Source organism: Tamandua tetradactyla, chromosome X (genome assembly GCF_023851605.1).
Source record: "Tamandua tetradactyla isolate mTamTet1 chromosome X, mTamTet1.pri, whole genome shotgun sequence".
Taxonomy (NCBI): Eukaryota; Metazoa; Chordata; class Mammalia; order Pilosa; family Myrmecophagidae; genus Tamandua; species Tamandua tetradactyla.
Genome location: NC_135353.1, coordinates 13,798,646 through 14,087,003, shown reverse-complemented (window position 1 = coordinate 14,087,003; position 288,358 = coordinate 13,798,646).

Sequence of the window (288,358 nt, the reverse complement as noted above, 5' to 3'; positions counted from 1 at the left end):
CCTAAGATTCCACTTTGATCTCTAGTTCTCAGTCAGAAACACTACTGAAGGCCCCAGATTTGAGACTGTTCCCCTTTTATAAATAAAAGCCTTCGAAAATAGGTGGAGGTTCTGGCTCTATTACTTCCTTGCTGTGTGACATGGCTAACCTTTCTGATTCTTAGTTGCTGAGAAATGGAGATCTTAGTGCTTCGTACGGTTACTAAGTCCTCTTGAATGTAAAGGTTTTGGAATAGAACTAAAGCACAGGAAGTATACAATAAATGTGATGTTAAAAAAAAAAATGGACAGTGTTCTAGTTTGCTAGCTGCCGGAATGCAATATACCAGAAATGGAATGGCTTTTAAAAATGGGAATTTAATAAGTTGCTAGTTTATAGTTCTAAGGCCTAGAAAATGTCCCAATCAAACAAGTCTATAGAAATGTCCAATTTAAGGCATCCAGGGAAAGATACCTTGTTTCAAGAAGGCCAATGAAGTTCAGGGTTTCTCTCAGGTGGAAGGGCACATGGCAAACAAGGCATCATCTGCTAGCTTCTTCTCCTGGCTTCCTATTTCATGAAGCTCCCTGGGAGACATTTTCCTTCTTCATCTCCAAAGGTAAGTGACTGGTGAACTCTACTTCTCGTAGCTATGTCATTCTGCTATGCTCTCTGAATCTCTCATTCTCTAAAATATTTCCTCTTTTATAGGACTTCAGAAACTGATCAAGACCCACCCAAATGGGTGGGGACATGTCATCACCTAATCCAGTTTAATAACCACTCTTGACTAAATCACACCATCCAGGGAGATGATCTGATTACAGTTTCAAACATATAGTATTGAATAGGGATTATTCTGCCTTTATGAAATGGGATTTAGAATAAAACATGGCTTTTCTAGGTGACATACATCCTTTCAAACCAGCACAGACAGAGACAGGAAAGGAGGTGCTTCCTGGTGCCTTCTCCTATTCTAAATCAGATTTTCAAGGAGCTTCAAGAAAGTAAGAAATGAGAATCAAAGAATGGGTTCATCATGATGACTTCAGCTGGGGTGATTAGAAACAGTTCCAACTACTTAGTTGGGGAACTGGACCTACTCAACAGCAGGCTATAGAGAGGGAACTGTGAGTGCTTTGCGAGGCCTAACCACTCTCTAACGTGTGGGTGAAATTTTAATCTAGTCATCTCTTTGGTAAGCTTACACAAACATCATCAGTAAACTTCCGAATTGGATATGGAGCCCCAGAGGCCACTAGTTCAGCTCCCCTACCCCTGACCTCCAATTACCTCCAATACCTAGAAAGGTTAGGTCTCAGAGAAAGGAAAAGCTCCATTTTTGATGTTGATGTTTTCAAGGTTCAACCCATAGTACCAGTTCCCCAAGGCCTTCAGTTACTAGAGCCCAAACAATCCCCTCTTTGCTAGAGATAGGGAATCTCTATCTTGACTTGATGCTTACTGTGTGGCCAACAATGTGCTCAGTATTTGTATATCTCCTTACTTAATTTTCATCCCACTCCCAGTCCTTATGTGCAGGGTGAACATTTCCCCTTCTCTCTTTACCTACCTGACAGCAAGCTATAAAATAATTTCTGTTGGTAGATCTACCTTTTCCTCCTCCTGAGATGAGCTTCTCCCAAGGTAAAGAGAAATAATTCTTCAGATGGGTGAGATCACAAAAAATCTGAATGTGACAACCATTGGGTAGGTGCTTTCCCCAGTGGTGGGGGTTTGAATGATACACTGATGTGCACCTGGGCTCTTGATCTGGAGCTTCCCCAATAGTCAAGGAAGCTATGAACCTCCATGATAGTTGAACTGCAATCCCAGGATCTAGAGGGACCAAGATCTAGAGTTCTGGGAAAGGGGCAGGAAGCCTTCTTCACCTTGGGTCCATGATGCAGTCTCTAATCCAACTCGTTCAGTAAATAGAGCTGATATTTTGATTCCCTGACTTTGTTGTATATTTCTCAGTTGGTTCAAACTAGGGAAACAAAGCATGTGGTGACCTATTCTTTTTAAGCCTGGAAGCCTGTCATTTTGACTGATTTTATAAGAGGAAATCAAGGTCCAAGTAGCTTTCATAACTTCCCAAGGTCATCTGGCTAGTAATTAATCTGTCTGACTCTAAGGACTGTGGTGTTAGCCACTCATTATATCATTACAACAAAATTTAACATCAATAATTACCAAATTGTTTCATAAATCACTTTCCTTTATTAGATTTAAGCTGTCTGAAGGCAGGAACTGTGTTAATTTTTTATCAAGACATAAATAAGGCTGAAAGAGTTTGGTAACATATGCAGGTTAGGTACACTAATTAATTAATTAAAATTTTCTAAAGAAAATTCCTATAAGGCAGACACTGCAGTGGGCACTTTCATTATATTTTCAACACTCTTAGGTAGGTATTCCCATCCCTATTGTATAGGCACGAAAACAGGATTGGAGAGATCAAGAGGCTTGCTATAGGTCATACAACTAACAAGGTGACCAAGCTTTAGTTTGAATAAAGTTGCATCTAATTCTAAGCCCATGTTTTGCATTCACACATTTGCCTCAAACAGGTTGGAAAGTTTCCCACTGAGAACTGACCTTTCTAATTAGGAAGATCAAATTCTTAGGTCCTTGGATGGCAGCACCACTCTATGAGGAACGATAAGGGCAAAGGACCTTCTAATCCCGAAAGCCCCACAATGCATAGTGCAGCATTCAACACAGAGTGGGTTATTTAGTAAATATTTGCGGACTGAACGGACATGACAAATTACACAAAAAGAAACATAAAAACAGCATGACTCCATAACATCTATAAAATAGTGAATGGCATTGTAGTGGAGAGGACTGACTGTCCTAAAGAAAAAGTATTTCTTTAAAGAGTTTTAAAAAATTGTCTAAAATTATCTAGTTCTGGTTTGGCCTCCTACCGTGCTTGCGACTGTAATTGCTGTGGTCTACAGAGCCTTCCGCTATACAATGTGGATATTAATAATACCTGGCTCATCTCGTACCGTTGTCGGGAGAATGAAAGAGAGAAAATTATTCTAGGGCATACATCCATCATAGCGCTTGGCATATTTTACAGTCATTACTTGTTTTTGTGACTGCCTCCCACACCAGACTATGAAATCCTTAAAGGAAAGACAGTTTTACCGTAATTTGTATTTTCTATAGTGAGAACACCATTCTTGTCAAACACTATCATGACAGTACATCATAAATATAAATATAATGTGTATAAATATAAAAACATATATGCATATATATATGATGAAAATATTCTGAAACTGAGTTACTTTTGTCAACTTTTCTGCCCACCCTTTGCCATCAAGGCAATTAATGGTTGCCCAAATCTTCCGTGAATTTCCTAAAAGCCATTGAACTGTGCACTTCAATTGTAAACTTTATGGTATATACATTATACCTCACCTAGCTGTTATTTCCAAAGAATAATGCCATTTTAAGCAAGTCAGAAACAAGTTTTGACTTTGGGGTTTGGTCATTTGTTCCAAACTCAAAGTTCAAATTCCCTATTAGGATTCTTATCCCCCTTCTCTCACAGACTCTGTCTTACCCTCTTTATTCAAAGTTTGTGTCTAGTTCACACATTCTATGGTACTAGGGAGGGGTCCATGAACCCTCAAGCTCCCCTCTGAACCCTTGCTGGTTCCCAGTTCAAGGTGGCATCTCTGGTCCCATTTCTTAATCTCCTGTGATGGTGCCCACCGAAACATGGCAGTGCTCTTCACAGGTGCTTGGAGCTGTCCTTGTGGTGGCCCATGCCGGGAAGCCCTGCTTTGATGTATGTTTCCTCCCCCACCAGGACAAGATGGACTTGGTTCCCCAGTTCTCTCAGTGCCTGGGGGCCTGAGAAATAATGGCTACTTTCACTATAGCATTCTGGAATGATTGGGGCTGAGTCCGCCTTTCAGTCCAGTTCCAGGCCATCTTTCTCAACCATTTCTAATCTAATACTTATGGGGTACCCAGCTGCTCTAGCATCCAGATGTGGCTTCTGGCAGATGCTTTAAATTTCCCCAGGCTATTCTCTGATCTGTCCTTTACTAGAAATCCTCTAAACTCTCTCTCCTCTGTGGTGTTTCAGTACAGAGGAAGAAGCTAATATACCCACATCTGATCACTGTGTCCTATTTGGAAACCAAAATCTGAATATTGATCCTTTGCTTTCTTGCTATGATAATCTTAATCCACCACCCTTTACTTCCCTCCAGACAATGAGTGGCTTTGGAGGATGGTTCAAGGGCAAATGTAAGGAAGAATGTAAGGAAAAGCACACTGACATGAGAAAAATATGATCTGCATTACACAGGATGATTTTTCAAATTAAATTCTCATTTAGACCATAAGTGATATGAATTGTAGATGAGATATTCAATTAAATAAGAATGCAAATGACAATGCAGCAAGAATCTATTTGGGGTATCAGATCTAAATTATTAATTTCAAAAAAATAATATTGTTTAAAAAAGAGTATAGAAGCAGAGTTAAACAACAATTCCTACATATCACTGGAGGCAGTAACCAAAAGGGCCACATTTGCAAGGCCAAGACAAATATTTCTGTACACCCATATTTAAGATTGTCTGATTTTAGACTATGGATCTAACTGCTGGGAAAAAGCTTCGTCTCTGTGAAGTATGTGTTCAAAGAAAATTGTCATGACTCAGCTTGTTTTCAGCTAAACTTAGGTAAAAGTGGCTTGCAACTGTTATATTGGTCTCAGTTGTTGAAGGTCTTATGGTATCCTCTGGCTATCCAAAGGATTGCATGGCAGCACGGCATTTGAATCATTCTGGGGTTTCTGGAAGACTGTTGGATGACACTCTCCTAGGTATAACAGAGGCAAAATTAATTAACCTAAGATTTGAAATTTGACTAAATTTACTCATTAATAGATTCTAAACTTTAATGATCTCTATTTGTAAAATAATTTTATTAAAGTGTTTTTAACCATCACCAGATATTCTATAATTTAAATATTTTATTTTTTCACTAGCCATGTTCCATAACTCATACTAGGTAATAATAATTCTCAAAGATATTCTTTCTTACTATTTTCTACTCAGACATTTGTAGAAAATAAAGGTTAAAAGGGGAAATGCTATTTAAAAGCCTGAAAGCCATTTAAGCTTTGTTGTCAAACTAAAGACGAGCAATATTTTATCCTGTTCTACCTTTGAATGCCATTTAATTGCTGTATTTATTTCAGTGTAAAGGAATAGATGAAAAATAAAAATATTTCAGATGATAAAAGACAATTATTTCCACTTCAACATTTAAAACCATGCTTTACAAAAAGTGCAGTATTAAGTACAATGTTTTATTAAGAGCAATTTTCATAATTACCCCTCAACTTACATTCCAATTTTTAATTAGAATCTTCTACTCTTCTGCAAGGTTTCTACAAAGTCATCATTCCAAATGAGCTTCCAACTTCCTTAACAACATAACCAAACTTCAGAACAACTGATGGTCTTCAAGAGGTACAAGAATTTTTGGACATTTTAAGTCGCATTTTTTTCGCTCATTGAGAAAGTAAATGCTACCTTCTCAATGAGGAGAAACATAATCTAATTCAATTAATATCAATGTGTATATTTGATTTCAATTTTAAGATCCCCAAATTCTTTGCAATTCCCCACGCAGCGACACTTACTCTAGTGCCATTTCTTTTAGTTAATGAGGATGGCCACTTGAGAAATAATTATAGATTAAAGCAGAATACTGTGAAAGAACGAAAAAACACTGCAAAAGAAGTGAATGCTGGAAGGATCCTATTATTGAAGGGAATGCTCTTTACATTTCCTTCATTTAGCCAAAGCAGACTCTTGCTTTGGCCATCAAGATTCATTCTTATGTTAACCAACCTGAAGAGAACTAGGTGAGGCAGGGGTCCTGGCTTTGGTCAGTTTCCTTTGACTGTTAAACTTAATTTCCTTGATGGCTTCCTGAGAAGATGATTTTAAACATTGATGACCCAGCACATCTTATCCCCATGCATTTTAATTCTCTTTAGAGAATGGCAATTCCTTTTCCAGGACAATTAGAGTTCTAATGTCTTAGAGCTTCAGCCAAGCTCTATTTGCATTCATAAAACACTTTCTAGAATTCTTGTTTCTGAAGTTACATTTTTAAACAGAAGCATATAGTTCTTTCCTTACCCACTGATAATTAGGGTCAATAACTTGTACAGAAATCTACTGCCAATTACTCAATGGTTTAAATATTCCAATAGTTATTAAAAGATACAGACTACAGGCCTCAATAGGGCATTTGAGCTTCCACGGAATTGTAAAAAGGTGTAACTGGAGTATGCTTTTGGATTTCTTCACCTCCAAGTTACCTAGGAGTCCTGGAATTACCCAAAGTCCCTTCTTGCCTACCACAATGCTTCACCCAAATCTCTTAAATCCATATTCCTAAAGCATGTTCTTCTTTCCCATCTCATTATTACATTTTTGGAATTAGTTTTTTGGAAAGAAAGAAATGAGATTGCATTGATTCTCATTACAATATGAATAGGTAATATCTTCCCACTAGCCCTCATTTATTCATCCAACAAATGTTATATTGAATGCCTACAATACACCAGGCACTGAGCTTGACAATGGAGATAGAATGTTGAGCTAAAATAGACCCAGCTGCTGACATTACAGCTTAAAGTTTACTAAAGAGGGATTGCTATTAATAAAAGAATCACAAAGAGAAGATCATGATGTTATGAGTAGATTTGACTTAGCCTTGGAACCTAGAGCAAGTGTGCTTCTAAAAAAGTGATGATGGAATGATATCTAAAGAAATGAATACAAATTTGCTAAGTAAAAAAGGAGGGGTAGAGTGCTCCAGACCCCATAGTAAGATGGGCCCCAGCAAACAAGACCAAGAGAAGGCTAGTATGGTTAGCATAGAAAATATGGGGAAGCACAGTTAACAGTGAAGCTCAAAAAGGTAAGCAGAAGCCAAAGGTATCAGGTACTTGGAGGTTGTGGTAAAGATTTATTTTTCTTTTAGCCAAAGAGTGATATGACTTAAGTGGAGGATTTTAATTCTAGAAAGTTGTAGATGGTGATGGGGTATGCTTAGATTTTTAATTTGGAAAATTCAGTACTGCTGCTGTATAAAAACAAAATTAGAAAGCAGAGCTAGAGCAGTTAATCTCTGACTAGGATGTGATGCATCAGGAGCCTTTGATATATCTAAGTGGATACCGTGATTCAGCTATTAAGACATGCATTTGGTGTTCAGAGCACATGCCTGGGATAGAGATATAATCCACCTCATTGGGACAGTTAAATTTTAGATGAGGATGTTTGTTAATTTATCTAGCAATGAGGGAAACATACAGCTACAAAGTTACCTCTACCACTGCCTATCCCTTCTTATAAGTACACCCTCTATCTCAGTGGCATGAATAACTTTTTGAAGATATTTCTTTGATTATAACCAAATAGAAGAACAATGACATTGTGCAATTTCATTTTCCCGCTTTTCTACTGCCCTTCTAGGAATCACAAATTGAAAGCCGAGAAAGCAAATTCCAGTCTGAAAATTAAAATAGAAAGCATGAATACTATCAGAGTACATAGGCTCAATTAAACTGGTCAATATAGGGAAAAAAGAGGTAAAAAAATACTAGAAAGAATTCTGGAATTTATTTATTCGTGTGTTTATTTATGATGATGCCCTATTATCTTTCAACAAACAATCTGTACCTTACACGGTTGCACATAATGAAAAACAGGATTGACTGAAAATATAAGCAGGATGAAACCAATTAAATGGAATCATAACTTTGATATTATCAGTCATCTGAAATGATTAAATACCATAACTGGGCTCTGAATTAAGTACTCTGCATTTCTCACCTGTTACAAGATGAGAAAGGAAGAATGCTGCGCTATATCAGTTACATATTTTGAATAATAAATTGGGTCATATTATCTAATAATGTGGTAAATTGTAAATTGAAATTTACCAATTTACCAATTGGGATGTCTGGACCATGAGGCCCTTGTATAATTCTCATGGTTAGATAAAAGACAGCATGCATACTTTTCTCTGGAGATAAATTTCCTTGCATTAAATTCAAGAGGGAAGTAATGGTGTCTCTAGAATCTGATACAGAGTTTGCCATACAAAAAACACAGTTGATTGGAAAAAGGATTGCTGAATCCTCTGCATTGCTCAGCACTGTCAATGGCTGCTCAGAGCTCCATTTTCTCCTCTTGTACAGACATTTAGTCATTATATCATGTCATAGTAATGTAATTTTAACAGGGTTTGGCTCACAAGCCCAGGAACAGAGAGCAGGAGTTTGAGTTTTTCATAGGTCTCTTCCCTTCACTCGTGAGCTACTCTTCCTTCCAAGTCAAATAATAATTGCTTTCTCTCTCTTTTTCTAAATTTAGTTTGAAAATGGTTAAGCTTTTTTAGGTATAAGGGAGACAAGCAATTCCTGATACACATTTCTAAAAATAAGCTACTTTAAATGTACTTTATTCAGAGGACTAAATTAACAATGTTATACTTTGTAAATGTGCAGAAGCAACAGTGCATAAGTATGAATTTTGTTTGTAAATATACTTATAAATCCTTAAGTGGTTTTCATCTCATATTTAATTTTAACTGCCATAGAAAAATGAGAGTTGCCCATTGCTTTTTATTCTAAGGAGATCTATTGAACGTTATGGTACAAATTATATAAAAGCTCAGTTACATTCCACAGCTCTGATGAAGTCTTGAAACTGGGGGTACCCCTCCTTAAGTACTGAGAATTGCTAATACATACTTTATTGAAAACTTTGTTACATGAACACAAAAACTTAAATTACCAGGCTAACCCTGCTGTTTGCCATCACTTGAAATGGATATTTCTGTAACCCTTTTCCTGAGGGTATCGCTAATTGCCTCTTTGGGGCCCCATGTCCAAGAAACAGATTTACCGTTTGGCGCTGGTAAGAAGCTGAGATTTCCAGAGAAAATCGTCTCTCTTGGGGCTGCTGGCTGAGATGTCAGAGAGAGATGTTTACAAAGCCAGTTTTTCTTTTTTTGGTGAAGTAAAATAATAGTGTTAGATTTCCTTTGCATGGAACTTCAGGATTTCACAAAGCTTGTTACATATTCTACTATTAAATATGAATAACATTCTAGTAAGAAACAAAGTACCAATTTAAAGCAATAATTTCGGGAGATATAAAATTCTAGGTGTTTTAAATATTTTGTTTATATGTTTATCTTCTGTTTGTATGTTTATTTTTATTGGGTTTAATTTAGCACTGATGGCCATTCTCTTTTGTCTATATTTAGCACATTACTGTATAAGGAACATTCCTAATATTTTTCCTTTATCCACCTCGAGTCATTTAAGGAAGTAAATGGCCCTCAGTGCAGGTAGACTAATTGTTAACTCTACTTGAAGGATGACAGGGACTGTTTTTTGTTACATTCAATTCACCAGGCATCTACGGAATCCCCACTACATAAGTCTTGTATGAGGCTTCTGGATATGGCTGATGCATAATCTCTACTTTCAAGGAACTTGTACTCTGGCAGGGTGGAGGAAAATGCACACTATTAAAAAGAAGACAAGGCAGAAGAAAGTATTTGCTCAATAGAAGTTTTAAGCAAAGTACTGTGGGGTGTAAAAGAAAGAGCAGAAGTTATAAGGTTTCATCAATGAGCTTTTAAAAAAAAAATCCTTAGCCTCGAGTATTAGCAATCTTTATATATAAAAGTTGATTCTAGATGGAAAGAATATGCCTTTTGGTATAGGGTGTTTGGGAAATCCTGAAGAGTTGACCATGACTAATTAAAAATATCCTTTTGAACATATCAAGTATAATATGACTACAATGAAACCATAGGCATATTATTATAGCTTTCCTCTCTCTGATAACCACCATAACCACCACTCTCAATTTCTTTTGCATGCAGCTGGGTTTATCTTGAGACAAGCAAGAACTAGCACAGATTGGTCCTCAGGAAGTCCCTGGAACAATGCATGCATACATACTCCTTACAAATTATAACCATAAATAACCCATTCCAATTAAATCCCTCCCACTAAACATACTAAAGAGTTATTTTTGTTAACATGTCATACATGATTTAACATCTAAAGTTCCTGCACATGCCCTGTACCATCCCATCTGCACAGTGTATCTTTCCCTACCCATCCAAACCATCTACAAACCTGTCAAACCTCACATCTGGGAGATGGATTTAAACTTGCTTCCTGCCTCCTTGCCAGTCTACCTCACAATAAAAGTATTTTTCTAAAAATCCTGATGTCATGGAATTGGCTTCTGTGCACATCAGGCAGCAAGTCCCTTGCTCAGGAATGACAGTATCTTCTGGAACAATTGTGTTTATCTCAGAAACACTCTTCCAAAGTTTGCATTTTCAAAGCTATGTTTTCATGCTTTATAATAGCCCCAAAAGATAGCATCTATAGACATTTTAACAAACATCTAATGTAAGTTTCCTTTTAACTGCTGATCTCAAGTCCTTTTGCCTGAAAATGAATTATCAGCTGCCTTTCTGGGAGTACCTTCATGGTCCCTATGTACTCTACTGTAGTTTGGGTTGCATGGAAAGATCAGCAAGCACCCCATCATGCAACATTTCTGGGTTGTCCAAATTTGGATACAGTATATATTTGGGGGTTGCTGGGAAACCCATCTTTATAAATTGAAATAGTTGTACTATGATGTATCCTGCTTCTTTCCATTAATGGATAGAAAATAGCCTCGATTATAGATATTGTTCTATTCAAGCAAAGCTGAATTGCATACTGCCTGTGTAGTAGACAGATGGATTTTATTAGGACAGAATCAAGAAAAGTATTAGCCTTCTGTTCGATTATATATCTGGGACTACATAAACAAACTCTCATACATTAAAACATGCATTACCATTCATGCAGTGGAGCTGCAGGCATGTGGAATATATAAAAGTGATTTTACATCTCCATTTAGAGTAATGGGAGTCTGAGAAGTCTCACATTTGTTGATCGGATACCACTTCAAACTTTAATTTTCACAAACGTGTCTGTTCTGTTTATTTTCAAAATGTCTATTAAAGTTTTCTGAGATTGACTTATTTAAGGGTCTAATGATGTTTGTCATTAATTTCCATAGAAACAGAAACCACAACGTGACAACTGCTAAGTTTCACCAATGAAGTCAACAAGAAGTAAAAAATTCCATAATTTTTTAACATCATAGAGATAAAGCAATGTTAGTTGATTAATTTTTTCACTACTCAACTACTTGCAAGAAGGGTATGTGTACCCAACCCATTCTAATTCCTCAATGAATGTTGGGAATTGTTGTAAAAAGAGATTGCTACCACTAGAGTCCACACTAAGCCTTGTGTCCCCAAAACACATAGCATGCTGTATGAAGCCTAATGGGTACTTTATACGTGTTGATGGAAATTATTTATATTATGCAAAAATTACACCATGATTCTACCAGAATTCTTTCCTGGATTTAATTTTTGGCACATTGAGAGCATCTAATCTTTCATTGAATCAACACTGTGTAGGCACCATACCTTTTTAGGGCATTAAAAAGGAAATCATACAGGGGGTGTGAGGGTAGTTCAGTGGTAGAATTCTTGCTGCAATGCGGGAGACCTGAATCCTGGCCCATGCATTTCCCCAAACAAACAAACAAGCAAACAACAAACAAGCAAAAATTCAACAAATGGTGCTGCAATAACAGGAAAGTCACATGGAAAAAGAATGAAATGTGACCCCACCATGCAGCATACAAAAAAAATTAAATCATATACACCTGACAAATTCATTTAAAACATAAATATGAGAGGTACTCTGATATTCAAGTATGGAATTTGTCAACAAATAAAAGATATCAATCCCATTTTCAAACAGTAAAGAAATTGCAAACTTTCTCAGGAAATGCATGAAGGACATTGTATTAGCTTTCTATTGCTGCATATTAAACCACCACATACATAGTGAATTAAAGCAACTTCCACCTACCTCAAAGTTCTGTAGGGCTGGGGTGACCTGGGTTCTCTGCTTAGAGTGTCACATGGCTGAAATCAAGATGCCAGCCAGGCTGGGCGCTTCTTTTCAGGCTCGAGGGGGGTAAATCCAATTCCAAGCTCCTTGAGGTAGTTGACAGCAATCAGTAGTTTTTGCACTTGCAGTTCTGAATGGCCCCCTTTTCATGCTGGTTGCTGCCAGGAGCACTTTGGTAAAGGTAACTCGCATTCCTTGGTACTTGGCTCCTTCCATCTTGAAGCCAACAACAGCTAATGGAATCCTTCTTATGCTTCAAATCTCTCGTGCTCTCTCTTGCGATCAGCTGGAAAAAAAAAAAAAAAAACACTTCCTTTAAAGAACTCTAGTAATTAGGTCTGGCCCACCCAGATTATCTCCATATTTTAGATTCAACTGATTTGGGGCTTTAATTACATCTGCAAAATTTCTTCAGAGCAGAACCTAGATTAGCATTTGATTGAGTAACTGGAACATGGTGTGTGTACACCTGGGGCCTGGAACCTTGGGAACCATAAGATTATTTTGCTGACCACATATATTCTCCACAATTAGGAAGTAAACTAACAAAAAAGGAGGGTAGGTGATCAAGAAAAAAAAAAACCAGGGGCTTAACACAAGAAAGAAGCAAAAGTAAATCATATTGAAAGCTCTGATTCCATCTTAGAGAACTGCAGGTTCAGCCTGGATCTGGAAGACAAGGAATTACAGGAGAGAAAGCCCTTATGAGAAAATAATAAAAGAAACTGATTGGTTATTTCATATGTTTGAATATTTGAAAAATAGTATTAAAAACCTTTTTTCAGATCTGGTATATTTAATATTTAAATTAAATCTAATTAAGCCCCCCAAAATGAAATATAAATGCTAGGAAAAAATGAAAGGTTGTACAGAAATCGAATGTAATTATATCACCTTATTGGCTCATTAGTGGACAACATTTATTGATAAACACAACCACTGAATATTAATTTAACTAAATTGAAATTGAGTTATTTTGAGAAGATTAAAATAGAAATGAAAGAGAGGAAGAGAACCAAATCCTAATCTACCATAAAAATAAATCAATAAATGATGTGTGTATGTGTGAAAAATACAAACATAGCAATTAGAAATATTATTTAGAAATGTAGAGGCAAATGCAAGAATCAAGAAGTGAAAGAATAGAAAATGGTTGCGTTTGGAGAGGTGGTGCTCTGAACTGATATTTTTTTTCTTACAGATGGTTTAGTGTTTTCTTGACTTTTTAATCTATGCTTGTAAATTACATTTATAAATATTAAAATAATTCAAAGCACATATTTTATATGTATATATTTTTGTCAGTGAGGATTCATAAGGCTATATTTCAAACCTCAGGAATTTCTACCTGCCGGACCGGCTCGGGGCGCTTTTGCCGGAGCTCCCGCTTGGGGTCTACCTCGTAGCGAACGGGGGAACCGAAACAGTCGCGATCTGCCTTCGGTTCCAGGGGCTCGAATGTGTGGAGGGCGTGCGAGACGAAGGACGACTCACGGGAACTGGCGGAGCTGGCAAGACCTGCGCACCAGAACGTTTATTAGAGGAAGTACAGAGGTTTATATAGTGGTGAGGCGGGAATGGGGGGGGCCAGGGGAGGCGCGCTGCGTGATTGGTGAGGAGGCTAAGGGTGGCAGCGAGGGATTGGGTGTGCTGAGAGCAGAAAGGTCCAATGGAATGGCTTGAATATGATGTTGCCAGGCCGAGGAATATGATGTTGCCAGGCAGAGAGCGAGAGGACGAAGGTTGGGCCAATCGGAGAGTGAGAAGACAGTGGTGCGATGTGAGGTCAGAAGTTGCTAGGTGGAGGGCCTGAGAGATGAGGCCGATATTACATCCGGCATCTACCCTCAAATTTGCCACTACTAAATGCTAGTAAATCCCTAGAATGCATATGTCCAACTGAAGACTCTAACACTACTTGCATTAGTTAATATAATATATTAGCAACTGGCTAATATCTAACTTTATTCATTTTCCCAAAAGCAGCATCAATATATGCATATATAACATTACTCCAGTCTGGTGGAAGTTAGCTAATACCAAATAATCTTTTACCAAGCTCAAAAACACCATTTTGCTAAGCTGTCCTAATGATAATGCCACCCAAAGTCAATTAACAAGTCTTTACATTTGGAGATGAGCAGTCAAAAGTGGCATCATCCATAATATGCTAATGGTTAACCTTGCCAAGAAACTACAAGTCCCAGCACACGTTGTACTAAACTTCTCTTGCTAAGTGTATTAGTCAAAGTTCTCTAGAGAAACAGAATAAACAGGAGATATCTATAAATATGAGATTTATAAAGGTGTCTCACACAACTGTGGGAATGGAAGAGTCCAAAATTCACAGGCAGGCTGTGAAGCTGGCAGCTCTGACGAAGGGTCTGGATGAACTCCACAGGGGACTGAAGAAACAGTGAAAAGGTCCCTCTTCTCCCTTAAGAAGTCTTCAGCCAAATGGATTATCTCATTGGTGGAAGATAAGCCTTAGTTGATTGCAGATGTAATCAGCCACAGATGTAAGCAACTGACTGATGATTTAATACACCAATCTTCTGGCTTATCAACCAGCCATGAAATATCCTTGCAGCAACGGTCAAGCCAGTGCTTGCCTGACCAAACCACTGGGCATCATCACTTGGCCAAGTTCACAGGAGAACCTAACCATCACCCTAAGCAAGCAGGGAGTATTTTAGAGCTACACTTTAATACATAAATTGCCTCTCTTCCAAGACAACTGTAAAAATTTATGGATGATTTCAGAAGATGCCTTAAAGGAGATCAATACATCAAGTGCTATGAAAAGTGTCACAGAAAGAATTGTCTGTGTTGTAATATTAACATGGCTAAGGTGATCAAGGCTAAGAAAGAAAGTTGTTCAATTCTTAGTGTCAAGACTGTTGCCTGTGCAGAATATTGAGACACCATTTTGCTGCAATAGCTTCACAATACACTCACTGAAAGTCAATTAACAGGCTATTAGATGGGAGAGTAGAGAAGTCAGTGAGACAGAATCTTGCATTTGCAGAATCACAGGCACCTTCTTGCATTTCACTTTGTACTCTCAGTATATTTTCTGTTCTTGACTTAAATTGAATTTAGGGCATTATTGCTTTGCACAGTATGTATAATTGTAAATTTGACTTGAGGGTTAATATTATTTTAAAAGATGGTATTAAAATTCAAATGACTCTACTGCCTAGAAACTCAGAGATACTATATATATATGTACAGCAGAGCCATTGATTCATTATCAAAAAGCTTTAATTTTGCATCTAAGTGCAACCATCAAAAAATTAGGAGTCAATAGAGATTTGTTTTATAACCAGCAGAATACATCTTTAATTTCCTATTGGAAGTCCATTGGAAAAGAGGATTCATTTAATATAAATTCATTTTGCATAAAGTTTGGCTGGAATATATACCTTGTTATGGAAATCACAAACACCTGTTAAGTGGCCATCTCTCAGACCTCACCTGTGCCCACGTCCTTCTCTGGAGAAGTCACAAATATACACTACTGGGTGCTGTTCCACAGCCTGAGGGAGATGTTAAGTCTAGTGAAGAGGCCTGGGCAAACCTTAAACCTGGAAACCGGGAACCAGCAGCCCCAGATGCTTATCAACACAGGAATCCTCAGTGGCAGGGACCCTCCTCCCAGGGTGGACATAAACCACACTTAAACAATATAGATTGTATTCTCTTCTCCACTGGAAGTGGAGTATGTGGAGATACAATCTACAGACCCCCATCCAGAGCAGTGTCAGTTTTCAGCCACCCAGGAAACTAGCAATGATGGGACTTCTTCCCCTGGTCTTTTGGACTCTTTCTGCTAAGTAAGTGACAAGAAGATTGTTTTCCCTTTCTGGTCTCTTTTATTCTGTGCAGGTAATAAAGGGATCATGTGTTTCTGTTGCATCCTGAACCTGTGTTCCCACGACACACCATGGTAGCAACTTGCTCCACACTTTGCCTAAGGAAAGGATATCTAACACCAAAAGAAAAATCACCATATCCTGCGTCTATTTCGGTCCCTAACTATCAACTTTGGCTTAGCTAGTATCTTCTATTAAAAATGCATGAGCTATTGATTTTACATTGAGATTGCTCTATCTCCTTAAAAGTTTAAGTGAATCAATTTCTATAGTCAGCAAATATGAATATCCAGTAAGCAGGCATACTATCTTTCATAATTCTTCTTGAAAAATTCTAAGGAATCATAGTAAAAAGATCTTTAAGCATATTGTGTGAGAGTATAGGCAAAGCATAGTAATAATGCGCTGTGGAGTCTTTACATGCTAAGAATACGTACATAATTTAATGAGTGAAAGGAAAAGGGCAATAGATGGATTTTAGTGAAATCCAGTGTTAGAAGGCATTTTTCACAGACTCAGTCACACAAATAAGTTCCTTTCTGACTTAAGGGGATTTTTCCTTGCAGGAAATCCAATAAATACTAACTGAGTTTCTACACAGTTAAAAAAATCATGTGAATTTTAATGTCTTCAATATTAATGCTACTTTTTCTCTCTCCATCTTTTTTCTTTCATATCATGCATAAGATGCCAGAGAGGTAAAGAAATGATTTTGTCACTAATCATAAACATAGTTTTCATTTTATCAAATGTTTCTATCATGTGTCCTATATTTGAAGGGCATACTATTCCCATATTTTCTAATTCCCACAGCCCTTGTGTAAAGGAGATGGAAAATGCCAAATTTTATTCTTTTTTTAAGTTAGAGAAACTTAGGCAGAGAGAATGAAAATATTTTTTTCTTCCTTATAAAATGTTTCCAAAGGAGAATTTTGATTCAAATTTAAATCATCCTGGCTCTTGTTTATTCTGAATGATTAGGTCTACTCTATTCTTCAATGGGAGTAGAAAGGCATAGTTCTTGGTAGACAGGTTTTCTATTTTCTAGCCTGGGAAATGTGCCAACTTCTGACAAAAATCATCACTGTCATATGTCAGGTTTTTGTCCCATAATTAAAAGTTTACAATGAATTCTGGCTGGAAAATACATGGATGAGGTTTGTTTTAATGACTTTAATGAATAGCAATTCATTTTTCTCTTATCCATATTAAAGGTCAAATCAGGGCCTCATAACTCATTACAGATTGTCTTTAGAATGTCGAGGGACACTAATGCTCAGCCTTATCCTAAAACTATCTTTTGTTTTTCTGTCGAATGTACTCCATAGGACATTACTTTACTTCCTTGACCTTAAAAACCAACACTGCATGGCCAAGTTCTATCAGAAATTTTACATACTATGCTGCCAAAGGACCGTCATTGCTTTTGTATTAACAGTTTTCTTTATTGGTGTGGCCCCAAAATGCCATTGCCAGGAAAAGCAGATCAATGAACTTCTTTTCTGGCTGTAGATTACACCACACATAGCATATCCTTCGGCCTGTTCCTCTAAATTTAAACTATGTAAACAACAAATTGCAAAAAGACATGATCTGGTACCCTGATTGACCTTGTGTTTGCACAAGTTCTGATCCATTATTAGTCAAAGTAACTAAACATGCTTCAGAGTCACTATAGTTGCTGAGAATTTGGGTTACAGCTCAGCCCTCTACATTTCTGTAGACTTGAATTGAATTTTAAAGGCAGCCTCGTGTTATGTTTTTAAAATACCTTTAAGCAAAAATGAGTTTTCCATGCTCCAATTTTTCCATTTTTTGTTTCTTTTAATGCACCTTTTATGTTCAATATTTTTAATTTAATGTTTGTTTGCATAACACTTTTTCCTTTCTACAAAAATTCTTCCTACTAAAATCATGTTGTAACTCCATTTATAATTAATTCCAAGAAAGAGAGAAAACGTGTGCATATATATGTGTATATATGTACATATATGTCTATACATTTCTCCAGTTGAAACAATGAAATTAACTTATGTGAAAGAAAAAGACTCTATTGTAGTAATAGCAGCATCTACTCCTTGAATCTCAAATTTGGTGGACTTTGCCAATGGGTATTGATTCATTAAGTCTGAGGTGTGGCTGGAAATCTATTTTGAAGCACATTGTTTTTGTTGCAGCTGGTTCACTAGACCAAACCTCTGTAAGAAAGCTTAAGATAACTGAATTTTTATAACAGCAATAGACTATAGTTCAAAATTATTCCACAGCTGCAAGTTATAATAGTTAATATTCCATATTTTATTGTTCCATTTTAATAATTGATTTCAATATTCCAAACATTGTTTCATTTTGAATGCCATGGGTTGAACAGATGGTGTCCAGAAATCCATACTCATCTGAAAATAAAATTTGGAAACTCTAATTCTTCTTCACAATGCTTTCTTTCAATTTCCAAAGGTTAATATCCAAAATAATGCAATAATCACTCGCTAAACTCTGCAGTACTGAGTTTGATTTGTTTAGATTTAAACCAATTTGGTACACAGCTACCATAAATACATTCCTTTTATACATAATATGCACAGTAAGTAAGTGTTGCTGCTCACTGCTTCATGATGTAAGAATAAAGGTCAAAAATGCATTAAATGTTCCTTCTAATTAATCTTCTATGATAATCACAATCTATTTTCAGCTCCTGAGGCAGTAGAACAAATTTATCTAATCCATATAACTGTCATGGTTTTCCTAGATGAATTGTTAGTAAGGACTTCTAAACAAGTTAAATTAATGGTATTAAAAGAAATACTGCATCCTAATGAGAGTCATTGATTTGGTGGCTGATTGTAATGACTATACAATGTACAAACCGTGTAGTACCTAACAGAACCACTGCATTCTAACTCAGGATTATTGCACCTCTGAAAAATAGAAATACACTGTGCTAGGTATCTTATCTTTAAGAAAATACGAAGCAGGTGGATCTACATCTTTTTATCTCCAGTTCAATGAGATTCTGAATCCATAAAGGAATTCCACTGAGATAATACAAGAAAGAAAACACAAATATGTTTGCTCCTACCTGTAGTTCATATCAATGGAGATCAAACTGGTCTTGAGCATTCTGACTGGATCCGGCCAACAAATTGGGGTTGTTCTTAATTGAATAAGGATTTTCAGTGGTCTGAAGAGAAGCCTGAACCAATGCATGGAGCTCTATGCTTGGGAAACTGACCTATTGTTTTTAAAGATTAAACTTTTAAAATTATATACAGATTATTGTCCAACACTTGAAAAATATGCTATAAGAGATGTGCTGGTTTGAAAGGATTATGCACCCTAGAAAAGCCATGTTTCAATCCTGATCCAGTTTTGTGGGACAGATAAAACATTTCTTTTTAATTCTTGTTCGATAATGTAAGTTGGAATCATTAGATTAGATTTTCTCCATGGAGATATGACTCACCCAATTGTAGATATTAACCTTGGATTGGAGAGAGATGTGACTCCACCCATTCCGGGTGGGTCTTGATTAGTTTAGTGGAATCCTTTAAAAGAGGAAGCATTTTGGAGAAGGTTTCAAAATGACGAAAGAAATACAGGAACCACAGAGCCCAGGCAGCCAGATACCTTTGGAGATGAAGAAGGAAAACACCCCCAGGGAAGTTTCATGAAACAAGAAGCCTGGAGAGAAAGCCAGCAGACATCCCATGTTGGCCACATGCCTTTTCAGTTGAGAGAGAAACCCTGAACTTCATTGGCCTTTCTTGAGTGAAGATAACCTTTTGTTGGTGCCTTAATCTGGAAAGTTTTATAAACTTGCTTTAATTGAGACGTTTTCATGGCCTTCAAACTGTAAACTTCCAATTTATTGAATTCTCCTTTTTAAAAGCCATTTCGTTTCTGGTATTTTGCATTCCGGCAACTAGCAAACTTAGACAGGTGGTTATAATTTTCTTCACTTTTTATCTTATTTCAGGTAATTTATCAAAGGCCTGCAGTGCAATCAAATGATTCTATATAGTCTCTGGAGTCAATCTTCAGACATAGCCCAGCTAGATCACTTTCCAGCCATATGAACTTGAGGGCATGCTTAACCTCTCTGTATTGCACTTTTCACATCTGACAGAAGGCCAACATAATAATACCCATCTCCTATCATGATTGAGTACTTTAAATAAATTGGTCCAATGGTTTGCTATAGACAGCTCACACCAGCTTGTGAAAGGTGATCATGTGCATTTCATCCAACCTTGTGTTCACAGTGGGAGTATTTCCAACATGGAATTCAGCAAATGCTATTAATCAGGGCTTTTTATCCTCCCAGAAAGCTTGTGATTAAGCATTTTCCAGCACACCGCTGGCTAATACAATTAAAATCATGCAGAAGAGCATGGACCCATCAAGAAGATAATCATGCATATTATTATTAGCCGGCCCCCCATAAAATATCAGAACTGGCGAGGACCATGGTGATTTATTCATTCAATAGAAAATTGTCTACTATATACAGGTCACTTATCTAGGTATACTGAGCACAAGGGGCAAGAAGTATTGGCCTGAATTTTCATGGAGCTTATGTAGTATTAATACAGAAAAGAAAGAAAGAAATATTTAGTGCGTTAGATGACAATGAAGTAGGAAAGTAAGCTAAGAAGTATGTGTGTGTGTGGGGGGGGGGCAGAGTTTTTAATAGAATGGCCAGGAAAGTTCTCAATGAAAATGTGGTATTTGAGTAAAGATGAAAAGTTGGTAGGGGAACAAGTCATGAAGAGATCAGGAAGATCATTCCAGGCAGAAGGAACAGCAAGGGCAAACTCTGGTAGAAGCATTCCAGGAATATTCAACAAATAATAAAAACACCAGTGCGGTGGAGGAAGAATGAAAGTAGTATGAAATGTGTTCAGATAGGAAAGATCGTGAAGGTTTTTGCTTGCTTTTGCTTGTTTGTTTTCATTTTTTAAGTAAAGTAGGAAGGCACTGAAAATGTTCAAACAAGGAAAGTTATTTTCTGACCTATAATTTTAAGAGGATATTTGGGCTGCTGTGTTGAAAACAATCTGTTATGGTAACAAGGGGAAATGCAGGGATACAGTTTAGAATGCATAATGCAATAATTTAGATGAGAGGTGTTCTAGTTTGCTAGCTGCCAAAATGCAATATACCAGAAATGGAAGGCTTTTAAAAAAGGGAATTTAATAAGTTGCAAGTTCACAGTTTATAGGCCATGGAAATGTCCCAATTAAAGCAAGTCTATAGAAATGTCCAATATAAGGCATCAAGGGAAAGATACCTTGGTTCAAGAAGGCCGATGAAGTTTAGGGTTTCTCTCTCATCTAGAAAGGCACATGGTGAACACAGTCAGAGTTCCTCTCATCTGGAACGGCACATGGCAAACACGGCGTCATCTGCTAGCTTCCTCTCTTGGCTTCCTGTTTCATGAAGCTCCCTGGAAGGCATTTTCCTTCTTCATCTCCAAAGGTCGCTGACTGGTGGACTCTGCTTCTTCTGGCTATGTCATTCTGCTCTCTCTGAATCTCCCACTTTCTCCAAAATGTTTCCTCTTTTATAGGATTTCCATAAACTAATTAAGACTCACCTGAATGGGTGGAGACATGTCCCCACCTAATCCAGTTTAACAACAACTCTTGATTGAGTTACATCTCCAGGGAGGTGATCTAATTATAGTCTCAAACATACAGTACTGAATAGGGATAAGAAGAAATGGCTGCCTTTACAATATGGGGTCAGGATTAAAAGATGGCTTTTCTAGGGTCTTTCAAACGAGTACAAGAGGTAATGGCTCCTTGAACAAGAGTGTGAGAAGTGGAAGTGGGGAAAATGGATGGATTTAGATAATTCTATTCCTTAACCATTATGAAAAAAAATATGGCACTGAGTTTTATTTTCATTTTATTAATTTTATCTCATGAATTCCTGTTAAGTCCTGGAAAAACATGATGAACAACTGCTTGGTTTCCTTGATTTTGTTGTACTTGAAAGGAGCTTGATATTTGGATTATTACTGACATTTAAAATCATGTCATTGCCTGAAATTAAAACAGTGTGTTTGGCTCAGGAATATATTATATATTTAATACTGCTTCCAAAACCAAATGCCATTTCCTTAATAATCATTTTCCCTGGTAAAATATCTCCAAGTTATCTGCATCATCTTGATGTTGTAAAGTACACTGTCTTAAATACCTTTTGATCAAATCTGAGAACAATCTTCCCAGCAGTGTTCAGTGTTCATATTAAGCATCAGTGTAGGACTGAGTTTTATTGTTTGATGTTTTTAATTTTTCCCAAACTTAGTATTTGTTTTCTCAACTTACCCAAAGGGATTTTCCCAGAGATAGTCAATAGATTAATGAAAGAGAGAGAGAGAGAGGGAGAGAGAGAGAGAAGAAAGAGAAGGAAGTTCTTATAACATTTTATTAAAATTAAAAAAAAGTAGAGCATCTATAGGGAAAGGTGAAATGTTGGGGGTAGACAATGCTACTTCCTTTTGCTTTCCAAATATACCATAACTGTCACTAATGTTTTGGGTAGTAGGTGCCAAACACATAGTACTATTTGTGAGCTTTCTGAATATTGGAGTTGTTCCTCATTTACTCGATCTTCTGGCTCTAGCACAGTGTACCTGGTCCTTAATTGATTTGAGAGAATTTTAAAAGCAAACAGAGAGGGAGGGAGTCGAAGTAACCACTAAGGCAACTGTTTATCTGTTATCTTTCTAGTACGATGCACTCTGTTAAAATGGTACAAAAGCCATGAATCATTTCACCATAAAAAATGGATATAAAGTCCTGAAATGCAGAGGGGCCAGCCTCACCATAGCATCAACTAGTTCTATTCCCCCTCCCATACTATCGGCAGCCCCTCCTAACATAAAAAAGCTAGAATGGGCATAGTCCAAATACTCACACAGAGTGGGAAAAAGATCAAAGGAGAAAGAGGAGTTATAACAGAAAAGATGGGATTTAACAAGTAAGTATGAGTGCTGAATCATTATATTGATATTTGTTTTAGTCTCCAGTATCTTAGAGAAGCTAGAAGTAAAAACCTAAAATTGTGAAGTTGTAACCCATACCAAACTTGGAAATTTGTTCTGCAACTAACTGTAGTGATGTGGTTTGAAATTTGTTGCTTTTTTCTATATATGTTATTTTTCACAAAAAAGAAAAAAATCTATTGTGATGATAAATGCATAGCTATATAATGACATTGTGAACCATTGATTGTACACTTTGATGATTACATGGTATGTGAATATATAATATCTATCAAAAAAGAAACATTTTTTAAAAAATGGATACATACAAACAATTCTACATACATTTTCAGAGTTCCTAAGCATTGAGGATTTTATTTACTGAGTAATCTATTCAGAATATATTTATGGAAACATTTTCCAGAAACTGAAACATACACTGAAATAAAATAAATGCATAGCCAAAAGTTGCAATAAGTGTAATTGAAAATTTACAGATTAAGAGAGACGAAAATAGGAGGAACTAATTTAGACTGAAGGTGGTCAGGGAAGATGTGTTGAAGTGGAATATATTTATTAAAAGAAAGAATGAGTAGGAGTTAGCTGGGAAAAGTTAAGGGGTAAGATGTAGAGGGTAGGAAGATGTAGAAAGCATTAGGGAGAAGCTGAAGCAGGAAATAATTTGATATACTATGGCAATACCCCAAACCTGACTGCAGGTGACCACTACTCTTCTTTCTGTCACTATAGATTAGTTTTGCATTTTCTAGACTGTATATAAAAGGACTTCTATAGTAGTTGCTCTATTGTACCTGTCTTCTTTCATTTAGTAAGTTTCTGAGACTGATGCATGTTGCTGTGCGTCAGCAGTTAGGTGTTTTTATGGTGCTATGATTTGGTATGTTTATTTTTTGCATAGATTCTTACTTGGTGTTCTCTGAGATTCCTAGATTTCCAGTTTTGTGTCTAATTTTGAAAAGGTCTTGTCAATTATTACTTCAAATATTTCTTCTGGTCCATTCTCTCTTCTCCTTCTGGTGTTCCAATTATGTGCATATTACAGCTTTTGAAATTTTCCCGTGGTTATTGGATGTCTTTTTATTTTTATTTGATCTTTCTCTTTGCATTTCATTTTGAGAAGTTTTTACTGACACACCCTCAGACTTTCCATTTCTTTCCACGGTCACATACAGTGTACTGATGAGCCCATCCAAAGTGTTACTTCTGTTGTAGAATTTTTTGTTTCTAGCATTTCAGTTGAAATCATTCTTAGAGTTTCCATCTCTTTGCTAACATTATCCAACGTTCTTGCATGTTGTCTAATTTCTCCATTAGAGCCCGTAAGATATTAGTCATAATTATTTAAAATTCTCTATCTGATAATTCTAGTATCTGTACCATGTTGTTAGTTTCTGGTGATTGTTTTGTCTTGTTACATTGCTTTCTCTTGCCTTTTGACATGTCTTGTAATTCTGATTTGAAGCTGGGCATGTTGTATTAGGTGATAGGAACTGAAGGAAATAGTTGTTCAGTGTGACATTTCTTATTAACCTGGCTAGGAGTTACGCTGTGTTCAATGTTTTTTTTAATCTACAGGTACAAGAAGATTCAATTCCTTTAGTGCCCTTGTTTTTATTTCCCATTTTGACTTTGGGACTTTCCTAGTACTGGCAGTCAGAGAGATCTGTGTCTTGTAATCTCTTCAACTGTAATTCACTGATATTATGCTAGAGCCACGCTGGTGAATTGGTAGGGTTTGTAGGAGGAAGAGAGCTCTATAATCTTCCAAATAAATCCCAGTATTATTGCTCCTGCATCCCAAGGCTGCAGTCTTCACAAGTTTTTCTGTACCTGACTAAGTGGTAGAATTCTTTTTTTTTTCTTTATAGTCCCTGAGTCTTACTCCCTTCCTAGGCTACAATATCCTCAATCTATTTCCTTGAAGTCCTGACTCCTATTGATTCTTTTTTCCTCAGTTAGGTGAGCCAAGAAGGCTGAAGGCAGGGTACAGAGGATTTCCTTTCCCTCAACTGGAAATCTACTTTCCCTGGAGGGTAGGCCCTTTGTTATGGAGAAGGCTCTGGGTGTTTTTCTTTTGTTTAGAAGGAGACAGTTAAAGAGATGTCAGCCCACTTTACTACAGGAGTGTCAGAGTCAAAACAAAAGCCCAGCTCACAAAGGGTCTGTTGGAAAGAGGTTTTACTCAAATAGAGAAGAGAGAGGGCAAGTTCAGCTTTGCTTACTGGTCACTTCCCCAGAGCTAGTAGGTCGCAATCCATGGCCAGCACAAGGAGATGTTCTATGTGTAGCACCCTTCTCTTGTGTGTGCCTGCCAGAGTGGAGGAACCCTGCTCTCTCATTGGCATGGACAGATATACCACCAGGGAGTAAGCTGGATATCTTAAAACATGCCAAACAAAATCAGACTGTCTCCAATAAATGTTTCCATATGCTCAGGAAAAAGGGAAGGAATGTATCGCATCGGCAGTCCCCTTATCTTCTGCAGGATTATGTTTTATCCCCCAAGGCTAACACGCCTGGTCCTCAGCACAGGATGTATTTGTGGGGCCCAGGGAAAGGTGGCAGGCGGTGCTAGGACTGTCCCCCACCACAGTTTCCCAATCTTTGAATCTTTGCTCTTCTCTTCCTCCTGTCAAGGCCAAAAGAATGTCTGTCACAGATCCTTAACGTGAAAACCTGGTAAGGTTCATGGAAGGAAATTCCAAAATTGGGGAGAGGGGGATCCATTAAATAGTGGTCTCCAGGAGATTCTCACTCTCAGGCTATTGAACACAGAGCCTTCAGCAATTACTCAAAACTACCAATTAAATATCCTTTCCTGTTTATGGCTCTAGAAATTGATGTTCTACATAAGCAGATCTTGTTCTCTGTATCTCTCTGAGTGTGCCTGTCTCTCCAGATGGAGGTGGCAGTTTGCCTAAGACCTCAGTTCTCTGAGAGCTTCAAGAAAAGGCACTCATTTTTCTATTTGTCTAGGCTTTTCTTGTTTTAAGGATTGTAGTGATGACTTCCAAGGTCTTTATACTTTATACTGAGGATCTGAAATCAGAATTCCATTGATTGATTTTTGCATCTTAATACAACCATACATTCCTGGTATAACCACCACTTGGTCAGGATGTGGTGCCCTTTTTATAAACCATTGGATTCGATTTGTTAATATTTTAAAAGTATTTTTATTTGCATCTATGTTCATAAAGGATAGTGGTTTTTCATTTTATTTTCTCGTAAATCTTTTCCTGATGTTAGAATCAGCGTAAGTGTTTTACCGTTCTATTGCTATTGAACAAATCACTACAAAATTAATGGATCAAGTTAACAAAACGTATTATCTCACAATTCTGTAGGTTAGAAGTCGGGGCATGGCATAGCTGGATTGTCTGTTCAGGGACTCACATAGAAGAAATGGCATTGTCAGTTGAGACTGCCATCTCATCTGAGGCTCAGGATCCTCTTTCCACCACATTGTGGTTGTTAGTAGAATTCAACTTGGACTGAGTTCGCTGCTTCCTTGATGCCTAGTGCCCTGAGACCAGTCTCTGTTCTTACAGGCCACCAATTATTCTTTTCCACAACAACTTAACAGTTTCCTTTATCAACACTAGCAGGAGAATGTCCCTGCTGCTTCAAATCTCTGACTTCTGTTTCTGATCTCTAGACCCAGATTTAAAGGTCTCATGTTATTAAATCAGTCCCAAGGGGATAATCTTCCTTTTGATTAATTCAACATCAACTGAACATTAACTTTAATTGCATCTCCCAAAATCCCTTCTGCCATGTAAGGTAATATATTCATGGGAGAGACTTCCTGTCCTATTCATAGGTTCCACCCACACTCAAGAGAAGGTATTTATACCAGTTATACACACCAGGGAGAGAGAATCTTGGGATTATCTTAAAATTTGCTTACCTTGGTAAAGCTGGCCTCATAAAATGAATTGGTATAATGATCTTTGATTTTCTGAAACAGCATTATTATTTCTTTTAAACATTTCAAAAGAACTCACTGGTGAAACCATTTAGGCCTGAGGTTTTCTTTGAGGGTTTTTAAATTAAGAATTCAATTTTAAAAGTAAATACGAGGTTATTTAGATTTTTTGTTAGTTTTGCTAATTTATGTAGTTCAAACACTATTTCAATTTCCTGTGGTTACTGGAATTTATTGGTGCAATATTGTTCCTAATTTTCCCTTTTAAATTCTTTAAATTTCAATATGAACTACAGTGATGTCTGTTCTTTCAATAAATTTCATTTTAATTTGTTTGAATCATTTTTAATTAATCAAGCCAAGGATTTATTAATTTTATTGCTATTTACAGGGAACCAGTTTTTCAGTTTTATTGATTTTCTCTATTGTTTGTCAGATATTAATCTCATATATTTCTCCATTTATCTTTTTATTTCCTTAATTCTACTTACAGTGTACTTATTTTCTTTTTTTTACTAGTTTATTAAGGTCAAATCTAAGATAACTAATTTTACACCTTTCCTCTTTTTTTAGTGCAACCATTGAAAGCATAAATATCCCTATATACATTCCTTTAATTGCATACATCAATTTTGCATATTTTGTGATTTTATGATTTTCAGTAACAATATAACTTCCTTTTTCATTCTTTTATGATAAATAAGTTACTTAGAATGTTATTTATTACCAAATATTTATTTTCCAAATAAATTATTTTTAGTTATATAATTTAACTATAATGTTTATTTAATTATATAATTTTACTGTTTACATGGATTTCATTACATTCACAGAATACCTCTGCCATTTATTAAGACTTATTTCCTTTCCAGCATATAGATAATATTTACTTTGTTCCATGTAGAACTGAAAAAGAAAGAAAGAATGCACATTTTAGTGGTTATTGTACATATACTGTCTTCTCATTGTCAATTAGGCTAAACTGATTGATAGTGTTGCTCTAGTCTTCTGTGTACTTATTGGTTTTTCATCTACTTGCATCATCAATTACTATTAAAAGTATCTTCACATACCCATTTATAATTGTGGAATTGCCTATTTCTAATCCCAGTAGTGTTGATTTTGTTTTATATATTTTTAAACACTATTAGTAGAAGCATATATATTTAGGATTGGCATTTCTTTTGCATTGTGTTGACACTTTAATCTTTGTGAAAAATCCAACTTTATCCTTGGTCAATATTCTTTGTCCTAAAATCTACTTTGTTGAATATTGTTCTAGTTTGCTACCTGCCAGAATGCAATATACCAGAAATAGAATAGCTTTTAAAAGGGGGAATTTAATAAGTTGCTAGTTTACAGTTCTAAGGCTGAGAAAATGTCCCACATTATTTGACAAATGTGTCCTTTACAGATCTTTCATAGATCATCACATTTCTTTTCTGGATTCTTGCTGAGATGGTTGAGTGGATCTATGAATTACATGACAAAAGCTTTCAGCTCTAGCAAAAGTTTGTCCAGCACATACACAGTTCTCTCTCCAGAGCAATATTTCCTAATAGTGACTCTTCTAACAGCAAATCTTCGAATTTTAGCATCTTTTTCAATCTATATAGGCAGATATTTTCCCAAATCATCAATTGTTGATTCGTTTTGCTTAACAGTTCATGCCTCACTTTATCTCTTTGTCTGATATTCTACTTTTTAATTCTTTGCTCATATTTTATTTTACTATAAGCAGCAAGAACAAGCCAGACCACACCTTAGACACTTTGCTTGGAAATCTCCTTAGGCAAACATCCCAAGTTCATTTCTTACTTACAAATTCTGTTTTCCACAAAACACAATTCAGTCAAATTTTCTACCAATATATAAAAAAAGATCACCTTTCCTCTCATTTTCAATAGCTGTTCCCCATTTCCCACTGAGCTCTCACCAGAAGCAACTTTAGCATTAATATTTCTACCAACATTCTGTTTATGATGATATATTTATTCTCCAAGATCAAACAAACCTTCTCTGCCATGCTCCTCATTTCCTCTTGAGTCCTCACTCCCAGAATGTTTAGCAAGCATATTTCTACCAACAGTCTGTTCAAAGCAAGATAAGCTTTTTCTATCATACATCTCAAAACTTTTCCAGGCTCTAATTCCAAAATCTCTTCCACATTTGTTATAGCAAGATCCCACTCCCTGGTACCAAAATCTATATTATTTTCCTGCAGCTGGTGTAACAAATTCACACCAGTGTGGTAGCTTGCTATAACAGAAACTTATTTCCTCACAGTCCTGGAGGCCAGAATTATAAAATCAGTACCTCTGGGCCAAAGTTAAGGTATGAGCAGGGCCTCACTCCCTTCAGAGGCTCTAGGAAAAAGTGTGGTTCTTGCCACCTCCAGCTTTTGTTGGATGTCAGCATTCCTTGGTTTGTGGTTGTATCCTCGAAGCTAGCATCTTAAAATCCCCTATTGTCTCATCTTCATATCACCGTAGCCCCTTTGTATATGTCTGTGTATCTATGTGTGTACATGTGCATGTATGTGTGAAATTTCTCTCTGACTCGCTCTTATAAGAATACTTATGATGGCATTTAGGGCCCATCTAAATAATTGAGGATAATCTCTTTTCAAGATCCATAATTCAAACATGTTTGCAAAAGACATTGTCACAAATAAGGTAACATTTACAGATTTCAGGGATTAAGAAGCTGATATTTGGGGGGGGGGTGTTTCAGCCTACCACGTGTATTTTCACTTTCCATAAAACTTTGAAAATGCATAATGATTCATTTTTCAAATATTTTCCCATCCCTCATCATACATCCACTGATTTTTCATTGGTTGCTGGGCAGGGTAATGTAATATTGTTGAATGTCTGGGTTTTGCTTTGTTCCTTCATGCACTGTTGATATTTTATTTTTCTGGCAGACAGTTAAACTACTTGTATATCAGCCTGATCCTGTGAGTTTTGTTTTTTAAATGTTTTTAAAACAGGTAAAGATAGCCTTTATTTTATGGCTACTTTAGGTCTATTCCTAGGACCTGACCGTTCCAGTGTCTCTACTGAATGACCTGGGTGTTTAATAAGTTCTTTCAACTCTGGCTGTTGAAAATGTCTCTCAGCCCTATGTGAGTTTTGGGAATTGTTCAGAATGCAGCTCCCTGGCAGTTGTACTATATCAGACATTGAATTTCACCCTATACAGTTTCACAGAGCATTCAGTCAATGACTCAGTAGGATCCATATGTACATATCCAGACCTCTTTTTCTGTGTAGCCCTCTTCTCTATATTACTTTTCCCTGCAAATTCTAGTTAGTGACATTTCAATATTCAGCATCTTTGAATCAACAAGATTACCATAATCTGCCTTGATTTGCTTTCCTTACATCATAGTCCTAAAAGTACCTACAGGGAGAAATCCTGTGTTATTATAGGACTCACCTCAGAATTTCTCCTTTGTCAGTGATCATAATCCTTAACTGCCTGTTGTCCAATGTCTGAAAACTTGCCTTATATGCTTTTTAAATTAAAAAAAAATATTTTGTACAGAAGAAAAAAAAAATCAACCAGTTACTCTGTTGCAGCCCAATAAAATAGTTAATGAATATCAAGTAGTTGACAACATATATTGTGCAAACAGTTTCAATTTAAAGTAGAGGAAAAGGTAATAACATAAGATAGATGAAAATTAGATATGCCCCAGGATTTTAATACATACATATACATTTTCTGGTTGCTAAAACAAATACCGTACAATGGGTTGGCTTAATAATAGGGATTTATTGGCTCGCAGTTTCAGAGGCATGAAAGCTTGCTTCCTCCCAGGGTCAGTATCTTCTAACTGCCTATCTTTGGTGATCTTTGGCTTTTTCATCACATAGCAAGCAGCATTTTCTCCTTTTTCTTCCGGGTTCCATTGTTTTCCAGGTTCTGACTTCTCTCCATGGTGCGCTCTCTGTATTCCTCTGTCTGAAATACATTCTGCTTATAAAGCACTCCAGTAATCTGGATTAAAGCTCAACCTGATTCAGATGGATCATGCCTTAACTGAGGTAACATCTCGAGATCTTATTTGCAATAGGTCCACACTCACCAGAATGTGGACCAAGACCAAGACCAAGAACATGTCCAAACTGGGGTAAACAATGCATTCCAGTATACCAGGGTTACTGATAGATTGGATGAAAAAAAGGAGCTACCGAAGCATGACTTTAAAGTTTACCAATTATGGATACTGGAAGAACATGATCCCATTCACAGACTTGGGGAATACTTGCAGAGGAAAAAAGTTTAGAGGGAAAATTTGGACACATTTAACTAGATATGGTTGTGAGGCATTAGAGTATGTTATAAAGATATCGATGTTTGAATATCTGAAGAGAGATCTGGAATTCATATAAATATTGAGTCAATGGCTTCTATCTTGCAAATGAAGCCATGGAATGAATATGAGATGACTTAGGAAGGGTATTTAAATGTAGAAAGCATGAGTGCTCAGGATATATCCTAAAAGAACTCGAATATTTAAGAATTACCAAGAGAAAGAAGACAACAAAGGAGGCAGAAAAGTAAAACATCAAAGAAATAGGAAAAAATCATGAATGTGCTGTCATGAAAGCCAAAGGAAGAGAATGTTTTGAAAAGAATGAAATAGTAAACTTCATCAAATGTTGCTGAAGAATATAAGAAGAATATATAAGAGGATGCATTAGTCAAAAAAAGAAAGAAAAAAAAAACAGGATGCATTAAGGGTGCATGGGTGATTCAGTGGTAGAATGCTCACCTTTCATGTTGGAGATCCGGATTGGATTCCTGGACCATGCACACAACCTCCCCCACCCCCAAAAAAGGATGCATTAGATTTTGAATCATGGAGTTCTTCAGTTATCATAGTGGAGAAAGGCTGAGTGCAGTGACAAGGCAGCAGTCAGATTTGAGTGAGTTAAGAGAATAGCAACTGAGGTAGCTGATAGAGAAAGCCTAACTCTTTCAGGAATTTAGGGGTGGGCAGTAAGTATAGAAGATGATAGGGATTGACCAAATAATACTTTTTTCTGTTGGAAAATACTATTGCATATTTAAATGCTGATAGAAAGGATCAAGTACACAGGGAAAGATTGAACATGTATTAGAGAGGTGATTAAATAGCAATGTTATTCCTAAAAAGCAGTAGGAGATGAGATCAAGAACACATGGGGAGTAGTACATTTTTGACAGTGTAGGATGCTTCTTTGTTGTAGAGGCATCATATCATCATAAATTTTACTAGAGCTTAAGCTATGAAGGCAAGGTGCATTTTCAACTCAGGGGTCCAAGCATTTTCTACACAACTTCAGGGAAGTTAACTAATTTATCTGTGCCTCAATGTCCTTACTGGTAAAAGGGGTGTTCTAGTTTGCTAGCTGCCAGAATGCAACACACCAGAGACAGACTGGCTCTTAATAAAAGGGGATTTATTTTGTTAGTTCTTCAGCAGAAAGGCAGCTAACTTTCCACTGAGGTTCTTTCTTACATGGGAAGGCATAGGATGGCCTCTGCTGGCCTTCTCTCCAGGCCTCTGGGTTCCAACATCTTTTCCCAGGGTGATTCTTTTCTGCATCTCCTAAGACCTGGGCTGAGCTGTGAGTACTGAGATGAGGTGTGCCGAGCTGCTTAGGCTGTGCTATGTTGTGCTCTCTCATTTAAGCATCATCCAATTAAGTTAAACGTCATTCATTGCAGTAGGCACACCTCCTAGCCAACTGCAGATGTAATCAGCAACAGATGAGGTTCACGTACCATTGGCTCATGTCCACAGCAACAGAACTAGATACCTTCACCTGGCCAAGTTGACACCTGAATCTAACTACCACATGTCCACCCCTTGTCAACTTGGCAACTACACACATCACCTTAAACAGGTACAAAAAATTCTCTTCTGCCTGTGGACCTCTGAATCTCAAAACAAGTTATCTGATGCCAATATGCAAAGGAGAAGACAGTCACAGGATCCATAGGGAGAAACTGGAAGGAAAACCTGCAGGGCAAACACCATTGGATTTCAAAGTCTGAAAGTCATTTATCCTTCGGCTTTAGAAAGTGGCAGTCCCACCCTTTCCAAGGGCCTACACAGAGGCCTGCCTCTGTTCGAATGCAACCTTGAGGGACATTGGGGAGACCACCTTTCACTAGGCTCCACCCTCTCCAAACATCAGGGTAGCACCCGGGCTCTCTGCCATCTCCGGGGCACATGCTCAACCCCTCCATGTGGTGGCAGCCAGGCTCTCCCCAAACCCCAAGGAATGTGTGCTTCACCATCTCCAAGGCCTGAGGTGACATGACTCTTCCACTGCAATGAGGTGGAAGACCCATTCTCTACCCTTGGGGCAAACTCACCCTCTCCATGGGCTTGGGTGGGCCCACTCTCCTGGCCCGAGGCTTCTTGACTTCAGACCTCAGCCTTCATTGTTTTGCCTCTGAAGTTATTTTTCCTCCAATGTGTCCCTTCTCAGAACCCCTAGTCCAGACTGGCAGCGGCTCTGTTTATACAGGTCCCACAGCACTCTTGTTGGCTTTCTATGCAGTAACCTTGGATCATGCCCATCAGACATAAAGAGTTTCCACAAATCCTTCCTGGATAACTCATGTCCGGTCCTGGCTTTCTCTGAAATGGCTGGCTAGTTCCACATTTTTTTAAATCCTCACACAGGGCACTATTCTCTGGGGTCTCCATTTCTGGAGACCCAGAATTTTCCAGAGCATCTATTTCTGGTTTCTTTGTACCCAAGAGTTCAGTTTTCAGCTTATCTCTCTCCTGTCACATTTCAGTATAAGCTGTGAGGAGAAACCAGGTTGAACTTTCCACATTTAATTTGGAGATCTCTTCTGCTAAATATCCAAGTTCATGGTTTTAAAATCTGCCTTCCAGCCAAAGCCATTAGTCAACTTTGCTAGATTATCTGCCATTTTAAAACAAGGATTGCCTTCCTTCCAGTCTGTAATGGCACATATCTCATTTCTGTCCAAGACTTTATCAGAAGTGTCTTTAGAGTCCACACTTCTACCAACAATCTCTTCAAAGCATTCTAGGCCTTTCCTATCAAGCTTTTCATAATTCTTCCAGATTCTTCCCCTTATCCACTTAAAAAGCTGTTCCAACATGTTTGGTATTTGCAAACTGCAGCAGCACCCCACTCCTGGTAACAAAATCTGTTCTAGTTTGCTAGCTGCCAGAATGCAATATACCAGAAACAGAATGGCTTTTAAAAGGAGGAATTTAATGAGTTGCTAGTTTACAGTTCTAAGGCCGAGAAAATGTCCCAATTAAAACAAGTCTATAGAAATGTCCAATCAAAGGCATCCAGGGAAATATACCTTGGTTCAAGAAGGCCGATGAAGTTCACAGTTTCTCTCTTATCTGGAAAGGCATGTGGCAAACACAGCATCATCTGCTTGCTTCTTCTCTCCTGGCTTCTGGTTTCATGAAGCTCCCTGGGAGGTGTTTTCCTTCTTCATCTCCAAAGGTCACTGGCTCATGGACTCTCTCCTTCATGCTGCTGTAGCATTCTCTGCTCTCTCCAAATCTCCCATTCTCCAAACTGTTTCCTCTTTTATAGGACTCCAATAAACCAATCAAGACCCATCCAAATGGATGGAGACATGTCGTCACCTAATCCAGCTTAACAACCACTCTTGACTAAATCACATCATCCAGGGAGATGATCTGATTACAGTTTCAAACATGCAGTATTGAATAGGGATTATTCTACCTTTATGAAATGGGATTTTGATTAAAACATGGCTTTTCTAGGGGGCATATATCCTTTTAAACTAGCAGAAGGGGGTAGTAAAAGTAGTATTGACCACACATAAGTTGTTATAAGTATTAAATGAAAATTATTCATGCTAATGCCTACTCATATAGACTGAAGCACAAATAGTGCTTAGCATAGTTCCTTGCAGGTGGTAAGCACTAGATAAGTTTTAGGTATCATTATTATGGTAATAGAGGGAAGAAGGGAAGCACCCATTTATTGTAAACAGACCAGCCGGATTTAAAAGCTCAAGTTATTTACTTACTTTCTGAATGGTGTTTACTGCTCTGATATAGTCTATCTATACTTTTAAATAATCTAGGATATCAGCATTTACCTGTAGAGCTGGTATGAATATTTAAAACCTAAAGCACGGCTACTTGAATTTTGGTCCAGGTACCAGTGTTGGTCCAATGTACTCTTTGTTTCTGGTCTGTGAAGGGTACAGAAATTGAGAGGAATTGTTAAAAACATTTGTAGTAAATTTTATTTACTACAAGAAAAGTTATTCTTGAATCTTGTCTGTGTTTTTCCGTATAATTTTTATATTAGTGTATTTTATGAAAGAGTCAATCCATGATGGATTGGGGAAAGAAACTTCCTGCAGATAATTTGAAGTATGCAGATATAAAGCACAAAGCACAGTACCTTTCTTCAGATGAAAGTTGGAAATCACAAATATATGAGCTTGTTTTGTATATATAAAACACTAATGGAGAACATAACATAGTAATAAGGCACAATTGCTTCCTTATGGGCCCTTATAATCTACCATATCCAGTATAATCTAGGCATATAGCATTCACATATGAAACAACTGAGTAATTACTAAACAACCTACCTACCCAGTCAAAATTATGCTCATTAAAATAGACTGCCTGATGAAGCAATTAATGTTCATATTGGAGGGGTAAAATAAAGACTGAAGCATTAAATTGACTTGGAATTGGTCTAGAATTTTAAGGTTCCTTAAAGTCGAGTTTATACAATTGGGACAATTCGTTCAGTTATCCGCTCGATCAATACTTATTGTAAACACACTATGAGTCAATCACTGTTCTACTACCGGGAATACATCAGTGAGCAAGACAGCTATATTTTTAGTAATCATGGAGTTTACAGTCTAGGGTGAAGGAAGAGTTTAAAATGCACATCGAATCAAAATATTCAAGGTGGCTATAGTGCTATGCTGAAAATGTAAGAAGGGTAGGTTGGGATACTATTTTAGGTAGGCTGATCAGGGAAAGAGACTCTATAAGGAGATACTTGCACAGAGATCTGAAAGAAATGAGAGCATGAGCCATGATAACATCTGGGAAAAGAAAGTTCCAGGGAGACAGAACAGGAAGCATACTTGCTCTCTCCTATAGCAATGGGGCTATTGTGACGGATAAAGAATGTCGGAAAGGGAGAGGGGTAAAAGATGAGGCCAGAGAAATAGTGAGAACACAGATCTGTAAGGCATTTTAGTCCAAGTTAAGGCTTTTTGAGATTTTACTTTGATTGAAATTGGAAGCCGTTAGAGATTTTGAGCAGAGACATTGCATGAACTGATTTATATTTTAACGAATAAGTCTGGCATTTTTGAAATAGACTATAGGGGGTCAAAAGCAGAAGTAGGGAGACCAGTGAGGAGGTTATTGCAATTTTCCAGGAGAGTCCTGGTGCGGCTTGCCACCTTTCTCTAGGACTCAGAAATACACCCTGTGCTCAGGATCAGGTGTGTCAGCCTGGTGGGATGAAACTTTATCCCTTAGTACAAAAAAGGGCTGCCAGTACAGAAATTCTCCTATTGTCCAGAGAATATGTCAACATTCACTGGAAACTACCTGCCTCTGCTGGGTTTATTTTTTTTTTAAGTCACATCCAGCTCATACCCAGTTGCTATATTCATCCCTGGTGAGGAGGGAGCAGGGTTCCTGCACTATGGCATACAAACAGGCTGCACATACAACATGTTCCTATGTAGGGCAGGGATTGAGACATGCTGGTTATGGGGGAACAACCACCCACTAGTGAAGCTGACATTACGCTGGCTCTTCTCTATATGAGCAAAATGCCTTTACATCAGTACTGAAGTGGACTGACATCTCTTTAGGTATCTCTTCTTCTGACTTGACAAGGATGGATGACTAAGGTAAAATCAGGGTTGGTCCACAAATAGTGGGGAGCAATGGTAGATTTTGACTTTTGCATAAAAATATTTTTTAAAATCTGGACCTGGCTTATTTCTCCAATATCAATTCTTATTAAGTATTGCTCAATGATAGTAATAATAGAAATGATTTATTAAGAGCTCACCATGTTCCAGACACTTTTTAAAACAGTTATAACACAAGCAGAGAAAAGTGAAGAGATAGGTCATTTTCAAATTATGTCTTGGATTAGAACCACAGCCATAGTGTAATACTGACTCTTTCATGAGATTGTGAGCTCTGAGAAAATAAGAGCTATGTCTTATGAATTTTTCAGTCTACCTAGAATAGTGCTCTGAATTCAATAAGTATCTATTGTGTTTGCTTGTAAAGATGCTGAGAATATTAATGTAAGCCATTCCTTACCCACATCACGCCAGAAAAGATGATCATTGCAGAAAATGATGTAAACTGAAGGGAATTGGGGATTGTTGTCATAATTCAACTTCACAAACTTTAATAATGGACACAGAATAGCTATTTCACCTTTTTGCCAAGGCTCTTTCACAGCACTTAGCACAATTCTAACCTTACAATTAGATATTTATTCAATGTCTGGATCCCACATGGATTGTCAACTCCATAACAAAAGAAATCACAACTGTTTATTCAACATTTTATTTTCAAGCCTAACACAGTACCTGACTTATAATAGATATTTTTAAGATAAATGAAAAAAAGGAACAGAAATGTATTTTACTATGTGCTCAAAAGTCATCTAAGTACATTACACAGATTAACTCATTTAATTTACAGCATAGCTCTATTAAGCATATACTATTATTCATTCTCATTTTAATGCCTTGAATGAATGGCTAATTACTTGATTATTAATTAATTACTATTATTTTAGTGCTTTAAATGAATTAATGAATATAATGATGATTGTGATCATTACTTAGGAAAAGGCTGTGCCCACAGCACAATGAGCCACCATCCTATACACACACACACACACACACACACACACACACTGCAAAGGTGATCTGTGTATGAATAATAACTATGTCTCCAGGGTATAGCAAAGGCTTTCAATTTAGGCTGTCTCCTTATAAGAATTTACTGAATTATTTGTGTTTCAAACAAGCCTTTGTTTATCTACGTGATTCCAAAATAAATGATGTGATGGGTTTATTCAAACAATTAGCATATTTGATTAAATTGATAAAATGTGTTTTTCACAACTCATTGCTGTACCTTATGAAGGTTTCAATCAAATGAACTATATGCTACCTATGACCATATTTACAGGTCAAGGACTCTTTAGATGCCATCATTATTACCTATGAATTCAGCTCTTCTTTTTTTCCCTTTAGCAATATAAAGCTTTACCCTTGGATATTCCTTTTACATAAATTAATTCCCATAAATAATCTCATTGAATAATGTATTTAATTATATGAATATTAAATTTTTATAATAAGAATGAATCAGGGTTCATTCTAAACAAGTAGAAATTTATGCAATTAAAATATATGGTTCTTGTAGTCAGTCAATCTCATACCCATATTGGTGAACAAAATTATAATTAAGGTGTTATGTGGCACTTTTAGGTCAGACTGAAACATCTGTCAGCTGGAAACTATGTTCTCATAATCAAACTATACAACTACTTGGAGGGAAAGAGAAGAAAATATCAGATTATTTTTCCCTTTGAGTTTTAATAGATAGACAGTATTCACTGTTATTTCATTTTCCTAAGAAATGGCATGCTGGATATTTAGGTTAATGTGGCAAAAAGAAATAAACTAAATAAAATATTACAAACATTTTAAAGTCTCTTTAGAGTTTAGAGTTAAGATGTTATTATCATTGACTGGATTCTGCACGCTCACAGTTAATTTGGTTTCTTGTGCCTGGAGAAAACATTATTCTAGTTCACCGAGGTCCCAGAACACAGGAAGCCTCACCATTTTCCTATCAAATTTTTTTGTTCTTATCATCAAAGTTGTGCCCATCTAAGATTGATCGTTGGTAGTTATTGGAAGGAAGATTTTATGTTTAGCTCAGATGAAGAATATGTCTTCTTCAATGCTTCCCACTCCTTCTCAGAACCTCCAAGTAAATCTGTCCACATCCTGTGTGGTCACCTTACCTTTGCATCCAATGACATATTGTCATGATATCCTAAAGGAAATTTGGCCAGGGTTGGTGCATGAGATGGGTTATTGGAATATGTTCCAAATATTATTTTCCATCTGACTCTAACATTCCCTCCACATCTTATGTGGTCTGAAAAAAATATCTACTGGTTCTTCAAGTATAACACTATGTAGAAAATCCTATGTTACTCAAATCATCAGTAGTTACCTTAAAAAAATCAGTTGGTCATTAAAAAGAGTTATCCAAAATACCTAACACAGTTAGATATTAGCCTTCTTTCACTACCCTGTTTAATCAGAGGTTGAATGTCTGAGATGTTGCATGGAATAACTTTTACTGAATGTAAAGTTGATCCAGATTATCTGTAAGGTTTCTAGAATTCTTTGAATTATTGTTTGAAATTCCCCTAGTGGCACAGATTTATAAAATATGGCTAACAGCAAGCTAACAGCAGCGCAGGAACCCCCTGAAATGGAGGAATTTGGGAGTGAGATGGCACCATCCCAAGGCAAGTACCCCTTCGTTGCTCCATGCCTGTCCCATGGTGGAGCAGCGGGTTGAGCATGACAAGTCCTTGGCTCCAGAGGGTGGACCGATAGGCTCCCCACGACACACAGGTCTGCCAATAGACAACATATATGGCGTACACACCAGTAAAATTAGGTTTACTTCTAACCATTGCATAACCGTATTTTTCTAATTTTTCATGCTCTTCATCCTCCCTCCTTCCCTGCCTCTCTCTACCGTTTCCCTTCCCCCACTTTAGTTCTTATTCAGATATGTGACAAAAGTTCCAAAATATTTCAATGCTATGAATTACAGTGAATAAATAAATGAGTATGTATACTGATAACACTTCATACTTGGGTTTTGAAATTAAAAGGTCCCAACTGTATTTACAAAAGAAAAAATGAGATTTTAAGTTCGTGCATCAATATTTGTGTTTAAGTTTTAAGACAATTCTTGCTTTTATTCTTAGAATTTGAAGGGAATTATACATAAGTTTTTTTTTAATTTATATAGGTGCCAAACTTATTTTTGTTTGACTTTCATACATTTTTAATATTTTATGAATGATAAATTCTTATAGCATTTTTGAAGAAAACCCAATTAATCTAGATTTACATTGGCAATATCTTCATACAAGCAGAACTCAGAATAAATTTGCAGGTCGATTAAATTTTCAGTTGTGCATTCTTAACAATATGCCATTGAGAAAACTGATAACCTAACATAGTATCAACCTAAGCAGGAAAATAAAAGAGGTCTTGATTACATCATGTCTGACTGCAAAAGAGTATGTGTATCACACCAAAGATAGGATTAGCCTACATGGATATTGCAGACAAGATCTATAATTAACACTGCCCCATATGACATTTATTTTCACTGTGCTTGAGGTGTACTATCTAGGCATACTATCTTACAAATTGCTTTGGCCTCTTTTTTTTTTAAGTGAATGTTTTGCCACTTTACATAACAGAATGGAGTTCTGTAGCTCAAAACACCATACATTGTGTCCAAGTACATTCAGAGTATTAAAACAATTCATAATTTATGATTTATTTTTGAGTTCTTCCTCATTTAAAAATATCAGAAAGGAATAATTCACCACATACCTAAATAAGATTGAACAAAATAAGAGCATAAGGAGAAAATATTAACAGCATCATATGTACTTTTGAGGTATTAATTAGATTATGAATCATTTAGTCATTATTTCAACACCCCTGCTGATGAAATCAAATTTGGCTACTTAGTATTGCTAACTTATAGACTGGTTCACATTCCACTTGGTTCATTGCTGCTACCTGCCTTTTATGTGCAGTGGCTGATATTTTACTTCGTATTACTTGCAGTACCTGCTACATATAAAGAATATCCAATGCGTTCATCAAAATAATAATTATAAGACAACTGAGTGACACATAACAGCATTATAACCTTCTGCTAGACACTGAGACAACTGCTTAATGTGACTAATACACTTCAATAACCAAATAATAAACATAAATAACAATTATCCAATTACTTGCAGTTGTAAAAGAAATTAGACTTTTTAATACAATTATAATTTTTCACTTAGTTCTTTTTATAGCAGTAGCTCAATTAAAATCTATGCATACCTAATAGGAAATATTGGAACTAAAGGGAATATGGAGAGAAACCAGAATTATTCAGGTAATTTTCCTTCATGCTCTATTTCTGTAAACAACAGCTATAAGTATGAGAAAGTTCAAATCTATTTACTAGTTTTGACAATTGTTTTTTCTAAAGCATAATATTTAAAAATCCCATATCTTAGTTTGTTAAACAAACTGTTAAAAGAAAAACATCCACAGATGAAAATCGAAATGTGTTTCACAAAGTTTATTTTTCATATGTAAATAAGTTGAGAGGTTAATAAGCAAAATGATGCTATAACACATTAATTTCCTGGCTGGAATGTGTACCCTAAGGTATTTCAACTTTATTGATCATTGTACTAGAAGTCCCAACTAGAGTAATTAGGCAAAAGAAAGAGTTAAAAGGCATGACAGGGCAACAGTGGCTCTGTGGCAGAATTCTCACCTGCCGTGCCAGAGACCCAGGTTCAGTTCCCGGTGACTGCCGATGTAAAAAAAAAAAGGCATGACAATTGGAAAGGAAGAAGTGAAACTCCCCCTATTTGTAGGTAACATAAAGCTATACATAGAAAAGCCTGCAAAACCCAAAATAAAGCTACTAGAAATAATAAACAAATTCAACAAAGTGGTGGGTTACAAGATCAACACACAGAAATCAAGAATTTTTCTATACCTTAGCAATGAAAAATCTGAAGAATAAATCAAGAAAAAAATTGCATTCACAATAGCAACAAAAAGTATCAAATATCTAAGAATAAACCTAACCATAGATGTAAAGAATTTGTACACAGAAAACTATATGATATTGCTAAAAGAAATCAAAGACAACCTAAATAAATGGAATGACATTCCGTACTTATGGATTGGAAGGATGAACATTGTTAAGATGTCAATTCTGCCCAAGTAATTTACAGATTCAACACAATCCCAATCAAAATTCCTGTAATCTTTATTGCAGAAATGGAAAAGCTGTAACCAAGAAATTAGGATTTAAGGCATGATTTTGATTACTGAATCATTACATAGATATTCTTTTTTGCTTTCTGGTTTATTTGGGTACACTGAGGGAAATTTCTGAAATCTCTAAATTGTAACCCAGCTGCCTCAATCTCTGTTAATGATTATCTTCTGACCCTGTGGTTGTAAAAACCTTGTGACTAACCCTCCTTTGTACTGAGTTATCCAGTTTTTCAATTTCAGAGTTTTGTAAACACTAAAGACAACCCCTAATTTTTATTAGTGAAGGGTCTTGGGTCAACCCAGAACTAACCCACCCGAAGCCTAAAGTTATCTTGATAACTGAAACGGGACCTAAGCAAAACAGGCCCATCTGACATGCATAGTAGCTTAGACTGTAACCCACAAGTCACCTACACCTCATTCCACCATTTTCTTACCCAGGTTCTGTGACTAAGCATGTAATCAATCTGCACATGCTCAATAATTAGATCACCACTAGTCACATCAATTGTGGCCACTGTGCTCATTATTCTAAACTCTGCCCATCTTTTTCTCTAATATGACTATCAGAATTACTGCAGTTTGGGGAGACAGATTTTGGGCTGCTACCCATCTGCTCTCCTTATAATGCACCTAGTAATAAAATCTTTCTCTCTTTGAAACCCTGGTGTCTCATTAACTGGTTATTGAGCATGTCGAGTAAAACAATCCACAGCCTTTGTCAGGTAATAAAGCCCATCATCAAATTTATGTGAAAGGGCAACTGAATAGACAAAGACATCTTGAAAATGAAGAAAGAAGTTGGAGCATTCACACTTCCCTATTTTGAAATTTGTTACAAAGCCATAGTAATCACAGCAATATGGTACTGGCAAAAAGACATATATAGACCAATGGAATCAAATTCACAGTTCAGAAATCAACCCTTACGCTAATGGTTGTGCTGGTTTGAAAGGATTATGTATTCCAGAAAAGTCATGTTTTAATCTTGATCAATCTTGTGGAAGTACTGAACAAGGATTAACTTTCTCTTAATCCCTATTCAGTACTCTAGGTTGGAAAGTTGATTAAATTATATTCACAGAGATGTGACTTGCCCAATTGTGGGTATTAACTTTTAATTAGATGGCTTCCATGGAGTTGTGACTCCAGCCATTCTAGATGGGTCTTGATTAGTTTACTGGAATCCTTTAAAAGAGGGAGCATTTGAGAGAGAGAGAGAGAGAGAGCCATGACAGAGCTATGATATGAGAGAGCCATGAGAACCAGGGGAGCCCATGCAGCCAGAGACCTTTGGAGATTAAATAATTTACCTCTGAGGGAGCTTCATGAAACTAGAAATCTGGAGAGAAAGCTAGCAGACATCACCATGCTCACCATGTGCCTTTCCAGTTGAGAGAGAAACCCTGAACTTCATCGGTCTTTCTTGAGTGAAGATAACCTCTTGCTGGTACCTTAATTTGAACATTTTTATAGGCTTGCTTTAATCTCAACATATTAATGCCTCAGAACTGTTGACCTGTAACTTATTAAATTCCCCTTTTTCAAAAGCATTCCAGTTCTGGTATATTGCAATTCTATAAGCTAACAAACTAGAACAATGGCCAATTGAATTTTTATGAGAGTGGACAGTCAACTGGGAAAGAATAGTTCCTTCAATAAATGGTGCTGGGAAAACCGGATTTCCATTGTAAAGGAATGAAAGCAGGCCCTTACTTCACACCATATACAAAAATCAACTTAAAATGGATCAAAGACCCAAATATAAGCACCAGAACTATAAACTTCCTAGAATAAAATATAAGGAAGCATCTTCAAGAACTTGCGTTAAGAAATGGTTTCTTAAACTTTACACCCAAAGCATAAAAAACAGAAGAAAAATTAGATAAATGGGACCTCATCAGAATGAAAAACTTTTGTGCTCAAAGGGCTTTATCATGTAAGTAAAAAGACAACCTACTCAACTGGAGGAAAAATATCTAACTATATCATTTATCTACAGAAGACTGCACACAGCAACATAAAGACATTATTTGCAAGTAATATGGGACATTTAACAAAATTGACAATATATTGAGTCATAAAACAAAAACCACACTTCCAAATGATTGAAATAATTCATAGCATGTTTGTGAACAAGGTGGAATTAAGTTAGAAATAAATAACATGAATACAAACAGAAAATACTCTGGAAATTAAACAATGAAGTGATAAAAAATCATAAGCTAATGAAAACTCACTCAGAAAATTTTTAAGAATAAAAATTTAAAGGAGTGATGATAAAGATATAACAGCAAAAAGCAATGAGATAAGTTTAGGAAAGGCTTAAGAGGAAAATGTATAGCCTTAAAATTAATATATTAGAAAATAATAAAGATTGAAATGATGAATATAACTAGAATCAGCAAATTAAAACATGTTTATTTAGGGGTCCAGCTGGGCAGGCATGGCTAATTTCAAGAGCCAATTTCCAATGACACGTCAACTATCTGTGGAAAAAGGAAGGCATGGCAGGGAAATTGCTAGTACCTGTAGTTGAAAAGGAAAGAGAGTGAGGGAACCTGGAGGGAGAGATTAATTTCTCTCTTAAGTGAGAAGTGGGTCTGACATAGACAGTTGGACTATAAATAACAAATAATCCAGGGCAAGTGGGGAAGACACGAATCTCAGAGATTGATGTGTGCCGGGAGGGACAGAAGACTCTCAAAAAGCAAAAGTTGAGCATTTAAAAAGATTTTAAAAGTTGATAAACCTCAAACAGGATTGACCAAGAAAAAGAAGAGCAAAATCTCAAATTACCAATATCAAGATGAAAAGCATACACTACCACTTCTATCATAGACATGGCACCACATGTACCAAATAAAATGAGCTGTTATTAACATGTATTCATGTTAATAAAATTGAAACTTTGTATGGAATGGTCAAATGATTTGAAAAGGATACAATACCAAAATTGATACAATAAAATATAAAATATGAATAGTTTTATACAAATTGAACTTGTTATTCAATATTTTTATAGAAAGAAAACCCAGGCCCAAATAGTTTCACCAGTGAATTCTTCCAAACTTTTACAGAAAAAAACTACCAAATTTAGACAAATATTTTCAATGAATAGAACACAAACAGAACACATAACAATTTACTTCATGAGGCCTGCATACCTTGGTACCAAAACTTAACAAAGACATCGCAGGAAAGTTTATTTACAGATTAATCTTTTTCATTAACACTGCTGCAAAGATCTAAATAAAATATCAGCAAAATAATCCAGTGATAAAAAATGAATACCAATCATGACCACTGGGGCTCATTCAAGAAATGCCAGGGTATTTAAACATTGGACAAGCAATAAAAAATGTGTCATATCAAAGAAAAACAAGAACATATATGGGCTTGTTTGTGAAAAACATGTTTTACTGGTGTAGCAATAGTATGGCCATTTGATAAAGGATCATAGGTCAATTGGATATCCATATAAAATAATTTTGACAAAAAATATACACATTCTATGAAAATTAATCCTGAGGGATTATAAATCTAAATGTGACAACTTAAAAAAATTAGTAAGAATATGTGGAAGGATATAATCATTACTTGGGGTAAGCAAGTTCTTATATAATATACGAGTGTGAACTACAAGATTAAAAAATGATAGTTTGGACTACATTGAAATGAAGAACCTTTTAATCTCATCAAAAACATAAAGAGAGAAATCAACTGACAGAAATTAAGAAAGTATTTTCTGTACAAATATATGAGAAATGGCTTGTATCCGATACATATGACATCTTATAGAAAGAGGGAAATGATAGATAAACCAATAGAAAAATAAGTGAGAAAGTTGGATAAGCCCTTTATATAAGTGGATATTCTAATACCCAATAAACATTTTAGAAGATGCACAGCTTCATTACTGAGCAAGGAAATGTAAATTGAAACACAACAAAAAGATAGTCATTTACTTTTAGAGGGTGAATTAAATGAAGAAGAGATAAAATGCCTAAGGTTGGTGCAGAGGTGGAGCAAGTGAAACAATAGATTGGTACACTTTGGAAACTATCAGATAATATCTATGAAAGGTAGTCATATGCAAACTATGAGCCAAGAATTCCAATAATACATATATACCAAACATAAATCCACACATATGCTCACCAAAAGATATATCCAAAATGTTCATAACAGCACATTTCATGACAGCCAAAGTATGGGAACAAACCAACTATCCATCTAAAGTTCTTTGCATGCAACAAAAGTAATACTTTATGCTACAACAAGTTAGAAAAAACATTATATACTGGTGATACAATGGATGAACCTCAGAAATATAATTGGAGTGTAAGAAAAGAGACATAAAATAGAGAGATAGAGAAAGATAAAGATGTATAGGTAGATGCAGACAAAATTGATACATGATGTCAGAAGTTAGGATAATAAGAAGTTGGTGATTGAGAATAGGTTTGAGGGTGATTCTAGGGGCACTTAACCCAGATTTGATATCCGCAAAAATTGCCCTGCATGTGGAAGAGCTCTCCTACAGAGTGCTATAGGAGAACAGTTTAGTAGAGGCAGCCTGGGGTAAGGGATTTCTGGCTGTAAGACATATTGTGCAGTGCCCAGGAACTAAAGAAACTGTTTCTGAGGTAAGAAAGGAAATAGTTATCCATGTAAACAGGGAAATTTGTAGGACCACATGCACAAACCCAAGACAAGATGCATGTGCAGAAAGGACAAGGAGGCTTCCATGTATTGGCCAGGAGCTATTCTCTAAACTAATCACATAAATAAACACTGAAGGTGAGCCCTCTGACAGGTCAATTTGCAAAGATTAGAAAAGTTGTGTTTCCCCCACCTTTTTTTTTCTTGTTAGCTCCTGGCATGCAAGGAAACTACTATCATAATACCACCTGCATACAAGCTCAGGAACAGATGCCTGAGAGTCTAACTTCCAGTAATAACTCATTGAAATATAAAAATGTCACAGTTTCAGAAAAAAATTAAAAACATGCAAAGAAACAGAAGTGGTAACCCAGATAAAGGCAAAAAAGATGGAAAATTTTGAATTGGATCTCAGGGAAATGATTGAAAAACCAAAATGCACAAATATAAGAATCATTGGTGCCTAAGAAGGAGAAGAGAAGTGTAAAGGGCTAGGAAGATTAGTTGAGAATATAATGGGGGAAAACTTCCCAACCATTATAAAGGACATAAAAATGCAAGTCAAAGAAGCTTTACCAACTCCAAATGGAATAAATCCAAATAAGCTTTCCCCAAGACACATACTAATCAGTCTGTCAAATATTGAAGAGAAGCAGAAAATCCTGAAAGCCGCAAGAGAAAAACAATCTACAATATACAATGGTAACCACATAAGGCTGAGTTCAGACTACTCAACTGGTACTACGGATGCAAAAAGGCAGTGGTATGATACATTTAAGATCCTGAAAGAAAAAGACTTCCAGACAAGAATTATGTCCCCAGACAAAGTGTCTTTCAAAACTGAGGAAGAGATTAAAATTTTCATAGACAAATCCTGAAAAAAATTTTCAACAAGAGACTGACCTACAAGAAATACTAAAGGGAGTTCTGCCAGTCAAAAAAAAAAAAATGGGAAAGGGAAATCTTGGGGAGGGCACAGAATTGAAGAGTGCCAGTAAGGGTAACTTAAAGGATAAGAAGAAAAAGAGGGAAAAGAATATATAGATATGATGAATAATCCAAAAGATAAGACGGTGGATTCAAGAAACATATTTTCAGTAATAACTTTGAATGTCAACACACTGAACTTACCAATTAAAAGAAAAAGATTGGCAGAATGGATTAAGAAATATGATCCAGCTATATGCTGCTTACAAGAGACTCATCTAAGACACAAGGATACAAAAAGATCGAAAGTGAAAAGATGGAAAAAGATTTTCCATGCAAGTTGTAACCAAAAGAAAGCAGGAGTAGCAAAACTAATATTGGACAAAATAGACTTTAAATGTAAAGGCATCATAACAGACAAAGAGGTATACTATATATTAAGAAAAAGGACAATTCACCAAGAAGAAATAACAATCATAAATATTTATGCTTCCAATTAAGAAGCTCCAAAGTACATGAGGCAGACATTGGCAAAACTGAAGGGAGTAATATATGTTTCAACAATAATAGTAGGAGACTTAAATACACCACTCTCCTCTATAGATAGAATAACCAGACAGAAGATCAACAAGGAAATAGAGAAGTTAAACAACTTGATGAATTAATTAGATTTAACAGACATATATAGGTCATTCCACCCCAAAATACCAGAATATACATTCTTCTCTAGCGATAGTGAAACATTCTCCAAGATAGATCATATGCTGGGGCACAACACAGATCTTTCCAAATTTAAAAACATTGAAATTATTCAAAGCACTTTCTGTGATCAAAATGGAATGAAGCTGGATCTCAATAACCACCAAAGAATGAGAACATTCACAAATATATGGAGATTAAATTACACACTCTTAAACAAACAGTGGGTCAAGAACAAATTGTTAGAGAAATCAGTGGCCATCTGGAGATGAAATAAAATGAAAATACAACATATCAGAACTTAGGGATGTGGCAAAGGATATGCTGAGAGGGAAATTTATCGCCCTAAGCGCCTATATAAAAAACAAGTAGGCAGTTTAATGGTGGCTAAGTGGCAAAATTCTCACCTGCTATTCCAGAGACCCAGGTTCAATTCTTGGAACCTGCCCATGCAAAAATAGAATAAAATAAAATAAGAAATAGGGTGGTGCAATAGTGGCTCAGTGGAAGAATTCTTGCCTGCAATGCCAGAGACCTGCATTTGATTCCCAGAGTCTGCCCAAGCCAAAAAATAAAAAGAAGTAGAAGAAAAAAAAATATTAAGAAGAAAGCAAAACTCAAGAACTAAACTGCTCACCTGGAGGAAATTGAGAAAGAACAGCAAACTAACCTAAAAACAAATAGAGGAAGAGAAATAACAATAATTGAAGAGGAGTTAAAAGAATGGAAGGAAAAAAGAACAACAGAAGGAATCAATAAAACCAAAAGTTGGTTCTTTGAATAAAACAATAAAATTGTTGGCCACTAGCAAGACTGAGAAAAAAAAAAAAGAGAGATAGAGAGGATGCAAATAAACAAAATCAGAAATGAGAAGGGGTGTGTTACCACAGACCCTGAAGAAATAAAAGAAATCATAACAGGATACTATGGACAACTATATGCCAACAAAGTAGACAATTTAAATGAAATGGACAAATTCCTGGAAACACACACAAGCTACACTGATTCGAGAAGAAATAGAAGATCTTAACAAACCAATTGCAAATAAAGAGATTCAATCCATCATCAAAAATCTTCCTACATAGAAAAACCCAGGGCCAGATGGCTTCATAGGGTAATTTTATCAAACATTCAAAAAGAAGTAACTCCAGGCCTACTCAAATTTTTCCAAAAATATTGAGGAAAAAGAATACTACTTACCTCATTTTATGAAGCTAATCACTTTAATATCAAAAACAGGTAAAGATGCTATAAAAAAGGAAAACTACAGGACAATCTCCCTAATGAATATAAATACAAAAATTCTCAACAAAATACTAACAAATTGAATCCAACAACACATTAAAAGAATTATACACCATGACCAAGTGGGGTTTATGCCAGGAATGCAAGGATGGTTCAATACAAGAAAATCAATTAATGTAATATAGCACATTAGCAAATCAAAAGGGAAAAATCACTTGATCATCTCGATTGACACTGAAAAAGCATTCAACAAAATTCAACATCCTTTTCTGATAAAAAATTTTTGAAAAAATTCAAAAGATAGGAATCAATGGTAACTTCCTCAATATGATAAAGGGCATATATGAAAAACCAATAGCCAGCATTGTACTCAATGGAGAGAGACTGAAATCCTTCCCTTTAAGATCAGGAATGAGACAAGGATGCCCTATGTCACCACTATTATTCAACATTGTACTAGGAGTTCTAGCTAGAACAATCAGGCAGGACAAAGAGATAGAAGGCATTCAAACTGGAAAGGAAGAAGTAAAACTTTCATTATTTGCAGATGACATGATATTATGCTGGGAAAATCCTGAGAAATCTACAACAAGGTTACTTGAGCTAATAAACAAATTCAGCAAGGTGTTGGGATATAAAATTAATGTGCAAAAATCAGTAACATTTCTATACACAAGCAATGAGGAGCTAGTTAAAGAAAAAATTCCATTCAATACGGCAATTAAAAGAATCAAGTACCTAGGAATGAACTTAACCAGGGATGTAAAGGACTTGTACACAGAAAATTACATAACGTTGCTAAAAGAAATCAAAGGAGTTCTAAATAGGTGGAAAGACAGTCACTGCTAATGGGTAGGAAGGTTAAATATAGTTAAAATGTCAATTCTACCCAAATTGATCTACAGATTCAACACAGCACCAATCAAAATTCCAACAACCTACTTTGAAGACTTGGAAAAGCTAGTTACCAAATTTTCTGGAAGGGCAAGAGACACTGAACAGCTAAAAGCAACATAAGAAAGAAGAATGAACTGAGAGGATTAACACTTCCTGACTTTAAAACTTATTATAAAGTCGCAGTGGTCAAAACAGCATGTTTTGACACATGCTGTCTATCTTTTTGGCACAAAGATAGAAGTATTGACCAATAGAATCAAATCAAGAGTGCAGAAATAGACCACCAAATCTATGCTCAACGGATTTTTGACTAGGACCCCAAATCCACTGACCTGGGACAAAATAGTCTATTCAATAAATAGGTTTTGGTGATTGGACATCAATAGCCAAAAGAATGAAAGAGGACCCTTACCTTAAACTCGATAAAAAAATTGACTCAAAGTGGATCAAACACCTAAATATAAGAACTAACACGATAAAGTCTCTAGAAGAAAATTTAGGGAAACATCTTCAAGACCTAGTAATAGGAGGTAGCTTCCTAAACTTTACACACAAAACACAAGCAGCAAAAGAAAAAAATAGATGAATGGGAAATCAAATGCTTCTGTACCTCAAAAGCTTTTGTCAAAATGATGAAGAGACAGCCAACTCAATGGGAAAAATATATTTTAAAATAACACATTGGACAAAGGTTTGATATTCTATATACATAGAGAAATCATACAATTCAACAACAAAAAATACAAGCAACCCAATTATAAAATGGACTCAAGATATGAATAGGCATTTTTCTGAAGAGCAAAAACAGATGGCTCAAAAGCACATGAAGAGATATTCATTCTCATTAGCTATAATGGAAATGCAGATCAAGACTACAATGAGATACCACCTCAAGCCTATAAGAATGACTGCTATTAAACAAACAGGAAACTATAAATGTGGGAGAGGATATGGAGAAATTGAGACACTTATGCACTGCTAGTGAGAATGTATAATGGTGCAGCCACTATGGAAGACTGTTTAGGGGTTCCTTAGGAAACAAAATATAGAGTTGCCCTATGATCCAGTAATAACAACACTTGGCATATACCCAGAAGAGCTGAAAGCAATGACAAACAGACATTTGCACACCAATGTTCATAGCAGCATTATTCACAATCACCAAAAGATGGAAGCATGTGAAATGCTCATCAACAGATGAGTGGATTAACAAAATACATATGATGGAATATTACACAGCAGTAAGATGAAATGACATCCTGAAGCATATGACAAAAAAGATGAACCTTGAAATAAGCCACACACAAAAGGATAGATACTGTATGACTCCACTCTTATGACTATGGTAAAGGTAAAATCGGAGACTTATAACACAGAATATATGGGACTTAGACATACATAGAAGCTAGAGGTGAGTGAATAGCTAGCTAATGAGTTTGAACTCAAATGTAAAGGAATAGATAGAAGTGAAGGTGGTTTCCTAGTGGGCCTATAATATTATCACATTGAAGATGAACAAGATTGAAAGGGGTTTTATAGACCTATGTGTCCCACTGATTAACACTAGAAATATAAACTAGTTCTTACAAGAACTACTTCAAAGGTATAATTCACATACAAAAAGTGTTTAAGTCCTGGGTACTATAGGAAAACTGCTATTGCATGCTATGAGCCATGTTCAAAATGAAACCATCAGCACTACCACAGCCAGTGCAGAGGTAAATAATGGGAGGAGGGACAAGAGTTAGGAAGAGGTTTAGATTTCCTATTTGGTGAGTGTGTTCATTGGTTATCTTTCTCTTGTGAACAATGAAATGATCTAAAATTGAGAGTGTTGATGGACTGTGGACTTCCGGCATTATACATGATGCCTAATGAATGCAGGTGGCTGAAGGATGCACTGACTGAGAAATAGATTGGTGAAGAAACACGTATACATATGATCGAATATCGTGCTGCTACAGAAAGAAACAAAATCGTGAGGCATGCAACAATGTGAATGAACCTGTGGGACATTCGGTGAGACAAAATTAACCAGAAACAAAAGAGCACTTATTGTATGGTCTCCATTAGAAAATAGTCATAAGAAAACAGCCTAGACTGTAAGCTGGTTTGTTTTTCTTTTTTGTTTGTTTGTTTGTTTGTTTTGGCATGGGCAGGCACCAGGAATAGAACCCAGGTCTCTGGCATGACAGGTGAGAGCTCTGCCTGCTGAGCCACCATGGCCCAACACATTTAGTCTGTAGTAGTAATAATTATTCCTGGATTTAGAGAGGCTGTTTTGTGTATCTATAACCTGGTATTTAGAGATAAGATTGAAGTTGATGAGTTCAGGATTAAGGTATTTCCGAATGCAGGGGTAAGGTAGATATCATTTATAATTTAGAATTGTATCTACTCTTTGAAACCAAAAGATGAAAGGTTTATTTTGTCCAGAACCTAAATTTTCTGAAGGACATAACCTTATGCAACCTGTCTAGGGATAGCTCATTTAAACAATTGAAACACAGGGAGCCCAGAATAAGAATGAGGGCCTTTAATCCTATATAGCTTAATGTAATACCTGGGTACATCCTAGAATATATTAAGCATATAATTAAAAATTATTGGCAAAGTCTCTTGAGGGATGGGAGAAAGAATATGGAACTATTAAACATTATCATCAGGGAATCCCCTGATATTGTATCAAACATTAAGGGCACCCAAATCAACAGGCCAAGCCTTTGCTCTTGAGGCTTACTCTTGTGAAGCTTATGTAGGTAGCTGGAAAGCTTAGCCTACCCATAGGTATGCCTAAGAGTTACTTCTGGAGGACCTCTTTTGTTGCTCAGATGTGGCCTGTCTAAGCCCAACTCTGAAAAGGAAATCATTGCCCTTCCCTCTATGTGGGACATGACATCCAGGGGTGAAATTCTCCCTGGCAGCACAGGAGATGACTTCCAGGGATGACTCCAACCCTGGCACTCTGATCAACAATTCCATCCTGACCAAAAGAGAGAAAAGAAGTGTAACTAATAACATATCAGTGACACAGAGAGTTCAGAGAGAGTTGAGATGCTACTCTGGGGGTCACTCTCAAGTAAGCTTCAGTTAGACTTTGCTATGTATCACAATTTGCCAAACCCCAATCAAAACCATTCCAGCCAATCCTACAGAATACCTAGGCAATACATAGGATTCTACAGAGGCTCCATGCACTAGGGTAACTTTCCAGAAACCCACAACCTCCAGATGGATCCCTGGACTAGATAAATCCTGAAACCTAGCCCAGTCTCTTCAGAATATAAGCTAGTTCCATCTGCCTGCCCCATACTATTGACAGCCCTTTCCAACATGAAAAATTTATAATGGCCATAGCCCAAATACACCTGAAGAGTGGGATAGAAAGATCAAAGTTGATGGTGGAGTTATATAGAGAGGGTAGGGTTTAAAAATGAATATAATTGCTGAATCATTAAATTGATATTTCTTTTAGTCTCCAGTATCTTAGAGCAGCTAGAAGTAAAATCCTAAAAGTATGGAATTGTAACCTATTTCAAACTGAAATCTGTTCTATAACTAATTGTGCTGTGTTTTGAAATTCATTACATTTTTGTATATATGTTTTTTTCACAAAAAATAAAAAAGTCAATTGTGATGATAAAAAACATATTTATTCCTTCTAGCTTCCAATGTTCTGGAGCAGCTAGAAGGAAAAATCTGAGATTATGGTATGGTAGCCCATGATAAACTCTGTAATCTGTCCTGTAACTACTTGTTGAAGAGTGCTCTGAAAATTATTGATCATTTCTTTCCTTACTTTGTATATATGTTATAGTATACAATAAAAAAAAGTTTTTTAAAATGAGGGAGAACTTATTACATTTCCAGATAAACAAAAGCTGTTGAAATTCATCACCAGTAGACTAGCTTCATAAGAGATGCTAAAGAGATTTATGCAGATTGAAAAGAAAAGACACTAGACAGTAGATTAAAGCCAAATGAAGAAATGAAGACTTACGGTATTGGTAACAATATGGGTAAATATAAATGCCAGTACTATTATATTTTTGGTGTGAAAGTCCATTTTTTACTTCCAAAAAGATATAAAAGCAGAATACATAAAATACAATGACTAATCAGTGGTTTTGGATTTATAAAGTATAAACATGTAATTTGTTACAAGAAGTACATAAAGGTGGAGGTACATAATTTGTGTTTACCACTGAAGTTAAATTGGCATCAAAACAAATTAGATTGTTATGTATTTAGGATATTAAATTTAAGCTCCATGAAAAACTTCAAAGAAAATATCAGAGAATATGCAAAGCTCATAGAGACAGAAATTAAAGTATAGCTTTCCGGGGGGCAGGGAGAATTAATGCCTAATGGATGCATGATTTCTGTTTGCGGAGATAGGAAAGTTTCCATAATGCATGATGTTGAAGGTAGTACAGCAAATGTGATTAATCTCACTGAATGGTATGCTTGGCAGGATTGATAGGAATAAGGTTGTGTTCTGTACGGTTCCACAATTTAGAAAAAGAGCCATTAAAGAGATAATGATAACTAAATACAATAAATGATTCTGTGCAATATCTAACAAGGGAAGAGAAAATGCTCAATAGGGCACTATTGGGATAAAGAAAAAAATTGGAATATAGACTGCTAAGCTTTCTATCAATATTAATTTTTTAAACCTGGATAATTGTATACATTTGGTCTTAGGAAATATATCTGGCAGTATTAAATCGTCAAGAGCGTGATGTACACAACTTACACTAAAATTGATGGATCTGGGTATCCTGGGTTATAGAGATATGTTGGAGTTCTCTGTTCTGGTTTTGTATTATTTTTGAAACTATTCTATAAGCTCAAAAATATTTTTAAAGGTTATATATATATATATATATATGATGTATCCCTCCCCCAGGGGCAGAACTTTTGAATTAAAAAAAAATCTTGATATACTAATATATTTCCTCGATGAAACATTGCAGTCACTAAAATATATACAGACACAGGAACACATACAAATATATGTCAATAGACACTGACATGATCAATGATTGGATCGATAATATATTTGTGTGCAATGCCTTCCTTACTAGAGTGCATCCTGATACTAGAAAATTTAAGCAAAAATGGTAACTCTTTGACTATGTGGTGTTCATCCAGACTGAAAACTACTCAACTCTGTAAAAGTTACTAGCCACCAAAGGGTCCAAATTTTTATTTTCCAATGCAGTAACTGACCCTTAAGAAATGTAAAGTCTTCCATACCACTTAGATTTTTGGAGTCCATGTTAAATAATTTGAACAAGCATATCACATACAAGAAAGTGGAGCAAAGTACATGATATCTAAATATAGGAGATTTTATTGTGGTTTCAGACAATTCCAAAAAATATATTTTAAAAATTTCATGGTACTCAAAGGAGTAAATGTTGAAAATATTAATACTATAATAAGATTATGGAAAATCAGTTGGTTTGAATTATCTTTAAGGAAAAAGACCAGCAAGAAAAGTTTCCAGGTAAGATGGTGGAGTAGAGAGCTTCAATATTCAGGTTTTCCTCCACAGCAGCTAGTAAACATCCAGGAACTATCCGAAACAACTCTTGGGTGGGGGGGCTCTAGAGACCAGAGGAACGCTGTACACCATCCAGGGGAGAAAAGAGCAGAAGGAAGAGACAGTAAGAGGCTGGTGTGTGAAACTGTGAGTAAAACTCTCCATGCTGCAGAGGCTGCTGCCCATCCCCCACTCTCAAGGCAAATCACCCCAGGATCCAGTTCCTTGCTGGAAATAAAATTCCTCTTCCCCAAAAATGTGGCAGTGTGCACATGGCTGAGCACATTGTGACTTTTGATGAGCAAATCTGCAATACTGGACCCTGGCTCTGAGGGCAGCTACAGTTTAAAATAGCCCAAGACCAAAAGCAGCAACAGATTGTTTCAACCCTGTCCCCAACAGGGGTGGAAGTGAGGGTGGGGGACAGCAGATTAGAAATACAGTACCTTCTTGGGGCAGTGGGGATCAATTTAGTGAACATCAGCCTTTCCCTAAGAATATGAGGGGAGAGGCCACAGCCCAGCCTTTTTAGCATCTTTGGATTACAGAATTCAGGTCACTGGGTCCTGGGCAAAAGTAGCTGGCAGCTGCTGTTGAAGCACTGCTCCCAGCAGTGGTGGAGTTGCTTGACGGTATCACTCTAGAACTGTGGAGAATAGTGCTGAAGTACACTGTCTTCTGACCAGGCCAGGAAAACACAGAATGGGGAAGTTATCAAAGAGAAGATCGGCAACCTTCTAGGTTTTCTCAGGGCACTTTGGAACCAATCTATGCCAACTTCAAAGGTCACCGAATCCATTTTGGCTGGAAAACACTGACTTGGCAAAGCCCTCTCTGGAGTGACCCTCTTCCAGATATTTGTTTTCCAGGCAAAAGGAGACAAAGACAATGAACGGAGTGTAAAATATTATAGAAGCAAATAAAAGAACAAATAGAATAGATCAATATTACCAGAGAAGAAACAAGGATAAGGAAGCATTCTCTTGAGGGTGAAATGTTACATAAATAGTGAAATATCAAAAAGTTTACCATATATCCAAAGAAAGAATAAGATGAAGAAGAGATGGAAAAATCTGACCAGTTACATATGAGCTTTTCTAAAGATCTATAAAAAGTTTAACCAATTATCAAAGAAGTGCCTTACGACAAAGACAATCAACAATAAAACCTTAGGCAAGAGAAAGAAGCTGACATCCAGAATAACTCATCATGATAATCAGATGCCCAGACCCCATTGAAAAACACAAGCCATACTAAGAAACAGGAAGATATGGCCCGTCAAAGGAATAAATTAAAACTTAAAGAGGAAACACAGAATTTAGAACAACTAATCAAAGATGTTTAAGCAAATATCTTAAATCAATTCAAGGACATGAAGGATAACATGGCTAAGGATATTAAGAAAACACTGTGTGAGCACAAAGAGGAATTTGAAACCATAACAAGAAAGAAAAAGAAATGATAGGAAGGAAAGATGCAATAGAAGTGATTAAAAATATATTAGAGACATACAACAGCAGATTTGAACAGGCAGTAAAAACTACCAGTGAGCAAGAACATAGGAGAATTGATATCTTATAAACAGAAGAGATAAAGAAAATAAGTGGAAAAATTTAGCAGGGTCTCAGGGGTTTGAATGGCAGAAGAAAATGCTCAAATATATGCATCATGGGTGGCCCAAAAGGAGAAGAGAAGGGAAAAGGGGCTGAAAGAATATTTGAGGAAATAATGGCCACAATTTGCCAAATTTTATGAGGCACATAGATTAACAAAATCAAGAAGCACAAAGTATTCCAAAGTAAATCTTAATAGACCTACTCTGAGACACATGCTAATCAGAATGTCAAATGCCAAAGATAATGAGTGAATCCTTAAAGCAGCAAGACAAAGGTGATTTATCACATCATGGAACTGCAATAGAGTTAAATTCTGATTTTTTCATAAACTATAGAGATGAGAAGGTACTGGAATTTTATTTTAATGTATTGAAGTTGAAAAAAGTGCAAGTCAAAATTTCTTTAACCAGAAAAACTATCCTTCAAAACTAAGTATGACTTTAAAATATTCACAGGTAGACAGAACCTGAGAGTTCATTTATAGGAGAACTGTCCTACAAGAAGTACTAAACAGAGTTCTGCTGACTGAGAAGAAAAGACAGAGAGAGAAGTTGGGAGTAAAGTGTAGAAATGAAGATTATCAGTAAGCATAACTGAAAGGGTTAAAAGAGAGACAAATATAAGATAGTATTGATAAAAATGCCTGAAGTAAGTACTGCCTATACAGTAGTATCATTGAATGTTAATGGATCAAATTCCCCAATCAAACAACACCAATTGGCAGAACAGATAAAAATTCTGATCCATCTTTATGCTGTTTAAAAAAGACGCACCTTAAATCCAAGGAAACAAATGGATTGAAAGAAAAAGGTTGGAAAAATATATACCATGCTAACAGTAACAAAAAAGACCTGGAGTAGCTATACTAATACCCCAAATAATAGATTTTAAGTGAAAAGCTGTTATAAGAGACAAAGAAGTGCACTATATATTAGTAAAAGGGGCCCTACACCAAGCAGAAATAGCACTCAAAAAATATTTATGTGCCTAACCAGGGTGCCCCAAAATTCATGAGACAAACACTGGCAAAACTGAAGAGAGAGGCAGACGTCTGTAAAATAATAGTTGGAGATATCAACACACCAATCTCATCAATAGACAAAATATATAGAAAGAAGATCAATAAAGTATAAGAGAACATGAATAATATGATAAATGCACTAGACCTAACAGACATATAAAGAAAATTGTACCCTAAAACAGAAAGATATACATTCTCAAGTCCTCATGAATCATTCTCCAGGATAGACCACATGTTGGGTCACAAACAATTTTCAATAAATTTAAAATAATTGAAGTTATATAAAGCACTCTATCAGACAACAATTAAATAAATCTGGAAATCAATAACAGGCAGATAACCAGACAATACACAAACATATGGTAGTTAAACAGCACACACTCCTAAACAGTCCATATGTTAAAGAAGAAATTGCAAGAGAAATCAGCAAATATCTGGAGACAAATGAAAATGAGTATACAACATGTCAAAACCTATTTGATGTAGTGAAGGCATGGCATTAAAAAAGGTGAAAGAGATAAAATCAAAGACCTAACTGTGCAACTGGAAGAAGGGGAAAACAAACAACAAACCAAAGCAAGCGGAAGGAACAAAATAAAAGAGTTAGAGCAGAAATCAATGGAATTGAGAATAATAAGAACAGAAAGAATCAACAAAGCCAAAAGTTGGTTCTTTGAAAAGATCAATAAAATGAGAAAATCCTTAACTAGAATGACCAAGAAAATAAGAGAGGCAATGCAAATAAATAAAATCAGAAATGAGAGCTGAGACATTACTACCAACCATGCAGAAATAAAAAAGGATCATAGTGGATACTATGAACAACTGTATGTGAACAAATTAGACAACTTAGATGAAATGGACAAAGTTCTAGGAATACACAAAGAATCTACACTGACTCTGGAAGAAATAGAAGACCTCAAAATAGAAATTACAAGTAAAGAGAATGAATCAATCATCAAAAATCTCCCAACAAAGAAAATCACAGGACCAGATGGCTTCACAGGTGAATACTACCAATTGTTCAAAAAAATTAATTCCAATCCTGCTAAAACTTTTCCAAAAATTAAAGATGAGGGAACACTATCTAACATATTCTATAAAAGCCACCATCACCCTAATACCAAAATAAAATAAAGATACTTTTAAAAAAGAAAACTATTGACCATTTTCTCTAATGAATATAGATACAAAAGTCCTCAACAAATACTTGCAAATCGAATCTAATAGCACTTTGAAAGAATTATAGAACATGATCAAGTGGCTTTTAACCCAAGTATGCAAGGGTGGCTGAACACAAAAGGTCAATTAATATAATACATCACATTAATAAATCAAAGGGGTAAAATCATGTTCACCTCAATTGATACAAAAAGACCTTTGACAAAATCCAATATCCTTTTTTCATGAAAATGCATCAAATGAAAGTAATATAAAGAAACATCTTCAACTTCCTAAAGGGGATAAAGGAAAAATCCACAGCTAACATTTTACTCAATGGGGAAAGATTGAAAAATTTCCCTTTAAATTTGGAAAAAGAGAAGGATGCCACTGTCACCACTGTTATTCAACATTGTGTTAGAAATTCTAGCTAGAAAAGATAGATTGGAAAAATAAAAGACATCCACAGTGGAAGGGAATAAATAACACTCACTATTTGTAGATGGTATGATCCTATATATAGAAAGTGCTGAAAAATCTACAACAAAATTATTAAACCTAATAAAGGAGTTCAGCAAGGTGGAAGGAAACAAGATCAACATGCAAAAATCAGTAGTGATGGGAGTGCAAGGGTAGTTCAGTGGTATAATTCTTGCCTGGCATAAGGGAGACCTGGGTTCAATTCCTGGCCCATGCACTCCCCAACAAAAAAGGAAACAACCAAAAAAACCAACCAAACAAAAAAATCAATAACTGGGGCGGCAATAAGCAGATAACCACCTGGAAAAAGAATGAAATGTGACTCCTGGCATACAGCATACAAAAAAAAAATCAGTAGTGTTTCTATACACTAATAATGAGCAATCTGAGGAGTGAAATAAGGAAAAAAAATCCATTTAAAATAGCAACTAGAAGAACAAAAATCTCTGAATATATTTAACCATGGATATAAAGGGTCAACACAAATAAAACTACAAAATACTCCTAAAAGAAACTTTTAAAACTTATAAATAAATGGAGGAACATTTTATGTTTATGGATTACAGAATTAAATATCATTAAGATTTCAATTCTACCAGAAGAGATTACAGACTCAACACAATCCTAATCAGAATTCCAACAGTCTACTTTGCAGAAATGCTAAAGCTAAGTTATCACATTCATTTGAAAGGGTAAGGGACACCAAATAGCCAAAAACATCTTGAAAAAGAACAAAGCTGGAGGAATCAAAATTCCTGATTATTCTAGTTTGCTAGCTGCCAGAATGCAACATACCAGAAATGGAATGGCTTTTAAAAAGGGGAATTTAATAAGTTGCTAGTTTACAGTTCTAAGACTGAGAAAATGTCCATAGAAGTCTATAAAAATGTCCAATCTAAGCATCTAAAGAGAGATAACTTGGTTCAAGAAGGCCAATGAAGTTCAGGGTTTCTCTGTCATGTGGAAGGGAACATGGCATGTTGTCAGAGTTGCTTTCTCATCTGGAAAGGCACATGGTGAACAAGGTCAGGGTTCCTCTGTCATCTGGAAGGGCACATGGTGAACATGTGTCATCTGCTAGCTTCTTCTCCTGGCTTCCTATTTCATGAAGTTCCCCAGGAGGCATTTTCCTTCTTCATCTCCAAAGATCGCTGGCTCATGGACTCTCTGCTTCATGGTGCTGCAGTATTCTCTGCTCTCTTTGAACCTCCTTCATTCTCCAAAATGTTTCCTCTTTTATAGGACTTCAGAAGCTTAGCAAGACCCACCCAAATGCGTGGAGACATGTCGTCACCTAATCCAGTTTAACAACCACTCTTGATTAAATCACATCTCCAGGAAGATTATAGTTTCAAACATACAGTATTGAATAGGGATTATTCTACCTTTAAAAAATGGGATTTTGATTAAAACATAGCTTTTCTAGGGTCCATACATCCTTTCAAACCAGCACACTGACTATAAAGCATATTACAAAGTTACAGTGGTTAAAAAAGCATGGTATTCTGGCAAAAGGGAGAGAATAAATATAACAAAATAAGGTATCAGTGGCTAACTGATTTCAAATAGAGTCAAGAGGTTCTTCTGGAAGTTACCCTTATGCAAGCTTCAACTAGATATTGCTAACTGACATGTTGTGCCAAGCCTCAACCAACAGTATTCCTGTAAACCCTAAAGAACACCCAGGACTCTATCTGAGACTCTATAAAGTTCCACTCACTAAGTTCATTTTTCAGAAACCTAAAACCTCCAGATAGTTCCTAGGCCAGATATGCCCTGAAATTCAGAGTTACCAGTCTCTCCAAGAGTATCAACCAGTTGCAGCCTGCTACCCCATAATGTCAACACCCCTTTCAACATGAAAAAGTTAGAATGGTCATTGCCCAAATATTACTAAAATTTTGAAGAAAGATCAAAGGAGAGGGAGGAGTTGTAACTGAGGAAATAGGATTTAACAAATGAGTATAACCACTGAATCATTATATTGATTTTTTTTATCTCTAGTGTTTTAGAAAGCTAGAAAGAAATACCTGAATTAGTGGAACTATAACCCGTACCATACACTGAAATTTGTTCTGTAACTACTTGTTAAAATGTATTTTGATATTTATCACTTTTTTGTATATATACTATATTTCACAATAAAAAGTGTTTGTTTGTTTTTTTTAAAAGGGATGGAACTTTATGCAAGGTGATCTAGGAATAAACTGAACTGAAGGAATGTATTTGATATGCAAGAAAATGCTTTTCCTGAAGGATTACAGTACTCAATATTAGAAGTAAGAAATTTTAAAATTAAGTGAATAATATAGAAAAATGTAATTCAGAATGTCTATATTGAATTCCTAATATTTTTACAAACTTGAGTAAAATTAGGCAGGTTAGTTAACCATATTATGCACTGTTTTGGTTTCCTAAGGCTTCCAGAATGCAGTATACCAGAAATGGTTTGGCTTTTACAAAGGGGATTTATTAAATTACAAGTTTATAGTTCTAAAGCCATAAAAATGTCCAATTTAAGGCATCAACAAGAGGATACCTTCACTCAAGAAAGGCCAGTCATGTCTAAGGTTTCTCTGTTTCTCTAATCCATATTTTTTACTCATCTGTCCATACTGTAGATAAAGGGAGCATCAGACACAAAGTTTCACAAACGTACAGTCACATTGTGAAGGCTATATCACTATACAATCATCTTCAAGAAGCATGGCTACTGGAACACAGCTCTACAGTTTCAGGCACTTTCCTCTAGCCTCTCTAGTACACCTTAAACTAAAAGGGGGATAGCTATATAATGCGTAATAACCTCAAGGATAACCTCACAACTCTGTTTGAAATTCCTCAGCCGCTGACACTTTATTTTGTCTCATTTCTCTCTTTCCCCTTTCTGTCGTGTTTTTCTCAATACCTTGATGCTGAGTCCTAGCTCATTCTTGGATTTCTGTCCCACATTGCCATGGAGGTTTACACCCCTGGAAGTCATGTCCCATGTAGAGATGGGGAGGGCAGTGAGTTTGCTTGTTGTGTTGGCTGAGAGAGAGAGGCCACATCTGAGCAACAAAAGACGTTCTTTGGTGGTGACTCTTAGCCTAAATTTAAGTAGGCTTAGCCTATCCTATGTGTGATAAGTTTCATATAAACAAACCCCAAGATTGAGGGCTCAGCCTGTTGATTTGGTTGTCCCACTGCTTGTGAGAATATCAGGAATTCTCCAAATGGGGAAGTTGAATTTTCCCTCTTTCTCACCATTCCCCCAAGGGCACTTTGCAATTACTTCTTTATTCACCATTCAAATCACTCTGGGATTTATCGGGACACCACACAGGACTAACCCACAAATTCTCAGACCCTATTCAAGGATCCATGTACTTATGGTGTTCAATTAGTCTGTCCCTATAAGTTACACTAGGAAATACACTAGTCAAAATATAAATTTTGTATCAAATAAACATTTTTTGCTTTAGTCTCACACAGAAGTTGAAGTTTTAAAATATGAATAATGACCTATTTTCAACACCCTGCAATACTGACATCCCTTTGTTCTTCCTCATGCAAAAACGTTTTTTAAATTTGTACATTTAGTCACTATCATTTCACACTCTAAGCATTCCTAGATTATACCATCTCAGTCTTTATCATTTATCTTTCCTTCTGGCTTCATATGTGCCCCCAGCCCTCCTCCCTCTATCATTCTCACACTCAGCTTCATTCAGTGTATTCACATTATTGTGCTACTATCAGCACAATCAGATAGTATTGTGCTATTCATTTCTGAATTTTTACAATCAGTCCTCTTGCACAATCTGTATCCTTTCAGCTCCAATTACCCAATATCTACCTTGTTTCTATCTCCTGATGACCTTTGTTATTAACTGAAATTATCCATATTCATTCATTAATGTTAATTCATAAGAGTGAGACCATACAGTATTTTTCTTTTGTTTTGGGCTAATATCACTCAGCATAATGTCATCAAGGTCCATCCATGTTGCTACATGCTTCATGACTTTATTCTGTCTAACAGCTGCATAATATTCCATCACATTTATATACCACAGCTTGTTTAACCACTCTTCTGTTGATAGACATTTGGGCTGTTTCCATCTCTTGGCAATTGTAAATAATACTGCTGTAAACATTGGTGTGCAAACGTCCATTTGTGCCCTTGTTGTTATTTCTTCTGAATAGATACCTAGCAATGGGATTTCCAGGAATATGGCAATTCTATACTTAGCTTCCTGAGGAACTGTCCAACTGCCTTCCACAGTGGTTGTACCATTTTAATTCCCACCAACAGTGGATAAGTGTGCTTCCTTCTTCACATCCTCTCCAGCACATGCCGTTTTCTGTTTTATTGATAATGGTCATTCTGGTAAGTGTGAGATGATATCTCATTCTGGTTTTGATTTGCATTTCCATTATAGCCAGGGAAATTGAGCTTCTTTTCATATGCCTTTTAGCCATTTGTATTTCCTCTTCTGAAAAGTGTCTGTTTATGTCTTTTGCCCATTTTGTAATTGGGTTTTTCATCTTGTTATTGTTGAGTTGAACAATCTCTTTATATGTTCTGGATACTAGACCCTACCATGTATGTCATTTCCAAATAGTGTCTCCCATTGTGTAAGCTGTCTTTTTACTTTATTGACAATGTTCTTTGATCCAGTTTTGAGGGGTTCCCATTTATCTATTTCTTTCTTCAGTGTTCATGCTTTGGGTGTAAGATCCAGGAAACTGCCTCCTATTACAATTCTTATAAGATATTTCCCTACATTTTCTTCTAAAATTTTTATATGTAAGGTTTAGGTCTTTGATCCATTTTGAGTTAATTTTTGTATAGGGTGTGAGACATGGATACTTTTTCATTCTTTTGCATGTGGATATCCAGTTCTTTAAGCACTGTTCTGTCTCAGGTGAGTTGGCTTGACTGTCTTATCAAAGATCAATTGTCCATAGATGAGAAAGTCCATATCTGAACACTCTATTTGATTCCATTGTTCAGTATATCTTTCTTTATGCCAGTACCATGCTTTTTCCCACTGTAGCTTGGTAACACACCTTGAAGTTAGTTAGTATGAGACCTCCAACGTCATTTTTCTTTCTCAGGATATTTTTAGCTATTCAGGGCACCCTGACCTTCCAGACAAATTTGGTATTGGTTTTTCTATTTCTGGAAGATAAGTTTTTGGTATTTTAATTGGTATTGCATTGACTCTATAAATCAATTTAAGTAGAATTGACATCTTAACTATATTTAATTGTCCAATTCATGAACACGGTATACCCTTTCATTTATTTAGGTCTTCTTTTAGACATTTCTTGTAGTTTTCTTTGTATAGATCTTTCATATTTTTAGTTAAGTTTATTCCTTAATATTTTATTCTTTTGGTTGCAATTGTAAATGGAATTTTTTTCTTGATTTCCCCCTTGAATTGCTCATTACTAGTGTATAGAAACACTACAGATATTTGAGTGTTGATCTTGTAACCTGTCACTATCCTGTACTCATTTATTAGCTTTAGTTGTTTTGTTGTGAATTTTTCAGGGTTTTCGACATATAGTATGGTATCATCTGCAAACTGAGAGTTTTACTTTTTCCTTTCCAATTTTTATGCTTTGTATTTCTTTTTCTTGTCTGATTGCCATGGCTAGAACTTTCAACACAATGTTGAATAACAACAGTGATACTGGACATCCTTATCTTGTCACTGATCTTAGGGAGAAAGCTTTCAGTTTTTCCACATTGAAGATGGTGTTAGCTGTAGGTTTTTCATATATTCCCTTTATCATGTTGAGGAAGTTCCCTTCTAGTCTTATCCTTTGAAGTGTTTTGAACAAGAAAGGATGTTGAATTTTGTCAAATGTCTTTGCTGCATCAATCGAGATGATCATGTGGTTTTTCTGCTTTGATTTGTTGATACGGTGTATTACATTAATTGATTTTCTTGTGGTGAACCATCCTTGCATACCTGGGATGAATCCTACTTGGTGAAGATGTATAATTCTTTTAATGTGCTGCTGAATTCAGGTTGCAAGAATTTTGTTGAGGATTTTTGCACCTATATTCATTACAGTGATTGATCTGTAATTTTCTTTTCTTGTAGTATTTTTGTCTGGCTTTAGTATAAGAGTGATGCTGGCTTCATAGACTGAGTTAGGCAGCCTTCCCTCCTGTTCAATTTTTTTGAATAGTTTGAGCAGGATTGGTACTAATTCTTTCTTGAACTTTTGGTAGAATTCACATGTGAAGCCAATTGGTCCTGGACTTTTCTTTTTGGGGAGCTTCTTAGTGACTGATTCAATTTATTTACTTGTGATGGTTTGTTGAGGTCACCTATGTCTTCTCAAGTCAATGTTGCTTGTTCATGTCTTTCTAGGAAGCTGTCCATTTCATCTATGTTGAATAGTTTATTAGCATAAAGTTGTTCATAGTATCCTCTCATTACCTCCTTTATTTCTGCAGGGTCAGAAGTTATGTCTCCTCTTCCCTTTCTGATTTTATTTATTTGCATCCTCTGTCGTTTCCTTTTTGTCAATCTTGCTAAGGTCCATCAATTTTATTGATTTTCTCATAGACCCAACTTCTGGTTTGGTTGATTTTCTCAATTGTTTCTATGTTCTCAATTTCATTTATTTCTTTCTTTTTGCTTGCTTTGGGGTTAATTTGCTGTACTTTCTCTAGTTCTTCCAAGTGAACAGTTAATTCTTTGATTTTTGCTTTTTCTTCTTTTCTGATATAGGCATTTAGGGCAATAAATTTCCCTCTTAGCACTGCCCTTGCTGCATCTCATAAATTTTGATATGCTGTGTTTCCATTTTCGTTTGCCTTGAGATATTTACTGATTTATCTTGTAATTTCTTCTTTCACCCACCAGTTGTTTAAGAGTGTGTTGTTGAGCCTCCATATATTTGTGAATTTTCTGATGCTCTGCCTATTACTGATTTTCAGCTTCATTCCTTTATGATATGAGAAAGTGTTTTGTATGATTTCAATCTTTTAAAATTTATTGAGACTTTCTTTGTGACCCAGAATATGGGCTATCCTTGAGAATGGACCATGAGCAGTTGACAAAAAGGTATATCCTGCATTTGTGGCGTGTACTGCTCTATAAATGTCTGTTAAGTCTAGTTCGTTTATTGTAATATTCACATTCTCTGTTTCTTTATTCATCCTCTGTTTAGATGTTCTGTACATTAATGAGAGTGGGGAATTGGAGTCTCAAATTATTATGATAGATGTGTCTATTTCTCTTTTCAGTATTTTCAGTGCTTACCTCATATGTTTTGGAGCACTCTGGCTTGGTGCATAAATATTTATAATTGTTATGTGTTCTTGCTGAATTGTTCATTTCATTAATACATAGTGCTCCTCTTTGTGTCTATTAATTATTTTACATTTGAAGTCTAATTTGTTGGATATTTGTATAGCTTCTCCTGCTCTTGTTGTTTGCATGAAATATATTTTCCAAACTTTTCACTTTTAACCTATTTTTGTCCTTGGGTCTAAAATGTGTCTCCTGTAGACAGCATATAGATGGGTCTTGTTTTTTAATCTATTAGGCCAATCTATGTCTTTTGATTGGGGAGTTTAATCCATTAACATTTAGTATTATTACTGTGAGAATAGTACTTTCTTCTACCATTTTGCCTTTTGGATTTTATATGTCACATCTAATTTTTCCTCTTTTTACCTTTACTGATAGTCTTCATTTCTATACTGTTCTCCACACCTCTCTCTCCTGTCTTTTCCTATCTGTCTTTAGTGCTCACTTTAGTATTTCTTGTAGAGCCAGTCTCTTGGTCACATATTCTCTCAGTGTTTTTTTTTTGCACGAAAATGTTTTAATTTCCCCCTCATTTTTAAAGGACAGTTTTGCTGGATATAGAAATCTTGGTTGGCAGTTTTTCTCTTTTAAAATCTTAAATATATCGTATCACTGTCTTTACCCCTCCATGGTTTCTACTGAGAAATCTATGCCTAGTCTTATTGGGCTTCCCTTGTATGTGATGGATTGGTTTTCTCTTGCTGCTTTCAAAATTCTCTCTTTCTCTTTGACATCTGACATTCTGATAAATAAGTGTCTTGAAGTATGTCTATTTGGATCTATCCTATTTGGGGTATGCTGCATTTCTTGGATCTCTAATTTTAAGTCTTTCATAACAGTTGGGAAATTTTCAGTGATAATTTCCTCCATTAGTTTTTCTCCTTCTTTTCCCTACTCTTCTTCTTCTGGGACACCCACAACATATATATTCATGTGCTTCATGTTTTCATTCAATTCCCTGAGTCCCTGCTCATATTTTTCCATTCTTTTCTCTATATTTTTCTTTTGCTTGTCAAATTTCAGACATCCCATCCTCCAGTTCACTAATCCTATCTTCTGCCTCTTGAAATTTAACATTGTAGATTTCCATTGGTTTTTTCATCTCCTCTGCTGTGCCTTTCATTCCCATAAGTTTTGTGATTTGTTTCTTCAGACTTTCAATTTCTTCTTTTGGTTTGCCCATTGCCTTCTTTATATCCTCCCTCAATTTGTTGATTTGATTTTTGATGCAATTTTCCATGTCTGTTCAAACATCCTGAATTAATTGTTCAAACTCCTGTATCTCATTTCAATTGTTGGTTTGCTCCTTTGACTTGGCTATATCTTCAATTTTCCTAGGATAATTTGTTATTTCTTGCTGGCATCTAGGCATTTAATTTCCTTAATTTATTCTGGATATTGTTTTCAGTCTTTCACCTAAGATTTTCTTGCCAGATGGCTTTGTTCTTTATCTGTTCTTTGACATTCAGTTCAGCTTATTCTAGACCTCTAGCATAGGTTTTGCTTAACAGATCAAAATTTTTTATTTCTTTTTTCTTGCCCTGCCCATATGGCACCTTTTTTTTTTTTTTCTTATCAGGGTCTACTTAGGTACTACAGCGTGCAATCAGATTTTTCCAGACCATACTTACCTCCTCACAGGAGGAATGATTCACCTGCATCAGTTTTCCCTGAGGGTGAGACCCAGCAGATTGAGAGACTTTCTTATTAAACCTCTACACTCTGTGTTTTTCCTATCCTGCCCAGTATGTGGTGCTTATCTGCCTGTAGTCCCACCAGCATAAAATGATGTGGTACTTTTAACTTCAGCAGACTCTCCCTGCTGGGTCATGGTTGATACAGAGGAGAGGTTGTAGGCTGGCTTTAATTCCTTCAGGTTTCCAGACCCTGGGGTTTGAATTCCTTTGAGTGATGGATTCCACCTGAGCTGCCCACCCCCACCTCTCTCCTGGGAAAGGCACAGTCTCCAGGGAATTACCACCTTTCACCTGACAGCCTCTTTGTCTCTCAGACAAGCCTAATTCTGCCCTTGCCTGGGGCAGTTGGAACCTGAGAAGCCTTGCATTTGTATCTAAAGAGCAGCTAAGATTTAAAAACATTAAAAACACAGAAAAAAAAATCCTTTTCAGAGCAGGACTCCCATTCCTTGGGTATATTAATCAAGAGCTTAAGTTGGTACCTTGCTCTATGTATCTCCAGGTCCTATGTTCCCCCCCCCCTTTTTTTTAGGCCCCAGACCTTTTCAATTATTTTGTGCTATCCAATAAAAAAAACCTGTTTTTTGTTTTTTGTTTTTTTCAGTCAGCCCTGCTCCTTTTGCACCAGGGCAAAAACTAGTAACATTAGCTTTTATTCAAGGTTTATCTGAGCTGGGGGCCTATTTTTAGTAGTCAGAATTTGTTAATAAATTACACAATTGGAGCTTGGTTGAATTCAGCCCCTTGCTGTTGGTAAAGTCTGTTTCCTTTCCCCACTGGGAACCAGGCTGTCGGGTAGGGGCACTTGCCTCCATGGCTTGGGGGTCTCATAGTTCTGAGTGGAATCACAGCTGGTCCAACTTGTCCAGACTGGTGTATGCTGTATGTTCAGTCACTGACGTTGTCCCAGCCGATGTACTGTACTCTTCCTGGCTATTTACTAGCTGCTCTGGAGGGCAAACTAAATTCCACACTTCACTAACCCACCATCTTAGGAGCCTCTCCAAGAGGCCAGATCTTGAAGCCAGTCCTCTTGGCTTTTGGAATTTATCCTTTTCTGCTGCTAAGCATTTTTTTTCATCAATTGATTTTTGACAAGGCAACCAAGTCCACTAAACAAGACAGTTTCTTCAGAAATAGTGCTGTGAGAACTGGATAACCATATCCAAAATAATGAAAGAAGACCCCTATCTCACAACTAATACAAAAATTTACTCAAAATGGATCAAGGATCTTAATAAAAGAGCCAGGCCCATAAAACTCCCTAGGAAAATTTAGAGAAGCTATTTCAAGGTCTTGTGGTAAGCAATAGTTTCTTATACTTTACTCCCAATGCACAAGCAATAGAGGAAAAATATATAAACTCCTCAAAGTTAAATGCTTTTGTGCTTCAAAGGACTTTGTCAAGAGAATGAAAATGCAACTTACTCAATCAGAGCAACTATTTGGAAACTTACATATCTGATAAGTGTTTAATATCCAGAAAATGTAAAGAAGATTTTCAACTCAAGAATAAAAAGAGAAACAACACAATTAAAAAATGGGCAAAAGACTTGAGTAGGCATTATTCCAAAGAGGAAATATAAATGGCTAAAAAGCCATGAAAAGATGCTCAACATCACTGTTAGGGAAATACACGTCAAAACCACAATGAGATAGCATTTCACATCTACTAGAATGGCTACTATTAAAAAAAAAAAACAGAAAGCTACAAGTGTTGGAGAGGATGTGTGAGAAATAGGAATAATCATTCATTGCCAGTACAACATAAAGTGGCACAGTTGCGATGGAAGACAGATTGGTGGTTCCTCAGGAAGCTAAGGAAATAATTGCCATACAATTTGGCAATCCCCTACTAGGTGTATACCCAGAAGAACTGAAAGCAGAGGCACGAACAGACATTTTCACATTGATGTTCATAGTGGCATTGTTCACAATTTGCTAAGAGATAGAAGCAACCCAAGCATCTATCAACTAATGAATGGGTAAACAGAATGTATTATAGACATAGAAGGGAATATTATTCAGCTGTAAAAAGGAATGGATTTTTCATGCATGTGACAATGTGGATGAACCTTGAAGATATTATGTTGAGAGAAATAAGCCAGAAACCAAAGGACATTGTATGATCTCAGTAATATGATCTAATTGTAATAAGCAAACTAATACACTTAAAATATAGAATATAGATTACCAGGAGAAAGAATGAGAATAAAGAATGTGGAGTTAATGCTTAATTTATGCAGAATTTTTAATTAGGTTGGTTGTAAGGGTTGGAGGATGGATTGTGGTGATGGTAGCACATTATTGTGAGTGTAATTAACCACACTGAATTATGGGTGTTTGTCTTTTAAAGGGGAAGATTAATGTCATGTATGTCACTAGAAGTAAAGCTAGAGTATAAAACATGGAATTGTGTAGCAGTGGGTCTTGTTGTGGACAATGACTGGGGTTAATAGCACAAATGTAGGAATGTTCTTTCATGAACTAGAAAAAGAAAATGTACATCACTATTACAAAGTATTAACAATAGGATGATATGTGGTAAAAATATACCTAATGCAAACTGCAGATTATAGTTAACAGTAATATTTTAATGTTATTTCATCAGTTGTAACAAAGGACCAAACCAGTGCTATGTGTCAATAATAAGTTTGTACAAGGAGTATGGGTTTTATTTTTGGAATAATTAAAATGATCTCTAATTGATTTTGGTAATGAATACACAACTCTGTGAATATACTATGAGCCATGGAATGTGCACTTTTTAAACATTTTTAATTGTGAAATATGACATATATACAAAAAAGCAAAAATTCCAAGTACATGTTAACAGGTACTTATGGAATAGATTTCAAAGTTCGGTATGGATTACATTCCAGGTTGTGCACTTTTGATGGATTTTATGGTGTGCGAATGCATCTCATTAGAAGTGCATTAAAAAAAGAGGAGCATTACCTCACACCAATAGCAAAAATCAATGCAAAATGGATCAAAGACCTTATTATAAGAGCTAGAACCATAAAACACTCAGAATAAACATAGGGAAACATCTTCAGGACCTTACGTTAGGCAATAGTTTCATAGACTCTGCACCCAAAGCATAAGCAACAAAATATAAAATAGATAAATGGGACCTAATCAAAATTTAAAAAAAGAAAACAAACTTTTGTTCTTCAAAGGACTTTATCATGAAAGTGATATGACAACCAACACAATGGGAGAAAATATTTGGAAACCATATATTCAATAATGTTTAATATACAGCACTAAAAAATCCTTCAACATAACAGCAAAAAGACAAACAACCAAATATAAAATGGGCAAAGGACTTGAACATCCTTCTCTTTAAAGAAGTTATACAAATGGCAAAAAAACACATAAAAAGATGCTCATCATTAGCCATCAAGGAAATGCAAATCAAAACCACAGTGTGGTATCATTTCACACTCATTAGAACAGTTGCTTTTTTAAAAAAAAGAAAAATACAAGAGCTGGCAAGGATACAGGGAAATAGGACACTAATTCATTTGTTGGTGGGATTGTAAAATGGTGCAGTCACTGTGGAACACAGTTTGTTGGTTCCTAAGGAAGCTAAGTATAAAATCACCACACGACCTGGCCATCCCATCACTAGGTATATATCCAGAAGAATTGAAAGCAGAGATTCAAACAAATATTTGCACACAAATGCTCACAGTAGCATTACCCACAATTGCCAAAAGTTGGAAGTAATCCAAGTGTACATCTACTGATGAGCGGATAAACACAAGATGATATGTACATACATTAGAATATTATTCAGCTGTAAAAAGGAATGAAGATCTGATATATGCAACAACATGGATCATCCTTGAAGACGTCATGTTGAGTGAAATAATCCATTCAAAAAAAGAGAAATATTGTGTGATCTCATTTGAAATAATTAGAATAAGCATACTTATAAAGTCAAGATCAACAATATAGGTTACCAGAGCACAGGGTGAGGATAGATAATGGGAAGTTAAGGCTTAAATGTACAGGGTTCCTATTGGAAAGATGAAAATGTTTGGTAATGAATGGTGGTGATCATAGCATAAAATTGTGAAAGTAATTATAGTACTGAAATATATATCTAAATACATAAAAATATAATTAAAAGGGGAAATGTTAGATTGTATATAGAGAAACAGAATAAAATTTTTTAAATCCATGGAACTATACTATACAAACAGTGAACCCTAAGTTAAACCATGGATTTCATTAATAGCTCAATTATAAAAAATTTTAAACTGCACTATCATCAACTGAGGCAAATTTCCACACCAAAACAAGGTGTTACTTCTGGGAAGGTATAGGAGAATCCTGTATTTTATGTATGATTGTTCTGCAAACCCACAACTTCTTTAATATAAAAAGAAAGAAAAAGACTAGCAGAAAATAACTATACACCAATCTCGATGTCAGAATATGCAATATATTCAAAAAGCCCAAGCAACCAAAGACTTCAAGTGCTTTTAAAATAAAAGTTGAAAATGTCAATTCTATAATAAAGGTAAACCTTAGTTTTATCTATTAAAGACTTTGGATACCAACACCATTTGCTTATTTTTTAAAGGGGAAAAAGAAACACGCAAACAGAATGAGTTATGCAACTATATTATGCAAATCTGTTTTGAAAAAAATCAATGCATACATACACACACACACATACACACTTATCCTTACACACACTATCTAGCTTACTCAGATAGTCATGGAGCTTATCTGAATATTGATGCCAAATTTCCAAGGACATATATCAATGTAAAAATGTGTTCACTCAAAGCTATTTTAAGGAAGTTGCATACCATATGCACTATGACAGGTAGCAAACCGAGTTCTAAGGCTGGTAGATAGAAGAACCAAAAGAAACCATTCCCTTGGACATAAAACCATGATCACTGTGACTTATAGGGATAATATAGGGAAATATACAGATATGTACATATACATATAAATGTAGATAAACATCATGATACAGGGAATCAGGGTTTGTCTCAATTCAAACTTTTATGGCATCTTGAAACTTTTAAAACCCTCCCATAAAAAAATTGCCACCATTTGAAGCTCCAAGATTCCACCACTGGAGGTCTTTTGTTTCTTCATTCATGATAACATCTTCTATGTCCAGCAGATTGCAAAACCGCATCTGCATGAATAATTGATTCAAAGATTTATAACAGGGTAATTGTAAAGATGTCACCACTGAGAAATTTAAACACAGAATAATTCATGACATACATTTTGTAGAATTACTATAGGACATGATTATTAGAGCTGACCTAAGATGATCAGCACACAAATCAAAATTTTCTCAGGAGACCTAATGGTAGGATAGTCGAGTTCACTGAACATTTCAGTGTCTATTGTAGGAGCCAAGGGTTAATAGAAAACCTGCGAAATTTGTTGGGAGTGACTGGCTTCAAAGTGGCTTCGGCAGTAAACTGTGGAGACTATTATCTGCTTACTTGGAGGACAGTCTGAGAGGGAGAGAATGTTTGTTTTTTCTTAAACCCCAAGGTCTTGTTAGCTATCTCTTTTATGTAGGGAGTAATATACTGAAAAGTAGGCACTCTGTTTTATCACGAAATGTATGCATGCTTTTAGTCACGTAAACCCTGCAGTATATAAGCAGGAACTAGTTAAGAATAAAGTTGCCTGTTGTCTTTACTGCTAAAACTTCAGACCCCCTGATCACAGTCTCTCTCTCATTTTACTTTAACATTCCTTAGGGTCATAACAGCGGCCAACAGTCTACTGTATACTATCCTCTGATCTAAGCAGTGGAAAGATGCATGAGACATGATATTCCCTGGTCTCATATTGTTGTATTCTCATAAGGGAAACACAAACAATCTAAATCCAGATATTTATTAGGTATGTTATAGATATTTAGATAGATATAAATTATATAGGTATAGGTTTAGATATAGTTAGAGGTTTAGGTTTAGATAGAGTTAGAGATAGAGATGGAGATGATAGAGACAGAGACAGAGAGAAACAGTACATTTATATAAATATGTAAGTAATGGGTGATATTATCATGTGCTTCCAAGATATAAAAGTGTAATGAGAGATTTTGCGAATAGATGGCTAGTAGTGACCTCAGTGAATCAGTTCCTACCATGTAATAAGAATGAGTCATATTATAGCAGATTGAAAAGGGCATGGATAATAAGAAATTGGAGATCACAACTGCAGACTATTAAAATAAAATTTTTGTTAAATAAATGAAACTAAAGCAAGAGCTAATTAGGGTGAAGCGTTAAGGTAAGAAGATAATTATGATGTAGTATATGTATGTGCGTGTTAAATTGAATACACTGTGGTTGTATACATAAATTGGGGGAATAGAGTGAGTAAGAAGAAAGGGAAGGGAGAATGAAGATTGGAGGAGAGAAAGAAAAGGAATCTGTTTGTGGGAGATGGAAGGGTTAGGGTGAAAAGCACAGGTCAAATGTTCATGTAGAAATGGAGGATTCCTCTACAAAGTTATTGGAATTTAGAATATGGGGCTGCTATTTCTAATAAGAATGCTTGCATCCAACCTTTCAACTAGGCAGACACCTTTCCTGCTCTCAAAACTCTTTTATTTTTCCTATAAAGTTTTTTCCAATGAATCCAGGTTGTAAAACCTCTCAATTGTCACCCCACTCAATTCTTAGATACATGATCACAATACATTTACCACACTTTTGCTGTTTGTTTATTTGTATGCAACTAGCCCACTGGTGTATACTCCCTAAAGTCAAAGTCAGTCTGATTCATCTCTTCCTCACCAGAACCTAGAACAGTGCCAAGCCCATGGCCTAAATTCAATAAATATCTGATACATATATATAAAATGATTGGCTATAGACAGGTCTGTAAGTTTGGGGATAGAAATGATGTTGCTGTGGGGTTTACCCAACTACAATTGTCGACAAAAGCAAAGATAGAATACTCAACTTGTGAAAATAAGCAAATATAAAAACAAAATTTCCCTAAATAATTTAGAGTAAAATAAGGAAATAGAAAAATTCCAGTGGAAAATATTAATAAAGTAATAATAATTTAAATACCACATATCAAAATCTAGGAAATGTGACCAAATTTGTACTCCAGGGAAAATCCATAACTTTAAACCCTTTCATATTTGAAAGACTAAAGAATGAGGAATAAAACATGAATATTCAACTCAAGGCACTAGGAAAAATAATTAAACCAATTAATTACATATCAATTAATATATAGCAGAATGAAGGTATTGTTAAGCATAAAAACAACTGTAGCTTTCTTTTAACATTTTTTATTCTGAAATATATCTATATCTAATAAATATCTAATAAATATCTGGACTTAAATTATTTGTTTGTGTTTCCATTACCAGAATATAATAATATGAGGCCAGGGAATATCATGTCTCATGTATCTGCTTAGATCAGAGGTTAGAATATAATAGACACTGAAATATTTAGTGAACTCAATTATCCTAACATTAGGTCTCCTGAGAAAATTTTGATTCAATGCTGATCCACTTAGGTCAGCTCTGATAGTCATCATGTCCTATAGTAATTTGACAAATTGTATGTGGTGAATTATTCTGTGTTTAAATTTCTCAGTGATAACATCTTTACTAATTTCTTCTTATAAATCTTTGAATCAATTATGCATGCAAACAAGGTTTTGCTATCTGCTGGACATACAATGTGTTATCATGAATGGAGAAACAAAGACCCCTCAGTGGTGGAATTTTGGACTTCGAATGATGGTGAATGTTACCTGAGGACTTCGATCCTATTCTAGAAAGATATAGTGAATTTCCAGTTGTACACAGGACAACTTTAACAGTCGTTTTATGTAGCAATATCAACTTTCAGAGTTGCAGACTCCAACCCTGAGTCTTAGGTGTCACATCGGTACCCAAAGTTTTGCGAAATACCAGGTTATACACATATAGCACACATCTCAGAATCAAGAAACACTTCAAGCTCAGGAATAAATGTGACTGCTATATGAGCTTACAATCTAGGCCTCAGTTTTCTAAAAGAGACCATATAATATTTGTCCTTTTTTTCTGGCTTATTTTTCACAATATAATGTCCTCAACGTTCATTCACCTTGTTGCATGCCTCACAACTTTTTTCCTCTGTGTAGTCACACCATATTCCATCATATGCATACACCGCAGTTCGCCTCTCTGTGAAGCTTTCTTTGAAAGCGACATATCAAAGGTCTCCTCTAAGGAATGATGCACATTTTTCCAGAGTGTCGTAAAAAAAGACCTGAAGTTTTTTTTTTAAAATGATAAATGGCTATCATTTTTAAGTATATAATATATTTTGGAAATGATAATGTATTTTAAAGTAGGTTTTAATTTGTCTATACTATAATATATAAAATGAATATAATTTGTCTAATCTACAGTATGTAAAGAGACTATAATTGGTCTTTTACAATAATTCATATCTTTATAAGGTAGTCAGGCTCTAGAAACACAAATTTCATGCCTCTAATACTAAATTCTCTTTTGGCCATAAACTGGTTCTGAATTCACTTGGCTCATACATCACTCCCTTTGCCCTTTCCAAATCTTGTGTTTGGAGTTCAGACTATGGCTCTACACTATGGTCTTCCAACAGGGATGTTGGAGAATGGCATGCAAAGGGAGCCAGTAGTTTGTTACAGGTGATTTGAGTAGAATTCTGAAATTTTATAGGGAACTCAGTGGTATAGACATCTGCTGATAATCAAAGCAATATCATTAGGCATGTGAATTAATAAAGGCGTTGGGCATGTGGATTAATAAAGGTAGTGAGAGTTTGTAATTGCTGCTAAAGCAAATGAAAGTGAAAATATTTGCAGCAAGGTCCAACTTTGGTTGAGTTGTGGACCATGGATTTTCAGAATCACAGGTCTATATAGCTATACAGTATTTGTTTAGTGTCACTCATCCAAATATAGTTTCTAGGAAGAGATATCAGAAGACTGGTCAGTCTTCCAAATGTTTGCAATATATGCAACTGAGCTATGTCTCTCTCATACCAGACCAGTTTTCTTCTAAACCCATAAGTACCATACGGTTTTGCCAAGAGCTGCAAACTCAAAATGCCTGCCTACGTCGGGTAACTTGAAGGGGTGATAAGTCATATTAGGCCATAATGGGAGCTATATGATTCTGACAAAACTATGCTCTACCTTGACCCCAAATTTCTTTCACATTGGAGTTAAACTTCTAAGAACATTGCTTAGAACCAAACTGTGTGGATTTGAATACAGTCTAACTTGGTACTTGTGAGGCCTTAAAGCAAGGTACTTAAACTCCATTTCCTCAGCTGTAAAACGGAGCTAATAATGCTCCAACCATCTCTGCTCTGGGAACTGAGTTAATATTATTAAAGTGCTTACAACAATGCCTGGCTCAGAGTACCCACCATAAATGGGTTTGCTATGATAATCATTTTGGCTTTTTCTTACTCCCTAAATATTAATTTCATAAATCTTGTGTGCTTATGAAACTTAAATAACACTAAGCACATAACCATGTTTTGAAATCTAATAAATTTTAAGGTGGAATACTCCAACATGTCCAAATTCATTCACCTCAGTGTTTTTTATAATAATAGATAATTATAAACCTCATCAATTCCAAACAGTATGGAAATTTCGATATAAATCATGCCAAATCCAAACAATGTAGTATTAGTCAACCATTATAAGTGTAGTTCTAAAGGGTATACAAGAATATGGTATCTCTTATGAGTTGTCTGTGAAACAAAAGAAGCAGAAAGCAAAATTATATATACTGTATGATTACAACTATATAAAATACACACAAAAATATGGGAACAGTTTTGACAATGGGATTAAGGATGGCTTTTGAGTTTTCTTCATTTGACAAATTTTATATTCTGGGTCAATGATAATTTTACAAAAAATATTAAAATAAAGCTTCTTAGAAAAACAAGATTTGGGGGGAACATTAAAGACAAAAGTTATGGATCAGAGTCTTAATTCTACTTGTAATCCGTGTAACAGAATTTTTAACAGTATTTTTAAGTCTCGGTTTCCTTAGCAACAAAATAAAGCATGTGTACTCTATAATCTCTGAAATCATGTTCTTTCCAAGTTTTTATTCCTTTTTCCAACTTAAGAGGGCTTTTATTGCTGAATATCGTTAGTCATTTTAGTTAAAAAGAGAAAATTGTAGTTATTCTGTCTTAAGAGTACATTTTGGTTTCCTGAGTGCATTAAAACTCCTTAGCAAAGAAAAGCAATTATTAATACATGTATTGTCATTTCTATAAGTGAAAACTGGAATGAAGTGTTAGGCTAGAAGAAGAATCTGTTGATTTTGCAAAGGAAAATGTGAAATGATAAGTAAAATGTTAAAAGCTTTTCTCTGAAAGAAATTTTAGAGTACTCTAAAATTAGAGCACTTTCTGATTTTTTTTTGAGACAAATTATTTATTTTAAAATGTTGTTAAGGGTGAAAAAATAATTCTGAGTTTGGTATCAAAGGCTTAACAGTCAGTGGGAAGGTAAAGTACTGTGTACAGTAAGCAAAAAAGAAGCACATGTTCGTATATTATCCTTCATATAGTCTCTGGGCTTTTGCAGGAGTTCTGTTGGGGAGAAAGCAATCCCAAAGGAACCAAGCTAGGCCCCAATGGAGGGAAAACAAGTAGTCAACAACACCTGAATAGGGATGTTAGTGAGGAAGGAGTAAGTGAAATGTCATATATTTTTCCTTCTTTTAAAAACAACTAACATATAAATCATAAAATATATCCACTGACTTCTGGGTCAAGATAGTATGCTAGACTCACAAACATGATGTCCCCTCCCTTCCCAAAACCCTATTAAAATCACAGTAAAGATATACACAAGGGGATTAGCATATTAATACTGAAGAGAATGAGCGATAATAAGAGGGTGATTCTTTAATTAGTCATGAAATTTGGTAACATAAAAATTGGATGTGAAGACATTTCATGTCCATGAATTGGAAGATTTAATATTGATAAGATGTCAATATTACCAAAGTTATTTAAAGAGTCAATGTAATTCCTATCAAAATTTCAGCAACCTCTTTTGCAGAAGTTGAAACGCCACCTTCAAATTCATATGGAATTGCCAGGGCCCCCAGCGGCCAAAACAATTTTGAAAAAGAAAAATGGTAAAAGACTCACAATTCCTGATGTCAAAATGTACTGCACAGCTGCATTTAACATAATATGTGGTACCTGCATTAGGATAAACAAAACGACCAATGGAATACAAATGAAAGTTCAAAAATAAGCCCACATATTTATGTCTAAATTGATTTTCAGCAAGGGTGCCAAGTACCTGAAATGGGGAATGGACAGTCTCTTAAAAAAAAATGGCATTAGAAAAACTGCTTATCCATACACAAAATAATGAAGTTGCTTCACTACCTCACATCATATACAAAAGTTGACTCAAAGTGGATAAAAGAACTATATATAAGAGCTGAAACTATACTACTCTTAAAAGACGACATAGAGGAAAATCTTCATGAACTTGGATTCATCCTTGGATTCTTAGATATGACATCAAAAGCATGATCAAACAAGATAAACAATAGATAAATTTGACTTCATCAAAACTAAAAAGGTTTATGCATTGAAGGACATCACCAAAAAAGTGAAAAAACAACATACAATATGGGAGAAAACAGGTGTAAGTCACATATTGACAATGGCTTAATATGGAGAATATATAAAGATCTTTCAGAATGCAACAAAATGACAGACAATTCCATCCCTACATATATAACCAAAGAAAGTGAAAACAGGGTCTCAAGCAAATATTTGTGTATTAATGTGCATACCAGCATTATTCACAGTAGTTAAACATTTTTGGAAACAATTCGTGTCCATCAATAAATGAATGAATAAACAAAATGTGGTACATACACACAATGAAGTATTGTTTGGCCACTGAATGAAGTTCTGAGACATGCTACAACATGAATGGAACATTTAAATGTTATGTTGAGTGAAATAATCCAGGTACGTAAACACAAATATTTTATGATGTCTCTGTTCTAGTTTGCTAGCTGCCAGAATGCAACACACCAGAGACAGATTGGCTCTTAATAAAAGGGGATTTGTTTTGTTAGTTCTTCAGAGGAAAGGCAGCTAACTTTCATCTGAAGTTCTTCCTTACGTGGGAAGGCACAGGGCGATGTCTGCTGGCCTTCTCTCCAGGCCTCTGTGTTCCAACAACTTTCCCCAGGGTGATTCCTTTCCTTATCTCCAAAGGCCTGGGCTCAGCTGCGAGTGCTGAGATGAGGTATGCTGAGCTGCTTGGGCTGTGCTAGGTTGAACTCTCTCATTTAAGCACCAGCCAATTAATCAAACATCATTCATTGCAGCAGGCATGCCTCCTAGCCGACTGCAGATGTAATGAGCAACAGATGAAGTTCACGTACCATGGGCTCATGTCCACAGCAATAGAACTAGATGCCTTCAAGTGGCCAAGTTGACAACTGAATCTAAATACCACAGTCACTAATATGAAATATCTGGAAATAGCATGTTTTCTGAGACAGAAAATAGATTAGCACCTACCAGGGGATAAGGAGAGGAGTTTTTGCTTGGTGGATATAGAGTGTTCATAAAATTTTTTTAAGTGAATGTAAGTATTATGTAATACATAGACAGAAGGGAATAAAGCTACAGCCCAGAAGAGACACAAGGAAATTTTACAGTTGAGATGGGAACCAATCTTCCTAACACTCAGAGTTGTAAGGAAAGAGAATGAAAAAAAAAATAGAAAGAAGCGTGAGTACTTAAAAGCATGGAAAAGGAATGGTAGATCTAACAGCAGCATCTACTTTCCATTCTTGTTCATGCAGAAGCTGCCTATTGGTTAACATAAAAAAGATATTGTTCTCCAACAAAACTGCATGTTTAGTCTGGAAGAATCATGCTTTTAAGAAGGGTTGTGACACACCAGATTCTAGCCCAACCAATTGTGACATAGTAAGGAACAAGCTAGGTTGGCCACTTCTCCGCCAATGACCAATAAAGCAAATTCTAGCAGGCTACAAGACTTGTTCAATTTTACAAGAATAGGTCTTCCCTTTCAGACAAGGAAAAAAGACTGCCAGGGAAGAAACAAACCAATCTATAAATTATTTACATCTTCACTCTTTAAAATGATAAACCATCACCAATGAGTAGACACTTGAAGAAAACAATTATAGAAAATATAAAGATCAAGAGGAGGAAACAGAATATTTGATACTAGTGGATATACATACACTTGAAGGAACAGAAAAGAAACAAAAAATCGAGAATCCTCAGAGATATCTGTAATATCTGCACCAATAAAGTAATGACATGATGCTTTGTAAAAGCAACTATAAAAGAACAAGAAATATTACTTAGAAATTAAATATCACCAATTTAAATGGGTGAGTCCTAGAAAGGATTTAATATATATTCAAAAAAAGTCTCTTAGAAAAAAAGAGTACCAAAAAAGAGAAATAAAATATTGGGTAGATTTGATTAATAGATATTCCAAAAAGGAAAGAGCAGGGAAATGGAAAGTTATCAAAGGAAAAATAAAGTATATTATTCACTAATATAGTAATAAAGATTCATTACTATATTAGTGAATAATATACTTCATTACATGTTTGAATTGAAAAGATTCACCACATGGAAAGCAGGATGTACTCATTAATTTGATCAAAATGTACTGAGTGCCTACTAAGGGTGAGCTATATTTCTGGGTCCTGGGAATATGGCAGTGAAGGAAACACAAAAATTTCTCTGTTCTCATAGAACTCGCATTCTAGAAGAGGGAGATAGACAAACAATGAAGAAATAAGTGAAATATAAAGTGTGTCAGATGGTGATGACAGTGATGGAGAGAAGTAAAGCAAGAAAAGTAAGGAAGTTACTATTCTAAATTGAATAGTTAAGGGAATCCTTCTAGGTGGCATGTGATCAGACTTGAAGAAATTAAGGAATGAGCCATGCAAACATCTGAAGAAGAGCAGTGGAAACAGAAAGCAGTGGAAACATCAAGTGCCAAGACCCTGAGGTAGCAGCGTGCTTAATATAGACAAGTAAGAGTATAGAGGCCAATATAAGTGCAATGGAATTAGCAAAAAGAAGAGTAATAGGAGATGAGGTCAAGGAGGAAAGGAATTGCAAGTTTGGGCTCTCCTATGCCTGAAATGGGGTGTCAGGAGGGTTCTCAGCCTGGTGGAGGTGATGTAATGTGATACATATTTTTAGGGAATCCCTCTGATGAAGGCCAAGAACAGAAGCAGGGGGCTCTATGATAAGGGAAAGGGATGAATGAATGCCAGGTAAAAACACAAATATAAATGTCTACCAACTCTCCTTCATAGAACCATTCTCACAACTACTGGAAAAAGGAGTCTGTGGCACCACAGACTAGCTTTAAAAACATTCTTTCTTAGCCCCATCTAGTAGCATCTCTGTTTAATACAGATGAACACCATCTTATGGGCATTTTCTTTGGAATACGAAGTGCCCATTTTGCACTTTAAAAATATTAAACAAGAATAACTTTGTATTTATTATAACGTATATCAAATGATTCAAATTCTAGGGTTAATATGTCACATAAGTCATTATGATAGTAGTATAATATATTTAATTTTGGCTTTCAAAAAGAAACCAGGTGTTTCTCACAGGCAAAAAGTCTTTCCCTCATTAAAATCAAAACCCTGACATTGAAGCCAGAAATCAACATTTATTTTCTAAAATTAGTTGGAAGTAACTCCTGAAACAAAGACCTATGTATCTTTTTACCTCTTGAGATTTTATATTCAATGAGCTATTAGATTAAATGACATATTCTTATAAGATTGAATAGCACACAAATTTATTAAAGAGAATATGGAAAAGAAAAACAACATCTAAGAACCTCATATGAATTCGTTTGAAGCATATCATCAAATCCATTGATTTTCTTCCTATAACACCATCTATTGCATTTTTTGAGGTGAAATCCAAATAACATAAACTTGACAATTTTTAAGCGTACACTTCAGTGGCTTTTAATACATTTACAATGTCAAACAATTATCACCTCTATCTATTACTGAAATATTTTCATCTCCCCCAAAAGTACCCTTGTACCCATTAAACAGTCACTCCATGTTTTAGTTTGCTAAGGTCACCAGAAGGCAACACACCAGAGATGGGTAGTCTTTTAATAAGGGGATTTATTTAGTTAAAATTGTATAGTACTTCAAAGGAAAGGCAGCTAGCTTTCATCTGATTTCTCTGTTACATGGGAAGGCATATGGCAATGTCTGCTGGCCTTTTCTTCTGGTTTCTGGGTTCCAAAGGCGTTCCCCAGGGTTATTCCTTTCTACATCTCTAAATGTCTGGCCTGAGATGAGGTATGCTAAGCTTCTGAGCACTCTTCTGACCTCTCTTTTTTAAACCTATATCTAATTACATTAAACCTCACTCATTGTGGAAGGCAGCCCCTTAGCCGACTGCAAATGTAATCAGCCACAGATGAATTTCACATACTGATTGTTTCAGTCACAGAAACAGAACAATGGGCATCATCACCTGGCCAAGTTGACACCTGATCCTAACTACCACAGTCCACATCCCCCACCATGCCAGCCCCTGCAACAGCTAACCTACTGTCTGTCTCTACAGATTTGCCTATTTGAGATTTTTCAGTAAAGTGAAATCATACAGTGTATGACATTTATATCTGGCTTCTTTCACTTATCATAATATTTTTAAGGTTCATCAACATTTTAGTACATATCAGAACTTCATTACTTTCTATAGCATAACATTATTTCACTGCATGGGTATACCAAATTTGTGTATCCATTCATCCATTCATGAACACTTGAATCATTTCCACCTTTTGACTGTTGTGAATAGCACTGCTATGAACATTTGAGTGTATTTGTTTGAATACCCACTTTAGATCCTTTTGAATCCATACCTAGGAGTGAAATTACTTGATCATTCTTATTTTGGGGGGGGGGGAACCCATTTAATGCCAACAAGTAAAGCTTTATGTAGTTTTCTATATTCATTTTTCAATTTCATCTGACCATTAAATGTGAATTTAGAGCCTGGGCCAGTTTGAAAGTATGTCCCCCAGAAAAGCCATGTTTTAATCCTAATTCAATCTTGTAGAGGCAGCTGTTTCTTTTACTCCTCACTCAATACTGTAGGGCAGAAACTTTTGATTAGGTTATCTGCTGGAGATGTGACACACCCAATTGTTGGTGTGACCTTTTGATTAGATGGAGGTGTAACTCCACCCATCTTAGATGTGTCTTGAGTAGTTTACTAGAGTCTTTAAAAGGGGAAACATTTTGGAGAAGCCTCAGAGTCAACAGCAACATCACAGCAGAGTTGACACAAATGCTGACCCTTGGAGAACAGAGACATGGATGTTTGGAGATGCTTGGAGCCCAGAAGATGTCACTATGTTATGTTAAGCAAGCCAGAACCTGGAGAGAGCCAAGGGAAGACAAGGTATAAAGGCCAGCCCTGGAGAACCAAAGTGAGGAACCCCACAGGAACAGAGGCTGAAAGCAGAGCAGCCCAGGAGCAAGGGACCAGCAGATGCCAACCATATGGCTACCCAGCTTACAGAGGTATTCCTCACCCACCGGCCTTCTTTGAATTAAGGTATCTCTCCCTGGATGCTTTAGTTTGGACATTTTTATAGGCTTAGAACTGTAATTTTGTAACTTTTTAAATTCCCTTTTTAAAAGCCATTCCAGTTCTGGTATATTACTTTCCTGCACCGTGCAAACTAAGACAGCCTAATTCAATATTATTGGCAACATATTGAAATGGCTTAAACACATTACTAAGAAAAATCTAAGTATGTTCTTTTCTTCTCTACTTCCAAATGAACCCATTTATTTCATTTATTGAAAATAGCCATATTTCTTTGGGGTATAAATTACAGATCTGATCAACTTATTAATTGAATTGGTTAGTTGTTTTATATTCATTCATTCATGTATTTATCAATTCAGTCATTTATTTAGGAAATAAGTATTAATATTTGACACACTTGGAAATATTGAATCTAAACAAATCAACATAATACCTGACTTCAGAGATTTATCCTCTCAATAACAGTGCATTCAAAGAAGTTTTATCATTGCCATGATACAGTTGAGGAATGAAGGAAAAGCATGGTGAATTATCCTTGTTTGGATAGGTGGTCGGGAAAGTCTTCACTGAGGGGTTAATGCTTCAAGTCATATTTGAAAAATGGGAAATTATTCCAATCCTGTTAGTTGGTACCAGGGCATTACAGGTATAGGGGACATCATATGCAAAGGCAAAGAAACTCCATGTGCACAGAGCAAGATATATTACATGACGCTATGAGTAAAAAGAATATATTATTGATTTATTTTTAATAATTACAGATGATCTCATTGCTTCAGATTATTTAGTCATAAAGGGAAAGGTGTTTTTCTGTTCGGAGTCATAAAATCATCCAAACTCACTACCTCCAGTGGGAGTAATTATCCCAATCTCTCCAAAAAGCAATTTGCCAGCATATATGAAGAGATTTTAAAATACATCCATTTCTACACTAACCGCACTTACAGAAATATGCTGTGAGAAAATATTTAGAGATGTGAACAAGGATTTATGCATATGAAGTTAATCGGTTTAATTATAGTCACCATTTTGAAACAACCAATACAGTTGATGATAGGAGACAGATAAAATAATTTCTTATCCAAATGATACAGACATTAGAATTGGTTTTTAGGAATGTTCAAGTACATTATAATTCTTCACAATAAATGTCACATAAAGAAGGAAAACCAAAAATTATTACAGTTTTTCTCTCTTCCATTCTCTAAATTTGTGTGTTTGCATATGTGCACACATGCCACACACATATACATGTAGGCACTTTTGCACACAGGCACACAGAGATGTGAAAGTCTGCATGCTTTTGCTGATGATGTCCACTGGAAGATGATTCACCTATACTATCTGCAAAGGATGTCTCGGTGTGGAGGGAGACATAAATGTTATGCTGTAGGCAATTTGTAGATACAAGCAGGTCTACTCTAGTCTTGTTTTCAACTTAAATTTTTTTAAAAAATTGAATTCTATGCCCAGCATTATGCTAATCCAAATATTACAGAAAATCTTGCTACATATTTCCACATGAAAAAGAAAAAGCTCTTATGATAAAATAATATTTTGGAAAAAGTCTCACAGAATGTAAAATGGCCTAAAAATAAATCTAAAAATTAGGAAATCACTACAGTGATTTCTTTGAATAGGCAGAAAAAATATTTAGCAACATTTTGCCATGTCTTTTGTAAAATGTTACTAATGAATATAATAAATATAATAATAATGTTGTACCCTGACAACTTAACTAATCATAATAATTTGTTCAAATGCAAACTGACACCTTATTCAGCCCCTCAATTTTCTCAATTTCGTAAATTTCTTTTATTATGACATATTCCATATAAATCTATTATCACCATACACATTTTCCTCAAGTTAATCTTAGTCATAATTAATTCTAAAGCAATCATTTAGTATGCTTGGAAGAAAACTGATATTTCACCCTCATGAAAAGAACATAAGTCAGTCTTAGATATTTTTCAAAGTCAACATGTATGCAATTATTAAATGTATTTTAACTCTTTTTGATAATACCAAGACCTATTTCTCCAAAACAAAAATAACAAGAAATGAATAAACTTCCAAGGAAGTCATCTTAAGTCTCTGGAGAGAGTATCAGGGAGCTAGCATTTGTTTCAGAATAAACAGAAGATAACTATCTATTTACACACACACACACACACACACACACACACACAAATATGCACACATATCATATTTGTTTTCTCCTCTTTTTTAACTACAACCTCTAATTTTGGCCAATAAGCCATGTTTAATTGACTGTTAAGAGAACTGTCTTGTGATAAGTAGGTTTCATTTCAAGATTATCAAACTCTGGACCAAGTTACATAAAATAAAAATGAAGCTAGAGCTTTTTAATGCAAAATCTTGCTCTTCGTGCCACCTCAGTTTGATTGTGGACCATTGAAACGATCTTAGATTGTGGAGCATTGCAATGATCTTAGGTTCAAATAACTCAGAATCTATTTGAACCATACTCATCAAACACTAATGAAAAAATATATTTAATTCTCGGTAATGTGTATCCTGTGATCCCATGCCTCCAAAACTCATTTCGTGTCACAATCTGTCATAAGTTCTTCACAATTTGAATCTAAATATAGTTCAGAATGATTATAAACCAAAGGCAGTGATACACACACACACACACACAAAGAGAGACAGACTGTAGTCAAAGCTGTACTCAATATTGAATCCCCATACAAACATAAATTAATTTTAACCTAAGAAATAATGAAAATAACCTACATTTTCTAAGTTTAAAATATAAATTACCCAAATCTCTTCCATGCTTACCAGAGAGTAGAGATAAAAACACACACACACACACACACACACACACACAAAAACACCCAGGAATAACAAAGGGGCAGTAATTATAGCTGTTAGTTATATGAGGAAATATCATACACTCTTCTTTAATAATTGATCTGGAAATCTAGGGAAAATTTTTTCTAGGTAAAAATAAGTTATCAAAAATAACTGTAGAAAAACTATCAAATGTAAGACAATTTATACTCCTAAAAGAAATAGAAATATATGTCAAATAATTAGCTAAAAGTAATCTGTAAAGCCATACATGTTTGCATTGAAATAGTTCCATATGTTCAAGAAACAATAAGTACTAAATCAATTAAACTGTCTGGAAGCAGAAAAATAATTTGAGGAAACATGCCAAATAATTTACCAAGTAAGCAGTATACCAAAACCTGAAAACTATAACACAAAAACTGAAACAAACTTACTTTTTGCCATTTTAACCCTTTTCTCCATTAATATTTTTAATTAAAATATCATTAAATATTTTTATTAAAATATCTAAAAAAGTTGGAAATTTACAGAAATATCATGCATAAAGTTTATAAAATGCAGAGTTCTCATAGAGCACCCTATTATTAGTACCCTTGCATTATTGTGCTATATTTGTTATAATCCATGGAATAACATTATTATATTTGTACTATAACTATAACTTTTTATATTTTATATTTGTACTGTAACTATAGTCCAATATTTAAAATAGAGTACACTGTGTTGTACAGTACTATATTTTATCCTTTAATTTTTATTCTAGTAACATATAAATGACTTAAAATTTCCCTTTTTAGCCACATTCACATATATAATTCAGTGTTGTTAATTACACTCATAATATTGTGCTATTACCACAATTCATTTCTTAAACCTTACAATCAATACAAATAGAAATCCTGTACAATTTAAGTATTAATCCCTTATCCCCTACCCCAACCCAGCATCTGATAATGCATATTCTATATTCTAACTCTGAGTTTTCTTATTCTACTTTCATATCAGTGAGATCATAAAAATTTGTCCTTTGGTGTATATTCTACATTTCATTTATCCATTCATCAGTTAATGAGTGCGAGTTGAATCCATCTTTTGGCAATTGTAAATAATGTTGCTATGAACTTCAGTGTACGAATATCTGTACAAGTCCCTGCTTTGAATACTTCTGGGTATATACCTAGTAGTGGGATTGCAGAGGCATATGATAATAATTCTGTACTTAGCTTTCTTAGGAACTACCAAACTGTTTTCTATGAAGCTGCACCATTTTATATTTCTACCAGCAATGAATGAGTGTTCCTATTTCTCCACATCCTCTCCAACATTTGAAGTTTTCTATTTTTAATAGCAACTATTCTTTTGCATGGTATCTTATTTTAGTTTGGATTTGCATTTCTCTAATAACTAATGATGTTGAGCATCTTTTCATGAGTTTTTTAGCCATGTGTATATCTTCTATGGAGAAATGTGTATTCAAGTAATTTGTCCATTTTTAAATTGTGTTGTTTGTATTTTTATTATTGAGTTACAGAATTTATTTATATATTCTGGATATATGGGCTGGGTTAAACTATAGAACTTGATTAGTTTACATAATAATATATTACATTACAGTTTTGAGGCTGGGAAAATGTCCAAATCAAGGATCATTTAGCAACACTTTCTTCCTGAAGACCAGCAGCCAGCAATCATTAGCTCCTCTGGCACATGGCAAGGCACATTGCACTATTTGCTGGTCTCTCCCTTCTCTTCCAGGTTTTGTTGATGTCATCTTTTTGCTTCCCTGTCTTCTGTCTTTCTTTTTTGTCTGAATATCATTCCCTTATAAAGGACTCCAGTGATAGGATTAAGCCTACTGTGAATGAGGTGGATCATACCTTAACTGAAGTAGCCTCATGAAAATATCCTACATAAAATGGGTCCACACACACAAAAGAATGGGGTAAATTAAAGTATATGTTTTTCGGTAGTATCTGCAGCTAGAAACCACCACAGTACCGTAAATATATCACATTATTGAAATTTGCCTCCATGGCTTCTGATGAGAAATGGGGACTTAAGTCTTATTGAGGATCCCTTGTATGAGACAAATCACTTTTCTCTTATTTCTTTCATAATTTTCTCTTTATCTTTGGCATTTGACATTCTGATTAGTATGTGTCTTGGAATAGGTTTTTTAGGGTCTGTTCTGTTTGTAGTACCCTGTGCTTCTTGGACATGTATATTGATGTATTTCATAAAAGATGGGAAATTTTCGGCTTTTATTTCCTCAAATATTTTTGGCCCCATTTCCCTTTTCTTGTCCTTCTGGGACATCCATAATGTGTATATTTTTATTCTTCATACTATCTGTGCTGGTTTGAAATGATGTATGTACCCTAGAAAAGCCATGTTTTAATCCTAATCCCATTTTGTAAAGGCAGCTGTTTCTTCTAATCCCTATGCAGTATTGTATGCCTGAAACCGAAATCAGATCATCTCCCTGGATGATGTGATTTAGCCAAGAGTGGTTGTTAAAATGGATTAGGTGACGACATGTCTCCACCCATTTGGGTGGGTCTTGATTGGTTTACTGGAGTCCTATAAAAGAGGAAATATTTTAGAGAATGGGAGATTCAGAGTGAGCAGAGAATGCTGCTGCAGCACCATGAAGCAGAATCTACCAGCCAGTGACCTTTGGAGATGAAGAAGGAAAACGCCTCCCGGGGAGCTTCATGAAACAGAAAGCCAGGAGAGAAAGCCAGCAGATGACATTGTGTTTGCCATGTGCCCTTCCAACTGAAAGAGAAGCCCTGACTCTGTTCACCATGTGCCTTCTCACTTGAGAGAGAAACCCTGAACTTCATCGGGTTTCTTGAACCAAGGTATCTTTCCCTGGATGGATGCCTTAGATTGGACATTTCTATAGACTTGTTTTAATTGGGACATTTTCTTGGCCTTAGAATTGTAAACTAGCAACTCATTAAATTCCCCTTTTTTAAAAGCCATTCTGTTTCTGGTATATTGCATTCCAGCAGCTAGCAAACTGGACCACTATCCCTCAAGTCCTGGAGACATTTCTCAATTTTTTTCTATTCTTTTATCTATCTGTTCTTCTGAAATTAGAATTCACTTGTCCTGTCTTCTAGTTTGTTATTCTTTCTTCTGACTGTTCAAATCTGTATGCCTCTAATATATTTTTAATCTCCATTATTGTGCCTTTCATTTCTATAATGCATGTTTATTTTTTAAATTTTGAATTCTTCTTTATGCTCACATATTTTTTCTTAATAACATTTAGCTCTATATCCTCCATTAGTTTCTTTCCATCCATATTTTACTCCATCTTCTTGAAATGATTTAGAAGATTTGTTTGAATTTCTTTCATTAGTTGTTCCAAATTCTGTGTCTTCTTTGAAGTTTTAATTTATTTCCTTGACTAAGCCATATCTTTCCGTTTCTTAGTATGGCTGGTAATGTTTTGCTGATGTCTGAGAATCTGATTATTTTGATATGTTAATGCTGAATGTCGGTTCTCCCTTTTGCTTGGGTTTCATTGATTGGCTTTGTGTTAAGACTTTTCTTTGATGCTTGGTCCAATTTTTTCTTGTTTCTTCCTTTTTAAGATGTCCCATCCTGGGGATCCAGATGGGGTCAATCCAGAAAGATCTGTCTTGCGTTTAGGTGGTTCAGCACACAGAGACTGGATTGCATGTGTATACCTCTTGCCAACATTTCTGCTGCGGTCCCTTTTTCCTCTGAGGGAATTTTTGTTTTTGGTACTCCTTAGCCACTTGTGTTCTATCTTGCATATCTGCAGACTTGCATCTCTGTGTTTGCATATGTGTGGTTCTAACTCGCTGCTGTTCTATGATCTAGCTCTATGATCTGCATCTATGGCAGGAAGGACCCAGGCCATGATGCCTCTGCATGACACTTAAGCTGTGTGGTACCAAGTAAAGGGCAGAGGTTTGGACTGGCAGACCTAGGATGTAAATCTACCTGATTTTGGTGTTTTTTTTTCTTTTTCTTTGATTCAACATTTTCAGAGTCCTTCCCCAATTTCTGTCATACCCAAGAGTTCCAAGAAAGTGTTAGTTGTCTTTTTATTAGTTGATCCTGGGGAGAGACTTTTCCAGGGTATGTCTTGTGTCACCATGTTGATGGGACATGACTGTAACGACTGAGTTTTGCATATAGATATAAAAATTCTAGAAAAGCAAATGCAGCCGCTTTTTACAAAGTATAAATTAACAAAATCGCCTTTATATTTCAAATGAAAAGAATAGATATTAAGAAATGTGATACCATCATATAATACATACATCAAACAAAATTAGTGGCAATTTGGAGAGGGAACCAAATTCCATTCAAGTTAAACTACAACTTTTCATGCAAAATAAAAGTTCTTGATAATCATTAAATATGATAATTCCTCAACAAATTAAAATGCAACTGCAATGCCAATAAAAACATGGAACAAAAGAAACCTAGTATCATAAATTTCAAAAATGAAGCATACTATCACCTTAGTTTCCAAAAGAAGACAAAAAAGTCAAAGACATAAGATACAAAGCAATTGAAATACAAACATTATTATCAAAATGGAAGAATGACAAAAAGTATTTTAACATGTTTATAAAACAAACCACAGCATTCAAAAATGAGAAAAATGTCCCACTTTGTAACAATAAACAGAAGGCAAAATAATATAAAAATGTAATATCATTATTCAGCTACTTAAATAGCAGGGTTTTTAAATACTAATGGTCAGTGCTGGATGATTTGGAAGAAACAAACAATGTTTTAAACTGCTGGCACAAAAATAGGAAAGTACTGGGGGAAATGAAGTGATAGATAGATAGGTATTAGTTTTTTCTCCATGTAAAGCTGTGCAGATTTGTAAAGCTTTCAGTATATGTATTAGTCAGGGTTCTCCAAGGAAACAGAACTGACAGAAGATATATATATATATAAATATTCATATATGTAGCTATTATGAGATTTATTATAGAAAGTAACTTACGTAACCCTGGGGATTGGCAAACCTGAATTCTGTGAGGCAGGCTGCAAGTTCAGAACTTCGATGAAGGTTTTGATTAATTCCCCAGTAGAAGCTGGCTGGCTGAAATAGAAATAGAAATTTTTGTTTCTAACTGATAAAATCATCAGTTATTCCTTTAGGGTCTTCATCTGATTGGATGAGACTTACTTTATTGCTAAAGGCAATCTCCTTTGTTGATTGTAGATGTAATCAGCCAGAGATGCAATCAACTGACTAATTTTTTAAATTCACAAAGTACCCTCAGTAACAGTAACAATCAGGACAATGCTGCCTTGACAAAAAAGACTGGACATCACACCCTAGACAAGCTGACGCATGAAATTAATCATCATGTCCACTTATTGTTAGTTTGGCATCTATACACATCTCCTTAAGTCACAATCTCTAAGCAATCATCATACTTTTGTCTAACGTAATTCAGTTGTCCTGCATATAACCTGAAACACACTAAATCTTTCCCCATAAGAGGATGCAAATTCTTGGGTGATATTCACTCTTACACTTGATATTCTATAACAAATGCTATAAAGTTATTACAGTTCATGTTATATGATAAGGGGATAAGATAAGGAAGAAAAGATATTTACTTTGTTTCTATACAGACATACTTATAACAAAACAAGGAAGAAATATTAATAACCATTACAGTCCTTGTTTCTGTAACTGGTCACGTGGTCATAGCTCATATTTATAACTACCTTTTCCCACTACCCTTTCCACATTACTTTTACCTTCATCATGCACCTCTGCTGGCATTGGTTCTTTGCCTGGTTAGATGACCCAAATCTTCATTACTGAGGGATCTGGCCCATTGGTAGTCCTGCCTGAATTTGATTGTTGCAGTTTTCCATTGACTTTAATCACAGGGCACTGCAGTACTAAAAGACACCCTGATGAAGCTCACATTCCAGGCATACTCTACCTTACCTCCATTTTGTAGTAGAAGTCCCATGTCCACTTGATAGTCAGGATCAATCACATCAACCAGTACAGTAATTCCCTTCTTTGCCTGTTGAATTAAAAGTATGGGGAACCAAAAGTGGCCTGGTGGCAGTCTTAATTTCCAGTTTATGGAACCATTGTGTTTCCGAGTAACAACTAATGTACTTTCCACCTTTATGGGTTTGCCTTTTCTGGACATTTAATGTAAATGGAAGAGAACAATGAACGGCCTTTTGCTTCTAGTTTCATTCACTTGGTGTAATGTTTTCAAGGTTCATCCATGTTGTAGCACTTATCAGTGTCTCATTCTTTTTATTGCTAAAAATTATCCCATTGTCTAAATAAACTGCATTGTGCTTATGCCTTAATCACTGATGTATACTTTTGTCATTTCCACAGTTTGGCTATTATACTGCTACCGTGAACATTCATGTGCAGGGTTTTGCATGGAGATATTTTTCATTTCTCCTGGGTGAATATGAGGGAGTGGAATTGCTGGGTCATATGGTAACTCTCCATTCAAAATTGTGAGGAACTGCTAAAATTTCAAAAGTGGCTGCACCATTTCTATTCCCAGCATTAGCATATGACGATTCCAATTTCTCTACATTGTTAACAGCACTTGTTATTGTCTATCTATTTTATTATAGTCATCTTAGTGGTGCAAAAGGGCATCTCATTTTGATTTGAAATGCAGATTTCTATGATAGCTAATAATGTTAAGCACCTTTTCATGTGCTTAATGGCCATTAGTACATGTTCTTTGGAAAAATGTCTAGTCATATCATTTGCCAATATTTTAATTGAACTATTAGTGTTTTAAATATTGAGTTGGTGGAATTTAAAAAAATATATTCCAGATACAAGTCTCTTATGAGATAGAAAATTTACAAATATTTTCTGCTATTATATGAGTTGTTGTTTCACTGTTTTGATGGTGCCTCATGAAGGACAAAGTTTTTAATTTTAATTATGTGAATTCTATAACTTTTTCTTTTGTTGTTCATACTTTTGATATCATATTGAACAAACCATTAACTACTCCAAGGCCACAAATGTTTATTCTTATGATTTCTTCTAATATGTTTCTAGATTTTGCTGTTATATTTAGTTTCTCATTCACTTTGAGTTAAGTTTTGTATATGGTGTGAGGCTGAGGTCTGACAGTTCTTTCACAGGTGGATATCTAGTTGTTCCCACACCATTTGTTGAAAAACTTTTCTTTCTGCATTGAATTTTCTTGGCATCCTTGTCAAAAATCACTCGACTGTAAATGTGAGGGTTTGTTTCTGGACTGTCGATTCTATTTCATTGATCTGTATGTCTATCCTTATGGCTGTACCACCTAGTCTTCATTACTATAGTTTTGTACTATGCTATGAAATTGGGAGCTTTAGTGAGTACTCCAACTTTGTTCTTTTTGAAGATTGTTTTATCTATTCTTTGCCTATTTAAATTCCATGTGAATTTTCATCATCAGCTTTTCAATTTCTATAAAAGAAGGCATCTGGAATTTGGACTGGATTTGTGTTGAATTCCTGTTGGGAGTATTGCATTCTAGTTAATTAGGTTTCATTTTGTTGTTCAACAATGTTTTGTAAAATTCAAGGTGTAAGTTTTGCAATTCTTTTAGTAAAATTATTTCTGGCCATTTTATGTACTTTTTAAATGCCCCATAAGTGGAATTGTTTTCATTCATTTCCAGATTTTGCACAGCTAGTGTGTAGTAATACAACTTATTTTTTGTACATTGACTTGTTGAACTCATTTATTAGCTTTCATAGTTTGTGTGTGCAACCTTGCTGAATTCATTCATTAGCTTTCATAGTTTACATGTGTGGATGTGTGTACTTTTTTACATACAAGATTATGTCATATGCAAATGGATATAGTTTTATTTCTTTCTTTCAAACCTAAATGCCTTCTATTTCATTTTCTTGCTTAATTGCCATAGCTAGAATCTCTGTAAAATGTTGAACAGTAATGTCTAGAGCAGACCTCTTCTTCCTCTTCCTGTTCTTAAGAGAAAGCATTCATTGTTTCAACATTACGTATGATGATAGCTATGTTTTTTTTTTTTGTATATGCTTTATATTAGGTTGAGGATGTTCCTTTCTATCCCTGTTTTATTGTGTTTTTTTTTTCTGAATATATTTTCTATTTTATTATTTAATTCTTTTTTTTTTTATTAACGGAAAGAAAGAAAAAAAAAAGAAATTAACACAACATTTAGAAATCATACCGTTCTACATATGCACTCAGTAATTCTTAACATCATCACATAGATGCATGATCATCATTTCTTAGTACATTTGCATTGGTTTAGAAGAACTAGCAACATAACCGAAAAAGATATAGAATGTTAATATAGAGAAAAAAATAAAAGTAATAATAGTAAAATCAAAACAAAACAAAACAAAACAAAACAAAAACCTATAGCTCAGATGCAGCTTCATTCAGTGTTTTAACATGATTACTTTACAATTAGGTATTATTGTGCTGTCCATTTTTGAGTTTTTGTATCTAGTCCTGTTGCACAGGCTGTATCCCTTCAGCTTCAATTACCCATTGTCTTACCCTGTTTCTAACTCCTGCTGAACTCTGTTACCAATGACATATTTCAAGTTTATTCTCGAATGTCCGTTCACATCAGTGGGACCATACAGTATTTGTCCTTTAGTTTTTGGCTGGATTCACTCAGCATAATATTCTCTAGGTCCATCCATGTTATTACATGGTTCATAAGTTTATCTTGTCTTAAAGCTGCATAATATTCCATCGTATGTATATACCACAGTTTGTTTAGCCACTCTTCTGTTGATGGAGATTTTGGCTGTTTTTTAAATAATCAAAAGTTGTTGGATTCTGTGAAATGATTTTTCCAAGTCTAATTAAATGATCATGTTTTCTGTCCTTTATTGTATGTACATGGTACATCACATTTAATGATTTTCAGATATTAAGCCAAAATGTGTTTCTGGCATAAATCCACTTGGCCATAGTATATCCTTTTCACACATTACTATGTTTGTATTGTTGTAATTTTCTGGAATATTTTTGTGTCTATATTATAACAAAGATGGGTTTATTGTTTTCTTTTCTTTAAATGTTTTGCCTGCTGCTTGGTATCATATGTACAGCCCTCATAGAATGAATTGGGAAGTGTTCCATTCTCTTCTATTTTCTTAACTTTTAATCTATGTTTCCACAATGCTTTTTATAACAAAGTGATAATCTGTACATTGATTTTGTAATAGAGGAATGCATATTATTATTTATGTCATTTGTTTTTAGGTCTGTATCTTTTTTCTTAATTCTTTAAGAAAAACACACAAAGAATATTACAAAACAAATACTCAAGCACAAAAGGTTTTAAGGTAAAAAGCAATTCTACATTCTTTACAATTATCCATTCCCAGTCCTGTCCCAGAGAAACAACCCCTTTTATGAGGTTTGTGTCTTTCTTTCTAGATAAAATGAATGTATCAAAAGCATATATTAATATAAATTGTCTAACCCAGCTCATTTAAACAAGTATTAGAGTAGCAAAATACTGTCTAGTACCTTTGCCCTCACAGTGATTTGTTTCTCAATGTGTTTGTAAATTTTCTAATATGAGCTTTGTTACCATTGGGCATTAGCTGATATGTGGGATTCCTGTGTCATTCATCCTGTCAAACTGTAGCTATTAATTGGTTTCATATTTGTTTTAGGGGGTTATTCTATGTATTCCTTGGCCCCATACCACTTTTTTTTTAAGCAGTTGTATTCACACACCATACAAACCATCCAAAGTGTACCATCAATAGCTTTGGGTGCAATCACAAAGTTGTGCACTCATCAGTCAATTTAAGAAAATTCTTATTGTCCAAAAATAACATTCCATACCCCTTATATCCCACTATTATTGATACTTAACACATGACTCAACATAATGTCCTCAAGGTTATGCATGTTGTTACATGTATCAGGACTTCATTTCTTCTTACAACTGAATATTACAATAATAATTGTATGCATATACCACATTTTCTTTATCCATTCTTCTGTTGATGGACACTTGAGTTGTTCCCATCTTCTGGAAATTGTAAAAATACTGTTAGGAACACTGGTGTGCAAATGTCTGATCATGTTCCTGCTTTCAATTCTTCTCAGTATATACCAACTAGGAGATTCCCATAACATAAGGCAATTTTATACTTAATGTCCTGAGGAAATGTCAAACTGTCTTCCACAGTGGTTGCAACACTCTACATTTGCAACAGCAGTGAATAAATATTCCTATCCTCCACATCCTCTCCAACACGTGTAGCTTTCTGTTTTTTTAAGTGGCCATTCTACTAGGTGTGAAATGTTATCTCATTGTGGTTTTGATTCTCATTTCCCTAATTGCTAGTGATTTTTAACCGATTTTCATGTGTTTTTTACCTATTTGCATTTTCTCTTTTGGAAAAGTATCTATTTAAGTCTTTGTCCATTTTTTTTAATTGAGCAGTCTTTTTATGGTTGCACTTTAGATTTCCTTATATTTTCTGGATATTAAACCTTTATTAGATATAGGGTTTCCCAATCTTTCTTCCCACTGAGTAAGCTTCTTTTTTATTTCTTGACAAAGTCCTTTGAACTACAAAAGTATTCATTTTTGAGCATACACTACCTATTTTTCTTTCATTGCCTGTGCTTTGGCTATAAGGTCCAAAAAACCACTTCTTACCACAAAATCTTTAAGTATGCGTCCCTTATTTTCTTCTAGCAGTTCTATGATCCTAGCTCTTATATTTAGGTCCTTAATCCATTTTGAGTTAAATTTTTATAAGGTATCAGGCAGAGGTCCTGTTTCATTCTTTTGTATATGGCTATCAAGTTCTTGCAGTACCATTTGTTGAAGAGACTTTTCTGTCCCAAATAAGTGACTTTAGCAACTTTGTCAAAAAACAGTTGACCAAAGATGTGAAGGTCTATTTCTGAACACTCAATTTGATTCCATTTATGCCAGTACCATGCTGTTTTGACCACTACAGGTTTGCAAAATTCCTTAAATTGAAGAAGTGTGAGTTCTGAAACTTCATTTTTATTTCTGAATATGTTATTGACTATTCAGGGCACCTTTCCCTTCCAAATAAATTGGGTGATTGTTTTTTCCAATTCTGCAGAGAAGACTGTTGGAATTTTATTGGGATTTTGTTGAATTTGTAAATTAATATGGGTAGAATTGGCATCATAACAATATTTAGTCTTAAAATCCATTAACATGCAATAACCTTCCCTTTATTTCAGTCTTCTTTGATTTCTTTTGCAATGTTTTGTAATTTTCTGTCTATAGGTCCTTTATATTTTTGGTTAAATTTATTCCTAAATATTTGAATTTTAGTTCCTATTGTAAATGGATATTTTTAATTTTCTGCTCAGATTGCTCATTACTAGTGATTCTTCTGGGTTGGTCTAATACCCCACCACTTTGCTTAACTCACTTATTAGCTATAGTAGCTTTGTTGTAGATTTTTCAGGACTTTCTAAATATAGGATTATATCATCTATATATAGTGAAAGTTCTACTTCTTCCCTTCCAATTCAGATGCTTTTTATTTGTGTTGCTTGCCAAATTGCTCTAGCTAGAACTTTTAGTACAATGTTGAATAACAATGATGACCGTAGACATCCTTGTCTTGTCCTAGATCTTAGTGGGGAAAGCTTTCGATCTTTCACCAGTAAGTATGATATCAGTTGTGGGATCTTCATATACGGCTGTATCATCTTGAGGAAGTTTCCTTCTATTCCTATCTTTCAAAGTGTTTTTATCAAGAAAATCATGTGGTATTTTATCAAGTACCTTTTCTACATCAATTGAGATTATGTGGTTTTCCCCTTTAATTTATTAATGTGGTATATTATATTAATTGTTTTTCTTGTGTTGACCCACCCTTAAATTCCTAGGATAAAGCCCACTTAGTCATTGCTGTAAAATACCATTAATGTGCTATTGGATTTGATTTGTTGTATTTTGTTGAGAATTTTTACACCTATCTTCTCAGAGAAATTGCTCAGTGATTTTCTTTTCTTGAAGTATCTTTATCTTGCTTTGGTATTAGAGTGATGGTGGTGGCTTCATCCAAGAGTTAGGCAGTGTTCTCTACTCTTCAATTTTTTGGAAGATTTTAAAAAGGATTGTTATTAATTCTTGCTGGAATGAAGGGTAGAATTCACCTAAAAAGCCACCTGGTCCTGGACTTTTCATCATTGAGAGGCTTCTGATCACTGATTCAATATCTTTACTTAAAATTGGTCTGTTGTAGTCTTCTACTTCTTCTAGAGTAAGTGGAGGTTTTGGGTGTATTTCTAGGAATTTGTCCATTTAAACTAAGTTTTCAAAATTTTAGGTATACAGCTGTTTATAGTATCCTCTTTTGATCCTTTTTATTTGTGGGGGTTAGCAGTGAGGTCCCCCTTCTCATTTCTGATTGTATTTATTTGCATCTCCTAACTTTTTCTTTGTCAGCATAGCTAACGGTTTGTCAATTTTATTGACCATCTCAAAGAAAGAACTTTTAAAAAGTTATTTATTGATATATATTATATAACCACATACCATGTAATCATCAAAGTCTACAATCATTGGTTCACAATATCATCATATAGGTGTGCATTTATCATCACAATTGACATTTTTTTTCTCAAAGAAACAACTTTTGATTTTGTTTATTCTCTCTATGGTGTTGTTATCCTCAATTTCACCTACTTCTGCTCTAATCTTTGTTGTTTCTTTCCTTCTGCTTCTTTGGAGTATAAGCTGGTTTGGAACTGTTGTAGAACCCAGAAAAGCCATGTCCTTTAAGCCTCATTCAGTATTGCTGGGTGGTATCTTTTTTTTTTTTTTTACTGTTTCTATGGAAAGATGACCTACCCAGTTGTGGGTAGTAACTTTAATTAGATGGTGTTCATGGAGTTCTGTCTCCACCCATTCAAGGGGGGGTTGCTTACTGAAGCCCTTTAAGAGGGAATTATTTTGAAAAAAGCTTTAGAGCTCATACAGCCAGAGACCTATGGAGATGAAGAAGTAAAACACCCCCAAGGGAATGTCATGAAACAAGAAGCTTGCAGAGAAAGCTGGCAATAAACTTGGAAAGCTTGGAAATAAACCAAGGTTTATTTCCCTGGATGTGTTAGATTGGACATTTCTGTAGCCTTGCTTTAACTTGGACATTTTCACTATCTTAGAATATGTAAACTTGCAACTTAATAAATTCTTCCCTTTAAAAGCCATTCCATTTCTGGCTTTTAACATATTCCGGTAGCTTGCAAACTAGAACAGGGTAGTTTGCTGTTCTTTTTCTTGTTCCTCCATGTGTGCAATTAGGTTTTTTATTTTAGCTATTTCTTTTTTCTAATGTAGGTGTTTTGGGCTACAGATTTCCCTCTCAAAAGTGCCTTTGCTGTATCCCATAAGTTTTGATATGTTTTGTTCTCATTTTCAATTATCTTGAGATATTTTATTTCTCTTGCAATTTCTTCTTTTATCCACTGATGGTTTATGAGTGATGAGTGTGTTCTTTAACCTCCATATATTTGTGTATTTTCCAGTTCTCCACCTGTTATTTATTTTTCAGCTTCACTGCATTATGGTCAAAAAGACTACTTTCTATTATTAAAATATTTTTCAAAATATTGAGAGCATTTTGTGGGCCGAAATGTGGTCCATCCGAGGGAATGATCATGAGAACTTGAGAAAAATACATATCCTTTTGCTTTCAGCTACAATGTCCTTTTTATGTGTTAGGTCTAATACATTTATCATATTATTCAAGTTCCCTGTTTCCTTATTTATCTGATGTCTAGATGTTCCATCTATAGATGAGAGTCATGTAATGAAATCTTCAACTATTATTGTATAGGCACCTGTTTCTCCCTTCAGTTTTACCTGTGTTTGCCTCATGTATTTTGGTGCACCCTGGGAAGGTAAATAAATACATATGATTATTATTTCTTCTTGGTGCAGGCCCCTTTTATTACTATATAGTGTCCTTTCTAGTCACTTATGATAGCTTTGCCTCTAAAGCCTATTTTATCTTATATTAGTTTAACTACTACAGCTCTTTTCTGGCTACTGTTTACATGGAAAAACTTTTTCTAAACTTTCCCTTTCAACCAATTCTGTCATTGGCTTTAAGTCAAGGCTCTTGTGAACAGTATGCAGATGGATCATAATTTTAATCCAATCTGTCAATCTGGGTCTTTTGATTGGTGAGTTTATCCTTTGATTTTTATTTATCAAATCTATTGTTTTCTCTTCTTTTATCCTTTAAATTGCCCTTACCAATACTCTTCATTTCTGCACCTTCCTCCAGGCCCCCTGTCTCCTCTCTTTTTTTTCTCTCAGGCAGAATTCCCTTTAGTAGTTCTTGTACAGAGGTCTTTTGTTCACAAATTCTCTCAGCTTTTATTTATCTGTGGATATTTTAAAATCTCCCTCATTTTCGAAGGACAGTTTTGCTGCATAGAGAGTTCTTGAATGGAAATTTTTCTCTTTCAGGACCTTAAATATATCGTACCACTGCCTTCTTGCCTGCAAAGTTTCTGATGTGATATTGTTACTTAGTTTTATTGTATGTGATGAATTGTTATTTCTTGCTGCTTTCAGGATTCTCTCCTTATCTTTGGCCTTTGACATTCGGTCTTAGAGTAGGTTTATTAGGATTTATCCTGTTTGGAATACATTGCACTTCTTGGAGATGTACCTTTGTGTTTTACAAAAGAGTTGGAAAATTTGGGGCCATTATTTACTAAAATATTATTTCTTCTCCTTTTCCCTTGTCTTCTCCCTCTAGGATAGATATCCATGATGTGTACATTTGTGCACTTCATGCTGTCTTTCAATTCCCTGAGATCTTGCTCCATTTTTTCCATTCTTTTGTCTGTCTGTTTTTCTGTCTGTAAAATTTTAGGGGTCCTATTCTCTAGTTTGTTCAGTCTTTATTTTAATAGTTTCTTCTATTCTGATGTTGAATGCTGTAATGTGTTCTTCAACTCTTCTATTCTGCCTTTCATTGTCATAAGTTCTGTCAATTTGTTTGTAGGCTTTCAAATTCTTCTTTATGCTCACCCAGTGTCTTCTTAATATCCTTTATCTTTTCTGCCATATTTTCCTTCATCTGCTTGAATTGATTTAGGAGATTTGTTTGAACTTCATTGATTAGCTGTTTCAAATTCCATATCTCATCTGAAGTTTTAGTTTGTTCCTCTGACTAGGCCATATTTCCTGTATCTTAATATGGCCTGTGATCTTTTTTTCTTTTTTTTTGTGCGTGTGTGTCTAAACATCTGATTTCCTTGGTGAGTTTACTCTGGAGGTCAGTTTCTCTCACTTACCTGTGGTTTCCTTGCTGATTGACTTTGTGCAAAAGTTTTGCTTTGAAACTTGTTTGAACTTATTTTAGACCTTTAGAATAGCATGGTTTTAACTGAATAAAAATATTTCAGGTCTTATTTATCTAAAACTTGCCCTGTACATATGATATAATTTTTGGAGTTGTACTATTTGTGCAATTAGTTTGACCCTAGGAGAAAGCTTCTTTTCCCCTGTTACTGCAGAGAAATGTTGATCTTTGCTGTTTGTTTTTGTTTGGTGTGTTCATGTTTTCACAGCTCCTTGTGTTATCTCCAGCTGCTTTTGCCTAGAGAGCTAATTCTGGAAGGAAGGTCATTCTGGAAAGGACCAGACCAAGTCAGCTCTTCCAGTCAAAACAGGCCCAAGGACCCACAAAATGGATGTAGATAAGTTACCAAGTGCCCTAAGGAGGAGACCGGAAGAATGCCATGATTACAGCATTAATATAGTACCAGAATATAAACAAATATTCCTTGACAGTTAGCAAGATAAGGGTTTTGAAGCAAACATATATACTCAATAAAGTAATCTGCATCATTTAGGCTAATACAAAAACTGAGGATAAGCACATACTCATATGTACATATGCACATGCCCTTCATTGATTAGTCAATCATGAACAATGAAATAGGTGCACATCCCAAATATTCAGCATAACCAAATGAAAACAGATGCACAAACACAAACTTAAACATATATGTGAAGTTTATCTGGTACATTTAAAAACATGTTTGTTATCATCTGCAATGAAGGAGCGTAAGCATTTCACTAGGTCACAATCAAAAGTGTAATATCTGACTGTATTATGGGCTTTTATTTTTAATTCTAAAGTAAAGTAGTATTCTACAAACTTCCCCAAACTGATGCATCAGCAGTATCTAGAATTATTGGGAGCAGTGTAAAGCAAACTCTTGGTTGTTTTTCAGGTAAGTGTTAAAATATTCTCTGGGAATTATAATACAAAAATTGTTTTTCTTCAATAAAAAAACTTGAAAACAACAGCAAATTAGAGAACATACAGTGCAAAAAAAGTACTTGCCAAGTGTGTTAGTTAGATTCAGTTGTCAACTTCGCCAGGTGAGCATACCTAGTTCTGTTGCTGCGGACACAAGCCAATGATACATGAACCTCATCTGTTGCTAATTACATCTGCAGTCGGCTAGGAGGCGTGTCTGCTGCAATGAGTGACATTTGACTTAATTGGCTGGTGCTTAAATGAGAGATCGCAATGTAGCACAGCCTAGCAGTTCGGCATTCCTTATCTCAGCACTCGCAGCTCAGCCCAGGCCTTTGAAGATGCAGAAAGAAATCACCCTGGGGAAAGTTGTTGGAAGCCAGGGGCCTGGAGAGAAGACCAGCAGAGACCATCTTGTGCCTTCCACGTAAGAAAGAACCTCAGTGGAAAGTTAGCTGCCTTTCCTCTGAGAACCAACTAAATAAATCCCCTTTTATTAAAAGCCAATCCGTCTCTGGTGTGTTGCATTCCGGCAGCTAGCAAACTAGAACACCAAGTCAAAAAATTTTCAAAATAAGCAAATGAAATGTTATTTTGAAGGAAAATATTTCCACAGGTCTGTTTATGCTTAGTTTTGCCAACTGGCAGCAACACATCTCATATCTTCTTTTTCTGAAAAGAAAGATGGGACTCACAAGGTATGCAATAAGAAAAAATCAGTTTGGGTGAACTCTATCATATGAGAAAAGCAGTTGCATTCTGTTGACATCCAATACCCAGAAACTTAAATGATGACATTAAAATGCTATTGGCTTGATGCAATAGGTTTAAATGAATAATAAAAGATCGAATAAGGGAATATATGAAACAAGTCTTTATCATTACTATGCACTAGGCAGTATGCAACATGCTTTATGTATCTTGAGTCATATAATCTCACAATAACCATACAGTTAAAATGCTTTACTACCTAAATTGCACAGAAAGGAAATAGAAGTTCACCAAGGTCAGTGGTTTTCCCAAGATCAAAAAATTAAGAAGAAAAGTAAACAGAAAAAAAAATTAAAAACAAAATTAAAAAAAAAAGCTAAGAAGAATCAAAGCCAGAATTTGAACTCAGGTATGTATGATGTAAAAGATTTTTCCCATCAATATTCTGCTGTTAATCATAAACATGAAAGGGGTAACACACAAACACATTCAACCCACACCTAATACCAAATATGCTTCACACAGACATACATACACACATTATTCTTTTTCATGCTTAACCTTCCTGTGCTGGTTTGAAACTGTCATGTACCCCAGAAAAACCATGTTCTTTTCATCATAATCCAGTCTTGTGGGGGCAGGCAGTTTCTTTTAATCGTGGTCCAATATTGTATTGTGGAACCTCTTGATTAGATTGTTTCTACAGATTTTGATGCATCCAGTTGAGGGTATGACCTTTTGAGTAGATTACTTTCATGGAATTGTGACCCTGCCCATTCAAGATGAGTCTTAATAGTTTATGGAGTCCTTAAGAGAGGCAACACAGGGAAACATTTTGGAGAAAACTCAAACACAGACCTTTGGAGATGCTTGGAGAGCCAACATAGAAGCCACTGCAGTCAGAAGCTGGAAACAGTGGAAACAGGAAGAAGAACCAGCAGATGCCAGCCACATGCCTTCCCATGTGACAGATATCAACTTTTCTTTGGAGTCAAGGTATCTTTTCTGGATGCCTTAGTTTGGACATTTTTAAGGTCTTAGTATTATAAATTTGTAACTTAATAAATCTCCTTTATAAAGCTGATCCATATCTAGTATATTGCATTCTGGCAGTATTAGCAAACTGAAACATTTCCTTACTCTCAATCCCCTCTCTTTAGAAGATGGATAGGTTGGTAGGCAGAGTGGATAGAGAGATAGATAGATAGATAGACAGACAGACAGACAGACAGATAGATAGATAGATAGATCTAGATTAAGAAAGAGACAAACACAGAAAGATATTTGCATACTTTTAGGAGGCCAGTTAAATTATACTGTAGTGTATCCTTCCATCTTTGAAGATATCTTCTCCACAGAATCCTAGAAGCACTGGAATTCAGAATCAAAATGGTCACTTCTGTTAACTTCATTCATCAGCCTGCCACAATGTTATGCACTATTAGAAGGTTCTTCCTTATGTTGAGAAAAAATATTCTTCCGTGAAACTTTCAACTTTCACCCCTTACTGCTAGTTATACCCTCTAGGCCTACAGGGAATAAGTCTACTCTTTCTTCCTCATGACAGCTCTTCAAATATTTAAGGACTGCTAGCATGCCTTCCCTTAGTCTTCTCATCCCCAGGCTAAACACCCACAGAAGATTGCACTGTAACATTAATATCTCCTTCTGGCATTTTCTACACTCCCACATGTCTTCTCTTTTGTTCTTTCTCTCTAAAACAGTTGGAACAATGAAAAATTATGACAACTATGAACCAAATTATATAATCCCACCCACCTATTACTTCACTCCCCCCACTTTTTCCCATCCTTCCAGGTAGTGAAGTGCCATGGGATTCAGAGTCAAGAAATAAGTCAAGAATCATTATTAAGCCAACAGACTTTATTTTAACCCTAAGTGCCATAGAAATATAAAAGGCAATCACATTCTAGGATTCATCATCATTCTAATTGGCATGTCCCACAGGAGAAAAGACTATGAGAAAGACTTGATTAAAAAAAAACAGTTATAAAATTTATAGAAGTAGGTACAGTAATGACGAAGAGGTCATATTGCTATAAGTACATTTTAGAGTCAGATTTGAGTTTGAATTCCAGTTTAGCCATTTGCTAGCTGTGTGTTTTTAAACAATTTATAAATGCTGCCTAGGTCACAATTTCTTCAAATGGGGGAAGATAACTCTTAATTCCAATGGCTATTGCAAAAATGAACAAGAACCTATCTGTAGCATGTTGGATTAGGTCCACATTACTTGAAAACACACAAATAATCAAGGTCACCTATATACTGTAAGAAGAAAATGAATGGTTAACTTCACTTTTAAGATAGAATTTTAATGTGCAACATAAAACCTATTCAGCAAAGGGAGGAACTTTTGTCATATCAGAATGGGGAGCTTCCAAGAGCTCTGAGAGATAATCAAGGGTACTTAATTCATTCAGTATGGTGAATTTAATCCATTCATTAGCTTCTGCTCCCCACCGAAACCCCGCTAAAATGATACTAAAATATTTTAAAGCATAAATATGTAAGGTCAAAGAAAAGAGGAGTGATGACAGCTAACAAGAAGTGCAACCCAAATTTAGAAGCTAGAAAGCAGGTGGGCACATGGAAACCAGTTTAGCAGTCTAGAGAAATTTAAGTATCTGCAGGGGAGAAAGCAAACAAACAAGCCAATTTGTAATGTAGCACCCCAGAAAGAGTCAGGGATTATAGATATTTACCTTTAAAGACAGAAATATGAATGGAGGGAAAATGACAAGAATTAATTGAAGGTCCTTGTAAAAAATGTTAATATTCCCATAACATTTCTTCCACAATATAGCCAGGGGCTAACCCTTCCACACCTAGCAGAAGGTTTGAGATGAACTCTCTAAGAGAGATTAAATGCAAGATTCTGTAAAAGGAGCCAAATGGAGCTGATGGCAAGAGTGGGGTGATTTATGGAAAAGACTGGAGTTAAGTGATATTCTTTATATTGAATGTCAAGAGTCTCCAGTACCCTTTATCTGATCAGCTCCCTAAAATCTGGCAGTCTTCTACCACAGGCAATAAGTTTCATCTGAAAAATCCCATTCATGAACATCAGTTTCCAATAAGGTTTTGTCCATAATAATCTTTTTAGTGTTCCACTGTTATTTGTGAACAGGCAGCCAAGATTCTTGAAAATTTGAGGATAACCACTAACATAAAGCAATGAGAGCAAGAAAACACCAACCAAATGGGGGAAAACAATTCACATTTAGTAAACAATGTAGGGATGCAAAAGAAAACTGCAATAGAAAGCTATATATCATCAGAGACATAAAGGGCATTATTGCATCTCTGAATCAAGAATAAAAAGTTACAAATATGAATCATTTAGGTTACAAAGAAAGAGCTCTTAGAAATTAAAAAATATGATTACAAAACTGAGCAAAAAATTCAGTAGAAAAGTTGGGGGCGGGGGGTGAGTAAATTTTCCAGAAGGTAAAAAACAAAAAGACAATGAAAAAGAAAAGAAGAGACAAAAGATTTTTTAAAAATGAAAACTAGTTCAGGAAGTCAAGTATCTGAATGATATGGGATCCAGAAGAGACTATAGTGAAAATGGAAAACAAGAGATAATTAAAGAAATAAAACAAGATGATTTCCCAGAACTAATAGACATGTTTCAAGATTGTAAGAGTTCAACTACTAACCAACATTGTAAATGAAAATAACCATGTAAAAGTACATCATCATGAAATTTATGAGTGTAGAGGGTAAAGGAACAAGATCTTAAATATTTCTTGAATTAAAAAATAAACAGAAACAAATAAATAGAAGCATACAAAGTAATAGGAGTTAAAATGGCATTGAATGTCTCAACTAAAACACTGGATACTAGAATACAATTTGGTAGTGTGTTTAATAGTTGGAGTAAAACATTCCCAATATATAATCAATATAAAGTCACGCTATTACTTAAAAAAGTTTAGACATGTGAAGTTAAAAAAAATACTTCCCGTGCATCCTTTGTTTACATAATACTAGAGGATGTTCTTCAAGAACATAAGGAAAGAGAATATTTAATCCAGGAGACACAGCATCTACTCCAAGAGAGATTCAAATGGAATCCCCAAGATCATGGTGAAGGAAGTTCCCATGACAACAACTGTGCTAGTGGCCTTAGGAACATCAGGTAAACATTTGAGAAAAAAGAAGTTTCTGGAAGCGATAACTTCAAGAAATGAAAATGACAGGTTACTAAATGCAATTTGGCAATGTGGATTGGATCCCAGAACCTGGTGAAATCTGAATACAACCTCTACTTCAGCTAATAATAATGTATAATGGCAATTTCTTATTGACAAATGTACCATGGTAATTTGACATGTTAACATCTGGGGAAATTGGTGTAGAATAACTTTCTGCTATCTTTGCAAGCTTAATATAAAGCTAAAATTATTTCAAAATAAAAAAATAATAATTTAAAAATCCAACAAAAAATATGTGAACATTTTGGGAAGACATTTATACTTTTGTCAGAGAGTTTGGAAATAAAAAGTGATAGATATAGGGCAGGCCATGGTGGCTCAGCAGGCAAGAACGTTTGCCCGGAATGCCAGAGGACCTGGGTTCGGTTCCCGGTGCCTGCCCATGTATAAAAAAAAAAAAAAAGAAAAAAAAAGAAAAAAAAATCTGTAAAAAAAAAAAAAGTGATAGATATAAAACAAGGCAAACAGATACCTTAACAAGAAATAAAATTTGTTCGTAATATATGGCTCAGCTATGAAAAATGTTCATAAGGCGCTAATATTGTAAATGCTGAATACTGAATCTTTGCTAACTACAAGTTTTAAAGTATCTATATGAAGATTATGAGGAGGTAAGGGGAAAGTATAAGGTGCATGTATGAATGTGAGTATATGTGCATGCATGCATGTGATATAGGAGATACATATTAATTTTCCATGATAGCAAGTATATAGACAATAATACTGAGATATAACAATATACCAATATAAGCATAGTTAAGATTAAAGCAGTGAACATAAAATGAAAAAGCTAAAATAATGAAAATAACTACTTAGAGAAACAGGAAATTTTGTGAGGGAGTGCGAAGGAATTGAGTAGAAGGATGTTGTTTTTCATCAAAAGCAATTCAAGACTATTTGACCTTTTAAACTACATACTTATATTAATTCTATAATGTCTATAGAATCTCATGAATCACAGAGCAAGAACCCTCAACATACAAAATGCAGGAAGCCCTGTTCTGGGCTGTGTAATTGCTCTTTATACCCTTTCTGGTTATGAGGCAAAGGTGATACTTAACTGTCAAATAAGGCACTTTGAACAAATTCCATTTAGCAACATACATACTCATGTCTAACAGGACATACCTGAAAATGTTTGACTTATTTCTAGCTGTAGCTCAGTTTTCTTCTGGTTCTCATATTCCGGGACCATTTTGTCCATGAACTAATCACCCCACCCCCACCCCCGCAAACGATATGTAAATTTTTCCAGTGCCTGGCACATTGCAATACACAATGAATATTGGCTCCTTTCCTACCCCATTTCCTTAATAAGGAAGTTATATCCAAAGACAAAAAAATGATACTAAAGTCAAAAAGACTTAGAATATCTATATTCCAGATCATATTTCATATGAAATGGGGAGCACAGCAACCTTACCTCTCTGAAAATCATGCACTGCTGGCTGAGATCACATGTTGTGATTAATATCACCAGGGACTCCCAATCACATCCTTAGACACCTAAAATAAAATACGGGTGTTAATATTTTAAAAACCCTGATTGAAACCAGACATTTTCCCATAATGAACTTTCAAAGACTGTTACAAGGTCAAATTTATGTAATTCTAATCATAATCCCACCTAGTCTAGAGTGCAAAAACACTGACCCATGCCACTCAGAAACTTTACAGGGGGAGATTTTTTTTTAAGGTTTGGTTTTAAAGATAAAAAGAATGATTTATCTACATGATGGAGTAACAGGGACACTATTTACCTTCTTGCCTTAAACACCTGGAACACTGTACAAAATATATGAAATAATGGTTTTCAGATATTGAACAATAAGCATAAAACTGGTATCTTTGATAAAAGAGAATGAAACTATGTGCATCCATTGATAACTACAATATAGTACCTCAGGGGCAGTGTCCAAGTTGTAATGCAGGGAAGTAGACCACATAAACATACCCTGGAAATTTCAATTAATTGAGGAGACAGAGTTTAGAGTTTAGATTTTGGGAAGACAAAGATGACTACAACTGCAGGGTAGAGTATCAAAGAGTAACATGTTGGAGAGAGCCAGAGACAGAGAAAGAAAGAGAGATAGTTACTTAGTTATTTCTGAAGATCTGCAGAGGGATCACTTGAGTTTTGGGCTGAGTACTTACTTATCTGCACATACATGATGGGAAATACCTGAAATCGGGATATGCACCCCTGGAATGGAGTAAGTAGAACATGTCCCTGAGCTTTTACAAGGCGGGGAATAGATTAGGTTCCTAGCAGGCAAAATGGGAAGATTGCTTATTGTCAACTCATTGAGTGTTGTCCTCACAGTAGTGGCACTAACTGAGCCATAAACTAAATGCTATTCTGAAAACACACTAATAAAAATTAAATGCAAGCCTTAAAGTTATTTGAATGATTTCAAGTAACTTAACTGCATGCCATAAAAATGTCTAATCATTTTTGAAAGAATACAACATAATCTAGCAATCAAAATCATAAAATTCACAATGGGTGGCATCCAATTTAAAAAATCATATGGCAGGAAAAGAAGCATGGAAATATGATCCATAAAAATAAGAAAATCTTCGGAGGAGAAAGAGATTGGAAATGACAGACATGACATAATTAGCAAATAAGGCCATTAAAACAACCACTATTAATATGTTCCATATGTTTAAGAAAATAGAGGAAAACATTAAAATGATAAGGGGTGAAATTATAGATATAAAAAAGACTCAAATAAAACTTCAAGGTGTGAAAAATAAAACACCTGAAATGCAAAATACACTAGACAAGATTAGGAACACATTGAGCACGCCAGAAGAAAATATCAGTGAATTTGAAGACATACAAAAAAAACCCAAAACTGTACCAAAGACTTAAAGAAAAAATATGATTATATGCTACACAGCAGGCAAAATGAAAAGTAAAGCAAACTACTAGTTCCCACATTTATAGTGATGAACGCAAAACTTCTTGTATTAACTAAAAAAACTCAGGAACAAAATTGTTGCCCCATGTATATGCAATTCTAGAAAAGAAAAAAAATGTAGTGGCAAAAAAAAGGAAACATATGAGCAGGTGTGAGTTTTGAGGAAGTAGCAAAGGACTGGCTGCAAAATGGCATGAAATAAATTGATAGGCTAATGGGAATGTTCTACATATTATAACTGTAGTGGTGGTTATATGACTGTATTCAACTGGCAAAAATATATTGATTAGTTAAAATAAAATTTTAGCTGATATAAGCTGTACTTCAATAAAGATTTTTTAATTGAGCAGAGCATCAGAAACTTGTAACAATATCAAATGTTCTAACATGTTTTAATCATAATTAAATTCCCAAAGACAAATGATGAAGAATTCTAAAGACAGCTGGAGAGGGAGGGGAAATATGTACAAAGGAGCAAAGATAAGAAAGACAGAAAATATGCTCATTGGAAGATAAGGAAGCAACATCTTTAAAGTACCAAAGGAGAAATGTGTCAATCTAAAATTCTATACCCAGCAAAATATATAATTCCAAAATGAAGTTGAGGTGTGATATCAGTGAAAATAGTTGAGTTGGGACCTCCATAAGTTCTCTCCTCCATAAAAGCAATTAGAAAACTCTAGGTCTTTAAAGGGCACTGGCAGGAAAGTGAAAAGAAAATGCACACAAGAGGGAACATATTCACAAATGGTATAACTGATAAGGAATCTGTGTCCAGAATATATAAAAATACTCACAGCACAACTAAAACACAAACAATCCAATTAAATAATGAACAAAGAAGTTGAATAAGCATTTCTCCATAGAAGACATACAAATGCCCAGTAATCACACAAATAGTTCCTCAACATTCTTCGTCACTGGGAAAATGTAAATCAAAGCAGCAGAGAGATCCATTTCACAACCAGTAAGACAACTATAATAAAAATGGAAAACAATAAATGTTGATGAGGATGTGGAGAAATTGGAACCCTCAGACATTGCTGTTGGTAATGTAAAATGGTTCAGCACTCTGAAAGTTTGTAAGTTTCTCAAAATGGTAATCACAGAACTACCATACAGCCTAGCAATTTCACTCCTAAGTTATATCATAAATAATTGAAAACAGGTTTTAAACTTGTATAGAACCCTGTAATGACATTATTCACAATAGTCAAAAAGTGGAAACAATCCAAATACCTGTGAATGTATAAATGAGTAAACAAAATATGGTATATTCACACATTGTAATATTATTCAGCCATAAAAATTAATGAATTTCATGTTTTCTGACTTTAAACTTATTATAAAGCTACAGTAATTAAAACACCATGGTAGTGTCACAAGGATAGTCAACAAGACAAATGGAATTGAACTGACAGTTCAGATATAAACACAGCAAACTTAGTCTGATGGAAGAAGAAGGAAAGAAATAACAAATATAAGAGCAGAAATAAATGAGACTGAGAATGTTAACAAATAGAGAGAATCAAGAAAATCAAAGTTGGTTCTTTGAGAACATCAATAAAATTGACAAGTTCTTAACTAGACTGATAAAGAGAAAAAGAGAGGATGCAAGTAAATAAAATCAGAAATGAGAAGGGTGGCCTTAATATTGACCCCACAGAAGTAAAAAAGGATCACAAGAGGATACCATGAAAAATTGTATGCCAAGAAATAATAAAAAACATAGATAAAATGGACAAACTCCTAGAAACACATGAACAAACTATATTTATTGAGAAAAAAATAGAAGACTCCAACAAACCAATTACAAATAAAGAGACTGAATCAGCCATAAAAAAACTCCTAAAAAAGAAAGACCCAGGAACACATTGGCTTTACAGATGAATTCTGCCAATCATTCCAAGAAGAATTAATACCAGTTCTCTCAAAACCTTTCCAAAAACTTGAAGAGGAGAGAAAACTACCTAACTCATTCCATGAAGCCAATATCACCCAAATACCAAAGCCAGATAAAGATACTAGAAGAAAAGAAAATTACAGAACCCTTACTCAAGTGAATATAGGTACAAAAATCCTCAACAAAATATTTGCAAATCAAATCCAACAACCCATCAAAGAATTATACACCAGGTTCAAGTAGATTATATCCCAGGTATGCAAGGATGGTTCAAGAAAATCAATTAATGTAATACACCACATGTTCTTGTTTGCTAGGTGCCAGAATGCAATATATAAGAAAGTGAATGGCTTTTAAAAATATGAATTTAATAAGTTGCTAGTTTACAGTTTTAAGGCTGAGAAAATGTCGCAGTTAAAACAAGTCTATAGAAATGTCCAATCTAAGGCATCCAGGGAAAGATACCTTGGTTCAAGAAGGCTGATGAAGTTCAGGGTTTCTCTCTCAAGTGAGAAGACACATGGTGAACATAGTCAGGGCTTCTCTCTCAGCTGAAAAGGCATATGGCAAACATGGCATCATCTGCTAGCTTTCTCTCCTGGCTTCCTGTTTCATGAAGCTCCTGAGGAAGTGTTTTCTTTCTTCATCTCCAAAGATTGCTGGCTGGTAGACTCTCTGCTTCTCGTGGGTATGTCATTCTCTGCTCTCTCAGGAATCTCTCTTTCTTCGAAATGTTTCCTCTTTTATAAGATTCTAGTAAACTAATCAAGACCCATCCAAATGGGTGTAGACACGCCTCCACCTAATCCACTTTAACAACCACTCTTGATTAAATTGCATCTCCAGGGAGGTGATCTAATTACACTTTCAAACATACAATACTGAATAAGGATTAGAAGAAATGGCTGCCTTTACAAAATGGGATTAGAATTAAAACATGGCTTTTCTAGGGTACATACATCATTTCAAACCAGCATACCACATTATCAAACTAAAGGGGAAAAACCACATGATCATCTCAGTTGATGCAGAAAAGCATTTGACAAAATCCAACATTCTTTTTTGATAAAAATACTTCAAAAGATAGGAATAGAAGGAAACATCCTCAACATAATTGAGGGCATATATGAAAAACCCACAGCAAACATTGTATTCAATGGTGAAAGACTGAAAGCTTTCCCTGTAACAGCTGGAAGAAGACAGGGATGCTCACTGTCACCACTATTATTCAACATTTTGCTAGAAGTTCTAGTTAGAGCAATCAGGAAGAACAAAGAAATAAAAGGCACCCAAGTTGGAAAGGGAGAAGTAAAACTTTCACTATTTATAGATAACATGATTCTGTATAGGGAAAATTCCCAAAAATCTACAATTAAGCTACAGAGCTAATAAATGAGTTTAGCAAAGGGGTGAGATACAAGTTCAACATGGGAAAATTGGTGGTGTTTCTATACACAAGCAGTGAGCAAACTGGGGAGCTAATTTAAAAATTCCATTCCCAATAGCAATGAAAAGAATAAAATGTCTAGGAATAAATTTAACCAAGGGTATAAAAGATCTGTACACGGAAAACAATATATTGCTTAAGAAAATCAGAAGCACCTTAATAAAGGAAGTACATTCCGTGTTCATGGATTGGAAGACTAAATATCATTAAGATTTCAATTCTTCCCAAATTTATTTACAGATACAACTCAATCCCAATAAAAATTCCAACAGCCTACTTTGTAAAATGAAAGCCAATTATCAAATTTATTTGGAAAGGGAAGGGGTTGAAAATAGCAAAAAATCATCTTGTGAAGAAGAAGGAGGTTTGAAGACTCACTCTTCCTAACTTTACAGCATAGTACAAAGCTGTAGTGGTTCAAACAGAACGGTACTGGCATAAAGATGGATATACTGACCAATGGAATTGAATTGAGAGTTCAGAAAAAAACCTCACATCTACAGCCAATTGATATTTGAGAAGGCTCCCAAGCCCACCCAACTGGGACAGAATTGTCTCCTCAACAAATGGTTCTGAAAGAATGAAAGAGGACCCCTGACAGCTTATAGTGTAGCAGGCAATCCCTGTTTGCCCAAGCCATTTCCTCTCACAGTAGGCAAGCCCCTGTTTACTAAGGCCATTTCCCCTTTGAGAAGTTTCCCAGGCCCCAAAGATGGTTGAAACTGCATGTAGACAGGATACTCACGTGGGGAACAGTTGAAACTGCACATAGGTAGGATAAGAAAAATTCCTATAGAGACCCCTCCCCTTCTGTACATCAGCATGTAGCCAAGTGCTTCCTTTAAAGCCCTGTGCCACCCCCTGTTGGGGGCTCAGACTTTCAAAGATGACTTGGCTGTGCTCTGTGTGCACAGACCAATACAGCTTGCTTTCTGAAACTCCGGAGACTTGATCCTGATTCTTCAAGTGTTTCACATAATGTTCCTGAAGGCTTGCAGCCTTGTCCCTGGTTTTGCACAATACAAAAATTAACTAAAAGTGGATCAAAGTTCTAAATATAGGAACCAGGACCATAAAACTCCTAGAAGAAAATGTAGGAAACCATTTTCAAAATCTTGTGGTAGTCAATGGGCTCTTAGACTTTACATGCAAAGCATGGGCAAAGAAAGAAAAAAATGATAAATGGGACCTTTTCAAAGTTAAAAACTTCTGTGCTTTAAAGGACTTTGTCAAGAAAATGAAAAGGCAGCCTACTCAATGGGAGAAAATATTGGGAAGCCACATATCCAATAAGTGTTTAATATCCAGAATATATAGCTAAATCCTACAACTAAACAATAAAAAGGAAACACCCAATTTAAAAATGGACAAAAGACTTGAAAAGACATTTTTCAAGGAGAAATATAAATGGCAGAAAAGTACAAGAAAAGATGCTCAACATCAGCAGCTCTTAGGGAAATGCAAATCAAAACTACAATGAGATATCATTTCACATCTGCTAAAATGCTAAAAAAAAAAAAAAAACAGAAAGCTAAAAGCGTTGGAGAGGATGTAGAGAAAGAGGAACACCGTTATCTCTGGTGGAATATAAAATGGTGTAGTCACTGTTGTTCCTCAGGAAGCTAAGTATAAAAGTGCAATAAGATCCAGTAAACCTGTGACCGGATATGTACCCAGAACTGAAAGTACGGACACAGCCAGACATTTGCACTCCAATGTTTATTCCAAAAGATGGAAGCAATCCATATGTCCATCAACTGATGAATGGGTAAGCAAAATGAGGTATACACGTACCATGGAATGCTGTTCAGCATTAATAAGGAATGAATTACTGATGCATCTAACAACGTGAATGAAACTGGAGGACATTATATTGACTGAAATAAGTCAGACACGAAAGGACAACTACTGTATGATAATAAGCAAGCGCAGAAAGTTAGAATCTAAAATAGAGGTTACCATGAGATAAAATGGGGGTAGAGAATGGGGAGTTGACACTTAATTTTCACATAATTTCTATTTAGTTTGATTGTAAATGTTTGGTAATGGATAGTGGTAATGGTTGCACATTTTTGTGAATATAATTAACAGCACTGAATTGTGTGCGAAAATGGATAAAAGGGGAAGTTTTAGGTGTTGTATGTTACTAGAAGGAAAGCTAGAGAATAAAACATGGGGCTATATAACACAGTGAACCTTGTGGTAGACAATGTCTGTGGTGAATAGTACAAATATAAGAACATTCTTTCACGAACTATAAATAATGTACATCACTCGTGCAAGTTGTTAATCATAGGGTGGTATATGGGAAAAATACACCTAACACAAGGTATGGGCTATAATTAACAGTAATATTTTAGTATTCTTTAATTATAAATGAATCTACAGAAACAGAATTGGATTAGTGATTATGTGATTATACTAAAAGCCACTGATTGTATGCCCTGGATGTATTTTATGGTATGTGAATATCTCTTAATAAACCTGCTTAAAAAAAAAAGATAGTCTGCAGAATGGGAGAAAACATTTGGAAATCAAATATCCAAAAAAGGTTTAATATCAAGAATATATAATGAAATTCTATAATTCAGCCACAAGAAGATAAATAACCCAATTTAAAAATGGGAAAAGATTTCAATAGACATTTCTCCAAAGAAAATATACAAATGGTCAATAAACAATTGAAACGATGCTTAGCATCATTAGCTATCAGGTAAGTGCGAATCAAAAGCACGAGATATCACTTCATATGCACTAAAAGGGCTATTGGTAAACAAATGGAAAAAACAGGTTTTGAAGAGAATATGTAGAAATGAGAACATTAATTCACTGCTGATGGCAATGTAAAATGCTGTGGAAAAGAGTTTGGTGGTTCCTGAAAAAGTTAAGTATAGAATTACCATTTCACTTGACAATCCCAGTTCTAGACACATATCAAAAAAAAAAAAAAAAAAATGAAAGCAAGGACTAAACAGATATTTGCCCACCAAAGTTCTTAACAGCATAATTCACAATCATCAAATGTGGAAGCAACCCAAGTGTCCATCAACAGATGAATGGGCAATCAAAACACGGTAAATGGGTGGGCCACACTGGCTCAGCAGGTAGAGTTCTCACCTGCTGTGCTGCAGACCTGGGTTTGATTCCTGGTGCCTGCCCATGCAAAAAAACAAAAAAAAAAAAAAAACATGGTATGTGTATAAAATGAAATATTATTTAGCCTTAAGGTGAATGGAGTTCTGATCCATGTGACAATATGGATGAAACTTGAAGACATCATGTTGACTGAAATAAGTCACACACAAAAGGACATAACTGATATGAAATAATTAGAATCAGCAAATTCATAGAGACATATACTAGAATACATGTTACGAGGAGCTCAGGTGGGGCTGGGGTGGAGAATTGGGAGTTAATGCTTAATGGGTACAGTTTCCAATTTAAGTGATTAAGAGGTTTTGGTAATAGATAGTGGTGATGGTAGCACAACATTAGGTATGTAATTATCTCCATTGAATTATATATTTGCAAATGGTTACAGGAGAAATTTTAAGTTGTATATATGTTACCACAATAAAATTTTTAAAAGCCCATAGGACTGCAGTACAAGCAGTAAACTTTAAACTATGCACTATATTTAATAGTATAATTATAATAATATTATTTCATCAATTTTAACAAAAGTACTACAATAAAGCAAAATGTTAATGAGAGGGAAAACTACATGTGCAAGGGTGATATATGGGAACTCCATATTTTCTGCATGATGTGTCTATAAATTTATAACATCTCCAATAAAAAATTATTTATCAGGAATTATGTACAAACTGGTACATGCTACAAACGGAATAAACCTTGAAAATTTTATGTTAAGTAAAGAAACCAGACACAAAATGCTCCATATTATATGATGCAATTCATATGACATATCCAAAATTGGCAAATCTATACAAACAGAAAACAGTTTAGTTTCCAGGGATGAGGGGAAGGGGGCATATGGAGTGATTGCTTAATGGGTATGGAATTTCTTTAGGGGTGGTGAGAATGTTCTGGAATTAGATAGTAGTGATGGTTGCACAACCTTGTTAGTGTACTGAAAGCCACTGTATTGTACACTTTATAATGGTTAAAATGGCGAATTCTGTTATGTGAATTTTACATCAGTAAAAATCATATACTTGATAATGATTTTGTATCCAGGATAATGAAGGACTCTTACAACTCAACAGCAAGATGCAAAATCATGCCAATAAATAAAGAGCCAAGCATATCTAACAGAAAATTCATCAGAGAACCTATTCAGAGTATAAAGAAGTACACCATGTAATAATCAACATTATTTGCTAATTAGAGAAATGCAGCTTAGAACCATACTCAGTGTAAAGCACATTATGTATAAATCAACATTATTAACTATTAGAGAAATACAACGTAAAACCTCTGTACACCAAATAGAACAGCTAGACATTTTTTAAATGTTAGTAACAACAAGTGTGGGTAATGGTTTGGAACAACTAGAACACTTTGACATGGCTTGTAGAAATTCCAAATGGTAGAACCACTTTGGAAATCTGCCAGGTGCTTTCTTAAAATGTTAAACAGACACTTACCACATGATCTGGTAAGTCTACTTTTGCCTATTTACCAAAGATAAATGATTTCATAGATCTATACAAAGACTTATACTGAATGATCACAGCAGCTCTATTCATAGTAGAATTAACTGGAAACAATCCATATACCCATCAACTATTGAATGGATGAATAAATTGTTGTTTATCCATGTAAGAAACTACTACAGAGCTAATGATGGTTGCAACAACATGGATGGATATAAAAATTGTTATGCTAAGTGAAAAACCGCAAATGCAAATTACTCCATAATGTATGATTACACTTACATGAAAATAGAGAAAAAGCAAAACTAGAGCACAAAAAGCAGGTCAGTGGTTCCTGGGACTGAAGAAGGAGATTAACTATAAGGTGAAAAAAAGACTTTACGGGGTTAATGGAAATGTTTTGTATTACAATTGCTCTGGTGACTACACAACTGTGTATGGTGGTGAAAACTTGTCAAAGCATATAGTTGAAATTGAAAACTTTATTGTATGTAAATTTTACAATGTTAAAAACAATGAAAGAAAGCAGTGACTCTCATCTCATAAATACTATTTGTAGAGATCAGCTATTTAAAATCATTGGAAGAGTATATAAATAGCTAATTCACTTATTCATTAAAGAGCTATTAAACAACTATTTACTAGCCACCTACGCTATACCTGATACAACAGTCAACAAGAAAGACATCTGATTTGATTTCATGATTATTCTGGTTGTCTTTGAAATTTAGATATTTGAAGGTGCATTGTTAATTGATTTAGGTGTGTCTCCTCATAGGAGATTATCTTCTAACTGTACCATTTCCCTATTTGACAATACCATTTGGCATGTAGTTGTCTTTATCACAGTTCATGGAATTTTTATTCTTCCCTAGATTGTGAGCTCTTTGAGAGCAAGGTCCATAGCTCTTCATTGTTTGGTTCTAATTTCCTCATCATCTCAGCACTTAGCATAGTGTATTTAAATTTATGGAATTAAACTGAAAACCCAGTGCATATGTATTAGATATATATGCTAGCAGTTTATGAAAATGAAAAGCTGTTTCTGATTCTACTTTACCTCAGCACTTGAATAGTCAACTACTCAATACACGATCCCCTCTGAAGGCAAGGGAGAAGTTTGGGCGAGCATAAGTCTCCTAATTCACTCTGGCATAAAGTGCTTCCCTGGTCAGATTGCTGCCTTTCTTGGCAAACCATCATTGGCTATTTTAAACCTTATGAGGCGTTTTATCATCTGAAAGCTTTCAGAGGGCACTACTTCTGGAAATGATTAAAAAAAGCAGCAAGGAGAGGGGCACAGATTGATGACACTGCATCTTCCTAATAAATTCATTTATTTTGCTTTCTTCTAGCACTGCCTACCCTAGACTCATTTAGAAAGCATGAGCTCCATCTTAATGAGTGTCTCAGTTGATTTTATGATTAGCCTGCATAGCCTGGATATATGGAAACCCTGTATTACAGAAAAAAACATATTAGCCCATTAGGGATTATGTTTTTTACAGAACCAAAGGAATTCAGGTTTCTCTAAACAACTGAAGAGAATCTTGGGCATTTGAGTAAATAAATGCTGTCTCTTTAGTACCCAACCAGGGACCAACTATGAAGGTGAACACAAAAGTCTACATGGCACTAAGATCTGTAGAATGATAACTTTAGGGAATAATTAGTAAAGCTGGCCAGGATATAGAGACTTTTAAGACATAATATAGAGAACAAATGAAACATATGCCCCTCTGCATGGTGTGATTGGCATAGTCAAGTAGATTATAGCTCATCAAACCAAAGGAGAACTTAGAGAACTTCTGGCTGTGTGCTCTTCAAGCCTGCCAATATATTATGATAATCTGGAAATCTTTAGATATATACTGATGCTTAGGCCCCACACAAGTCCAAGTGAATCAGAATTTTCTGGGCTGGAGTTTGGGAATCAATATTTCTCAACTCCATGATGGATCCCAATGTGCAATCAGGACATATACACACACATACATAACACACCTATCCTGTTGGTTCTCTTACCCTGGACATCTATGACTGATACAGTAATATTCAAATACTTTTCATCATAAAGGTAATATAGCTTCATTATACAAAATTAGAGAAATGTAGAAAAGTAGACTGTGATCATATGGGTATATTAAAATGTTATTGTTTGTAAATTTTTTTTTCTTCTTAATAAGTGATGCATGCTTATTTTAGATTTAGGAAAATACTGCACATAATTTATAGATGAGAAAATAAAATTCACCCAAGTTAACTACTATTGAATAAAACTGTTAGGCTAATCACCCCCCTTCAAAGTAACTGAGACTTAGCAGGCATTCCAGGAAACTTCCCCCACTCATAACTTCCAGGAGGCCTGTGTTGGTTTGAAAGAATGTATGTCCCCTAGAAAAGCCATGTTTTAATCAAAATCCCATTTCATAAAGGCAGAATAATCCCTATTTAATACTGTATGTTTCGATCTGTAATTAGATCATCTCCCTGGGGATGTAACACAATCAAGAGTGGTTGTTAAGATGGATTAGGTGATGTCATGTCTCCACCCATTTGGGTGGGTCTTGATAAGTTTCTGGAGTTCTATAAAAGAGGAAACAGATTTTGGTACCAGAGAGTGGGATGCTGCTGTGGTTTGCAAATACCAAACATGTTGGAACAGCTTTTTAAATGGATAAGGGGAACAATCTGGAGGAGTTGTGAGGAGCTTGACAGAGAAGGACTAGAATGCTTTGAAGAGAATCTTGGTAGAAATGTGGACTCTAAAGATACCTTTGACCAGGCTCTAGACAGAAATGAGGCATGTGTTATTACAGACTGGAAGGAAGGTGATCCTTGTTTTAAAATGGCAGATAATCTGGCAAAATTGACTAGTGGCTTTGGCTGGAAGGCAGATTTTAAAAGCCATGAACATGGATATTTAGCAGAGGAGATCTCCAAATTAAATGTTGAAAGTACAGCCTGGTTTCTCCTCACAGCTTATAGTGAAACGCAAAAGGAGAGAGAGAAGCTGAAAACTGAACTCTTGGGTTCAAAGAAACCAGAAGTTGATGTTCTGGAGAATTCTGGGCTTCCAAGAAGGGAGACCCCAGAGAATAGTGCCCCACAGGAGAACTTGGCCAAATGTGGAACCAGTCAGCCATTTCAGAGAAAGTCAGGATCAGACATGGAATTACCCAGGAAAGATTTGTGCAAACTCCTTATATCTGATGAGCACGATCTAAGGCTACCATAGAAAAAGCCAAAGAGAGTGGTGTGGGACTTGTATAAACAGAGCCACTGCCAGTCTGTACTGAGGGGTTCAGAGAAGGGACACTGTGAAGGTAAAGAAACTTCAGAGGCAAAGCCATAGAGGCTGAAGTCTGAAGTCAGAAAGCCTTGGGCCAGGAGAGCAGACACACCCAAGCCTGTGGAGAGGGTGAGTTTGCCCCAAAGGCAGAGGATAGGCCTTCCACCTTGTGGCAGTGGGAGAGTCATGCCACCTCAGGCCTTGGAGAGGGTGGAGCATATTCCTTGCGGTTTGGGGAGAACCTGGCTGCCACCACATGGAGAGGTTGAGCGTGTGCCCTGGAGAAGGCAGAGAGCCTGGATTTGACCCCAATGCTTGGAGAGGGTGGAGCCAAGAAAAAAGTGGTCTCCCCAATGTCCCGTAAGATTGTGTTAGGAGAGAGGCAGGCCTCTGCATAGGCCCTTGGAAAGGGTGGGACTGCTTCTTTCAGAAGACCCAAAGATAAATTACTCTCAGACTTTGAAATCTGATGGACTTTGCCCTGCACGTTTTCAAAACTGTATGGGTCCGGTGACCCCTGTGTTCCTTCCTCCCTATGGAATTGCATATATGTATCCCATGACTGTTCTTCCTTTGTCTGTTGGCAGCAAATAACTTATTTTGAGTTTTATAGGTCCAGAGCCAGTGGAGAGAATTTTGCCTTAGAACAGATCACGCCTGCAATTAACTTTGATAGGAGTTTATACTGTTTCTAACTTTGTATTTCATGTATATTGCTACTGAAATGGTTTAAGGATTTGTGATATTGTTATGAAACGAATGTATTTTGTACACAGGGAAAACATGTCTTCTTAGGGTCCAGAGTTTGGAATGTGCTGGTTTGAGAGGATGCATGTTTCCCAGAAAAGCAATGTTTTAATCAAAATCCCATTTCATAAAGGCTGAATAATCCCTATTCAATACTGTATGTTTGGATTTGTAATTAGATCATCTCCTTGGAGATTTAACCCAATCAAGAGTGGTTGTTAAACTGGATTAGGTGATGACATGTCTCCGCCCATTTGGGTGGGTCTTGATAAGTTTCTGGAGTCCTATAAAAGAGGAAACATTTTGGAGAATGAAGGATGTTTGGAGAGAGAAAAGAATGCTGCAGCACCATGAAGCAGAAAAGCCACGAGCCAGCAACCTTTGGAAATGAAGAAGGAAAATGCCTCCCAGGAAGCTTCATGAAACCAGAAGCCAGGAGAGAAAGCTAGCAGATGACACTTTGTTTGCCATGTGCCCTTCCAACTGAGAGAGAAGTCCTGACTGTGTTCACCATGTGCCTTCTCACTTGAGAGAGAAACCCTGATCTTCCTCGGCCTTCTTGAACCAAGGTATCTTTCCCTGGATGCCTTTGAGTGGACATTTCTATTGACTAGTTTTAACTGGGACATTTTCTCAGCCTTAGAACTGTAAATTAGCAACTTATTAAATTCCACTTTCTAAAAGCCAAAACCAAACCTGCCCCAGTCCACAGGGCAGTTACATGTGTGTCCTTACATCCCCTTCTGACAGCTGCAATCCTGCTACAACTCCCCTTATCCAACATCCGCTCTCTGGTAGTTACAGCCCCAGCAGCTGCAAGCTTGCAACCACTCCCCATTTAGCCCATCCACCCACCCACCCACCCCCACTCCTGCTTCTAAACTGACCAGTGAACACCTGCCAATTTCCTATACGCAAGCTAGACAAAGAAAACCCACCACCTCCCTTTCCCTATTTCCTGCCAACCATCCTATATAAGCTGTACCCCTTTCCCTGCTTGCTGCTGTTGCCATCTTAAGCTTCAGCCTGCCTGTGCATAGCCTCATGATAAAGCTTCTTTAATCAACTTTTGGTCTCTTCTTCTCCCTCCCAATTGTGAAACCTATCAAAAATCAAATTTATTCAACAAATAATTATTGGGGCACTACTATGTATCTGGAACTCTTCCAGGGACTTGGAAAGAGGAGAACATCTGAAAACTGAAGAAAGATCCTTACTATCATGGAGTCTCTGATGATGATTCATGGATTAGTATGTTGCAGTTACATTCATCTTGCATTAAAAAAATAAAATTTAAAATATTCTGGCTCAAATACCCATCTGGAGGCAGCAAAAATTAACATATGTACTAATTGAAATGAACAAGCCTACACTTCATTAAGCCATCTGTGTCTGAGAAATCAAAATCATCTTCAAGTCTCATCATGTGAGTATGGCAGACAAGGCCATTAATAACTTGCTTCAGTCCTACCTTTCTAATCTAAATTGGCATTCCTGATTTACAAATCCAAGCTCTTCTGAAGCCATCTAACACTCCTTCTCTTTCATGCTTTCATAACCTTAAACATGTTTGTTTCTTCAGCCTGAAATGTCCCTTTCACAGCCTTCTGTCTTGCCTAGCCATGGAGTTCCCCTTCATTTTTTGATATTCAGCTGCCATATCACATCTATGACACTCTTTCCCACATTCACCCACATCTAAAAAATCCTTAGCTCTTATATGGTGCTATTGCTATACATATATCTTTTTTAAAACAAATGTCATAGAACACTATAATCATTTATTTAATTCCCAGTTCATTGCTAGACAATGAACTCCTTAAGAGTAGAATATTGTGTTCCTGATTTATAAATAGTGTCTGTGAGGGTACCTGAGTTATAGTAGCTATTAAACAATTGTTTGTTATACACATAGACAAAACCATATTTTGTTGCATTATTTAAAAATATTGTGCATTCGATCATACAAATTATTTTCTCATACAAAAAAAGTTGGTATTTGTCCACCCCTGGCAGAATGGAAACTCTTATCTCTACCATATTTTGGCTACACTCAGATGAATTTTGACTTCCTATTCAAATTACTTTAGAAAATGCATTGTTTTACTTCCCATCATACAAGAGTGGAATTCATGAACATTCTGCTCTCTCTAATTGGTTTCTATGTGAGCTGGCAGACAGCAAGCATATCCAATATCCTGCATGTAAAAAGGTAGTTATAGTTCTTCATGGATATAGTGGGATAAGCTAATTGTCACTTTTTTTTATTATAAATAACAATAACAACAACAATATTTTCTAGAAGTCAGTGAGTCTAAACATGATTGGAGAATTTCGTTTTATGAACCAGTAAACGATTTTTATTATGTATGAATTTAAATGCAGCTTCAGATGATTATTTTGATGTCTACTTAGAAATAGCTCCCTGGAAAGTGTTTCCAAAGAGTTTCCTAGTAGGAAAGTCAGAAAAAAGCAGCATACTGCATTGCTTACCACATACACTCTGGAAGTAAATCCCCTGCATTCCAATCCTGTCCTCACTACTCACTAGCTCTATAGGCAATTTATCAAGTCTCTACTATGCCACAATTTCTTAATCTACAATGTATCTGTGGTTGGCAGAATTCTAAGATGGTGCTCAATATTTCCTGCCTTAGTACATATGCCTTGAAAAATTTCTTCACCTTGAGTATGAACAGGCTCTGTCACTATAATGAAATAATTATTCTACTGATTACATGATGTTATACACAACTCTGTTTTAGCATATTGATAGGAGAGATTTTAATCAAGAGCTGATCCAGTGCTGGCCTTTGAAGAAGCAAACAACCATGTTGTGGATTGCCAGTAGAGTGGGCCATTGCAGCAAGGACCTAAGAGCAGTCCTTAAGAGCTGAAAGTAGTCTGTAGCAACAACTACCAAGAAAATTGAGATTACAGTCATACGACCTCTAGGGGATGAAGTATGCCAACAACTGAAGGGGCTTGGAAACACATTTTTTGTATTTATGCTTCATATGAAGGCACAGCTGACCATGAGAGCCCCAACAGATAATCCAGCTAAGATGTATATGGACTCCTGACTGATAGAAACTATGCAATAATGAATTTGAGTTGTTTTCAGCCATTAACATTTACGGCAATTTGTTGAACAGTAGAAAACTTATACATTGCTTTTGTCATAGCACAGTTATGAAGACAAAATGAATGAAGAATTGAAAGCTATATAAGTGCCTATGAAATGAAAAATGCCAATCATTTATGGAACCGTTAGGCACAGAGTCATTAAGGATTCCACAGGGGACAGTGAGTCAAAGCTTAAAAGATTTATTGAGGGGAGAAAGCAGGGAAAAAGCAGGCCAGCAAGAGCCAGCAAAACCTGCCAGTGAAAAGAAAGGAAATGGTTCCAGCTCTCTTTGTGAGAGCTTGCCATTTGGGACAGCTCTAGTCTGCATGGCTGTTTATTGTCTTCTGATGGGTGCCACACTGGCATGCCTGGGGATCTTGGTTCTGCAAAGGAACCTGAGAGGCCTCCTGGCTAAAAACTCCCATTTATATGTGAAGTTCTTTTTCTGAGACCTGATAAGAATTAAAAATGAAGAATATCCACATTTGAAACCCATACAGAGTAAGGAACAATATTGGGATAATTTCCTCAAAAGTCAATCTTTAGTTTCAAATCTTTGATTTTGGATTTAGAATTGTACTGCTTACCTCTTTCAAATGTGAATCCTCTGAGGCTACCTCCATGAAGCCACATTATAATTTATTCTCCATTGATCTGACATAAATATTCTCCTCAGAAACTCCTACCTATATATTTTTTCTTCACCCAAAACTGACTTATGGACTGTCTGCTTTTCTTAAAATCTCAAGCATAACAGTTCTATGGAACAGATAAAGTTAAAAATCCTTAAATTAATCAAAAATATGCAACCAAAATGAATCACTTTTTCACATTTTAAACAAATTATTCATTATTTCTGTAGGATGTTGCAAATGGATCCGCCGTTCTTTTAAAAATTCATTTAGGCTCTTTTTCACCCTCCCATTACACTTATAATGAAACATCTGAAGTGGTTTAGAAAGCTTAGACTATTAAAACAAAATAATCGACATTTTAGCACTGATCTCAAGCTGTTCCATGAACAATGAATCACCAAAGTTGCCAATTTTACACTATGAAATAAAAATGTTTCATACAATAAAAGTTTATGCTCCTTGCGGCAGCCAATTTATTATTTTATTTAGAAAGATTCATTTAACCTCCAGCTGTTGCATGCTAGGTATATTTTGAAATAAGTTTGTCACTTAGACATTGATTTACATGTTTTAAGAACATTAAAACAAGTAGATTTTTTTCTTCTTTTAAGTGATTGTTGCAGAATCAGTTTCAAAGCATTTTCACTCATTTTTATTGCTGCATCATATGAAATTGAAATTTCACCAATTGACAAAAGAATGTGCTCACTAAAACTCATTATATTCCTATAATTCGAGCTATCTTGGAAAATAATTATAAAATGTTTCCCATTACAATTTTAGTTTCACTCAATTATATGTATTTTATAACGTATTACTTCATATTTTTTTATTATTTAATACAACCTTCATTGTCCCATCCGCAACTGCCAAGATCTGCGATTAATCAGTCTGCTGTGGATTTTCACAAGAAATGCTTCTCATCCTGTAGCTGGCTTAGTGCTAAATAGCGGGATTACCCAGCAGAAACCCTCACCCTTCCCAAATAATGATGTTTATATATATATTTTCAATTATTTATGATGTAGTAGTCATGTACATATCCATCACACTTAAGAGGGGGATAAAAACATGTTACATCACTTTTTCTTACCACGATGGTGATGAATTCTCTGTTTTTGGAGGCCCACCTCTCCTGAGTTTTCTGAGAATTGGAGCAATTACTTGGAGCACAAAACATAGGGGACATATAAACTGCTTGCATGCATATTCCCAATATCTGTATGGTCTATTGACAGGCTATGAACTCTGTTCCCTCCACAGTAACTTCAAGGTTTTTTTCCTACAAATTCCAAGGCCAGAATTATTAGTTAGTGATGCTCGATTACCCCAGGATTCTATTGTCTTATTTTGCCTGACTGCTATAGAAAAGGCCATACAATGGGTTGGCCTAAAGAGCAAGAATTTATTGGCTCACAGTTTCAGAGGCCAGAAGTACCAAATGGAAGCATCAGCAAGGCAACAGTTTCTCCCAAAGTCTGTAGCATTCAGTTGCTGGCTTGCCATTTTGCATTTCTGCCTTGCATCACAGTGTGAATTCTCTCTCTTTATGGCTGCTCTTTAGCTTCTGCTGATTTTCTGCTTCTGGCTCCTCCCTGCAGCTTTCTGACTTCTTGCCTCTGGTTTTTTCTCTTTATGCAGCCTCAGATTAAGGCCCACCCTGAGGCAGTAATGCCACACCTTAACTAAAATTACATCTTTAAGAGGTCCTATTTACACATGAATTCACACCCGCAGGAACATGGATTAAAATTAAGAATGTATTTTTTGTTGGGGTACATAATTCAACCTACCATACTTATAAATCAGAGTTCCTGTCAATTTTTAGGATGTTGTATAGATTGGGGTGCAAATCCCTAACGCTTGTAGAAACCAACCTCTTTCCCCCAGGTCTTATAAAGTGAACCTTTTCTCTTCCGTGATCAAATAAATTTTGACCCTCGCTGCTGCCCTAGGCTCCTGCTCCAGGCTTCATCAACTCCTTATATTCCTAAATAAAAGCCTTGGCAGGGTTTCTTCTTCAGAATAATTTCCAATTATAATTTTTAAAATATACTTTATACATTTTGGAATAATTGGAAATTTACAGAGATGTTTTCAAAATGACACAAAGAATTCCTATGTACCCCTTATCCAGTGTCCTCTAATGTTAATGTATTATGTTACCTCGGTAGATTTGTCAAAACTAAGAAACCAACATTAATTTAATACTATTAAGTAAACACCAAACTTTATTCAGATTTCACCAGTTTTCCCACTAGTCCTTTTTGTTCCAGGCCAAGTCCAGGAAACTGCACTGCATTTAAAACAATTTGGTTTTGACTCAGCAATAGAAAGGACATTAAGCTCTACCAGGGGCATGGGAAGTCCAAATTCTTAACACAAAAGCTTGCGAGGATTAGCGAGGGAAGCTAACTACCATTTTCCCCCTAGTCTTCCACAGTAACAGGATGAAAATGAATATTTCAGAAACTTATCCTACCACAATAGTTTATGAAGCCCTTTCTCATGCAGTAATACATTTGAACCATAAGCATATTTTTATAGAGGAAACTGATGGTCAGTAAAGGGATGTGATCTCCATCTAGTAAATGGAGTTTTGACATTCAGACCCAATTTTACTGGCTGTAATACTGGAACTCTTTGCACGATATTATGTTGTTTCCTACCCCTTCTTTGAGGCCAGTGTTATGTTTTTAAACGGTAGCTGACTGAAAAATCAAAGGAACTGAGTCCGAGTTTAAAAAAAGTTTATTGTCCCGGGGCGAGGTTCCCGGGTCCAGGTGCTCAGGGTGCAGGCCGGGGAAGTCGCGCCCCCCTGGGGGCGGTGGGGCTAGATATAGGCTAGCTAGTGGGGGTGCTGACGATGACTACGAGGTCTTCTGTGGTAGGTTAGGAGTTTCACGTGCTTTAGGGCCGGGGGCATAACTATGGGCCGTGTGCAGTGGGCATAGCTACAGGCTGTGTGCAGTGGGGGGGTCCTTTGTTTGTCAGGCCAGGTCCTGATTGGCTGAGTTTGAACAGCTGTATGCCCGGATGTGCACTAGTTTTAGTTCAGGTGGGGGCCTTCCAGCCAGAGGCTACCAGACCAGGCCTTACAGCCAGTAGAGGTTCTTAAAACTGAAAAATTTTGCCACTTAAACAATATTTTATTATATAATGAAGTGGAAAAAATGAGGCATGATATAAATGAATGGGTTGTTTTGTGCCTTGTCTGAATATATATTAGGTAACAGATGATAGGGACAAAACACACAACAGTTTCCTGAAACTAGTGATAAATATCAACATTCAACCACATATAATTATAATAGATCTAAGGGACTGTCCAAATTTCTTTATTATACCAACTTTTTGTATTTTGTATTGTAATTTGTATTGTCTGAAATATATTGAAGTAGTGAAAACTCCGTTTTCCCAAGAAAGCACCTGAGCCTCTAAGAAGTGGACAAAACTTTATTGCCGGTAGGCTCAGAGAACTTCCATCCAAAGTCTGAGCCCCGAATATTCTTGGTTTCCAGATTATATAGGTTAGTAAGCAAAGCTGGAGTCACTATGGGAATGGGCAGTAAACACTGTAAAGGTATGGGACTTCTTTTGTCTGAGATGGGACATGCACACAGGACCTCTGTTCTGCAGAGGTTATCCAAGGCAGGGGTCTCTGGACGTAACCAGGGGCAGGCAGATGCCACAGACATTTTGTTTTACTCCCTGCTTTTTACATCTTTTAGGAGTACATAATTTCTCACATAAATTCATAAGGTGATGCACATGAATATACATAAATTCATAAAGTTATACAACAATAATACTGAGGTGATACACATGAATTTATAAAGTTATACAAAAATACTAAGGTTAAACTTGTAAAGTGCCTCAGCATCAACTACATCTGTGTCTTGAAAATTATTGTTGCTGTAGACATTTGCATAGTAGTGATGTTAAAACTATGATGGTAAAATGTACAAGTAGAACTGTCTGTAATGGGGTCCCTAAAATCTGCTTCCCATTTTCTTGTTCCACCTAGAATCCATGTTATCCTTGTGCAATTATATCATTGGGAGAAATGATATAATTTGTGGAAGTTTACATATGAGGCCATAGCAACATGTTTCTATTAAGCATGGCAATATAGCAATAGTTTATTGACAAAGAAGAATTCAGGAGTACACTTCAAAACCAAGAATAAGGGTATTTTTATCCCACAATGAGTCTGCTTTCAAGGGCCCATTGCATTGAAATTCTCATATATAAAAACTGTTGAAGAATCTAAACCCTACAATTCAAAGAACATCCATTCTGCACACTGCTTAAACTTTCATTCCATTTATCCCTAAAGAAATGTTCCCATCTAATGTGACTATTCTGTAGTCCATTTCATGATTGATAATTAGTTGAATTCTAGATGTGTCTGGAATTACAATTAAATGCATTCTCCCCCATCCCATTCTGTTATAAATCATCAGTTTTTTATTCCGAATAGATTTCCACTGTGGGGAAAAAAAGCAAACCTTCAAAGGCACATTCCATGAAAACATATTCTTCCCTTGATAATTGATTCCATTTTTCCATGAATCTTAATGCATTTTGCCTACCATTGTTGAGAGGGAAAGCAAGAATACTGTTTTGTGTCTTAATTTAAAACAAAAAATTTACCATTTCCTTATTGCATATGAAAAATATACTATTATTCTCTTCTCTTCCCCAAGCATGTTGCTACCATTCTTCACACTGAACGATAAGGCCCATCTTCATTACATAGACTTTCTGGATTGAACAAAGCACATTTGCTTTCTCCTGGTTCCCATAGATAGACTTCCCACCAATTAGATTCTTCTATGAAAATGACTGGGTCTTGGCAAATAATGATATAAAATATTAGGTGGACTATTCATGTAAAATTCAATATTTCTTGTATGATTGGTATTATATTTGTAAGTCTTATTTCTACAGCTATTGAATGTTAGAGAAAGCTTCAGAAATTATGACTAAGGAAAGAAAGAAATTTGACAAAGCTCATGTGGCAAATCAAAGACCAAATTGTCTATTAATTCTTATTCTAGTCTTTGGAGTAAAAACTTCAATATATTTCTTAGTATAACTGCAGGCACATTTGTGCCCTTAAAAATTCTATGTTTGATGACTAGACAACAAAGAGTAGACTGTTTTTTGTCATCTTCTAAGCTTTAATTCCTCTTCTAAATGGACTTCTCTAGTATCTGCAGTGCCAGTTTGAAACTGTTATATACCCCAGAAAAGCCATGTCCCTCAATCTTCATTCAATATTGCTGGGTGGGATCTTTTTTTATTGTTTCCATGTAGATGTGACCCACTCAATTTTGGGTGGTAATTTTGATTAGATGGTTTCCATGGAGATTTGTCTCAAACCATTCAAGGTGTGGTTGCTTGCTGGAGCCCTTTAAGAGGGAACCATTTGGAAAAAACCATTAGTCCAGCAGAGCCAACTGAGCTGACAGGAGTCCACACAGCCAGAGACTTTTGTAGATGAAGAAGGAAAATGCCCCTGGGGGAGCTTCATGAAGCAAGAAGCCAGGAGAGAAAGCTAGCAGACGTCACCATGTGCCTTTCTAGTTGACAGAGGTGTTCTGGACCTAGAGGCCTTTCTTGAATCAAGGTTACTTTCCCTGGATGCTTTAGTTTGGACATTTTTATGGCCTTAGAATTGTAAACTTGCAACATAATAAATTCCCTTTTAAAAGCCATTCCGTTTCTGGCATATTGCATGCTGGCAACTTTTACAAACTAAAATATCTAACATGTCACAAGGTATTTCTAAAGTCATTTTCTTCCTAATTTCAATAAATGAAATTTCACTGTGTAAGTGAACTGAGAAAACTAGGTGATGAATAGATGAGGGAAAAGGATGCAGAATGTTAGTACATTGCAAGCTCTCTAATCCAACTGGGTTATGACCAGTAGTTACTTGGTTAATTGAAAGTTGGTGGAATGGAGCAATATTTTTTTTTAAAAAGAATACATACATATATGTTAAACGTTTTTTAAAAAACATAAATGCACATTAATTTACTCTATAGTCTGGGTTCTCCAGAGAATCAGTACCTATATATATGATTTATTATGGGGAATTGGCACACATGATTTGGGGGACAGGCAAGTCTGAATTCCATACATCAGGTCTGAGACTAGAAATTCTAGAAAGAGTGATGTTGAAGTCTTTCGTCCAACTCTGTAAGGGTGACCAGGGCAGAGTAGAGGGTGTAGACCCAAGGCAGAATTCCTGCTGATTTTTGAAACCCTCAGTTCTAATTTTTAAGACCTCCATCTGATTGAATGAGGCCCACCAACATGATTGAGAATGATCTTCTCTACTTAATCAACTGCTTGTAGATGCTAATTCTATCTACAAAATACCACCAAAGTGACAACTAGGCCAATGTTGGACCAAACAATTAGGCACCACAACCCAGCCAAGTCAATACATAAAATCAACCATCACATTTGCCTCCTTACAATATAAGCTAAGGCCTTTGCTTTGGATATATGATCAAGTCTCATGTCCTTTTTTGTATAAATCTCATCTTTGATGCATAGACTACCATCTTCAGTTTCTGCTTCTTTAAAATAGGGTAGTAACTTAGAGACTTGTATGGCAAGCCAGATTCTGAAAAGTTAGAGGGTTCTATAATTTTTCCCCAATTTTTTTCCTTTTCTCTCCCTACAATGAACTTAACAGCAACTTGTTTTCTTGATGATTCATCATTTAAGAGTCTTCTCAAGGATCTCAACTTGTTAATAAATGAAAGAACACCTCTTTTTATTCAAACTCATATTTCATCAATTTACATAATATTTAATTAAACTTGGTAATTTAATAATATGTAGAATTGATATAATCCAATTTAGGAACAAGTACTCTTGGTAAGCATGCAGATCAACTGTTCAGAGCTATACTTGGTCATGTGAGAGGGCTCTACTGAATGTCTTAGAGAGGGGAAATGAAAAGTGAAGATTAATCTGATCAAGTTAAATGAGCTCAACAGCAGTTGGGAAAGTAGAGAATGAGAAAAAAAAATGGGGTGTGATGTAGATAAAAAGAAAAAAGGAGCATCTTTGACAAAGACACACTCTCCATGAATAAGGGATAGTTTTGCATAAATATATGCATAAACATTTGTTACTTTATACTTCTAAGAGTATCCAATCAAGTGTAATCCCAAAATATCTTCTCCCAGACATGCTGTACTCTGAAAGAATTCTTTCTTGGTAATAAAGTCCCTGATGGGTTCATTTTCTAATTTGAACTTGAATTAATTACCTTGAGCAATTTCACAAATGCCCCTAAAATATCTTTTTGCAAAGATGTTATTGAACTTGTACTATGTAGCTATAAGCTAAAAATAGGAAACTGACAGCTTCACTCTCTTTAATGTGTCTTCCAAACTTCAGAAATAGAAATAATGAAATCCATAACACTTATTTCAACAAAAGGTGAGATATGGTGAAGGAAATCTTTCAAAAGCTTCTTTGTGGGATGAGAGCTGTACTTTGATTTTGCCCACCTCATAGCATTATGCTTTGGGAAATCTTATCAGAATTAAAGACTTGCTTGAAATATCCCCATCATTAAAACACACTTTTAAAGTTCCCCATTAGTTACCTTATCATACGGTGTACTAAAAATACACCAACAGAAAATGATATTCAATGAGACGCTTTCTTGCCAGGAGTCCCTATTTTTAGAAAGCAGGTGACTGTTTTGAAATTGAAGATTGCTTCTATTACATAAAGTGTTCATGCTCTTAAATATTCAGTTCTTTTAAAATGTCATCAATCTTCCCAGAGTGTGCAATTCCAGAGGCTTTCTCCCCATCACCAGGAATTATGAAAAGGTCAACTTTCTTTTGAGGGACCACGATGCAAGACCACGCACATCAGGAACCGAAACTCATTTTGCCTGTGATATAAACCAGCATGCTACTCATTCTCCACGGCCCAAGAAGCAAGGCCTGGTTCTTCAGCTGCTAAAACTGGTTTTCTATCTCATAGCTGTAGGCTGTTGTCACTCTCTCTCTCTCTCTCTCTCTCCCTCTCTCTCTCTCTCTCTCTCTCTCTCTCTCGTCTCCTTACCATGGTCATGAGAGAATTTTCAAGAGAACATAATTTTATTTATTTTTCCTGGAGATATATTTTGCCTTGGCAATGTCATTGAACTTTTTTGAAAACCATATTGCTATATTTGTGAATTAGGAAGACAAGGTTCAGCAATGGATTTAATGGGCTTTCATTCTCAATTCCCTTGAATTCATTCTGAACCTGAGAAGAGTTTTGGCAGATGCTGACATCAGCCCATTCCTAAATAACTGATTTATAAGCCTGCATATTGGACAGGGCATTCATTCTCATTAAAACACCTTTGTGTAGAATTTTTAAATTGAATGCCACTTTTTCCTGGCGACATACAATTTCTGTTCCATTGCCAATGTTATCATTACAGCTGCACAAGTCTTGAAATAGATGTTTTAATCCTTGGTACTGTGCCAATAAAAGCAATAAGGTTGTTTTTCTATAGGTCAAGAAAATACTATTGTTATTTTTAGGTGTGCATGTGTGTGTATGCATGTATATGTACACACACAACGTGCACACACACCCATTTCTCCTTGGTTGTAGATACATGATGTTTCACTTTGAAATCATACTCAAAACCCCAGATGTAATTCCTGTAAAATTTTTTTTAAGAACCACTAGCTTAAAATCAAGGTTTCCTTGAGTGTTCACTCACATACCTTACAATAGAAATGATGTTTATTAGACATTCTTATTACCTGACCCATCTACAGTATTACTGACAATTTCAGGTACTGCAATAAATTTGTTGTTACCTTGGATTTCAAAAGATTTTCAGTGATTTAGTTATAGGAGGTGATTAGTAGTTTTGATTGTTGCAACAGTCACCAATGAGAAACACAAAACTATATTTGTTTTTCAAATTTGTTAACCCTGAATTTATTTGAACTTAATATAGAATCTAAAGTGCTGTGAGCAAATTCTTATGCATAATTTGGAAAAAGAGGTGGGAGATTAACTTCTCAAAACATTTCATGATTTTGAAAAAGTCTGATTGCTAAATATTTTTGAAAGTTGTTTATTGTGAAACATGACCACATATAGAAAGCTCATATATTTATGCAATGTAATAAATAGTTATAAAGAGGACACACATGTTAGTGTCACTCAAATCAAAACAAAGTATTGTCAGCACTTAAAGGCCAAACATATATCCTTTCCAGATCTCAAAATATGTCCATCTCTAAAATACCTAAATGGTTTATTCTAGCTTATTTTTGAGCTTCGAATAAATGTAATTATTGGAATTATACTAAAAACTACCAAAATACCTCACTTTTTTTCACTCAGCATGATGTTCATCATGATGTTTGGGGTAGTTGAAGTTCATTTATTTTTATTGCTGCATAGAATTTTTCTATATAAACATATCCAGTCCATTATACCATTTGTGGGCATTTGGGTTCTTTTTCAGTTTGGAACTATTTAAAATGGAACTGATATAAGCATTCTTATACATATACTCTGATACATATATGTATTAGATTAACAATGGTCTATACCTAGGAGTGGAATTTTGGTCAAAGGTATGTATATCTTCAATTTTAGTAGATAATGCCAAATAATCTTCCAAAGTGGTCATAGCAATTTATGCTTCAACAGTGTTTGAGTGTTCCTGATGCTCATATCCTAAGTAACTCTGATATTACCATTTTAACTTTTTGTTGATCCAACAGATATTTGAGTCAATGGATATTTGTTGATTTAAATTTTATTTTATCTGATTATTTATAGGTCTCAGTGCCTTTTCCTTTGTTTATTGCCATTTCACTCTTCATGGTTGGTGTTTTAGTTTCCTAGCTGCTGAAATAAATACCATACAGTGAGTTGGCATAAAAAAATGGAAATTTCTTGGCATTCTTGAGACTGGAAGTCAGAAATTGAGGGGTCAGCAAGGGGATGTTTTCTCCTTGAAGTCTGGCATTCTGGGACTGGCTGGAATTAAACCTTGGTCCTTAGCTTTTCTGTAACATGGCAATGAAAATGGTGGCATCTTATCTTTCTCTTCTGGGTTCCATTGAATTTCTGCTTCTGGTGCTCTTCATGGCTTATTTTTCCATCTGACTTTCCTTCTGCTTATCAAGGATTTGAGAAATACAGAGAAAAGCCCAATATGATTAAGTCTGTCCACAACTTAACCTGAAGTAACATCTTAAAGAGATTTTATTTACAATGGGTCCACACCCATCAGAAAGCAAACCAAGACCAAGAATATCTTTATAGTTAAAAAAAAAAGATTAATGATGCAATTTCCAAATGTTTAAAGGACTAAGTTTTCATTTTTTAAAAATCAGTTTGAGTAAATTATATTTTTATAGTAATATATCCATTTCATCTAATTTTTCTTTCCTTCTTTCTTTCTCTCTTTCTTTCTTACATAAATTGACCATGGTACCCACTTAATTTTTAATGTCTGCAGGATTTGCAATGATTGTTCATTTAAAAAAAAATTATAGTGGGGAGTTTTGTTTTGTTTTTTCCCTCAAACCTTATTGTACTACACATCAAATGTAGATCAGAAATCCATCTGGAATTAAATTTTGTATGTGACACGAGATGCGGCCAGGGTACATTTTTTTCCATATGTATATCTAATTGACCCACCATCATTTCTTGAAACAATCACCTTTTCCCCACTAAATCGATGTAGAGCCTATGCCATAAATTAGATCATAGAGATGTGGGCTTATTTCTGGACTCTCTCTTTTTTTACATTGATCTATTTGTTTATCCTTGAAAATACCCTTGCTTATCCTTGAAAATATCATGCTCTTTTATGATAGCATCAAAGAAAGTCTTGATATCTCCTGATTCTCAGTCCCCACCTGGTTTTTTTAATACTATTTTGAAGAATTTAGTTCCTTCTCATTTACATGAGAATTTCAGCATCAGTTTGCCAATTTCACTTAAAATAATCTTGCTGTGATTTTGATTGGATGTGTAATAAGACTTCAGATTAATTTTCAGAGAATCAACATTTTTCCCAAATTGAAACTTTGAATTAATAAATGTGGTATATTCTTCTATTTATATTTACATACTTCAATTTCTTAAAATAAAGTTTAGGTTGGTTCATTTTCAGTTTTCAGGTTATAGGTATTTCAGATATTTTATTATATTTATTCCTATAAATTTGATGCTTGCTGATGCTATTGAAATTGCCATATTTTTAAAATATTGTTTTTTATGTGTTGCTTATATAAAGAAACACAATCTTTTTTGTATTTAACTATCTATCCAGTAGCCTTATTAAGTCTGCCTATTAATTACTACTTTATTGTAGGATTCTTCCAGATTTCTTAAGTACACAATCTTATTGGATTTAATTATTTCTTTCAAGTTCTTCTGCCATTTACTTACTTCCTTGCCTTATTTCACTAGCTGGCTCTGGTGGTTGGAAGCTGTATGTACCTCATAATGACATATTCTTAAATCTTATCCATTCCTGTGGGTGTAAGCCTCTTGTAACTAGGGCTTTTTGATGAGGTTACTTCAGTTAGGGTATGGACCACCTCAGTCACAGTGTGTCTTAAACTTATTACTGGAGTCCTTTATAAGTGGAATAAAATTGAGACAAAGAAAGAGAAAGCTCTGGAAGCAAGGAGCTGGAATCAATGAAACCTAGACGAGAAGGGAAAAACCAGCAGACACTACTATGTGGCCATGTACCTTGCCATGTGGCAGAGGAGTCAAGGATCACAGTCAGCCTGTCTTCAAGCAGAAAGCATCACCTTGATAATGCCTTGACTTGGACATTTTCCCAACCTGAAAACCATGAATGAATAAATTTCTATTGTTTAACCTGACCCATTTCATGGTATTTGTTTTAAGCAGCCAAGGAAACTAAAACGCTGGCATTTCCCTATAATGTTGAACATGATGATGGAGGGCATAGTTGTCTCATTCTTGACCTCTAGGGAAATATTTCTATATTTAATTATTGAGAATTATATTTCCTATAAATGTTTGTAGATATTACCTGTATATAAATATCCCTATCTGTTCCTCAACTGCTGAGTTTTATCATAAATAGGTTTATTCACCCATTCTTCCAACAAAGTTGCCTATCTCATTTAAAGTCACCATCATCTATCCAGGTATGCATGCCTGAAATGTAGCACCTATCTCCGACACTTCATCCTATTCAATCTAATACCAGTTCTCAGAGATTTTCCCCTTTAAATGTATTTCAAATCCATCCACATCTTTCCACTTCTACCGCAACCACCTAGTCCAATCCACCATCATCTCTTGCTTGGACTACTATATCAGCCTCCTAACTAATTTTCCAATTATGCTTCAACACCACTGATCCTTTACATGCCCTCAGTCTGTTATACACATAGCAACCAGAGTGATCTTTTACAATACAAATCTGATTATGTTACCCTTTTGTTAAAACACCTCAAGGACTTCCCAATTTCTCTTAGTATGAGGTCTAAAACCCTAACATGCTCTACAAGTTGTATTATTATCTGAGCTACACCTGTACCTCCAGCATAATTTCACATAACTCTCAACCTTACTCGTGGAACATCAGGCATTTTGGCTTTATTATAGTTCTTCAAATATGCTTTTCACCCTTCCAGTCTCAAGGAATTCATTGAATCTGAAAAAAATCTGGAATACTTGATATTCTGATAGACAGTTTCTATTGAGGCCTCCTAAATTTCATTCAGGTCATCATTGAGATGGTCAGATCACTGACCTTATGGGTCTCCTAGTAGGTGGCCCACAGCTAGAAATGAATGCCTCTGAAATACTGTTCTCCAACTTCCAAGTTCTGATGGGTTTCCTATATCCTAGTCCTAGACATGTCAAAAATTCAAAAAAATAAGAAGTTGCTTCTCTAAAGAGAAATGGTTGTGTTTCCATTGATCAGGAAATCATGTAACATAATGAAATCAGATATTGAAGCACAGATCCCTCAGTAATTTCCTCCATGACCTTGTGCAAATCATACTCTTCTAATTCTGGTTTTCCTGGGAAATTTTGGTCAGTAAAATGTCTACTTGCTAACATGATGATGATAACCTAATACTATTTCCCTGAGGATCAATTAAAATGCATGCAAAGAGCATTGTAAAATGCTCTATAACAGCTAATTATTATTGTTATTGAGAGTACTATTATTTCAGAACCAAACAGTTACAGAACTATATCATAATACTTAGAGAAAATAGAACGGCTTTTGGAAAATTGGCATATCGGCTTACACAGCTGAAATAATTACTGGACTACAGTTTCCCATGTCTGGCAAGAACCATCCACATAGTGAGGAAACTATGAACAACATGATATTTACTAGGCCACTCTTTCACATTAATGTGCATCTCTCTTTCAATTATGTCTTGTCACTTGCCCCAGTTTCCTAGTAAGTCACATGTGTGATGACTCAAATGTCACACAAAGGAGATGCAATAAAATTATGTGGGCATTTGTAGGTTTTATGAGGACTTCCATAAACAGTGTTAGTTGTTGAGATTGTAGGATGCACAAAGGAGATTTTAATATTGGCAATGATGTACCGCATAATAAATAGAAGAATATGTGGCAATAAAGCATGTGCATTTTACAAATCAGGATAACTGGACAAAGTACTTCAGAGTTGAATAATTATATTTTCTCTTCAGTTATTTTTTGAACTAGACAATAGAAAAATTGAATTGATCATTACCAGGTCACCCAGGGTAAACCATTTCTTTTCACTAATACTACTAAAGTATATCTATTAAAATATCATTTATTTTAAAGATATAAAAATTAGATGCCATTATGAATTTCTTCAACCAAGTTTCCTCCAGCACAATTCTTTTCTTCATATGGTTAGAATGTTTCAAATATAGCTTTCAGAAAATGCAATTCTTTGGATGGTAGACAATGCCTATGTAGCCCTTGTTTACCAGGCCATACTTATGGCTAAAGTGGTCAGTTCTTATACAGGTACATGAACTTGGGTTTTCTCTCTATGGGGTCATCTCGGACTGGCTGCATCCCTAAAACGAAGTCCACATCTACAGTCTGGCTGTCATTTCCAAACAGCTCTCACCCTCTCTTCCAGTGCTAAAGCTTATGGGTAATAATTGTCTCCATTCTTAGCAGCTCTGGAGTATTGTGGAATTGTTTCTTAGTTTTCTTTAGCCTGCCTACAGTATAAAAGTTCTTTTATTTAAATCTCTTTGTATAATTCTAATTTGAATATTCCATCTGTTTGCTACCAGGATCTTGCTTGATGCAGTTTCATAATAACGTTCATTTTATGGATGCAAATTTTACATTCATAGTAAAATGCACATTTAAAGAGTGTGGGAAAATGTATTACACCCATATATCTAACACCACAGTCAAGATATAGATGATTGCATGCCCACTGTTCTGATTTCTATCTCAAGGATGAGTTATGTCTGTTCTTGAGCTTTCTATAACAGTGAATTTATAGTAAATACTATTTTGTTTTTGGCTACTTCTATTTAACATAATGCTTTTAAGATCAATCCCAGTGTTCTTCATTAAGAAGTAGCAGTCCATTGTTTGATTGTACTATAATTTGATTATCCATTAAGTTGTTGATGGACAGACATACAGATTATTTCAAGTTTTCAAGTATAAATTTTCTTCAGAACATCTTATAGATGCACGTTTTCATTTCTCATGGATAAATGACTGGACATAAAGTAGTTATAGGTTCGACATTATTAGAAACTACCAAAATAAAGGTTTTCAAAATAGTTGTGCCATTCTACATTTCCACAAACATTATATGATAATTCGTGTTTCCACATCCTTGCCAAACTTGGTGTTGTCCATCATTTTAATACTAGTGATTTTAAAGGGCATGTATGCATGTCTCATTATGGTTTAATTTGCCTTTCCTTAATGGCTAGTGATGTGGACATTTGCTATCTGTTTATCTTCTTTAGTGAAGTCTTCTTTCAAGTCTTTTTTTTTTTCTGCCAATGTTAATCAGTTGTTTGTTTTCTTATTATTGGGTACTTAGAGTGTTTTATGCATTCTGATTATATGTCCTTTGTCAGATATATCTAGTGCAAACATTTCGACCCAGTCTGTGGCCTGTTTCAACATTTATAAATGTTTTCCATGATGAGTAGAAGTTCTCAATTTTTATGAAAATCAATTTTTGTTTAATGGCCAGGGTTCTCTAAGTCCCATTTAAAAATATTTGCTAATAGCAGATTTTTGAATGTTAAAATGAGTGAAGATTAGCTGAAGACATATGTTTTTTTCTACAAGTTCTATAGTTTTAGCTTTTACATTTATATCTATGATCTATCTTAAATTATTATTGTTTGTGTCGCTGTCAGGTAGTAGTCAACTTTAATTTTTTTTCTCTATGTATATCTAATTGCTGTAGCAGGTATTTGCTGAAAAGTTTATCCCTTCCCAGTGATTTACTTGAATGTCTTTCTAAAAAATCAATTGCTTACATGCACATGAGTGCATTCTGGACTTTTAATCGTTCCATGGATTTGTTGCTCAGTCCTGAACTAATCCAACACAGCCTTGATTATGTAGCTTTCTAGTAAACTTTGATCAGATAGTGTGAGTCTACCAATTTTGTAAAATGGTTTTCAAATTGGCTTTGGCTATTATATGCTTTTACATTTCCATATAAATTTTATAATGAACTTGTCAATATTCACTAAAAACCTGTTGATAATTTGATAGTAATTTAGCTGAATCTATTGATTTACTTTGTGAGAAAATTAGCATTTAACAAATTTCAACATTCTATTTCATGAACATAGTATAACTCTCCATTACTTTATTTCTTCTTTCTCTCAGCAATGAATTGAAGATTTTAATGTATAGGTCATACATGCCTTTTATGGAGTTTGTTCCTAAGCATTTTCTGTGTTTTGTATTATTGTAAATGGAATGAGATTTGTTTACATCACTTTCAATTTGTTTGCTGCTAAAGCAATATATAATATATAGAATATATAAATCCAATTGATTTTCTATATTGATCTTGTATTCTGTGATCCTGCTAAATATTAGTTTTAGTCCTTTTTTATGGTACATTCCTTAGAGTTTTCTATGTAAAATATCTGTCATATAAAGACTATTCTCATAATGGATAATTTCTACTGATCAATCTTCAAGTTCACCTTTTTTCTGTAGTTTCAAATTTGCTGTATAATTTTTTCATTTCAGGTATTATACTTTTCACTTCCATATTTTCCATTTGGCTCTTTTATAGTTCCTTTGACACTGCTAAGATTCCACATTTAATCACTCATTATATTTTACTTTAATGTACTTAACTGCTTATTCCAATATCTGGGACATGTCTAGGTCTGTTTCTTTGATCTTACTTTTTATCCTTAATGAAGCTTATATTGTTCTGATTCATCACACGCCTTACATTTTTATTGTATGCTAGACAGTGTGCATGATGGGGAGTCTAAATTATGCTCTCTTCCTTTAAAAGATATTGAGTTTTGACTAGCAAACAGTTATTTCCAATATCTCCCAGCACTGTATGACCTCTGGTGTTACCCTTCAAGTTCAATGTACACATTAGGCATTTTTTTCTCAATCTTTGTGTGATCTTGCCTTGCACATGTGTATCTAAGCCTTTGGCTGAAGACATACCATGAATCATGTCACAAACTTCTGGCTTTAACCTCTTTTGTACACTTTTCCTCTATTATAAACAACACTCTTCAACAGTTTCTCTTAGAACAGTGAACATTTTCCAAAGATTTGTGAAAACTCCCTACAGAGCAGCCATTGAGGTCAGAGAGACTTGGGATTGAAGACTTGCTCTGTCACTTTATTTTTAAACAATTTAATTAATCCCATTAAATACTAGTTTTCTTATCCGAAAAAATGGGAATATTACCACTTATTTCTTTAAACTTGTTGTGACAATTCCAAAATGTATCACTATGCCTAGGACAACAGCTGATGTAAAATAGAGTTCAATGTATCATAGCACTAATAACAGTATTAGTAGTAGCAGCAGTGATATTTGCAACATAGCCAAGAGGCCTTAAACATTAACTCCAGAAATAGAAACTCTAGTGTTCCCTATTGTTAGAGAAATTAAATCTAATAACTTTTAAATCCCTCTCTCAAAATATTGTTTCTTTTAAGAAAACGGAAATTGTCAACAACTTCCTTAATCACCTTACACTGAACTTAAAAGTAAACGCATCTAAGTTTAAAATTTTGCCATATTTGTGGTTTAAATTATAAAATACCATTGATGTTTATGCTTAGTTAATACTTTAGCTTCCTCCAGCAGATAATGGGGCATAAAATGAACAATTGTGTCAGTCTGTGATCCACAAAATCATATATGCAGTGGAACCAATTAGTGATTTTAGTAAAGATAAAATGAGCTGTGAATGACAAATTGATAATATTATGACATATGTTTAAAATTATGGTAGATGATATTTGGACACTAACAGACTTCTACAAGAGCAGAACTTTTGCTGAATTTAATATTGGTTTTTACATCTAAGCTTATTTGGCTATGACTTTAACCTCTCTGGTTACTGAATTTCCTCATCTGAAATGAAGTATTTGGAATTTATATGTATGGTATCACTTAAAAATAATATAATTTCATATTTCTAGAATTTTCCCATGGAAATGGCAGAAGTAATAGCTGAAATAATAATCCACTTATATTCCCTTCCAATATCTAATATCTAATCTTCTAACATCTAAAGTCAAATATCTTTCTTATGATATATGATTTGCAAGTAGTTTTTGGATACAGAACTAATTTTATATTTTCTCTGTTGTCACATTTTATGTAATATTTTGTGAGGCTAAGCTGGGATTGTCTAGCTCTTTTGATTAGGATATATCTATCACAGAAATTTAAATCTGTCAGTCCATTCTTTTGAACCATTTCGTAGTCCTCTTTTCACAATTCCATATTCATGATTTGAAATATTCTTCTTGTACCACACTACTATAAAATTCATATGACACCCTTTGAAATATCTACTAAATTTTCATGAAGGCACAGAGCCAGACAGCATAAGAAACAGAATGTCCACATAAATCTTGAATGCAGCTGGGAAGGGAACAGTGAAAGAATGACCTGGAATAGAATTTTATAAATTATTTCTCCAGTATAACACTGCCTTATACTTGAGTATTATATTAATGTGAAACCTAATAGGATTCCTGTAGTGCTGATTTCTAGTGAATAGAAACTCTTTAGGAAGACTGATATCTGAAAAAAATATTGTGTGGGTAAAATATCTAAGCTCATTGTGGGCATTTATTCAAAGGTACAATAAAGACTGATAAAATTTCTTAAATGTTTGCACGTTTTAGAGATATACCTTTACTTGATCCTTTCGTGAGGGTTTCGTTTTCTGGAGTTTCCAAGGTGATGTGCATAATGGATATTTTTCTTCATTCTCCAAATTGCCTTCCATGTCAATTAAGTTTAAATGAATGACTTTTGAGAGCAGAAAACATATCAAACTAATTTTTTGAGTCCCCTGGTGCCTAATGCAGAGTCTTCTATATGGTTGGTACGGAGCAACTGTCCCCATAATTGAATTGCTACACAGGCAGCCTTCACTGTGGATGGCTTTTGAAAATTGAATAGTTAATCTGGAGCCTTGCCTTGCTTGAGGGCTGTGCTCTATTCTCACATTATGCAAAGCCAGAAACACATCTACTCTCTCAGGCCACAGGCCTATCATTTAGTAAATTCTGACTAAAGAGTTATAGTGGTAGCCTTGTGGATTCAAAACAAGTACCAGAACTAGCACTGAATTAATTAGTTGTAGAAAACTCAACAATCCTAAAAATCCACCAAGATCAAGTGGAGTTTTGATCACTGTATATACCTTAGTACCTTTTTGTCACCAAGGTAATCTAATATTGGAAACTAATTGAGGTACCTTATTAGACTTCGACAATAATTGAGTACTAAACAAGGTATTTCAGTAGTTAATCCATTAAATTTTAAAGGCCACATCAAAATAATTAACATATATAATTAAAATATTTGTAGCCCACATTTCATGTTTCACAAAATTAAAATCATAATAGGAAAAATTCATGCAAACTAACAAATAAAAATAAATAAGCCATTCATTACTCTGCACTGAAGTTAGACCTTAGTCCAAATTTTTTCTACTTCTCTGATAAAATGATATTGGTTAGAACATTTTAACAGGATTATTTTAATCAGAAATAGAATACTTTATTATCACCTATCAATCAGATGTCTTCCCAATTGTTCCTCTTAAAATATCTACTGCATTTAAGGAAAAAAAATTACTGCTATTTTTCAGAAGCTTAATAAACATTCAAAGATACACAGGTGTGTTTTTCAAAAATCTTAACCTTAAATACACACAATAGCATATTTAAAGTATTTCATTATTGAATTATTTCCGTTTTATCAAAAGCAATAATTTGTTACTTAGATTAGATTAATACTTATTCCCCACACTACCCACTTACTTATTTATTATCATAACTAAGCTAAAAATAACTTGACTTTTTTTATACTTTGAATGATTCTTTAATGATTCACAAGAAAAGCATCAATTTTATGAATTAAATGTTAACCATAAAAAATGTATTTATCAAATCTATAAAATTCGATGTAAATAGAAGACAGAAAATTTGAGAAAAGCTAATTTAAAGTGTATATGAGGGTTCCCCAGAGAAACAGAACCAATAGGATAGATAGATTGATTGATGGTAAAGAATTGGTTTATACAACCATGGGAGCTAGCAAGTCAGAACTTCCTGGGGCAGGTTACAAGTTGGAAACTCAGATAAAGTGAGGCTGAAGTCCTTAGTCCAGATTACCCAGAAGAAGCTGACTGGCTGGAAATTCTGGAAGGAACCAATGCTAACGTTGAGTACAAATTCTGCTTCTAACTTCTGAAATCCTCAGTTCTGACCTTTAAGATGTCCAACTGATTGGATGAAAGACTCCACATGGCAGAGAACAATCTCCTTTGTTGATCACAGATGCAATCAACTTACTATAGATGCAAATCACATGTCAAGATATGCTCACAGTAATAAGCAGGCCAGCACTTAACCAAAGAATTGGACATCATAATCCAGCCAATTTGAAACATGAAATTAAACATTACAAAAGATGTATTACTCTGGTACTTGGGCCTAGAGAACACAAAAATACTGCTGCTTCAGACTAAAATAGAATTTACAAGCATCAGTTTCTGACTCCTCACAGTACTTTGTTTTAACAGTTCTGACAGCATTTATCATGTTACAACATGTCTCTCTCACTAGTAATATTTCAATAGTCTTTTTAAAAATGCATTTTTATTTAAGAAAATGAAAAATGCACTTCAAACCACCAAAAATTGGATAACTTAGTTAGTTTATCCATAGGTATATTTAAATAAAGTATCCAAATAATCATTGTAAAGCCTCTGTTTGCACAGTAAGTTTCATAAACCAATTTAAAATTAAGACAATAAGGAAAAAATCAACAAATTCAGATATCAGAGCCTCTTAAATTCTAAATATTAAAAGTTAACTTAAATATCATTTGATCAGCTGTCAAAACTGAATTTTCTCAAAATATCAAGTAGAAAGTTATTATAAATATTAACGTCACTGTAGTAATGACCTATACTATTGAACATTTTCCTGATTTCAGGAAAATATAAAAGTGAAGAGGCAGCCAACTCAATGGGGAGAAAATATTTGGAAACCATATATCAGATAAAGGCTTGTACATAAAGAAATTATACAGCTCAACAACAAAAGAACAACCCAATCATAAAATGGGCAAAAGATATGAATTGACATTTTTCTGAAGCACAAACACAGATGGCTAAAAAGCACATGAAGAGCTGCTCATTTTCATTGGCCGTAAGGGAGATGCAAATTAAGATGACAATGAGATATCACCTCACACCTATAAGAATGGCAGCTTATTAAACAAACAGGAAAATAAAAATGATGGAGAGGATGTGGAAAAATTGGAACACTTATTAACTTCTGGTGGGAACATATAATGGTACAGCCACTGTAGATGCTCAGTAGTATTATAAGTGGTGTCTACACTCCTTATTTTCTCCCTTACCCTGTAGCTGCAAGAGAGATCAATTTAAAAACCTACACATGATCTTTTTAACCCTTACTTATAAAATCATCCAATAATCTCAAATCCTACAACTCTCTTCCTTATTTTCTGTATTTTAGCCATACTTGCTCTCCTTCCATTCTGCATAACTACTAAATCCTTCCAACTTTGGGTCTTCCATGCATACTGTTCCTCATGCCTCAAAGAATACTGCTCTCACCTGGCTAAAATTTACTCAAACTAAAGATCACAGCTCAAAAGTTATGTTCTCAGACACATGTTTCCTCACTATGCAATCTAAAGGAGTTCTAAGTCTCATTAATTTGTCTCATAATAACCTATGCTAAATTAATGGTCAAATAGAAAGACATAGCTGTATGATTATTTGTTCAATTTCATTCACCCCACTAGAATGGAAACTCCATCAGAAAGGAAATCATGCCTGATTTATCCAATTATATAGCCCCTATGATAAGCACAATGCCTGGAACATATGATAAAATAAACTCTCAGTTCCCTCAGCCCTCTACCTGGAACAGTCACCCCTCAGTTCTTCATATGACGGGATCTTCTTCATTGCTAAGATATTAGCTTAAATGTCACCAGCACAAAGGGGCTTTTCTTGGCCACTTTTTCCATAGTGGGTCCTCTCCATCCAAATCCCCAGTCATGATCTTTCACAAAATCTACAATTCCGATCCTAGAATTTATTCCTACTAACAAATGGTTTTACTTGTTTTCCTGAATATTTGCCTTCCTTACTAGAGTATAAACTCTACAAATTTAAAGAGTGTATCTGCTTTTGCTTTCATTATACCTCTAGGACAGATTTTCTCAAGCTCTGCACCACTGACATTTGGGGCCAGATAATCCTCTGTTGTGGGGTTCTGTCCTGTGCAATATAGGAGGTTGAGCCATATCCCTGGCCTCTACCCACTTAGACGCTAGTAGAACCTGCCAAGTTATGACAACCAAAAATGTCTCCAGATACCATCAAACATTACCTGGGGAATAAACTCACCCTCTCTTCCCAGTTGACAACAACTACTTCAGGGCTTACCACAGTTCTTTAAACATAGTAGACACTCAGTATTTTTGCATGAATGGACAAATGAATGATATTTGTTTTTGGTTATTTTGTTTAATTCAAAAGAAAAATGTCAGTTTTCTGAGTTCATTGGAAGAAAAACTTAATCATATTATAGTGTGAGTTTCATCTTTTAAGATGCCACACTTCTGAAGCATATCTTAGAGGTTTAACGAGGGTTTTATGCCTATATAGAGAGAAGCTGTGTCATTGTCAACTCAATACTACTTCTCTCTTTTTTATCACTAAGAGATCCCTTATTTTATTCTAGCTAAAAGACTACATTTCACATTTCCTTGGAAGTTAAGGGTTTTCAGTCAGTTTTGGGTTTATGTCATTAGGTTTCAGAGAAAGTTCCTTAAAAGGGACTGATTGAAGTGGGAGTTGTCTCCTATGTGCATCTTCACTTTCATTGTTCTTCCTGACTGGAAAGTGGATGTGATGACTGGAGCTCCATTAGCCATTTATGATCATGAGGTGACCTTGAAGATAGAAGCCACATACTAAGAATGGAGAAGAAGAAAAATTGAAGGAAACCGAGTCTCTAATTACCTAGAGAACCAATATATTAAACTTGGACTTGCTGCTTGCATCATTTGCTTTTTTTGTTTGTTTGTTTATGTTTTTTTATATTTTGATGTAATTTTATTGTGATATATTCACATATCTTATAATTATCCAAAGTGTACAATGATTCATAGTATCATCATATAGTTGTGCATTCATCATCACAATTTTTGAATATGCTTGTTACTCCAAAAATACATATAAGAATAAAAATAAAAGTAAAAAAGAACATCCAAAATATTCCAATCCCTCAATCCCCACCCCATTATTTATTATTTATTTATTTAGTCTTCATAATCTCACTCATTTGTCCATACTCTGAATAAATGGATTGTCAGCCACAAGGTTTCATAATCACATGGTCACACTGTGAAAGCTATAGAGTTATACAATCATCTTCAAGAATCAAAGCTATTGGACTACAATTCCACAGGAAATCTATATAATGAATATGAATAACCACCAGAATGACTTCTTGGCTCTATTTGAAGTCTCCTAACCAATGAAATTTAACTTTTTTCATTTATCTTCCCCCTTTTGGTCAAGAAAGCTCTCACTACCACATGATGCCGAGTCCAGGCTCATCCCTGAGAGTCAAATCCCATGTTCTCATGGAAATTTATACCACTGGGAGTCATGTCCCACATAGTGGGGGGGGCTGTGAAGTGAGCTTACCTACTAAATTGGCTTGGACAGAGAGGACACCTCTGAGCAACAAAAGAGGTTCTGTGGAGTTGACCCTTAAGCATAATTATAAGTAGTCTCAGCTTCTCCTTTGCAGGAATAAGTTTCATAAAGGCCAGCCCCAAGATCAAAAGCTTGGCCTGTTAAATTGGTAGTCATCAGTGCTTGTGAGAATATCAAAAATTCCCCAGGGGAAGAGGGCAGTTAGTATTTCTATCTTTTTCTCCAATCCCTCCAGGTGTCTTTGCAAATAGTTTTTTTATCCTCTGCCTAAATTACTCTGAGATGTATCAGGGCATCACACTAACCTATATAAATCAACACGATCTCACTCCCTATTCAAGGTTTCATGTAATTATGGTGTTTGAACAAACTGGCCATGCAAGTTAAATTTGATAATGTGCTACCTAAAATATAAATTTTGCATCAAATAAACATCTCCTCCATTGGTCTCACACAGAAGTTGAAGTTTTAAAACAGACAATATCAGGGGGCACAAAGGTGGTTCAGTAGTAGAATTCTTGCCCATCATGCGGGACACCTGGGTTCAATTCCCAGTCCGTGCACTTCCCAAAAAACAAACAAGCAAACCAAAAAAACCAAACAAACAAAAAAACAGAAAATAAACAAATGGGGCTGCAATAACCAGAAAGTCATATGGAAAAATAATGAAATGTGACCCTGCCATACGGCACACACACACACACAAAAACACATAGTATCATCCTTTACCCTTTAGTTTGATCTACCTCAGTCCTAATGAGATATGTTTCATTCACATATCTAATTGAAGTCTGATTTTTTTTCAGTTTTTTTACCAGTTGCTACATGGAATAATGCTGACTTTCATAGTGGCAAAACTCTAGCTCTGAGTCTCAGGTTCCACAGTGATACCCAAACTTCCAGGGACTGATCAGGTTATTCACACAGAGCTCAGCATCTCAGAATTTAGAAATGACCATTACAACTCAGGAATAGATGTGACTGCTGTAAGAGCTTACAATCTAGGAAAATTTACAATAAGCCTTCCTCTGATAACCTCAAATTCAATTCTCAGTGTTTGCACTTCATAGTTAGTCCATTGTTCTAGTTTGCTAGCTTCCAGAATGCAATGTACCAGAACTACATGGCTTTTAAAAGGGGGGGACTTATTAAGTTGCACGTTTACAGTTGTAAGGCCATGAAAATGTGTAAATTAAAGCAAGTCTATAAAAATGTCCAAGTTAAGGCATCACAAGAGGTTACCTTCACTCAAAAAAGTGCCAAGAAATCCAGGGTTTCTCTCTCAACTGGAAAGGCACATGGTAAACATGGTGCCATCTGCTAACTTTCTCTCCCAGCTTCTTGTTTCATGTAGCTCCCCCAGGGGCTTTTTCCTTCTTCATCTCCAAAGGTCTCTGGCTGCCTGGGCTTAATGATTCTCTTGGCTTTTGGGGCTTTTTCAAAAATGTTTGCTCTTTTAAACGATTCCAATAAACTAATCAAGACCCACCTGGAATGGGTGGAGTTACATCTCCCTCTAATCAAAAGTTAATAGCTACAATTGTGCAAGTCAAATCTCCATGGAGATAATCTAATCAAGTTTCCAACCTACATTACTGAATACAGAGTAAAATAAACAGCTGTCTCCACAAGATGGATCAGGATTAAAACATGGCTTTTCTGGGGTACATAACACTTTCAAACTGGTACATCCATATTAGTGAGGTTTTACAATGTTTATATTTTCATTTCTGGCTTATTTCACTCAAAATACTATCGTTAAGGTCCATTCACCCAGTTTCATACCTCACTACTTCACTCCTTCCTACTGACACTCAATACTCCACTGTATGTATACACCATAGTTCAACCCTCTGTTTATCTCCCATGTACCCTTAGGCCACCTACATCGATTGCAAATTGTGAATACTGCCACCATAAACACGAGTGTGCAAAGGTCCATTCATGCCCCTGTCTTCAGTTCTTCCAAGTATATACCTAATAGCAGAGCTGCAGGATCATATGGCAACCCTACACTTATCCTTCTGTGGAGTCACCACACTGCCCTCCAGATAGGCTGCACCATTCTGCTTCCCTACCCACAATGAATAGGGAACAATATAACCCCCTTTCTACATTTTCTCAAGCACGGGAATCTTTCTGGTTTTCTGTTTGTTCATTTTTTTAACTTTTTAAATTGTATAGTACAACATATATACAAAGCAAAGAAATAAAAAAGCAATAGTTTTCAAAGCACTCTTCAACAAGTGGTTACAGGACAGATCCAAAGTTTGTCATGGGCTACCATATGATTCTTTAATATTTTTATTTATAGCTGCTCCAGAATATAGGAGTCTAGAGGGCTTAAATATTTTTTATCATAACAATTGACTTTTTATCCTTCTTTTGTTGTGAAAATAATATATATACAAAAAAGGTATAAATATCAAAGCACAACACCACAATTAGTTGTAGGACATGGTTCAGAATTTGACATGGGTTACAATTTCACAATTTTAAGTTTTTACTTCTAGCTGCTCTAAAATACTGGAGACTAAAAGAGATATCAATGTAATAATTCAGCATTCATACTCATTTGTTAAATCCTATTTTCTATGTATAACTCCATGATCACCTTTGATCTTTTCTTACCTCTCTTTAAGGGTTTTTGGGCTATGACAATTCTAAATTTTTGATATTGGAAGGGTCTGTCACTAATATGGGGTAGGGAGATGGAACTATCTGATGTTCTGGGGAGGCTGGGCTAGGTTTCAGGACTTATCTGGGCCAGGGACCCATCTGGAGGTTGTCGGTTTCTGGAAAGTTACTCTAGTGCACAGAACCCTTGTGGAATCTTATAAATTGCCCTAAGGTGTTCTTTAGGATTGGCTGGAATGGTCCTAGTTGGGGGTTGACAGGTTATAATAGGTAGCAAGATCTAACTGAAGCTTGCATAAAAGAAGTAGCCTCTCGACTCTATTTGAACTCTCTCTGCACTGATACTTTATTAATTACACTTCTTTTCCTCCTTTTGGTCAGGATGGAATGGTTGACCCCATGGTGACAGGTTTGGATTCATCCCTGGGAGTCATCTCCCACATCACCAGGGAGACTTTCAACCCTGGATATCTTATCCCATGTAGGCAGGACGGTAATGATTTCACTTGCAGAGTAGGACTTAGAGAGACAGAGGCCACATCTGAGCAACAAAAGTGGTCCTCCAGAAGTAACTCTAAGGCATGTCTATAGGTAGCCAAATGTCTCTGCTACCTACATAAGCTTCACGAGAGCAAACCTCATGATCAGGGCATGGCCTATTGATTTGGGTGTCCCTAAAGTTTGACACAGTATCAGGGGATTCTCTGATGGTAATATTTAATAGTTCCATATTCTTTCTCCCCTCCCTCAGGGAACTTTGCCAACACTTTTCAATTATCTGCATAATATATTCTAGGATGTTTCTAGGCATTACAATAATCTATACAAGATTAAAGGACCTCCTTCTTACTCTGTGCTCCCTGTGTTTCAATTGTTCAAATTAGTTATACAGATAGGTTGAATTTGATCATACATTACAAAAAATTACAGTTCCAGATCAAATAAAACTTTCTGTCATTGATCTCAAAGAGTGTATGTTTTCTAAAATAAAGACACGGTTTTCCTTACCCCATGTTCCAAATTACTTTAACCCCACCCTGCTCTGCTTCATTCTTATCTGTAAATATCAGGTTATATATATAAAACAGTTTCTCAAAACCCAAAAATAATAATCACCACTCCAGGCTTAAGGTGTCTGCTCTAAAACCTTGTAATCTAGGCCCCTGTTTTCCTAAAAGCACTTTCTGAGGTGACCATACCATTGTTGTTCTTTTGTTTCTGGCTTATTTTGTTTCACCAAATGTCCCACATGTTCATTCACATTGTTGCATGCCTCACAATATTGTTCCTTTTTGTAGCAGCACAACCTTTGTTCATAAGTATACACCATCATACAACAATCTACTTCTCCAGCGACCTGCATTCATTGGGCATCATGTAGAAGGCCCAAAGTCCACAGTCCATCACCATTCTGAATATTAGATAGTTTCATTGTTCCCAAGAGAAAGAAAACCAATTAACACACCCTCACTAAACAGGAAATCTAAACCTCCTCTTAACTCTTGTCCTCCCCCCATTATTTACCTCTGCTGTTGCCGTGGTAATGCTAATGGTTTCTTTTTGAACATGGCTCATAGCATGTAATAGCAGTTTTCCCACTGTACCCAGAACTTAAACACTGTTTACACAAAAATCATATTTTTGAAGTAATTCTTAAGAGAATTCATTCATATTTCTAGTGTGAATCAGTGGGACACGTTGGTCTATACAACTCCTTTCAATCTTGTTCATTTTCAATATGGTAATATTACATCTAGACCCACTAGAGAATCACCTTCACTTTTATCTATTCCCTTACATTGAGTTCAACCTCATTAGCTAATGGTTCACCCATCCCTAGTTTCTATGTATCTCTAAGTCCCAAATATTCTGTATTATAAACCTCTGATTATGCCTTTATGCTGGTCATAAAAATGGAATCATACAGTATCTATCCTTTTGTGTCTGGCTAATTTGACTCAGCATTATGTCCTCAAGGCTCATCCATCTTGTCATGTGCTTCAGGACATCATTTTGTCTTACTGCTGAATACTATTCCATTGCATGAATATACCATATTTTGTTGATCCACTTGTCAGTTGATGGGCATTTGGTTTGTTTCCATCTTTTGGCGATTGTGAATAATGCTGCCTTGAACATTGGTGTGCAAATGTCTGTTTATATCATTGCTTTCAGTTCTTCTGGGTATATACCAAGTAGTGTTATTGCTGGGTCATAGGGCAACTCAATATTTAGCTTCCTAAGGAACTGCCCAATAGTCTTCCATAGTGGCTGCACCATTATACATTCCCACCAGCAGTGCACAAGTGTCCCAGGTTCTCCACATCCTCTCCAACATTTATAGTTTCCTGTTTGTTTAATAGCAGCCATTCTTATAGGTGTGAGGTAGTATCTCACTGAGGTCTTGATCTGCATTTCCCTTATAGCCAATGAAAATGAGCATCTCTTCATGTGCTTTTGAGCCATCTGTATTTGCTCTTCAGAAAAATGCCTTTTCATATCTTTAACCCATTTTATATTTGGGTTCTTTTGTTGTTTAGTTGTGTGATTTCTTTATACACAAAGGAAATCAAACCTTTGTCTGATATGTGATTTCCACATATTTTCTCCCATTGAGTTGGTAGCCTCTTTATCTTTTTGACAAAGTCTTTTGAGGTGCAGAAGCATTTGATTTTGAGTAGTTTCCACTTATCTATTCTTTTGTTGTTGCTTATGCTTTGGGTGTAAAGTTTAGGAAGCTACCTTCTATTTCTAGGTGTTGAAGATCTTTCCCTACATTTTCTTCTAGAAGCATCATGGTGCTACTTTTTATATTTAGGTGTTTGACCCACTTTGAGTTAATTTGGGGGTAGGGTTTAAGATAAGGGTCTGCTTTCATTCTCTTAGCTATGGATATCCAGTTCTTCCATGCTCAAATATTGAAGATTATTTTGTTCCAGTTTGAGTATTTGGGGGCCTTGTGAAAAATCAGTTGACCATAGATTTGGTGGTCTATTTCTGCACTCTCAATTTGAATTCATTTTCATTTGGGGGCCTTGTCAATAATCTGTTGACCATACATTTGGTGATCTATTTCTGCACTCTCGATTTGATTCCATTGTTCAATGCTTCTGTCTTTGTGACAGTACCATGCTGTTTTGACCACTGTGGCTTTATAATTGGTTTTAAAGTCAGGGCATGACAATCCTTCCACTTTGTTCTTCTTTTGTAGGAAGCTTTTAGCTATTTATTGTCTCTTTCCCTTCTAGATGAATTTGGTAGTTAGCTTTTCCAAATCTTCAAAGTATGTTGTTCAAATTTTGATTAGTCCTGTGTTGAATCTGTAGATCAAATTGTAAAGAATTGACATCTTAACTATATTTAGCCTTCCTATTCATAAGGAGGGAATGTTTTTCCACCTATTTAGATCTACTTTGATTTCTTTTAGCAATGTTATATAGCTTTTTGTGCTCCAGTACTTTATGTCCCTATTTAAGTTCATTCCTAAGAATTTGATTATTTTAGTTGCTATCTTGAATGGAGTCTTTTCCTTAACTGGCTCTTCAGCTGGGTCATTGCTTGTGTATAGGAATGCTACTGATTTTTGTACATTAATTTTATATCCTGCCACCTTGCTGAATTGGTTTATTAGCTCAAATAACTTTGCTTTAGATTTCTCAGGATCTTCCAAGTATAGTATCATATCATCTGCAAATAATGAGATTTTTACTTCTTCCTTTCCAATTTGTATGTCTTTTATTTCTTCATCCTGCCTGATTGCTCTAGCTAGAACTTATAGCACAATGTTGAATAATAGTGGTGACAGTGTACATCCTTTTCTTGTACCCAATCTTAGGGGGAAAGCGTTCAGTCTCTCTCCATTGCATACAATGCTGGCTATCAGTTTTTCATATATTCCCTTTATCATATTGAGGTAGTTACCTTTAGTTCCTATCTTTTGGAGTGTTTTTTATCAGAAAAGGATGTTGAATTTTCTCAAATGCTTTTTCAGCATCAATCGAGATGATCATGTGATTTTTCCCTTTCAATCTGTTAATGTGCTGTATTACATTAATTGATTTTCTTGTGTTGAACCATCCTTCCATTCCTGGTATAATAAACCCCACTTGGTCATGGTGTATAATTATTTTAATGTGGTGTTGGATTTGATTTGCTAATATTTGATTGAGAATTTTTGCATCTATGCTCATTAGGGAGATCGGTTTGTAGTTTTCCTTTATTATAGCATCTTTACCCAGTTTTGATATTAAAATGATATTAACTTCATAAAATGAGTTAAGTACAGTTCAATTTTCCTCAATTTTTTGGAAAAATTTGAGCAGGATTGGTGTTAGTTCTTTATTGAATGCTTGGTAAAATTCCCCTGTGAAGCCATTTACCTTGGGCTTTTCTTTATAGGAAGATTTTTGGTGATTGATTGAATATCTTTATTTGTGATTGGTTTGTTGGGATCTTCTATTTCTTCCTGAGTCAGTGTAGCTTCTTTGTGTATCTCCAGGAATTTGTCCATTTCATCTAAACTGTCTAGCTTGTTGGCATACAGTTGTTCATAGTATCTGCTTATGATTTCCTTTATTTCTTCTGGGTCTGTGGTAATGCACCCTTTCTCATTTCTGATTTCATTTATTTGCATCCTCTCTCTTTTTTTGTCAGTCTTGCCAGCAGCCCATCAATTTTATTGATTTTCTTAAAGAACCAACTTTTGGCTTAATTGATTCTTTCTATTGTTCTTTTGTTCTCCCATTCATTCATCTCTGCTTTAATCTTTGTTATTTCTCTTCTCCTATTTGCTTTGGGGTTAGTTTACTGTACTTTCTCAAGTTCCTCCAGGTATGATCTTAAGTCCTCAATTTTTGCTCTTTCTTGTTTTTTTAGTATAGGCATTGAGGGTAATAAATTTCCCTCACAGTACAGCCTTTGCCACATCCCATAAGTTCTAATAAATAGTATTCTCATTTTTATTTATCTCCAGAAAGCTACTGATTTCTCTTAACAATTTCTTCTTTGACCCACTGGTTGTTTAAGAGTGTATTATTTAATCTCCATATATTTGTGAATGGTCTCATTCTTTGGTGGTTATTGAGAACCAGCTTCATCTCATTGTGATCAGAGAAATTGCTTTGAATAATTTCATGTTTTTAAATTTATAAAGATCTGCTTTGTGCCCCAGCATATGATCTATCTTGGAGAATGTTCCATGAGCTCTTGAAAAGAATGTATAATCTTGTGCTTTGGGGTGCAATGACCTATACATATATATATATATATATATGTTAGGTCTAATTCATATATCAAGTTATTTAATTTCTCTATTTCCTTGTTGATCTTCTGTCTGGTTGTTCTATCTATAGAGGAGGATGGTGTAGACTCCTTCTATTACTGTTGAAACATCTATTGCTTGCTTTGGTTTTGTGAATGTCTGTCTCATGTACTTTGGAGCTCCTTGATTGGGAGCATAGCATTTATGATTGCTATATCTTCTTGGTGAATTGACCCTTTAATTAGTATATAGTGTCCTTCTTTGTCTCTTATGATGTCTTTACATTTAAAGTCTATTTTGTTCCTTATTAGTAAGCTGCTCCTTCTTTTTTTTGGTTACAACTTGTGTGAAAATCTATTTCCATCCTTTTACTTTCAATCTATTTGTATCCTTGTGTCTGAGATGAGTCTCTTTTAAACAGCCTATATCTGGATTGTGTTTCTTGATCCATTTTGCCAATCTGTATCTTTTAATTGGTAAGTTTAGTCCATTAACATTCAAACTTATTACTGAAAATGCATTTCTTCATTTCACCATCTTATATTTTTAATTTTATTTGTCAGATCTATATATTCTTTTCTTGCTTTCTCTTTGTATACTTTAAATTACCCTTAGTGGTACTCTTCAATTCTGTGCCCTCCTCCAGATTTCCTTCTCCTGTCTTTTTTTCCAGCCAGCACAACTCCTTTTAGTATTTCTTATAGGGCTATTCTCTTGTTGACAAATTCTCTCAGGACTTATTTGACTGTGAAAGCTGTAATATCTCTGTCAATTTTGAAGGACAATTTGGCTGGGTACAGAATTCTTGGTGATAAGTCTTTCTCTTTCAGGATCTTGAATATGTCATACTACTGCCTTCTCACCTCCAGGTTGCTAGTTAAGTAGTCTGAACTCAGTCTTATTTTATTTCCCTTGTACCTAGTAAATTATTTTTCTCTTGGCACTTCCAGGGTTTTTTGCTTCTCTTCAACATTTGACAGTATGATTAGTATATGCCTTGGGAAAGGCTTATTTGGATTTATTCTGTTTGGAGTTCATTGGACTTCTTTGACTTGTATATTTATGTCCTTTATGAGGGTTGGGAATTTTTCCCCCATTATATTCTCAACTACTCTTCCTGGCCCTTTACTCCTCTGTTCTCCTTCTGAGGCACCAATGATTCTTATATTTGTGTGCTTTGTTTTGTCTATCATTTCTCTGAGTTCCCATTCAACTTTTTCCATCTTTTTTGCCATTTGCTGTTTGGAGCCTTCAAAGTCTGTTGTCCTGTCCACTATATCACTTATTCTTTCTTCTATCTCTTCAAATCTGGTGTTCTGTGCCTCTAGCATGTTTTTATTTGGTCAATAGAATCGTTAATCTCTGTGATTCCACTATTTTTCTATTTATTCTTTCAAATTCCTCTTTATGCTTTTCACTGTCTTCTTGATCTCCTTTATGTCATTTGTTATCCCACTTTTTTTAAGTAGACTTGTATGAACATCTTTGATTAGTTGATCCAATGTCTCTGCCTCCTCTGGTGTTTTAATTTGGTCATTAGGCAAGACTATATCTTTCTGCATTGCGATATGCTTAGTGATCTTCTGATGTATTTGTGTCATGTAAATATCTTGATTGATTTTACTTTGGGAGTTGATTTCTTTGAGTAGCCTAAGGCTTTGTGTTTGTGGCATGGTTGTACATCAGGGAGCAGGGCACTGGGTAGGGCACTCAGTGCAATGATTTGCCTCAGAGCAAGTATAAGCACAAGTTGGGGATGTTATGCTAATGCATGTGAATGTGGGTGCCTAGCAACCAAGGAGGATGTAGCTGTATGGGTGCACTGGTCTGGGGGGTGTAAGCCTGGTGTGCACTGGTTTAAGGCATGGGGCCTTTTGTGCACATGTACAGAGCTGTGGCAGCAGGTTGGCATTATGCCTTCATGGATTGGGGGCAGATGTGACCCGGCTGCACAAGTCTGCACTTTTTCAGACCTGGGAAGTCTGGTTTAGGGCTGTGAGCATGTGCAATTCTAGGACTGCTGTAAAGTCCAGTACCCAGAGTTGAATGACATGGTTCGGGGCCCATGCACATGCCTGGGCCTGAGAGTGTTGTAAACGGATGCACAGCACTCAGGTGGGGCAAAGTGAGGCTGTGCAACATTATGGGTGGCGGGTCAAGGGTAGCCTAGCCTAGCTATAGAGGTTAGTGCCTACAGCCCTTTTGTGCTGGCAACAGCCTGCAGGGAACAGGGAGTGGAAAGTATACTCAGGATGGGTGTAGAAAAGGTGGGGTAGACTGCACTTTGGGTGGGGTTGTGGGGCAGGTATGTGCACTGGGGCTGATGGAGTGGAGCACCTGAAGTACAGGGAATGGGAGTTGGTGACAGTGTTCAGGTGCATGGGGTGTGGGGTGAGTCACTGGTCATAGGGCTGTGCAGGTGAGATTAGTGCACCCAAGGAACATGGCCTGGCTTACTTCCTAGTCCTGGGCTCCCACCCATACACTCCCACAGGCTTCACAGCTCCGTGCCTCTGCACCAGGCTCCAGCTTTCTCCCTCTCCCATCCTTGGCCTCTGCAACTAAGGCTGCCCCATGTGGTGTAGAAGGTTCTCTCAGGTCAGCCACACTCCCGAATCACCACTTCAGTCGCCCTCCTGTCCTTTCTTTCACTTTTCCATGGAGGAGGGCCTCTCTGTTTTTTGTTTGTTTGTTTGTTTGTTTTTCGTTGTTGTTTTGGCATGGGCAGGCACTGGGAATCGAACCTGGGTCTCCAGAATGGCAGGCAAGAACTCTGCTGCTGAGCCACTGTGGCCCACCCTGGTTTTGTTTTAAACTATTTTATTCACACACCATACAATGCATCCAAAGTAAGCAATCAGTGGTTTCCAATATAATCATGTTTTTATGCATTTGCCACCACAATCTATAGGACAATTCCATTTCTTCCACAAAGAAAGAGGAAAAGGGAGAAAAAAATGGAAAAAATAAAAATAAAATAAAAAGGAGATACAATGATACCCAATACCAAGAATCTCATACCCCCTCCTTTATATCCCCCTCTTATTGACATTTAGCTTTGGTATATTGCCTTTGTTACATTTACTGGAAGCATATTACAATGCTACTGCTGACTATAGACTCTAGTTTGCCTTGATTGCATTTCCTTCCGTATACATTAGTTTCAACTCCTTGCAATGTTGACATTCTTTGTTATTGATCATGTAAAAGCATTCTTATATTTGTACATTTAATCACCATCATTGACACTCTAGATTTTGCTGAGTTATAGTCCTAGTTTTTATTGTCTATCTTTCCTTCTGGTGTCAAACATGCCCTTAGCCTTCCTCTTTCAACTGTACTCACACTCAGCTTTCTTCAGTGAACTTACAATATTGTGCTACCTTCAGATAGTATTGTGCTATCCATTTCTGGATCTATAAAATCAATTCTGTTAAATATTCTTTAAACTCCTTCACCATCAAATGTCTGATTTCTACCCTCTTTCTATCACCTGAAAACCCGTACTCTCAACTTATAAGTCTCAAAATTCACTCATTAATGTTAGCTCATATTTGTGAGACCACACAGTAATTGTCCTTTTGTTTCTGGCTACTTCCACTAGATATAATGTCTTCAAGGTTCATCCATGTTGATGCATGCTTCATGACTTTATTCTGTCTTATGGCTGCATAATATTCCATTGTATGTACGTACCACAGCTTGCTTATCCATTTATCTGTTGATGGACATATGGGCTGCTTCCATCTCTTGGTAATCATGAATAATGCCACTATACAAATCAGTGTGCAAATATCCATTTGTGTCCATACCTTCAGTGCTTCCAAATAATTATCTAGTATTGGGATTGCTGGATCATATGGCAAGTCCATACTTAGCTTCCTGAGGAACTGTCAAACTACCTTCCAGAGTGGTTGCACCATTCTACATTCCAACTAACATTGAATAAGTGTCTCTTTCTCCACATTCTCTCCAGCACATGTAATTTTCTAGTTCTTTGATAACTGTCATTCTAGTAAGTGTGAGATGACATCTCATTGCATTTCCCTAACAGCCAGTGAATATGAGCATCTTTTCATACATTTTTGGGCTATTTGTCTTTTCATTTTGGAAAGGTGTCCATGTCTTTTGCCCATTTTTATGTTAGGCTGTTTGTCTTTTTTTGTTGAGTTGTAGATTTTCCCATTAGGAATGCTGTCTTTTTACTTTTCTGACAGTCCCTTGATGCACAAAAGTGTTCAATTTTGAAAAGTGTCCAATTTTCAGGAGATCTAATTCATCAATTTCTTCTTTCACTGATCATGATTTTTGGGTGTAAGGTCTAGGAAGTACCTCCTGTCACAAGATCTTTAAGATATTTCCCTACATTTTCTTCTTAAAGTTTTATGTTCTTAGCTCTAATGTTTCAATCTTTGATCTGTTTTGAGGTTATTTTTGTATAAGACATGAGACAGGGGTCCTCTTTCACTCATTTTTATATGGATGTCAGTTTTCAAAACACCATTTGTTGAAGAGGTTGCTCTGTTCCAGTTGAGTTGGCTTGACCATCTTATCAAAGATCAGTTGTCCATAGATGAGAGGGTCTTTTTCTGAACACTCAATTCAGTTCCATTTGTCGATATTTCTATCTTTATGCCAGTAACCTGTTAGTTTTGATCACTGTAGTTTTGTAATATGTTTAAAGTCAGGTAGTGTGACATCCCACTTCATTCCTCTTTCTCAGGACATTTTTAGCTATTAGGGCACCCTGCCTTGCCAAATTTGGTTTCTGGCTTTTCTATTTCTGCAAGTAAGTTGTTGGGATCTCAATTGGTATTGCCTTCAGTTTTTAAATCAATCTGGGTAGAACAGACATCTTAATATATTTCATCTGTCAAACCATGAGCATAGTAAGTCCTTCCATTTATTTAGGTGTTCTGTGATTTCTTTTAGCAATTTCCTGCATTTTTCTGTATATAGGTCTTTTGTGGCCTCGTTCAAACTTATTCCTAAATATGTTTCTTTTGGTTGCTATTGTAAATGGGATTTTGTTTTTGATTTCCTCCTCAGACTGCTCATTACTAGTGTATAGAAACACTACTGATTTTTGCAGGTTGATCTTGTACCCTGTCACTTTGCTGTATTCTTTTATAAGATCTAGTAGCTTTGCTATAGATTTTTTTTTTTTTAGAATTTTCTGTGTATAGTACCACGTATCTGCAAACAGTGAAAGTTTTACTACTTCTTTTCCAATTTGGATGCCTTTCATTTATTTTCTTGCATTATTGCTCTAGCTAGAACTTCTAGGACAACTGTTGAATAACAATGGTGGCAATAGGCATCTTTGTCTTGTTCCTGATCAGTAATAATTCTTTCTTGAATTCATGGCAGAATTCACATGTGAAACCATTTGGTCCTGGACTTTTCTTTTGGGGGAGCATTTTAGTCACTGATTCAATATCTTTACTTGTGATTGGTTTCTTGAGGTCGTCTATTTCTTCTCAAGTCAGTGCTAGTGGTTGATGCCTTTCTAGAAAGTTGTCCTTTTTGTCTACATTGTCTAGTTGATTAGCATTTAAGTTGCTCATTATATCCTCTCATTACGTGTTTTATTTCATCAGCGTCAGTAGTTATGTCCCACTTTCCATTTGTGATTTTATGTATTTATCTGCTTCCTCTCTCTCTCTGTTGTTTTGGTAAGCTTAGTTAAGGGTTTATCTATTTTATTGATTTTTTTTTCAAAGAACCATCTTCTGGTTTTGTTTTTTCTCTCTATTGTTTTCATGCTCTTAATTTCTGCTCCACTCTTTGTTATTCCTTTCCTTCTGTTTGCTTGGAGGTTAGTTTACTATTCTTTCTCTAGTTCTTTGGTTTGCTTTGAGGCTAGTTTACTACTCTTTCTCTAGTTCTTCCACTTTTGCTCTTTAATCTTTTTTTTAATTTAGGAATTAAGGTCAGTAGATTTCCCTCTCACCACTGCCTTTGTGCATCCCATAAATTTTGATACGTTGTGTTTTCATTTTCAAATGCTTCAAAATATTTACTGATTTCTCTTGTAATTTCTTCCTTGACCCACTGGTTGTTTAAGAGTGTGTTGTTTAGTCTCCATATATTTTATGAATTTTCCAGCCTTCTGCCTATTATTGAGTTCCAACTTTATTCCATTATGATTCAAGAAAGTGTTTTGTATAGTTTCCTATATCTTGTTTGAAATATTAGTTTATTCCTTTGACTGAGCCATATCTTCATTTTTTCTAGTATGGCTTGTAAGTTTTTGGTGGTGTCTAGGCACCTGATTTCCTCGATTAGTTTATTAGGGACATTGCTATCACCCTCTTGCCTGGGGTTTTCTTATTGGTTGGTTTTGTTCTCTATCTGTTCTTTGGCATTCAGTTCAAATTATTCTAGATATCTAGCATAGTGTCTGTTTAACTGATCAGAATTTTTCAGCACTTGTTTTTTGGTTCTTGCCCTGCCTATATGGAAGCTATTTTTTGAGGAGGGTCTTTCCAGATATGATCAATCCCAATCAGATTTTCCCAGACCAGTCAGGCTGAGGTCTCAGGAGTATGGTGTAATCAGTATCAAGTTTCCTTAAGGGTGAGGCCCAGCAGATTGTCAAACTTTCCTGTGAAGTCGCTAGTCTCTGTGCTCTTCTTATCCTGCCCAGCAGGTGGCACTTGTCAGCTCACAGCTCCCCACAAGTGCAAAGTGATGTAGTGACTTTAATTCTCAGAAGACCTTCCCTGCCAGCAGCATGGTTGAGATAGAGACTGAGGTAGAAGGCAAGCTAATGCTATTTCTGTTTTCCAGCCCCTTGTGCTGGGCCCCACATCCCCTTTTCTAGGGGAAGATATGCCTTTTAGTGAATTATCTTCTCCACTTGGCTGATTAATTTGTCTTGCAGAACTATCTTAAAACAGCCCTTATGTGGGTCCCCACTGACAATCAAAAATGCCCAAGGATTTCTCAAATGAAATAATCTTAGAATAGTTTTAAAACAGAAGAAAAAAAGGAAAAAATGAAATCCTTTTTCAGGGCCAGTCTCCAGCCCCCAGAATTTGTCAATCAAAAGCTGGAGTTGTATCTGGCTCTAGGTGCTCTGCTTCTGGGGACACAGCCCCTTTCTGGCACTCTGAGCTTGGACAACTTAGAAGCCTCCATCCTTATTCTTTTTTATTTTATTTCTTTCTATTTTTTTCTGTCAGCCCTGCCTCCTCTCTGCTGGGATTAAAACCACAATTGGAGCTTGGCTGAGCTACCTTCCCTTGGTCCCAGTAGAGACCACTTAAATATATGCCCATTAAGGAATTATCCCATACACCTGACTAGTTACTTTGTCTCTCAGACATCTCTTAATTTTGCCCTTGCCTGGAGCAGTGCTGAAGCCTGAGAATGCTGAGAACACTATCTAATGGACTGTAAAGAAGTGGAAAAATAAATAAATAAAACAGAGAGGCAAAAAAAATCATTTTCAGAGCTGGATCCCAGCCCCCTGGGTTTGACAATAAAGAACAGGAATTGGTACTCAGCTCTATGTGTCCCTTTTCTTGGTGACTAGTCCTTTTCTAGCATTTTGAATTCATCTAAATCTAAAAGGACATTTTACTTTTCTGTCAACTTTGCCTCCTCTCTGCCAGGACACACTACCTTCCTTGGACTTAGTAGAGAGGGCTCCTGTTTCCCTCAGGAATCCAACACCAAGACAGCCTGCCATGCCAGTGGGGGAGGGGCACCAGGCTCGATGTCTTGGGAGATTTACAGTTCTGTGTGGGATCTCAGAATATCCAACCCTTTCAGACTGGTGAATGATGCATGTCCAGTCCTGGAAGTTCCCCAAACAGTTATTCAAAACAGTTTCTGGCTATTTATTAGCCGTCCTAGAGGACTAACTAAATTCTATACTGCACTCTTCATCACTAACTTTTTGACATAGGGAACTCTCAGGTTAAGGCCCAATAATTGAACCCTAACTGAACCTATTTTCAATGAACATATTTCCCAATCAAACCCAGGCCAAGACCCCTCCACTAAATCAGAATGGCAGGGCTCAAATTGAGCCTAACACCTACCTCCAGGTGTTAGTCCCATGAATAGGTTACAGTATTTGGCAAGGGTGAAGGGACTTTTCAGATGATTAAGGATCCAAATCAGTTGACTCGAAGTTCATCAAAAGATTTTGATGGGTGTTCTAATTTAATCTGTCAGAAGTCCTTTCAAAGAGATATTGAATGAAGTCCTAGATGCTCTGACAGGCCCTATATAAGCAAGCTACCATGAGTTTTACACCTGCAAGTAAATGAATCCTCCAAATAACCATGTGAGCTTGGAAGAGGACCTTGAGTCTCAGAAGAGACCCCAGATCTACACTTTACTGGAGGAACCAGCTAAGTTGTGCCCAGACTCCTGACCCATGGGAACTGTGAAAGAATAAATGATCATTATATTAAGCCACTAAGGTTGTGGTGATTTGTGAATCAGAGCAAAATCTTTGTCAAGGAAGATGTGCAATGGTATTTTTCCCCAAATTGCATGTGTGTGCAGATCATTAAACATACTTTGAGTACTTACTATGTGTTGAATAGAGCCCCCACCCACCCCAAATAATATCCATGCCTTAACCCCTGGACCCTGCAGGTGTGACCCAATTTAGAAAGAGGGTCTTTGCATTTGTGATTAAATTAAGGATCTGCAGATTTGATCATCCTGGATTTAAAGTGGACCCTAAATACAAACACGGGTACTTCATAAAAGAAAGTTAGAGGGACATTTGAGCCACATAGATACATGGGGAGAAGGCCATGTAAAGATAAAAGCAGACATTGAAGTCATGCCTCCCAAAGCCAAGGGATATCTACAGCCACCAGAAGCTGGAAGAGGCAAGGAAGGATTCTCCTGTATAGCCTTTAGAGGATGTGTGCCCCTGCTGACAACTTGTTTTCAGACTTTTGGCCTCCAGAGAAACAGAATAAATTTCTGTTCTTTTAAGCCACCAAGTCTGTTGTAATTTGTTATGGAAACCTTAGGAAACTAACACATGAAGTGTCCAACAGTGGGTAGTAGAAAGATAAATTAGATGTAGAGTCCACCTTCCATGAATTATAATCAATTGTTAAATCTATGATATCCATATGAATAAAATAGAATATAAAATGGCACATGCCAACAGAGAGGTAGATAAAAAATGTTTCTGGAGTGAAAAGAGGGAAGACCTGTCTTTGGCTAGGGCAATCAAGTAAGGTTACTGAGAAAAAATCATTTTGAAGGAAAGTAAAGATATGGGGCATAAATAGATGGGAGAAGTACATTCTAAGCAGACAGAGGAGAAACAAGCACCTGTGGAACCCTGCCTTTTTCAGTGGAACAGGCTGCCACCTGACATCCATTGTATATTAGTTCCACCTAGCTTGTATGGAAAAAGTTTCAACATTTAATGTGTTCAAATGTAAGGTTTCCAATGATCTATGTAAATTCAAAAGACTATATCAAATTCTTATCATATGATTTTGTATAACTTTCAGAAAACACATTTTTCTACTGTTTCAAGTTTTTAGGCATTGTAGAACACTGTTAGGCAAAATGGTACAAAAATGAAAACTTGAATCCACAAAGCAATGATGATATAGTAAATAAATGTACATGCATGATGATACACATCTATAAGTAAGAATACCAAGTCAATGTCTACTGGCCTTTGTACCTTCAATGTTGGTTGTTTTGCAACTATACATTTTGTATTTGAAATAGTGACTTGGCATATCATTTAGATAAGTTAGACCCACAAGCAATTCGAGGACAGAGCTTTATAATTGCAGCCATCCACCATTTAAAAATAGTAAACTAATCTTTCCATAAAATTGAATTTCAAAATTATTGTTGCTGGAGTAACCAACAGGAAAGAGAAATCATATTGCTTAGAGCTTTGTAAAGCATATAGATGTCAAAATTAAAATAAAACCAGTTGCCGCGTCCTCTTTTTCCTCCCCGGTTTGACACGGTTCCCTGGAAGGAAGGGCGGTGGCAAGGCCTTCAACGCCCCAAAAGAGGACGAGGCATAAAATGGTGTAATAGAAAAATACTGGGATTAACGACACTAATTGTGTGTTTCTTGTTGCTGGTTGTGCTCCAAGCATTATATCAAAACGAATCAGAAAGCAAAAGAATTGGAAAAAATGATACAAATTGTACAAATTGCAAAACCTTGTTAATAACTGTTTGGAAAAAATTAGGTTGGGACGCCCCCATTAAGCAAGTCATGCTGCAGATACAGCAGGCAGAAGTGCTTTTAGAACAAGTCACAGAAAAGTACCCCATAGAAAGTAAACACTTACAATTAAAAAACCCTGCATTGAGCCATCCTGGAAATTTACTCCCCCACCACGGCATCGGTCCATTGCTATAAAACAATAAAAAATCTAAGTAAACAATGTAACCTTTTAATCGAAACAAGTTAACCTTTAACCAGATTAAAATAGGTCTTAACATATTGCCTCACCTGTAAAATAATAAGAAAAGAAAGTCTAAACTCAGAAAACTGCAAACACAATGTCTGTGGTTTAAGCCAATATCTTGCTGCTATTAAAATCTTGTGTAAGTGTTCCTAAGAAAATCAAAACGTGTACTTTCGCTTTGCTTCCCTGAACCTGTAACTTTACCTAAAACGTAAGCCATGACACAACCATGATTCTGTGATACCTGTTTCCTTGCCAAGAATAAGGGTATAAAATCAGTTAAGCAAAAATAAATCTAAGCAACTCTTCTCAGAGGAAAATTCTCTAAGCTGTCTCTTGGTGTTCTTCTCGCGCCGACGACCCTCCACACCTTCAAGCCCGTTCCCTCTGCTGCGGCTGGACCGCGGCAACCAGTCAGAAAAAGATCTAATGTAATTATTGGTTGCATCAGTGTATAAAACCTATTTTATGATTGTGTACTACATGAACTTGAAATTTTGATTAGACTAGAAAGTTTACATGTGTAAAACTAGTAATCAACTCAATTGGTAGAGAAAAACATGAAGTGTATATAACAAGTGTCACACACACATAAAAACACAAGCAGGTGATTCTAAATATACTTTTTGATTCAAGGATCTAAACCTCTCTTTCCTTCAGTTTCTTCTTCTACAAAATGATTAAATACACATTCAAATACATATACATTCACTCAAATATACCCTAATCTGGTACTTCATAGGAAATTGTGAGAAAGAAATGAGATAATATGAGTAATAATGCATTGTAAACTCTAACTCATTATTAAGTCTAATAATGAGAGATAAAGATGATGCCAATAAAGAAATCCACTAGAAACTCTACAAAAGTGACACATTTCCAGGCTAAAGATATTGCTGGAACATCAAGAAAGTACAAATCTAACAGATTCACATCTCACATCAGATATTTTCCTCCTTGAATGTTAATTGAAATCCTAATCGATATTAAGATAGCTCTTGACAGGAAGTTGTGGAGGTCAATAAGATTAGCCAAGGGCCTTGGGGATAACTCAGATAAAACTGTTCATTCTCATCTCCATTTAAAACCTGTTTCAACACAGCGGCACATGGAAAAGAATCTAAAACTCAACTCAAATAAAGCCCTTAAGAGTAATGTGCATCTTTGTAGATAGTTTCTTGAGGAAACAGGAGAATTAGCAGTGATAACACAATCAAACTTCCTATAAAATGTTTTGCCCATTTCTTTGTTTCAAATTTCATGCTCAACTGTGGCTGCTCTCAAAACTCTATTTGACTTCCCCAGTTTCATTCCTCCCTTCCGTGATTCTCTTTTATCATCTTGATTCCTGTTTTTTTCCTTTTTCTCAAAGTGTGTCTTCATGTACCTTTTTTTATTTCAAACATTCTAATCCTCTTCTCTTGGAATTTTAAGTTCTGCATCTTGAAAAATTGTGCTGCTTAGCACAACAATGAGCAATTAAGAAGCACAAAGTTTCCTCCACCCTAAAAGTAGAGGAATATATGTACCATATTTCTACTATAATACAAATTTTTCCCTGACACATGTATACTTCTGGGGAAGGTGATTTATCTGTGTCAACCTAAACTTCCTAAAATCCAGTTGAGAAGACAGAGGTCAGCAAAACAAGGCCTTGCAGATGTAGGTCACAAAACTCATGAGGTAAAGGACCTACATTTCCTTCCCACAGGAGGAGACATCTGGTTGTTATTCAGAGATAACATCTTCTCACTTTAGGAGTTTGGACATGCTGGGAAATATGTGAATATACGTGCAAGATGAAGATGCCCTAACAGAATTAAAATACACTATAAAGTCAATATAAGTAAAATAGGATTGTTCTGGAGCAAGGAATGGCAAATACATGAGGAAGGAAATAAAGAGTTCAGAAACAGATCCAAGCATATCTTCCTAAATTGAATACATCATAAAGGGGCATTTCAAATCAGTGGGGAATAAAGAATTTTAAATAAATGATATTGAAACCACTTTGTAATAAAATGGAAATAGACTTCTATGTTTACACATAAACATAGAAATGTATTTCATAAGCTTACCATATAAATAAAATATTAAACTATTAGAAGAATATTTCTAATAATTCCATATATGTAAATTTGGATTGTAGATAACACTGAACAAAAATCTTTTAAATGACGCTTTTTGGTACATAAGCTACAAAAGCCAAGTCTAATTTATGAAAGATTTAACAAATTTCAAATGCAAATTGTCAACTGGAAGAAAATGCTACATTGCTAACAAATGATTGATCCACCCCAGTATGAAAAGAGCTTCCATTACCCATAAAGAAGATAATATAAATGGGAAAAGGAAATGAAAAGGATGTACTAGTAATCTCCTGTTTGCCCTCCCAGATTCACTCCCTGCCTTTCCTCATGCTTCTGTGACCAGGCGGTTACATCTACTGGGTCCATGGCTCCTGACCTTCTGATGGGATTTGGCCAATGGGAGGCAAGGCAGGTGATAAGGGTGGGAAAAGAAAATATTCATTAAGAAATAGGTATAAAACCCTTAATTTTGATATCGAATATGCTAACTTTTAATAGATAACCAACATGAGCAAAGGCTCTTCGAGCTCCTTAGGGTTTTAAGAGTACAAAGTGGTCCTGAGTCCAAAAAGTTGGAGAACTGTTACCTAAAACACTGTCCCTACCTTTTTAAATAGCCCCCTTTGTTTAAAACTTTTTAAATGGGCTCAGTTGAGTAATTCATATGTTTCTGGCTGGTACCCTGAGTGCCACAAGGAAATTCACAGAAGATATGGACATTTGCCAGTAAATCTTATTAATAGTTAAAGGGAAAATATATAATTAAGAGATATGAGGTGGATTGAATTATTATGAACTTAGACATGTTCTTGGTATTGATCCACATTCTAGTGAATTTGAACCCAATGAAAACAGGGTCGCCTGAAGAATTTATTTTAGTTAAGGTGTGGCCCAACTGAAGGAGGGTAGGCCTTTGTTCTAGTTTGCTAGCTGCCGGAATGCAACACACCAGAGACGGATTGGCTTTTAATAAAAGGGGATTTATTTTGTTGGTTCTTCAGAGGAAAGGCAGCTAACTTTCCACTGAGGCTCTTTTCTTACGTGGAAGGCACAGGATGGTCTCTGCTGGTCTTCTCTCCAGGCCCCTGGGTTCCAACAACTTTCCCCGGGGTGACTTCTCCAAAGGCCTGGGCTGAGCTGCAAGTGCTGTGATGAGGAATGCTGAGCTGCTAGACTGTGCTACATTGCGTTCTCTCATTTAAGCACAAGCCAATTAAGTTAAACGTCACTCATTGCAGCAGACACGCCTCCTAGCCGACTGCAGATGTAATTAGCAACAGATGAGATTCACCTACCATTGGCTCATGTCCACAGCAACAGAACTAGGTGTTTTCACCTGGCCAAGTTGACAACTGAATCTAACTACCACAGCCTTAATCTGGATTAATGAAGTCCTTTATAAGCAGAAGAAATTCAAACATAAAGACAGCAAGCCACTTACAGGAACCAGAAGCAGGGTATCAGATGAGACCCAGAAAAGAAAGAAGAGGACATCACCATGTGACCTGAGGCACAGATACAAGCCATGGAGCCACAAAGATTGCCAGCCAGCACCAGATGCTACCCAGCCCAGGTGGAAGCAAGCCTTCTAGCTTCCGAAGCTATGAGAAAATAAATTCCGGTTGTTTATACCAAATCAATGTGTAGTATTTGTCATAGCAGCCAAGAAACTAAGGCAAAATATTTGTTTTCATCTGGCAAATCTTACCCGACATGGAATATCCAGTTTTGAATGAGAACATATGGAAATAAGCATTTTCATGAAGTTTTGTTTTGAGTTTAAGTAAGTACAAATATTTGGAGGCCGATTTTGCAATATCTCTTAAAAATGGAAATGTGCATGCTTTATGACCCAACATTTCAAATTCCAGGAATCTATTCTTCAGAAATACAAAGGTGACTGCTTAAAAATATTACAATGATATTCCATATAGCATCATTTGCAATAGCCAAGAAAAGAAAGCAAAACAAAAACACAAAGACTTGAATGTTTTTCAGAAGAAAATTAGATAAAATATTGTATAGCCACGAAAATAAATGTCACATATATTTAAAAAAAAAAAACAAACAGAAGTTAAATCTATATGAACGACCAATGGAATTGAATAGAGTGCTCAGATATAGACCCTCTCATCTATGGACATTTGATCTTTGATAAGGCAGTCAAGCCAACTCATTTGGGACAGAACAATCTCTTCAATAAATGGTGCCAAGAGAACTGGATATCTATATGCAAAAGAATGAAAGAGGACCCGTATCTCACACCCTATACAAAAGTTAACTCAAAATGGATCAAAGATCGAAACATTAGGTCTAAGACCATAAAACAGTTAGAGGAAAATGTAGGGAGATATCTTATGAATCTTATAATTGGAGGCAGTTTTATGAACCTTACACCTAAAGCAAGGGCACTGAAGAAAGAAAGAAATAAATGGGAGCTTCTCAAAATTAAACACTTTTGTGCATCAAAGAACTTCATCAAGAAAGTAAAAAGACAGCCTACACAATGGGAGACAATATTTGGAAACGACGTATCAGATAAAGGTCTAGTATCCAGAATTTATAAAGAGATTGTTCAACTCAACAACAAAAAGACAGCCAATCCAATTACAAAATGGGAAAAAGACTTGAACAGACACCTCTCAGAAGAGGAAATACAAATGGCCAAAAGGCACATGAAGAGATGCTCAATGTCCCTGGCCATTAGAGAAATGCAAATCAAAACCACAATGAGATATCATCTCACACCCACCAGAATGGCCATTATCCACAAAACAGAAAATGACAAGTGCTGGAGAGGATGCAGAGAAAGAGGCACACTTATCCACTGTTGGTGGGAATGTCAAATGGTGCAACCACTGTGGAAGGCAGTTTGGCAGTTCCTCAAAAAGCTGAATATAGAATTGCCATACGACCCAGCAATACCATTGATAGGTATCTACTCAAAGGACTTAAGGGCAAAGACACAAACGGACATTTGCACACCAATGTTTATAGCAGCATTATTTACAATTGCAAGGAGATGGAAACAGCCAAAATGTCCATCAACAGAAGAGTGGCTAAACAAACTGTGGTATATACATACGATGGAATATTATGCAGCTTTAAGACAGAATAAACTTATGAAGCATGTAATAACATGGATGGACCTAGAGAACATTATGCTGAGTGAGACTAGCCAAAAACTAAAGGACAAATACTGTATGGTCTCACTGATATGAACCGACATTAGTGAATAAACTTGGAATATATCATTGGTAACAGAGACCATCAGGAGATAGAAATAGGGTAAGATAATGGGTAATTGGAGCTGAAGGGATATAGACTATGCAACAGGACTGGATACAAAAACTCAGAAATGGACAGCACAATACTACATAACTGTAATGTAATTATGTTAAAACACTGAATGAAGCTGCATGTGAGAATGATAGAGGGAGGCGGGCTGGGGACAAAAATGAAATCAGAAAGAAAGATAGATGTTAAAGATCGAGCTGGTATAATCTAGGAATGCCTAGAGTATATAATAATAGTGAAATGTACAATGTACAAATTTTAAAAATGTTTTGGCATCAGGAAGAACAAAGGAATGTCATTACTGCAGGGTGCTGAAAATAGATAATTAATACATTAAAATGTCACCTTATGTGTGAGAGTAAAGCAAAAAATGTTTTAAAAAAGTCTATATGAACTTAGCCTAGAACCATAATTATGATAGGTTAAGGGAATAAGGCAAATTGCAAAATAATGTACATTATTGCAAGATCCATTTTCATGCACATGTATGCACATATACATATATGTTGTATATCTGTCTGTCTAAACATGAGAATATCTTTAGCAAATTAACAAGAATGAGACAGGAGAAATAGGGGCAGTGCTTTTTAGAAAAAGAAAATGCAAGAATTGAAAAAAAGGGGAGCCTGAGGTTGTTTAACATGTCATCAAATAGTCTAACAAAATTCAAATAGCTTGAGGATATTACTATATTGTTGATGTTTATAATAATGATTATGACTTCATAAAATAAATTTATGCTCAGTATTTATCTTCTTACAGGTTTATAGTATGCTAGTCCTTAGCAAACACATAGGCACAGGCACGAATTTTATTTTAATCATGAAGTAAGCATTATTTACTGTAGTTTTTTAGTCTTCTAATAGCATATAGTAGTGGTAGCACATATTTTCATACTCATTTAAACCAATTTATTAATTCTTCCAGCTTTTGCCTAGTTAATTTTGCCATCAATCCATAGAAACAAAACATAACCACTCTGACACAATAGAAAGTATGAAAGTGCGCAGGGCATGGACCCAAAAGTCATGGTTATATCACTTATGACATGAAACTTAAGCAAATTATGGAATCACTGAAGGCAGTTTCCTCATCTATAAAACAGAAACACAATCTTGTTCATAGCATTAGTTTGAGTTTGAAATTAGGCAAGGTACATAAAAGTGCCTAACATTTGCAATGAGCCAGTGGAATTTGAACAAATATTTGTGTGTGTGTGTTTTGGGGAGGAGAAGGGGCAAGGCAACAAAAGTGTTTATTTGGGCTTTTAGAATCGCAATTTGGGAAGCACAGATTCAATAGCACATGCTAGAAATGCTAGATTTAGAACATTTCCTCACTTGCTTATGCATTCCCCCTATATAAGCTTCGTCTTTCCACTCCCTCAGTGATGCTCCCTTCAACTTTCTTATTTAAGTTTTTTTTTTTTAAATGAGCAGGCATCAGGAATCGAACCCAGGTCCTCTGGCATGGCAGGCAAGCATTCTTGCCGCTGAGCCACTGTGGCCCCTCCCTTCAACTTTCTGAATGGAATGCTGTCGGATTAGTGAATCACTTAATAAAGTGATGAGATTGTGAATTGCATAAGAAGAATTTTTTTTCTTTGATCAGGTCCTTTAGTTATTTAGGAGTAACTATTCAACTGCAAGCTGGATAAATAGCCCCCTCCTCCCCAAATAAGTGTGAATACCATTGTTGAATTGCTACTGAAGGCCCATCAGGCAGGTAGGATTTGGGAAGAGTGAATGCCTAAGTGGAGTACAGCAACAAGAGGATAATTCAGTCAATAAATATTTATTGAGTATCTTCTTTTTATGGCAAGCTCTGCTCTAGTTTCTGGACATTTAGGAATGAGCAAATCAGGCAAGTTATCTGTCATCTTTAGTCTTGTATTCTAGTGAGAAAGTCAAAAAATAAAGAATAAACAGTAAAATTTAAAAAAACAGTTTCATCTATAGATAAGTGCTCTGTAAAAACAAAGAAGCTAGGTAATGAAATTGTGAACTGAGGTAAGAAGCAGTGCTCCTTTAGAGGGTGTAGAGAGCGGTCTACTCTATGAGAAGGTGATTTTTGACCAGAGGCTTCAAGGAAGGGAGTTTAGGAAGTTATAAAAATATTTCGGGGGAGAGCATCCCTGGCAGAAGAAAGTGCAATGGCCCCTGATGTGGGGGCATGTCTGGTTTGTTTGGGAAACAGCAGGAAACTCCATGTAGGGAACATAGTAGGAGAGTAGTCAGAAAAAGTAACAGGAAGCTGGAATATTTACAGAATTATAGAACATCATTTGGAATTTGGTTTTTACTCAGATGCACCTTAACTTGTAACAAGAACTCTCTGGTTACTGTGTTGAAGAGATATCATAGGGATGCCAAACTCAGAATATATAGTGAAGGTAAAGCTGACGGGATTTCCAGCATGTGAAGTGCAAGAGACAGATTGGCATCAAGTACATGAATAACGGTAAACTGTCAAAGATGGAAGATGGGATAAGAGAGTAGGACTGGAAGGTGGATGGAGTTCTCTTCTGAACATGTTAAATACAAGAGGTCTCAGACTTCCAAGTGGAGATTTTTGTGTATGACTTTGGATTTGTGAGTCTGGGTCTCAAGAGTCATTGGAATACAAAGTATATGTAAAGCCATGGGATTGGATGGATGAAAGCTTGAGGAAAAGTATATAGATAGGGAAGAGAATGGGGAAGAGGGTGGTTCTCAGGAAGGGGTTCACCCAAGGCACAAGTGGGGACATTTCAGTAAGGATAATTCATCTGGTATAACAGTTCGAAAGGTAGCATACAGATTTTATAGGATGGTAGTCTTGAAAGTAGGAAAATGAAAGATAATTCTTATCTGACCACTTCTAGATTCTCTGTGAAATAACAATAGCTCTTCAGTTGAAAGTCAGAAGAAGGGAGGACTATGGCAGGTTTAATAAGAGAGAAAAAATTTGAAATGTTCTTCTTGAAGAATTAAGGGATAAATATATTGGGAAATGCAGCAAAGTTGCCAGGCAGTACTAAGTGCCCAAACATGGGTTTTCCTCTAGCAATATTGAACTGCTCAGGGGCAAGTTTATAGTAGATGGAAAACTGGAATTAAGGGAAAGAGGGCAAGGGAGTTGAGGGTACAGGTAAAAGAGTGACTTTAATAGCAGAGCATGGACTCTAAGCTGGGTAAGGAGGAAAATACAGGTAAGAGAATGAGCAAAGAAAATGACAATTACATGTCAGGGATAAAATAATGGTTGGTGTTGTGGGTACTACAACTGAGCTAAAAAATAGAATATATTGGTCAGAAGGTGGGTACTTGAGTTAAAAAATTTGGGCTGTGAAGTAATTCCTGCTTATGACAAGGTCTGGATGTGTCCATGGTGTAAGTAGTTGAGGTAGGGTGGAAGAAAACATCATTGGATGTATTGGATATGACAGATAAACTCTGTACTAGGATGCTAACATCTTGAGAGGTAGCAAAAAGGAAAACAGAAAGGAAGGTGCTAAAATCTACAGAGTATGAGAGCAAGTGACAGGGAGGAAAGCAAATTTACCTATCAGTTGAGAAGGCTGCAGGGGAGTTACTGCCTTTAGCGGCAAACCAACTTTCCCTTAGACCAAGATGAGGGAAATATTCAAAGAGATAACTGATATGGAGAGTTTGACTAAGGACTGAGTCCCAGAGGGTACAGTGGAACAGTTTAGAGAGTCAGTAAGCAATTGGGTCAGATTAGGCTATGAACCAGCCATGTGGACATAAGTGTCTGGTGGACCTAGGCTTTTGGTGGAGAGTAAGGTAACAGGGAGGAATGATATGATGGGATTAGTACTGGCTGTTTCTTAGGGGAAGATGGATGATCATTTCTGAGCCATCAAAGAACAGTTAAATTATGTTTTTTTGTACACTCATAAAGAACATTAGGAAGCATGTTTTGCGTTCCTTCCAAAATGGTTACACACTGAAGTATTAGCTCTAAGAAAGGCAGTGTAGTGTAGAAAACGGTTGGACTCCAGATGCATCTCTAACAACTAGTAGCTAGACAGATGACAGTGTGAGACACCTCAACTCTCTGTGCCTCAGCTTCCTCATTTTCAAAGTGGGGTAATGATATTACCTAATTCATAGGTTTTTTAAAATGCTATTGTCATTACTGCCATTAAGGAAGAGATTTCCTTTTTGTGGATAGTGAAGTGATATCAGAGTTCACATCCCCAAAATGCTAGATAAAATGGGGGCACACTCTAATTTGTGTACATTTAATCACCTGAAACAGTTCTACTCCTCAAAACAAACCATGTTTATCTCCTGCACCTTCTCACTTTTTTTCTTTTTACTCTCCAGGTGTGGATCATTCTGACTTTCTGTTAGTAATTAAATATTTGTTTTTACATTCCAGTAACTTTCCTGAAACTGGTTACTGCCATTACAGTGGAATTTAAGGGAAAAGCTGACCTGCTGCTACTAACTTAGGAGGGACACCCACAAGCTTTGGCTGAAAAGTTATTCAGGTGTCAAAAATGGAAAAGCTGATACCCCTGGGGAGCGAGTTGCTACAATGGCATGTCCTGGGAATACAGGTTGAGGGCACAACAGAAACTGTCAGCATTTGATCCTTTTATTGTAGAGAATAAAGGGTCCAAAAAGGGCAAATAATCCCCTGGTCATTTCACACAAAGAATCAATAAATGTAGGGGAAGAAGTCTCACTCCAGATAGTCTCCTGGGGTGGCCAAAAAACTGCTATGGGTAGGTAGAGAGCGCTGTAGAACATAGACCAGTCTAGACTGATTGTGATTTTTATCCACCTGGAGGGGGGAGGGGGGCAATCACAGAGAATTCATGTTCTGATAAGCATCTGGGGTTGCTAGATTAGGGTTTCTGGGTTTTAGGCCTGGCAGGACCTTTTCATTAGACTTCACATTCTCCCAAGCTGTGGAAGGGCACACAATAGAAAAGTAGATGTGGGTAGGGGATGGCCACTTATCAAGTGTCTGTGACTTCCCTAACATCCCTCATTAAGGATTCACATGCACTCTGCCCAGAAAGCTACTTGATAAGCACTTAAAACTAGTACTCTGAAAGCTATCGGGTCAAACTGCAGCCTAGTATGACAGTTTTTAAGGCATATGCTTCGTCAGTATGAAATAGTCTCTTTAAACTCAGTAGCTCTGGTCAAGTAACTTTTCCAAGAGTAGGGTATTTCCCCTAAAGCATCCATTTAATAAAATATGGTGTTTTAATTGAGTTTGACAGTTTTATGGATATTTAACTCATTAATTGCAATTTCATTAAGTTATTTGTGTTTGCTCCATAATTATACAGCATCTATAATGCTGGTAGATAGAAATCATGGTCACAGATCCACACCTCCAAATTCCAGCCCCCACCTGGTAGCTCTCCACCAGGTGACAATCACATAACTGGCAATAAAATAGAAACTTTGGTTCTATTTCTATTATAGGAGACAATGGAAGCCATTAGATGAAGAAAACAATCATTCCCAGATTTTAATGTGTTTTAAATCATTTCCATGGGAACCAACACTTGGCACAAGGGCCACTGTTATGAAAAACAATTAGAAGGCAGTTTCTACCAAGCCAGATGGTTAATCTGTAACAGGGGAATACAACAAGGAGGAACTGGATTATATAACCCCTAAAAACCCTTGATAATGAACTCAAGTGGACTAAATCACTGGGCCCCCTTCCTATACTCTGTCACTGCTATTATTTATAGTGACAACTACATCAATCACAGGGGAAGCACCGCTAATCGCAAGATATCTAAAAGGGTAAATACTGCAGCTAAAGAAATATGACTAAATATTTCTAGACTGATCAGGAAAGTTTGGGTCAATAATCCCAAGGTAATTGAAATAAAGTTACATCAGAGAGAGCAACAAGGCAGAGGAATTAGAAGAAAAATAATTATGCAGATCAACCGTCAGTTCCCTTTCAAGTCAGTTGTGTGTAATGTCACTTTGCACTGCATGGGATCAAGTATTTTCTCATTCTTGTGCTACAAGGAACCCTAGAAGTCCTTGATTACCCAAAGTCACGCAGCCATTTAGTGACAGAGCTGGGACAAAAATCCTGGTACTAGAACTTAATCAGTCCAGTGAGGTTTATCTGGAAACACTTCTCTCTTGAGCAAGTGCTGGATCTGGTTATTAGGGAAATTCTTAGAACAACTATTTCCCAGGATTTTCTGTCAACTTCCTATGGGACTGCCCACCCTTACAGTACCGATTGTCGTATACTGGGTGTCTCAGAGTTAAGACTGAGGTAGAACATTATCTTTCTCTTTCCTGGAGGGTAATATTAGTTGGCTTACAGAATACAAGGGAATGACTATCCCCCCATCACCAACAAGAAACACATATACATATTGTTCTATGGAAGCAAAATATCAATATCTCAAGGTTCTATTCTTGAAACTATAACTTTAAATTTTTTGCAACCTGGAGAAAAAATCCATTTTTTCATACCTCAATTCTCCTATCTATAAAATGGGCTTAACAAGTACTGTCTCAAAGGAGCATTGTGAATCTAATCAATCCTTTAATTATGAGAAACTATTACAACAAAACCAATTTCACAAGAAGGAACACATCGCCTGTAAGTAGTCATTAACTGGTTCATATTTTTTTCTTTTCTCTTTCTTATTTATCATAATTTATTGATTTTATTAAACTTGTACAGCAATAATCATATTTTTGTCTACAAAATTAAAAGGAATGAAGAACATGATCATTAAAGTGTTAATGAAATATGTTTGCTGGACCATAAAACAGCCAATATTTCTCTAAAATTTCCATATAATTAGTATCTTTAGATGTGGAAAATATGGAAAGTAACATATTTTATGATTCAAATTTGTTTACTTCTAAGATGTTTTGAGAAATAGAGATTTTTTTGTCGTCTTCTTCTCATAATTGATAGAATTATCCATAAATGCATTCAACCACCTCATTGTTTTCCCTTGGATAACTAATCCATAACATGAAGGAAAATGCACACTTTACATTAGTCTAGCTATTAGGGAAAATAGTGAAATTGATAATGTGTTTTTGTGAATATGAATTGTAAGAAAATACTTTGACTCACTCCCTATACTCATTCAAAACACCAACTAAACAAGTTTATTCCTTGCCTACAGAGTGCAACAAAACTGGCCCAATTACCATTGTTTGTTCATTACTGGTGCTCTCAGTGGGCTCTCCTGGAACATTCCAGCACAGCAGGCATTATTCTGTGCCTCCAGCCATAATTTAATGGAGAAAGCTGTCACGATAGACTCTTCTTGGGAGAAAGAATTCGTGCTGCATTCGAAGGTGCCTCTTAATTGCTATGCAAGCATGTGTTGAAAGCCAGATCTAAGGTCTTTTCTCTTGGGAGCCAGTAGGATCTAAAAGGCCAAATTTGGTCTCAGAATTCTCACACCCTCAAATTTGGCTGCAAGGAGTACTGCATTAGTAATTCTGTAGAGATACTAATTTAAAGAAATGAAATAAATTATTTCCAAATGCATTGAGCCTTGACTAATTGAGCCCCCTTCCCTTGGACTCTGTGACCTTAGGATATGTTCAAAGATATTTTCAAAACTTAAGATGGCAGGTTTCTGAGTATTCTCCAGACAGTCAGCTATAAAGATGGATGCAACCTCAAAAAGAGCCTTCCCCAACCAGCTCAAAATGATACTGCTCTTGCCTCATCATAGCACTCCTACTACACCCCAATTATGAACAAGAGATTCTGTGCACTTGCCTTGACCTCTTCATGGGTCACCATCAATGCCAATACAGTTCTCCTACTCCTTTCTATACATGAACCCCTGGGGGAGGGTCACCTCTCAAGTATACATGCTCAGAGGACATCTGTTCCCTACCTATAAATAGGGTGCTCCTCTCTCAGGCTCTATTCTTGGCACTCGCCACGGACACTCACCCATCATTTTCAGGACTTTTGTTACTCGTTAGTCGGAACTCCCTGCTTGCATTTTTATTATTGGTTTACTCAAGAAACAGACTTTACAATAGCAATCCCTACCTTAAGTGCAGAATTGGAGTCCCTAATTCAGTGTCTCTTAAATATGATGCTTCTTCGATTGCATTTTCACATATAAAGATTGACTTACTCTAACACAGTTTGGGCATGAGGTCAGAAGCCATGCCCCCACTAATTGTAAAGCAATATTGCTGCAAGTGGTTAGAAAATAATCCAGTGAGATTCAGCTGAGAGGTAATTGTTACTTGGACTAAAGAAGTAGCAGAAGAGATGGTGAGAAGTGTTAGGATTCTGTATATATTTAAAAGTAGAGCAAGCAAAGTTTACGAAGGGATTGGACATGGAGCATGGCAGAAGAATGTATTTGGGGATGGTCCCCACGTATGTGACCTGAACTACTGGAAGAATGGAACTGCCACTGGTTAAGATGTGACAGACTAAGGGAGAAGCAGCTTTGAAGAATGAAAACCAAAAATTTAAGACTTAAATTCAAGCTGCTTATAAGATATCTGATTTAGATACCTGAGACTGGATGAGATTGACAAGCAAGTGAGTAAATATTGAAGCTCAAGGACTGAGCTGTTAGGGTCTCTTATATGGAAAGACTGAAGACAAGAGAAGGCCCCAACAGAGAAGACTAAGAAGGAGCAGTCAGTAAATAAGAGGAATAAAAGAGGAGATGACATCCTGGAATCTAAGTGAAGACAGAGTATCTAAAAAGGAGGCAGTGATCAGCTCAGTGAAATGCTGCTGATAGGTCAAGTAATATAAGGACTGAGGAATGGCTAGTGACTTTAGAAACTTTGAGGTCATTGGCGATTTTGGTGAGAGCAGGGTCTGGTGGAGTGGTGAAGACAAGGGCCTCATTGCAGTGGATCTATAAGAGGTGAAGAATTGGAGACAGAGAATGTAGGTACTTCTTACAATAAGTTTAGCTGCAAAGGATAGTCAAGAAATAGGACAGTAACTGCAACTGAATCAAAAAAAAGCACTGCTGCATTATGATGAAGAAAAAAAATACGTATCACTGTGCTATGAATGACTTTATAGTAAGTGAAATATTGCTAGTGTGCCAGAGTGATATGCTTCGCACCTAGTGCTCAAATGGGGGGAATGACTATAGATAGGAGCACAGAATTGTCCTTATTGTCAACTGGCAAGAAGGCAGAGAATTTGATGGTAGATGGGTAGATATGATGGAGTATATCTACAGACGCCCTCTTCTGATGGTTTCAGTTTTCTCAGTGAGTGTAAAGTAAGTTTTCCAGCTGAGAATGAGGGTGGGTGGAGGAGGAGGGTTTGGGAGGTATGAGTAAAAAGGAAAAAATATGAAATTGTGATCTAGGAGAAGGGGAGAGTGAATGGATTAAGGGAGTATAGTATGATTGCTTTCCTGAATAAGAGAGATAGATGTGGGTTTATATCTATCTAATCAGCCAGAATTATATATAACTTGGGGTATGCCTCTGCAGATGCATATGAACAATTTTGAGTATGTGGGTACAAAAAGATAGTAATTGGGAAAACATACCATGGAATTGGGAAGCCAGCAAAACATTTATAAAGAGTTTAAAATAACATGGTAAATGTTAATGTTGTAATGCTGAGTAAAAAAGATGCACACAAAAATCAAACAAAATGAACTTAAATATGTCAAAATGAAATAAGGAAATGAAAAACATGATTGCACAGGAAATAGGCTCAAATATAATCAGTGACTATTTTGAAGGACAGGATTCTAGGTATTTTTTTCCTTGAACTTTTTTCTTTCTTTTTCTTTTTTTTCTCTGTTCATTTTTCCTTGCACTTTTTATCCTGAGCTCGTGTACTTATATAATTAAAAAAAAACCACAACAACAACAACCAAATATATTCTAAGGAAAATAAAATCAAAATGATCTCAAATAATTGCTTTGACTACTTGGACTTGGAGTTGTAGTGCCTTATACAGCCAACATTTTAGCCTCAATTTACAGGTCAGTATTTCCTAAAGTGTGGTCCTTGAAGCAAATGCACCTGAACATTTTGAGTACTTTAAACATGCAGATTCCTGAGTTCTCAACAAAATGTACTGAATCAGAATATCTATATGTGAGGCTCAGGGATCTGTACTTAAAATAAATTTTCAATGGGGGATCCTTTGCCCTTTCTGAGGTTAATCCCTGCAGCTGGGCTCAGACATCTCTTCTACCTCCTCCAGAACCTGTCTCTATCAACTATCTTCTCTCTCTCATCAATCATCAACTGAGGAAATGGAGACAAATGTCACACTGGAAAGGGACAAAGGTTGAGAAAGAAAGACATATTTGATCTTGAACTTGTTAAGAGTACCTTGGAGACACTTGAGTAGGACTCTGCAGCAGACGGCCTGAATTTGAATCTTCCTCTGCTTCTATCTTCCCTACAAATGCTAAGACTACTAATCACCCTCCTGAATCATGCCTGTCCTAGTTCATAAATTCAACTTTTATAGAAGCAGAATCTATGTTATGCAACCTGTCACCATCAAGTGTTAGAGAGAAAGGAGTGCAGCAAGAACTCTCATGCATTGCTCACTGGAGTGTAATTGAGTACAGCTGCTTTGAAAACTGCATGGCAGTTTCATGAGCCTATGACCAAGCAACTCACACCTGCTGCCCAATTATGCCAGTTTACTTCTGCTCCTGAGACATGTGTCCATAGGTATGTTCATAGCAGTGTTGCTTATAGGAGCCAAAACTCCTCAACAATTGAAAAGTCCATCAACAGTTGAAAGGATAAATGAACTGTGGCCATACAACCTAATGGGATCCCAGTGAACAATTAAAATGACAACAGTCAAGTCTTAATCCTCAGCAATGTGAATGAATCTTACAAACATATTTTTGAAGGCAGATCTACATTCCAAGACAACATATACAGAATGAATTCACTCTTGAAGTTCAAAAACAGGAACAATTAAAGTGTAATATTTAGAGATACAGGCACATGGAATAAAACTGTAAAGAAAATAAGAATCTCATCACAAAACCCATGATAATCAGAACCTTAGGGTTAACGAGGGGTATCTGAGGGACTGTTGAGGTACTGGCATGTCCTAATTTTTTGTCCTGATTTAAGACTTAAGGCATTTATTTCATAACTACTTACTAAAGTATACATATATGTTTATGCATGATTCTGAATTAATATTATATTATGTAATTAAAGAATAAAATAGAAAATGCATATTAGTTTATCAAAACAAACAAGCTACGTCCATATAGTCTGAGTTCCAGAAGACGGATCTAGTGAAGAGCCTACTGAACTCTTATGAAGATCCCTAAGCCACTTTGCTATAATTTATTCATCCATCTGTTCATTCAGTCATTTACCCAAAGACTTTTAGAAATGGGAAGGCCCTTAGAGGCAATTTAGGATAAGTCATTTTCAGGCAAGGGAATGAAGGTCCAGATATAAGATTGGCATGCCGAAGGTCAAGCAGCAACTTACTAAGAGCTACTATTTGTTTTTCACTGATATCTGTTCTCTGTTTTTCTATACTAATAGAATTTTCATCCAAACACGTGGCCAGTCACACAGATAGAGACTAAACTTTCCAACTTTTCTTACCGTTTAAATGTGACTACCTGACAAAGTTCTGGACAATAGAAAGTATGTTTAAATGTCATGCTATGTCTGCTGCTTCTAAAAACTCCCTGCAAGAGACAACTTATTCTTTATCCATTCTTCTTTCATCCAGTTGCCTGCAATGCAGATGCTATCATCCTGATGAAAAAGATGCCAGAGGGCAGAGTGTTGAGCTGGAAGAAAATTGAATTCCTGAAAACCTGATGGAGCAGCGCTACCAAAACAAAGCCTGGACTACCGGTCCCTGGACTTTTATGGGGCAAACAAGTAAAATTCTACAGTATCTATATCACTGGTCTTTTTGGTTTTCCTGTTACTTATAGTCAAATTAATCCTTATTGAGATACAAAAACCAAAAACATTTATTTATTAAGTGAAATTAATTGAATGGAATCAAAGACCTTTTTGTTTGTTTGTTTTGGCGCAGGGAACCACATTCTTTCTACCACACCACAATGATCCTTTCCACCCCATCTCCTAAAATCACAAAATCTAAAGTTTCTGTGTATGTCATTTCTGAGTTTTCAACCAGTTCTCTGTTTCTATTATCAAGATTGGATATGGAGAGGATAAGATTCTTTAATTTAGAAAGATGGTCCATAGCAAGCGCCTAACTCATAAATAACTCCTATGTGGACACTGAAGGTATGCTGATGATTTAGCGATAGGGACTAAATTACTGTAAATAAATCTAGAAAGTTTAGCTGGTAGCTCCTCAGATATTGTTTTCAATAAAAGTTGTTCTAAGTGGAATACATTTTTGAGGTTGCAGCCCTTATGTATCATGTTGTGTATCTTTCAAGATGTTGTGAGGTTGTTAAACAGTTTCTTGCTAAGTGCTTTAAGCTTTTAGGAGGAAAACTGCTCAATAAATGTAAAGTATTATTAGGATCATTACAAAGTAAAACATGAAAAAATGAATGCATGTAGACATCTTGGGCATTGTTCATTAAATCCTGACTAAAAATTTGAAATAAATTGGTATGTAATATAAAGATTTCCAAGGTTCATGATGAAAGAGAAGAGACTTGAGAAATGTGAATGAAGACGATTGGGAAATGGAGACACCACTTCCAATTTTGAACTGCTAATTTTTACTGGCTTCCCTGCAACTAGCTATGTTTCTCACCTGAGATGAAATTCCTACTGAGTGACAAAAATGTGGGGAAGACAGTGGTTTTTTTTAATGTAATTCTATTGAGTATATTATATATTCACATAGCATATAATCATCCAAATTATACAATCAGTATTTCACAATATCATCATATAGCTGTACAGTCATCACAATCGATATTTGAACATTTTTCATTACTCCCCTAAAGTAAAAATAAGAATAAAAATAAAAATAAACGTGGGGAAAAAAACACCCAAAATATCCCATACCTTCCTCCTCTCTATTATTTATTTATTTATGTTTTTTTTTTCTTACTTATCTGCCCATACATTGGATAAAAGGAATGTCAGCCACAAGGTTTTCACAATCACATGGCCATGCTTTAAAAGCTCTATAGTTATTCAGTCATCTTCAAAAGTCAAGGCTATCGAATTACAGTTCAACTGTTTCAGGAATTTCTCATTAGCTACTCCAGTACACCAAAAAATGAAAGGGAATATCTATCTACAGCATAAGAAAAACCTCCAGAATGACCTCTCAGCTCTATTTGAAATATCTCAGCCACTGAAACTTTATTTTGTTTCAATTATCTGCCTACTTTTGGTCAAGAAGGCTTTCTTACTCCCATGTTGCCAGGGCTAGGCTCATTCCCAGGCATCATGTTCCATATTGCAAGGGGGATTTAGACCCCTGGGAGTCATGTCCCACATAATGGAGGGAAGGCAGTGGGTTTACCTGTGGGATTGGCTTAGAGAGAGAGTCCACATTTGAGCAGCAAAAGAGGTTCTCTAGGGGCATGTGTGGGGTGACTCTAAAACATAATCATAAGTAAGCTTAACTTCTCCTTTGCAGGCGTGTTTCATTAAATCAGCAATCTCCAATGCTTTGTGAGAATATCAATTCTTCTCTAGGTGGAGGATTTTAATATTTCTACCTTTTTTCCAAGGGGACTTTAGAAATAGTTTTTAATCTTATGTCCAGATTATTCTGTATGTATTGGGGCATCACACCATACTCTGCCTGCACCTCTTCTGATCCAGATGGACTTAGGCTAAACTTGAGAACATCAAATCTAACTGAACCCATCAAACCTATTTTACCACCCCATACCCTGTGTTAAAGGCAAGCCCCACCACTATTATTCCAACCTACCCCATCCTCTTTCCCCATCCTGCTCTGCCCTTCCACCTCCTCTAACTGACTTACCTTCCTTCTCCCTGAAGCCCTTTTTTGTGTCATTGACAGTGGGATAACTCTAAAGTTTATTATCTTAACTATGTATTTATTTTATCATCTACCTCCACTGATACATGTATCTACTGAATCCTCCTGCAGGACATACATCAACAAGTAGCACGAAGACAGTAGGTAAGAGGGATTCTACCTCAATTTCCAAAGCTATTTCAATCATCTCATGAAAATCTCATGTCATTTGAGTACACCACCTCCTGTTCTATGTTGCTCTTATCTAGGGATTCCATGGCCACTCCTGAACATTGACTAAAAACTTGGCACTTAGCTGCCTCCCAAACTCAAATCTTGTCACCATCTTGAGTGATTTCACATCTGTTTGGATAAAATTTTCAAAACATTGGCCTCTAAATTCCTTACTAATTTTATCTATAGTAATTTTCACCTCCTCTAAACCCCCATTGCCATAGCCTGGATCTTGTTATCCCACCCAGAACTTTGAACTTTTTATATCCACAAGTATACTCCCCACACACTAATCCCAACCACTTCCTTTCAGCTCTTTTTCTCTCTTGTTATCCAAGGTTCACTTGACCTTTGATTTCACAGAAATTTCTTGTATTCATTACCATTTTTCTCTCAATCAACAGATAATGGTCAAGTAAACTCCTTTTTCTATCCAAACTATACTCCATGATCAATCACTCAAACAGTTCGCTTCCCAATATCTTCAACTCCCAGAGATACTTACAGTTCCCTGTAGATACCAGGCTTTCCTATGCCTCATTGCATTTGTGTTGGCTATTTTCCCTGTCGGTATTTCCCAAAATTCTTTGCTTGGTTAAAATTCAATGGCATCCTAAATGATGCTTTCCCAGACATCCTGTTTCCTTTCCTCCTCTTTCCCCTATGCTGGGATAAACAACCTCCTTCTGTGCTCCTCTAGGTGCTCTGTCAGTCCCCTTTCACAGTGCTTTTACACTCTATTAAATTTCCATTTACATGTTTGTCTCTCTCAATAGACTGCAAGATTCATGAGGTTAAGAACCTTGTCTGTCTCATTCACAACTGTATCCAAATATCTAGTTCTGTTCCTGGTACAATTTCACTGCTCAATAAACGTAAACTGAATGAATGAATAATGTTATCCTAAACACACACAACTCTCTGGCAGTTCCATGCCTTTATACTTCTCCCTTGGCCCTTGTTTCCATCCACTACTCACCTGACTAATTCTTACTTACACTTCAAACCTCAGTCCAGGTTCCGCTTCTTCCAGGATGCAGTCTCTGATCACTCTACCCTTCTATGGTCTTCTACAAAAAACATCCTGAATATATTTATTATCATGGTATTTTTCACACAGTATTGTAGTTCATCTGTTGATGACAGGCTAGGAGGACAGTGAATTACTGAAGAAGGTTCATATCTTATTCATCTCTCATACTCCATCACCTAGAATAGGGTCTGACCCAGAAAAGGGGTCCAGTTTGACTGTCAGTTTACATGTATAAATAAACTGTGTGGTTAAAATCTGCCCAAGGCGCGATTTCCCGAGCAGCGGCAACTGTGGCGGCCGGAGCTCCTCCCTCCCTCCTTCCCGGGCCGGCTGAGAGTCTCGGAGAGGCAAGTTTCCCAAGCCCGAGGCGGCCGGCATCCCTCTTTTGCAGGGGGCTTCCTGGTCCAGCTACGAGTCTCGGATCAGAGGGCTATGCAAGCGTGGTGGCCCTCCCCCGCGGGCGGTTTCCTGGTCCGGTGGGGAATTCCACAGGCAGCGGCGGCCGGTGACCGACGCCCCTCCCCTGCGGGCGACTTCCTGGTCCAGTGGCGAATTCCCCGGGCCTGCTGCGGCCAGCGACCAGCCACAGGGTCCCCTTAAGCCGCGGCGGCTGACGCCCCCACCACGCGCGGCCCCCCGAACCAACGGAGAGAATTGGATCGGAAATCCCCAGGCTGCGGAGATTGGTGACCGGGGGGAGGGGGATCCATTCCAAACACGTGAGACAAACGTGTGCCATGAGTGCCACCTACTGGGCAGGATAAGAAAAACAGAACCCAGAGATTTCACAGAAAAATCTTACAACCTTGTTGGGTCCGACACCCAGGGAAATCTGACTAAATGCCCAGACGCCAGCAGCAGAAGATAACGGTCCACGCTCAGAAGATTGAGAATATGGCCCAGTCAAAGGAACAAACCAATAGTTCAAATGAGATACAAGAGCTGAGACAACTAATGCTGAATATACGAACAGAAATGGAAAACCTCTTCAAAAAGGAAATCGAGAAATTGAGGGAGGACATGAAGAAGACATGGGCTGAACATAAAGAAGAAATAGAAAAACTGAAAAAACAAATCACAGAACTTATGGAAGTGAAGGATAAAGTAGAAAAGATGGAAAAAACAATGGATACCTACAATGATAGATTTAAAGAGACAGAAGATAGAATTAGTGATTTGGAGGATGAAACATCTGAATTCCAAAAAGAAACAGAAACTATTGGGAAAAGAATGGAAAAATTTGAACAGGGTATCAGGGAACTCAAGGACAATATGAACCGCACAAATATACGTGTTGTGGGTGTCCCAGAAGGAGAAGAGAAGGGAAAAGGAGGAGAAAAACTAATGGAAGAAATTATCACTGAAAATTTCCCAACTGTTATGAAAGACCTAAAATTACAGATCCAAGAAGGGCAGCGCACCCCAAAGAGATTAGACCCAAATAGGCGTTCTCCAAGACACTTACTAGTTAGAATGTCAGAGGTCAAAGAGAAAGAGAGGATCTTGAAAGCAGCAAGAGAAAAATAATCCATCACATATAAGGGAAACCCAATAAGACTATGTGTAGATTTCTCAGCAGAAACCATGGAAGCTAGAAGACAGTGGGATGATATATTTAAATTACTAAAAGAGAAAAACTGCCAACCAAGACTCCTATATCCAGCAAAATTATCCTTCAAAAATGAGGGAGAAATTAAAACATTCTCAGACAAAAAGTCACTGAGAGAATTTGTGACCAAGAGACCAGCTCTGCAAGAAATACTAAAGGGAGCACTAGAGTCAGATACAAAAAGACAGAAGAGAGAGGTATGGATAAGAGTGTAGAAAGAAGGAAAATCAGATATGATATATATAATACAAAAGGCAAAATGTTAGAGGAAAATATTATCCAAACAGTAATAACACTAAATATTAATGGACTGACTTCCCCAATCAAAAGACATAGATTGGCAGAATGGATTAAAAAACAGGATCCTTCTATATGCTGTCTACAGGAAACACATCTTAGACCCAAAGATAAACATAGGTTGAAAGTGAAAGGTTGGGAAAAGATATTTCATGCAAATAACAACCAGAAAAGAGCAGGAGTGGCTATACTAATATCCAACAAATTAGACTTCAAATGTAAAACAGTTAAAAGAGACAAAGAAGGACACTATATACTAATAATAGGAACAATTAAACAAGAAGACATAACAATCATAAATATTTATGCACCGAACCAGAATGCCCCAAAATACGTGAGGAATACACTGCAAACACTGAAAAGGGAAATAGACTCATATACCATAATAGTTGGAGACTTCAATTCACCACTCTCATCAATGGACAGAACATCTAGACAGATGATCAATAAAGAAATAGAGAATCTGAATATTACTATAAATGAGCTAGACTTAACAGACATTTATAGGACATTACATCCCACAACAGCAGGATACACCTTTTTCTCAAGTGCTCATGGATCATTCTCAAAGATAGACCATATGCTGGGTCACAAAGCAAGTCTTAACAAATTTAAAAAGATTGAAATCATACACAACAATTTCTCGGATCATAAAGGAATGAAGTTGGAAATAAATAATAGGCGGAGTGCCAGAAAATTCACAAATACGTGGAGGTTCAACAACACACTCCTAAATAACGAGTGGGTCAAAGAAGAAATTACAAGAGAAATTAGCAAATACCTCGAAGCGAATGAAAATGAAAACACAACATATCAAAACTTATGGGACGCAGCAAAGGCAGTGCTAAGAGGGAAATTTATTGCCCTAAATGCCTATATCAGAAAAGAAGAAAAGGCAAAAATGCAGGAATTAACTGTCCACTTGGAAGAACTGGAGAAAGAACAGCAAAATAATCCCAAAGCAAGCAAAAGGAAAGAAATAACAAAGATTAGAGCAGAAATAAATGAAATTGAAAACATGAAAACAATAGAGAAAATCAATAAGGCCAGAAGTTGGTTCTATGAGAAAATCAATAAGATTGATGGGCCCTTAGCAAGATTGACAAAAAGAAGAAGAGAGAGGATGCAAATAAATAAGATCAGAAATGGAAGAGGAGACATAACTACTGACCTCACAGAAATAAAGGAGGTAATAACAGGATACTATGAACAACTTTACGCTAATAAATACAACAATTTAGAGGAAATGGGCGGGTTCCTGGAAAGACATGAACAACCAACTTTGACTCAAGAAGACATAGATGACCTCAACAAACCAATCACAAGTAAAGAGATTGAATCAGTCATTCAAAAGCTTCCTAAAAAGAAAAGTCCAGGACCAGACGGCTTCACATCTGAATTCTATCAAACATTCCAGAAAGAATTAGTACCAACTCTCCTCAAACTCTTCAAAAAAATCGAAGCAGAGGGAAAACTACCCAATTCATTCTATGAAGCCAACATCACCCTCATACCAAAACCAGGCAAAGATATTACAAAAAAAGAAAACTACAGGCCAATCTCTCTAATGAATATAGATGCAAAAATCCTTAATAAAATTCTAGCAAATCGTATCCAACAACACATTAAAAGAATTATACATCATGACCAAGTAGGATTCATCCCAGATATGCAAGGATGGTTCAACATAAGAAAATCAATTAATGTAATACACCATATCAACAAATCAAAGCAGAAAAATCACATGATCATCTCAATTGATGCAGAGAAGGCATTTGACAAGATTCAACATCCTTTCCTGTTGAAAACACTTCAAAGGATAGGAATACAAGGAAACTTCCTTAAAATAATAGAGGGAATATATGAAAAACCCACAGCTAATATCATCCTCAATGGGGAAAAATTGAAAACTTTCCCCCTAAGATCAGGAACAAGACAAGGATGTCCACTATCACCACTATTATTCAACATTGTGTTGGAGGTTCTAGCCAGAGCAATTAGACAAGAAAAAGAAATAGAAGGCATCAAAATTGGAAAGGAAGAAGTAAAACTATCACTGTTTTCAGACGATATGATACTATACATCGAAAACCCAGAAAAATCCACAGCAAAACTACTAGAGCTAATAAATGAGTACAGCAAAGTAGCAGGTTACAAGATCAACATTCAAAAATCTGTAGCATTTCTATACACTAGCAATGAACAAGCAGAGGGGGAAATCAAGAAACGAATCCCATTTACAATTGCAACTAAAAGAGTAAAATACCTAGGAATAAATTTAACTAAAGAGACAAAAAACCTATATAAAGAAAACTACAAAAAAATGCTAAAAGAAATCACAGAAGACCTAAATAGATGGAAGGGCATACCGTGTTCATGGATTGGAAGACTAAATATAGTTAAGATGTCAATCTTACCTAAATTGATGTACAGATTCAATGCAATACCAATCAAAATCCCAACAACTTATTTTTCAGAAATAGAAAAACCAATAAGCAAATTTATCTGGAAGGGCAGGGTGCCCCGGATTGCTAAAAACATCTTGAGGAAAAAAAACGAAGCTGGAGGTCTTGCACTGCCTGACTTTAAGGCATATTATGAAGCCACAGTGGTCAAAACAGCATGATATTGACATAAAGATAGATATATCGACCAATGGAATCGAATAGAGTGCTCAGATATAGACCCTCTCATCTATGGACATTTGATCTTTGATAAGGCAGTCAAGCCAACTCACCTGAGACAGAACAGTCTCTTCAATAAAGGGTGCCTAGAGAACTGGATATCCATATGCAAAAGAATGAAAGAAGACCCATATCTCACACCCTACACAAAAGTTAACTAAAAATGGATCAAAGATCTAAACATTAGGTCTAATACCATAAAACAGTTAGAGGAAAATGTAGGGAGATATCTTATGAATCTTACAATTGGAGGCGGTTTTATGGACCTTAAACCTTAAGCAAGAGCACTGAAGAAGGAAATAAATAAATGGGAACTCCTCAAAATTAAACACTTTTGTGCATCAAAGAACTTCATCAAGAAAGTAGAAAGACAGCCTACACAATGGGAAACAATATTTGGAAACGACGTATCAGATAAAGGTCTAATATCTAGAATTTCTAATGAGATTGTTCAACTCAACAACAAAAAGACAGCCAACCCAATTACAAAATGGGAAAAAGACTTGAATAGACACCTCTCAGAGGAGGAAATACAAATGGCCAAAAGGCACATGAAGAGATGCTCAATGTCCCTGGCCATTAGAGAAATGCAAATCAAAACCACAATGAGATATCATCTCACACCCACCAGAATGGCCATTATCAACAAAACAGAAAATGACAAGTGCCGGAGAGGATGTGGAGAAAGAGGCACACTTATCCACTGTTGGTGGGAATGTCAAATGGTGCAGGCACTGTGGAAGGCAGTTTGGCGGTTCCTCAAAAAGCTGAATATAGAATTGCCATACGACCCAGCAATACCATTGCTGGGAATCTACTCAAAGGAATTAAGGGCAAAAACTCAAACGGACATTTGCACACCAATGTTTATAGCAGCGTTATTTACAATTGCAAAGAGATGGAAACAACCAAAATGTCCATCAACAGACGAGTGGCTAAACAAACTGTGGTATATACATACGATGGAATATTATGCAGCTTTAAGACAGGATAAACTTATGAAGCATGTAATAACATGGATGGACCTAGAGAACATTATGCTGAGTGAGTCTAGCCAAAAACTAAAAGACAAATACTGTATGGTCCCAATGATGTGAATCGACATTCGAGAATAAACTTGGAATATGTCATTGGTAACAGAGCTCAGCAGGAGTTAGAAACAGGGTAAGATAATGGGTCATTGGAGCTGATGGGATACAGACTGTGCAACAGGACTAGATACAAAAACTCAAAAATGGACAGCACAATAATACCTAATTGTAAAGTAATCATGTTAAAACGCTGAATGAAGCTGCATCCGAGCTATAGGTTTTTGTTTTGTTTTGTTTTGTTCTTACTATTATTACTTTTATTTTTTTTCTCTATATTAACATTCTATATCTTTTTCGGTTGTGTTGCTAGTTCTTCTAAACCGATGCAAATGTACTAAGAAACGATGATCATGCATCTATGTGATGATAAGAATTACTGATTGCATATGTAGAATGGTATGATTTCTAAATGTTGGGTTAATTTCTTTTTTTTCCGTTAATTAATAAAAAAAAAAAGCCAAAAAAAAAAATCTGCCCAAAACCATTTTTTCCATGTATCAGCAAAACTTTTGCCCTCGTGAAATGCTCTCAGTGTCTTACATTCTGTCTACACAGCCTGGAGAAATTATAAGGGAAGGGTTTGAGTCCCTCGTAAGTGAAAATCACATAAATGCTTTTGTCCTGAGGAATTGTTGCTGATTTTCTCAGTGTCTAATATATTTGGTTCATAGGCATTTCCTCCACATTCCTGAATATTTGACTACATGGTTAAATCTCCCCCTTTTTCTCCCTCCTCAGCTTCTACATGCATTAATGTCCCTGATTACTGAGATTTTTACCTTCTCACTTTACTTTGTTCTTTTTCCTGTTCACCTAATTTCTGACTTCTGATTGTATCTCCATACCTTTACTCTTTCCAAGAAATCCTTAAGCTCTTGAACTTGAATCCAGTTTACAATTGAAGAAGCTAATGGAAAGCATCAAATGTCTGCAATATTGACACTTAATTTTGCTGGGAGATAATCTTACGTAGAAATAAATGGCATAAATATTTTTTTGTTAATGACTACATCCTGCAATGTATTCATTGATCCCTTCATGAGGACCTCTCTTACATCAAATCCCAACAGAACGAACAATTGGCAAAGTCTCTGATGCCAGGACCCTTGTGTTTGCTCTAATGAGAAAGAGCATTAAACCCTATTAAATTGGCCAAGATTTCAAATCATCCCATCTGGGACCCAGATGGAAGACATGAGCCTATATTTACAGTTTCCAAGGGTTTGGGATATACGGCATGTCATCATCTTGCTTTAGGCATCAAGACCAGCACTGATGTGGCCTTGATGTAGAGCAAACTAGAGAAGTTGTTTGCAACTAGCAATATCAGATGTCTACTTTTAGGGACAGGCTCTCTGGAGATTTGCCTAGATATTGCTAAAGAACTTACATCAAGTCTTTCTATAGTGCTTTATTCTGTTTCAAACCTGGCCCACTTGACCAGGACTCCAGTCTGCCCTTAGGATATTTTTTGTTTTTTTAATTGGACCAGTCACTGATTCCTCTGGCCCCTAAATTCAGGCTATCCTACCCAATAGATTCTTCATTCATAGCTTTAACCATTGTCTTCTAGCTCATAGGAAAGAAGAATGGAAGCCAAGAAAACAATAAGGAAGCTGTACCACCATCACCATGCAGATAGCAACAACAAATGCTATAGAGAGTTACACAAGGGAAGACAGTATAAAGGGGAAATGCAGGCTTGAAATGCCAGTAACTCTAATAGCTAAACACTGAGAAATTATTTGAAGACAAAGAAAGCAAAGGAAAATCACCTAGAGTTTTGAATTTCTGCCTAATTCTCGAAATTTCTTCTTTATAACAATGATTCTGCTTCCTCCTCAGATTTATCTGTGAGTTTTCTCAGCATACAAATAGACACTCATATCCAATGGTTGGATAGTCTCATTCTGTACGTTAGGAAGAGAGCTCCAGAATCAAGTGCTCACATGAGGCAGTGTGGTATGGCATAAAGAAGATAGATTTGGAGTCAAAAACACTTCCCTTTGAACGTCAGGTTTGTTACCTACTATGCACATTTGATCAAGTGATTTGATCTCAATGAATCTTATCTTCTAATTTGTAAAACTGGAAATATTTCCTGCTTCATAGGATAAATAGAGGCAAAAATACAATGGCTTCAGTAAGATAGAAGTATATTTTCTCTTGTGCTTATTTTTCTGGCCAAAAGGCTAATCAAGAACATCTGATGTCTCCTAGACCAGTGTTTCCTAGACTCAGCATTACTGACATTGAGTCAGCGTAATTTTGTTTTTGGAGTTAAAGAGTTTCTGCACATTGTAGGATGCTGGATAACGTTCTTAACCTCTAATCACTAGATGCCAATAGTATACCACCTCCAACCCCCAACAGTGACAACCACAAATGTCCCCAGATGTTTCCAAATGACCCATGGGAGTAAAAATTGCCCCTGATTTAAAACCACTGATGTAGAGTATTTTCTGGTCTGCCTGGTTGAAGCTGAATGGCCATGATTGTGTGTTCTGGTCCAGAAGAAGACACCAAAAAGGAACCCAGGCAGTCTGGATCTAGCTTGAAGGGAGGCTAGGAAATATTGGCACTAGTTGGGATACAATGTCTACAGAAATAAGGAGAAAATCAATTTGGCAGAGTGGAAGAAGTGACAGATTGTAATAGGAGTATAGTGAAACAAATAATACAGTGCCCCCCATACCCCAAATAATGCCTTTCTAGAAGCAGCACTTTAAATTACATCAAGGCAACCGTAGTATAATTCAAGTTTGAAAATACTTTTACAATTACATTTTATATCTTCACTTTTCCTTAGATTACTTTCTTCTGTAGTATGTAATATAAGTATTTAAGCCATACTATGTTTTAGATTTTTCAAATACCAAAATAATGAATGATCATATTTTAACAGGTTGCCCTGACAATATTTAGTCTTTTTCTGCAGATTTTATTTAAAATCACTGCTCATGTTACCAATCTGCTCTATTACACCACTTTCACTTAAAAGATATGTCAAGACACAGTTCATTATGTCTTGATTAAATCTATGGCAGCTACTGTTACATGAATTTCAACTCTCCAAAGTTAGTCAATTTATTTCTGACCAAATCTAGAGTGTTCTAAAAACTAATTCCATGGAAAAAGAGTAAGCCCAAAGAACAGACATCCATGGAAGCCCTGAGATAGAAAACTCTCTCCATCTTCCATCTCTGCCTAGCAGCACTGCCCCCACCCCATGATTGGAACCTCACCAGACAGCAAGGTAATTCTAATTAATACTGTCTCTAGAAAGAAGAGATGTATTTCAGTGACTGTCTAGCATAGTAAGTACTAAAGACCCTTTACATTGACTGTAATTTTAGATTATGTTAAAAACCCAGCACAGTGATGTCAGTGCAATGATAGGTTTTCGTTATCATCACATTACAGTTAAGAAAATTGAGCCACATAGATCATAATAGTCACATGCACATAATGGCATAAAAGCAGAGATGGTGGTGTGATTAGCTTCTCTGAGGGAGTCTCTAGAAGGCTTCCAAAAGGATGAACTATCCCTCTCAGCTACTTTGTCAACCCCATCGAGGATGGAACCATGTTTATCATTCCCATTTCTGCATCCGTAGAACCTGCCTTCATGTATTAGGCATAAATAAATATTTTGTTGGAAGGAAGAATGAAATGAAAGAAGAAAAGAAATAAGGAAGGGAGGGAGGGGAAGGGAAGGAGGGAAGGAAAAGGAAGGGAGGGAGAAAGGAGGTAGGGAGGAAAGGAGGAGGGAGGAGGAAGGGAAGGAGGGAGGGAGGGAGGGAGGAAGAAAGAAAGAAAGGAAAGGAAAGAAAAGAAAGAGAAATTGAACCAAGCATTAAAAGACAGCTCACCAGGCAAAGCAGCCAGAGAAGTCATTCCAGCCCCTGGAATCAGGACATACAATGAAGCAGCATTAAGGCCCACTTCAGTTTGTGCATCATACAAAAGTACATAGTTCAGGTGGAAGAGGGGACACTGAAATCCAGCCCATGCTCTGCTTACCATGGATGCTGTCTGGGGACTGTATGTGCCCAGAATGGGGCACTTTTTCTCTAATGTGTCAGACCAGGGAGCGTGCATTTTTAAAATTCACACAAAAGCATTGTGGAGGCTTCTGTAAAATGCCTTATGTTTAATGCATGATGCTCTAGCAGCATTGAAAGCATAATGCATCCCAGCTAGGCAGAGCATAGAGTGGGAGGGAGAAGGATGGCAAAGTAGACTTAGGGAAATATTTGAAGTGTTGACTCTCTCGAGGGTAAAGGGGACCATTAAGGGATCTTATTAAGATACTGACATGATCAGCTTTGCATCTTGGCTCCACTTCTTCCCTTAACACCCTTCATCTTAGAAAAATAGGAATAGTGGTACTTACTGCACACCCCCTTGGTGGAAGGGAGAATTGAATGAGATTGATGCATAAAACTCTTAAAGCAATGTCTGGCACTTGGAGAGTGCTTTAAAAACTGGTAATTAAATAAACACCAACATTGTTGAAAGTCTCGTTTAACTGAGTTATAAAGGACAGATTGAAAGCACACAAAGCCAGAGGCTGGAAGACCAATTAGGAGACTGGTGCGATGGTCCAGGAAAGAGACAGTGAGGTCTAAACACAAGAAGTGAGTGCAGGGAAGAAACGACAGATGGGTTTGAGAGATACTAGGACGATTATCTGAGAAATGTTAGAAAATCTATTAACCGTCACATCCTGAGGCCAAAAAAATGACTCACTCTAAATTCTAAATTCCAAAAAGGCACTTAATAAAATCCGATATCCATTCATGATTTAAAAATACCTTTGCATAATAAGGATGCTGAGGCAAATTAAGCAAGACCTTGAAAGCCTTCAATGTTCAAGAGTTGAAAATGCATCCCGAGCATCAGTACCTCTCAAAGTGTAGCTTACAAAGCACCAACATCAAAAACCACCAGGGTACTGACTTAAAATGCAGAGTCCTAGGTGGCATTTTAGGTCTCCAGAACCAGAATCTTTGGAGATGTATCTGCTTATGATAAAGCTCCCTATGAGTCTGTGAAGCAAATAAAGTTTGAGAACAACAATGGGGAATGGCATTCATGTTCTCTAAGCAAGGAAGCAACATCCTAATTTGTGTTTTCCAAAGGTAACCATGGCGACAAGGAGTGGGGAGGAAGCAGGGGGGAAGGTGGAATTGAATGGTAAAGAATTTAGGGGCAAGGAAAGAATGTGGGACTCCAACAGCCACACTGGCATTTATAACCAAGCTTTATAGTAATTATGATTCCAATGAGGGAACTGAATTCACACAAATCCACTGTGAACATTAGTAGGATTTTCAAAGCCTTTTCATTAGGACATCTGGGAATGAAAGGATGAGGCCATAGACATATAGAAAATAAGAATGTTTTATTTTTCCTGTTAATAATGACTAATCTTTCATTTGAAAAGAGAAAATGAGTATGTTTGTTGTTTCAAGTGAGTTAGCCAATAGGTGTTCTGGTTAAAATATGATATTAACCACAATAAAATATTTCTCTTCCTATCTTGGACTTTCTGGACTAGAGAGAGATACTAAGGTTCAGAAATATTTTTCATCTACTTTTAAAAAGAAGAACTAAGAGGAGCAATCTGTAAATCTGCAAAGTAAAATCCACTGTACGTTGAAACCTTCAGTCAAATGGGGTTCCTGGATTTTTTTCTGTTTGTTGGTCTAAGTATTGCAGAGTGCTCAAGGGCCTTTGAAGGCAGATCTGATTATGGCTACAGGCTGTGATCTCAGACAAGTTGCTGGAATCTGTCAGCCTCAGTTTCCCACTTGTAAATTGCAGATTATTTAACAACAGCAAAAATGATGCTGTATACATTCAAAATGGAATAGCAATGGCAACCATCTGCTATGGATTAAATAATGTAAGATTGGCACAATGTAAGTGATCAGAGGACATTTATTAGCATGTAATATTGTCACTATCCAGGCCTCTGGAGCACCTGTCAGAGTGCAAGGAGTGAGCTAAGTGCGCACTATTCAGTCCTTATTAGAATTAGTAGTAATCCAATTACTACAAGTAGTAACAAGAAACCCAGAAGGGGGTTTAGCTGCCTGTAGAGTATTGTATTTCTATAGACTTATCTTCCTGGCTTGATGAGCACGACTAAGCCTTCAGCATTTACTGGTACCCTCTTGTCCTACGGCTAACTCTGTTATCAGGGGTCTTGAACCATGAGATTTATAGAGAGAGAAGTGAATTTGCTGCACTTACATTTGTAACTTATTGAAGGCCTCCTATGTTCCAGGATCTGGGCTGGGTTCAGGCAATAGACATGGATAAGTCACACTTCTTTTCCTAAAGGAGATCAGCCAAAAGCAGAGACTTAACTGGGATCCATAGGTTACTAGAGGAATTCATGAACCATCCAAAAGTGCATGCAGAACTCTGTGTGCATATGTTATGTTTTGTTGTTGTTGTTATTTGTTTGTTTACATCATGGGCTCAACACTGGTCTAGATTTTATATCTATCCATCTATCTATCTATCTATAGCTTCATTTCACGTACACAAAAATTCTATCAAGTATGTACTATCATGATGAGGAAATTAAGGCACAGAGAGGTTAAGCAACTTGCCCAAAGTCACACAGGAAGTGGGAGAACTGGGATTCTACCTCAGGCAGTCGGTCTCCAAAGTGAATAGGCTTAAACCAGTGCTGTATGCCACTACACTTGCAGTGATTTGAGTCTAGAGCTTTAATCAGATTTTTAAAGGTTTCTGCGTTGCAAAATCAGGTTAACTCAACTCTTAGGGGAAGAAGGCATAGAAACTAATAAATACAGCAACATGACACATGCTCTAAAAAAAGATTTGCAGCAGGTGAGGAAGCACGAAGGAGAAAATACCTAAGTTTCATTGAACGAGCAGAAAAAAGAGAAAATAGAATGAGAGAACATTAGTCTATGGACATGTAACAGAAGTATGCCATTTTACCATGATTTCAAGAATTTTGTTCTCATTTCCAGAAGCAGGAAATGAGATAGCAGGGCAGCACAGACATAGTCATGTCCTTTAATCTTGATTTTCTGAATATGATTGAAATGCTTAGCCTTTTGTGAGGTCATGGCAGTTTAACTTTGGCAGCAATGGAGTCTGGAGGTCTGTGGTATTAGGGACTGATTAAACTGGGCTCATGGGCCATAGAGTCACAGTTGGTATCAGTTTTAACTTGGCACCATGCCCAGAAACCTTTCATAACTCAGGGTCTCAGGACAAGCCATTCCCTTACTATTAGGGTGGTTGCTGTAGCACACATTTTTGGTTCTTATGTATATAAGCTTTCTTTGTGCTCCATGTTATTTAATTCTCCATGTTTTATGTGTAAAGGATTCTGAATATAGGAATAAGATAATCACATCATGCAAGGATTTTGTCACATTCTTCTAATTTAACCCAAGAACCAAGATCCTGTTCAGATATAGAATTGGCCTTTGTTATTTGTGAATTTTTTTATCTTATATAATTATAAATATGCATTTAACAAACATTAATAAGCCCACATATTATTGAATGTGGTAATTTGCAAACATAATTCTATTATTCTCACATGCACAAATCAATAACAAGATATGAGTTGACATCAGTATAATATGCTAATTTTTCTTCAAGCTTTTCCATTCTTTTTCCTTTTGGGAAAACATGATTTCTTTGTGATACAATTAATAAGAAACACAATTACACTTTTACCTTCAAATTTGTTTGGTAAATATTTTCAAAGGTCATCTTAAGAAGTACCAAGAATATGGTAGATTTCTCAATCTGGAAATGCTTCATCAAACACGAAGCATAAGTGTGGTAGTTTGTAGCAGTTATGTACCCCAGAAAAAGCCATGTTATTTTAATCCATTCCTGTGGGATTTAGATCTATTGTGGGTAGGACCTTTTGGTTAGGTTATTTCAACTGAAATGTAACTTATCCCATTCCTTTTACTGGAGTCCTCTGTGAGGGGATTAAAGACAGAAAAAGCCCAGAAATGAAATTCAAAGAAGTTTAGAGAGAGAAAACCCCCAGAGAAGCTAAGAAGACTCACAGGACACAGAGAGGAATGCTCTGGAAACCAGAAGCTGAAAGCAATGAAAACTCAGAGAGGAGAACCAACAGATGCCGGTCATGTGCCTTTCCATGTGGCAGAGGTGTCCTGGATGCCAGCAGCCTGTCTTCAGAGTCCAGGTATTACCTTGTTGATGCCTTGCGTTGGACATTTCCATGTCCTAAGAACTGTAATTTGTAAGCTAATAAATCCCCATTGTAAAAGCCAACCCATTTCTGGTATATTGCATTCTGACAGCTTTAGCAACCTAAAACAATAGGTTTAGGCTTTCTATCATTCTTATACTTTGATATAGTTCATGTCATTAAAAAGGACATGCCGAGTACCCCTTGTGTGAATGGCTTTAAGGCAGTCTCAGCCTTTTACAATCTAGTTGTGCTGCCAAGACACACCCACATGTGATTCCAGGGCTGATACAGCATGTGCTTGAATTTGGGCATGGGTAAGAGCCCCAGTGAGTGACCTGGGTTAGCAGATAGTGCAAAGGCATTCAACACACAAGTGGAAGAGGTAGAATTTGACCTGACATTTATGCTAAGTGGCATTTGGACATTAAATATTGCATGTATGAGATCAGAGGAGCAAAGTTGTTTTGGTGTCCTTACTTCCCACCCTCACCCCCACCTCCCTGGACAATGTCGAGACTTTGGGCATCCTATAAAAGTTACTCCTAACTCTCATATAATAATTACTCTAGTTCAGGCATAGAAACATAAATACTATATTTTTATGAAAAAAATAGTAAATTTTCCACAAATCTTTAGTGGAATGGGTGGCATAGTTTTACGTTATTGCAAACCTCTTTAATAGAGGTTTCATAGAAGAAGACTCAATTCTCAGCTATGTTTCTGCATTCAGCCTGTGGCAAAATCATGTACTCTATATTTCTTAAAGAATGTGAATGCAAAGAAGCAAAAACATTTTATTGTTATTACGAAAATAGTTTTGACTTCATTGAACTCCTAAAAGAATCTCAGGACTCTCCAGTGTTTGTTAGACCACATTTTGCTTTCCTTTTTTTTCACATTTAGACCACACTTTGAATTCCATCGTTCTGTGCTAGACAGCCTCGTGCTATGAATGTTTGATGCTGTTATAGTATTAATTTTGTGAATATATCAGTTTCAATTCCAAGGTCATTATTACTAAATTCTTCTTCAAGTCAGTGGTGAAGTGTTTGAATGCATAACTTCTTCTGTGGCCTCAGAGATCTGAAAACTTCCACATGAGCACATAACAAACAAAACAAACTGAACTGCTGCAATTTGTTTGCTCCCCTCCCTGGCTGTCTTATTTCAAAGAGAAACACAGTGTGAGCGTCTATCGGGAGGAAAGATCAAGACAAAGCAACTAAAGAACCATCAACTTTAAATGTTTTCATGAAATGCCAAGACACTTATGCACTGGACCTAATATCTCTGAAAAGCTAAAGAGGAAAAACTGGGTCACTGTAGTGAATAGTGTATTCAACATAAGCTCCTTAACCCTTCTGAGGGCTCTTTGACAACAGTTGCCTAAATTGCTCCTGCACCGTTGGGCAAAGTTGAAATCAAAGACCGAATAGGAAAGAAAACTCTGACATTCAAATCAGAGTGTAGATCAGAAACAATCCCCATTTTTAGCATATCAGTACATTCAGTCACAAGCTATGCAATAAATGCTCAGCAGTAAATTGGGCTGATGTCATTACAGTTTTACTTTGGTTAAAACCAAAGCCAGGGAACAGAAAATGAGCAATAACTACCTATAAGAGGTTTGGTGAATATACTAGATTTAAGACAAAATTTCATCAACTGAATATAAAACTTTGCATATTAAACATTCAACAGAGTTACTAGAGAAAGAAGAGAAAGAGTACGGGAGCCCAGGAGCTGAGCCCTTACCTGAGTCTTTGTGAAACACAGCCACTTGCGTGACCTGGGTCAGTTAATGTTTAAGCTAATCTCTTTACAAAGAAAGGATGTGACCATGATTAATGTACTCAAGAAACCAAACCTCTTTCTAAGTAAGATCTATACCCTACTTCCCCTTCCCGGAATCATGTTTACTGTTAACCAACAATCTTTTTCATGAGACCCCTCCACTGTCGTTGTCTTAAGCCCCTATAATCAACTGGCCCTGTTGATTCCCGCCTAACTGTGTAACACTCTCACACTGAGCTCTGTACCAGCTGCCTTCAGAGCAGCTTGAGTCCCTGATTGACTTCCTTCTTTCACTCTTGTAAGTAAATTTCTATAATAAAGTTCATGTCTTAGTCCGTGCCTAGTGCTTTCTTTGGTCTCTTGCTGAAAAGAACCCTCCGGGACAGGAAAAAGAGAAAGTTTCCAAAGCTTAATTATGTGTGTGGAATTAAATGAAGACTCATCACAATTAGTTTTGCCTTTACCCTTTACAGCCCCAATAATTTTCCAAGTCAATGTTAAATTTCTGAAACAGATATTTCTGCACCAACCAATTTTTGTTAAATACAGTTAATGATCGCTACTATTTATTGAGGGCATAATATTTGCCAGGCACTTTACTATGTGTTTTGTTACGTTCTCTCTTCTCTTCATAAAATCCCTGCAGAGCAGATATCATTATTACTACAGCTAAGATATTGAAGCTGAGAGCTATTAAGTGCTTTGTCCTAAATCATGCAGTGAGGACACTGAGGAACTGAGATTCAGGATTCAAGCCAGATTTCTTCAGCTCCAAAGCCATGCTTATCCTAATACCTGTCTTTGCAATGGTTTTGAAGTGCACTTTATATAATTGTGGTAATTTATGCTGAAATTCTTAGTCCTTCCTTGAGCTGTAAAAGTATAGGTATATAAATTATGAGTGCCCAAACAATATTCTCATGTCCTTCAATGTTTTATGCTTTCAGACTTGACTTAAGTTTATCTGAAGCTTCCGAAGTTTGATCCTCAAGGAATCCTTCATTTGAATTGGTGAAAGACCTGAGGTATGTATTTCACCAAAAAGACTGTCTGTTTCAGAACACTTAGGCATGCAAATGACAGCTTTCCTCCTAGGTTTTAGAAGCCAAAAGTCTGCATATGATTAACATAACAGTAGAAATGTATACTTCAAAGGAGGATTCTTTCTAGGCTGAGAGGGTTAACTCAGAGGTTTTGAGAGAAGGGCCTCAAGTCAAGGATTCTGAAAGCATTTTAGAAGTTTAGGAGGAGAAGGAATAGGCTTTAAGAAGCTTGCAGTCATTTTCCTCAAACCCTTGTTTGCAAAGGAAACTGGTTGGTGAGTAGTTCCTAGGTCAATTTCTGTCACATTCAGGTAATCAACCCACTGTATTTGCATCTTAGGAAATTGTCTTGACCTGCAATCATTTTATGTCATTATTTGTTTATTATTTATCCTCTCTTCACTTGTAAGTTATCTGAAGGTAGAGATCTTATTACTCTTGTTTTCCACTATAATCCCAGTGCTCAAAATAGTACCTGGTGCAGAGGCACCCATGTAAATCCTTGTTGAATGATGGGATGGATGTGCAGATTGATTCTGTGCTTAGCAACAGACTCTGATCAGGGTCTTCAGCTATGCTGTTACTTCTATCTCCATTCATTCATTCATGCAACAAATATTTACTGACTGACTAGTATTTACCAGGTACTGTTTTCAACACTGAAGATACCATCGCAAACAAAAGCAGATTTATATTCCCAGAAGTCCAAGAACTTTCATGGTACAATGGATTTGCCATTGGCACTCCATAGGTATTGCTAATCAATGAGATATCTGCAGGGCAACTACAATATATTCAGAACTATGTTTAGTGCCACAGGTACAAACACAATCATAAGACTTAGCCTTTGCCTCTCTACTATTTAGAGACCAACTTTGACGCAAGACTAAAATAAACATTAAAAGTTAAATAATATGACATCAGGCCCACATTCAGAGTACATAAAGAAAAATAAAAATAATTTGCAATAGTTGGTGAGAATGGGGCTAGATGTAAATGTTCTGACTAGGCAGATGGGAAAAGGGTAGACAGCCCTGAATTACAAGTCTGACTTGAGTGATGGAAACACATATACTGGGAAATGAAGTAGTGAAGCTGTGTGAATCAAATAAAATAAGCTTACATATCTTGACTGGGTGAATGGTATTAAAAAGGCAATTTTTATTACTCCATAGATGACTCAATGATGGTTTACAGAATAGAGCAATGATAAAATCTAGATCCCAAGTGATCCTAAAACTAGAATGTTAGGCTAAATAAAATCAACAAGATACATTCTTAGAAAGAGAAACGAAAGTATTACATTTAGGTTGCTTGAATGAAAGAGATTTTCAATCAATCACAAGGCAGAATGGAGGAAACTCCATGCCTACAGTTGGTTTTCTTTGAAAAATACTAGGAAGTCTAGTTTATCACAAAATCCATATTATTCAGTGGTGTTCTCCAGCTGTCTGTTTAACATCCAGTGCAAAGACCCACAAAAGTAATAGAAAAAATAATCGCATTATGTCTGAAATTAGTCAGACCACAGTGGGATACTGTGTTTAAATCTGAGTTCTGCTTTGAAGTAGGGCATATCCAAGTTGGAGGGCATCTAGAGGAGAAAAAATAGGAGACCGTGTGTTTGGATATGATGAGAGAAGGACTTAAAGTAAATGGGAAAAATTAATGGAAAAGTAAAAATAAGGATGATCATTATTTTCAAATGTTTCAAGGTCCATTCAGGGGAAAAGGAACAGATATATTCAGTTTCTCTGGAAGTGTGCAGGGTAGTGCAGTCAAAATTACCTGGCCATTGGAGCCAGCCAAGTGTGAATTCCACCCCCAGCACTTACTGACTGTGCTGCCTGATATAAATAACTCCTTTAAGCCTCAGTTTCTTAATCTGTAAATTAGATTAAAAGTTGTGCCTACCTCCCTCACAGGGTTATCAGGTGGATTAAAATAAAATAAAATATAAAGTAGAATAGACTCAACTCAAATCAAATCATACTGCTATAAAGGGAGAGTCATTAATATTAGGACAATATAAATGGGACTTTATATCAAATAATTAGATGAGGCAAACTCATAGAGTAAGAATTCAGAATATAGGTTACCTAGAGATGGAGTGGGGGTAGGGAATAGGGAAATAAGTGTTAAATATATAGAGTTCTTATTTTAAATGATGGAAATGTTTTGGTAATGGATGGTGATGATGGTAGCAAGACACTGTGACCATAATTAGCAGCACTGAAATATGTATCTGAATGTAGGTTTAATGGGGAAATATTAGGTTGTATATATGCTAACGAATAAATTAAACAAAACACCATGAACGGGCACCACACAATGAACCCTAAGTTAAATCATTTATTACATTTCACAGTACAATTATAAAAATGTGCTTTCATCCATTGTAAAAATTCACCACACTGGTGCAAGATGTTAATAATATGGTGGTATATGGGAATCTTGTATTTTTTGTTTGATTATTCTAGAAACCTACATCTTCTCTAATAAAAAATTAATATAAAATATACAATAAAAGTGATGCAAGCTGAGTAACAAGGGAAGGGTACTTGAGTAATCCAAATTACTCATAATTCATGCATTAATTAATTCATTCATCAGAGATTTTTAAAATCTACTATGTAACAAACACTGTACTGGGTATGAGGGATGCAGCAATTAACAGAGCCTACCAAGTCCCCGACCTCACAAAGCTGACGCTCAGGAAGGGGAGTCAGACAATAAACAACCACATAGGTAACATAATGCCAGGCAATGATAAGTACCATAAAGAAACTAAAACAGGTTCAAGTTCTCAGGAGGACAGTAATGCTCCAGATTGTATGGTCAGGGTAGTCCTCCATGATGTAACATTTGAGCAGAGTCCCAAATGAAGTGACAGAGTGAGCCATGCGAATATCTGGGAGAAAGGCTTTGGTGGGTAACAGACTAGCAAATACATAGGCAGTCAGACTGAGCAAGCTGTGTGTGTTTGAGGAACAAGGAGGCCGGTGTAGTGGGAGCTGAGTCAGCAAGGACAGTGTGGTAAAAACAAGAGGCACGGAAGCATGCCAAAGACCAGATTGTGAAAGGTTTTGGAGGCTGGTGAAGAGTTTTGGATATATTGTAAGGGTTCCAAGTGTTGAGGAAACCATTAGGTTACTTTGAGGTAGGATAAGATACAATCTGATCCATGTTCTTAAAGTCTCAAGTTACACGTTTGTATGAGGTAACAGAGATCCCCCAATAAGACAGATGTTTATTTCTCCAATAAACATATTGGCTATGCTCCATGAAATGTTCAGGGCTGATATGCTCATGTGGCAGTTTTTAGTATCAGGGATCCAGACTTCTTCTATCCTGTGGCTCTTAGATTCCTAAAATTCTTCTGGCATCATCAAGATTCTTATCATTATGAACAAAATGTTATAAGAAATAAAGGGAAGTGATTGATTCTTCCTGAAGGTCTAGAAGATATTTCACAAAGCAAGAGTTGATTTTGAGTAGGTCTCTTAAGATAAGTAGAATTTGCCCAGGTGAATAAAACAAAAGAAAGCTAGGGAGGGAGGAATCTACTATAGCCACAGTAAAAAGTATACTGGGAAAGTGATGGGATATGAGGAAATATCTATTCACTGAATTTTCTGTTATATTTGTTCTCTATAGCACTCCTTGCTTTCTTTCTCAACCCTCACCAGAATTGTCCTTAATGTCCATAGCCCTACAGTCTCCTTAAAGTAATCTAAGCCTTTTCTATCAAAAGCCACAAAATTCTTTCAGCTCCTCCCCATTACCCAATTCCATAGCTACTTTCACACTTTTAGGTATTCCTGTTGTTATAGCACATTCTGTTTTTCAAGGCACCAAAAAATTCCTTGGTTTGCTGTAGCAAATACCACAGACTGATTGGATTAAAGACCAAGATTTTGCCGTCTCATTGTTTTGGAAGCTAGAAGTTCAACCCCCAAGGTGTATAGTAGGCCGTGTCTTCTTTGAGGTCTGTAGTGTGAATGGCTTGCTGATGATCAGTCTCTGCCTCTATCCATAGCCATGTCCTTCAGTCTCTCCTTTCAGTAGTGAATTCAGCTACTACTGTTTATAATTTCCTCAGTTTATATGGTCTCCAGTCATATGGATTAAGGACCAGCCTGATGTGAGTTGATCTCAAATTTGAAGATTCTATGAGATCTTCAAATGAGTTCACACTCACAGAAAAAGGGATTAGGACTTGAACGTATCTTCATGGGGGACATGATTCAATCTGGCACACTCATATAATCATGCATGCATTCATTCAATTAGAATTTTGCATGGCCTCCAACTGTGCTAGATACTATACTGGGTGTTAGAGAGAGCAGTGAATAAAGTAAAGAAAAAGTAAAACTTACCTTCCTGGAGTGTATATTCTAGCAAGGGGAGCCAGACACATAAATAAAACATATATAAACAATAAGTAAAATATATAGTATGTGGACAGTGAGAACTTTTAAGGTGAAAGATAAGGATGTGAAGCAGGGTAAGAAGTGTCATGTGTGAGTGTGCATTTATTTTTCAAAGTTAGTAATATAATGTCTTCTTGAGTAGAAAATAACTGAGCACTGACAAAGGATGTGAACAAGTTAGTAATGTGAATATTTGAGGGAGAAGGAAAGAGTATATTTAGCAGAGGGAAAAGAAAGTACAAAGGCCCTGAGAAAAGGGTTTCACTGGTTTGTTCAATGAATCACGAGAAAGATAGTATGTCTGATGCTGAATGAGTGGTGATAGAGTGGAGAGAAGTAGAAAATGTAGACAGAGAAAGAATAGTGTGCTGGTTTGAAAGTATTATGTACCCCAGAAAAAGCATGTTGTAATCCTGATCCAATTTTGTGGGGACAGCCATTTCTTTTAATTCTGACTCAATATTGTAGGGCAGAAACTTTTGATTAGATTATCTCTGCAGAGATGTGGCCTGCCCAATTGTGGGTGTGACCTTTAAATTACATGAGATGCGACTCCACCCATTCAAAGTGCATTCTGATTAGTTTACTAGAATCATTTGTCAGAATGCTCAGAGCTGATACAGAGGAAACATTTGCGAGAATGCTCAGAGCTGACACAAAGCTGATGTAGATGGTTGGAGAACCAGACAGAAATAGCCTGGGTGATAAGCAAGGATGCACAGGAATAGCCAGAACCTGAAGAGAAGAAATCTCTGGCCCTAGCAGATGCTAAACTAAGAGATGAAACCTAGAATTTTGTTCTGGAGCAGCCAAGTGAATGCCCACAGATGCTTAGCGAAGAAACCACTGGCATCAGAAGCTGGAAGAAACAGAACCAGGAACAAAGATGAGCAGATGCCAGCTTCGTGCCTTCCTAGCTGACAGAGATGTTCCAAACCCATTGGCCTTTCTTGAATTAAGGTATCTTTCCAAGGATGCCTTAGCTTGGACATTTCCTTGGCACTAGGGCTGTAAACTTGTAACTTATTAAATTCCCTTTTTAAAAGTCATTCCATTTCTGATATATTGCATTCCAGCAGCTTAACAAACTAATACAGGTAGCAAGACCCTAAGCATCTTATAGGCTATTATTAAAAATGTGATTATTACTTTGATTGATATAGGCAACTAAGAAATCATTTTAAGCAGAGAGATGACATGTTCTTATAGATACTTTTAAAGGACCACTCTGGCTGCTGTGCTAATACCAGACCTTGGAGAGTGTCAAGGGTAGAATCAGTGTGACATTAGGAGGTTATTACAATAATCTAAGAAAGAGATGATGATGACTTGGTCCAGGCTGGTGGCAGCAGAGATGATGAGAAGTGGTCAGATTAAATACATATTTTGCAATTAGAGACAACAAGATTTGTTGATTGATTAGATGTGGGATTCTAAGGAAAGGGTGAAATTAAGTTAGAAGTGAGTCTTAGGATTTTGTCATCAGTTACAGAAGAAGTGATATTGTAATAATTGGCAATGGTCAAGACTAAAGGAGTCCCTGGTTTGGGAGGAAAGAGACCATATTCAATTTTAGATCATTTTTTTCTCTCATTATTACTCTTACTGTGCAAGGAATGCCTCAGGAAGTGCTTGTAGAATGAAAATGAATGTGCATGAATGGATGAGCATGTTAAAGCGTGAAGGAATTAGCAAATGAATATGAGTATGTGCCTATGTCTTTGCTGTAATTCATGAATGTTGACCTTTCCAAAGTATGAGCCAGAGTCAGATGCCATTCATCTACATGCAATGCACCTAATTTGAGGATAAAACCAAAGGGTGAGAACATAAACAAGCCCAAAAGAGATGGCCACTGTCAGCATATTAAATCAAGAGATATTTTTCAAAAAGGGACAGAGTTCAGTGTAAATGTTGCAGATGATAAGATAGGCAGTATATTAGTCAGGGTTCTCTAGAGAAACAGAACCAACAAGAGCTATCTGGAAATATGAGACTTATAAAAGTGTCTCATGCAACTCTGGGAATGCAAGAATCCAAAATCCACAGGACAGGCTGTGAAGCTGGCAACTCTAATAAAGGGTCTCAACAAACTCCAGAGGAGAGGCTTTCTGGCTGATAAAAAAGAAAATTCTCTCTTTTCCCTTAAATATCTTCAACCAATTGAATTAAATCCTACTGATTGGATTATCCCATTTGCAGGAGACACTCCCTTAGTTGATCAGAGATGCAATAAGCTATAGATTCAATCAACTACCCGATGATTTAATAAACCAGACATGTGCTATCATTGCAATAATGGTTAGGCCAGTGCTTACCTGACCAGACATCTAGGCACCATCACCTGACCAAGTTAACAACAGAACCTAGCCATCACAGGCAGTGTTGTTTTTACTAAAACAACAGCATGTAAAAGAGGGAAACTAAATTAGAATCCCCTAGATGTGGTTTTGACCTTGAAGGACACTTTTGATGCACTGTAACATATAATTTCAACTGTTACATGTCAGCCTTAAAACAGCTCAAAGGGAGGTAAAATATTGAAATATATATATATATATATATATATGATTCTCCCATCTTGTCTTACTTGTGTTCTTTTATCTTACATCAATCTTCTACAGGGAGTAGGCTGGGGCAATGAGGATTTACATATGAGAAGGGTTTGAGTTTCATGTATTATTGAGAGAAAAAATAACTTTCCAAAATCCTTTAGCTTCCACCTGACATTTTAAGGACATTTAAAGGATGATCCATTAGGCCTTAGCTCATAGAGATCCCTTCATTATGTGCAGAAGATAAATTTTCTGCATATCATATTTGTTCATGAGACATGTTGGCCTATAATAAAAAGGTAGATATGACCTAGATTTGACCTCAAGGACATACTCAGTCCTTCTAGCCCAAGGGAGTGTGGGAGAAGAAGAAAAAGAGAGTATGATAATGAGACATGTAATTTTCAAACTCCCTCTCCTAGCTTCGACCTTGAAAGGAGAAATGTGTTAGATAAGTTAAGGTAAAAAATAAGGGTAGAGATTCTTCTCACCTATTTGAGGTAACGGATAGCGATAGATGTGCTACATAACTAGGGACTGCTACCATACTCAAGAATGTTGAGTGGTTTGTTAGGACTAAGACAGGTTCTAGTTGGAACTCCTGAGCTGCCCTTGGTTTCTCCATGTGGACAAGAAAGGTTAAAATGATGCCTTGTCATCCCAAAGAGGGCATAGCTACAAAAAAGAAAGGTTAAAATGAGAAGCATCAATCTTTATGTGGGGTTGACCAGGAGCACGTCAGGGTGATGCTACAGCATATGCAGGAAGCACCTAGAATAAAAAACATTGGATGAAGAATAAGTCAATCTAACTGAGACCTGAAAGCACAGAGAGGAAATTAATTGATTCTTCTAAGAGAAGCAAAGAAAAGGGCTAATATCTGAAAGACAGAATATTTTCACTTAAAGGAAAAAAAAATACCTAGAAGAGTTACTTATGACCTTATATTGGAATAATATTTACCTGGATTGGATGGTACCCATGAGGAAGACTAGACCAGGCATAGACAAATAGAGAGTAACATCTTCTCTGTAGGTCTGACTTTCAGGGTAAAGTATCTGTGATTCTGCCACACGGGCATATTCACAAGGCATCATATGCTCAGGTCTCCATCATTGTTGGACTTTCATATAATTCTATTCTATTTATTATTTTCTTAGGCCAGTTAACCCTGGAGTTCAAGGGCAAACAAGAGTAGGTAACATCAAAATGTGGCTTAAAATTTCAAAGTTGAGAAATGTTTGCTTTTGGAACCAATCAAATTAAGCACTATAATATGTCATAAAATCAGGAGAGCTAATGTTGGACAAAACAAAATGATAAAGATAGCTTAAGAGAACAAGTAAGAAGTCTTTCAGGTACAACTTTGGCATTCCAAAGAAGGACAGGTAATACATCAAGAATCAAAATGCAGACCTCTATATTCCTATTTGGTCAGGTCTAGATCAAGAAACAGTATAGACTTTGGGGTGAAACCAATGTTGGTTTCAATCCAATACTAGCTATATGATAATATGCAGATTACTCAACTGTGCCTCAGTTTTCTCATCTCTACATGACAGCCATAATAGGGCTTACTTCTAAGGATGGTAAGGATTATTTCTTGAAAATGAGAGCTATGGTTTTCACATTCACATTTAGCATAAACCTTAGAAAAATATTGCTGAAGTTTAATTATTTAGTTTAATTATTTAATTAGTAAAACTAATTATTTAGTATACCTTTTCATATAACTCTGGTCAGCAGAGATTAAATGCAAAGGCAAGGGTGAGCAAGCTAGGATGAAAAAAACAGCAAAGTTAGCCTGAAGAAAGAGGAAACCATTTGTTATTTGCATTCTTTCTCTCACCATGACTCAAATATCTTTTGTAGTTCAGGTACAAAAATGGCTTTAATATGCTGGGTCTAGATTATGTGCAAGAGTGCAAATGTGTAAGTGTGTGTGAGTATATGTGAACATATATGTATGTGTGTCCTGTTATAGTAGGATGCCGATTGTATTAGTTAAGAGTTCTCTAGAGAAACAGAATCAACAAGAAATATTCATAAATGTAAAATTTATATAAGTGTCTCATGTAAATGTGGGAACGTAGAGTCTAAACTCTGTAGGGCAGGCTGTGAAGCTGACTATTCCGATGGAGGGTCTGGATGAACTCCACAGGAAAGGCTCACCGGATAAGCAGGAAGAGAGCATGTCTCTTCTGAATCTTCCTTAAAAGGTTTCCAGTGGTTAGATTAAGCATCACTCATTGCAGAAGATACTCCCCTTGGCTGATTACAAGTGGAATCAGCTGTGGATGCAGCCAATGAGCTCATGATTTAATTCTACGAAATGTCCTCATAGCAACAGACAGGCCAGCACTTGCCCAACCAGACAAACTGGTACCACTACCTGGCCAGGCTGACACATGAAGCTGACCATGACAGTCCACCCCTTGTCAACTTGGCAGCTATACACATCATCTTAAACCATACCTAATTTCTAAATAGAAAACAATAAAAGACACACATTTTCCCCTCACCTAACAATACTCAACTGCCCTGCATATAACGGGAAACAAATGAAATATCCCCAGAATAGGATGAAACTCCTTGGGTAATATTCATTCTTAAACTTGATATCTTACAACTTAAATAGTATAACATGAACAAAACAGCATTACAGTCCTCATTTCTGTAATTGATTATGTGGTCATAGTTTATATTTATCACTAGCTTCTTCCACTACCCATTCCATGCTCCCTTGATTTAATCACAGAGCATGGTAGTACTAAAAGACACCTTAGGGGATCCCTTATATTCCAGGAAAACTCTTCTTTACCTCCATTGTGTAGTTGCAGTCTTATTTTCCCCTGATAGTCATGGCCAATCACACTGTAACATAATCCCCTTCTTGGCTTGTTGCTCCAGGGGCATGCGTAGCCCAACATGACCAGGTGGCAATCTTAGATTCTAGTTCAATGAAATCATTATTGGTTCTCCTGATGGAAACTCTCCCCTTTTGGAACTAAAACTTGTAGACCAGCAGAGCTCAAGTTTGCAGGGACAGGAAGCAAAAATTTTTCTAGTGGCTCATTAGGGGTAATAGTGAGAGGTGCCACTCCCATTTCCACTCCTTCGGTCCTGGACCCATGGATCCTGGCTATGGGAGAAACAGCACCATACAATGGATGCTGATTCAGAGCATACACAACTTCCTGTAGACAATCACCCCAGCCCTTCCAGGTATTACCATCTAGTTGGCACCATAATTGAGTTTTCAAAAGTCCATTCCACCATTCTATCCATCCAGCTGCTTCTGGATGATGGGGAACATGGTAAGACCAGATAATTCCATGAGCATGTACCCATTCCCACACTTCATTTGCTGTGAAGTGTGTTCCTGCATCAGAAACAATGCTGTGTGGAATGCCATGATAATGGATAAGGCATTCTGTAAGCCCATGCATGGTAGTTTTCGTGGAAGCATTGCATGCAGGGAAAGCAAACCCATATCCAAAGTATGTGTCTATTCCAGTCAGAACAAATCACTGTCCCTTCAATGAAGGGAGTGGTCCAACGTAATCAACCTGACACCATGTAGGCAGTTGGTCACTGTTCTAGTTTGCTAGCTGCTGGAATGCAACACACCAGAGATGGATTGGCTTTTAATAAAAGGGGATTTATTTTGTTGGTTCTTCAGAGGAAAGGCAGCTAACTTTCCACCGAGGTTCTTTCTTACGTGGAAGGCACAGGATGGTCTCTGCTGGTCTTCTCTCCAGGCCCCTGGGTTCCAACAACTTTCCCCAGGGTGATTTCTTTCTCCATCTCCAAGGGCCTGGGCTGAGCTGCAAGTGCTGAGATTAGGAATGCCAAGCTGCTAGGCTGTGCTATGTTGCGATCTCTCATTTAAGCACCAGTCAATTAAGTCAAACGTCACTCATTGCAGCAGACACGCCTCCTAGCCGATTGCAGATGTAATTGGCAACAGATGAGGTTCACGTACCGTTGGCTTATGTCCGCAGCAACAAGATTAGGTATGCTCACCTGGCCAAGTTGACAACTGAATCTAACTAGCACAGTCACCTCAGTGAATGGTGCCATATCAGGGGCTGAGTGTGGGTCTCTGCTGCTGGCAGATTGGGCACTCAGCAGTGGCTGTAGCCAGGTCAGCCTTGGTGAGTGGAAGTCCATGTTGCTGAGCCCATGCATAACCTCCATCTCTACCACCATGACCACTTTGTTCATGAGCCCACTGGGCAATGACAGGAGTTGCTGGAGAAAGAGGCTGACTGGTATCCAAAGCGCACGTCACTTATCCACTTGATTATTAAAACCTTCTTCTGCTGAAGTCACCCTCTGGTGCGCATTCACAGGGGACACAAATATCTTCATGCTTTTAGCCCATTCAGAAAGGCCTATCCACATACCTCTTCCCCAGATCTCTTTGTCACCAATTTTCCAATTATGGTCTTCCAAGTCCCTGACCATCCAGCCAAACCATTAGCACCAGCCCATGAGTCAGTATACAAACATACCTCTGGCCAGTTCTCCTTCTAAGCAAAATGTACAACAAGGTGCACTATTCGAAGTTTTGCCCACTGGGAGAATTTCCCTTCACCACTGTCCTTCAAGGACACCCCAGAAAGGTGTTGTAGTGCTGCAGCTGTCCATTTTCAGGTGGTACCTGCATATCATGCTGAACCATCTGTAAATCAGCCCTGAGTTTTCTCTACTTCAGTCAATTCACTGTAAGAAACTCCCCAAGAGGCAATAGCTCTGGTCTGGGAAAGAGAAGGTAATGTGGCAGGAGTGGAGACCATGGGCATTTGGGCCACTTCCTCATATAACTTACTTGTGCTTTCATGGCCTCCTCTGGCCTTATCTCATATATACCACTTCCATTTCATGATAGAGTACTGCTGCACATGCCCAACTTTATGGCTTGGTGGATCAGATAATGCCCAGCTGATGATAGGCAACTCAGGTCTCATGGTAACTTGGTGACCCAAGGTTAAGTGTTTGGTCTCTACTAAGGCCCAGTAGCAGGCCAAAAGCTGTTTCTCAAAATGAGAGTAGTTATCTGCAGCAGATGGCAAGTCTTTGCTCCAAATCCTAAGGGTCTGCGTTGTGATTCTCCTATGGGGCCTGCAGAAGGCTCCAAACAGCATCTCTATTTGCCACTGACACTTCCAGCACCATTGGATCTGCTGGATCATATGGTCCAAGTTGCATAACAGCTTGTACAGTAGCTTGGACCTGTCACAGAGTCTCCTCATTTCAGATCCCCATTCAAAATTAGCAACTTTCCTTGTCACTCGATAAGTGGGTCAGAGTTGCACATCCAAATGAGGAATATGTTGTTGCCAAATTCCAAAGAGACCAACTAGGCATTGTGCCTCTTTTTTGGTTGTAGGAAGGGCCAGATATAGGATCATATCCCTTTGCCTTAGAAGGTCTTTCTCGACATGTCCCATACCACTGGACACCTAGAAATTTCACTGAGGTAGAAGGTCCTGTATTTTTGTTGGATTTATCTCCCATCCTCTGACATGCAAATGCCTTACCAGTAAGTCTAGAGTAGTTGCTACTTCTTGCTCACTAGGTCCAATCAACATGATATCTTCAATATAATGGACCAGTGTGATGTCTTGTGGTAAATGGTAAAGGTCCTTGCAGACAAGATTATGACATAGGACTGAAGAGTTGGTATACCCCTGAGGTAGGACAGTGAAAGTATATTGCTGACCTTGCCAGCTGAAAGCAAACTGTTTCTGGTGGTCCTTCCTAACAGCTATTGAGAAAAAAGCATTTGTCAGATCAGTAGCTGCATACCAGGAACCAGGGGATGTATTGATTTGCTCAAGCAATGATACTGCATCTGGAACAGCAACTGCAACGGGAGTTACCACCTGGTTGAGCTTATGATAATCCATTGTCATCCTCTAAGACCCATCTGTTTTCTGCACAGGCCAAATGGGAGAGTTGAATGGGGATGGTGTGGGAATCACCACCCTCACATCCTTCAAGTCCTTAAGAGTTGCAGTAATCTCTGCTATCCCTCCAAGAATCTAGTATTGCTTCTGGTTTACTATTTTGCTAGGTAGGGGCAGTTTGAGTGGCTTCCACTTGGCCTTTCTCACCATAATAGCCCTCACTGCACGAGTTAGAGTGTCAATGTGGGGATTCTGCCAGTTGTTCAGGATGTCTATTCCAATTATGCATTCTGGAACTGGGAAAATAGATACAGGATGTGTACAGGGGCTCACTGGACCCACCATGAAATGGACCTGATCTAAAACTCCATCAATCACCTGACCTCCACAAGTCCCCACTCTGACTAGTGGGCCAGAGTGACGTTTTGGGTCCCCTGGCATTAATGGCACTTCTGAACCAGTGTATAATAATCCCTGAAATATCCTATCAATTCCTTTTCCCCAGTGCGCAGTTACCCTGGTAAAAGGCCGTCAGTCTCCTGGGGAAGGCTTGGAGGAAGATTAACAGTATAAATTTGTGGCATGTAATGAGGTTCTCCCCTATAAGGACCTGGCCTCCCCTTCATTCAAGGGGCTCTGGGTCTGTAAACTGTCTCAAATCTGGAAATTGATTAAGGGGCTTTGACTCTGTGTTTTTGTAATTTAAGTTAGACTTCTGTTCACTTGACCAAGAACTCTTCTGTTTATACAGCTCAAACAAGAATTTAGTAGACTTCTCATCTATTGTATTCCTATATACCCCATGATTTACAAGCCAATGCCACAACTCTCTGCAAGTCAGATTTTTTTGATTCCTGTTTTGAATTTGCTGTCTATTATAATAGCCACACTCACCCTCTCTTTGGTGATTAAGTGCTGCTATCTGACTTCTGCCAACTTGGGATCTGGACATCCCCATTGTGTTTATGGAATTCCAACTCAGTGACAGCAGTTCCCACAGTAATATCTGACTTACAGAGAAGTGCAACTATAGAGCTCTTCAGGGATGATGGCACTAGTCTCACAAATTTATTTCTCACTGTTCTGGTTAAAGGTGCATTCTCTGGACATTCCTGGCGTGTAAGAGCAGGCTTTGCATGATAAATTCACTCTAATGTTCCAATCTCTCTAAGCCTCTGGATCTCTTCATCTACATGATACCAGGACAGTTCTGGCATTTCAACCTCAGTTAATGTCGGCCACCTTTTTGAGCCATGTTTCAGCAAACCATCCAACATATTTGCCTGATTTCTGTCTATATAAATCAGAAAACTCACAGAGATCTTTTGGAGTATAATGCACCTCCTCATGTGTGACACTTTGAACCTAACCTTTAAGGGCCTGTTGGGATTTTAGTATAGGTCTGGAAGAAATGAGGGGTTGTGGGCTGGGTCATGAAAATAATTAGAAATATCTTCCAAGCCATTTGCTTCAGGGCATTCATTTGCAGTTTCATCTGGTGAAACAGGATTAATCACTCTAGGGCTCATCACTTCAGGTGGAGGTTGGGTGGTCAACTCCTTATAGCAGGTTGGATGTGGGGTGGATATGTCCTCAGGGTAGACTATTACAGGTTTATCTAGAGAAAATTCAGCCATGCTTGGGATTTCACCCTCGCCACCAACATCATTATCAATCCATATGTCACCAACCAATTTTTCAGGGTCCCACTCCTTTCCAATCAGGCCCTCACTTTTATGGCATGCACCATGCAAGATTGAGATTTCAGTTTCTGTTGTAAAGTTGCTACTCTAACAATAAGATTCTGAGTCTGATTTTTGGAGCTCTCAAGTCTATGGCTACAGGAAATAAGATTTTCCTTCAGGACACTCATAGAAACATTTACATCTGTCAGACAGCACTTAAGCTTCTCATTTGGAGCTTTAAGCCCATTCCTTTTACTCATTAATGTATTCAGTATATCTAACAACAACCAGCCTACATCTCTATACCTCCTATTTCCACAAAACTCCACAAAAGTGTCAAAAACATTATCCCCCAGAACCTGGCTTCATACAAGTGAAGCATTAGAAGAATCGAATGGTGATATTTTGACTATTTCTTTTGCCAACTCACCCCATGGATTGGCAGTATCATTCTAATAATGGGAATCAGAGTCCTTAGTGTCTTTGAGTCCCGTCAGAGTAGAAAACCATTCATAAAAACCCATTTTTAAGATTCTGTTTCTTAAGAACCACTCCTGGTACCAAGCGGTATTAGTTAGGGTTTTCTAGAGAAACAGAATCAACAGGAAATATTCGTAAATATAGAATTTATAGAAATGTCTCACGTAAGTGTGGGAATGTGGAGTCCAAAACCTGGAGGGCAGGCTGTGAAGCTGACGATTCCAATGGAGGTTCTGGATGAACTCCATAAGAGGTTCTTGCCAGCTATAGCAGGAAGAGAGCCTGTCTCTTCTGAATCCTCCCTAAAGGCTTCCAGTGATTCGATTAAGCATAACTCATTGCAGAAGACACTCCTCTAGGCTGATTACAAATGGATTCAGCTGTGGATGCAGCCAATGTGATCATGATTCAATTCTATGAAATGTCCTCATGGCAACAGACAGGCTAGCACTTGCCCAACCAGAAAAACAAGTACCACCACCTGGCCAAGTTGACACATGAACCTGACCATGACATTGATATTAACCATAAGAATTAGGGCAAGTTGCTTAATTTCTCATCTTCTATAAACTTAAATACATTCAATAATTGAATGATTTGAACTAATGTTATTAGTTATCTAAGTATCTTTATGACCTTTTCTTCTTCTAAACATTCCATGATCGTATGATTTGAATGAATATCATGCAAGGTGTCTTGGAATGATGGGATCTCATTAAAAATATCCATATGGCTACAATTCCCATTTTAAATAGACTGAACTATATTTTTGTGCACTTGTTTTTATCTTACTCTCTAGAAATAGCAGCGTAGATTTATCTTTGAGAGTAGGCAATTCCTTAGTTCTGAAATGAGGGGACAATTGATGGTCATTTCTGTTTTGCAAAACTAAAACTAGATCTCATTCTAAAATGACTTTGTGAGCAGTTATAAATATTAGCCAGTTTAAAGACTATTTTGTATACTGTAATTTATTTGTATGATACTCAAATCTACAAAGATCTTATCAAATTTTATGATCTGGTCTTAGCTGTCACACCAGGTAATTGAAAAAGCAGTTTGTGCCCATACTAGTGTGAGGACAGTAAAAGGAATAGCAGGAGAAGCCGGAGAAATCGTCTGCAGATGGCTAAAAGTGACCTGCAAATTAAAATCTCATAAATAACAACAACCAAAAGCTCAGGCTGAGAAATGTACCCTGTTGAATTCTGTCATGCATTTAAAAAATTAATACCAATCCCTCATAAGATCTTCCAAAAAATAAAAGAGGAAACATTTCATAACTCAATTCACAAGACCAGCATTACTGTGATACCAAAGCCAGAAAAAAAATCACAAGTAAAGAAAACTACAGATCCATAACCATTTTGAGTATATATGCAGAAATCCTAAATAAAATACTAGTAAACCAAATCCTTAAACAAATTAAAATGATTATACACCATGATCAAATAAGATTTAACCAGGATAAGGACTAACCAGGAATCCAAGGTTAGTTTAATAGCCAAGAATTAAATTATGTAATACAGCTTATCAATAGAATAAAAAACAAAATCCATATGCTCGTCTCAGAAAAAAAAAATTAACAATGTCCACCCTTTTTGATGATAAAAAGGCATCTGTGAAATATCAAAAAATAACGTCATACATAATGTGGAAAGAATGAAAGCTTTACCCCTAAAATAGGCCCAAGATGAGGATCTTGCTTGCAGTAGAATTCATCACTTCTATTCAACATTGTACGGGAGGTTATAGGCTAGAAAATTAAGAAAGAGAAAGAAATAAAAGGCATCCAGGTTGGAAAGGCAGAATTTAAATTATGGTTATATAATGCATGATCTTTTCTCTAGAAATACTTAGGAAACAAATATATATATACCAGCTAATAAAATGAGTGACAGAAAAAAAATGATCAAAATAAATAAATCGGTATTTTATAGACTAGTAATGAACGATACAAATATTGGATTTAAGAAAACAGTTCCATTTATAATAGCATCAAATGGAATAAAATATCTACAAATAAATGTGAAAAAAACCATGCTGCAAGACTTGTACATTGAAAACTACAAGCCTTATCCAAAGAAACTGAAGAACACATAAATAAATAGAAAGAAATCTTATTTCAAGGAATGGAAGATTTACTACTGTTAAGATGGCAATTCTTTCCAAATTTATCTACAGATTCAATATTATACTTCTCAAAATTCCAGCTAGTTTCTTTGCAGAACATGACAAGCAGATCTTAAATTTCATATAGAAATTCAAAGGAACCAGAAAAAAAAAAAAAAACAAACCTGACACATAAGAGCAAATTTAGAGGATTCACATTTACCAATTTAAAAACTTACTACAAATCTACATTCATCAAGACAGTGTGATTATAGTCTAAGGATGGAAATATTTATTAGTGGAATAGACTTGAGAGTCCAGCAATAAATTCACACATTTAAGGTCAACTGATTGTTGATAAGGGTGCCAAGATCATTCCATGGTGAGAGAATAGTCTCTTCAATAAATGGTGCCAGGACAACTGGGTACCCACATGCAAAACAATGAAGTTGGACCCTTACTATCTGCCACATACAAAAATAAACTAAAAAAATCAAAGATTTAAAAGTAAGAGCTAAACCCATAAAACTCTTTGAAGAGAATATAGGAGTAAATCTTCATGTTCTTGGATTAGGCAAGGATTTATTACTCCAATAAATAAATATAAGCCCAAAAGCACAAGCAACAAAAGAACAATAGGTACATTAGCACTCATCAAAATTAAAAACCTGTTTAATTCAAGGAATACCATCAGGAAAGTGAAAAGACACACCACAGAATGAGATAAAATATTTGTAAAAGATATCTCTGTTAAGGGTATCCAGAATATACAATATGTAAAAACTCATATAGGTCTACATTAGAAAGACAAATAACCAATTGAAAACAGGGGAAGGACTTGACTAGATGTTTGTACTAGATTGAATGGTATACCCTCAAATTTCACTTTCACCAGGAATCTATGAATGTGACCTTATTTGGAAATGGGGTCTTTGCAAATGTAACAAAGTAAGATGAGGTCATATAGGAATAGGATGGACTCTAACTCCAATCCAATGACTGGTACCCTTATAAGAAAAAGGAAATTAGGACACAGGGACACAAAGGAAGCAGAGGAAGAAGGTCATGCGGAGATTGAGGCAAATATTAAAGTTATGTTGCCACAAAATGAGCACCAGTGTTTGCCAGCCACCACCAGAAGCTAGAAAAGACAGAAAAGAATTATTTCCTAGAGTCTTTGGTGTTAACATGGCCAGTTAATACCCTGAATCTAGACTTCTAGCCTAAAGAACTTTAAGAGAATAAATTGCTGTTGTCTTAAGTCACACATTTTGTGGTGCTTTGTTATGGCAGCCCTAGGAAACAAATACTTTTCTTCAAAGAAAAGGCTAATAAGCACATGAAAAGATGTTGCACATCATTAGCCATTAGGAAAATGCAAATCAAACCCACAATGAGATATTACTTTACATCTACTAGTATAACTATAATTAAACTATCAGGCAACAACAACAATCAAACAGATAATGGTGAGGATGTGGAGAAACAGGAGTGCTCATACATTATGTTGTGGTTGTAAAATAGTGCTATGGTAAATAGTCCTCCAAAAGTTAAATAGAGTGATGACACATCACCTAGCAATTCCACTCCTAGGTATATGCCCAAAAATAGACTTAAAAAAATCTTGGGCAGAATGAATTTTTATGTAATTTAAGGAAAGCGTAAAGCAAGTGTTTTTCTCCCATTGAGTACTTGACTTTTGTGCAGAGATACAGGCTCACAGAATAAAAAGAAAGAAAAATCTAACACTTTTCCGGGTATCTGTTTAAGACCCAGTAGGTAAGATCTCTAGCCCAAAGTTCACTTACCTCTCCACCAAGTACATGGTACATGCTGATAACAGATAAGTGGATGAGTTGTCTTATCAAGAAATATGTGTGGTTTCTTCTTTGGTCCCAAGAGACCCAGCATTTCTGGTAGCACCAGCAGCAGTATAGGCTTTTTACCTGCCTTATTACTTAAGGGTAAACCAGAAAGTCTGCCATTGAGATCTGTCTTAGCTTCCAGGCTGCTAAAATAAACACCATACAATGGGTTGGCTTAAATGACAGGAATATGTTGGCTCATGGTTTAGAGGCTAAAAGTTCAAAATCAAGGTGTCAGCAAGGCAATGTTTTCTCCACAAAGACTGACATTCTAGGGCTGGCTGCTGGTGATGCTTGTTTTTTGCTTTGATGTCACAAGGAAATCCACATGGTGATGTCTTCTCCTTTCTCCTCCAGGTTCTGTTGCGTTTCAGCTTCTTCCCATGGTTTTCCCTCTCTATGTCTGAGTTTCATTCTGTTTATAAAGGACTCCAGTAATCCAGTTTAAAGTCCAAACTTTTTCAGTTGGTTGGCCACCTTAATTCAAAATCACATCTTCAAAAGATCCTATTTATAATGAGTTCATGCAATGGATTAAGATTAAGAATATGTTTTTCTGGGGTATATAATTCAATCCCCAAAAAGAGGGAACATTTTTGATTCCACTATTTGTTTGTTTGGCTTGGAGGGGCCTAGGCCTAAGAATGGGGATTTTCCTTAGGGCTGCCTTGCCAAAGACTTAAAGCAAGGGGACCTAGAGAGAATAAAAATAAAGGCATATTTCCTTCTTCATCAGAGTCATTACTAAGAATTTTAGGTCATAAAAGAAGCTGTATGATTATTTTTAAATCCTATGGCTTCGATTTCTCCATAGGTTCACTTCCATCACTTTATAATAAAGCCAACCTTAAATTTAAAATCTCAGATTTTGATAACACAGTAGATATGCTTTATATAGAGGAGTTAGAAATTCTGCCAACTAAGTGAATTCATAGTAAACAGGTTAGAAAGATCTGAAATCTGATTGCAAATCTAAAATTTGAAGTCCCATTAGGAAAATAACATTTCCATTCCCCCCTTCCTTTCATATGGACAACAAAACTTTAGCCTGGATATAAAATTAAGGGTTAGGAAATTTCCAAATAGTTAATTTGCTATCAGTATGCATGGAGAGTTACATAAGATATGGTGGTATATCTGGCATGAAGCATTGTGACTCCAAGCAAATAGGCCAGTTACTACCTTTACTACTGGTTGTATAATTTTAATAATTGAACTGGCTAGCTAAACAAGCATTACCATGCAGCTGCAAAACAGTAAAGAGACTGTGGACAGCTATTAAACTATGATTTATGAAGTCAGCTTTTGTTCAACCAAATCATTAGAATTTAATTTTGGCTGACTTAGCTTTGAATTGGACACAACCATTCAGAAAAAAAAATAGCGTATGGGATAAATAAGTGTATGAGAAGATTTAGGTTTTATATCTTAATAGGCCATTTATTCAATTATCAAACAGTTCTTCAAAGCTCAATAATAAGCACTTCAGGAAATGCTTAACAGAAGTGTTAAATGTGGGCCCTGCCCAATAGGTGGACTAGATTTGTTCACAAATACCTATGCTGTAGGCCATCATGGAGTCACAAATCCAATATTGTGGAGGTCAGAAGTGGGCAAGATTACTCCCAGCTGGGGAGCTAAGAGGCGATTTCATTAAAAAGGTAGCATTTAGTTGGGCCTTGAAGAGCTTGCAGTGGTTGGATATAATGTAAGGGGAGGTGGCATGAAAATGTATATGGAACAGGAATTAATTCACATTGATTAAAGTGTGGTTGGAGAAATAAGGTAAATAAGTTTTAACACAGGAAATATGTGATCATATAAATAACAGGCATGAATATGGCAGTAATGTGGAGGATGCTTCCAATTGGATTCAATTTATCAAATAAGAAGTGCCTACTGTGGGCCAGAACTAGGGAATTAGGGGCCCAGAGATTGAAGCAAGGAGGCCAATAGGAGATAATGGTGACAATCAAGTTGAAAGGTAATAAAAACCAGAATGAGGATGAAGATTAGAGAAGTCAATGATAAGAGCAAGGACCTCATCAGTCTCCAGCAACTCTGTCCCTCTTCTTACAGTCTGACACAGAGCTGATATTCATAAATACATGTAACTGAATAAATAAATGAACAACTGACAAAGAAAATGAATTACAGACTTTGTGTCTGAGTGACTTGGGAGATGGTGGTGCCATTAATAAAAATTGAAGAAGAAACTCATTTGAATGAAATGAACAAAAAGTGTGGACAAGGTACCTTCTCAAGAGACACTCGGGATGAAAATTCTAATCCCTTGCCCACTCACCAAAGGCCCTTGGCATTCTTTCTTCAAGATCTAGTAGTACATTACATGCTTAATTATTGCCTTGTATCTGGAACAAATGACGAGTGATTCCAGAGAAAAAGAAAAACTATCTCTTCCTATAGAAATAGGTAGGTGCCAAAAGGAAGGAAATTACTGCCAGTGTGAAAGCAGAGAGAGAGAGGTAATTATGCTGCAAATCAAGGGAAGCAAGAGGTTTCATTGAAGACTGACTTGTGAATAAAATTTAAATTTAAGAACAACAAAAACAATGAACTCTCTAATCTATGTGTTAACCAAGAGGCAAGAAAACCATATGCTTTGCTGCCCCACAGGCCCCATTGTAGGATATAGCTGAGTACAGGAATCAGGTTACAGCAACAGAAGGCCAATTTACTTGTTCCCAGATGTGTTCATTTATGAAAGTGTCATTTCCAGGGGAAAAATGCGTAATATAAATAGTATAATAGGGGATAGCATAGTTGATACAAACAAGTAAAAGTCTTTATACATTGAATGAAATAGAATTGCATTTCAAATCCAAGCATTTTAGTGTTCTATGCCCATAACAAAATGTATTTATAGCATTATTACCGGATTTTAAATAAGATATGAACATTTATCAAAGCTTTAGTCAGTTATTTTTGCTGTTTATTGCATTTATCTGGTACTTAGTTATTAAGAAACCAAAGGGTGCTGAGGAGAGAATAAATTAATGAATTGTTGCTGATTTGGGAAATTTTGTTTTAAGTTTCTTTGAATTTGCATAATTCAAACAGATCAAAATACATTTTATAATTTGCTCCTGGAATACCCAAGACAATAGATACTATGTAGGATTCTTTTGTTCTCTTCAGATTGGGAAAACAATCTAAAATTAAGGATGGCTCAATTCTTCATAAAACAAATCCTACCCATTGGGAGTATGAATCATTCATTTCATATTCCTGGAAGTTTTGATGATAATGGAGGAGACAAAATTTACAAAATTATTCATTCATTAACTCATTCATTTATCCAGGATTTATTCGGTAGTTATTATGAGTCAATTACTGTTCTGTGTTATAGGGATACTGGGCAAAACAATGGAAAGAAATCCCCCATACTCACTCCCATTGTTTAAGCCAAACTATTGTCTGGCATTTGTCATTGCAGCCTGGCAAACTAAGACATTATGATCCATAGTGTGAAAGAAAAACAAGTCTTTTAGGAAAACAACAACAAAAACAACAACCTAAGAGATCATCTTCATGACCTTGGAGTAGGCAAAGACTTACTTTACAAGATTAATAAAATATAATATTCATAAATTGAACTTTAACAAAAATTATTAGTAAGAGAATGAAAACGAAGCTACAACATTAGAAAAGGTATTTGCATTAAGTATATCTGACCAAGGATCCGTATGGAGACCATGTAAAGAACTCTTACAAATAAATTAAAGCAGCAAACTCAATCAAAAATGTGCAAAAGAGCTAGAAAGGCACTTCACAAAGGAGAATATCAAAATTTAAATAAATATGGAGAGTTGCTTAAATGTTATAAAGAAGTTGCTAATTAAAACTACATGGAAGAAGAAACTACACGAAAATACTACCACACATGCATCAGAAAAGCTAAAATTCAAGATAGTCAATGCCAACTGTTAACAACAAAAGAGGGAAACTAGAACACACCTGCACCACTGGTGAGTGTGTACATTGATATAACCACTTTGGAAAACTTTTGTCTGGGTCTACTAAAGATAACCTTGATCAGAATGCCTTCTACATGTATAGTCAAGACATATGTGCACATATGTACCAAGACATGTACAAGAAGCATTATTGTAATCCTCAAACTAGATTCAACTCAAATGTCCATCAAAAGTAAAATGGGGAAAAAGTTGTGATCTATTAATTAATGCAATATTATACAGCAATTAAAATAAATGAACCCACACTACATATAGCAGTATGGATGGATTTCACAAATATAAAAGTACACAAAGAAAGCTAAGCACGAAAGAGTAAATACTGTATAATTACTGAATGTAAATATATATATTTTTTACTTTTGACATATATATCATATACATAGTTTGAAAAAGTAGTTCAAACTAGTATAAGGCATTAGATGTTAGGATAGTGGTTACCTTTGAGAAGATGGGCGAACATTGGCTGGCAGGGGTGGGAGAGGATTTTACAGGGTGCTGATAAATGTTCTTATTGATATGAATGGTAATTACACAGTCTGTATTTATGTTTTTAGCATTCATTGAGCTGTACACTTATGATGTATTTTTTGTGTTTATGTTATGCTTCAATTAAAAATGCTTATTAAATATGAGTTAAAATTCTTTATCAAGCTCTCACAGTTATGGAGAAGAATGTAGAGATGAGCTTGGGCAGGCATATAACCAGTTGTGGATTCTTATAATTGCTTCATGAATTCTCACACGAGGGCTAATCACTAGAAGAATTCATGATATCCAGTGGGAGAATTTACAACTATTGAATGGTTTTATTTTCCCCATTTTTGTGAGTCTCTAGATAATTCTGGAATATACTCTCAAGTTTCAAAACATGGCTCTGCTAAATGACATTACTGAGATTGTCCCCCACGGAAAACTGGAAACAATTCACAATTTTTCTAACACAGGGAAATCACAATGCTTCATTTTACTCACCATCACCTATTATAAAGAATTCCGTATTATTCTATGCTATGGTGTCCTTTAGGTTATTTATAAGTAGTAATCTTTAAATAAAAACCTAGTTTTCTGAATTGCATATTTGTATTACAAAAAAAAAAGAAAGAAAAATGCACAATACTTGTCTGTGACATAATTAGTCCTACTAGGTTTTCTAAATCATATCTTTATGGAATTCTCAATAACTTCACTTATAACATCAACATTTTCTTATTGTTCTGAATATTTATATGTATCACATGCAATTACATTTATAAAGTAAATGAAGAGCAGAGATGCCATCATTTATTTGAGTCATATTTACTGACTGCTTATTAAATGCCATCATCTTTATGAATGCTAGCCTCACTTAATTTTCACAACAACCTTCCGAAGTAGGTATTATCATCACAAGTGTCTGAATATGGAAACTGAGGCATAAATAGCTTGCTTAAGCTTATTTATGCCTCAAGTGATGTGTTCAAAAAATGGTACAGCCTGCATTCATCTCTCCGATTTCAGAGACATTACTCTTTCTACTGCAATCGTCTACTTTTCTTTGTGCTAAAAGTAAGTGGAACAGAGGAAAGAACTCAGGCTAGGAAAGAAGGGATCTCAAAGTAGGTGGTTCAAGGGGAATTTTAAAAGCAAATGAAGAATCAAGAAAAGATGGAGCCCACCTATACGTAGGCTCTTGTTGTTTAAGAACATGTTGCATTCATAAAATACAAGTAGTGAATCATGGCTAGAATTTAGGGTGAAAGGGGGCCACTTGATTTAAGGAAGGGATTATATCATGAATAGTCCTCAACCTATATTAAAGAATTTGAATTTCACCCTGTTGTTTATTGATAAGAAATCAAATGAAAACCTACTTTAAAGGGATTAATACCACATTAAATGGCTCCACATCTTTCAATACTCAGGAGGTAGGGCACCTTTAAAAATGTTTAAATATTACTACTACATAAAAATTTGGACCAAACATTGCAATAATTTCACTGTGTACATCAGTTCTTTCCTCTTCTATCTTTTCATCTTACTGGCCAAGCTAAATCATGACCATGATACTGGCTAAACCTATCTATCTGCATACTCCATGCCTGCAAGGAACATAGAAGAGTAAAATCACTCAACTCCACTGGTACTTATCACTTTAAATCATGATTACTAATTTTGGAAGGGGTCTCAATGCTTTCAAGATATTCTATTACTCTTTTTTTAGTCCATTCTTTCCCCCACTTCTTTAGGTTACTATTTCAAACTTTTCCCATCTCTTCAAACTTCCAACACCTCCTCTCCAATCCTCACTCTCAGCTGATAATTCTGCTTTTTACTTCACACGGATGTTGAAGAATTAGAAAAGAAGAATTTCTATATGCTCCCACATCCACATCTCCCCACCTACCTACATCTGTGCCTACATATTCTGTGCCAATTTAGAGTCATCTTTCAAGAAATTGCCTCCTCTCTCTTCTAAATCAACAATTTTACTTTCTCTAATGGATCACTTCAATCATACTAAAAAACAGACTATTTCCCAAAATAAAAATAAACTCTCTTTACCCACATTCTTTTTGATTTACAGCCTCATTTCTTTTTTTCAGCTTCATTCCTTTTTAGTTACAGGAAGACAACTTGAATGAGTTACCCATACTAAGTGTGCCCATTCTTTCTTGCATCACCTCTTGAACTCACACAAACTAAATTTTGGCATCCACTTAATTTCTAGACGATCACATCCAAAGTCTTATCTTTAAGTATCATCTAAATGTTTATGACTTCTGAGGTGGTTTGGAGCTATGTAACCCAGAAAACATGTTCTTAAAACTTAATCTATTCCTATGGGTGTGATTCTATTGTAAGTAGGACCTTTTGATGAGATTACTTCAGATAAGGTGTGGCACAACTCAATCAGGATGGGTCTTTAATACCATTACTGGAGTATAAAGATAAGCAGAATGAAATTCAGACAGAGAGAAAGTCACAGAGAGAGCATCCAGAAGCTTAAAGTCAAAGGACCCTGGAAGGGAAGGAAGAAGCTCAAAGAGGCTGTCATGTATATTGCCATTTGACAGATAAGCTAAGAACAAAACATCACAGGCAGCCAACCTCAGATTGTCACAGTCTCCAGATAGAAAGCATTGCCTCAATGATGCCTCAATATAGGACATTTCCCAGCCGCAAAACCATAATCTAATAAATTCTCATTGTTTAAGCCAACTCATTGCATGGTATTTGTTTGAGCAGCTAAGGAAACTAAAACAACTCCCAAATAGTGCTCTTCCCTGAATTCTAGACCCATACATCAAACTGTCTCCTCAATGTCACTACTTAGATGCCTATTATCACTCTTAAACTTAAAATGTCCAAAATAAAGGTTCTGATATTCTCAAATGAACTGACTTTTGCAGTCCTCCTCATTTCTGATAGTGACAAATCTATCCTTGCAGTTCTTCAAATCCCTCAGATAAAAAAAAAAAATCAAGTCACCTTTGACTTCACACTCTCACAACTCACATCTTAAATTATAGGAAATCTTGTTGAATTTAACTTCAAAATATATCTAGAATACAATCATTTATCATAATCTCTATTGATACCACACTTGTTCAAGCTAACATTAACTCTCTCGTAGGTTGGTGAAATAGTCTACAAATTGATTTCCTTGCTTTTGCCCTCGCAGTCTTCCAACGTTCTATTCTCAACAATAGCTAGAGCAATATTGTTAGTCTGTAAAGCAGAATATGTAATTTCTCAGTTTACAATCCTGTCAACATTTCTCGTTTCTTGTAAAGTAAGAGTTAAGTTTTTACTAAGCTTTGAAAAGTCCTATTAGCCTGTATCAATCTATTCCAATCAAATCTCCACAACTCTTGCCAGCCATCACTATTTTCCATTCACGCTGGCTTTCTTTTCTTTTCTTACTCTTCTTTTGCCACACAGAGCAGTCTTGTAACCAAGTATAATTGCACTTTCTATTCCCTTTCCTATAATTTTCTCCCTCCATACATCTGCATGGCAATCTCACACACTTCCTTTAGTTCTGTAGTCAAAAGTAACCTACCTAGGTTATCAGCAAAGATGTGGAAATTTAAAAAAGATCATAGCGATCACCCTAATGACTAAAAAGGCCAGATAAGCTACAAGATTACATAAAAGAAGAAACAAAAACAAATTCCAGGACTCACAAGTGCTTATTTTCCTTCTTTCTTTCTGTTGATTCTCTCAACTTTGCTGGCTCTTTGTCTTCACCATAACCTCTTGTTGAAAGACCCCAGCAATCAACATTTGGACCTCTTCTCTCTCGTCTTTAATTCCATCCTTAGATGTTTTTATTCAATCCCAGAGCTTTATATATCATCTTTGCACCATATCTCCCACAGCCCCCAATATCTCTATCTCTATCTCACTATATCTATTCCTGTTTCTGTATCTGTATCCACATACTATATCTATATCCTAGACAAATCTCCTTACCTCTATAGATGTATATCCTCATCAGTATCTTAACTTGAATGCCTAACAAATGTCTTAACATTTACAAAAATAAACTTCTAATCTTCCTGTCAAGCCTACTCCAGCGTTAGTTTTTCTTCGCCTCAGTTTACGGCAACTTTCTCCTTCCTCTTTGCTCAAGCTATAAAAACAAAATAAAATAAAATAAACAAACAAAAAACAAATCCATTCTGTCAGGAAATCCTGATGTTTTTACCTTTAAAACATATCCATAATTTTAGGTTTTTACTTCTAGCTGCTCTAAGATACTGGGGACTAAAAGAAATATCAATTTAATGATTCAGCAATCATATTCGTTTGTTAAACCCTACTTTCTCTGTATAACTCCACCATCACCTTTTATCTTCCCATCCCTCTCTTTAGGGCTGTTTGGCTATGGCCATTCTAACTTTTTCATATTGGAAGGGGCTGTCAATAATATGAGGTACAGAAATGGAGCCAGCTGATATTCTGGAGAGGCTGGGTCTTCCAGGTTTCAGGAAACATCCGGTCCAGGGACCCATCTGGAGGTTGTAGGTTTCTGGAAAGTTACCCTAGTGTGTGGAAACTAACCTAAAATTGTGGAATTGCAATCCATACCAAATTCTGCAATCTGTTCTACAATTAATTGTTGTGCTGTGCTTTGAAAGGTATTGCTTTTTTGCACATATGTTATTTTTCACAAGAAAGAAAAAAAAGTGGATTGTGATGATAAAAAAATATTTATTCCTTCCAGCCTCCCATATTCTGGAGCAGCTAGAAGGAAAAATCTGAGATGATGATATGGTAGCCTATGACAAATTCTGGGATCTATCCTACAATTACTTGTTGAAGAGTGCTTTGAAAACTATTGCTTCTTTCTTTCTTTGCTTTCTATATATATTATATGATACAATAAAAAAGTAAAAAAACCAAACATCTCCATAATCCAATCAATCTTTTACCATCCCACCCACTGCTCCCTATTCTCAATCAAATATTCTCACTTACATTGCTGTAATAGTCCATTAACTGGTCTCCCTGCTTTCAACCTTGTCTACCTGAAGTATATTCTCAAAGCACCTGCCAGAATTTTTAAAACGTAAATCAGATAATGGCACTCTTCTATTCAAATCTTCCAGTAACTTCTCATTTCATTGGGAATAAAATTCAAATATCTTTGTAACTGTCCTCACTTCCTTGAAGTCTTCACTAAAACACATCCTCATTGGGATCTACCATAATTACCCTGTCTAAAAGTTCAAGTATCTCTGACATTTTGCTTCCCCTTTCCCACTCTACTATCTTCTTCTTAGTACTTATTAAAGATTAACATGCAAACACATTATTTTTTATAATATTGTGCCTATTATATACTTTCTCCTTGCCCCACTGGAAATTCCATGATGCCTTTGCTTGTCTTGTTCAATGATATCCTCTAAACACCTAGAATAGTGCAGACTCATTGTACTTGAATAAATGAGATATATGAATGTCATAAGGATTTGTTTTTGTGCCCCCCACAATCACAGGAATGTTATCCCATCTTTAATCTTCATCTATTTTCTTGTATTTCTTTGCATTTTTGTCCATAAGATGTCAATAAACAACTTTTAGCTGCAACACACAAGAAACATCTATTTTCTGAGAATAAATTAATTCAATGTTTCCACTTACTTTATTAAGTTTTTCAAAGTCATGTGTATACTTTTAATTCTATTTCACTTTTCTGGTTTGGAGTAACAAGGGTCTGAATCAAATGGGCCTGGTATGGAACTTGGCTCTTCCACCTACTTGTCCTATGAGCTTCATGAAGTCACTTAAAATTTTTGAGCCTCCCTCTGTATAGTTTTTTTTTTCAGGCGAAGACTTTATTTCAGGGAGAAACAGAGCCAGCTGGAGGCAGCCGTAGCGTTTCAAGAGAGAAGCAGCCACCCTGAGGTGGCAAGGGATAGGAATTTTTTTTTTATTAATTAAAAAAAAAAATTAAGTAACACAACATTTAGAAATCATTCCATTCTACATATACAATCAGTAATTCTTAATATCATCACATAGATGTATGATCATCATTTCTTAGTACATTTGCATCGATTTAGAAAAAGAAATAGCAAGACAACAGAAAAAGAAATAAAATGATAATAGAGAAAAAAATAAAAATAAAAAATAAAAAATATATTAAAAAAACAAACAAAAAACTATAGCTCAGATGCAGCTTCATTCAGTGTTTTAACATAATTACATTACAACTAGGTAATATTGTGCTGTCCATTTTTGAGTTTTTGTATCCAGTCCTGTTGCACAGTCTGTATCCCTTCAGCTCCAATTACCCATTATCTTACCCTATTTCTAACTCCTGATGGTCTCTGTTACCAATGATGTATTCCAAGTTTATTCTCTGATGTTGGTTCACATCAGTGGGACCATACAGTATTTGTCCTTTAGTTTTTGACTAGTCTCACTCAGCATAATGTTCTCTAGATCCATCCATGTTGTTACATACTTCATAAGTTTATTCTGTCTTAGAGCTGCATAATATTCCATCGTATGTATATACCACAGTTTGTTTAGCCACTCGTCTGTTGATGGACATTTTGGTTGTTTCCATCTCTTTGTAATTGTAAATAATGCTGCTATAAACATTATTGTGCAAATGTCCATTTGTGTCTTTGCCCTTAAGACATTTGAGTAGATACCTAGCAATGGTATTGCTGGGTCGTATGGCAATTCTATATTCAGCTTTTTGAGGAACCGCCAAACTGCCTTCCACAGTGGTTGCACCCTTTGACATTCCCACCAACAGTGGATAAGTGTGCCTCTTTCTCCACATCCTCTCCAGCACTTGTCATTTTCTGTTTTGTGGATAATGGCCATTCTGGTGGGTGTGAGATGATATCTCATTGTGGTTTTGATTTGCATTTCTCTAATGGCCAGGGACATTGAGCATCTCTTCATGTGCCTTTTGGCCATTTGTATTTCCTCTTCTGAGAGGTGTCTGTTCAAGTCCTTTTCCCATTTTGTAATTGGGTTGGCTGTCTTTTTGTTGTTGAGTTGAACAATCTCTTTATAAATTCTGGATACTAGACCTTTATCTGATATGTCGTTTCCAAATATTGTCTCCCATTGTGAAGGCTGTCTTTCTACTTTCTTGATGAAGTTCTTTGATGCACAAAAGTGTATAATTTTGAGGAGCTCCCATTTCTTTCTTTCTTTCTTCAGTGCTCTTGCTTTAGGTTTAAGGTCCATAAAGCCGCCTCCAATTGTAAGATTCAAAAGATATCTCCCTACATTTTCCTCTAACTGTTTTATGGTCTTAGACCTAATGTTTCGATCTTTGACCCATTTTGAGTTAACTTTTGTATAGGGTGTGAGATACGGGTCCTCTTTCATTCTTTTGCATATGGATATCCAGTTCTCTAGGCACCATTTATTGAAGAGACTGTTCTGTCCCAGGTGGGTTGGCTTGACTGCCTTATCAAAGATCAAATGTCTATAGATGAGAGGATCTATATCTGAGCACTCTATTCAATTCCATTGGTCGATATATCTATCTTTATGCCAGTACCATGCTGTTTTGACCACTGTGGCTTCATAATATGCCTTAAAGTCTGGCAGCGTGAGACCTCCAGCTTTGTTTTTTTCCTCAAGATACTTTTAGCAATTCGGGGCACCCTGCCTTTCCAGATAACTTTGCTTATTGTTTTCTCTATTTCTAAAAAATAAGTTGTTGGGATTTTGATTGGTATTGCATTGAATCTGTAAATCAGTTTAGGTAGAATTGACATCTTAACTATATTTAGTCTTCCAATCCATGAACACGGTATGCCCTTCCATCGATTTAGGTCTTCTGTGATTTCTTTTAACAGTTTTTTGTAGTTGTCTTTGTATAGGTCTTTTGTCTCTTTAGTTAAATTTATTCCTAAGTATTTTATTCTTTTAGTTGCAATTGTAAATGAAATTCATTTCTTGATTTCCCCCTCTGCTTGTTCATTGCTAGTGTATAGAAACACTACAGATTTTTGAATGTTGATCTTGTAACCTGCTACTTTGCTGTACTCATTTATTAGCTCTAGCAGTTTTGTTGTGGATTTTTCCGGGATTTCAACGTATAGTATCATATCGTCTGCAAACAATGATAGTTTTACTTCTTCCTTTCCAATTTTGATGCCTTGTATTTCTTTTTCTTGTCTAATTGCTCTGGCTAGAACCTCCAACACGATGTTGAATAATAGTGGTGATAATGGACATCCTTGTCTTGTTCCTGATCTTAGGGGGAAAGTTTTCAATTTTTCCCCATTGAGGATGATATTAGCTGTGGGTTTTTCATATATTCCCTCTATCATTTTAAGAAAGTTCCCTTGTATTCCTATCTTTTGAAGTGTTTTCAACAGGAAAGGATGTTGAATCTTGTCAAATGCCTTCTCTGCATCAATTGAGATGATCATGTGATTTTTCTGCTTTGATTTGTTGATATGGTGTATCACATTAATTGATTTTCTTATGTTGAACCATCCTTGCATACCTGGTATGAATCCTACTTGGTCATGATATATAATTCTTTTAAGGTGTTGCTGGATTCGATTTGCTAGAATTTTGTTGAGGATTTTTGCATCTATATTCATTAGAGAGATTGGTCTGTAGTTTTCTTTTTTTGTAATATCTTTACCTGGTTTTGGTATGAGGGTGATGTTGGCTTCATAGAATGAATTAGGTAGTTTTCCCTCCACTTCGATTATGTTGAAGAGTTTGAGGAGAGTAGGTACTAATTCTTTCTGGAATGTTTGATAGAATTCACATGTGAAGCTGATTGGTCCTGGACTTTTCTTTTTGGGAAGCTTTTGAATGACTGATTCAATTTCTTTACTTGTGATTGGTTTGTTGAGGTCATCTATTTCTTTTTGAGTCAAAGTTGGTTGTTCATGCCTTTCTAGGAACTTGTCCATTTCATCAACATTGTTGTATTTATTAGCGTAAAGTTGTTCATAGTAAGCTGTTATTACTTCCTTTATTTCTGTGAGGTCAGTGGTTATGTCTCCTCTTCCATTTCTGATCTTATTTATTTGCGTCCTCTCTCTTCTTCTTTTTGTCAATCTTGCTAAGGGCCCATCACTCTTGTTGATTTTCTCGTAGAACCAACTTCTGGTCTTACTGATTTTCTCAATTGTTTTCATGTTTTCAATCTCATTTATTTCTTCTCTAATCTTTGTTATTTCTTTCCTTTTGCTTGCTTTGGGGTTAGTTTGCTGTTCTTTCTCCAGTTCTTCCAAGTGGACAGTTAATTCCCGAATTTTTGCCTTTTCTTCTTTTCTGATATAGGCATTTAGGGCAATAAATTTCCCTGTTGGCACTGCCTTTGCTGCGTCCCATAGGTTTTGATAGGTTGTGTTTTCATTTTCATTCACCTCGAGATATTTACTAATTTCTCTTGTAATTTCTTCCTTGACCCACTGGTTGTTTAAGAGTGTGTTGTTGAGCCTCCACGTATTTGTGAATTTTCTGGCACTCTGCCTATTATTGATTTCCAACTTCATTCCTTTATGATCCGAGAAATTGTTGTGTATGATTTCAATCTTTTTAAATTTGTTGAGACTTGCTTTGCGACCCAACATATGGTCTATCTTTGAGAATGATCCATGAGCACTTGAGAAAAAGGTGTATCCTTCTATTGTGGGGTGTAATGTCCTATAAATATCTGTTAAGTCTAGCTCATTTATTGTAATATTCAAATTCTCTCTTTCTTTATTGATCCTCTGTCTAGATGTTCTGTCCATTGATGAGAGTGGTGAATTGAAGTCTCCAACTATTATGGTAGATGTGTCTATTTCCCTTTTCAGTGTTTGCAGTGTATTCCTCACGTATTTTGGGGCATTCTGATTCGGTGCATAAATATTTATGATTGCTATGTCTTCTTGTTGAATTGTTCCTTTTATTAGTAGATAGTATCCTTCTTTGTCTCTTTTAACTGTTTTACATTTGAAGTCTAATTTGTTGGATATTAGTATAGCTACTCCTGCTCTTTTCTGCTTGTTATTTGCATGAAATATCTTTTCCCAACCTTTCACTTTCAACCTATGTTTATCTTTGGGTCTAAGATGTGTTTCCTGTAGACAGCATATAGGAGGATCCTGTTTTTTAATCCATTCTGCCAGTCTATGTCTTTTGATTGGGGAATTCAGTCCATTAACATTTAGTGTTATTACTGTTTGGATAATACTTTCCTCTACCATTTTGCCTTTTGTATTATATATATCATATCTGATTTTCCTTCTTTCTACACTCTTATCCATACCTCTCTCTTCTGTCTTTTCGTATCTGACTCTAGTGCTCCCTTTAGTATTTCTTGCAGTGCTGGTCTCTTGATCACAAATTCTCTCAGTGACTTTTTGTCTGAAAATGTTTTAATTTCTCCCTCATTTTTGAAAGACAATTTTGCTGGATATAGAAGTCTTGGTTGGCAGTTTTCCTCTTTTAGTAATTTAAATGTATCATCCCACTGTCTTCTTGCTTCCATGGTTTCTGCTGAGAAATCTACACATAGTCTTATTGAGTTTCCCTTGTATGTGATGGATTATTTTTCTCTTGCTGCTTTCAAGATCCTCTCTTTCTCTTTGACCTCTGACATTCTAACTAGTAAGTGTCTTGGAGCACGCCTATTTGGATCTATTCTCTTTGGGGTGCGTTGCGCTTCTTGGATCTGTAATTTTAGGTCTTTCATAAGAGTTGGGAAATTTTCAGTGATAATTTCTTCCATTAGTTTTTCTCCTCCTTTTCCCTTCTCTTCTCCTTCTGGGACACCCACAACACGTATATTTGTGCACTTCATATTATCATTCAGTTCCCTGATCCCCTGCTCACATTTTTCCATTCTTTTCCCTATAGTTTCTGTTTCTTTTTGGATTTCAGATGTTCCATCCTCCAGTTCACTAATTCTAATATCTGTCTCTTGAAATCTACCATTGTAGGTTTCCATTGTTTTTTTCATCTCTTCTACTGTATCTTTCATTCCCATAAGTTCTCTGATTTGTTTTTTCAGACTTTCCATTTCTTCTTTTTGTTCATCCCTTGATTCTTCATGTCCTCCCTCAATTTATTGATTTGGTTTTTGAAGAGGTTTTCCATTTCTGTTCATATGTTCAGAATTAGTTGTCTCAGCTCCTTTATCTCCTTTGAGCTATTGGTTTGTTCCTTTGACTGGGCCATATCTTCAATAATCCTGGTGTGATTTGTTATTTTTTGCTGGTGTCTGGGCATTTAATCAGATTTCCCTGAGTGTGGGACCCAGCAGGTTGAAAGACTTTCCTGGGAAGTCTCTGGGCTCTGTTTTTCTTAACCTGCCCAGTATGTGGTGCTTGTCTGTTTGCGGGTCCCACCAGCAAAAGATGTTGTGGCTCCTTTAACTTTGGAAGACTCTCGCTGCTGGGTGTGTGGTGGAGACAGAGGAAAGGTTGTAGGCTGGTTTTAATGGCTTCAAATTGTGAAGTCCTGGGATCTGAATTCCTTGAGAGAGGGATTCCACCTGAGTTGCATTTCACCCCTCCTGCGGGGAAGGTTCAGGTGGTAGAGAGCCCTGAAAGCAGCCTGTTTCTGCGTTTGGGGCAATTGCAACCTGTGTTATCCCAGTGCTGAGCCCAGAGGCAACCAAGCCTCCATAGAAACAGCCACAGAAGGCTCTGTTTCACCCCCTTTCCTCTTTTTCAGTTAGCCCAATAGGCGACTTCCACCTTGATCAGCTTCACCTGAGCTGAGAGCCTATTTTTAGTAGTCAGAAGTTGTTCATTAATGCCACTATTGGTGTTAGGTTGGACTCAGTCTCTACTACTGTTGGAAACTCTTTCCTTTCCCTCTGGGAAGTTGCCTGTGGGGGAGGGGCGCCGGTCACCGCCGCTTGGGGAACCGCTGATCCGAGGCTCCCAGCCGGCTCGGGAAGCCGCCCGTGAGGGAGGGGCACCGGCTGCCAGCCGCCGCTTCTTGGGGAACTCACCTCTCCGAGTCTCCCAGCCAGACCCGGAAGGAGGGAGGTAGGGGCGCCTGCCGCCAGCCGCCGTGGCCCAGGGAAGCCCGCGCCGCTTGGGGACCTCACTGCAGCGGAGTCTCATAGCCAGTCCAGCCATTCCAGCCTGGGCTACACTGTGTGTTTGGCCTCTGTCGTGGCTCCGGGAGCTGTTCTCTACTGTTTCTAGTTATTTAGTAGTTGTTCTGGAGGAGGAACTAAGACGCACGCACCTTACTAAGCCGCCATCTTCTCCCGAAGTCTCTGTATAGTCTTTACAGCATCACTTGTAGGGTGGAGAAAGCAGTAACCTCAATCTCATAGAGTTTGTGTCTCTAAGAATTAAATGACATAATACATGTGAAATTGCCTAATAGTACCTGACATATATATAATATAATTGATAGTTAATTACTGAATGTTCTCCATAAACGGCACTTTCATCTTCTTATACCACTTCTAAAGGATATCATGTGAGCTTGTTTAATGACTTTAATATATTCCTTGCCTCTAAGTGAGAAACCAATACATAAGAAACTCATAAAGTTTAAGAGTAAAAATAATGATGCATTATATGTGAACCCAAGATATACAAACGTTTCTCACAGATAGAAAAAAAAAGTTAAACAAAGAAAATCAAGTTTATATAAGCCATACATATGAATTTTAATTTAAATAAATGTGTCTGTGCATAAAGTATAATTCCATAAAAAGTTTATTATAGTCACTCAAGGGAAGTAGAGAAGACCTGATAGTGGATGTGGTTGATGAAAGAGGAGAGACAGGCAGTGATCTTTTGGAAAGTGGTAAAAAGTTAGGTGATCAGATTTCAGGCAGCTGTTCACTGTCTTATACCCAATAGTATGAGCTAGTGTTAAAGAGAGGTCAGTATCTTTCATTTTTCCCCTTCAAGTCTCTATCACACCCATATTTTCCTTAACAGCTAACACTTTTTTCCTTCTTTTTCTTCTTTCTGCACCATTTCTTCACCAAATGTTTGTCCATTTGGGAGGTCATGGTATTTTCACACTCAAAATGCATTTAAAAAATAAAGTTATAGCACAGAAAAATATCTTATGGCAAAATAAAGGCTATCCATGAGAGCATTTTGAATCCCAAGGAAGTAACTAACATGCATAGTTGAATAAAAGGCAATAAAAGATGCTACGTCTTCATCATGTTAACCTGGGTGCTGACACAAAGTAAAACTATTCAGGTTTCCTCCACACATGGTGCACAATGCAGATGTGTTCTACTCTGAGCAGACATTGTTGGGTTGAGAAAGTGACTATGCCTTTAATGTTTTTCATTTAATGTATTTTTGGTAAAAAGTCTACACATCCTCCTTCCACAAAAAAATAGTAAGTCATTTGAAAAGGAGTATACATTTTTAAGTGCTGTTATGGCAAAAATCATTAGTTAGCTAGTTGCTATGTGAGATAAGTCTGTTTTGTTCAGTCACTTACATAAATAGTACTACTGTCTGAAGTGGTGTGGCATCAATCATATCTACAGCTTCTAAACATCCTCAGCTATCTTAAGAGTTCCCCTCTTCTAGTCAATAGTTGGTTCTCTCAGCAGAGGGTATGGTTCTATTTAGAGAAGCACAAAATCAGACAAGGGATATTTCAAAAGCATTTATCACCTTCTTCTTCTCTCTTTAAGGAGAGTTCAATGACACTCAAGGAAGGGAAGATCATAGCTATGAAGGCTTCAATTTGATTTGGCTCTACTTATGCAGGAAAATACATCATCAAATTGTTTGAGTGAGAGCACTGTCTCTGACCCCATGCTCCATCAGATACCCTATCCTTACTTGATAGGGTCATTAGATTAAGCAAATAAAAGTGCAAGATGCTCAGTTAAATTTGAATTTTATATAAATAATAAATAATGGGACATGCAATATTTGAATGTAATACAATATTTATTTATGATATGCATTTATTTACTAAAAAAAAATACCTGAAATCCAAATTTAACCAAATTTATTTGGCAACCCTATTACTAGAGGATGGAGTATCTGTCAAAGAATCACATCTTAGCTCACTGAAGGCTGCCAAGTCACCCAAATTATTCCTCACATTGGCTCCTGTGGGTCATCCAATCCATGACTACCATAAACTCTTTAAGTATCTATGCAATCCACTCAACACACATTTACAGGAATTTGTGAATCACTTACTAAGTTCTGGGCACTAGAGGCCCAGGATAAATAAAACCTAGTACCCACATTGGGGGAGTTCACCTTCTAAAGGAGTAAGCAGACAAGTAAACAAACACAAAACAGTGTGCTAGAATAAGCAGCCGGAACAGATTCTGTGGAAGAGTGGAAGAAAAAAGAAGCACATAACAAATTATTTCTGAAACTATAACTAAGATTCTCTGAGTTTATAAAAATCTGTGATACTAAGAGAAACAGATGTATACGACTTTTCTTTGAATGATAAGCACATCTATTTGTAAAAGCATCTCTTTGTGAATCTTTAAAGTCTGTGATATGGCTGGAAAATCTAGACCTTTGAGTGAAGAAAATGGTATTCTCCTATGTTAAAGACAGATGGTTTAGGCCTCTTTGATCCATCCAATCTATCTAAATATATCTTTATTTTCAGTGTCTATGCGCACTGCTGGTTTATGGGTCTTCGTTGGAATGTTAGCCAAGTCATTTTGTGCAAAAAAGGAACTGCGTAGGCTAAAGCTTGGATGAGCTCACTAGAAATGACTTTCTATTTTGGGTCTCTAAGTGACTGTGGTTGGAGATCGTAAAATAAGATGTCTTTGTCTTTGGTCACAGACTGTATAGGTTGTATATACAGAGAAAAAAGTGATGGTTGTGTACACAATACCTGGAGAGAAATAGAAAAAGGGAAGGTTTGTGGAAAAAGTCCACTGAAATCATTTTTACCCCTCTCACTAGCCAGCTTGCAGTAAAATCTTGAATTGATCAGGTCCTAATTATATGGGAACATATAGTGATTTCAATTTATCTTAATAGTTTTATTTGTATTTCTGGACTTTGTCATTGGATGAATACACATAAGCTAAGATGAACTAAAACTACCATTGATGCAAAAATCGCACAGCAAAGAATACTAAACTGATAGCCATAGACATAAGTTCAGTTGCTTCATTTTTTGTTTGCTAAAAGATGGAATATATTGCACAATTAATCTTGACATTCATAAAATTTCTATTATGAGTTGAAGATCAAGAGTGCATCATTTTCATCAATCATAGTTAACAGAATCAAAAGAAGCCTCATCATGATTCATTCTACAAAACAAAAGCATTGCTACATTAATCAGGTAAGTCAGTCTCTCTCTCTCCTATGTAGTTCTTCTAGCAGAGGCCCTTTTGCCATGAAGGGTGTAGGTTAGTTTTGGAGGGGTCACCAAAATCAATTTGGCTCCAGCTTCCACTTGGCCATGAAGGAAATATACTTGTAGAGACACCCAGATGTTAGCAGGCATTCTGACACCATGCTGCCAACAAGAAATATTCAATAACTGTGAATAGGTAACAGTGTTCCTTGAAGGGATGACAAATATGATGAAACATATCCCCAGCCCACACACATGTATATCAAGGTCCTCAAAGTCTATCTATCTCTTTCTCCTTACCCTGACTCTGAAATCAAACTCCAATCTTGATAAGGCTATCTCCCTCAGAACTGAATCAGGACCATAGCAATTAGGTGCGTCCCTTGAACCCTAAATAAAAATTATTTTCTGCATGTTTGTTTGAGGGAATACTTCTTTGAATGATTGTAAAATTGATATGTATCTTTACCATCATAGACTGACATATTCCTTCTAGTACTTCCCTTCTCTATTTATAACATCTATTTTTCTTTTTGAACATACAAGTGGGAAGCATGTTCAAATATAGCAAATGCCAAGAAAACAATTTCAAACTTTTAACTTCAAAGAGAAGCATGCACATTCTGTTTTTAGATCTTTACTAATGTTCAAGAAAATATTTATATATCAGACATTCATTCATTTATTCTTTCAACAGATTGTAATACAATGCCTGCCTACTGAAGTGCCAGGCATTCTTTAGGTTCATCAATGAACAAGACACACAAAGATTATGTGGTTACATATTAAAGGCAATATTAAAGGTGAAAAATAATCAAATTCAAAGTCAGAATTCTAAAATATTGTTTTACTATAGCAATAAAATATTTTGATAAGTACAATTTATTAATTTATCTGACTGTTGATGATATGCTTGGAATTGACCAGATTAATATTCTTATTATATATAAGAAAATATTAGAAAATGCAACAATAAAACCACCTGGGCCCTTTGGCAGAAGGGAAGCATATCTTTCTTTCTATGTAATATTTCAGACAGTGTCTATACTAGAATTCTTAGTTTAATTGATTCACCTCTAACACCCTGATCCTGACTGCCTGGTTAATGCAAAGGCCACAGTTTCCCCTTACTAAATGGTGTGTAGAAAGCCACAAAATGGGGAAGTGATAAGCTTCAGTCATAATTAAATGGAAGCAAGTTACAGAAGAGAGAAAAAAAATGGCCATGCTAATTTCAATAACCAACCAGCTTAGGAGAAGCTACAGAAAAAGGAAGTTTGGTGATCTCTGACTACAGAGGAATAAATGACTCACAGATTTCATTTGACAGTAAAAAACGAAAAGGAGATATGAAAAGCCTTAAATAGGCTTTGAAGTGGATTATGCAATGGCATTTAAGTCATTCACATATGTATGTAATGGCTACATTGAGGAAGGCAAAAACCTCACTCTCCAAGGGGTCAAAAGTAGAAACAAATTCATTGAAGAAACAGAATTTCTCTGGAGAAATAGAAATTCATCATAGAATAATTAGGATTATAAACCAACATTCAAAGACAGAAAGATTCCTTCATGCTAATTTTGGGAGAGCAGAGAGTCCTATTAAATGAAATAGTATCAACTAAGTTGCCGATGTGAGAATGAATGTGGTAAGTTTGGGGTAAAGGGAGCAGCCCATTTGGTAAAAGCACAGGCACAGGCAGGGGGAAAGTGTAGGATAAAAATGGAAAGCTAGCTTTGGGAACTATAAAGTGAAAAATCTTGAATACTAAGAGAAATAGAGTGATTTTTTAAAATTTTGTTATATAAGAAGCATTAACATTATGACCAGTTTTGTATGAATAAGCAATTTCCTTATAATATAAAAATAGTGCCATTAAGAAAGCAAGAGGAAAGAGAAATATAGCATCAATGGAATGATATTACATAACTGACCAAATACAAAAACACTGCAACCTACATATGATATTGCTCATCCTTGATAATAAAAACAATGAATTATTTCCTTTCATTTTACAGGGTGAGATTAATGCAGCTGTCCTAAAACTAAGTGAGTTTATTTAAGATGCGCCACATCTGTATAAAATATATGAGAACAAGTTTTGTTCCAGAGTTCGTGGTTGCCTATTGTTCTAGATGGATAACTTTTCAAATATGGACCTTATACTTATATGGGAATTTTAAGACCCAGTCCACCAATTACACAACCTCAGGCAAGTTATTTAACCTTTCTAAGTTTTAGCTTTTTCAACTGTGAAATGAGAAAATTAATATGTAGCAAGCAGGGTTGTTATGATTTCAAGATGAAATAACCACATTTGAAAAACATTTGTAATGTCAATTGTTCTTAATTGTGAAAAAAAGGAAACATTTTTTTTCTTCCCAAAACAAGAAAAATGTAAAACTTTTGGCATGTTTTAATAGAACAGAATTTGCTTTTACTAAAATACTATTTTTAAAGAGAATTGTACAAATAAGGGGCAATGTAGATATTAGGAAATGAGAAAAGGGCCTCATTAAATTGACTGCTAAAAAACATCAGAGTCTGGACAGTTCTCGTATGGTCATATAAGGGTTTCTGGGAAAATCCTTGTTGGAGTGTTGAGACCCCCTGGAATTTGCCACTTTGTAATAAGAAATTTTCCCTTCAGTTACTAGACTGTTCCATGAATTGGCTGAAGTCCATGGATCCTAAATAAAAAGTAGGCTAATGCAGTTTGATGATCATGTACTAGTTCGAACTTAGGTTTATCGAGAATATAAAAGTAATGTTGGATTTTTAGCAGTAGGCTTCCCATGCTTTCAAAAGACTCATGAGTTTGTTAATAGTGCACAATAGTCCAGTTCGTAAATGCCTGACCAAGCTGTACAAGTCCCATGACCACACCCAGGTGGCCCCATCCAAATAAATTTTAGGTGGTGCTTCTTCAGGGCATTCTCAAGCATTAACAGCCACAGTTAACCCTGCTGACGCTCAATGGCAGAACTTGTGGTTCTCCTTTTACTGCATGTAGCAAAACCCTAGCCCCTCAAGGACCCAGAGGCTACCCAAGTCATCAACCTCCTTCTTCATCATCAGTGTAGTATTCTAATCTGGAGTGGTAAGAAGTGAACTCCATTTAGGTGTTTTTACTCCTTTTTGTGCTAAGGATCTTCTACTCCTCTGTATCTAGGAAGAATTAGAGATTGCCTGAAAGCTTTTTTACTTTTATTCCTAATTTGTGTCTGTTTCTCTGTGAAACACACACACATACACCAGACACTTAGAGGTAAAAGAACTAGACCTTTGTTCTACTTTGGGACTGCCTTTCAGAGAAAAGATTCTTTGAAAGAAATGGTACATCTGCACTGGGGACAGGGAGACATAGTTAGGTGAAATCAATTCACCCATATCTCAAAAGGTTTAGCTCAGCCCCAAGGAGTGATACTGGTGACTACTGGTCAAGCCCAGTCAATTTAGAGGGGTAAGTCAACCAACATGGTTCCTGGATAAAACTTTCAGATGCTCTCAGGCTCTCTCTGCCACCAAGACTTCAGCCTAGGCTTCAGACACTCTACTTGAACAAGTGGACCATAGACCTAAATCTTTGGGCATGACCCTTTGTCTCTCTGTCTTGAAACTGACCCTTCTGATGTTCACTTCTAGGCATCCCTTGCCTGCAGCAATTCCTGTCCTTTCTGAATATAACTCCTGATGAGACAAGATGCATGCCATGACATCTATATTGTCTGATTTTGATAATATTATGTGCCTTCAGGCTTCCTTCACAGGGCCCTGATCTGGTCCTCAAAATAAATTATGGTTTGAAAAACACAAGCCTCATGAATAAAAAACCTCTGCTCTGATTTGCATTGAGGTATAAAATCACCAGCTGGGAGTCCAAAAGCAGGGAGTTAAGAGTGTTGACATGGAACATAGCACCTGCTTGGAAGACAGAGAATGGGATCCCCTTAAGACTCACTGTTAATTATTGTCAAGAAAAGAGAGGAAGTTGGGGTACCATTTTCCCTGTAGCTAAGAGAACAGATGTTCTCAAAGCAAGTTCTCTAACAAAGCAAGCCTGCTATTCTTACTGACTCAAGGGGGAAAATGTCAAAGGAATTCAGGGATTCCATAGCATTACTTCTTGTACTATTGACTCAAAACAATAAATGAAATGAGGTACAAAAGCAGCTCATGTATTTAACGGTATTCAAGAAAGGTATGTTTTATTTTGTTTAACTCAGGAACACACATCCCATCCTTGTTCAGGGCGGCTTTATTAAAAGATTAATAGGAACCGATGTTTTACAAACCAGAATATTGTGGGCACTTATTTTATATTTTTCATGAATATGATATTGAAGGATATTTTACAGGGAATACGCCTGAATTAAACAACAGAGTCCAGGTGTGCTGTCTCTGGAAGAGAAAAGGCTCCCATTTGTCACCTATTCTTTTAAGAAACCTATTTTGTGATGGTGGGGGCTAGTGGGTTGTGATTACAAATTGATCCCCTGTTGGGCTGCTTCCTGATTCAATTCTCAATGACATGGTTGAGATTGGAAGCTGAAAATGATGCAAATGAACAGCTGGAGAACAGCCTGACAGCGCTCTTAGATTGTTCTCAGGGAGCTTTCTTTTGTAAATCACATTTCCTTCACATAACTGTCTAAGTACCGTCATTTTAAGGCTATCAGCTTTTGTTCGACACACACTCTTTAAATCAACTTCTACACAATTTTATCACCCACATGTTTCAAGCATGTGGAATGTGCACAGTTCCACTTACTGTTCTTCTATATTATAGCTCTGTCTTTTATATAAGGAATATTTCTGTGGTTTTGTTTGGTTCATTTTCATGAAAGAAAAGAGAAAACCTGCCACTGTTTGGAAAAGCTGAAAAATGTGTTAAGATGAGGAATGGGTGAGTGATTCTGGTTTTACATAAATGAAAACAAAGTAGAATATTGGAAGACAGACAAAAGCCAGTAGAAAAGTGCCACAGACATTTCCCAAATCTAACACTTTATTAAAATGAGGCTACATGGCAGGAAATGTGCAGTGTTGATTAACATGGCAACTCTAGATTCTGCCCTGCATTCCAGAGTCAATTCAGCAGTCATGATCTTAAGTTGATCGAGCGTCTGCTTAACACTGGTTCAGACTGCATCTGAGGAACTGAGGATGCACTAGTGAATGAGACACACATAGCTCCTGCCTTCATGATCCCCAAAATTTAGCAGAGAAGTATAGAGAGTGAGTAATTAAGCAACCATGGTACAGTATCAGAACAGCTGAAGAAGACATAGGATACCTCTTGCACAGAAACACTCCACATTCTTCTTTATCCCTTGAGCAGCTTCTAAGGTCAATGTGCACTGGCCATAGCCCTTAACTCAGGACACCATAAAAGGTATTTGAGATTTCTCAATCTTCTGTTGCACATTGAGTAACCAAGCACAGTTAAGAACAAACAGTAACATTTGATTAAGACATTTAGAGTGCTAATACAGCCTTTGAAATAAAATAAGATGGAAAATTCCTGTATTTGCTGAATATTCTTTCTACTTGTGATAATCAGAAGTTGCTGATTCTTTACATGGATTTCTGTCTGTTTCCAATTACACTGAGGGCACTTTGGGAATAATATATACAAAATTCTTAGCACTCTGCCAGTCAGTGCTCAACATATGGAGGCAATATTATTGAACTTTGAGCTATAAGCATCACTGTAAAATGAGAGGATTAATTTCAGAGGCCCTAAAAACAAATGTGTTTAGCTACTTTGTGGTTACTCCCCATATATACATAAATATTGGTAACTTACATAGATAATATGAAACATTTTCTATCAAAGTAGATTCTCCAGAAGCCACCAAAGGCCCCTTCCCACTGCCTCACTCTCACACAATTGGTTAACTGATCTAACTTTAGTTATTTAAGAATAGAGCCATATACATTAGAGGCCCTCTGATTTATCTCAAAGATTGTGTTACCAGAAAATCATTTACTGCTATCTCATATTATTCTCTTTATAAAGTATGTTACAACACTGGTATTTCTTGAAATATATAAATATGTTTCTTTTCTATACACCTAGGTATATAACCTCCTCCGTGACCAACTCAAGGTATGTGCCTTGGAGGAAATGGGTATATGACATTAGGATTTTTATATGGTGAGTTACAAGGGGAAAGGAAGGACATCTTAAAATATTTTTGCAATTCTTGGCAAAACAACAAGCTAGAAAGTCAGGATTTTACTTGAGAGAAAACAATTTCAGAAATTCCTTAATATCTTCATTTAGCATTTCTGAAGAGACAGGACTAGTGGGCTTGATCTGGGGTTAAAGAAAGAGGCTTCCATTCAGACTGAAAAAGGAGAGGAAGAAATCTTGTCCTTTCCAATGACAGTGAACTGACTGCCCTAAGACAAATGGGTGATGAAAGAATATTCAAGGAGATTAGGTACGAATCTTATCCCCCTCCCTGTACTCAAGGGAGCCAAAACTCAATTTCAGTTAAGGAAAATTCTTTAGAAATATATCAATGTTAAGTCCCACAGATAGACCCAAAGGAGCGGAACCAGACAGTTCTTTTTTTTTTTAACTCCTAATAATTAATAAAAATAGGTAATGCTCATTCATAAGCACTTTTTCCAGGCATGGTTGCAAGTGGTTTAGATGCACTCACGTATTTAGTCTTACAATTGTAATTGGAGACTGAGAAAAGGAGAGTTGAAATGATTTGCCCAAGGCAACAAGAAGAACAGGAAGAAATTGTGTTCTAAAATACTACCTATACTTGCCCTTACTTAGTGTCCTCTCTTGCTACTTTTCTTTCTGTGCTAGTGATTTTTCTCTCCTACAGATGGAAATCTTCCATATTTTCTCAACTTTAATCACATATTTTTGAGGTTTTGAGGTTCTATCTTTTATTTTTGTATATCTCATAATGACTATCAAAATGCAATTGTGACATATGCAATTTGGGGAGTCAAGAATCTGCATTCTTTTTTTTGCATGGGCAGGCACCAGGAAATGAACCTGGGTTTCTGGCATGGCAAGTGAGAACTCTGCCTGCTGAGCCACCGTGGCCAGCTCTGCACTCATTTTTTTATTAGAGAAGTTGTAGGTTTCTCTAATTAAAAAAAAAATCAGAAAAATCATGAAGAAAGTTCGCTATTGCTTCTCCTCCCCCACAATTTTCCTTGTAACTACCACGTGGCTTTAGTGGGGTTATATTGCTTAAATTAAGGAAGCAATTTTATTAAAATAATATTAACTATAGTCCATAGGGAAGACAACAAATGATCTTTTTTATTCTATTTATAGTTTTGTCTTTTCCAGAATGTCATATAGTTGGAATCATAGAATACATAGTTCAAAATGGATTTTTTCACTTAGCAATATGCACGTAAGTTTATACCATATCTTTCTGTGGCTTGATAGCAAATTTCTTTTTTATCATTGAATAATATTCTACTACATGGAGATAACACCATTTGTTTATCCATCCACCTATTGAAGGACATCTTGTTGCTTTCAATTAATGGCAATTATGGACAGGTGTTATAAACATTTATGTGTAGGTAGGTTTTTGTATGGCCATATGTTTTTAACTCCTTTTTCTAGGAGGAAAATTGCTGGATAATATGGTTTGACTATGTTTGTCTTTGTAAGAAACTACCAAACTCTTTTCCAAAGTGGCTGCACCATTTTTCATTCCCACCAGCAATAAGTGAGCATTTCTGTCATTCCACACCCTCATCAACATTTGATATTGTCAGTTTTTTAAAAAATTTTAGTCATTTCTAATAGCTATGTAGTAGTGGTATCTCACTGTGGTTTTAATTTGCAATTGCATAATGGTACATGACACTGAGCATGTTTTCACATGTTTATTTGCCAAATAAATAACTTCTTTGGTGAGGTCTCTTTTCTGACTTTTAGCCATTTTTGAACTAGGTTATTTGTTTTCTTATTATTGCACTTTAAGAATTCTTTATATATTATGGACATGAGGTTTGTATTAGATATGTACTTTGCAAATATTTTCTTCCAGTCTGTAGTCATCATGTATATAAAAGAATTGTATGACTATCTATACTCCATCCTTTACAATAGCGTTCATGGTTTGTGATGTACAGCTCCATGGTTTTTAAAATTTTTATTCTAGTAACATATGTGCACTCTAAATGTTCCCTGTTTAACCACTTTGAAATATACAATTCAGTGGTGTTAATTGCATAGACAATGGCATGCTACCATCACCATTATCCATTACCAAAACGTTTTCATTATCACAACTAAAAACTGTATACCAATTAAGCATGAACTCCCCATTCCCTACACTCATTCCAGTCCCTACAAACCTGTATTCTAATTTATGACTCATGAAATTGCACATTCTAGCTATCTCATATCAATGAGATCATAAAATATTTGTCTTTTTGTGTCTGGCTTATTTTGTACAACATGATGTCTCCCAGGTTCATTCATGCTGAAGCATGTATCAGAACTTAATTCCTTTTTATGGTTGAATAATATTGCATTGTACATATATAGCACATTTTGTTTATTCATTCAACAGTACATGGGGCTTGGATTGCTTCTAACTTTTGTCAGTTGTGATGAATGCCACTATGAATACTGGTGTGCAAAATATCTGTTTGTGCTCCTGCTTTCAATTCTTTGAGGTATATATCTAGAAGTGGGATTGCCAGGTCATATGATAATTCTACACTTAACATTCTGAGGAATCTCAAAACTGTTTTCCATAGCAGCTGCACATTTTATATTCCCTCGAATGAATGAGTGTTACTATTTATCCACCTCCTTTCCAAACACTTATTTTTACCTTTTTTTAAATAGTAGCCATTTTAGTGGGTGTGAACTGGCTCTCATTTTGGTTTTGATTTGCATTTCCTAATGGCTAATGATGTTGAGTATTTTTCATGTTCTTATTGGTCATTTGAATATCTTCTCTGGAGAAATGTATATTCAAGTCCTTTGCCCATTTTTAAATTGAATTGCTGGCTTTTCCTTGTCAAGTTTTAGGAATGCTTTAAATATTTTGGATATTAAGCTCTTATACGATATCATTATTTCCAAGTATTGCTCCATTGTGTAGGCTGTACTTCTACTTTCCTTTAATTAACAAAAGTTATGAATTTTGATGAAGTAACATTTATCAATTTTTTCTTTTGTTGCTTACGCTTTGAGTGTAAAGTCTAAGAAATTTTTGCCTAACACAAGGTCCTGAAGATGTTTACCTATGTTTTCTACTATGAGTTTTATAGTTTTGGTTCTTATACTTAGGTCTTTGATCCATATTGAGTTGATCTTCAGATATGGTGTGAGGTAGGGGTCCAATATCATTGTTTTGCATATGGATATGCAGTTTACCCAGCACCATTTGTTGAAGGGACTATTCTTTCCCCATTGAGAGAACCTGGGTCATATTTGTGAGGGTTTATTTCTGAAATCTCATTTTTATTCCATGAGTCTGTTTATCTGTCCTGATGCCAAATACCTTGCTTTGATTACTATAGCTTTGTAATAGGTTTAAAATTTGTAAGTGTGAGTCCTCCAACTTGATTCTTTTACAAGATGGTTTTGGCTGTTTAGAGCCCTTTACCCTTCCTTATAAATTTGATGATCAGCTTTTCCATTTCTTCAAAGTGGGCTGTTGAAATATTTATTGGGATTGTCTTGAATCTATAAATTGCTTTGTGTAGAACTGACATCTTGACAATATCTAGTCTTCCAATCCATGATTATGGAATGTCCTTCCATTTATTAGGTCTTCTTTGATTTCTTTTAGCACTGCTCTGTAGTTTTTCTGTGAATAAGTTCTTTACACCCTTGGTTAAAATTATTCCTAGATATTTGATACTTTTAGTTGCTCTTGTAAATGGAATTTTTCTTAATTCCCTCTTTGGTTTGGTCATTATTGGTGTATAGAAACACTATTGATTTGGGGATGTTGATCTTATACCCCACTAATTTGTTGAATTAATTTATTAGCTCTAGCAGCTTTTGCTGCAGATTTCTTGGGAGACTTTGTATATATAGGATTACATCATCTGCAAATAGAGGAAGTTTTACTGCTTGCTTTCCAATTTGGATGCCTTTATTTCTTTTTCATATCTAATTATGTGACTGAATATAAAATCAAATATTCCCTGACTTGCATAGGAAATCCTGCATCAGCTTGTATTCAATATGTGAAGACACCATACTTCAAAATTGTGGTGTACAATACCCATCCTCTACCACATGATAAACTAGATGCTGGTATTGTCAGAGAGAACATACATATACAATGTTGAGTTTGCTAAATAAATCTTCAGTACAACATAGCCACTGCTAGAGTCATGAAATTTGGACAGTGGCATCTATATAAGTTAAATATTGCTAAGTTCTCAGAATTCAAAGGCTGTATTTATAAAAAAACGACATGCAAACACTATGGGCTTTTCAAAGGGACAAGAGTAAAATCAGGAAGAAAAAAAAGAAAACAATGTAGGACACAAAAACAAGGGTATACACACTAACAGAAATCTTTCTTAGTCCACACTGATTTTAAGAACTTCTTTAGTGAAAAGGAATTGTATATGACAAGCAGAGTCCATCTACCCTCTGTAGAATTTGCGGTGTATTGGTACATACTTTAACCTAATGAAGTTCTCATTTTAGTCTACAGCATGTTTTTACTACTTCTCATATTTGTATGTCTTTTTTGCAATGACCCAGTTTCAAATGGGTACTGTAATCATGTTAAGTATAAATTCCTGAACAGGGGGGCTCTCCTGAGGAGTGAACACAGATGCCAGGAACCACAGAAAGAAATATAAGTAACACATGCCCCTTTCAGAATTAGTTCTTCCATCGGGGAGTGTTTTAGTTTCCTTGGCTGCTAAAGCAAAAACCATGCTAGGGGTTGGCGTAAACAATGGGAGTTTATGAACTCACAGGTTTGAAGACAAGAGAGAAGTCCAAATGAAGGCATTATCAAGGTAATGCTTTCTCCCTGAAAACTGTGGTGTTCTGGGGCTGGTTGCCAGCAATCCTCGGTCTTATCTTTTCTGGCACAAGACAGTGCACATGGCAGCCTCTCTTGACCTCTTCCTTCTCTTGCAGGTTCCATTGATTTCAGCTTCTCATTGCTCCTCTGTGGCTTTGTGTTTCTGTGTCTGAATTTCATTCTGCTGAGAAATGACTCTATTGATAGTATTAAGACTCAGTTGAATTGGGCCACACCCCAACTGAAGTAATCTCATCAAATGGTTCTACTTACAGTGGGTTCACAGCCACTTGAATGGATTAAGTTTAAGAACTTGTTTTCCTGGTGTACCATACAGCTACAAACCACCACAGGTAGTGCTACATATTATCCTGAAATTCAATAAGAGACTGTCAGTGCTTGGTATAGACACTTGAAAAGAGAACCTTGCTGAACCTTCCATCTTAGCTTACTCTTCTGGGTTTTATCATAATATTTTGTTGGAAACAACTTATAATGGGAGCTGTGGTTTAAATTAATGTCTCGTCCATATCCCTTCAGTTTCCAAGACAAATTTAGGCAATGAGAAAATAAAGTCACACTCCATTTTCATTTCAGAATATAATAATAAGAACTAACATTTTATTTAGAAGCACAGACTTTTCATGTATCACATGTATTGATTAATTAATGACACATTCCCTTCAGATAAGGTAAATGCTTTGGTCCTGGATAAAAAAGGATGAGACAGAAAGAAATAGGTTTAGTGACTTGCCCATGGCCATTCTGTATGTCATTGACAGCTGCAGGTTTGACATTTTGCAATAAGCTCAGTCTCCAAAGATGTTGCTCTGATCTTTAATAAGAGTAGAGTTGGAGAAGAAACACTGTGCCTCTTTCAAGATACTGAAACAATTACATAATTTTTTTTCTAGATTCTGACATCTCTATTTATAAAGTCCAAGCACAAATTTGTTCTCCAAAATGTAATAGGAAATTCCAGGGAAGATGGTGGAAGAGAGAGCTACAGAATTCACTCTTCGTCCAAAAGTAGCTAATGGACAGGGAGAAATTGTTTGAAACACCTGTTCTGGAACACTGCAGATCAGGACAGCACTCACTGTACAGCATTTAGGGAAGAGCAGAACAAAGGGCCTGAGGAACTGCAGCACCAAACTGATTAACTTCCTGGACAATAGCAGCTGCTGTTGTCCATCCCCCACTGTCAAGGTGAGCTGCCTTGGGTCCAGTTCTTTGGCTGGCTGCTAGAGAAAGAGAGGGATGTGGGAGCCATCCTCTCCAAGAACAGGATGGTGGGGGGTAGGGAATGGTTGAGTATGTACCACAGCTTTTGATCTGTAAATGTAGATTACTGGGTGTCAGCTTTGAACCACTATTGTAGCCTTCACCTGATAAGGATCACCACAGCCATTGTTTCAACCCTGCTCATAACAGGGGTGAAGACCCTGGAGGTTAAAAATGCAGGAACTCCTTAGGATTATGGGCAACAGTTTTCTGAAGTGCGCCATCTGCTGGGCAGACCAGGAAATGCACCATCAAGTAGATTGTTTTTTCTGTCTATCCTGACCCTCTCCCCAGGGCTGGTAGCAACTTGTTGGACTCTCTTTGTAGGTTCTTGTCCTTGTAATGGATGGAAAACACTGACATATGAAAGTCCTCTCCTGCCTGACCCTCCCCCCAGAATTTGTCTTCCAGCCTAAAACAGCTAGAAGAAAAAAAACAAAAACAAAAAAAATAGCTAGAGGCAAAAAGAGAAAAGTAAAAACAAACAAAGAAACAAAAAGGCAAACCAAAAACAAACAGAACACATCATGATTCCCAAACAAAGAACAGAGAAAGCTTTCTCCTGAAGGTGAAACAATTGCACAAACAATGCAACCTTAATAATTGAACCACACATCCTGGGTAAGAAACAGATGAAGATGAATTGACTAAATACGATCAGTTATAAACAGGCTATTAAAAATGTTCTGAATAAGTTGAAGCGTGTCAAAGAAGAGGCTTAACACAAAGCCGATCAACAATAAAACCCTAGGCAAGAGGGAGGAACTGGCCATCAGAGTAAACACATCAAGATAATCATATGCCTATATATCAGCAACAAATTACAAGGCATACTAAGAAACAGGAATATATGATCCAGTCAAAGGAAAAAATTAAAATATCAGAGGAGAAACAGAATTTGGAACAACTAATAAACGATGTTTAAACAAATCTCCTAAATCAATTAAAAGAGATCAATGAAAATATGCCTAAAGAGCTAAAGGATATTAAGAACACACTGGCTGAGCATAAAGAAGAATTTGAAAGTATAAAAATAAACATAACAGAACTTGTGGGAATGAACGGTAGAATAGAAGAAATTGAAAATATATTAGCAGCATAAGACAGTAGATTTAAACAGGCAGAAGAAAAAATCAGCAAACTAGAAGATAGGACAATCAAAATCATAAAGACAAATGAGTAAATAGATAAAACAATGGGAAAAAATGAGTAATGTCTTGGGAAATTGAATGACAGCATGAAGTGCACGAACACAAGCAACGTGGGTGTCCCAGGACAAGAGAAAGAAAAGAGGCAGAAAGAATATTTGAGGAAAAATGGCTGAAGCCTTTCCAAGCATTCTAATTGTCATGAATATACTTGTAAGAGAAGCAGAATGTATTTCAAACAAAAAAACAATAATAGAACTACTCTAAGACATATACAGATAAGAATGTCAAATTCCAAAGATGAAGAAAGACTCCTGAAAGCAGCAGTGAAAAGTGATTCATCACATACAAAGGAACTGCAATAAGATTAAGTTCTCATTTCTCATTAGAAACCATGGAGGCAAGAAAGCAGTAGATGATACATTTAAGGTGCTGAAAGAGAAAAACTGCCAGCCAAGAATTCTTTACCCAGAAAAACTGTCCTTCACAAGTGAGACACAATTTAAAATATTCAAAGATAAATAAACTGAGAACTGAGAGAGCGTTTTGAAAGCAAACCTACCCTAAAAGAAATACTAAAGGAGTTCTTTAGACTGAAAGGAAAAGATAGAAGAGAGAGGCTTGGAGTAGAGTGAGAAAACATTATCAGTAAGAGTGACTAAAAGGGTAAAAAGAGAAGTAAAAATAAATATGACATATAAAACTAAAGGATAAAATAGTTGAAGTACTGCAATTACAGCAATAGCACTGAATGTTAATGGATTAAACTCCCCCAATAAAAAGACCTAGATTTTCAGAATGGATAAATAAGTGTGATCCAGCCTATATATATGTTTTCTACAAGGGACTTGTCTTAGACCCAAAGACACAAATATGCTGGAAATGAAAGGTCAGAAAAAGATATTCTACATGAACAATAACCAAAAATACCTGGGGTAGCTATAAAAATACTGAACAAAATAGATTTTATTGCAAAATTGTTATATCAGAGAAAAAGAAGAGCATTATATGTCAATAAAAGGGGAAATCCACCAGGAAAAAATAATCATAAAGATTTATGCACCTTACCATGGTGCCCCAAGATACATGAGGCACACACTAGCAAAACTGAAAGAAGGAATATAATGTCTACAGTAATAGTTGAAGGCTTCAATATATCACTCTCATCAGTAGATAGATCATTTAGAGAGAGCATAAGTAAGGAAACAGAGAACTTAAATAATATGGTAAATGAACTAGATATAACAGATATATACTGAACAAGACATCCCAAAACACTCTGATAAATGTTCTTCTCAAGTGCTCATGGATCATTTTCTGAAATAGTCCACGTGTTGGTTCACAAAAAAAATCTCAATAAATTTAAAAAGATTGAAAACATATGCAGAGCTTTCTCTGACCATAATGTAATGAAGCTAGAATCAATAACAAGTAGAGAATGTGAAAATTCACAAATATATGGAAGTTAAACAACACACTCTTAAACAGTCAATGCAGCAAAGAATAAGTTGCAAGAAAAATCAGTAAATATCTCCAGATGAATGAAAAGGAGAACACAAGATATCAAAATTATGGGATGCGATGGCGGCAGTGCTGAGAGTGAAATTTATAGTCCTAAACACCTACATTAAAGAAGACAAAACTGCTAAAATCAAAGACCTAACAGCACACCTGGAAGAAGTAGAAAAAGAACAGCAAACTAATCCCAAAGCAAGCATAAATAAATAAATAATAAAGATTAGAGTAGAAATAAATGAAATTGAGAATAAAAATATAATAGAGAATTAATAACACCAAAAGTCAGTTCTTTGAGAAGATCAATAAAATTGACAAATCTTAAGCTAGACTGGCAAAGAAAAAAGAGAGAAGATGCAAATTAATAAAATCAGAAATGATAGAGGGAGTCATTACTACTGACCACACAGAAATAAAATGGATCATCAGAGTACATTATGAGCAACAGTATGCCAAGAAATTAAACCAATTTACACTGACTCTATAAGAAATAGAAGACCTCAACAGACCAATAACAAGTAAAGACACTGAATCAGTCATCGAAAACTTCTAAAGAAAAGTTCAGGACCACATGGTTTCACAGGTGAATTCTAACAATGATTCCAAGAAGGAGTAATAGCAATCCTGCACAAACTCTTCCAAAATATTGAAGAGAAGACAAACCACCTAACTCATTCTATGAAGTAAACATAACCTTAATATCAATGCCAAGTAAAGACAGTACAAGACCAATTTCTCTAATGAATGTAGATTAAAAAAAAACAACAAAATACCTGCGAATCAAATCCAACAGCACATTAAAAGAATTATACATCATGGTCAAGTGAATTCTATGCCAGGTATGCAAGGGTTGTTCAACACAAGAAAAACAATTAACACAATGCACCAGATTAGCAAATAGAAAGGGAAAATAAAACACATAATCATCTCAACTGATGTGGAAAAGGCATATGACAAAATCCAGCATCTTTTCTTAGAAAAATAAAACACTTTAAATGATAAAAATAGAAGGAAACTTCATCAACATGATAAAGGGCATATATGAAAAACCCAGACCTAACACTTTAAAATGGTGTCAGACTGAAAGCTTTGCCTCCAACGTCTGAAACAAGGCAAGGATGTCCGCTGCCATCACTGTTATTCAGCATTGTACTGGATAGAGCAGTTAGACAAAAAAAACAAATAGAAGTCATCCACATTGGAAAGGAAAAATTTAATACTTCCACTATTTTCAGACTTAATTATCCATAAATATAAAGTCCTGAAAAATTTACAAAAGGCTACTAGAGCTAATACATGAATTCAGCAAAGTGGCATAACACTAGATCAACCTGCAGAAATCAATAATGCTTCTCAACACAAGTAATGAGCAATCTGAGGAAGAATTCAAGAAAAAAATTCCATGTACAACAGCAACTAAAAGAATCAAATATCTGGGAATACATTTAACCAAGAATGTAAAGAACTTTTACATAGAAAATTACAATCATTGCTAAAATAAATCGATGTAGGGGGTTTAAATAAATGGAAGGACATTCCATATTCATGAATTTGGAAGAGAAAATATCATTAGAATGTCAATTCTATCCACATTGATTTAGATTCACAACAATCCCAATCAAAATCCTAACATCCCATTCAATTTGCATAAATGGAAAATCTGATTATCAAATTCATTTGGAAGAGTAAGGAGTCCCAAATATCAAAACCGTCTTGCAAATGATGCACAAAGTTGGAGGACTCATGCTTCCTGACTTTAAACCATGTTATAAAACTATAGTGTTCAAAACAGCATAGTACTGGCATAAAGCTAGATGTGTCAATCATTGGAGTTGAGTTGAGAGCTCAGAAATAGACCCTCTCATCTATGGCTAATTGATATTTGACAAGGCTTCCAAGTCCACTCAACTAGACAGAATAGTCTCTTCAATAAATGGTACTTAGAGAACTAATATGCAAAAAATGGAAGAGGACCCCAATCTCTCACCATATATAATAATTAACCCAAAATGGATCAAGACCTAAATATAGCAACCAAGACCATAAATAACTTAAAAGAAAATGTAGGGAAGCATCTTAATAATTCTTGTGGTAGGTTATAGTTTTATACTTAATACCCAAACACAAAAAATGAAACAAAAATAGATAAATGGAACCTCCTCAAAATTAAATACTTTTTCATTACAATGCACTTTGTCAAAAAAGTGAAAAGGCAGTTTACTCAATGGGAGAAAATATTGAGAAATCATATCTAATAAGGGTTTAATATATCTAATAAGGGTCTATAATATATACGGAAACCCTGCAACTGTACAATAAAAAGACAAAAAAAATATTAAAAGTGGGCAAAAGACTTGAATAGGCATTTCTCCAAAGAAGAAATACAGATGGCTACAAAGCACAACAAAAGATATTCAACATCACTAGCTATTAGTGAAACTTATATTCTAGATTCAAATCAAATCTAGATGCAAATCAAATCTAGATGCAGATCAAAATCACAAAGAGATATCACTTCACACGTATTAGATTGGCTACTATTTCAAAAACAGAAAACTACAAATATTGGAGAGCATAGGAACACTCATTCTCTGCTGCTGGGAATGTAGAATGGTGCAGGTACTGTGGAAGAAAGCTTGGCAGTTCCTCAGGAATGTCAGTATAGAATTGTCATATAATCTAGCAATCTCTGAAACTAGGTATATAGTCAGAAAAAGTGAAAGCAGGGACAGGAATAGACCTTTGCACACCGAAAATCATGGCAGTTTTACTCACGATTGTCAAAAAATGGAAGCAACCCAAGTGCCCACCAACTGATGAATGGATAAACAAAATGTGGTATACCCATATGATGGAATATTATTCATCTGCAAGAAAGAATGAAGTCCTGTTGCATGCAACAACGTGGGTGAAACTTGAGGACATTATGTTGATTGAAATAAGCCAGACACCTAATGCAAACTATAGATTGTAGTTAACAGCAATATTTTAATATTCTTTTATCAATTGTAACAAAGTACCACACTAATGCAAAGTGTCAACAGGAGGGTATATAGGAATGTTGTATTTTTTACAGGTCTTTTATGTAACCCTACAACTTATGTAATTAAAAAATACAAAAATAATAATATAAACATTATGCTAACTGAAAAAAGCAGGCACAAAGTACTACATATTGTATGATTCCATTTATATAAAATATAAATATTAATAAATCTATAGAGACAGAATTAGATTAGTGGTTATATAGAGCTAGGGAAGGATAGAGGGATTGAGAGGTGACTTCTAAGGAGTATGGGGTTTTTCGTTTTGGAGAAATGAAGATGTTCTAAAATTGATTATGGTGATGAATGCACAACTCTGTGGTTATATTAGAAGCCGTTATTTGTACACTTTGGATGGATTGTATGGTATGTGAATATATCTCAATAAAACTGCTTTAAAAATAAATAAGGGCATATGGAAAATATGAAAATGTTAATGGACACAAATGATGTGACAAAATGGAACAGGCTACTGGGATAGAGAATGGAGAAGGGCAACGCTAGGACAGAGGTCATATAATGTCCTTTAGGACAAACTAATGAGGTTATTAACTATCTTAAGGAAAATGGAAAGCAGGATTTATAGCTTTTTTTCTTTCTTTCAGTAGGTAAATAAATTAAAGCTTAAGTGTCTACTAAAATGCACTACACAATTTGATATATTCTCACTAAGAATTGAAACTTACATTTGAGTGGAATTCATGGGTTTTCCTTCTTACAACTCCTTAATTTTAGTTTTGTTTTTACCTGGATATTGTTGAAATCAATTCCTAGAAAGAAAATAAGCATGAGAAACATGTCTTTGTTAAAATTCACAAATATACTCTAGAAAGAAGCATTGTTTCATTAAAACAGACATGATTTTTGTTCTTGCGAAAAAATTGTATTGATCAGCATTTGGTGGTATGTCATCTATGTGGAAATGTTGTGCTTGTATCAGTGATACGGCAATTACTCAGCAGATACAGTTAGAATTCTTTCTGGTTTTAGAGAATCAGGGTAAGATCTTTTCCTGAACTGTTTTTGGACAATAATATCATCTAAGGTATTTAGCTGAGCAGTTAGATCAAGGTACATGAGAGGCCTGTGCATTGAAAACAGTTCTTCAAAAGCACAGTTATCCTCATTTGTCTATACACATACCTCACCAAGTCACCTGTGAATCTTTTAAGAAATATATTCTCATACCCTACCCTTGATTTAGTAAATCGCTGTCTCTGGGAGCAGGGCCTAGGAATCTGTATAATTACAAAGCTCTCCACCTGCCAATGTCCCTATATTCAGACTAAGTCCTAACTTTCAACAAACTGCATCTTAGATGTTTGTGCTAGGCTATAGGGGGTCTGCATGAGAGATGCAAACTATTCTTGATACTGACCAGAATACTCAATAAGTATGAGGTATCATTTTCATTTTGCCTATGGAAAGAGAATGGGGAAATTTCTTCACGAGAAAGGAAAGATATTATCCCTTCTATCTGTGCTTAAATAAAATTGTATAGTGGTTGCAAGCATGGACTCCAGTACAGACTGCCTGAGTTCAAATTCTGGCTTTGAACGGGAAGCCACTTCACCTCTTTCCCAATGTCATCATCTGTAAAATGGACATGATGATAACATTTATTTCACAGGGCTGTTGTGTGCCTTACATTAAAAGTTTTCAGCATGAACAGTGACTATATTTAATAGTATAAGTATAATAATTCTCTTATAGCAATTATAGCAAATGTATTGCACTAACAAGGTATTAATAATGGGGGTTGGGGGTGGATGGGAACTCTGTATTTTCTGCATGATATTTTGTAAACCTACAGCTTCTCTAAAGAGAAAAAGAAATTTAAAAATATTTAAGGTCTTTACACGTTTTAAATGATTCAAAATGTTAGTTTCCATTGCATAACATTCATATTTTCAAAATATGAATATATACATATACATAAACGCCTATGGGATAGGTTAAGTACTATCATCCTCACTTATTGATAGGAAATGAGAAAAGTTCAGCCTATACAGTAAATGATTTTTCCTACGTCATTCCGAAGAGTCACAGAAGAGCCATAGTAAACCAAAGTGCCTTCCTTCTAGCTTTTTCCTCGCTCTAATATATGTATGTGGCTTTCCTTCACTCCTAATTCAATAACCTCTTGGTGCATGAGTTGTTACTATATACACTTCAGTCCATAAGAAGAAAAAATTACATTCCATAATGCATTATCTTCAACTCGCACATACTGAAGTTCATCTGGTTTTCATCCTGCCCCCTCAAACAAGTACAACCATCCCAAAAAACACTAGAGTTTGTTAGAAACAAGAAGGGAAATAGAGCTATATCCTGGGTATGTAAAAGAAATCTAGGAGTCTTTAAGAAGATTACAGAACTTTAAAATGGTATTCTCTTTGTCTTTGCTTTGATTAAGGCCCCAAATTAAGAGAGAACAAGTTCTCATGCTTACCAAAGTCAGAAACTCAATCTCCCAAAGCAGAACATACAAAGAGGGTGCTCAGAAGCCAGCATTGTGACTATTATCTGGCCATCACATCTTGTTAATCAGAATTAGAGAGGATGAAAGCGGAGCTGGAGATTAAAGGAAGAATTTCTTTGGAGAGAACTGATAAGTGTGCAGTTGAGTCCCACCCCCATCCCTACCCTATGTGAGAGATCACTCAAGGGTCACTTCCTTTTCACTAAAAGCCTAGTGAAGGGAGCCTCAGAGAAATTACTGTGCATCTTCCTGAGTTGGAAGAGGTACAAAAATTTAGTTTTTGACCCAGACCAGAGAAATCTGAAGTTTGGAGGCTGTGACCAGCCACTTGAGTATCAGGAAACAAGACCAAAGTGCATTAGGGATTACATTCCCATCACTTAATGGGCAGGGAATGTGGGAGTGTTTCTTTTCTATCAGATGTGAGCCAAATAAGCAAGAGATACCACCTGGAAACATTTCAAATTCTGCCTAAGAAGAATGCCTGGAGAGACAAGGTGACTATTTTGGTTTGCTAAAGCTGTTGGAATGCAATATTACCAGAAATCGATTGACTTTTAGAAAGTAGATTTATTAGCTTGCAAATTTACAGTTTTAAGGCCATGAAAATATCCTAATTAAGACATCAATAGGATGATACATTCTCTGAAGAAAGACCACTGGCATAAAGGATATCTCTGTCACATAGGAAGGCACATGGCAGGGTCTACTGGTCCTTCTCTCCGGGTTCCTCTGCCCTCAGCTTTCATGTGCCCTTGCTTGTTTCTCTGGGCTTTCCTCTCTCTTTGAGCTTTTTCCAAACTCCTTTCATAAAGGACTCCAGTAAAAGATTAAGAACTACTTTGAGTCGGGTAGGTCATATCTCAATCGAAACAACCTAATCCAAAGGTTCCAGCCATAATAGGTCTGTCTTTACAGGGATGGATTAAAAGCACAAGGCCTTTATCTTGGTACATAGCTTCAAACCAGCACATTGACTCTGCAGAAAGTTTAAGGGATTGAAGCAGAAAGATAAGAGGCCAGCCAAAGAAATATACATTGCCTGGATCTCAGAAAGTACAGTCAAATATTCACATTTGACATTTCTGTAAAAATGCACCAATCGTCAATATACCTCAAGGAAAGAAACATATAGTTTTGATCATTCTCCAAGTTAAAAGAGAAACAGCTTTAAACATCTGTTACAGCCAGAGGAAAGCAAAGTCAGATTACAATAACACCATTTCTGCCTTCTCACATCTTCTTACTTTTCTTCCTACAATTCTGTGGTGATCAAAAATTGAGATATCTAGTGACAAGATGTGGGGGTTAAGGGGAAAAGATAGTAGAGTTCAGAAAAATTAGGACAAAGAGACAATTCCCCTTTCCCTGACTGAACATTTCTAGCAGTAAACTGGCCTATTCTGGAGAAACAGAGAAACTTCAACCTTAAGTGAAATTTGGAAATCTGAATGCTGTATGGGGCCAGATATTGCAACCAATAAAGAATTTGGAAAGGTGGAAAGAGGAAGGAAGACTGATTAGGGACTCCGGGACTAGAGGAAAAACACAGCAACAGGAAGTCTTACATCCCATCACCCAACAGAAGGCGATCCAGCTCTCCTGTTTCCTGACCCACAAACTAGCAACAGAAGACAGAATGGAAATCCTGTCAAAATGAGGGCAGCTCTGCACACAGGCGTGGGGGATATCAGAACAGCCACTGAGTGAAGTCACCAGGGGAAGCACTCTCCTTTTCCACAGAGCCCGAGATTCTTTTCCCTCAAGAAGAGACCAGGTGGTGGACAAGAGGAGTGAGGAGCGTTACCAACCAATACGAAGTGCTTTCTATCTCCGTCATGATTTTTCCTTTGACCCAAGAATTCCTAAGGGTGTTTCGAAATTTCTAAACATATATGGCTTTCTGTCATCTTTTAGTCGGTATTCTTAATGTGGTTCTGCTTGTGTAAGAAAATGTGGTCTGTGTGATTTCAGCCCTTTGATATTTATGGATGAGCAAATTGGATATATGTACATGCTCCATGTTTTGAAAATAATGCGTACATTTTTACACCTGCAGTTCCCAGGGACAGGGTTGTTAGGTGTAAATTGTGTTGTTGCAATATTTTATACCTTTACTGATTGTTTTCGTCTGCTATATCTATCAAATATATTAACATTTCCCGTGTGAAGGTAGATTTGTCGGTTTCCTAAAAAATCCTATTTTTGCTTTATATATATTTTAGGCTGAGATCTGGTAAAATGAAACACATTATATCTTAGGGACCTTTTTATCTCCTACAATGCTTTTTGGTTTAATGTCGGTTCTTAAAATGTATTAATATAGTTACATAATCCTTCATGTGGGGTATTTGCCTAGTATAACTTTATATGTCATTTCACTTTTGATATTTTTATGTCCTTGATTTTAGATTTATTACTTTAAAAGTCGGTTGATGATTGTATAAGACATTTTTAGAGAATTTTGGACTTTTTTGTTTATTTTATTAATAATATATACAATTGATCTTCCATCTTATTGTGTGTTTATATTGGCCTGTTTCGTTTTTCTTTTTCCTTTCTTGCCTTATTTTATAACGACAAAGTATTTTTGAAATTCACTTTCATTTCCCTCTTTACAAGTTTAGAAGTTATATACTCTCTTTTTCCTCTTATAGTGGTTACTGTAGAAAATTAAAATGTATTGCTATGTTTAAAACTCTAAAGCATACTCTTTCCAAACAACACAAGAATCTTAGAACATATTAATTCTTAACACCCATTCCTCCCACATTGTTTACTTGCTCTTTTTGCTGTACGTTTATTTCTTGCTTGTTTTCTTTTAATCCACAACACATTCTTATTGCTATTTCATATACTTTGCACATTGTTTATATTTTCCAACATATTTCCCATATTTGTTGCTTGATGATTACTGTTGCTCACCAGAGCAATCTATCTAGTACCACTTCCCTTCTGCTTAAAGTATAACCCATTGAATTTCCTTTAGAGAGTCTCTGTTAGTAGCAGAAACAGTTTCCTTTTTAATCTGAAGTGGATATATTTTGCCATCAGACTTGAAAGATTTTTTTCTTTGTATACAATTTTAGTTTGTCATTTTTTTTCAAGACAAACTGAAGGTCCCCTGTTCCACTGTGTTCTCTAGCTTCTGTCGTTGCTATTAATATTTCTGCAATCTAATTTTTCTTCCTTTATGAATTATTTTTATTTTTCCTCTGGCTGCTTTTAAGAACTTATTCTTCCCTTAGGATTTTGAAATTTTCCTATAATAAATCTGTGTGTAGGTTTCTCATTTATCCTGCTGTGAACTAACCGCACCTCTTAATTTTTGCTTGGGCATCTCTAATGGCTTAGAGTTTTCCAGAATAATTTTTTTTGGTTCATCCTTACACTGAGGTAACAGCTCTTTGGGATCCTGGCTAGATGCAAGGATTTTTCTTTTCTGTTAGATTACTCACTAAGAGGAAGACCCGGATATTTTATCATCTATGTAACCATGCAAGGCCATGACAGTTGAAGTTCAATTTCACCACATTGAGGAAGTGCTTTGTGACTTTACTAAACCTACTTATTACTTCTCAAAAGTATTTTTGTTTTGTTTTAGATTCCTTTAGATTTTTTACGTGGATGATCATTTCATCTGCAAATATGAACAGACTTATTTCTTCCCTTCTGCTCTATTAGGCTTTTTATTTCCTTTTCTTGCATTTTTTCATTAGAATTCCTAGTACTATGCTAAATAAAGATGATGAGAGGACATCCTTATTTGGTTCCCGATCTTATGGTGGGATTATTCAAACTTTCATAGTTAAGTATAATGTTAGCTGTAGGTTTTTTCGTAGATTATTTTTATCAACTTGAGGTATTTAGTTTTATTAAAGTCATAATCATGAACAGGTGTTGAATTTTGTAAAATGTTTTTACTGCATCAATTAATATCATCATATGATTTTTATTCTCTAGCCTTTCACTGTGGTGAATTATACTAATTTTTTAAAATTTATTTTAAAGTTTTGAACCATATTTGCATCCCTGGAATTAACTCTACTCTGGGAGTGGGGAGCTTTTGAAATAACTAATTAAATGCCTTTATGGCTGTAAAGTTATTCAAATTTACTTCATATTGGGTGAAGTGTGATAGTTTGTTTTTGAGGAATTGGTCCATTTCATCTCTGTTGTCAAATGCGTGTGTGTAGAGTTGCTTGTAGTATCTACTTATTATGTATTTATTTGTGAAGGATCTGTTGTGATAAACACTGTTTAATTCCTGATATTGGTAATTTATGTCTCCTCTATTTATTCATGGATCTTGCTACAGTTTTGTCAATTTTATTGATCTTCATAAAGAACCAGCTCTGAGTTCCATTGCTTTTCTTATGATTTTTCTTTCTTCAATTTAATTGATTTCTGCTTTTATCATTATTGCTTCATCTATTTTCTTGTTTTGGGTTTATCTTTCTCTGGTTTTCATAGATTTTTGAGGGGGAGATTAGAATATTGATTTGAGAGTTTGCTCACTTTGTTGTATTATACTAATGTAAAAATTCATGCTTTCTGTTGAATATTTTCATTGTTAAGTAAAATAAACTATCTGCCAACAATTGGCAATGCCGTGAGCAGCCTCCTCTCTTAAAAGTAACAAGGATTTTCTAAAGGGTTAAAAAAATGCAAGTGAGGGCTTTCTGAAAAAAATGGAATATGCCCTCCAAAATTTGCAGTTTAACCAACAATCAGAAATAAGTTTTGTCCAGTAGAAACAGCCTATCAAAAATAGAAAAAATATTCTGTATAACCTACTATGATCATTTCCTGATGTTTAAGATCCTTCTTTATAATAAAAAACTTAAATGTCAACCAATTATTGTAACTCCCTTTTTGGAAATCCTGTAATTGCCTTTATAAGTCAATATAACCTGCTAACTATTTTGAGAGTCTTACTTCTGTTTTAGGTCTCCCTGCTTCAGCAGTTTCTCTGTCAAGAATCCACTCTTATTGATTATTATTAGTGATTCCATTTCTTTTGTCAGTTTCAGGTGTCAGGAGCAGGATTTGAAGAAGATCTACAAGTGTCTCCACGGTATTTTGGTCTAGCCTGTATATTTCCTTGGTGAATACCTCTCTCTCTCTCTCTCTCTCTCTCTCTCTCTCTCTCTCTCTCTCTCTCTCTCTCTGTGTGTGTGTGTGTGTGTGTGTGAGTGGGTAGAGAGGTTACAGTACACCTTAAAACAGCCACTTTTCTGTTTGTGGGGCCTCAGTAGAACATTGTTTTCAGAACCTTTGGTTGAACATGGGCCCTTCTCATTGCAAAGTTAAATCTCTCTAGTCTTCTTTTAAAATAAGATGCCTTTACTTGCATATTCTCTCACTTTGGGCCTAGTTCATGTTTTATTTTTTTAATTAAATGGATAAATCTTACCAGGGATAACTTGAGTTTGCAGTGGAAACTTGGGGGAACATTTGAACTAGAATAGTACAGTTGAGAGGAGCACTTGAAAAGAGGTTCCTGAACTTCAAACAAAGAGTGGGGAGCAGCTTTTGATTGGTAATCAGAAGTTTCTAAAAGGCTAAAAGAATCCAAAACAGCCTTTTAAAAAGATTCCTTAAGGATAGCAGGATGTTGAAGTGTACTTTGAAAATTATTGCTTTTTCTTTCTTTTCTTTGTATATATGCTATATTTCACAATAAAAACATATTTTTAAGTTTTTAAAAAGTGTACGGAAAAAGAGCTGAAGAATCCTGATGTTAGTCGTAATGTTCCCCCTTATAGTTCCATAGACCATCTCACTCATTTCCCTTTCCACTTGATTTCTTAGAGCTTGTAAATTGTTTGCTCCTAAACATTAGAAGATGTGCTGAGCCTAGCTTGTACCAAACCATGGCTGAACTTTATCCCATTATAAAAGATTTTCTGGACTCCAAGAAAAATCAGATAAATTGTAGAAGAAATTATATCACTTAGTTCAAATGTCCTCTTGCTCAGTACCCAAAACTGTTATCATGTTAATAAGGCCACTAAATTATGAATATCCCTTTAGTTTGTGAGATGCCTCTGAAGAAAGAGATCTTACCACAAAATAAAATTATATTCTCGATCAACTAATACCTATACGCATAGCATAAGACCAATTAAACTTCTCTTCTAGGGAAACATAGAAATTATCCCCAAAGTATTTTTGAGACGTACTGGCTACTGTTGCCAGTGAGGACCAAACCACTCTCAATTGACTATTCTTCTTTACAAATTAGCTAAAACCTCAACTCCTGAACCATTACAATGAGAAGTACAAAGTGAATTGGCCTTTTACCAAACCAAAAGAGGCTTTAATTACAGCCCCCACTTTTGGGTTACTTAATTACATTTTACCTTTGGGAATTCTCACTCAAAAGCATAGAGGTTAATAGAGACCCACTGTAGTGCTTCGCAGTTGTATGTTTCTCCAAAAACCATATCCTTAAATTTAATCCATTCCTGTGGTTGTGAACCCATTGTAAGTAGAACATTTCGATGAGTTTCTTCAATTAAGTTATGGCCCAACTCAATCAGGATGAGTCTTAATCCTATTATCTGAGGGCTATATAAGCAGAATGAATCTCAAACAGAGAGGAAGCTATGGGAAAGAAAAAGTCAAAGGTCAATGTAACTCGGAAGAGAAGGGGCAAGGCCAGGAGAGGCCGCTATGTGCACTCCATGTGACAGAGGAGCCCAGGACAAAAGATCTGTCATCCCCAGAATGCCAGTCTTCAGGAGTAAAAGCATCTTGATGATGTCTTGATTTGGCCTTTTCTTAACCTCAAAACCATAAGCTAATACATTCCCATTGTTTAAGCAAACCCATTGCATATTTGCTTGAGCAGCCAAGAAACAAAACACCCACCATCTGTCAAGACAAAGACAAAGAGCCAGCACTTTTATATAATCTAGTGAGTTTAGTTTTTCTTTATTTTGCCTTTTTTGTGTTTTTAGAGTCAATTTGTTTGACGCATGGCTAAAACGTTTGAATTAAGGATTTTATTGTGTTTGTGTGTTTTTTATAATGCATACATATTATATGTATGGCTTTTTTTTTTTTGCTCCAGATGGTATTACCACAATAACTTGTAAAATTCCTTAAAGAAATTTGTTCAAATTGTCTTAATAGGATATTAATAGAATAGGTCAACTTCACCCCTGCTTCAAGGAACAGGTAGAAAAGGGACAGGAAGGAGACTAGGACGGCAATTTCAGGATGTAAGTGACCTGGGAGGGTCTTCTACACTACATACAGAGACCCTGGTTGCAAAAGCTGAAGAATTGAGATGCAGAAAACCGGAGACCATCCAGCTAGTGCAAACAGCCTAATGCACCCATGTCCAAGTAGAAGCCTGGAGCCCTCAGGAGTCCATGGACAGGAAGACAGGGACCAGGAAGTAAGTCAAGCTACATTTCTTAAAAGTGCTACCCTCACGCGCCACCTATGCCCCATGACCCATGATTCCCTCCACACCCAACACACCTGGACCCCATCACCCACACCCCCACCATGCTCTAAGCACCCTTGCCTGACCTTCCACCACATGTCCCAGTCCCACACCCTCCTCCCACACCTGCCCCGATTGCGCCTGCACCTGTTCTGGCCCATCTCACCTCTCCCATGCAGGTGCAGGTCTTGCCCTGCCCTTCCTGAGACTCGCCCACCCACACCCAGCCCCTTGACACCCACTGCCAGCTCCCTGCCCCTTGCAGGGTGTCACCAGCACATCCAGGCTACCGGAGCTTACATTAATACCCAGGCTACACCTGCCTCCAGCGCATAAAGTCACAAAGCCACCCCACTCCCCCTGAGCTCTGTGCACCTCTACATCAGTTTTCGGCCCTCTCAGATCTGCGCATGTGCAGTTACGTACCCCATCATGACCCCCAGTTCTGGGCAAGCCCTAACCTGCTCATCCAAGCCACACCTGCTCCCAGCCCATGCAGACATACCCCAGCTCGAAGTCCCAAAGTTCTGTGCAAGTTCACAACAGGGCCCTGCCCCCCTAGACCAGCACACACCAGGGCCCTGCTCCCCAGACCTCTGTGTGCATAAAGCCACATCTTCCCCACCACTGGGCACCCAGACATTAGTGCACTGACCTCTTGAACCCTGCACCCCAACCCCCTGACCCACACACATGCACAGTTGCCCCACCCCACAACACAAGCATCCTATTCCCACACATGGTAGGTGCTCATGTATGCATCTGTGCTACATAGCGCCCCCCACATACATTTACATCCCTGCTCCAACCACCCACACCAGCACACCCGTGCCAGGGTCACCAAACCAACATCACCCGCCCCTGACCCACATCCCACAACCTCCATGACTGGTGCCCCACTCCCACACATGCCAACATCCTCATCCCGGGCCCCCCAGAACACTCGACTGCGCAAGGCCTCACTCGCGCCATACCCTCCTTGTGCTCTGGCCTCTGTGCGACCTACCCCACACCCTGATACCCAAAACCTCCATGCTCCACATGCCCACACACATCCTGCCTGCACACCAGCCCCAGTGCATCCACACAGCACCCACAACCACTTCCCACTGAGTCTACCTCTGTGTCCCCCAAGCTGTACTCTATTCCTGCACTCCAAGGTCTGCCTGAGCCAAAACCTCCCCCCACACCCCCCACACCACTCTTCCACATTTCCATGCCCTGCAGCCTCAAACTGTGTCTATACCTGCACTTCAACCCATCACTGCACTGTTGCATCCCACCCCGCACCCCACATCTTGTTCCCAGTCCCACAAATAGAAAGCTTTAGACTACTGAAGGAAATCAACTTCCAAAGTAACATTATCAAGATATTTATATACTGTGAAGGCAACAGATCACTAACCATATGAAGATGCAGACAGATATAGCCCAGTTGAGTGACCAAATTCCCACAGTGGAGGAGACAAAGACTTTGGAACAACTTATCAAAGATGCTCATATAACTCTACTAAATAAAATCCATGGGATGGCTAATGATATAAAAGGGATCAAGAAGACCCTAAAAGAGCCTAAAGAGGAATATGAAAAAATAAATAGAAAAATAGCAGATATCACAGAGATTAAAGATGCTGTTGACCAAATATTTAGACACACAACAGCAGATTTGAAGAGGCAGAAGAAAGAATAACTGAAATAGAGGACAGGACAATGGATTTCAAACTTACAAAAGAGCAAAAGGCAAAAAGATTGGAAAATTTTGATTTGGATTTCAGGGAAATGGTGCACAAAACAAAAGCCACATACAAAAGTCATGGTGTCCCAGAAGAAGATGATAAGAGTCAAGGGTTAGGAAGATTAATTAAGGTTATAATGGGGGAAATCTTCTGAGCCCTTACAAAGGACATCAGTATGCAAATCAAAGAAGCCAAACAAACTGAAAATAGAATAAATCCAAATAGGCCTTCCCCAAGACACATAGTAATCAGTCTATCAAAGAGAAGCAGAAAATCCTGAAAGTGGCAAGAGAAAAAAAATCTACTACATATAAAGGAAACCATATAAGACAATTTGGACTATTCAACTGGCAATATGGAGGTGAGAAGGCACTGGTATGATATATTTAAGATCCTGAAAGAGAAAGACTTCCAGCCAAGAATTCTGTACCCAGCCAAATTGTCCTTCAAAACTGAGGGAGGGATTAAAATGTCCACAAATGGACAAATGCCAAAAGAATTTGTCAACAAGAGACCAGCCCTAAAAGAAATACAAAAGGGAGTTCTGCTGGCTGAAAAAAAAAAAGACAGGAGAGGAATGTCTGGAGGAAGGGACAGAATTGAAGAGTATCAATAATCGTAATGTAAAGTATAAAAAGAAGAAGAGGGAAAAGGATATATAGGTCTGACAAATAAAATGCAAAGGATAAAATGGTGGATTCAATAACTGCTTTTACAGTAATAACTTTGAATGTTAATGGACTAAACTTTCCAATTAAAAGATACAGATTGGCAGAATGGATTAAGAAATACAACCCACCTGTATGCTGCTTACAAGAGGCTCATCTTAGACACAAGAATACAAATAGATTGAAAGTGAAAAAATGGAAAAAGATGTTCCATACAAGCTGTAACCAAAAGAAAGCAGGAGTAGCTATACTAATATTAGAGAAAATAGAATTTAAATGTAAAGATATCATAATGGACAAAGAGAGACACTATACTTAAATAAAATGAACAATTTACCAAAAAGAAATAACAATCATAAATGTTTATGCTCCCAATCAAGGAGCTCCAAAGTACATAAGACAAACATTGACAAAACTGAAGGGAGCAATAGACACTGCAAATAATAGTAAGAGACTTCAATGCACCACTCTCCTCTATAGATAGACAAACAAGACAGAGAATGAGCAAAGAAGTAGAGAAGTTAAACAATTTGATAAATGAATAAACCTAACAGACATATGTAGGTCATTACACCCCAAAACACCAGGATATACATTCTTCTCTAGTGCTCATGGAACAATCTCCAAGATAAATCATATGCTAGGGAAGAAAATTGGTCTTTATAAATTTAAAAACATTGAAATTATTCAAAGTACTTCCTCTGAACACAATGGAATGAAGCTGGAAATCAATAACTGCCAAAGATCCAGAACTTTCACAAATATACGGAAATTAAATAGTACACTATTAAACCAAGAGTGGGTCAAAGAAGAAATGGCTAAAGAAATATCTGGAGATGAATGAAAATGAGAATAAAACTTGTGAAAACCTATGGGATGCAGCAAAGGCTGTGCTAAGAAGGAAATTCATTGTCCTAAATGCCTATATTAAAAGAAGAAGAAAGAGCAAAAATCAAGGACTTAGCTCATTTGTTGGAACTTGAGAAAGGACAGCAAACTAACCACAAAGCAAATAGAAGAAGAGAAATAACAAGGGTAAAAGCAGAGTTAAGTGAATGGGAGAAAGAAAGAATAATAGAAAGAACCAATAAAACCAAGAGATGGTTCTTTGAGAAAATCAATAAAATTGATGGACAGTAGCAGGGTTGACAAAGAAAAAAAAGAAAGAGGATGCAAATAAACAGAATCATGAATGAGAGAGGTGTCATTACCATAGACCCCAAAGAAATTTTTAAAGAATAGGAGGATATTACGAACAACTTATATGGCAATAAACTAGACAACTTAGATGAAATGGGCAAATTCCTGGAAACACACAAACAAGTTACACTGACTCAAGAAGAAATAGAAGATCTCAATAAACCAATCACAAGAAAAGCGATTCAATCCATCAGCAAAAATCTTCCTACAAATGAAAGCCTAGGGACAGATGGCTTCACAGGGGAATTTTATCAAATATTCCAAAGAGAACTAACACCTACCCTGTCGAATTTTTTCCAAAAAATTGAGGAAAAGGAACACTACCTAACTCATTTTATGAAAGTTTTCCTTTCCTGTAGCATCTTTACCAGGTTTTGGTATTAAATCACTTTAATACCAAATATATCGCTTTAATATCAAAACCTGGTAAAGATGGTATAAGAAAGGGAAACTACAGTCCAGTCTTCCTAATGAATATAGATTCTCAAAAAATACTAAAAAATTCTCAACAAAATATGAGCAGGTTGAATTCAACAACACATTGAAAGAATTATACACCATGACCAAGTGAGTTTTATACCAGAAGTGCAAGGATGATTCAACACAAGAAAATAAATTAACGTAATATAGCACATTAACAAATCAAAAGGGAAAAATCACATGGTGGTCTTGAATGATGCTGAAAAAGCACTAGACAAAATTCAACATCCTTTTCTTATAAAAATACTTCAAAATGTACAAATGAAAGGTAACTTCCTCAATAGGATGAACGGCATATATAAGAAACTGATAGTCAGTTCGTACTCAATGGAGAGAGACTGAAAGCTTTTGCCCTAAGATAAGGAACAAGACAATGGTGCCCTCTGTCACCCCTATCATTGATCATTGTGCCAGAAGTTCTAGTTGGAGCAATCAGCCAGAAAAAAGAGATAAAAGGTTTCCAAAGGAAAGGAAAAAGCAAAACTTTTGTTATTTGCAGATGACATGGTACTATACTTGGAAAATCCTCAGAAATCTACAACAAAGTTACTTGAATTAATAAAGAAATTCAACAAGGAGGCAGGATATAAAATTAATGTGTGAAAATCAAAAACATTTCTAGACACAAGCAATGACCTGAAGAGTCAATTAAGGAAAAAACCCATTCAAAATAGCAAATGAAAGAATCAAGTACCTTGGAATCAACTTATCTAGGGACATAAAGAACTTGTACACAGAAAACTACATAGCATTGCTAAAATAAATCAAAGAAAATCTAAATAGATGGAAAAACATTTCCTGCTCATGGATAAGAAGGTTAAATATAGTTAAGATGTCAATTCTACCCAAATTGATCTACAGATTCAACACAGTACCAATCAAAATTCCAACAACCAACTTTGAAGACTTGAAAAAGCTGGTTACTAAATTCATCTGGAAGGGAAAGAGACCCCAAATAGCTAAAAGCATCATAAAAAGAAGAATGAAGTGGGAAGATTAACACTTTCTGACTTTGAAACTTATAAACCACAGTGGTTAAAACAGAATGGTACTAGCACAAAGATAGAGGTATTGACCAATGGAAGTGAATCAAGAGCACAGAAATATATCATCAAATTCGCAGTCAATTGATTCTCAACAAGACCCCCAAATCCATTGAACTTGGTCAAAATAGTCTTTTCAATAAATGGGCACTGGAGAACTGGATATCAATAGCCAAAAGAATGAAAGAGGACCCTTACCTTATACCCTATACAAAACTTTACTCAAAGTGGCGCAAACACCCAAATATAATTACTAGTACCATAAAGCTCCTATAAGAAAATGTGGGGAAACATCTTGAAGACCTAGTAATAGGAGATAGTTTCCTATACTTTACACCCAAAGCACAAACAGTGAAAGAAAAAATAGATAAATGGGAACTCCTCAAAATCAAATGCTTTTGTGTCTCACAAGACCTAGTCAAAAAACTCAAAGGGGGCCAACTCAATGGGAGAAAATATTTGGAAATCATGCATTGGACAAAGGTTTGATATCCTGTACACATAAGGAAATCATACAACTCAACAACAAAAAATCAATCAACCCAATTATAAAATGCACTAAAAATATGAGTAGGCATTTTCTGAAGAGCAAATACATATGGCTCAAAAGCACATGAAGAGATGTTTATTTACATTAGCTATAAGGGAAATGCAGATCAAGACCTCAGTGAGATACCACCTCACACCTCTAAGAATGGCTGATATTAAACAAACAGGAAACTACAAAGGTTGGAGAGGAAGTGGAGAAATCAGGACACTTACGCACTGTTGGTGAGAATGTATAATGGTGTAACCACTATGGAAGACTGTTTGGTGGTTCCTTAGGAAAATAAATATCAAGTTGCCCTATGACCCGTAATAGCACTACTTGGGATATACCCTGAAGAGCTGAAAGCAGTGACACAAACAGATATTTGCACTCCTATGTTCATAGCAGAATTATTCACAATCGCCAACAGATGGAAAACATGCAAGTGCCTATCAACTGATGAGTGGATTAACAAAATGTGGTATATACATATGATGGAATATTATGCAGCATTAAGACAAAATGACATATTGAAGCACATGACAAGATGAATGAGCCTTGAAGACATAATGCTGAGTGAAATAAACCAGGCACAAAAGGATAGATACTGTATGATTTCACTTTTATGACCGTGGTAAAGGTAAAATCAGAAGCTTATAATATGGAATATAAGAGACCTAGATAAACATGGAAGCTAGAGATGGCTGAACTCTTAGCCAATGAGGTCGAACTCAAATATAAGGGAGTAGATAGAACTGAAGGTGGTTCACTCGTAGGTCTATAAGTAATATTACCATATTGAAGATGAATATGATTGAAAGGGGTTTCACAAACCCATGTGTCCCACTGATTAACACGAAAAATATAAATAAGTTCTTGCATGAACTACTTCAAAGGCTTGGGTATTGTACAAAGAGTGTATAAGTTTGGGGTATGGGGAAAAACTTCTATTTCATACTATGGGACAAGTTTAACAAGAAAACGTCAATAGTGCCAGAACAACACCAGGAGTAAATAATGGGGAGAGGAATAAGAGTTAAGGAGAGGTTTTGATTTCCTACTTGGTGAGGGTGTATTTATTGGTTATCTTCATCTTTGAAATAATGAAATTATCTAAAATTGAGAGTGTTAAGGGAATGTTGACTTGCACATTATACATGATGCCTAATAAATGGAGGTGGCTGAAAGATGCACTGACTGAGAAGTAGAATGGTGAATGCTGATGTGTATGTACAGTTGAATGTTGTGCTGCTACAAAAGGAACAAAGTTGTGAGGCATGCAATATTTTGAATGAACTGTGGGACATTTGGTGGGGCAAAATTAGCCAGAAACAATAAAACAATTATGGTATGGTCTCTTTTAGAAAATGCTTATAAGAAAATAGGGGCCTAGACTATAAGCTCTTATAGCACTCACATTTAGCCTGGAGTTGTAATTATTTATGGATTTTGAGAGGCTGTTTTATATATGTATAACCTGATAAGAGATAAGAATGAAGTTGATCAGATAGGGATTAGGGTAATTCAGAATACAGTGGTAAAAAAAACAAAACATTGAATATATTTTAGAACGTCATCTACTCCATGAAACCAAAGGAAGAAAGATTTATTTGTGTAGAACCAAAATTTTCTGTAGCACGTAATCTAACTCAACCTGTGTGGATCAGTCATTTGAACAATCCAAACACAGGGAGCCCAGAATAAGAATGAGGGCCTTTAATCCTGTATAGCTTAATGTAACACTTGGATACATCCCAGAGTGTATCAACAAGCATTTGCCAATACTTGGTCCCTTGTGGGATAGGAGAAAAAAATTGAAACTATTAACTTTTGCCACTGGGGAAACCCCTGATACTGTGTCAAACATTAGGGATACCCAAATCAATACGTCAAGCTCTTGATCTTGAGGCTTGCTCTTGTGAAGCATATTTCTCCAGAGGAGAAGCTTAGCCTACCTATAGGTATGCCTAAGAGTCACCTCCAGAGGACCTCTTTGGTTGCTCAGATGTGGCCTCTCTCTCTCTAAGCCCAACTCTGCAAGTGAAATCTTTGCCCTTCCCCCAATGTGGGACCTGACATCCATCGGTGAAAATCTCCCTGGTAGCATGGAAAATGACTCTAAGGGATGAACCTGGCCGTGGCTCCATGGGATCAACAATTCTCATTTGACCAAAAGGGGGAGAAGAAGTATGACAAATCAAGGGATTGGTGGCTAAGAGAGTTCAAATAGATTCAAGAGGCTACTCTCGAGGTCACTTCTTACATAAGCTTCGGTTAGACATTGCTACCTACCATAACTTGCCAAGCCTCAACTGAAACCATTCCAGCCAATCCTAAAGAACCCCTAGGGTGACATATAAGATTCTACAAGGGTTCCATGCACTACAACCTCCAGAGAGTTCCAGGACCAGATAAGTCTTGAAGTGCAGATAAGCCAGCCTTTCCAGAGCATCAACTAGTTCCATCTCCCTATCCTATATTAATGACAACCTGTTCCATCATGAAAAAGTTAGAATGGGCATAGCCCAAATACCCCTAAAGAGTAGGAGAAAGAACAAAGGTGATGGTGGAGTTATACAGAGAAGTTAGGGTTTAACAAATGAATATGTTTGCTGAATCATTATATTGATGTTTCTTTTAGTCTCCAGTACTTTAGAGCACCTAGAAGTAAAAACCTAAAACTGTGGAATTGTAACTCATGCCAACTATGAAATCTGTTCTACAACTAATTGTTGTGATGTGATTTGCAATTTATTTTTTATGTATATATGTTATTTTTCACAAAAGAGGGGAAAAAAGCTATTGTAATGATTAAAAACTATTCCTTCTAGCGTCCAGTGTTCTGGGGCAGCCAGAAGGAAAAATCTGCAATGAGGGAATTATAGCCCATGACAAACTCTAGAATCTGTTCTGCAACTACTTGTTGAAGACTGCATTGAAAATTATTGTTTTTTTGTTCTTTGCTTTGTAAATATGTTATATTATACAATAAAAAATGTTAAAAGAGTAAATAAGCACTTATATAAATTAAATAAGTCTAAATCCAGGGAATTAAAGAAACCACATGTGCTGGTTTGAAAGGATGTATGAACCCTAGAAAAACCATGTTTTAATCAAAATCCCATTTCTTAAAGGTAGAATAATTCCTATTCAATACTGTATGTTTGAAACTGTAATCAGATCATCTCTCTGGAGATGTGATTTAAACAAGAGTGGTTGTTAAACTGGATTAGGTGATGACATGTCTCCAGCCATTTAGGTGGGTCTTGATAAGTTTCTGGAGTCCTATAAAAGAGGAAACATTTTGGAGAATAAGAGATTCAGAGAGAGCAGAGCAGAACGACATAGCCATGAGAAGCAGAGTCCACCAGCCAGCGACCTTTGGAGATGAAGAAGAAAAATGCTTCCCGGGGAGCTTCATGAAACAGGAAACCTGGAGAGGGAGCTAGCAGATGACGCCGTGTTCACCATGTGCCTTTCCAGATGAGAGAGAAACTCTGCTATGTTTGCCATGTGCCCTTCCACTTGAGAGAGAAACTCTGAACTTCATCAGCCTTCTTGAACCAAGGTATCTTTCCTTCGGTGCCTTAGATTGGGCATTTGTATAGACTTGCTTTAATTGGGACATTTTCTTGGCCTTAGAACTATAAACTAGCAACTTACTAAATCCCCCCTTTAAAAGCCATTCAGTTTCTGGTATATTGCATTCCAGCAGCTAGCAAACTAGAACACCACACTTTTAATGTTTCAAACATTATTAAAAGCTAAGTGAATTTTTTTTTAAAGATTCAAATTCACATAATCTGGGTAGATCTTTAGCAAATGAGATGAAATTGTTGGTTCAATAGAAACAGCTATGTCTTTTAAGTTACCAGTGTTAGATAAAATATATACATGTTTTTATTCTACTTAGGTATGTTTTCCCTAAAATTATTCAGGGTTGAATACTGATGAAATCAACTAACAATACATTATTAAATATTTAAGATGACAAAAATTCTAAAGTTACATTGACCAAATGAGTCATTAATTTGGCTAACTTTATTTTGACAATAATTGTGTTTTCATTGTTGCTAGCTTAAAGACATTTGTCAGAATCTTTTTGGAAACATAAGTATTTAAGGTATATAGTATTAAGGGAAAAGAGTAGTTTGTCGTAAAGTAAAAGAACTGGTTGTTGCAAAATGAAAAAGAAGAAAATGTAGAACAAAACCTAAATGCTTATGGAAAGTTGTAGAAGGTTGCAGAAAGGGAATTTCACTTCAGGTGGCCAAGGTTGGGTAGGATTTCATTGACTTAATTATAAAATTTTTAAGAGTGTTCATGTCAAATAATATATGGAACTGAGATTTCTTTTGTTACAATGACAAAATGTCCTTGGATTATTGGTCTGCTCTTCATAAAAGATTATAAAATATTTCTTTTCTTTTTGAGTCATCAGTGTAAAAATTGTCTTGAACTTTAAATTTCATGCTACCTCACATAATATCTTCTCAAATTCTTACCAATACTTTGATTAAACAGGAAACCAAGTGTTGTTTTGCAATGATCGTGATCTTCTTTAACAAAATGTTCAAACCATTGACAACTTTTAACACTTTGCATCCCCCCATATCAAATCTTGGATAATGTCTTCTTGATTTCTCCTTGCAACTTCACACTTAGAGGATGTATTTTAAACCTTGCGAAAAAGGACCTGATCTGTTTTACTTAATGGTTTTATTGCTATTAAATAATAGAATAATAATTGAATTTATAACTCCCAGTTAAAGTGAGCCTCTCCCAGGGAATAGAATGGAACATTCATCCTTATAAATCACTATAAGTGGAATGACTAAAGATCAGGACCAAACAGTCCTAGAAGCAGACAACTTCAGAGGTAGACTGCTTTACAAAAGATGGTAGAACAAGAAATCATTGACTTAAAATTTCCCCATTTTGTCTTTGTGCCTTATAATATTATCACCTTTTGATTTTTTGTGGACCTCTTTTCCTATATTTCCTAGTGTCAAATAAAATCTTTAGGTACACAACGTTACTTTTATTCATATCAAGTATTTTAAATTTAGACCATCCTTTATTTCCAGCAGTACTAAAACAAACTCTGATACAACCCACCTAACTTTTGCTATCTTTGCTAAAAATTGCTGAGAAAAGGGCAGAAATTTATATAAATCCAGCTCCTTCAACTGCCTTAAGAACTGTTTTAACACCAAAAAAGGACATGAAATACAAATAGCTACTGATGCCAATACATTCACAGACTACAGTCTTTCCCATGCTAATGAAAATTTCCTTTGTTATTGTAAATTTTCCTATTTGTATAGACTACCCTAATGGAAAACATCACTTAGGAGAAAGTCCATATATTATGTGATAACACCTTATTTTTTCATCATAAATACCATAAATGTCTCCCTCCTTATAATATTGGCTTTAAATTAGCCATCATTCATTCAACCTTTGCACCACAAAGTTTCAAAATATTCAAAATGTACTTACAATTCATTTGGCCACAGAATGTGTCTGTTATTCCCTCATATAATACCAATAAGTTTGATGTCCTTTGGAATGATCAAAGATAAATTACAGAGGAAATTTTACCCATACAATGACTCTGTTTGCTTCTGGTCTAATGTGGCTCCTTATCAGAAATATTGATTGTTCTTACAGTTTAACTAAATCCTAAATTTATTGGTCTTACAAAGACTCTATAACTTAAGGAAGCTCTATTTTACACTTAAAGTTACACAATGCAGGGTTTATTTCCTGTGGATAAAAGAATATATAAAGCATTTCCCCATGAGTGGTCAGGAAAAGGTGGAATTGAATATCCTGCCATAACTGTGACCAAATTGTCTACCCTAAATGCTATCCAAATAGTTAAGTTAGGTTCCTTTGTACATCATCTCAGCTCCACAAAAAAAGGATACTATTCCCAATCCATTAACATACCATAAAATGGAACTTCATTCATTCTTTCATGCACACCATAATACCTTTCTGGGGGATGTATGATGTGGTAAAGTTCTAAATATGTCTAAGATCTTGGAAAAGAGTTTTAAGACTACCCAAAAAAACTCTTCGGATTCTTGAAGATGAAGTAAATGGCCTGTTATCCATGGTTTTACAGAATAGAAGGGCCCTAGATATTCTGACTGCTCAAGAGGGGGACCCTTGTGCCCTGATACATGAACAACGTTGCTTCTATGTTAATAAATCTGGCACTGTAGTAAACAATCTAAAAAATTTAACAGATCAAATACAGTATTCCATGATATTGGACAGGCACAACCATATCAATGGACAGATTTATTTCCTGACCCTGGTTCCTGGTTCAGTGGAATTTGAGGATGAATAACATGCTTTGGCTTCATGCTTTTAATAATGATTTGTGGACTATATATCTTTATTTATTGTTGTGCCAAATGTGCTTCAATAATTTATTCAAATTGCTTGTCATCCATGATACAATTGATAGTTCTTAAAGTAGCTAGTCATAAAGGAAATCAATTAGAAATCGGGCTTTCTCCCGTGGACCAAGACTAAAACAAAGCCTAAAATTAATAGTAGGCTCCCTGTGTCAAAAAATGGGTCGTAACTATAATTCACTTGAAGAAGTAAGTATCTCCACTCCAAGAGTCTTAAATATAATTAAACAGCCACACAATATGTCCCGCTTCAATCAAGAAAAAAAAACAAGCATGAAAATTAAATGGAAAAAAGCAAAACTGAAACCACTGTGACCACCAACTAAAGGAGAGATTAATGGTGGTGACTGGGGTGTTTGGGACAAGTTCTCAATGAAATCATCTGAAAAATGACCAGCACAAGGGACTGTTCAATAAAATAACTTGGCTGCATACATTGGTGTGGCTGGGAATGACCTTTTTTTTTCTGAGAATTAACAGGGTATTTCTAAAGGGTTAAAAATAAAAGTGAGGGCTTTCTGAAAAAATGGAACTTGCCTCACAAAAATTGAGCTTAATCAACAATTGGAAATCAGCTTCTTTTGGTCCAAATATAAATAGCTTATCAGAAATAGACAAACTGTAATAATCTATGTATGATCATTCCCTGCTTTGTAAGACACTCCTTTATATTAAGGAGGCTAAATGTCAACCAATCATTTAACTTCTCTTTGGGAAATCCAAAGAAATTTCCAAATCTAATTGCTTTCATAAGCCAAAGTAACTTCCTACCCATTTTGAGGCTTTTACTTTGCTCATGTTTGAGTAGATTTTCTTTTAAGAATTCCATTGTATTGATTATTATTGGTGATTCACAGCATACAGTTGACTCATGGTTTTTTGTAAATCCACTGTGCCAATTTCTATGTTTTTATTGATTTAGGTATACCAATTACATCTAATGTAATTATTAATATGTTAGGCCTGATAGCTATCATTTTATTTCTTGTTTTCTTCTCTTGTTTCCTTTTCTGTTTTCTTTTTCCTGCCATGTATTACTTAAAGATTTTAGAACTGTACTTTGTTTTATCTATAGTATTTGTGCCTGTATCTTTTCTATATATATTTTTAGTGGTTGGTTTAGGTATTTCAGTATGTATGCATAGCTTAACAGAGTCAATGAGTGTTGTCATTTTATCTGTAAAATGTAGTGAAATGTAGAAATCTTATCTCCCTTTACATCTTTTTACTACCCCACATTTATAATATTGTTGTCTTGAATATTTTTTCTACATACATTTGGAACAGAACAATGATATAAATTTTCCTTCAACATTAAACATGATTTGAATATACTAGAGGGTCTATTATATTTATCCATATTTTTGCATATAATTTCTTCCTTATGTTCCAAGATTTCCTTGTTTATCAATTCCTTCCTGTTTAGAGAATTTCCTATTTTAATTTCCTATTCCTTTAGCTATTCTTTAAGGGTAGGTCTACTGGTGAAAAATTCTTTTGGTTTTCCTTCACTTGAAGATGTCTTGAT